The 220,364-nt window shown below is 41.1% G+C and overlaps 3 protein-coding genes across 10 annotated transcripts; 1 reads left to right on the top strand and 2 right to left on the bottom strand.

Annotated features, from left to right (window-relative positions):
- Positions 1 to 276: 276 nt before the first annotated feature.
- On the bottom strand, positions 277 to 148,493 carry EPS8L2 (EPS8 signaling adaptor L2). The gene is made up of 21 exons (XM_089520898.1): positions 148,226 to 148,493; positions 92,621 to 92,684; positions 89,299 to 89,354; positions 52,320 to 52,384; positions 45,762 to 45,923; positions 44,381 to 44,530; positions 40,260 to 40,339; positions 36,651 to 36,796; positions 29,886 to 29,965; positions 29,012 to 29,138; positions 27,283 to 27,371; positions 22,384 to 22,458; positions 21,443 to 21,591; positions 18,956 to 19,082; positions 17,118 to 17,230; positions 12,639 to 12,750; positions 11,196 to 11,312; positions 8,945 to 9,074; positions 6,452 to 6,635; positions 5,426 to 5,558; positions 277 to 3,795 (listed from the first exon to the last, which is right to left on the bottom strand). The coding sequence occupies exons 2-21, from the start codon at positions 92,662 to 92,664 to the stop codon at positions 3,724 to 3,726; spliced, it is 2,211 nt and encodes a 736-aa protein (XP_089377024.1). The 5' UTR covers positions 92,665 to 92,684; positions 148,226 to 148,493; the 3' UTR covers positions 277 to 3,723.
- An 8,024-nt stretch (positions 148,494 to 156,517) lies between these two features.
- On the bottom strand, positions 156,518 to 172,615 carry TMEM80 (transmembrane protein 80). 7 transcript variants are annotated; one of them, XM_089520889.1, is made up of 7 exons: positions 172,361 to 172,404; positions 166,952 to 166,968; positions 166,637 to 166,831; positions 162,729 to 162,829; positions 159,430 to 159,453; positions 159,225 to 159,317; positions 156,518 to 156,957 (listed from the first exon to the last, which is right to left on the bottom strand). In XM_089520889.1, exons 4-7 carry the CDS (start codon positions 162,778 to 162,780, stop codon positions 156,752 to 156,754), a joined length of 375 nt encoding a protein of 124 aa, XP_089377015.1. In that variant the 5' UTR covers positions 162,781 to 162,829; positions 166,637 to 166,831; positions 166,952 to 166,968; positions 172,361 to 172,404; the 3' UTR covers positions 156,518 to 156,751. The 7 variants fall into 7 exon arrangements, with proteins under 7 accessions (XP_089377015.1, XP_089377009.1, XP_089377011.1 ...); XM_089520883.1 differs by having other exon boundaries at positions 166,720 to 166,831; XM_089520885.1 differs by lacking the exon at positions 172,361 to 172,404 and adding an exon at positions 167,730 to 168,237 and having other exon boundaries at positions 166,720 to 166,831.
- A 160-nt stretch (positions 172,616 to 172,775) lies between these two features.
- On the top strand, positions 172,776 to 213,884 carry DEAF1 (DEAF1 transcription factor). Of its 2 annotated transcripts, XM_089520881.1 has the most exons (13): positions 172,776 to 173,199; positions 178,611 to 178,708; positions 179,927 to 180,056; positions 184,503 to 184,649; positions 185,869 to 186,008; positions 187,252 to 187,317; positions 189,002 to 189,128; positions 190,464 to 190,592; positions 192,527 to 192,655; positions 198,144 to 198,394; positions 208,265 to 208,327; positions 211,834 to 211,923; positions 212,678 to 213,884. In XM_089520881.1, exons 1-13 carry the CDS (start codon positions 172,887 to 172,889, stop codon positions 212,780 to 212,782), a joined length of 1,788 nt encoding a protein of 595 aa, XP_089377007.1. In that variant the 5' UTR covers positions 172,776 to 172,886; the 3' UTR covers positions 212,783 to 213,884. The 2 variants fall into 2 exon arrangements, with proteins under 2 accessions (XP_089377007.1, XP_089377008.1); XM_089520882.1 differs by lacking the exon at positions 178,611 to 178,708 and having other exon boundaries at positions 173,122 to 173,199.
- Positions 213,885 to 220,364: the final 6,480 nt, after the last annotated feature.

The following is a 220,364-nucleotide window of genomic DNA, read 5'->3' as shown; positions in this document are numbered from 1 at the left end:
CCTGCTACCAGTAGTAAGAATACAGCAGTTCTGATGCTGGTTGCAGCCAGTTTTCCTTTTGGGGAGATATAGGAGAGAAAAGTATTTTAAAAAACACAATCAATGGTCAAAGGGAAGAAAAATGCTGGGGCCCTTCCAATCTGGGCCAACCAGGCATCAATAGAGACAGTTCCCCCTTCACGGTGTCTCACTCACTCCCCCACAGGACTGCTCTCTGAATGTGTCCGATGTGTTATCTTTAACTAGAATGCCCACTAGCATTAACATGAACACACATTGAAAGATAAGGACAGAGCCATTTATTCAGTTGTTACATTTGCTTCTCACTCTTTGCCCAAGCAGCTCAATGGTGTGCATTATTGTTCCACTTTGTCTTACTTCTATTATTGCCACCACTCCACATACCAGTTTGTTTGCTTTGTTTGCTCTGTAAATCGGATCTATAGTTAAACAAAATAAATGCATATTCTGCCGACTCTATACTTGCCAGCTTCATATATAATATATATGTTCTACTAGCTCTGATTTTTAACATGTGATTAAGTTACATCTGCACAGCTACCTTTAAAATATAATATAGACTATAAACATAAATTTCATATTATAGCTTCATTTTTTTTGTTTCTGTGATGAACATTGTCTAAATAATTATATACAGAAAATCTAAAACCACTGTGGCTAATGTACAAATATTAATAGCAGATGGGGAAACATTCGGCAGCCATGTGTGTATTTCATAAAGGCTTGGTCTTGAAAAATTCTCTAGGCACGCAGAGAAACAGTTTCTTTGGGACTCTTTATATCATGCATAATGTGTCCATTACAGGTTTTTGTAGGATTATAGCTTACATTTATATTCTCAGACTAGAAAATATTACCTAGCAGCCAATTTTGTTCATACAGGTATGTCAGATTTTCATTTCCAGATGTGCTAGAACATTAAAGCTAAAGTGTACTTTTATTCACTAATATTCACCAATGTGGATATTGTTATAGAATGTTGTTCCAAGCCAAATGCATATTTTACAACACATGGCTAAATGAATTTGACAGAGGCAGACTGGTAGAAAGTGATATAACCTGCACAGAGCAAAAACAAAGCATGTGAGCACTCCTAAAGGAAACAACTAGTTGTATAAAAGGTAGGATGTAGAGTGATCCTTACGTCTTAGCATGATGGGCTGATTGATAACTCTACTACTTAACAAACCCAAGTATTCAAATAACACAAAGATTATTTTTAATGATGAGCTGCCTTGCTACAATATTCTGGATTCTTAGCATATATGGTGGATACTATATGCATATTCTCATTTTACTTTTGCATGCTATGACTGCAAACTTATTTTATTTAATAAAAGCGTCAGCTCAGTATAGTATTTTTTGGACCCAAACTGAATTGTCTCAGTGGCCATATAGGGCAAAATCTTTTTATTAGCACATCTTGTAGGATTCTCTTTCTTCCCACTTCCCATCCATAGCCTCCCAGGGCACCAGCAAACTGGCTCTAGAAGGTTTTTCTCTAACCTCCAGCTACTTCTGGGGGCATAGAGGGGCTACTGTGAAAATGGGGTATTGGACCTTTCCAGTTCTGCTGGGAAAATGCCATTCTGTGACTGAAGGTCCACTGTTGGACCCCACTTTAACATGTACCCTTGGATTAAGCATATTACCTTCAATTGAATGTACTTAGGGTGGTGAATGCACTTCTACTGAGGATTAAATCTTATTTTCTGATTCATTTGTGATTAGTTGGGCAGCACTGTGGTTCACAAATCAAGGATGAATGCCAAGGCAAACACAGCTAATCTGGGCCAATCCCCTGTGATTAAAAGGCAAATGAAGCAAAACAAACAAATCAAAGTGCTCAGCAATCAGGAAATTTGAAGATGTTTGCTCTTCATTTGAGCCCCACCTTTCCCTTAAAGAAATTAGCAGTTTTAAAATATATTATGAAGAGATGGAGGGAGGAAGATGTTGTTCTAACATTTGCATGTTGTTATTAGATGTTACAGTACATTTACAAGTAGCAAAAGGTAGGTCCTTTCATTATAAAGTCTGCCTGCATAGTAATCAGTAAAAGTGAGGGAAGCCTAAAACATTAATGCCTGAATCCCATTGGGAATCTCAAGTAGACCCCATTAATCAATAAGATTTACAAAAAACAACGGATACAAAAAAACTGATTCAATGGGTCTGTCTAGCTGCGACTATTAGTAGATGTTGATCTTAAGGCTACAATCCTTGGAGCAAACCCTACAGAATTAAATGGGATTTACATTGGAGTAGATGTGTTCAGGAGGGCACTATTAAACTCTCTGAAAAAAAAAAGGTATGTGTTTCTTATAAGGCTGATAAGAATTCCAAGTGCCTCACCAAACTACAAATCCCAGGATCTCACAGAATGGAACCATGATGGGTGAAGTGGTATAATACTGCAATAACTGTATTGCAGTTGCACTGTATTGCAGATCCACTGTAATAAATTCTACACTGCACAATTGTTGCAGTATTCTGCCACTGTAACCTGGGTTTGGTAGTTTAGTGAGGCATTAGGAATTCCCGCCAAACTACAAATTCCAGTATTCAGTAGGATGGAAGCATGATATTTGAGGTGACATCAAATCTTTATTCATGCTGTTAAGTAATATGCTTGTATCGATTGACGGGTCTACTAAAATGTCACCCCCATTTTCTTGTTTCTTTTTACATGTTAGTTTAAAATGGAACTACCTAAATTAGCTACTTGAAATGCCACAGATGCTACAGAGTCAAAATAGGGTTGTGTACACTGTGATTGTGTAGGAACAATTGAGAACATTCAGGATTGGTAGAAATATGATGGCAGATGTTGTGAGGTTGTGGATGTGATGGGGAATTCTTGGACAGAATCTTTATGAAGGACATTCTGAATATACTTGAGTGTGGAATGTAGTGCTATCACATTCAGCTCATCATGCTATCACTTTCTGTGGGGAATGGCCCTTGAATGAACCCTGGACATGTTTGGTACATGTCCATTTGATGGCATCTGAAAGCAGTAAAGCACAAAAGTTGGAAACAAAAACGTTGAGGTGTTGGCTGAGTAGTTTCTGGGAAAACATCCAAAGTAAACTTAAATCATTTGCGTGTCAGTTGATCATCACCTTGTCATATGTTTGTTGGGTTTTTATGTGTCAGAACAGTGGCCCCAGAAGATCCTCCCACTCCCTTATGTTGGGCTACTCCTGTTATATAGAAAGGTTCCGCAGACAACATGGGACTATGCCATCTTCCAAATACATTCGCATAGAAGTATTTCCAGGAAGTTTCTAAGACACTTTCTGATGGCAGCAATCTACTGCATAGATTTTTGTGAGGCCATTTTTGCTTCAGCCTTTGCCTAGAACATGAATGCTTGTCTTCCTTGTGCAGTGAATTTCACACACATAACATTTATCTATAAAATACAGAGATATAAAAATAATACTTCATGCAACACTAAACCTCTCTCCCAATGCAATATGTCCTATGACATTTGTGAGGGAACCACAGCCTACCCTTGATCAACAGCGTGGAAGGAACAGTCAGTCTGGATGGCCATTTACATTGCTTAGCTGCTGATCCCAGCAGTCTTTTTTCATTTTAACAGGGCATTTTATTTTACTTTTGCTCTCTTTCCCTTTTTTTCCCTGCAAGTAAGTGTATGAGATTAAGAGTTGGGGGAAATAAACCAGGTAGAATTTAAATTGCAGAATCAATCCTCTCTTGGCGTCGCTTCATGATTTCTTGAAGTTCTGACTCCCCTCTGCTTTTCTGGAATAAAAGCAAAAAAGATGAAGAATGGTGAACTTTGTAATGAAATGGCTCCCTTCTCAATATAATTTTCAAGACATCTTTCAGGATATTGTCTTAAACTGAAAGGTACAATGCACAACATGAGAACATGCCATCTTTTCTATGCATCTTTCACTCACTTTCACTATATTTGCTAACTTACAAGCTACATCTTATATTTATCAATCCATTCCTCAATCCATAACCCATTCACCAGTTGTTACTCCCCCCCCCCAACTATAAGAAAGTTATGTGAGCTTCTGTCAGAAAATGCATGATCATTTCAGAACATACATGATCATTTCAATATCTTTTGTAAAGGTAGTCCTGTTTCATAAGAAAATATTTAATAGCAGATCTGTGCTACCTACACTGATCTCCTTGCCAAATGGAAACCATTCTGTTTCTCCATAGACAAAGCTGCATTTTATCATCCTAGCACTTAATTTATATTCAGAATAAAGCATATGGAAAGGTAGATTCAACTTGGAGGAAGGAGGCATGAAAACTGAATGAAGGAACAACAATATCCTTATAGTGACCTCTTGTCCTGAGGATAGGTTATGCATCTGGAAAACAAATGCTGTGGTAACCAATTTCTTTTAGAGTCATCCACAGTTTTCCATGATCTACACAATCAAAGGCTTTGCTATAATGATCCACCTATATTTGAACAACAGCTGGTTAACAGTGTGCTTAACATAGGTGGTATGAAGCAATATATAAATGAAGCTGCTATTGCTATTGCTATTGTACTTGCTTCATTCCTTATTTTGTTCCATAAAATGCTCTTATTAGCTTGTTAATCTAGGCTCCTCTTCCCAGAGCTTCATATTCCTCAGCAAGTCTCCCCCCCCAGACACACATCTTCATTCTTCAGTATAAAATATAACTGTGAGAAATGATAGCTCTAGTCTTTATTTATTTTTAGTATTTTGTCAGACTGAAAACCAAAGCTTATGGTGTATCGCCTGATCTTTGCCACAGTACCAGAAATATTTTTAAAGCATGCTGAAGGTGTGTCGACATTGTTCTGTGCTAATGTTCTTGTACTACCCAAGATTTAAAATGATGCCACACAGTTGCACTGTAATAGTATTTTGTCCTTGGGCACATTGGCCACCAGCAGTGAAGGTATTCAAACTCTTGTTGTTGTTTTTCATCCATTCAAAATCCAGAAGAAGTTTTTGCCATTCTTAACTGGCATCCTGTTGATTTGTCCCATCTAAGTAGACCCATTCAATCAATTATTGAAGGATGAATCAACATATAAATAAATTTGGTTGTTTCAATGACTTGATTCTAGTTAGGTCTAACATTAATATTTAGGCAGCACACTGATCTTAATTATTAATAGCCTTCCATCATTCTGTTAAATTCTTGCAGCAAGTTATTATGGTTAAGTTAAATTAAAATAAGCCTTCTAAAGTCTGTGCTATCAAAATTCCTAAATATTTATTTAGGATCTCCCTTCAGGGAATATAGCAGATGTTACACTTTGACTACTCATGTTAAATTTTAGATGGAGTTTTCATATGTCTGCCAGGTCTTAGACACTTCAAACTCTTGTTATCCTAAAAACACATCTGGTAACAAATGAAGTTCTTACCTCTAAGAGAGACTTCTGAACTGTTATTTTACTATACACTCTGGCACCCTCTTCACCACATACTTTTTTCAGTTCTTCTTTGTTTAGAGAAAAAAGCTGTGCCCCTGTCAGTATACCAAGATGATCCACAGTCCTAGGAAAAGATTAGGCAAGAAGCAATAGTTAACTTCTTATCATATTTGGGAGCAAGGAAAGAAAGATAGGGAGTGAGGGGACCCCAAACATCTTGCTCTATCAAAGGACAATAATTGCTGAATAATTATGGTAGGAGTGCATCTCTGAGGCTTTCAAGATTTCATTACCTACTTGACTGAGAAGGCCTCCTATGGCCAAAACACACTGCAGAAATAATCCAGTTTGACTACCATTGCTCAGTGCTGGGAACTGTAGTTTGTGGTGGCACCAGAGCTCTCTGACACAGAAGGCTAAATGTCACACAAAACTGCAGTTCCCAGAATTCCCTAACATTAAGCCAGGGCAGTTAAAGAGGTTTCAAACTGGATTATTTCTGCAGTGTGTTTTGGCCCTTAGATAACTTTCCAGTACTTTCTGGGGGAGGTAAAGAATTTAGGGAAATGACTGGCTCCATCTCTATCTTAGAACATATGATGAAGAACTTGGAAAATTTACTTTTGGAATACCCAGAATCCCCAATGGGATTTGAAAGTTGTGGTTCAAAATGTGACGTCTGAGCTCTGACATGATAATACATTCATTCAGAAGATCCCCCAGAGTGTTTAGTTGTCTGTGCTCCTGCTTATGTGGGTGATTTAATTTGTGGTATAATGAAACAATCAACAAATTAGCATGCATACACACACACACGCACGCATATATAATATTTCTTAAGATTTACACTTAGTACTTCCACTAACATCCCAAAGCTTTGTCTGGTCAAATGGCCTATTTGTTAAGAAAAAAAAAAAAACCCTTTCCCTTTGCTATCCCAAGTGGCTACCTGTCCTAAGGACATCCATGAAGAAAGAGAATGGTAGGAAGAGTAGAAAGTGATTCACAGCAACTTACCCTTTGCTGAAAGAATTTGCTTCCAGCCAAGCTTTGACTTCCTGTGCATTAGACTCAAAAGTCATGGGCACATGAACATGCTGAGCCTTCTCAACTTTAAAATTTCTTTGAGGGGCCTGGACTTTGATATTGGAGATCTTTTTCAGCAGTTCGTCATTGACTTCATCCATGTGATGTATCATTTCTAAAAACAGAATGCAGACATTCAGGGGTAGGGTGGGATATTAAGGCTCCCAATTACAGAAAATGATAGGTTCCTGGGCTTGCTTCAATATATGGAGGTTTATGACAATTTGGTAATGTGTAGACATTTTTTTAAAATTTATTTAATTATTGGATAAAGAGATGTTTAATGACTAAATGAAGACTTAATCACTTGAAATACTCATTATCCCTTTATTATAATAAATAGAAAAGGGTCAAAATTGCTTTAAAAATTAGGGTATTCTTACTGCCCACTTCATTTCCTCCTCCTCACTTAATAATAAGGGCTGGCATCCTGTATGGCAATTACAAAAGCATAACCTGGAGATATGCACTTGTGACTATTACATATTCATAGTCCCCAAGCAGCCCCTAGTTTAAGGGGTCAACTGCATGGTTGATCGTATAAGTCCCCCAGTCTGTACTTACTGGTCAGTTGCCACTGTGAGTGGTGGGAGTCTGTTCCTCTGTTGCTCGGAAAGGGGCTCTTATGAGCAATCTCAGTGCAAAGAGGGATTGTGACAGGGATCCCGACTCTTGCAATGAGCATTGCTTAGGGGAGAGGGTAGAAATCACAGCCAGATGCTTCCTGAGTGACAGGGGGACAGACCCTCACCAATCACAATAAGTGCTGCCCAGTAAGGAGGGACTGCAACAGTCAAGCCAGAATTCACTGTATAGCACTATAACTATAGTTCTTATGCATAAGTAAACACCATACAGGATTCTGGCCAATAATATTAACACTAATACTTATTTCTTACTCGCCTCTTCCTATGAATCAAGGTGAGGAACAACAACAAATTAAAAACACAACACAGTTAAAAGAAGATATAAAACCAACACACATTAAAAGCAGACATTAAAATACATAATTTAAAATCATCTGGATAGGCCTGCCAGAAGACACTGGTCTTTAATGCCGTTTCAAATTTATCTTAAAATTGATTGAAACCTTAGAATGTAATCCTATGTACACTTCACTGGGAGTAAGCCTCAGTGAAATTACTGGGGCCTATACCTATGGGTAGACAAAGATACGACTGTGCTGTACTTTAACAGAGTGATTAAAATGTGGAGTTTTCCAAAGCCCAAATGGGGAAAAAATTGAGTATTCAAACCAGATAAGTGACTTTTTTACTTTGAAAGGGAGAAAGAAAAGATCATCTGCTTCTCTGGTTTCTTTGCTCTTAGCCAGTATTACAGCCACAAGGTTCTGAGTTTGATCTCAGGGGTCTGGGGTTGACGTAGCCTTGCATCCTTCCATAGGTAAGTAAAATGAGTACCCAGCTTGTTTGGGGCAATTATCTTGCATGTTGCAAACCGCTTAGAGACTATTAGTTCAGTATGAAGTGGTATAGTAAATGCTACTGCTATTGCTACAAATCACCCTCGAGTTGTCTATATTTTTTGAAAATGCATGTTTGCATGGGTGCATTCACATACTGAATGTAATGGAGAGAAATGTTGCTCCTAGGAAAGCAGAAGAACAGCATAGGAAAAGGACGTGGTATTCCTCTTTTCACTTCTTGGCTCCAAATGTATTCTTGAGGAAGCTCTTTCTTGTGTATCCATTCTCAAATTTTATCGCTAGGGACACCTTGGCTGTTGGTGGAGGTGACTCTGCCTGATTCTCAGACAGCTGCAGATTGTTCAGATGCTCAGATAAGGTTGTACCACAACTGGTCCTGCCTGTCAGGCAGCACCCATCGAAGGAGGGGGAAAGGACTATTCCCTACTGTGCTCCCCCTGGGACCTTCAGAGGGCAAACACTGAAAGAGCTACATTGCTACCATCACCAGCAGCATGGCAGGGTGGGCAAAGTGCAACCCTCCAGATGCTGTAGGACTGCAACTCCCATCTCCTGCCTAGCATAGCCAACAATGAGGAATGCTAAGATTTGCAGTCCAACATTATTTGGAGGGCTGGATCATGCCCACACCCAATTTAAAGACTAAAGAGTAGATGATTATCATGATTTTTATAACTAACAAGTAAGATATGTTCCCTTTTGATAATCAGGAAAAGAACAAGTTTCCACTTACAGAATTAACATTTGAAATTGTCCTTTCTAGACATGTGACACCATACAAAAACAAAACAAAAAACAAAACAAATATCTGTTTGTTGGGACCAAAGTATAACATTTGACAACTAAAGTAGCCCATTGGCTGAAAGAGCAGTTTAAAAAAAACAGTATATGGGAGGGGGTGATGCTGTGACTAATATGAAGTTATACCAGAAAATATCAAACAGTGCAGGCAGGTCAAAGCATATTTTTGTACTCACGTTCTTTGGCATCAGAAGAATTACGAGCAAGCATTTCACTTCCCCATTTATCCCCAGCATAGCTGGCAGGTAACTTATGTGAGGGGCTGGAAGGTCCTGTTCTCCTTGGACTCAAGTCTCCTCTGTATTTCTGCAAAATGAGGCAGGGGGACTTTTAAGTACTGTTTTGTCAGGAGAAAACCAGGTAAGTACCATCTTCCAGTCATCAGTGCTGTGATGAGAAGGATCTAGAGCTAAATTATCACAACTCTGCCAACAATTTTTTGTACATTATATGATAATAATAATAATAATAATAATTTGTTTTATTTATATACCGCTATTCCAAAGATCATAGCGGTGAACAGCAAGTAAGCTAATTAGCAAGTAATGATGTCTCTATTTCTCTCCCACCCACCCTTTCCTTGCAGTAATCCCTAGGTTTCTGTAGGCAGGGAAAGGAGGATTTAATCTCTCCATCCCTGTACACTGAGATGTGGGGTGGAGGAAATTTATATGTATGGGAAGGGGGAGAACAGTGTGTGTGTGTGTTTGTGTGTGTGTATGCATGTATATTTGTCTGTATGTAGCTGTTCACATGTGCACATACACAAGCGAAGCTGTCAGACAGCTAGACAAGGATCAGGGTTCAAAAACTCACTCAGCCATGAACCACACTGTGTAACTTTAAGCCAGCCGCTGTTTCTCAGTCTAGCCTACTTCACAAGCCTGCTAGAAGAATCAAAGAGAGATGACCATGTGTACTATACTGATCTCCATATAACATTCTACTTATTTATTGACTTATTACATTATTACTTTATTTATTTAGCCCTGGTGGTGCAGTGGTTAAATGCCTGTACTGCAGCCACTCACTCAAAACCATAAGGTTGCGAGTTCAATACTGTACCAGCAAAAGGGCTCAAGCTTGACTCAGGCTTGCATACTTCTGAGGTTGCTAAAATGAGTACCCAGATTGTTGGGGGCGATTAGCTTACAGTTGTAAACCGCTTAGACACTGTTAGTTCAGTATGAAGCGGTATATAAATGAAGCTGTTTTTATTTATTACTTATTTTACTCCTTATAACACTTTTTATTTGTTATTTGATTTAAATCCTAACTTTCTCCCAGATATGGAACCAATATGATTATAAAAACACTGTTGTCTATTATCGTAGTACAGCGCGCCCGCACCATACGCGGGTGCGCCATACGCGGCCTTGAGCATACGCGCCTTGAGCATATGTTTCCAATGGGGCTCGAGCATAGGCAGAATTCGCCTTACGCGGAGAGATCCGGAACGGATTCCCCGCGTAAGGCGAGGACAGACTGTAGACTGGTTGCATTAAAAATTGTGGAAGTTTTGCTACACTGAAGCACTGGATTGCACTCTAGTGTAACCAGCTGCACAGTGAATGATACTGTCATGCATTGTCTCACTGCAGAACATTTGCCCCCTCACTCCATCCACACAGGTGAGGCTGGCCCACCTGCAAGTCAGCAAACTTCCACTATTAACACAGGGCTTGCCCAGTCCTGAATACAATACCACTATTGCACAATAAGTGCAAACACTTATGTAACAGCATTTATGCCAGCATAAAGCCACAATGCTTATAAGTTAAAATTTGAAAACACAATTGAATTTTAGAAGTTTCAAAAGCATATCAGTTAAAATGACAACAGTTTTGAAGAGCACCATCCACCCATGAAAAGCCTTGTCCTTGGGAGTCAGTCAATTTCCCAAATACACTTAAACACAAAGGTTTTTGCCTGTCAGCAGAAAAATGGGGAGCAGGCCAGCCTAGCCTTCCTTGGAAAGGATCTCCATAGCACAGAGAAACAGAGTAAGCACATGTGCATTTGTGTATTCACATTGATTTCCTCACATGTTGACAATTAAGAAGGATTTGTAGACAGTATACTTGGGGCCCAAAAAGACAGGCCAAAATAAAGCTGCTTCGAATCACTCTGGAGGTATGCTGTTTAAATGCTGCATGCGTCCTAAGAGGCCGTAAGCTGCACCAAAACCACACTCCAGTCCTAAGGACTAGAGCACAGCTTTGGTGCAGCTCTGGCCTCTTAAGATGTGTGTGTCCTTTAAAACAGCATACCTCCAAAGTGATTCGAAGCAGCTTTATTTTGGCCTGTCTGCTCAGGCCCTTGGTTACTTTAAGGGGAGCACCTCTGTACAAATCATCTATGAGACTTGGTGCTGATGTGAAGAACTCCTTAAAGTCAACTCACAGTTGATTGATCACTAATCCTGACCTGTTCAATTAAGCTATAATCCTCCAGCTTCACAAGATCCAAGATGTTATATGGGACATAACCAGCCTGGCCACTTCGATTTCGCAGCTTCCACCACTGTTTATTATCTTCCAACACCTGAGAACATAAAAAAATTAATCACTAAGAAAAATTGATTCTTAATAAATCTGAATTTTCGGGGGTGGGTCTCTTTGTAATGAAATAAGAACAGCCTTGACAAGGTTTCCAGCTGTCTTGTACACAGCCCTTCCTGTTCCTAAACACTGTGAACATTCTTTTCTCCCATAATATTTGGCTACATCAGCTCACAGGAAGGTTTTGGTAATGAGTAACAAGAGCTGCTTGACAGAACCATACAAGCAGTGTCTACAATGCTGCATAGTGCTGTAACAGGAATACTAAACACACGCTCCACATTCTGGTAGTCCAGGAGAATGAGAATTTTTGTACAAAGTAGGGGCGTGGAACCTCAGGTCTTGGGGCTAAATCAACCCTTCAGGAGGTGTCAGGCTGGCCCTCTAGAGTTTCCCAGAGGGCCATGTCCTCATAGCCCCTTTCCCATTATACCCTCCTTAGGTGGGCTCCCAGTTTTTAATGGTACTTTCCACATTCCAAAAGAAAAAAAAATCTTCTAGTAAGGTATAGGCCTCCTCCAGATGGCCCAAATGTGTCAGAATGAAGCTTTTGGTATTTGTTAAAGTATTTCTCTCAAATTTTCTTTTTAAATACACAAATTACATTTCTCTTTTCTTGGACAACTTTCTGGAAATTACTGAAACTGATTGCAACATTTTATTCCCATCCATGACTGGGTTTCTTTTTATTTCTGAGAAATGTTGAAACAATATGTTCCATTCTCTCATATTCCTTTCTAGATTTTAAAAATGTTACAGAGCAATAGTGTGTCCATGAAAGAGCATTTTTGCATTACAATGCTTAAAAAAACCATGAAGATCAGAGGAGAAAATTTTCCCATCATACCATAGCACCAGCTCGGCAAACTGTGGCTCAATTTTTTTAAAAGAAAAGAATAGAAAAAATCCTTGAAAGAGTCCTAGTTGATTCAGGAAATCATTACAAACCAACCACAGAGAATGGAACCAATGGATGCAGAGAAGACAGCAACCGAAAAAATCCAGCAAAACCTGTATCACAAGAATTCATGCTTTTAAAGACCGATCTGATAGAGCCTCTAGTTAACTGGCAGAATTCTCAGATGATAATGATATGCGCAGTTCACCCAATTGCCTCTCTTCACCATTGGAATGAAAATATCTGATTTGAGCCCCTATGTCTGGAGGAATTTCTCAACCTCAGTGTAGCACCACTGTCATGGAGGGCAGAGGGATGAGTGTATAGCAAAGGTGATTAAACCTCTCCTTTTCCATAATGATTATTTGTGAGGCTACCCTGGAAGGAGCCTTCTTGGCTTTATTATTTTACCTCCAGAATTTCATCCTTCAGCACAGAAAGTTCAGTGGCATTTCGAGCCGTGAAATCATATTGAATTTTGGCATATCTCTTTGATGGAGCCATACCCTGTGCCTCCAAATTCCTGAAAGAAACACATGAAGGGATTAGACCTAACCTCTTCTGCCTACCAAAAAAGGAACAGTCTAATCTACAAGAGCATCTCTAAATCACATGCATTTTCTAGTTATGTTCAGTGTAAATATAAATTTAAAGTGTTCCCAACAATGCAAAGCATTGTTAAAAAACCACTTCTTTGCAGTCATAACCAAACTATAATAAAAAACAAAAGGAATTTCAGTTTCTTTTTATTATTAAGATGTATGTAATCTTCCTCAGAGGATTACAGGGGCTGCATGTTAATCATGTATATAGGTGCTTGTGCCTTCAAGTTGCCTGTTGACCTGTAACCCCATGAATTTTATAGGGTTTTCTTGGGCAAGGAATAGTCAAAGATGATTTTGCCAGTTTCTTTCTCTGAAACAGAACCTACAGCATCTGGTATTTTTTGATGGTTTCCTACCCAACTACTAAACAGGGCTGGCCTTGCTTAGCTTCCAAGATCAGAAAGGATCTGGTGCCTTAGTATATGTGAGTACTAAAATGCATGTTTTCCCCTGCAAGGTGGAGAAGCATTATTTAGCTCAGTATTTTCTGTACTGACCTCTTTTTACGTATGTTACAGATCAGTGATACCTAAATTCATAATATTGGGAGTGGAAATAGCATGTCAGGGATTTTTAAACAAAGAATGAAAAAAGTTTACAGGGAGTCAGATATCTAGTGTGACCTGGCTGTTTCTCTGCTGTCCTACTATTATGGAGTGATACCTTTGGAAATCTCTAATTTATTGGGTCATCATATGTCAAAGCCCACTCAATGCAGATAACAATATCAAACTGTTCTTCCCACACTTTTCCTGACACATAATTTAATATAGCTTCCAAAGTCATTAACTTATCCTTTGATGGAGTTCCTATAATAAAGCCTATTACCTTTCTTTCTCCCCAGCTGGTCTTTGGTCCCACCCTGTCTCCTGCACTTAAGGGGTTTACAGTATGCATACAAGTATTGGTTACACTCTCAGGTAGTATATTTCAATTAAAGTTCCTTTGAGGTCAGCTGTCTCAATCCAGGAATGGGAATGCACTGAAGGAGGTTACCACATAAACAGTAGATGTACACAACTGCATCACAAAGTTCATCCAAAGTCACATTGAAGAATCTCAATGAGGATGTACATAACCTTTCCTAGTCTATCACTTAATGTAGGGGATGAGGCACTGTGGTGGGTGTATGAGCTAATTGTTTTCCACTAAAGACCACAATGTTCTGTGTTACTGTTGGTAACTGCTGTCAAGTTGACTTCGATTTATGTTGATCCCATGAATGAGAGACCTCCAAATCACCCTATCAGCAACAGCCCTGCTCAGTTCTTACATTCATGGGGCCATGATTTCCATGTCTATCCATCTGGAATGTGGTTTACCTCTTTTCCTACTGCCTTCTACCTTACCAAGCATCATTATCTTTTCTAGCGAGTCATATTTTCTCATGGTGTGTCCAAAGTACAACAGTCTCAGTTTACTCATCTGGCTTCTAGGATGAGTTCAGGCTTGATTTGTTCAAGGACCTATTTATTTGTCTTTTTGGCTGTCCCTGGTATTTTTAGAATTCCAGCACCACATTTCAAACGAGTTTCTTTTCTTTCTATCAGCTTTCTTCACTGTCCAGCTTCCACAACACACACACAAATGGGAAATGTGATGGCATGGACAACCCTAACTTTAGTATTGAAAGTATTTAGTATTCAATATCTTTATACTTCAAGATATTGGGCCCGAACAGACATGCCAAAATAAAGCTGCTTCAGGTCACTTTGGATGTATGCTGTTTAAATGCTGCATGCGTCCTAAGAGGCCAGAAGCTGCATCAAAGCCACACTCCAGTCCTAAGCACTGGAGCTCAGCGTTGGCGCAGCTTCTGGCCTCCTAAGATGTGTGTGTCATTTAAACAGCATACCTCCAAAGTGGCCTGAAACAGATTTACTTTGGCCTGTCTGTTCGGGCGCATTGTCCAGTTTCTTCCAAGTCCTAGTCTTCTACTGACTTCTTGATTGTAGTCTCCATTCTGATTAATAACTGACAAGATTTGGAAAATCTTTCACTATTTCAATGTCTTCATCGTCTACTTTAAACTCATGTACATCATTATTGGTCATTCTTTTTCCCCCTCCTTAACATTCAGCTGCCTGCCTTTCCACTTTCTTCTTTGACTTTCTTCAGTAATCATTAGAAGTCTTTAATGTATTCTGCTAGTAGTATTGTGTCATCTGCATATCTTAAATTGCTGATGTTCCTTCATCCAATTTTCAATTCGCCTTGCCAATTGGAAACTATTTTATTTCTCTGTAGTCTGTCCTAACAGTAGCCTCTTGTTCTGAGTACAGGTTACATATCAGAACAATCAAATATTGGGCCCAAACAGACAGGCCAAAATAAAGCTGCTTTGGATCACTTTGGTGGTATGCTGTTTAAATGATGCATGCGTCCTAAGAGGTTGGAAGCTGTGCCAAAGCCACACTCCAGTCCTAAGGACTGGAGCGTTGCTTTGGCACAGCTTCTGGCATCTTAAGATGCATGTATCATTACCTCCAAGGTGACCCAAAGCAGCTTGGCCCTTAGTCACATATCCACTTCTTTAAGAGCAATCCATAGGTTTTGCTATAATCTATAAAACATAGGCTGATTTTCATTCCAAATTCTTTGATGTGCTGCATTATTCAATATATGCTTGCAATATGTTCCCTGATGGCTTTTCCTTACCTGAACCCAGGTTAGACATCTGGCATTACTTGTTTCATTTATGGCAATACATTCATAAAATTCTCTTCTAAATCTTTGACAGATGGGTCATTGACAATAACATCTATGCAGTACATGTTAATGTCTGACCTAGTCAAGAGAAGTCATCTCATGTAATGCATTCATTCTTGCTCTTTGAAACCATGTATTGTGTTTTCAGTCATTAAAACCTCACAAAACCTCACTGTTTGCTAAAAGATGGTGTAGTGGTTTGAGTGCTGGACTATGACTCTGGAAACCAGGATTTGAATCACTGCTCATGGATATTCCCACTCAAGTGAGCCATAGAAACACACTTGGTGACCTTGGGCAGGAAGTCACACTCTCTCAGCCTCAGAGGAAGACAATGGCAAACCCCTTCCAAACAAATCTTGCCAAGAAAACCCCATAATAGCTTCACCTTATCATTGTCATATGCTAGAAACATTTGAAGACACACAGTAACAACAAGTTTTATGGACTTGGATTTGGAATTAAGATGTAAAGGAGCTCTAATAAACCAGACAGGAAGGGAGGAGGTAATCTTTTCCAGCATTTGTTCTGAAAAACAAGACTAAGAACCAGCAGGAGAAGGTGAGCTATGTTTAAATTGTTTGAAACATGCCAATAACAGAATGAGTCACTGGAAAGAACATATGAGGCCTGGAGAAGGGAAATATTGAGGAGAATTTCCATCTTCTACTGTTCCACAGACAGACTCGTAATATATTTTATAGCAGCACTGGGGAATCTATAGGCCTCCTGTTCATGTTGGACTCTTCTTCATCATCCTTTTTCTTGGGCCCAACAGCCTGCAGAAGATTGAGTCTAGGTCTGAGGGAGCCCTGGGCAGGGTGCCCTCTGTAGCTCCCTTGCTTGGCTCTCCTCCAGACTGTCTTCCCTATGCTCATCCTCATCCCTAAGAGATCATGGATATGGGTGGAAGGGGAAATGCAGGAAAATGCTACTCTGGGGTCTAATGTAGTACATCTGCCTTCTGCCTTCTTTTTGCCATCTTTCCAGTCACTCTATTGAGGAAGCAGAAAGAATCATGGATGGACCATTAGGGGTTCCATGATACTACAGCAAGCAGTGCTTCTCTTTTGTGGCCAGATGCTGGTCACTGATGCTTCCTTGCTGCCTCTGCCCACCCCTAGAAAAGAGCAGGTGCTGGCTTCCCAAAGCCATCAAGTGTGCTATTCTGTGCTGGGAATGAGAGTAGAAATGGCAGTGGCCAAAAATACAGGGGAAGGACTGCCCACTGTGCCATTCTGAGCATTGACACCAGCCCAGAGTTGTGTATATTGAAACACCTCTCTTCAGTTACTGGCCTAACCTGCCACCACCATCATCTTTCTCTTTAATCTGTGTGCACTCCAGTGTACTTGTCAAGAGCAGTGCCTAGTGGCAGTGAGGAGGAAGATGATGGCTGTACCAGGGTCTTACCCATTGCTTGCATACAATTCCAGGCATTTTTTAAAAAAAAGTTTTTGTTTTCAACTTTGTCTCCTGGCCATAGGCCTGTAGACCTTGACATTTGCCTGTCCATGGCAGACTGTGATGCTGGCTTTTAAATGCTGACCATTCAGTTCATTGCAGTAGAAATTACCTGTTTACATGCTGGGAAACATGCTGAGTAAAGGCATCCACAGCTTGCATTTGATCAGATGTCTGGAGAGGTTTTAGGCTACGACTGGAATACCCATTAGGTGACGAGGACAGCTTCAAAGATAAAACAGAAGAAAAGCATTGTTTCAGGGGGGATTCAGTATGTAGAAGCTATACCTAAGTATCATTCAAAATCATGGATATGAACTGTGGAAAAAAAACCTATGCCTCTTTCTTGAAGAAATGTGCTAGACTAGAACAAAGGAGCATTTCTTTCTGAAGAAAGCAAGCGGCTGAGCCTCACAGCAGAAACAAGGTAATGTTCGCCTAAAAACTTAACAGGCAGTGCTCACTTGGGTTTCTGAATCAGGGCCAATCAGATCAAAGGGGAGGGAGGGACTGGCAGTGGAGAATAATGGTCACAAGTGGAGTAAAAGGCCTGGCAGTCAAGGTAGCATGAAGACCAATTGGTGTTTCAATTCTGGTACAAACAACTGAGTCAAGAGTTGGGCTTTTAAATGCTGTGCAATTCAGATGTCAAAATTTGTATATAGCATTTAATACATTTTAATATTTTAATGTATAAAGTTTTTAACATTTTAAGTTGTTCCTTTCTTTTATACTTTATAATTCTTTTGAATTGTTTTTAATTTGTACTGTTTTAAATTGGTTGGGAGGTGCCTTGAGTCCCTATCAAAAAAAGTGAAATATGAATAAGTAATAAATAAATAAATACGCATGAAAACCAATTCATGTGTACTGTTCCACCTACTAATTTCTCATTATTGTGTTCTGACTCTTTCCAGCAACCTATGCAATTCTGAACATCAAAAAACAGTGTTTTGCTTTTCAGATGAATCATACAGTTTTTGAAGTAACGTCAGGTGCTATTTCTTTGAAGCAGATGAACACACAAACTTCAGGTTTTTAAAGCAGCACTGATTTATACCACCTGACATCAAGTCCAAGGGTATGTCCATCAAGTCCAGTCGTGTCTATTGTGACTGGAGTTGGTGCTTCATAGCCTTCAGAGCTTGGTAAATTCAGTGTTAGTATTTTATTGTTGTATTGATGGTAAATTGTACTGTCTTTTAAGGTTGTAATCCCGCCTCGGTCCGTGGGAGAGGTGGGAGGTATAAATAAACTATATTATTATTATTATTATTATTATTATTATTATTATCTCACTGTAGTGGATTGGGTTTTTCACCACTGCACATAGTACATGTACACTATGAGGTGATTGCAGTGATGCATGTGGTGGAGCAGAAATATCCAGATTGCAGTGAGTTACTCTTAATGATAGCTCTCATTATGTTTTGATCAACCATTCATCTGAAAGGCAGTAGTAGGAATACCAACACAAATGGGACCTATTCTAGGAAGTGATTATCCTTTCTTGGTGATAAATTTATTTACGTTTGTTTCAGGAGCTGGAAGCCTCAGTGGATTTGTGATCCATTTTTGCCCTCCCCTAGACCTTGGTGAACTACATCTGCCCATTTCTTTTTAGAACTAGAGGTCAAGAGCACTCCTTGAAAAAAAACCCAGACTATTTCAGGTCTGTGAAATGAAGGTGAATAAACAGCCTTTAAATACCCAATTTTGTTCCCCAGAGGACCCTAGGAGTGGGGAAGATTGCCCATTTTATGTCCGCTTTTCTCCTAGAATGAGAGTATTGGGGAGACAAAGGGTGTGAATGGGAGGCCCTGGCAGGCTGCATGCAGCTGGCAGGTCATACTTTCCACAACCATACTACTTGGATGTTTGCAGAGTACTTGGTTCACAATCTCTATAACTTTAAAGGAAAACAGGGAGAGGGTTAAGATGGAAACTCACCTCTTCCTGCAGATGGCCAATATCTATTTCCCAAGGGGCTGCACGGAAGATTTCCAGAGGCGGCTCCCAACCATTACGGAATTTTGGAATATAGCTTGGGATGTTGGCATCTCTTGGCCACTCAGCCCTTTGGATGCAAAAGATAAAGCTATTTTGTATGCATCGAAGATTATAAAGCATATTTTTTCTAGTATATTCTCTATAGTTGCCATTTTGATAGTTCAGCACAATAAAGGTAGCATTCTGTACTTACAAATCACAATTCACTAGCATAAATTACACTAAATGTGCCAAACAACTACTGAGCAGCAGCAATAGTAGAGGAATGGCATTTGTGGAGGATCTCCCAGAGTCAACAGCAGTGGTACCATAACTAACATTTGTTAGTACTGTGCAGAAGGAGGCATGGTAAACACATTTTGAATGTCTTTTACCATGAAAGCTCAAGGATGATACAATCCAAAATGAAACAAGAGATAGCGCCAGATGAGACTCCCAGGTAGGAAGGCACTCAACAAACAATTAGGGAAGAAGAGAGGACAACTACAAGTAATGCTGTGTTTCTCATGCCACAACTGGACTCAAGCCAAATTATTTAGAGGTGAAAGGAAATTCCAAAGTTGCACAACTCATATTATAGGAATATGGAATGCATGAAGCATGAATCAGGGAAAGCTAGACATAGTAAAAAAAGAAAAAGAAATAGAATGTATAAAAATTGTAATACTTGGATTGAGCATGGTACAGTGGAGAGTAGTGGGAAATTTGGAGTCAGAGCATTACACAGTGTTTTACTCAGGAAATGAAAATTTAAGAAGAAATGGGGTGGTATTACTAGTGAGGAGAGCTGTAGCAAAAGAGTCAAAGGACACAATGCAAAGTCTGGCCAAATCATATCCATAAGACCTTTGGGGAACCCCATCTATATAACCATAATCCAAATGTATGCTTCCAACTACAGAGGCAGAAGATGAAGAAATTTAAAGATTCTATGCTGGAGTCGAGAAACTGATCATACACATGAAAAGAACTTCTTTGTTAATCATAGGTAATTGGAATGCAAAAGTAGGAAACAGAGGGAGTGACTGAATTTTGTGAGGCCAACAGTTTATTCATTGAAAACACATTCTTCAGTCTATTCAAGAAGTGTCTGTATAAACGGATATCACCTGATGGCCAATATAGAAATCAAATACTCTACATAATTAGAAGCAGAAGATGGAGAAGCTCCATTAGCTCTGCAAAAACAAGACCAGGAGCAGATTATGGCACAGATCACGAATTAAAGCTAAATAAGAATACTAAACCAACCACTGTGCCAAAAACATTCCTGTAGATTTTAGTGATAATGTAAAAAAAAAAAAAAAAAGATTTGCACGATTAAGCCTAATAGGCCAGGAACCAGAAGAATTCTCCACTGAAGCCACAGACATTGTCAGGGAGGAATTAAAAAAACATTATATGCATCCAAAAAGAAAGAGACGCCTCAATGGATGACAGTTGAAACCCTGTAAGAACCCTGAATACAAATGTTCAGTAACTTGTGTGCAGGGACAAAGAAAATAATTATAATAATCAAAGCAGAGAAATACAAGTTGACAACACAAAAAGAAGAACAAGAAACCTCTTCCACAAGATCTGAGAAATCCAAGGGAATGCTCAAATCAAAAGTGGGTTTGCCTTAGGGTCACTATAAGTTGGAAACAACTTGAAGGCACACAACAAACGTAGGTTAACTGACTTATGCCAGGCAGGCCCATATAGTACAAGATTTTGGGACCTCAAATAAAGGACATCCTTTATAAAAAGGAACACCTGGCAATCCTAGTATGAAACAAAATTACCTCAAATGTAATACAAATACTGTGGGAGTTCATCTGTTGAAGAGCATGGCTGGTGCCTCCTCTTTCTCCTCTCCAGCCCCCACTGAGATGAATTCCTGATCTTGCCTTGGCCAGCAGTCATTGCTAGAGTCACCTGGGTTTTGGGGTTCCCATAAAGTTTGTGACACTGCAAGGACCTAGAGATCTCACAAGAGGCTCTCTTCTGAACCTTATGTGATCTGCTTTCAGAAAAATGCCATGGCATTTTAGGCGAACACTACAAATTGAAATGTTCTGCTCCATTTTCTAAACAAACTGGACACATTTATTGCCATATATGATGGGAGGCTTTCTCAGTGGATGCCTCTAGACTTTAGAACTCTTTTTCATGTTTCCTTCCATCAGCTGTCAAAGACTTGGCCTTTCAGAATTGGTGGCTTTTAACAAAACGTCTGTAAGTACTATATTGTTTTTAAATTGTATAAATTGTAAAAAGATATTTGAGAGTATGTTTTCATACAATTAACAGATTGATGATGATAATGATGATGATGATGATGATAGTAATACCAACACAAACACCAACAACAATAATAGAGGCCTTCACTCTATCCATTTCAGAATTCTTTTCTGGTTTGTTTTCTGATTCTGCCTTCAATCTTACCTTGACCTTGTCCATGCCTCCCCTAAGGACTCCCACAGGGTCATCTCCTTTGGGGTTAGGTGTCCTTTCAGGAAATCTGTGGTATCTTTAGAAAGAAGTGGGCTGACAACAGACCTTGCAAGTTCAGGACCTCCACAGCTATTAATAATCTGGATTAACACAGGAGCAATCACATAAAGGTACTTTCAAAATATATTTCAAGGTATTTGGCAGAAAACTATTGTCCAGTTATCTGTATAAAGTAACATGGTGCCCGCATTCACAAAGAACAACAAGCTCCAATTAGGCAGGACATTCCTCTAGAACTAATCAAAGGACAACTGAACAAACTGAATTTTTTTTTTAAAAAAAGATATGCATAAATACACATTTATATTTTAGCATAAGGTTTTTGTTGTTGTTGTTGTATGCCTTCAAGTCATTTCCGACTTATGGCACCACTAAGGCTAACCCTTCACAGGTTTTTCTTGGCAAGATTTGTCCAGACAGTGTTTGCCTTTGCCTTCCTCTGAAGTTGAGAGAGTGTGATTTACCAAGGACACCCAGTGGCTTTTCATGACTGAATGGAAATTGGACCTCTGGTCTTCTGGAGTGCTAGTCCCACACTCAAACCACTATACTATACTGGCCCTATGAAAGAGTTAATGCTAAAATATAAATCAGTATTTTGGTAGAATCCCTATTTTCCTTTTTTCCCCTGCTACAAAAAACTAACATGGCTATTTCTTTGAAAACAGATGTACGTATGTTATACATATTTAAAACATGTCTCTGAATATTTAAAGTAAGTTTAAACATTTGTTGATTTATAAGAGATTTATAAATGGAACCTGAATATAAATGGTATCCATAATCAAGAGATCTGAATCTATATGTTTGTTGATGATTATGGCTCAAGTATACAAGGGAGAATACAGAGATCTTAATTAAGAAAACTGTACCAATTCCAGTGGTCCAAACAGGAAATGCACTAATTCTGAAGCACTTGGATTCTGGATATGTTTTCGCAGTTTTGCCTGAAAATTAAAATGAAATCAAATTTTAATCTAAATCAGAGATAACCCTATTTTCTTAGTATGTAAAGAGATCTTGTAGCACCTTTGAGACTAACTGAAAGAAAGAAGTTGGCAGCATGAGTTTTCATAGACTTCAGTTTACTTCCTCAGATGCATTTAATGGAGTGGAAACCAGGAACAGACATATATATATATATGCCATTGGTATGTGAGGATGTCAATTCAAATTCAAAATCCTTTGTGTGTGGAAATGAAATAGCAAGTCCAGTTTTAACAATGGTTGTTAGTGAACAAAGACATTCAGAACTGGCCAATGTGTATGGAAATGAAGAGGCAAGACGAGTTTGGCTTTAGAAACTAGCCAGTAGGTGGGGAGAATAACTAATGGCACATATATGTCTGCCCCTGATTTCCACTCCACTAAATGCATCTGACAAAGTAGATTGAAGTTTATGAAAGCTCATGCTGCCAATTTCTTTCTTACAGTTAGTCTCAAAGGTGCTACAAGATCTCTTGACATACTCTTCTACAGACTAACACGGCTATATCTTTGAATCCTATTTTCTTAAATTGTCATAATCAGAACTGATTTCCCCCCCTCAAACTTGAAAAAGGTCAACAAAAATATCAGTGGCACATTAGGCTGACATAGATATCCAATTAGGTTATGGACTTCTAACAGTGTAGACACCATGTTGACTGTTTTATTTTTATTTTTTTACATTGATTATGAATTGTACAGTGTTTTATTGCTCTTTGTATCACATTCTGAGGTCTTTTGATATGGGGGAAGAGATAAAAATATTTTAACAAATTAACAAAAACAAAAAAAACCTCGGCCCTTTATGGAGAAATTATATAGCTGTGCCCTATAAAACTAAAGACCATTTATTAAGGTTACTTGGCATTGTTTTCAAACCACTACATTTAATGTGTGGAAACTGTCTTGGCCACAAACATCTGGACTCCACAACAGCTATTAGCTTAGCCCTTATCTGTTTGTTCATTCAATTTACATACCTATGGTTTATAATCACTAAAATCTCAAAAGTAAATATAATAACAATAGAAAAACAAATTCTGGGGTAGCCCTGCTGGTCATATAGCAAAATAAAACAAAATTCAAATTCCACAAAAGAGTGATACCTTTACTGGCCAATCAAAATGCACAAAACACATCATTCAAGCTTTCAAAGCTCCACTGACTTCTTCATCAGGTAAAAGATGTTAAAAATATCATACAGGAGGAAAAAAAGTGACAGTGTCTACATTTTGTAACAGATATTGTCTCTGTTGCAGTTCAGTTGGTTTGGAGGGATGTCAATGCAGGCAGACACTACTCCCCTCTTATGCCATTTGGAGACCAAGTTTAAATTTTGGGGTTAGTTTGATTTATCAGAAAAACAAGGAAGTCAATGAAACAAGCAACGGTTAAATGCTGAAATACTAAGATGGTAGAAATGCAGCATAAAGCTGATAATAAAAATAGCAAATTAAAAAGTAAACGCCTGCCAAATGTGGAAATGAACATGAAGAGGCAACTATGAAGAAGTTTCTGACAGTTCCTGGTCATACTAATCTGGGCAACAGCATGCAGAGAACAGCTGCATAGGATGACTTTAACAACCAGCTAGGAATAATTGGGAGAAGTTATTCCTCTCTTTAAAAAAAATTAAATAAAGGATTGACCTATCCACAGCTATAACCCATGGTCATTAATTAACAGACTCCAAACTCCAGGGATATGTAGTCTGGTGAGCTAGTTAGAATGTTCTGCTGCAGTCTAGGGGAGGACCTTAGAGCTCTTTAGTTTAGAATTCTAAGTACAGTGGATCCTTGGTATCCATTGGGTTTTGTTTCTAGGAGTCCCTGTGGATAACAAAATTCATGGATACTGAGGTCCCATTGAACACAATGGTGTAGTAAAATGGTGTCCTTTATAAAAATGGCAAAATGCAGTTTTGCTTTTTAGAATTTATACATTTTAAAAAACATTTTCAAACTTTGGATGCTTTAATCTGTGGATAAAAAAGTCTGTAAATATGGGGGGCTGCCTCTACTTTGCCAAACAACTAATTCCAGGACATCTCCCAATTTTAGCTAAATTTTTATGGAAAGTTGTCTTTCAGGATCCCTAAATATACCTTTTAGCTGTAATTTTCTGGGCCTTATCTGGGTTATTGTCTATTTATTGTTGTTTTGGTGTACTGTTTGTTGTCATGTTTTGTTTTAGAACGTATTAATAAATTTTAATTAAAAAACCCCAACTAATTCCAGGAGTCCACAGAATGACATCATAACCATTGAAATCGTATTGAATGGTTACAACTGGGTAGTGCAGACACTCCCTATATGAGTAATCCCAGCAAATGCCCAGTTTATATGTTTCAGCATATTTGAACACATGAAATGAGACATTGAAATCTAAAGTATTTTGATGGCATTTACATAACAATCACCACCACCACAAAGGAGCCGGGATTGGAACAATTACATTTTTTTACTAGAACTCCCACATCCGCGGCAGCCCACCCCCAAATATGCCCTGTGGCCATGCTGAGTATGGGGGTCTGGGAGCTGTAGTTCTCAAATAATTTTCTGAAGCTCTGCAAAAGAGAAAGTCTCCCTAAATGGAGAGATACTGAATCTAAGGAACCCAAATGGAAAGGAAACTATGGAACATTAGTAATTTTAAAATGGTGTTGAGAAGAAAAGCACAGCTCATTGCATCAAATGGCTTCCAATCTAAATATTCATTTGGATTCCAAGTCTGATTTGTACAGAGCTTGCTTTATGTGTGAAATGGCATTTGTCTTAATGTAATGACAACCACTGCAGCCCACTGGTACTTCCAAAGCCGTGGTTGTTTGTATTTAGAAATGGCTGTACTGCAAAGGAAGAACAATGGGAGGGATTTACAAGGAAGTCAAATGTACTGCGTTAGCAGCTGACACCCGTGGAGATGAATATGCCTCCTATTTAGATTGCTTAGCATTTGTTGTAGTGGCAAACAAAACATCTCTTTGTCAAAATGGAAATGGTGACAGCTCAGTGAAGGACTGGATTCTGCCTAGCTTCCCCATGCTAGTTAACTATTTCTCCTATAAGTGACATGGTGGCACAATTGAGGCCCTGCCGGCTGCTACAGTATGAACAGGAGTCAGGTAATTTACTGATCCCGGCTCTGACTCTATGTCCCTTTCTGGGGCCTGAAACACCACCGAATCGGAAATACCAAATGTTACTTAGAACACACTAACCAACACTGGCAAACAGCTTGCTCTGAACAAGTAAGCAATGTGTGCATTCACAATTTTATCCTCTCCTACAGTGCAATACTGTATTTGCAGCTGGCAATAGCACTACCTACAGTCCACATGCTTAGAGTTGCATAGCCTTTAGCTAAATATTACACATTATAATGTTGATTGATTAACTGAGTAAGATGGGCAGGAATGTGAATGGGGTTTATTTAGGAGGAAAAGCCATGCTCCTTTCTCCATTCCTTCTTTTCTGTTTCTTGGCCACCATTGTGCACACCACCATAGAATCTTTTGGAAAAGCTAATTCAGTTTTTCCTTTTATGTCATTTTGATTTTTTAAGAAACTATTCATCTATCAAAGAAGATTAAAATATACATGTTACAACAGTGGCAGTAAGGAGCTTCCCAGAGGAACAACAGAAGTATGTTGAGAATGTATCAACAACAACTCACACATGTTTCTTTGAATAATTTTAAGAAAGACTGAGAATTGTTTATCATATACAGTACTTGCAGTCTCATTGGGGATATGAATCAGCTTTGGGTTTTGTAAAATAAACAGATTTTTTAATGTTGTAGACACATAAATATAGTTATATATATAAGGAAGTATAGTAATAGTGATATATCCATCAGTTGTGTGTGTGTGTGCGCGCGTGCGTGTGGGAAGTCAGTAGAGTATGTTTGTTTTTGTTTAGTCATTTAGTTAAATTTGTTTCATTATTGTTCTTTGTTTATACTTGTTTCAGATATATGTATAAAATTTGTTTGTAGTTTTATTTAGATTTAATAAAAATGATTTTTTTAAAAAAATAACTGTTTTGTTGTTTCCTTTTTCTTGATTCTGAGGGCCCTTTCACAATACATTCAGCCCTCCATATCCACTGATTTTTTATCCACAGATTCAACTAGCTATGGCTTGAGAAATATTTCAAAAATATATACATTCCAAAAAGTAAACCATGATTTTGTCGTTTTACATAAGGGACACCATTTTAATATGCCAGTGAATATAATGGGACAAGCATCTACGAGGGGTCCTGGAACCAAACCTCAGCAGATACCAAGGGCCCAATCTATACAATTAGAGCACTTTTTATTACCTCCTTTTAATTACCATCATTGCATCATATTGAATCCTGGGATTTGTAGTCTGGTAAGGCACTAGAGTTCTCTGGCAGAGAATTCTAAGTACCCATATTTAAACTGCAAATCCCATGCCCCATAGGCTGGAACCACAACAGTTAAAATACAAGCAAAGTGCTATAAGTGTAGTATCACAGGGCCCCAGGATATAGAATGGTCTTTGAATGTCATAGGACTAAATAATATGCTTCCTGGCATGGGTTTTGGGGGTTGGAGTGGGATTGCAGTAGGGGGGTAAGATTTCCCCCTTTCAATTCTATATACAGAAGCAAGTCCATTAGTAGGAGGAGCCTGCAAATCCTAGTCAGATTACAGTACTTAATTAGTACTATAGAATGGTGGCATGTAACATAGAAGTATACCATTGTCTGTTTAGTTAAGGTAAATGAAAATTACACAACACATTGTTTCTTACCAATAGATTTAGTGCCAGCTTGGTTTTCTGGAAGCAGTCAATGAACTCTGCTTCATTTGGGGGTTTTGCTCTTAAAGTTAGAACTCCCTCTTCAAATAATAATAAAGAAAAAACAGAGAGAAAGAAATGATTAAAAAAACAATTGTTTTCTTGAGGAAACACTTTAAAAAAAGGAACACACGTTTTATGAAAGGTAGTAAAAGCAGCTAAAATAAGAGTTTCTTGCATTCTGCAATCAATAACAAAATTGAACTGTTTTATTGTGTGTGTGTCTGAGGAATGCTTTACATTGGGAATGTTCTTTATTCTTAGAACCTTGTTCCTCAGATACCAATACTGGAGGTCAGAACCTACAGACTTTTTCCTAAGATTGTTGATATTTCACTATAGAAAACCCTACCATTCCAGGCCATTCTTCTGATGACCTCTATAGGGGCCCTGAGATGGTCCTTGTTTCATTCTCTGGAGTTTATCACACGGGAGAAATTTCTCTTAATTTTGAATGAAAAGAAAGTGGGGCCAGAACGCATTCACATGAATTCGCTAGTTCAGCAAATTTACGTGAATTCAAATTGCATTCAAACTGACTTCTATAGCTTGCCATTATCCGAAACTGTGTGTGGTTGTCTATCAAGCAATAATGTGAAACCCCATGATTGCGTTCAGACTGACTTCCCATTGCTCAAAATTGTGTGTGGTAGTCTATCACGCAATAACATTAAATCTCATTAATGCGTTTGATTGCCACTGGATTATACTTCCAATTTCCCTTGTCTGATAAACTCCATAAAACACAGGAAACAGTGTTCCCAAAACCTGGAAGAAAGCTGAGAGGGAGCAGATATTGCATTTCTGTCTTAGGACCACTTCACACTGCAGAATATTCCTTCATGGTGTAATGGTTTGAACATTGGACTATGACTCTGGAGACCAGGGTTCAAATCCCAGCTCAACCACATAAACCCACTGGGTGACCTTGGGCAAATCTCACACTCTTGACCTGAGAGGATGGCAATGGCAAACCTCCTCTGAAGAAATTTGCCAAGAAAAAACCATGACAGGGTTGCCCTAAGTCTGAAACTACTTGAAGGAACACTAAAACAAACAACAATATTCCACTTTAACTGCCATGTCCATGTCTTATGGAATTCTGGGATTTGAAGTTTAGGGAAATCTCAGGATTCAATAGAATGTGAAAGCTGGTGTGGTGTAGTGGTTTTGAGTGTTGAGTGTTGTTTCAGTGTTGGATGTTGAGAATGGAGAGGTTGTGATTTGCTTAGGGCCACTCAGTGGGTTTCCATGGTACAATGGGGACTTGAATCCTGGTCTCCTGGAGTCCTAGCCCAACACTCAAACCAATACAACATGCTGGTTCCTCATTATAACAATATGCATATGAATAGAGAATTGCTTTGATTTCCCTTCTCCTTCAATTGAACTGAGATTAACATTTCAAGATCTCGTGTGGATTAAAAATGGGGAGAGGAGGAACTAGCTTTGGTGGCCAAATTCTGGCCTACTGGTTGTCAAAAGGTCGTCACTCTTTTATCTTCTTCAAGGTTTCCACAATTAGAAGAGACTTAAGATTCTGTTGACCGATTTTCAACATGACCAAAGGGTAGAATGCCACCCGCACTTTCAAGAGAGTAAACCCCACTGGCTCAGATGTGAGTTCCTTTTAACAAACATACAGATTCTCACTCAAAGCCAGGGGTCCAATTCTTTCTACCTGCTGGCCCTTTCTTCTTGTTCTTCTTTCCTTTCTTCCTTTGGTTCAGCTGTTTGAATGCCTCTGCTGCTTTCTGAAGCTTGGCAACAAACACCTCAATATCATCTAGGGTGCAATTCAGAGTTTGCTGCAAAGAGAGAAATAGAGAAAATGAATACACAGATAATGGAAGTCATGAAAGTCAATCTCAAAGTACACCCTGTTCTTCCTTATCAAGGACTAAATTAGGCATGATGTTAGTTGTGTTTATTGTGGATAAAAAGAGCCATGCTGGATGAGATTAATGACCTATTTAGTCCAGCATTTTGTTTATACAGTGTCCAACCAATTGCCTATGGGAAGCCCACCAGCAGGGGATGAGTGCAGCAAAAAACCCCTTTTCACATGCCTCAGGGACTGGTGCATAGAAGCACTGCTGTTCTTGTTGCTATGCGTCTCCAAGTCAACTCTGATTTGTAGCAACCCTTTCTTGGGATTCCTTAGCCAGAGATGTGTACTTTGGAATTTGTTGTATTTTGTCTCTAATCATGGAATTGATGTATAGCCTGCTGTATAGCATACAATTAAGAACTGTTGATGGCCTTAAACACATTAGGGTATCCAATCCCTTTTTAAAGCCATCCAGGTTGGCAGTCTATATCCTGCGAAAATAAATTCCACAGTTCAACTATGTGCTGTGTGCTCAGGGGAGCAATACTCTGTCCCCTAGAAAAGGTGTCTGGTCCCATTTATCTGCTATACTGAAAGCATGATATGAGAAATGGTTATTGAAACTAAACTTCCCTGAAAGGCAATTTTCTCACTGTCATGATGTCACACACACACACACACACACACACACACACACACATATATGTTGGCTATTATCACTAACCGTTTCCTTCTCGATCTTCTGTGCAAAAAGCGCACGGGACTCTTCCTGATCCTGAGAGCTGGAGCTTCGTCGATCATATTCTGTCAAATGTACAAAATCAGCTTATTAACTGTCAGTGACAAAGCATGCATAGATTCAAAATATTTCCTTTTTAAAAAACCATTATTAAGTCTGACAAATTTGATACAGATATTAATATGTTTGTGTTTATGACAGTTTGTAGAGGAAGCCAAGGGAAGAACTTTAGAAATAATATTGCTAAGTAAAAATCTCAGAGGAATGAGGCATCACGTGCCAGTAAAACAAACTCTGTCAATGTATTCTGTTGTCTTGGGTGAAATAGAGAAACCACACACAAAGGCAACTCACCTAGTGTGATTTAGTAGTGCTCCATCTATTCTAAAGCAAAACTCAGCCAGAGTGTCAGGGTCAAAAGGTGCGGATGGTATTTTATCTGCTGCAGCTAAATTCAATCCAGAATCAAGCTCGAAAAAGTCCACCCTACATGCTCCTAGATGCTCTTCAATGTGTTGACTTACAAAATGGAGCAGAAGCTTAACTATGCTCCACATTCAAAGCATTAAGGATTAGCTGAGGAAGAAATCCTCTCTACTTACATTGAAAGGGCTTTGAGTCAATATGCAAAACTTCACAGGCTGCCCCATGGTCACAAGTATGGAGAGGTACAGCAGGGCCAATATAAAGAGCAGGTGGCATGAGCCACATGGGGGTGTAAGTAATTGTGTTGCCCATACCTCTGTGGCTAAGAGTTGCCATCTTTAAAACAATTTCAATGGTTCTTGTGACTCAAGCAGCAGCCCATCATGCAAAAATTAAGAAAGTAAAGCTTAACAACAGAGAGAGGGGAAGGTGCTCTCTTTCATAATGTAAAATTGTAAGACTTTTATACCACTTTAACTCTGTTGGCTACATCCTAAAGAATCCTGGGCTCTGTAGTTTGTCAAGACACTAGAGCGCTCTGGCCAATAATCCTACATAATCCAAAAATTACAAATCCCAGGTTTCCATAAGAGGGAGCCATAGTAATTAAAGCAGTATCAAAGTGCTAAAGTGTGTGGTGTGAATGTGTGTGTACAATTAAGAGAGTGAGTGTAACCTGCTAAACTGTTGCATGTCAGGTTGCTGTTATGGTGAAGGGGTGCACAGGAAGAGAGACAGTAAAGCAACACCTTGACACTTCTCTTTATGGCTCCAACAAAGTTCCATTGACTTTCAATCACAAACCAACAGGCCAAGAATAGTTAAAGGCATCTGGTTATTCACACAACTCTTCACTCAGATCCTTCTAGCAAGTTTTAAGGATGTAATGACAAAATAGTTTTTTTGTGGGTTTTTCGGGCTATGTTCTAGACGAGTTTCTTCCTGACGTTTCAACAGCATCTGTGGCTGGCATCTTCAGAGAATGCTTGCCTGGAAAGGACTTGGGTATATATATTGTGTGACCGGGAAGGGCAGGAGTGATTTGCATGTGTCTTGTTCTGTTGCTGATGGCAGGCCTCAGGGTGGGAGGGTCTGCAAAGGAGGATTAGTGTCTGCTGGATTAGTGCTCATTGTCTGCTGGGAAACCCCTGATCCTGGGAGATTTCTCATTTGCATTTGTTGAGTCTTCATCTTGTTATTTTTCAGGACTAGTAGCCAAACCTTGTTTACTTTAAGGGTTTCCTCTTTCCTGTTGAAATTGTCCAGGTGTTTGTGGATTTCAATGGCTTCTCTGTGCATCCTGACATGGTAGCGGTTGGCATGGTCCACATTTTCAGTGTTTTCAAACAGTATTTTATGCCCAAGATGGTTTGTAACATGTTCTGCTCCTGCTGATTTTTCTGGCCTGCCATTAGCAACAGAACAATACACATGCAAATCACTCCTGCCTTCCCAGGTTCACACTGTGTGTGTGTGTGTGTGTGTGTGTATACACATACACCCAACTCCTTTCCAGGCAAGCATTCTCTGAAGATGCCAGCCACAGATGCTGGTGAAACGTCAGGAATAAACTCTTCTAGAACATGACCACATAGCCTGAAAAACCCACAAAAAACTATGGATGCCAGGCATGAAAGCCTAATGACAAAATGATCACAATGATAAGGAATGGGCAGGGTTAACTGATTGAGGGACAAAAATAAATACAAAACTGCCTAATGGCCGCAGGCAGGTTGGATTTTTGCATGACTGCTGCCTCTTACAGGCTTATACAGAACTTAAAAAGAAGCCTGTAGGAACTTGTACAATCCTTTTCACAACTCCTGCCCCCCCTTTTTTTCCAGAGTATAAGGTGAAACAAGCAAAACTTCTGATTTGGCGACACTTACTGTTTATTTGTTATTACTGTTGTTGTTTTAAGCATGTTTTAAATTGTAAATAGTTTAATTGTATTTTAAGGGGGGTGGGCTTGGAGGTTATGTTATGGAATGTATATTTTAATGTTGTAAGCTGCCCTAGCTGCATTGCGCAGATATTATCACTATCATTACTATTATTCCTTATATAATAACGACACAGAAGTACAGGAAACCTGCAAAAATGCAAGAGAGAGATAAATGAATGCAGTGACAGGCCTGCATTTCATTGCAAGCAGTGCTTTTGGGTTAAATTTAGTCTTTGCAGTAACAAGTTCCAGAAAGAAACTTTTGAACTGTTTTCCATGAGAAGAAACATAATGCAGACAGTAGAAAGGATGGCCAGTGAACCACAAAGCCTGCTTATTATACTTCATGGTGTATACTAGCTTGCATGTTATCAGATGGCCCAAAACTGACCTTAGCGTCACATTTAACAAACATTTCATTTTCACTAAGGAATTTATTCATTCCTATCATCAGCCACCCTCACACTCCTATGCGAGAGAAGCCTTCTGCATAAGCCTATATAAAATAGTAGTGCCACAGAAACCCTTTACTTATGCCTGCAATGTTTATGCCTGAAGCCACAGCAATATGCTACCTGCTTGGTCACCTGCCAGAGAAATGTGTTGTCATTTTAATAGGCTCACATCTGCAAAAATTGACTTTTCTATGACTGCTCCCTTGTGGAATTCCCTTTCTAAGGGGAGCCCTCTGGCTTTCCCCTTGTCACAGAATGTAAAAGCACTTTTATTCCAGTGTGCTTGTAGACACTGCAGGTGTTACAAGAAAATGACTTTAAAAGCTGTGCTCCTTTTATTCGTTGACCTTAAACCTATGTTTTCAATGTTTTCAACTTTATATACAGTTTAACATATATTTGTATCTACACCTGTTTTTAATTATAATTCTATTCATCTTGAATTTGGGAAAAAATTGGGATATAAATAAAGTGATTAATGGAAAGAGAGAAGAGGGAGCATGAAGCAGCTTCTCTTGTTGGATCTAGCGTATCGTCTATTATTCCCTATTTTATTTATTTATAGTTTGGAACATTATTTCTCCACACCAGAAGAAAGGCAGGAGTATATCTTGGCTGTTGTGCCTTTTGTTTGTCTACCCACACACAGTTTTTAAAAAAATACTTCCAGTGTTACTAGTCTAATAAAGTGGGCTGGAATCTGTAAAAAATGTATGTATGCCCCACCCTACATCACAAGATCTGAGGTCAGTGTATAAGTAAAATGTATTTATGTAGATTAAACAATTTAAAGCAATAAAATAATTTTAAAAAAATTAAAAGCACATTAATCAATTTAGCAAGTTTAAAAACAGGTTTAAAAGGTCAAAACAGTTAAAAACATGTACACAGACATTTTGGAATGAATCATTTAGACCCCAAACGCTTTAATGAACTGCCATGTTTTTGTTGTTGTTAACTGCCCTCAAGTTGTCCTTGACTCATGGTGATCCTGCGGATGAGGCATCCCCAAGTCTCCCTGTCCTCAACTGCTCTGCTCAGTTCCTGCAGTTTCAGGCCTGTGGCCTTCCTTATTGAATCTAACCATCTAGTATGTGGTCTTCCTCTCTTTCTACTGGCCTCTACCTTTCCCAGCATCATTGTCTTTTCTGATGATTCATGCCTTCTCATGATGTGGCCAAAGTACGAAAGCCTCAGTTTAGTCATCTTGGCTTTCAGGGAGAGTTCAGGCTTAATCCATTGTAGAACCCATTTATTTGTCTTCTTGGCTAGCCACAGTATCCTCAGCACTCTTTTCCAACACCATGTCTCAAATTAGTTGATTTTCTTCCTATCAGCTTTCTTCACTGTCCAGCTCTCAGATCCATACATGGTGATGGGGAATATGATGGTTTGGACAATCCTCACTTTAGTGTTCAGAGTTATAACTTTACTCATTAGGATCTTGTCCAGTTCTCTTATAGCTACCCTTCCCAATGCTAGTCTTTTTCTAATTTCTTGACTGTAGTCTCTGCTCTGGTCGTTACTTCATCCAAGGTATGGGAACTCTTGGACTGTTTCAATTTTCTTATTATCTAGGATGAATTCTTGACACCAAAATGAAGTGTTGGTGTCAAAGCAGTCTTCAAGGGGAGGGCATCTTAAAAATGGACACTAGATCAGAGAAGACTCTCTCCCATGTTTTCCCACAATGTGTTCCTCTACATTGTCAGGAGAGAGAGGGTCCCTCCAGCAGACTTGAAACCTAAGGCAGGCATATACAGTGAAAGGGTCCTTACTTAAATATCAAGGTACCAAGCAATTTAGGGCTTTAAATGCTATCACCAGCAGTTTGAATTCATATTGGAATCATATCGGCAGCCAGTGCAATTCCTTTAAGGCTAGTGTTACATAATGTCTAATTTCACACAGTGTCTGAACTGTTTCTGAATTATTTTGGTCCTCTCAAAGTGGGAGTGGAGAGGACTATGAATAATCCTTTATAAATATCACGTGGGTGTTCTCCTTCCTCCCCAAATCATCATGATGTCCAAGCTGTACAATGCCTTACTACCTTGATACAGTATAACCTTTTTTATTTAGAATAAAAATGTTTTTTCATCCATCTTACTTCTAAATGATTATTTTTCAATTATTCTTGAAGCTAGGGGTGGTAAGTGGGGAATTAAACTTCAGTCTTCTTGCAAGGGGTGGGAGTGCAAAAATAATTCCTGCTTTGGGACAGGAAATATATATATATCTTCTTTTCTCTGTCTCACTTCTGAATGGTCATCACAGCACAATCAAACAGACATCTACTCAGGAAACAGGATCTACTGACATCAATGAAACTTACTCCCTCCTGTTTTCAGAGGGTATCCCATCTGGCTCTTCCTCACGCTGGAAAGAAAATCTATAGAAAAGACCTCACCCTTGAGAAAAAGAAACTAAAATGGTGGGAGAGTAACTAGAAAATGTGGCTGGCAGTGTGGCTGGAGAATAAGAGGGGTCAGGACTTTGCTAATGAAAGAGAAGGTTACAAGATGGCACCCCTCTGGCCCATGACTACAGCTGAATAAATCTAAATCGCTGTTTTTATCTCATAAATGAAAAGGTGCTAGAGACCATGGTAATGTGATGCTTTGACTGCAGTTAGCATATCACGTTGAAAAATCAGGGTAGTTTATTTTACAAAAGGCACTACCAAGGTCTGTGATAGGGATTCAGTGAGCTATCACACTCTGTGGGCCCCTACCTCATCAGTTATATGGATGGACCAATCTCTCAGTTTCAGTTTTTAAAACAATGCATCTCAAGATATTGAATGTGGGGGACTGGCATTTCCCCCCCAATGTGCCATGGGGTGGTTTCCATATTTACATCCATTGGCTACATTTGATTCTTTCTTTCCTGGAAACTTGCCAGAGTCTGGGAGCTGCTGGCATATGGACTGCCACTGGTCCATGGACCACCACTTTGAATTGCACTGTTCTAAAACTGTCCAAAAAATATTCAAGCACAGATTTATTCCATTCCAATTACATACCATGGCAAATTGTTTTTGAATGTCAGCATATTTTTAATTTATCCCCCTATGGATGCACATTCTTCCACAGGTTTGTATGTGTTACACCAGTAATGGTGAACCTTTTAGGGGCTGAGTGCCCAAACTAAAAGTCCTTCTGGGCCCGGTGTTACCCAGCGCTAGGGTCAGGACTTCAGGGGGTGGGACTTCTTCCCCCTGTCCTCCTAGGCCTCTAGCTGCATCTCTGGAAACAGCTGAAGGTCCAGGACAGCTGAAGGTCTTTTCCCCTACCCTCTGTGTGCCACAACAAATGGCTCCACATGCCATCTCTGGCATGTGTGCCATAGGTTTGCCACCATGGTGTTATACCCTGAAATACCCACTTTCCAAGCATTTTTCCCACCTCTCTCCCTTTGTGAGGCAGCTAAAAAGACCCCACTTCTCCTATTGCATGCCTTTCTCAATACTATTTTCATAATGTAAACACTTTTGCACATTTTTCAACAGGAAATATACACCACAAAATTCAGATAAGGAAAAAAGGATGAATTAAATCAGTTCATATTAAAACAGAAACCAAATGAATTCTCCCCAACCTGAATCTAGCACAAGGACAACCTTTAGGGATTATTCAAATATTAAAAGACTTGAATCCCTTTTGGGGTTTAAGGGTTCTTGGCTTTAATTGCTTGATTGGATTGTTTTCTTGGGATTTTTAAGACACCTAAGTTAATTAAAATGAATGGGACACTGATTTTTTCCAATGCTGTAGACATCTTTGTGCTATACTGGGGAACAGTCCTCCTTTCATGTCAGGACAATGCAAAGCTCCCATGGATTCCTGGGTGGATCATACAATCTTATGCAGGTGTGTGCATTAGTCATTAGCCTAAACTGTAATCAGTGACCGTCTTCTATACCTGGCTCATTATGTTGTGAAGGAGGAGCCACCCGATTCAAGCTGTTCTTTGGGGAACTTCTCGTTTCATACTGGAAAGGGATAGGAGCTGGCCCTTGAGGTGGTGGGAGGATGGACTGTCTCTGCTTTATCTTCTCTTGGTTTACCCTGCAGAGGAAGCAGCAGTAAATTAATTTTTTTAAAAATTATGAGATTCTACTGACTCAGGTCCAAAATACACTGCAGAAATAATTCAGTTTGAGGCTGCTTTAACTGCCATGGCTCAGTGCTAGGGAACCCTGGGAACTGTAGTTTATTGTGGCAACAGAGCTCTCTGACAGAGAAGGCTAAATGTCCCACAAAACTACAGATTCCAGAATCCCCTAGCATTGAGTCAGAACAGTTAAAGTGGTGTGAAACTGGATTATCTCTGCAGTCTCAATTAACAGAATTAGATCAAATAACTCTAATGTTATTTTTCTTTTTATTTGATTTAATGTTTCCTGAAAAAGGATGACAAATGCCAAACCGTAGCACAAAATGCTGACCCAAAATGATATCACATGACAAGGTTTTTAATCATACACAAAGTTAATGGGTAGTTGAAAGGTGCAGATGCTTAAATTTATATAAATTATGCAAAACAAGCAAAGATATGTCCAGTTGCAGTCAATGGGTTTATGACTGGTATATTTTAGATCAAGAATATACTTTGCCTCTGCTAATGATGAAGCAGCCAGGGATGGGAATACAGTATAGAAAAATGCCCACAATCTCATTCACAGGCTGATGGAAATCTTATTCTGATACTCCTGTTGTTTCTAGAGTTTCACTGAGTATTGTCTACATACTTTCAAGACTTCGTCTCTTTCTGTGTAGTCACTGATTATGTTTTCAGTGCTTAACTGCTAGCATAGGACGGATAAGTACTGGCCACAATATGATTTTTATACACGACTTACAAACCTGAGTGGTAAGAAGTTCCAGGTAGAACACTCTTATGTTAAGTTTCCTTTGGATGATAGGATATTGAAAGCTTATCCAGTTTCTTGGTAACTTTTATGTTATTTACAAGCAGAGCCTAAGTAGAAGCAAATGCATCTCAAGGCCATTTTTACCTGCACCTCTACTGTCCTCTCAGCCAGACATCTTTTCTTAGTCAATCCAGCTTCAAAAAAAATTCAGCTTGCTGCATCTCTCATCTATTTGCCTTTTCCCCTCTATTGCATGGGTTATATTACTTTTATTTTTTATTCCTAATAGGCTGTTGTTGTTGTTGTCATTTACCATCAACCTGGCTTCAACTTATGGTGAACTTATAAATCAGAGGCCTCTAACATATCTTGTTATCAGCAACCCTGCTATTAAGCTCAGTTTCCTGTCTTCCTTTCTAGAATGAGTCCACCTGTTGTGCTCTTCTTAACTTCAAATTTACTGAGCATTATCAACTTTTCCAATGAGTCATGTCGTTTCACAATATGTTAAAGCATGACAGCTTGCAAGAAGCCCTGTTATTGGCTTCTAGTGAGAATTCAGGCCTGATCTGTCCTCCAATCCATTTATTTGTCCTTTGGTAGCCCATTATACTTGCAGAACTCTCCTCCATCACGCTCTAGTCTCACTTTTCAAATGAGTTTATCTTCTCCCTGTCAGCTGTCTTTACTGTCCACATTTTATATGCATATAAAGAAATGTGTAATACACGGATGATCTTAACACTGGTATGCAGTGATATAACTTTACACTTGATATTGTGTTAATAGGTGTGTGTATGTGTGTGATGTGCCTTCATGTTGCCTGTTGACTTACGGTGACCTCATGAATTTCATAGTGTTTTTTTAGGCAAGGAATACTGGTGATTTTATCAATTCTTTCCTCTGCCTACAGCACCCGGTATTCGTTGGAAGTCTCCCATCAATTAATACTAGGTGCTGTAGGCTATATTTAAGAGAAAGGAATTGGCAAACCCACCACTGAGTATTCCTTGCCTAAGAAAACCTTATGAAATTTTTGGAAATAGGTACGTACTTCACTCAAAAAAACAGGCTGACTTTTATCCTAATCTGTTAACATAATTTACAGCAGAATCTTTCCCATCCCTCCTACTTCATGCAGCTACCTAAACCCCTGAACAGTTTCTCCTGAAGGTCAGGAGGCCCTCTTGAATAATGTGTGGAGGTGGCTGCCAGGAGGAGGATGTTTCTTTTCCTGAACATCTGTATGCTAATGCCTTGAGAACCATGTTTGATTTGGAACAATTCACCCTCCCCCATCAGCTGCCCGCCATACCTTATCCCACCCCACATTGTTGAGCAGATCCTCCTAACCACTAGGAAAGGCTGTCATGTAGCATTTGGATGAAGAGAGGACAATAGGAATCAGAAAGTTTACTTCTTCAAACTTTCATAGATTGACTTCTCTTAGGATCCAAGCCAGATAGATTTCCAGCTATTTGAAAAGCCATCTCCTGAACACTATCTCCATTTCATGAAACAAAAGCAGACTCCTTGGATCATTAATCCACTGAAAATTAAAATGGTGGACCAGCGTACCATACAAAACAAGTCTTCATACTTGTGTAGTGGCATCGGTTGCCATCCATGTGGAAGGAGAATCTTAGTGGCAAGAGTGGTTGTGCACAGCTTGGAAAGCTTTTAAAAGTAATTTGTTCTCATTACTCATTATAGTTTTTGAAATATGCATACAGTGATCTGTTTATTACATTTCTATTGCTTTCCATTACTTTTTTACAGGAATGTTTAGAATTATAGAGAATGGTATATAATTAGACACATTCCTGTTTTAAAAATGCCTCAAAAACGTCTTTAAAAAGTGACTTTTGAAAGTAATTGGAAACCATTACACTAATAAAGTAATTTTTTGTTGATGCTTATTGCTTTACTTTTGAAATGTGACTTTCTCTTCCTTCCCTATCGAAAAAGCAACAGGTATAGGAAACTTGTAACTTGTTACTTTGAAGCCCTGTGAATACCAAGTTACCCCAAAGGTGTGGTAGTGCTGGTGTGAGGATTCATCATGGTATCTGTGCTGTCTACATGATCTCCCTGTTTGAACACTGCCTGAGTAAAGTGAGACACAACTATACCATAACCTCAACTGAGTTACTAAGACTGGACAAGTGAAATTCCCTATAAAGTTCATTCATTAAAGTTCTAGCAATTCCTATTTCCTGACAGCAAGTGGACCTTCAATGACATCAGACAACTGGCTCCAATACATGATAGGGCTGTACAAGAGCTCCTGCTAATATCCCTCATAATGTTTTCTCTGTTTTTGGGACCCCTCAGGATGACTCATGCCCCTCAGATTAGAGTATATGAAGGATAATCCTTGTGACAAAGAGCAGTTTTTGCAGCCACAGGAAATTCACACCACACACACCTCGTTTTGCTACCCTCATTCAAATTGTTCCAGATTGCACGAGTTTGTGCACAATTTTGCTTGCCATTAATTCTAACAAATACAGCTGTAAAATACTCATCTAAACCTTCAATAAAGTACAAATGGATCAGAAAATTAAAGTCTGTGTGGTGAACAAGCCTAGAAGACTTCGATACCGCGTTGCAATGGCCAGTGTCTCTTCCCTGCCTGTCTCCAGCACTCTACTTACTTGAGCGTCTGTGGTCGTATCTTCTTCCCAAATTTATGGTCAGCAAGTGCGCTTTCTATGTCCTCGTGAACCATCTCTGCCTATACAAAACAACAAAATCAGGGAGGTCTGAGAAATGGAAATGACAGATGGCAGAAAAGAAACAAATGTAAAGAAACAAATGATCATTCTGTTTTACAAATACAAGCTGCATTAAAACAAGGTTTCGCTAGACAACACATGCCTTCTTTTCAACTTTTAAATAATTTAGTTTAAAGAGCAGGCATACCAGCACAGTGTGTCAAGGAATTCTTTTTTTATTGTTTTGCATTCTTCTGATGAGTACTGAAAGCATTTGAATTTCATTGAGCGCTCCTTCAGGTTTAGAAGCTGAGGTTTCTTTTAGTCTCATCTAAAGAGAAGCTGTGAAGCTTTAGTTTTTTAGAGTTTATGCAATAAATACACAGCGAGTGAAGTTCTGAAATTAGTTCACATTTTTGATAAAGTGGAGCTTGACCTGGAGCAGATCTGCCTCAGGAGGGCACTGATTAGCCAACATTTGCAACATTTGCATAATTCCCTCTTCCCTTCTCCACAACCTAGAGGCAAGTTTGCAATATTATTTTAAGGTCATTATTGCCCCTATTAGTCTTGCAAGCTGAGGGAAACACTCACACACACACATTGTAAGTGTTGCTTTAAATAAAAAACACTACATAGACACCCCAGCTAACTCATGAGAGAAATAACAATACAAACACTTGGACAAGTACAGTAACACCCAAATCAACAAAATATTGATACATTTATTGGTCCAACCAAAAGGCACAAAATACATTATGCAAGCTTTCTAAGCTCCACTGGCTTCTTCACCAGGCAAAGGTAATAAAAATCATACAGAGGGGAAAAATTAAGTTAGTTACATGCCTGCATTTTATCAAGAAGTTGTTGGTATTCTGAGTTGAGATGGTGTAGAGGGATATCTATGCAACAGGGCCCTCCTCTTTCTGGCCATGTGGCACTGGGAACAAAGCATTCCAAAGTCAAGGCGATAAAATTTAAATTCCATTAGCAATACAAAATGGTACTTCTCCTGAGATCCAAGACGTCTCCATCTCTTGTGAGGTTACAACCCCCTTTGTTATGCAGAGAACACTGACTCTGGAGTTTATCACATGGGAGGAATTTCTCTTAATTTCGAATGAAAAGAAAGTGGGGCCAGAACGCATTCACGTGAATTCTCTAGTTCAGCGAATTTACGTGAATTCGAATTGCATTCAAAATGACTTCCTATTGCCCGAAAATAGCTTGCCATTGCCCGAAATTGCGTGTGGTAGTCTATCACATAATAACGTGAAACCCCATGATTGCATTCAGACTGACTTCCTATTGCCCAAAATTGCATGTGATAGTCTATCACGCAATAATGTTAAACCCCATGATTGCGTTCAGATTGCCATTGGATTATACTTCCTATTGCCCTTGTTTGATAAACTTCTCTCTCAAGAGAAGCCTTCTTGCTTTTGCATTAGGAAAGTTTTAGAGGCTGATTTGGTAAAACATGCCAAATATAGACCCAGTTTAAACAATTGCCTGGTGAATTCTTCCAGAACATGGCCACATAGAGTGGAAAACCCATAGAAAACTAAGCCAGTGGAACTTCGAAAGATTGCATCATGTATTTTGTGCATTTTGGTTGAACGATAAAGGTATCACTGTTTTATGGATTTTGGATGTTATTGTACTTAACTGTATGGCCAACATGGATACCCCTGAATATGTTTCCTGGATGTGAAGATGCCACATTTTAGCCACAACAAGTGAATCCTAAAGAAGGAGCCAATGGACTGGGAATTTACTATCTGAGATTTCCACCTCTACCAAAGGTAAAACTTTTTAAAATTAGCCACATGGCCAGAAAGAAGAGGAGCCTGCCTGTACAGATATCCCTCCACACCATTTTATCTCAGAACACCACTACCAACATTTTGACAAAATGCCGGTCTGTTATTAACGTCATCTTTTTAAAAAAACAACAACCCTATATTATTTTTAATACCTTTGCCTGATGAAGAAGACAGTGGAGCTTCAAAAACTTGCATAATATATTTTGAGCATTTTGGTTGTTCCGATAAAAGTATCACTGTTTTGTAGGTTTTGATTGTTATTGTACTTTGCCATATGGCCAACACAGCCACCCCTGAATATGTTACTTGGACCAATGTTCATCCTCATGCTATTTATGGTCATTATGCTAGTTCAGGTGCCAAATATGAGCTGGGCTAATGTTCATAGCTGAAGAATTTGCTGTGAGTGTTTTTTAATGTAATTTTAGTTTTCTTCACATAATCTACCAAAGAGTACTAGTCCAATAAAGGTCATGACTTGATCTGACCCTGTCTTCATCATCATCTATTTCTAATCCTAAAAGGAAATTAACAGACGCAGAGGGTAGGACACTGAAGTGTTGGCCAAAGAAGCAGGGGAATGAATGCATCCTTCAGGGAGAGGGTTCCAAACAAGACAGTATCCTCAAAAACATGACTCATGAGACAAACATCTGTGCTGCTTATAGAATTTGCAATTGAATATGGATGAGCAAAAGAGATGTGGAGAATTATGTGTGATGTAGAGAAAGTGGACAGGGAGAAGGTTTTCCCCCCTCATTTCTCATACCTCATAATACTAGAACTGGTTGTTATTGTTAATCACCCCCAGGTCAGTCCTGACTCATGGCAAATCTGTGAACGAGACACCTCCAAGACTCCTTATACTAAACCACTCTGCTCAGGTCTTGTGGACTCAGTGCAGTGTCCTCCTTGATCGTGTCTATCCATATAGTATGCAGTCTACCTCTCTCACAATTGCCCTCTACCTTGCCAAGCATCACCATCTTTTCTAGTGAGTCATACCTTAATAACAACTTTGCCTTTGGGTAAATTACTCCAGCAGTAATGTGAAAATATTCCCCCACCCTGTACGTTGAAAATACTGAAACTATAACTATACTGGAAATAATATTATATGAATATAGAGTAAGGAATTCACACCTTTGTGAAATGGCGAGCCACAAATTCAAACGTGCATTGTATGATGACCTATCAATTTATTATCATATTAAATTTTGACCTTTGATTTCTGGCAGTTATCAGTCTTGGGAATTTTTATTTCATGTTTGTATATTTTATAACAGCTATTGGAGAAATAGATACCTATATTTACTTACAACATCACCATTAAATGTAGGATTTGTTGAGGTTTTTATATTATTTACAGAATTATTCACAGGTTCATGTGAAAGTTAAAGACAAAAAAAAAAAAAGAAAGTTGCATGAGGTGTTCTTCAGCTAAAGATTAATTGGGTTTCCTTACAAAGCTTCTGACCAAGTAGCATGACCTGCATTGTGCAGCAGTGGACAACATTAGCAGAACAAATAAATCCCCAGGAGACCTTGGAGGGCTGCACCCTTCACTATACTCCCTCCTATTAAAAAAAAATCATATTTTTTGCCCTCAAATGCCCTGTAGAGATTGGTTAAAAGGTATTTGGGGCCTTTAAAAAAGTAAATGTTGCATTGTTTTACCCAGTACAGGTCCAAGGGGCCTCTTAATGTGGTGGGAATGCTCCACAATCCTTAGCGGTCATGTGGAGTAATTTTGGAGCAAACGTTTGTTTTTCTAAAATTGGGGGGGGGGGGGAATCTGAGGGCCCCAAAAATCTGAGGGCCCAAAAAACAGTTCTGGGTGCCAAATGTGGCCCTTGGGCAACACCTTGCCCACTCTTGCACTTGTAGGTCATGAGCCACAGGGTGAGAAACCCCACTGTCATGATATGCACAAAAACCCTACAAAAGCTTGCTGGACCATTTCTAGAGCAACCCATGGCTGCCCTTGTAAGTTCTCAACAAGCAGGAGGGACCTCCATATTAGTTAGAACTCCACTGACAAAAGAGTGTTTCCCCTCTTAGTGCTGACAGTACTGTACTGCAGATTTGTGCAGCAAAGTCTTTACTGTATTTGCATGTTTACATTCCATAGAGTAACGTTTTCAACATCCAGACCCAAGTTGCTGAGGACTTGGCTTTCAAGTCACTGTTTGTCTCCCTGCACCCTCCAGTGAGGCTTAGATTATCTTTGTTTACCTCCACCTCATCGCAGTTGAAGAAGTGAATGTCAGGTTTGTGCTGCTCTGAGTCCTGACACACCAGCAGAAGTATGGATGAGTATCGCATCTGATTCAGCACAGTTTGGCAGTGCTGGACTGTTGGCAGAAGGAAGTCTTCTAGCTCTTCCTGAAAGGCAATACAAAAGAGAGTCTGGCAACAACATATAAAAACTATTTTAGTTGGCAATCAACATTTGCTCATTGTAATGACTATTTTGGGAAGCTGACAATGAATACAATGCCATCTGATTCCCTCAAATTATTTTAAATCCATTAGTAGCAGCTATGCTCTTATGCGGTAGATGGACAAAATGACTGCAGGCACAAATCAGCCTTTTGGATACCTCTTAGAAAACAATAGAGGAAAGAGGAGGCAAAAATTTCCCAAGGAGACCTACAAAACTCCCATACTACCTCCTCTGTAATCACATATAATTTAGTCCATGTAAATATCCTTGAAGAAGCCTGTTGCTGTTATTCAGCTGAGTGGGAAACAGTGCACAGTAAATTCTATAAAGATGTACATCACTTCTGCATCTGCAAAACAGCTAAATAGCTTGTCTAAACGAGTAATACATTCTATTGGAACCTTCTCCAATCTGGTAATCTCCAGATGTGTTGGATTACCACCCCCCCCAATCCAACAAATCTGGAGGGCACCAGATGGAAAGGAAGCTGTTCTGTTATGATGGCAGTCTGAAACATGGTGTTTACCCCAGAAAAAAGATCCTCCATATACATATTTGGCCAGGAGATGGTGATGTGATTTATTCATCCAGACCAAATCCTTCCATACCACCTCATACCCCTGACTCCTGTTCCCTTAATTTGTTTCATCTTTAGCTTGCTTTATCATAGGTTCAGTGTTTTATTCTTAGTTCTACTACAGAACTACCGTATGTGAGTTCTTGTTTGAAAAACAATTTTAACAACCCACCACTTCTGTTGAACATTATAAAAGTCCTTCCAACCAAATATTTCCCAGTGCCATTCCAAATGTAGTCTATACTTTTTAATACCACTCTAATGCGAATAACCTGGCACAAAGTGCTTTTGTGGAGCAGAATGTATTTCCAGTAACAGCTAATTCATCTGGTGGCTTGATTAGATCAGTCCTACGCAGGGACAGAAACAACACAGGCAATGAACATGTTCCACACGTACACATGGTGAAATCAATCTATTTTTCTTCTTTTGTTATGTTTCATTAATTTGGTCCAGCATAATACCCTTGAAGAAGCCTATTGCTATTATTCAGCTGAATGGGAAAACATGTGCGGTGAATTCCTTAAATGTTTACAGGCATTAAATATGATACTTCTTCTATCTCCATCTGAAGAAGATGTTTTCCTGCTCACCTGAGTTTCGCAGTCCAGTAGTCGAACAGATTTGTCATTAACCTGCAATAACATCTCTTGTGCCCAGATCTTCTCTTTGGAGTTAAGCTGTTTGAGCTTCCTGATGGCATCATCCACTGTTACAATGGCTTCACTCTTATCCATGATGAAGGTGGCTAAATGCTGGGAGGGGGGAAATTTACAGGGAGGGGGAAAATGTGTCATATTTATTAAAGCTGGAGAGGCTACAAGCATGTTGTAAGTGGCTGATGGATTCCCATGTTGGAGAGGCAGTGAATCTGCTCTGAGTGTTAATGTAAACTTTAAGGTTGTTACCCAAAGTGCAGAATCTGTTCTGGGGATAGGTTCAGCACCTTCAATAGCTCCTTTGTTCTTCAACCTAAATCCTAGAGCAGATTCCTCATTGCACTTTAATCAGAATCACCAGGCGAAGGAAGAGGAGGTATGTACACCAGTCCATAGAAGAAAGGGAGGCTATAAATGTAACTAATAAAAAGCCAGTTGAATTCTATGTAAAATGCAGCTTGTCGGTTTTATTCAGGGATCACATGTTCATACAGTCATCATGTTGGTGTCAAACTGACATGTGAAAAACAGCTGACATGTGGAAAACAGCAGAATCAACAAAGGTTACTCCATCTACACCATCACATAGTTCAAGGATAAGAAACTTCTTTTAATTCTTGGGCCAAATAACATTTTCAGAGATGTTCTTGGGGAACTGCATTCTGGTGGTGGGCAGAATGGTTGGAACAAAAAAGGGTGGGAACAAAATTGACAGCATCTTTTACCTTAACACTTTTGCTGCCAGTTACTGAATGTGGCAAAAGATTTCAACCTCTCTGAATGGGTGGAAGGGAGTTAAACAATGAGGTTATCACAAAATGATGGCATCATCATAGGAAAGAGAGGAGGTGGCCTTCTGAGGAACCCCAGGGAACCAGAGGACAATTCTATGAGTACTGGCTTCAGCTCCAAGGCCTAGGGGTCCTCACCTCTAATGTAGTGGTCAGTCACCTTCAATTCTATCATGCTGTTATAGACACACTGTTTAGGTAATGCCTTAAACAGCTCAGGTCCAGGTTATTTGGAAGATAATATTCTTGTATAAGAGGTTGCTTATGTTTTGAAATATTCTGGGGAGGCTTTCCTCTCTGTTCCACTCACCCCATAGGTACATCTGGCGAGAACATAAGAGAGGGCCTTCTCAGTGGCTACTCCCAGACTCTGGGACTCCCTTCTAGGAGAGGTTAGACTGACCCAGTGCTTGCTATCCTTTCATAGGCAGGTAAATAACTTTTTGTTTCAGCAGGCCTTTAGTGACCAATTGCTCAACAAGAAAAGCACCCTTCAGAATGAGCGGTACTGCATATTGGTTGTTTTCTTTATAATGGGCTTATTCCTAACTGCTTTTAATTCTATTGTCAGTTTAATTATACTTTGAATTTTTGTATGATATGATTTAAAAAGTTGTATCTGTATCTCTTTTTAACCTTTGTAAGCTGCTTTGAGCCTTGGACTGGAAAAAAAGGCAGGATATAAATAAATGTAATAATAATGTTTCCTATAAGACTGAACTCTTATGGCTTTTATTTTGCTTGTTTGCTTATTCATCAATTTGAATACTTAACAGTATAAGCAGCCAGTAATTTCATATTCTATTACACAGAAACAGAACTGAGCCTCCAGTGAAGTAATACTAACCAGTAAACTCAGCACTAGCCCCAGGCTCTCAGTCCTGGCTCCCTAATCTCTCTTATACATATGGTATATTGGCCAACATTGACACCCACTTAAAACATTCTTAGGATTTAAGGAAACCCATATTATGGGATATACTTAGTTCTATCTTTCCACACTTCATTGTTGTGTGCTTGTCTTGAGATCAGAACTAGGAATGTAGCATTCGACAGGGAGCAGAAAACTAGTCAGGCATGACTATACTTGCAGTAATTCTCAGCTTAGTTCTAAACCTGTTGCCCTGGTTAAGAAAACACCCAGCAGTTATACCATGACATGAAAACTAGACCTCAATGTTTGCATGAATGGGCTATTTTTGTCTGACTTATAGTAATAACATATAACACTCTAAACAAGCAACACCGCAATGCTGGGCATTGAAAGGAGACACCCGTTAAAGGCATATTTTTCCTGATCTTTCTATTTTAGTCACTGCTGCCATGCAAAGCAGTTCTTTTGACCCTCAATAAAAATCACATAATGTTTTCCCTTGTAGTTTTTACCAGCCAGCAGAGGGAAGTGTCACCAAGTACAGAAGATTACCAATTCATCTTTCTCCTATTATAATACTCAGTCATGCCATGATGTTTGTTGTAAAGGCAGAGTACAGTCTCCTAGATTTAGAGTGCTCCCTTTGGGCCATTCTTTTCCAGGAATGCAATTCTGCACTTCCTCATCCTTCTATTTGAGAAAAGAAAGTCCTTACTGTCAACCCTACATTATATTTGGCTCACCTAGTCACCAAGTATAATAAGTTCTCCATACCCACATATGCCATATAACTACATAAATCCAAAAGGAGAAGGTAAGCATTTTCCACCTGATAATGTGATTTACATTTCCAGTTAAAATGCTGGACTGTGACTTGGGAGATCAAGATTCACTAAGCCACAAAACTAACTGGGTGCACTTGGGTCAATCACTCTTTTTCTTGGGAGCAGAGGGGGGAAGCACCATATATATATTGCTTTGAGCTCACTTGGAGGAAAGGCAGAATAAAAATGTAACCTAATAATGATACTAATAACTGTTGGTGTTCAGTTCATTGTGAAGGCAGTCAAGCAAACCACAGAGTGAATAGTACAGAAGTTTTAAAAAGAGTAACAATTTTTTTTTAAAAATTACAACTTTGCCTTCACATAAAGATATAAAATGAATGAGGACTAATAACTCAACAATTATTGGCATATTGCTGTCTGTGCCTAATATATATGAGTGATCCCCTCATGAAACTAGGTGCTGCCAGTCTGACAGAGATCACATTTGCTTTGACCAAAGTTCAAGGTGAAAGATCAGCTCATAGCTAAGCAACTGTAATTAATAGAGTTTGAAATGCTTTCTGATTGCTGGAGGGAGCAAAGTCCAGTAGAAGGAACATCAATCATTGCACTGCAGTTTTGCAGAGTATTTGTCCAGTATATCATTACAAAAAACAGAGGAGGCAAGTTTCAACCTTCCTGGAAATTGTGTTACCTGCCATCTCAAATCACAACTGTGGGGACAAAAGATTATTCCTTTGATTTAGGCAGCAGAACATCTAAGTATGAAACCCTCAGAAGAGGAGTGCTCACATACACAGAATGAACATCTCATTAGATGGGAACATAACCTAAAGACATCTGAGTCCATCTATATTGGAAGCTAAACTAAGGGCCCGAACAGACACACCAAAATAAAGCTGCTTCAGGTGATTTTGGAGGTATGCTGTTTAAATGCTGTATGCATTCTAAGAGGCCGGAAGCGTGTGTCATTTAAACAGCATACCTCCAAAGTGACCTGAATCAGCTTTAATTTGGCATGTCTGTTCAGGCCCTGTCCTCTAGGCTATATTTCAGAGGAGAAAATTGACAAAACCATCTCTGAGTATTTCTTGCCTAAGAAAACCTATGAAATTCGTGGGGTTACCGTAAGTCAACAGGCAACTGGAAGGCACATACGCACACACACACCAACATAACTGCTAGACCTGCTCCTTAATGTTGACCAATTCCAGGGCCTGGACACTCTTCTCCAGATCTCAGGGTGAGTGAGAAGAAACTCAGGGCAAGAGCACTGTCTTGAAAAATGAGTGTGCATCTGTGTGTATTCCTGATATGCTAGATTGTATTTTTAAAAATCTGAACGGCATCCTCTGTGCAGCTGTGGATGATAATCAAGGTATCATACCTAATGGCATCAACCAGGAGCTGTCCCTTATAACATCATCCTTGTTTGGTCATGAGAATCCTCTTCCTCTATTATCATAAGACCCTGAAAAGTCAGGGCCTGGGCTAGTTCTGACCTGAGACAACCCAACTGTTCCTTAAAATAGTCTACATGAAAGACACTTCAGCCTCCAGACCTAATTCAGTCTATGATAAGTCCCAGTATGGCCCAGAAAAGGCTTGGGTAATGTTCATCCCTCCAAAAATCCCATTTTGGGATTTGCTGTTCCAATCACCTTCCTAATCAGGACCAAAGCAGAGGGGATTATCCCATTTTTATCTCTGATCAGAGATCAGAAATAACAAAGATGTGTTTCACTTGCTCCTGTTCTCCTTCAATGGGGGAATATATGTGGGTTACAAGCTCCCAAAACACAGATACCAGGCACAGGAGTGTTTATGCGTCTGATGTTTGGCATTCAATGCCTGCTTTGCCTACCCTACACTCTTCCTTACCATGGGAATATGGGGCAAACCTCCTAAACATTGGCAGCAGGAACACAGAGGGTGTTTAGGCATGTATGCCACTTGAGTCCACCCTACGTTTCCTGCACATGATGGCAAGGAGGGAGCAAAAGTCAAACTGCAGTGTGATCAGGAATTGTAGTCACACCTGTGATGTCAGGTAAATGGCCCTGCCCCCAAGAACCTCTGAGCTGTGCAGAAACGGAAGAATGGGGAAATGGCTTGGGAGTGAAAACCAGTTCCCTTCTCTTGGTCCATAAGGTCATTAACGTCCAGGATGATCAATTTAAAACTCAAGTGGAAAGTTCTGGTGGGACTAAGGGCCAGTTTTCCTTGCCATGGGGATCCCCTGGGAGCTACACTGATTGCCAAAATAAATAAATAAATAAATGCTGAAATAGGAACATAAAATGAAAAGTGGCCAGATATCCACTTCTCATTTTGTGTTTCTTTATGTCAAAAAATACAGGGGACCTAAAACCTATTTTAAGAAGAAAAATTGCACTTTTGAAGGCTTCCAGGATAGGCAATTCACACACACACGCGCGTGCACACACACACACTTGCATGTGTTGGGTGAGAAATAGGACAGCCCATTTGGAGAACTGGGCTGAAAAGACAACCTTGGGGGCTATCTGTAGCCCCAGGACCACCCTTTGCCCATCTCTGATTTAAAAGTGGTTAAGGAAAGCTTGATGTGACATTAAATGAACCTTTGCACCTAACATGTCAATTTTAAAGAAATGCAAATAGTATGATATAGGCAGGTAGGGACAATAATTAACCCAAATTGACTTATTCGCTAGCCTCACCCCCAGCACATAACAGCTTAAGAGGGATTGTCCTCGAGAAATTATCACAGGAATAGCTCTATTTCTTCACCTTGACAACTTTGATCAATAATGATCAACTGAGACAGCTGAAGCCATCTGTACTTGAAAAAAATACTGGTACATTCAATGCACTTGATATTTAATATCAAAAGCTGCCTGGGGTGGTGCGAAGATGTCACACACGCGCCATGCTGTTTGGACGTGGTGCGCACATGATATCATCAACACATACCATGTATAGACTGTGCCACATAAAGATGGTGTCGTCCATACGTATTAGGGTTACAGAGCATACAGTTGCCGCATGCTCTGCAACACTCATTTTGGCACCAACACGGCGCTTTCGGCCCGTGTGTACTGGGCCTAAGATCCATTAACTGCAGCCCAGTGAAAAATGCACTAAACTACAGAATTCTTAGCCCAGAAGTCAGAAATGGTGTTCAACAGTACTCATAATGCTTTCGGTGTCATACCAAATTCTACTCATGGGCTGAGATCCTGCATCAAACACATAATCATGATGTTGTAGCTGCACTGGGGGTGCACCTACACTGTAGAAATAATGTAGTTTTGGCATCACTTTAACTGCCATGGTTCCATCCTGCAGAATCCTGGGATTTGCTGTTTTGGGAAGTACCAGCACTCTTTGGCAGAGAAGGATAAAGATAAAGTAAAAAACTACAGATCCCAGGATTCCATAGGATGGAACTGCATCACTTAAAATGATGTGAAAGTGATGGCATTATTTCTACAGTGTAGATGCACCCTGTACTTTCTTATCTGACTCCTAAACCCCACTTCAAAAGCCAGTCAGCCACCTGGAGTGACAGAAGTCTATGCTTCTGCCAAGCAAAATGCAGCAGGACTATCCCCCTTCCACCAGTGAGTGATGTTATGGTAAAGAGTTGTGACAGGTCCTGCAGGGCTCCTTGCTGTGTTGCTTGCTGGCAGGAGGGGGCTGTTTACATTGTTCTGCATCACTCTGCTCACCTTTCTGGTTGGCTGACTGGCTTTTAAGATGGGTTTTAGGGTCATTTGTGGTCCTGGCAATCTCTACAAGAGCACTGGAAATGGGAAACCAAAGGATATTGTTCTGAACATGTGAGTGAAGAAGAAAGAAGGGCAAAAATAAAAAATCACTACCAGCCTTCAATATCACCAGCATATTAGGGTGATAAGGTGCTGACAATGCTGGGTCATATGGTTATAAAGAAGCCATCCGAAGGAGCAATGTTCAGATATAAATTGTGTAACAGCAACAGCATTTCTAATTGATGCAATTTTATGGCTCATTAATGTGAATTTTCCCAACTCACTTGTACATGATACTGTGATGTCTCGTGCATAATGACGTTCGAGTTGGAGTACTTCTTTCTTTGCTCTGTGAAAAAAATTAAAATATGGTAACACAATTTAGCTTTTAAGGCAATCCATTGATAAATTAATACTAGTGTCAAGTTAATACTAGACATTATTTTGGCAAAGTGTGATCCCAATCCCAGTCAGTGAGAGGCCTCAACTCACTCAGAGATAAAACATTCCACCATTTGCATTTTCTCGTTTAAAGGATTTGAAGAAGCCTTCCTCAAGCTGGTGCCATGGTGGCTAGGTGCAGTAAGAGTTGTAGTCCAACATATACTGAGGGAACTGGGATGCAGAAAACTAACAATAGGTCTGGAAGATTTTGGAAAGCCATTACCCATAACAGAAATCAAGATGCAACTAAACAGATCCATGAGGCTGTTCTGTACATTCATGGTACCTGAGACCATTGTTAGAAGTGAAAAGTCATGGATCAAGTAACTGGTGGCAGAGTGCAATGAGAAGACAGATTGTCCCTGAGGTTCCCTTTCCCTTTTCAGAGATCTACATATGCAGGCCTTTCCTTTCCTTCCTGCTCACTGAAGTCACTTTCTCCTTCTTCAAGGAAGCTAGCTGTTTCTCCTCATCTAGGGGAAATAGGCAGACATTTAGTGTGCCATCCCTGAATAATGACGTCTTATGCTAATTCCAAGCATAAGAGTCCATTTTAGGGCATTCTGTAACTAAGGTCTGAAACACACTGCAGAAATAATCCAGTTTGAGACCACTTTAACTATTCTGGCTCAGTGCTCAGGGATCCTGGGAACTGTAGCTCAGAGATCAGAGCTCTCTCACAGTAGAGAAGGCTAAATATCTCACAAAACTACAGTCCCCAGAATTTTCTAGCATAGAGCCAGGACAATTAAAGCAGACTCAACCTGGATTATTTCTGCAGCGTGTTTTGGGTCTATGTATAGATCAACACTTTTGTTTAATTCCATTCTTATCTCTGACAAGATTTCCTGAGATAATAAACATAAATTTTATTTTTACTTTACAGTCAGCCCTCCTTATCCACAGATTTTTTTATCCACAGATTCAAGCATCCATGGTTTGAAAATATTTTTAAAAAGTATAAATTGCAGATAGCAAACCTTGATTTTTCCATTTTATATAAGAGACACTATTTTGCTATTCCATTATATTTAATGGGACTTGAACATCCACAGATTTTGTTATCCACGGGGGATCCTGGAACCAAACCCCAGCAGATAACAATGGCCCACTATACTAGGGCATATATTGCTTGCATTAATCAAATATGACTTGCAATGCATTCTTATCATCATCATTTTATCAGACTACAGTTCCCAGGATCCCTGAGCACTGAGCCATGATTTTTGGGCCTGTAAATAAGCTGACTTCTACCAGAGTCACTGATTTCCCTTCTCACTGTTTTTTTTAAAAATTATTATTACATGCTGAGTTTCTCTTATCCAGAATTCTGAAATTCGAAATATTTCAAAATCCAGAATTGTCCACATGGATGGCTGAGATAGTGGTGCCTATGGTTCAGTGTTCACAAACTTTGCTTCATGAACAAAATTATTAAAATATAGTGTATAAAACTACCTTCAGGCTAAGTGTATAATGACACATAAATGAATTTTATGTTAAGATTTGTGTACCATCTCCAATATAGCTCATTATATATATGTAAATATTCCAAAATCCCGCCCCCCAAAAAAATCCAGTCTCCAAAACACTTCTGGTCCCAATTATTTCAGATAAGGGAGACTCAACCTATATATCAAGCACAGTAGTGCTGGCAAATGAGAAAAGGTAAATAATAGCAGACATAATCCCATCTGAACAATAGGCAAAACACAGTGTTTCTTAACTCTCGTTGTTCAGATAGACCACTGCTTTCTCTCCTTCTCCAAACTGCATTACAAGAGACAACTCAGTAGAAATTATCTGTGTGCCACTGAGCATCCTCTTTGTCAGGAGAACAGGGGCACAAGAAACCATAGAGTCTAACTGCAAAATTTGCTTGTTTATAGATCATACCACAGGCTTCTATCTCCCTAGTTTTCTAAGACTAAGAATTATTCCCAGAAAACTAGGATAGCATGCCCTACAACCATTTATTTTTATCCATAGCTAGATATGGTAAACTTACACACGTGGATGTAGGTAGATGCTACCAATAATTTTTGTGAGCTAATAGTATTTGTGGACTTGCTAGGCAGCTGGAATAATAGTAAAACAAAGAAAAAAATAAATATGTACATTAGGAAATAAACCTTACTGTCTTCAATTTTTCAGTGTAAAAAAAAAAGGATAGTTGTATCACATTGTAAACACACACAACACAAATTTATTTGTCCCAAATCAAAGTTACAAAGCATGATGAACAAGTCTGAATGACAATTAAAACATCTAGCTAAAAGTTAAAATGATTTGCGCACAACTCTTTAGTGTGTTGCTTCAGTCCTACTGACATGAGCAGGAGTGTTATTTGTATTATGACAAACAGGATGGTCCAGGGACTGAAAAAATATGGAATTAGGACAACAGAAGTGGAGAATGGACCATCAAGAAGAATGCTTTTGCTCAGCAGTTTCTATTGGGAAGAAATCCTGAATGAGGAAGGCTTTGGTAGAAGAGCTAGTCTGTTTCACAGATTAGCTGAACCGGACTGACTGGATTTAGCCAGTTTGATCTCAATAAAACAACACTTGATGATGCTTTTCAGAAACAAATTGCAGAACTGGTAGTTATGTGGGACTTTAATTATCTTGATATCTGCTATGAGATTCTGCTAAGTATAGGCTCTCCAACAAATTCCTGAAATGCCTTGCAGATAATTTCCTTTTTCAAAAGGTAGAGGAAAGAACAAGGGGGATCAGCAATTCTGGGACTTTATCACACAGGGAAAATCGGGGGTTTAGTCATGTCATTGTGGTGCAGATTTTCACACAATGTCGCGATTAGAGAGGACTTATCCCGGGAAGAACCAGGAATGCTCCTGCAAAAAATCATTCACTGGGAAATCCTGTGAATAATTTGTTCCTGGAGCATTTCTGGTTCTTCCTGGGATAAGTTCTCTCTAAGCACGATGTGTGTGAAAATCTTTGCTGCAATCATGCAACTGTCCCCAGAAAATGCCTGTTCAAACCACTGATTTTCCCCATGTGATAAAGTCCCTGGACTTGACTGTAACCAACAGGGAAGAGCTGCTCACTGGAATCAAAGCAGTTGGCACTGCAGGGGGAAGTGCCCATGTACTACTAAAATTTGTGACTGGGCTACAAAGAAGCGTACAGTCAAACAAGAACCTTGGATTTCGCAAAGCTGATTTTCTTAAACTCGGGGAAATACTGCTTAGAATCCCATAGAGATGCTAAAGGAAAAAGACACCCAGCACGTGTGGGATTTCATGAAGAAGGAACTGCTAAAAGCACATTCACAAATAATTCCATGGGAGAAGAAAAATGGGAAATATCTGAAAAAGACAATGTGGGTGCACATTAAAGTTGAGGAGAGGAGAAAGTAAACACACACACACACACACACACACACATACACACAGAATGGAAGGAAAGACAAATCACCAAGGAAGAATATACAGTAGATGTGTAGACCAAATGTGAAGGAATAGTGTAAGGAAAGCTAAAGCTCAAATGAGCTGAGATTGACTAGGTGTTAGAATCCTGTAGTATTCTACCAGATGTATTCTACTGTGGATGCTGGGGGGATGGGTTGCGCTTCGCATAGCTTGTAGAGATGGTGATATGGAGTACTAGGCTGGACCAGGCATGAGTTATCTAGTGTCCTTGAGAGGCTGGCCTGCAGAGACTTGGAATGCAGTTTCGTTTCTCAGGGGATAGGGATGGAGGATGGGAACTAGTGCTGGGAAGGAGGGGTCCTGTTGCACGGGCTTTTGCTAGGGGTGGAGTGCTTTGGATTCGGGGGGGAACTTATGCATTGCTTTGGCTGGGAGGGGTCAGTCTCAGCTTAGAAGCTGAGTGATGCAACATCGCTGATTTTGGAGCCTTCAATAAAGTTCAGTTGTTTCAATAAACAAGCTGACTGATTGATTGTCCAGGATTCTGGTCCGCACTCTGACACTAGGCAAGCAGGAAGTAAACAAGAAGGTTTTTTTTTTTCCCAAATATGACTGAAGGAAGAGAATAACCAAAGGAATGGTGAGACCACTGGCTAACTGATCACAACAAAAAGGCTGAACTACGCAAAACCTATTTTGATTCAGTGTTTCTTCCAAAAGGGGAGTGTGTGCTTCCATGCAGTAGCAGAGACCTTGGCAAAGAATCCAGTTTGTAAATCAAGATTGATATAGAGTTAGTCAGGAATCACCTAGCTAAATTAAATGAATTCAAATCTGCATGTCTGGATAAACTGCACCCCAGAGTACTGAAAAAACTTGCTGACATACTTGCAGAACAACTTGCCATCATTCTTGAGAAATCTTGGAGAACAGGTGAGATGCCAGAGGACTGGAGATGAGCAAACATTGTCCCTCTCTTTAAAAAAAAAAAAAAAGCAAAAGCAAAAAAGAAGATCCAGAAAACTACAGGCCGGTCAGCCTGAAATCAATAGCAGAATTTTTTTTTACAACAGATTACATGAGACTCCATCTGAAAGTACTGTATCTTGATGACAATCCAGTGATCAGTAGGAGCCAGCACGAGTCTGTCAAAATCAAATCCTGCCAAAGTAATTTTATATCTTTTTTAAAATCATACTATTAGTTTAGAGGATGGTGGGAATGCTGTAGGTGTTATTTACCTGCATTTGAGCAAAGCATTTGATAAGGTTCTCCATAACATTCTGATTAGCAAACAAAATATTTTGAGGGACCTTATGAAATGCTTTGCTGAAATCCAAATTAAATATGTAATATATGGAAACACCAAGAAATGGATTCACAGTTGGTTGGAAAACAATGCTCAAAGAGTTGTCTTCAATGATTGTGCTTCAAATTTGAAGGTGGAGTGCCTCAGGGCCATTACTCTTCAACATTTTTATCAGTAATTTAGATGATGGAGTGAAGGGAATACTTATCAAATTTGGAAATGATAACAAAACTGGGGGGGGGAGGTGGAGGAGGCTATGGAGTTGAGACTGCCATGGTCGCCTTAGTCAATGATCTCCGTCTGGGCATGGACAGGGGAAGCATGTCCCTGTTAGTGCTTTTGGACATCTCAGTGGCTTTCGATACCATCGACCATGGTATCCTTCTGGAACGCCTGAGGGAGTTGGGTATCGGGGGCACTGCGCTCCAGTGGTTCTGTTCCTACCTCTTGAGTAGATTCCAGATGGTGCAGCTGGGGGACACCACTTACATCTGGTGTCCCTCAAGGAGCTATTTTGTCCCCCATGCTATTTAACATTTACATGAAACCGCTGGGTGAGATCATCCGGAGACATGGGGCGCGGTGTTATCAATATGCCGATGACACCCAGATATGTTTCGCTGTGTCTCCGACTGATGCAGTGACTAGGAATGGCATCTCTCCTCTAAATGCCTGCTTGGAGTCGGTAATGGGCTGGATGAGGGAAAACAAACTCAGTCTGAATCCAGAGAAAACGGAAGTACTAGTGATAGGCTCCCCGGGCCCGGGTAGTGAAGTTTTTCCACCTGTCCTAAATGGGGTCACGCTCCCCCTGAAGGACTCTATTTGCAGCTTGGGGGTGCTTCTGGACTCGTCGCTCCAATTGACATCTCAAATGGATGCGACGGTCAGAGGCGCCTGTTATCAGCTTTGGCTGATACGCCAGCTGTGACCCTATCTGGGCTGGGGGGACCTTGAAACTGTGGTACATGCTCTGGTAACCTCTTGGTTGGATTTCTGTAATGCGCTCTACATGGGGCAACCCTTGTACCAAAGCTTCAATTAGTGCAGAATATGGCTGCGAGATTGGTCGCTGGTTGTTCCATGGCTGACCACATAACACCCATTTTACAAGATCTCCATTGGTTGCCTATTTGCTTCCGGGCGCAATACAAGGTGTTGGTAATTACCTATAAAGCCCTAAATGGCTTGGGCCCAGGTTACTTGGAGGACCGCCTCTCCCCATATAATCCGCCCCGCACACTCAGGTCAGCCGGGAAGAATCTGTTGAGGGTTCCGACTGCGAAATGTGCGTCGACCTCGCAAAGGGCCTTTTCTATTTCGGCCCCCAAAATTTGGAATACCCTTCCTGATGAGCTCCACTCCATCACCTCCCTGGATCTCTTTAAAAAGAAACTTAAGACCTTTTTCTTCCATCAAGCTTTTCCCCATGTGCTTTGATATCATGTGATTTCCCCCCTATATGTATTTTGCATCATGGATCATCAGCTCAGCTGGCTTTGATTTGGGTTAATAGTTTTTAAATTGTATTTGTAATTTTTTATACAGTTTTATCATTATGTATGCATTGTGATTTTGTTTTGTATTGTTGTATTCTTCTGTTTTGTGCACCACTTTGATCAATGTGGAAAAGCAGTATAGAAATAATTTTTTATTATTATTATTATTATTATTATTATTATTATTAATACATTGGAAGATAGGAACAGAATTAAAAAGGACCTTGTTAAACTAGAAAATTGGGCAGAATTTAATAAAATGAAATTTAGTCAAGACAAATACACACTTCTACATTTATGTCACAAAAACCAAATGCATAGGAATACGATGCGGGATACATGGCTCAGTAGTACTACATTTAAAAAGGACATTGGGATTATTGTTGATCATTTTGCATAGGATAATCACTGTTTATACCCTTGATTTCCCCCGTGTGATAAGGCCCTATGAAGCTAAATGAATAAATATTTAAAATATTAAACTAAAAAGTATCTAAAAATAATCAAAATACAATGGAAGGTAGAAATAACCATGCTTTGATGCAGAGAAGCATTGTCACCTTTAAAGGGAAATTCTGTGAATCCTTGCCATTACTTTACAAGGACTGTATTTCTAGTAGCATTCACATCCCTTGGATAAATGGGAATTAAATCCTGTGAATGTCCTGCAAGAGCAGGATTGTTTTCAGACATGTTGGGCTACTTTGGGATTAACCCGACAATAACCCATGCAAAAAGCGGCGCTATTTCGCGGCTTTTTGCATGGGTTAATGTTGGGTTAATCCCAAAGTCACCCAACGTCATCTGAAAACAATCCCGCTCTTGCGGGATATTCAAAGATTTAAACCCTGTTTATGTACGAGATTTGGGCGCTTCCATCCTGTGTGTTAAACTCAATGGTACAGGGGGAAAAAAACCCATAACACTACAATGCTATACATGTAAAGAAGTAAGCTACACTGCATTCAAAAGGACTTATGTCAATGTAAATAAATATAGGATTGCAGCCTAAAAATAAATTCCTAGGGTCTTTCCTTCCATTGAGTAACTTTAAAAAAATGCTGGACATTTCAATAGTCACTTAAGGGGATGTTATCAATCACTCCTCATAGCCTCTTGAAATGCTGACTGTTGTTTTCTGCTATAGCTGTAGACTACATTTATTTCTATGTCTTCTTTACTTCATTTGTGTACAACTTATGTGATTTGCTTCTGGAGAGTTAATGTCAGTTAAAAGCAACTTGAGAGTCAAGCAACAAGACTTGATAAAACTAGCAGGATCAAGGGGTTATATAGAGTACTCACACTATATTGTGAGAACTCACACATAACCTGGAAAAGGCCTGAAGTAGCAAAGCCTGTATTGCTAGTAGGTTATACCATAACCACAATAGCAGTCCTACACATAAATACTCAGAATTCAGTATAGCTCTCTCCCAGACAAGTAGTTGTGGTATTACTACTTTTTCTCTTTAATTTTTTAAATTATAACTAAAGCACTTTTATACTGTTTTTCAAGTAGATCAAAGCAGTTCCTGTCAAATGTTTAAAAAACTGTACCTTTGAATGAGAAAAAAACCCCACTACTACAGCTTTAAAATAGTATCAGAAAATTAATTTCTCAACTGCTTGCAAACTAAGCAGGGGATTAAAATTTGCTGAGTACAGTGTTAACCAGCAGCCAAATAAGTATGGCCTTTAGCACACATTTAGGGATCTAACTTGAATGAGGACAAATACGTGCCCTGGTTGCCTTAGCTTATAGTTGTAGTAACTTTAATTATGGGTCAGTGAACATGATGGAGTTAGATGTGGAGGGAGACTGTGGTATTTTAACAAATCCTTAAAAAGAAGGAGAAAAAAACAACACACCAAGTTGGAAAGCATTCATTTCACTGGCAGAAAGCTCTGGTCTTGGCCTTAAGCCTCATCAGATATATAATGTCAGGTATCTGCCAATTTTATCTCAAGGAATTTAATTTTTAGAATGTATTCATAAGAAGATTTGATCTTGATACTGGAATGCTATAAAAATAGAAAAGAAGTACAATACAGAGTGCTACAAAAACAGCCTAAGTAAGATATGTCCATGGATCATAAACTGTGCAGATGAACACCGGTTAATGGAGGTCTTGCAGCTCATCTATAGGAAACATGCCATGCACATAGAAGGTCCCAGGTTCTCCAGCTGGGAGGAGGGAAAAATCTTGCCTGACACCTTGAAGAAATGCTTCTAGAAGGATACTCATAGTCTCACAATAAAGCTACTCCCTAGCCTCCTATGATTTTTGCTAAACAAATAGTTTAATCTTGCTACCACAGATGCAAGTGTCACTGAGAAGGGTTGGACTTACAGTACTCCCATGTAAGCACACATATAGTGAGAACCAGTGTGGTGTAGTGGTGTGAGCACTGGACTATGACTCTGGAGACCAGGTTCGAACGCCTGCTGGTCCATGCAAAGGCAAACTCCCTCTGAACAAATCTTACCAAGAAAACCCCACAATAGGTTCACCTGAGGGTCAGAGATGATCTGAAGATACATAACAACAGCAACATGTATACTACTAAACCAGACATCATTTATTTATAGCTAGAGTTTATATTTCTTAAAAAGAAAAAACACAAAAAAATTCCAGGAAGCACATTTATTTATATATTTATTTATAGCCTACCTTTTCTCTCAGGATGGGACCTAAGGTGGCTCACATCAAGTTAAAAACTAAGTGTACTAAAACCTATTTTATACATAAGTTAAATAAACAGTCCCATTAAAAGAAAACTAAATTGTAACAACAAAATCACATTAAAACATAGTGAAAAGATTAAAAACATAATATATCCTGCTAAAGAGATCCTTCTGCCACAATCACTTAAATGTCAAAGGCCTGCCTAAATAAAAGGCCATTGCCTGGTGGCAAAAAGAAAGCAGAGAAGGAAAGTCCACAATTTGGGAGCAGACACTGGGATGTATCTGTGATAGTGGCAGGACCAAGGGAAAGATTTTCTGGCCTGAAGATCTTAAAAGCTGGTCAAACAAGGATCATTGATGGATATATGGTATTTTAGATAGCCTGGACGCAAGCTGCAAAGCTCTGTACATTTGCTACCTGTGTGTGTGTGTGAGAGAGAGGCAAAGAGAGAGAATGAGAGAGATGCTGTCATCACACCAAAATCCTTGCATAGAGGAAGAAATAGTCCACTTCCTAAAAGAACTAGCCCCAAAGCAACACGCTTTCTACCTGCTTGTGTTGCATCACATGAGTGAAACCTGAAGAACCTTTGAGATCTGGAGCGAACTTACTGAAGCAAGTAATAAGGGACAAGGGCTACTTCTCACCTCCCAGTGAACACTTCACTTCACCCGTGAGAATACAAACATTCCTTCTCTAACCTCTCAGCCCTTGTCCCAGTCCTAGATAGAAACCTTGTAATAGTTGTAAAAGCTAATACTTGTGAAAGGGAATTCAGAACTTTGCATCCAAGGAAAGTTATCCCTGGGACCACAATCCTGTCTTTCCTCATTACAAAACAATGCAACATAATTTCATTTGTGTTGTGTTCTATTTGCATATTAAAATCTTAGGACAGCCAAGTCACAAAATCATTTTAAGCACATATCAGTAAATTGATGTTGGGGAGGGAAGGGTATTCCTGCCCATTTATTGCCTGTTAAGATGGATGCCTATTTGCATAGTGCAATAACTTCACTGTGTTTCCTCCAAGCAGTGTTTCTGTTGTAGAGGCAATCCATTTTTCAAGCAGTCAATATGCTGTATCTCATACCTAGGGAAACACACTATTATTTGTCTTGGACAGAATATTCCTTTGTATTGCAACTGTTGCTATTGAGATTGTGCTCATGCAAATATGGAATTATTTCTTGGATATGATTTCTAACTAGGATAAGGGACATATTGTGTAACTTAAGGTCCAAGACACACTGCAGAAATAATCCAATTTGAGACCGCTTTAACTGTTGTGGCTCAGTGCTAGGGAATCTTGGGAACTACAATTTATGGTGGCACCAGAGAAGGCTAAATGTCTCACAAAACTACAGTTCCCAGAATTGCCTAGCATTGAGCCAGAGCAGTTAAAGTGGTCTCAAACTGGTTTATTTCTGCAGTGTGTTTTGGACCTAAGACATTTAAAGTGTATTTAAATTTATTGCCCAATGGTGACAAAGATTTAAACAAAGGCTGGATATGTGCAATATATGGTGCTGCTTTGGTTTGCTTCTGATATCAAGCAACAGTTATAGTCTTAGCAATACAATGAAAGACAATAGTTTGCTATGATCTGACTACTGTCCTTGACTACTCAGGGAACCAAACATCAGCCACTTTTAAGTCATAAGACTATTTCATGTTGGTGCAAACACAATAACCCCTTTACAAATGTGTCCTATTATTAGAAATATTGTTGCAGACTGTCACTTATTTATTTAGCTGCATTGCCTCTCAGCCTACTAAGATCCCTGAGGCAAGGCACAATGAATATTAAAACAGATTAAAAACATCTCTTAAATTAATTTAAGAGCACAGACCATTAAAACAGCCAGAGCAGCCACCTCAGTGCTAAAGACCAAAGGCCAGACAAAACAACACAATCTTTTTTGCCTACCATAAACTCAGATGATATGGAGCCAGGTTGTATTCTGAGAGGAACTCTTTTGTTTGTTAGCTACATTTCTGTAAATCAATTCCGCCCAAGTGGGAACCAGGCGGAATTGAATCAGATTCGCCATGCTTCTCACTGGCAGTGGCTTTCCTGGCCATACCGCCATGCTCCGCCCTCAGTCCTCCATTCTCCCGGCCTGCCTCTTTCCTTCCGCCCCAGCCTCTCCCCCACCCCCAGTATGGCCAGGAAGGATGAAGGAAGACATGGCGGGGAAGCCACAGCTGTTGCTTCCTGCACCGATTCTTGAAACTGGTGCAAACATAGTGGGAACCACACTGTTTGCTGAACCAAATTCAGGAATCGGTGCAGGAAGCGAATCAAGAGGTAAGTGGGAACAAGGCCTTGGAAGCATGTAACAAAGGATGTAAAAGAGGAAGTAAAAGAAAATGATGCTAAAGAGCTTTAAAAATTTTGATAGACATAACTGTTTGTGCTCACCCTAAAGGATGGATGGATGAGATAGTAGAGGGGGTTGATGCTTCTTTTAGGTGCTCCAAGAAGAGATTAAGCTCTCACCTTTCATCAGGGCATGGTTCCTTTTTTTGGTAACAGCTGAAGAATAGTACTTACTGGTACCTTGACCGGTGGATAAGTGGACCCAGGTTTTTTGAGTCCATTTTTTGACTAAAATTTCTAGACTTATACATGAGTATATACAGTAACTCTCTTTCACTACTGGTAATTGTGGACTTCAATAAAGTTAATTTCAGTAAGTTTAGGGAAATACTGGGCGAGATCCCATTGTTAAAAATGTTAAAAGGGAATGGAGTTCATGGTGCATGGAGTTGCCTAAAGGTGAGCTATTGAAAACACAGGTACAAATGTACAAACAATGAGGAAGAGAAGTGGAATTTGCCTAAAGATGTACAAGAATGGATGTACATTTTGTGCAGTGGATGTACAAAAATGAGATGAGATTTAATAGAGACATGTGTAAGAAATGAAAGAAAAGGGGACATTACCAAAGAGAAATACAAATTAATAGCTAATATTTGTGAAGGGAAAGACAGAAACCCTAAAGCTCAGAATGAACTCAGGCTCACAACAAGGATTCCTTTCCACTCCGACCCACAGTGAGTGCTATTGGATCTGTACGTATGACTTGGCCATGTTTCTGGCCACACAATTACAAACTCATATAGGGCAAACCCTCCACTACATCAAAGGCTCAGCTCACTTCATAGAAAAAATCAGCAACCTTGAACTCAAACCTGGAGACATACTAATCAGCTTTGATGTGATCTCCTTGTTCACCAAAGTCCCCATAATGGACACCACTGCACTGATCTGACAAATTTTTCCGGAAGACATCACAGCCTTTTCAAAAATTGCCTCACCATCAGCTACTTGCAGTGGGACAATGGATTCTACGAGCAGAAAGAAGAGGTAGCCATGGGAAGCCCTCTGAGCCCTGTTTGATAGCAAACATTTACTTAGAACACTTTGAAAAGCAAGTCCTGGAAACAGCACCAAAAAAGCCCACAACATGGTTCCGATATGTAGATGACACTTTCACCAACTGGAGCCATGGTGTTACCCATGCTGCTCCATATAAATTTTGGTATAAATGATAGCCCTTAATGACCCCTAGATGAACTCTAGTAGCCTGTCCTCCATTGCCAGCAAGGCATGAGGACATGTACACACACCCCTGAGGGGCACCCACATCATCATATCTAGGGAGTCGCATAAGAGGATTATCATAGGACCAGGAAGAGCAAATATTTGCTTTGCCTGAGGCTCTTGCCCCCTCCCAGGGTCTGTTGTCCGAGCAGCTTAAGACCACTAAGACAATCAGACAGGGACATCCAGGTGAAAAGAAAGTAATTAAACACCTTTGTTCTCACCATCAAGCACCTTTGCCAGAAGCAAGATTTTGCCTATAAATATCATCAGATTTGCCTGTTCACTGGGCCAGTCTGGATTTCAGGGGGAAGCTCTGTCCCCTTGAACCCTGTCCTGGCTCCTGACTCCTGGCCAGTCATTCCATGGCTGAGCCTCATGCCATCCTCATCATATTCCATTTGGATTCCTGGAGGGAGTATACATTCTGGTACGTATCACCCCAGTGATGCCTAAAATCCTATTCCATGCTAACTCCTGCTTTTCCTGAGCCTTGAATGCATGTGTGTGTGTATGCGCAGCGAATGTGTTTCCCCTATTTCAATAAATTAAACATCTAGTTATTAAAGTCTGTCTCAGCTCTATTTATTGGAATCCCCTGGTCTACTCCGTATACACAACGGGAGACGATTCTGCAAGGGCTGTCGTAGCAGGCCCTCCTCTTGCAATATTTGAGCTAATAACAATAATAATAAAATTCCCCTAAACGGACCCTTGGCTACAACGGAGAAGAAGATCTGACTGCATTTTTGAACCATCTGAACAACATCTATCCAAACATCTGATTCATTATGGAGAAAGAAAAAGAAGGAACATTGCTATTCTCAGATGTCCTGGTCATCCACAAACTGAACCAATGATTGGGCCACACAGCATACATAAACCTACACACATGGATAGATACCTACACAACAACTTCAACCATCATCCAGGACTGAAAAGAAGCAGGATAAAACACTGGTAGACTGGGCAAAAAGGATCTGTGAATCCCATTTCCTGGAAGATGAATTGAAGCACCTAGACCGGGCTCTACAGGCGAATGGTTACTCCAGTTCAGAGATCAGAAGGACTGTGAGGCCCTGAAAAAACCATAGGAGTGAAGACAAACAACCACCGAAAGGGAAGGTATTTATACCATATATACCATACATCAAAGGAGTTACAGACAGTGGCGTCACTGGGGGAGTGCGGGTCACACCAGGTGACGCCCCAGAAGAGGAGGTGACACCCAGTCGCCCCCCTGCCAAGTCTCCTTGGGCCTTGGAGCCATGCGGGTGCTGCTCTGGGCCCCGGGAGGGTCTCTGGGCCTTGGGGAGTGTTTGCAGCCTTGGAAGGCAGCTGGTAGCCATTTCTACTGCCCATGCAGGCTCTTTCCTGGCTTGTGCGGCACTTTCCATACCTGCATGGTGCTTTCCCCGGCCCACATGTCTGTTTTTCTCCGCCCCAGAAGTCAAACTGGAAGACCCACCCTCAGTAGTCCTGCCCCCCACCCTGGGTGAGACCTTCTGCAGGATCCCCACTGGTCACAGTCAGAATAGGGAAAGTGGTGAGGACCTCTCCCTCTGCCAAAAATGCCCAACCATCTGAATCATGCAAAGCAGATGGATGGACACGTGCAATAAGTTCTGAGCAATTCCTTACATACTTCAGCAAAAACTGTGAAGCCTTTTTCTGCAGAGTTTAAAGAGTTTTTCACAAAAACCTTGCAAAAAGACCAAACTCCTGTGAATTCTGTGTGGCTAGATCACATTCTATTAGACTGAAATGAGGAATATTTTAATCATTTAGACAAGCTCTCAGATTAGGATTGTTTTCAACCCTGCCCATGTGCTGTGAAAAAAGTCAAGCTCCATGAGTTCCCGAAAAGGCTTTCCTCAGGAAAGTAGTAGCCAGCATGCAGTCTTGAGTTATATATTTCAGTAAGACAGTTGGCCCTCAATATCCATGGATTTCTCATCAACGGATTCAAGAACCCATGGCTTAAAATATTTTTAAAAATATATAAATTCCAAAAATCAAACCTTGATTTTGCTATTTTATAAAAGAGACACTGTTTTCTTAGATCACTGTATATAATGGGACTTGAGCATCCATGGATTTTGGTATCCATAGGAAAACCTGGAACTAAACCCTGGTGGATACCAAGGGCCCCCTGTAAATACCAACAACGGGCTGCCACATTCCCCTTTGGGGCAGCAAAAACTAATCAACAAGGTAAAGCTTTCCCACCATGGATCTCTTTGCCTCACAAAGCCATGTTGAAATTCTGCCTACCAAAACCTGTTCAGAGTTAAAGTAAATCCACCTGAAAAAGCATACCAACTGGATTTAGATTTGATATTACAATTTTTACTAAATTTTTGACTGTAAAATTTTGTAATTTGAATTGCAGCTGAAAATATAGTATAAAATTGCTGTATGAATACATCAGTAATTTCTTTGCTATTTTGATTTTGACAAGCCCTGAGTATGATTTGACATGGAAGTGAATCTTACACCAAATATAGGCCTGGTTCAGACCGCTTTTCGTGCTGGATTGGGGCCAGGGAAACCTCACCGGAAGCCCTGCGTCCCCAATCCAGTGTTTTTCCAGGCCACAGAGAAGCGGCAAAATGCCTGGAAAAATGGTGCCCTTTGGCTTGGAAAAGGGGTGCCCTTGTGCCTTAGGCGCCAATGGCACCCTGGCGCTAAAGAGGAGATAGGGGCGGCTGCTGTGGCCCCTTTTTCCTCTGCATCGTTGACATGGCTGTTTGGTTGCCACACCAACGATGCGGGGGCCCAAAAGGAGCTGTTTTGGAGCTCCTTTCTGCGCCTCCACCAGGGTGTCATAAGTGGCCTGGGGCAATGTGGACACTTCATGCGTGCTCCATGCTGTTTGGATGCAGTGTGTGTGTGACATCATCATTATGCGCCCCATGTGGATGGCACTGCCTAACGATGCTGCCCCCCCACACGTACTAGGGTTAGGGAGCGTGCAGTTGGTGCGCGCTCCCTAACCCTAGTATCGGCAAGAGCACACCACTTTATGGTGGTGTGTACCAGCCCATAGTTCCAAGTTATATACTAAATTGCATCAATTAGACTGACAAATACTGACTTAAATACAGTCAAATGTTACCAGTATCACACATTTTGAAAATATATGGTAAATTTTAAGAGAACACAAATGACATACACAGCAACAAAGTTCAGAGCAAGTAATTGGAGGAAGATTTTGGGAACAGAATGCTAAACCAGCTTGTTGCAGCAGAGAAACTTTTGTTCTTATTCAACATGGTTCTTTTGACATTCTGAATCATCTCTCATGTCATCTGCTATGTATAGTGGTTATCCCATTTGTGTTCCAGTGGCAAAATATCACTTATGTTGCATTGTATATATTTTATTTGTTTGTTTGTTTATTTATTTATTTATTTATTTATTGTATTTATACCCTGCTCTTCAGAAATGCTATCAGAGTGACTTACAAATTGGTATAATTTGGTCCCTGATTTTTTTTTTTCACCATCAGGATTTCCCAAAGTAGGAAAAAATGCAATTTATGAAATGATTCTTAGAATATTTCTTATACACTTTTAAATCAGCCCAGATATCTCTGCCTAGTGGTGCCATTGTTAAGAACTTACACACGGCAATAAACCATCACAGTAGGATTTGGCTTAAAAGGAGCTGACAAGGCTGGAATACCATGCCCTATTGCAGAGAGGTTTGGCTTGGACTTGGTTTATGACTGCTCTGAGTATAACACACTGCTTTATTGACAGTGGGCTGACAGGCTTTAGGAGGAGTCGCACGGCTAAATTCCTTTCCGCTGTGCTTAATATTTACCTCTGGATCAGTGCAGAGTGCTTGCATTCCTATGTTTATTAGCTGAAGATATAAAACAAGCAAAGAGGGCAAACCTCAATACGGCCAGCATTTCCTGCTTCTCGTGCAGTCTCCACAAAGTGAAAAGCTGTGAGCAATGCCAACACCCAAGGTATGCAAGAGTAACAACATTTGTATAGGGATTGTATTGTGATTTCAAACATACAGAGTGCTTCACATACATTACCTATTATGTTATTTTTATTTTTTTAAGGATCTCTGAATCACCTCCCAGCCCACAAGGGCTCCCAAAACAATGAACAAATAAAAGCCAATTAAAATAATACAAAATAAAAACATTTTAAAAACATTGATATACTCTTTAAAAATTCCAAAAAACAGACTGACAACAATCCTAGAATGCAGTTTTAAAACAGTTAGAACAGCAGTTTCAAACACTGAATGCCATGTGGAACAGCATTGTTTTGGCCACCACTGGAAGCTTAAAAAAGATGGAGCTAGCCTAACTTTCTTGGATAGAGACTTTCACAGTCAAGGCTTTGCTACAGAGAAAACCCTATTATGTATTCCTACCAACCTAACTTTTTGGAGTGTTGGGAAATACAATAGGGCCTCCTCTGAAGATCTCACATTTCTGGCAGGTTCCGGTGAAGGTAGTCATTTGAATATCCTGGTGTGAAGTCATTTAGGGCTTTGTAGGTCAACACCAGCACCTTGAATTAAGTCCAGAATGAAACTGGAAGCCAGTGCAGTTCTTACAAAGGCTGATGTTATATGGTCTCTAAAAGGCACACCTGTTTGGCTGTTGCATTTTGCACTAGCTGTAGCTTCTAAACACTTTTTAAGGGCCACCTCATATAGAATGCATTACAGTAGTCTAATTGGGAGATTACTAAAGCATGAACCATTGTAGCCAGATCTGTCTTCCTCAAGAAAGGGCACAGTTGGCATGCCAGCCAAAGCTGGGCAAAAAAAGTTCCCGGCCACCACAGTAAGCTGGCTTTTCAGGAGCAGCACTGGGTCCAAGAGCACTCCCAAGCTATGAACCTAATCTTGTGAGGGGATAGCAACCCCATCTAGAACAGGCTGTGGTCCTAGTCCCAGGTTGATTTTCCTACTAACCAGCAGGACTTCTATCTTGTCTGGTTTAAGCCTCAGTCTATTCACCTGCATACGGTCCTTTACAGACAATGATTCAGTACTAACACACACAGCCTCCCTAGCAAAGGAGAGATAGAGCTGGGGATCATCAGCATATTGATGACACCAACCCCAAAGTTCCGAATGACCTCTCCCAGCATCTTCATGCACTGTTGTTGTTGTTAGTTGCCCTTGAGTCGACCTCGACTCACGGCGACCCTGTAAATGAGACATCTCCAAGGATCCCTGTCCCCCACTTCCTTGCCCAGGTCCTGCAACCTCTTACCCATAATCCCCCTGACTGAGTCTATCCATTTGTCTGTGGTCTTCCTCTCTTTCTTCTACCCTCTACCTTTCCTAGCATTATTATTTTTTCTAGTGATCCATGCCTTCTTATTATGTGGCCAAAGTATGATAGTCTCAACTTAATCATCTCTGCATAGGGGACAGTATTGACCCCTGTGGAACAGGCTAATGGCCAAAGGGCTGAACAGTCCCACGGCACCACCTTCTGAGAATATTTAGCCAAGAAAAGAAGAACCACTGGAGGGCAATACCCCCAAGTCCCATGTCAGTCAAATGGTCCAGAAGGATGCCATGGTTGAGGGTATCAAATGCTGCTGAAAGATCCAGGAAGACTAACAAGGACATACTCTCTTTGACCAACTCCCTGTATATATCATCGACCAAGGCTACTTGCAGTCCCTACCACTTTCCTATAAGTTAAGTTGGCATTATTATCTCTATATTGCAAGGGATGAGGCTGAAAAAGAACTAAAGGCACTTAATAAAATTGTGTCAGAAGTGTGACTGAACATCCTGGTTTGTAGCTATGTCTCAGCTTTGCAGTCATGTCAAATCTGGTTATTTTCCTAGATGATGCTATGAGGACATTTTGCTTTTCATGCATATATAATTAAGTATAAAACTATAGTGCAGTGCAGAGCTTGGGAAATACATCTTTTTGGACTATAATTTTAAGAATCCCCCAGCTAGCATGGTCCCTGGCTAGGGGATTTCTGGGAGCTGTACTCCCAAAATAGTAATATTTCCAAGTTATTTCATACTTACAACTTGTTTCTGACTGGTGAAACCATCCCAGTGACTTGGAGAAGCAGTATGGGATGCTGCTGCTGCTGCTGCTAAACAGGCATGGCCCTCATCACCACAGAAAGCAGAGAAATATTGCTCAAAGTTATTGCCTGACCCAAAACATGAGGAAGAAGAAGTGGCATGGCAATAATGTGATATGGGTGGGTCTCTAGGATAAACTCCATCTTCAAGGCCTTTCAAAGACATCTGAACCAAGTAGCTTTGGCAACAAACTTTTACAATTACAGCAGAATGGAGTTGCCAAGAACAGAATGTTGTGGTAGTTTTGTTGGTACATGACATACCGTGTACTCTTAATACCTACGTTTATGTTTAGTACCAAAGTGTTAGTGATGCTGAACTCCAGCTTCTTCTGCTAAGCAAGTGTAAAAGCAATAACTTTTGCAAAAGTACCACTATTGATGGTAATAACTCTGGTGTTAAATGCTACAGAGAACACTGTTAATGAGTATGAGATGATGCGATAGTGAAAAACTCTAGTGTATAACAATAAAGGTCAGAGATGGGAAGAGTAGAGAAATGTAGTCTGTTTCACTTCTTTCCTGATCTCTCCCTTTGATTTATAACCCACTTTTCTCCAAGAACTGGAGGTAAAAACAGGTACAAATATGTATCCCTGAAAGTGTTGAGACCAAGAGGATGGTGTCCCCGATTGATCACAAAGCACTAGGCAAACTTGTATGGAAGAAACCAGACATTCAGACAGCCTGGATGCATTATACAGAGCTTTATAGGTCACAACCACCACTTTGAATTGTGCCCAGAAACAGATTGGTAGCCAACAAAGCTAGAGTGGAACCATGGAATCAATGGGAATTTAGTAAGTCAACATCTATGTAAGTTTGATTGTTTCAATGGTTCTACTCTACTAATAATGGGGTTTAGATTAAAGGAGTCATATATTCCCAGTAACTATCCCTACAGTAGAAGCTGTATCATTCTGGAATCTGGAGCAACAGAAGTTTCCAAACACTCTTTGAAGGCAATCCCATCTAAAACACACTAAGGTAATCCAAACAAGGTGTAACTCAAGTATACCTCATCACAGCCAGATGAGACAACTCCAGGAACAAGTGCAGCTGGCACAGTGGCCTTAACTGTGTCAACACATTCCTGGCCACCAAGAGAATTCAAATTCAGGGCTGAGTCCAGAAGAACACCCAAACTGTTTACACATGGCTTTACGGTGAGTGTAACTCTATCCCACACAAGTTCACTCTGGATTCCCAGACCTCGTTGATCTGATCAGGAACATGTCTGTCTTGTCTGGATTGAGCTTCAATTTATTCATCCTCATCTATTCTGCTTACCATTTATTCATCCTTGATCTATTCCAGTAAGCATAGGCACTACTAGCATCAAGACTAAAGCAGTTTCTTTGGATTTATATGGATGGGAAAGAGAGATTACGGTATCATCAGCATATGGATAGCACCAAATCTCAAAATGCTAGACAATGTTTCCCAGCAGTTTCATATAAATGTTAAATACCACAGAGGACAAAACAGAGACCGGAGGATTCTCACAGTCCATGGGTTACAGTGTCAGGAAAGGCATCTCCCATCATCGCCTTCTGAAGTTACTACTCCAAGAAGAATGGGAGTCACTGCAAAACCATGACTCCAAGACCCATCCCTTGTCCTAGCAAGTCTAAACCCACTAAGGCATGATCTGTCCATGACCAAACTATAGAGAATTCCTCTACACACTGAGATCATACACCCTCTCATCCAACACTCAAACCTGGTTCCAGAATGTGAACTGCACTATCAGTGGAGCCAGAGACCGTTTAAGATAGACTTGTGATTGTCATTGTGACAATGAAATCCTGAGTCACTACTGACAGGACAGTCTCTGTATCAGTGCTGAAGTCTCCCACTACCACAAGCTGAGGGAACTTCAACACCACTGCCAAGACCAACTCAGTCAGCTTCGGGCAAGAGACTATTAAGCAGTTAGGTAGACAGTACATTAGAAGAATCCCTATTATATCCTCAGCACCAGCTTTCAAATGTACACAGTCAACTGTGGCAGAATATGGGACAGGGCACATGGTGGGGGGGATGGAAGGATGATAAATCACTGCAATTCCATCTCCCCATCTCCAGGTCTCCCTGCTGTTGCACAGAGAACCCAGGCAGGCAGAACTGAAAGAGACTAGATTCCAAACCTCCCAATTTCATTCAGCCAGGTCCTGGTTGTGTAGGCTTGGACATTGCCCCCATCCATGATCAGGACCAAGGTGTACTCATCCAAGATAGAATCAAAGTAAACCAGAATGAGAACAATCTGAAAAAAGTGCTGTCTTTCCAAAATTTTCCTGCCCTTGGCCACTTGCTGACCTATAACAGAGATGTGGTCCGGCCTTCTCTGCTCTGTGGTAATGAGAGGACAAAATAATTTTTATGCATTAAGATAAACACTATGGTGTTTGTATGCATTTTTAACAGTACAGTAGAGTCTTGATTATCCGACATAAACGGGACCGGCTTGTAGTCGGATAACCGAATATGTCGGATAATCCAGACCTACCTCTCCCCTCCCCTTCTCCCCGCAGGTGCTGGTGCTGGAGCAGGCACTGTGCGGGGAAAAGGGAAGAGGGCGGGGCTCCCTCCTTTCCCTTCTCCCTGCGAGTGCCAGCACTGGTGCAGGCACCCGTGGAGAGAAGGGGAAGGGGCTGGGCCTCCTCCTCCCCCTTCTCTCCCTTCCTTCCCGCGGGTGCAGGCACCCACGGGGAGGAAGGGACGGGTAGGGGCCGCCTCCTCCTCCTCCCTTCCTTCCCGCGGGTGCAGCCACCCACGGGGAGGAAGGGACGGGTGGGGGCCACCTCCTCCTCTTCTCCCCGGGGCTGCCAGGCAACTGCGGGGAGAAGGGGACGGGACTGCAAGCCCCAGTGGGCCTCGCGGCCGGAGGTCCCTCCCCTTTCCCCTCGGCGGCCTCCCTAATTGGTTGGGAGGGTGGGAAGGGGTGGGACTTCTGGCCACAAAGCCCCCTGGGGCTTGTAGACAGCCCAAAGTCCCACGCCTTCCCAGCCTCTCAACCAATCAGGGAGGCCGCCGAGGGGAAAGGGGCGGGACTTCCGGCCGCAAGGGGAGGCGAACCGAGGGACTTTTGTCCCCAATCCGATGTCCCATGCTTCTTCTCACGCAGAAGCAAGGGACGTCGGATAATCCGGAGTGTCGGTTAACCGAAGGTCGGTTAACTGAGACTCTGCTGTATATGTCTAGTATATGTGAAATAGAATCTGGGGTTCTGATTTCTCCTTTTCACTAAAATGGGATGGGAGGAATTGAAACACTATGTAAGTTTACTCTTGAGAAGAAAGCAGGGAAAAAAGCAGGAAATAATTTGACACTGTACAGTGGGGGAAGGAGTTTGAAAGGAGAAACTGAAATGGCAGTGGCTAAGATGCTGGAGCAAACAATGAAGTTATTCAAGGCCACAGAGGGGGAATCTGGAATTAATGTGCCCAAGGCATTCCAGTGGCACCCTTCCATTAACCTAGATCTACTTTATACCAACAACTTTCTCAGGGAGATTGTAAGAATAAGCACACCCATGAAAGGAAGGATAACAGAGACTCTTGCAGCACCTTAAATTCTAGTACATTTATGATGTCACAGATTTTAGTGGACTGGAGGCCCCTTCATTCACTTCCCTCCCATGACTAATAGCATCAGGTAGGAGAGCCAGCAGGGAAGTCAGGTTCAGAGGCAAGCAAGGAAAACTCCCTCTGAACAAATCTTGTCAAGCAAACCCCATGATAGGGATGCTGTATGTCAGAGATGACTTGAAGGCATATAACAACAACTAAAACAGGAGGAGAGGCATTATTATGGAGAACGTAACACAAAAAGAAAGGGCCAGTCCTCCCCCCCCCCATGATCAATCTCCCTCCCCACAGCTGGAGTTTTTAAAGGATAAACTACCAAATTATGCATTTAACCACATGTCTCATTTGGCACTGAAAAGCTCTACTTCAGCAATGCTACAACACTCACAGGAAAACGAGTACTTCTGAATATACCCAATCTCTTCTCTCTGAACAATTGCTTCTTGTTTCTGAAGCAATCTATCTCTTTCTGTGCTTATCAACACAGATAATCTTTGGCATCTAGTTTGTGGCCACATGGGTTGACATTTCGCAGTTGTCCAACTGTGCATTGCACTTAGTGGTTGATTAACATTCCTAGCAGCCAGGAGTAATGTTAATACATAAACCTTTTCTGCCAGCATGTATGATGCTTTTGTTTGAAGCCTGGGCAGCCCTGATCCAGGCTATGCTTCCTCAGAAGTAAATCCCACTGGCAGTGATCCTGTTGACTGGCATAAGTGTCCCAATGTAGGTGCAGAACAAGAAGATAGGATGGCCACAATCACAGAAGCAATGGTACAGGAAAATGAACTGTTCTGAGAGTCTAAAGCTATATGGGACCTGTAAGGACAGCTTTTTTTAAATGATGGATATGCCTTTCTCTTCTGTCCCCATGAGACCACTGTTTGCTATTCCAAAAAGAGTCCTATCCTGGCATAATTCTGGGAACTATATCAGTGTGAGCCACCCAGAGGATTCCAAACACTTTCTGCAGTGGGAATTCATTCCAAGTAAAGGTGCTTGGAACTGCAGTTTTCTGCTGCAGTTCTAAACATATTTATCTGGAAATAAGCTCCACAATAAATAAATAAATAAATAAATAAATAAATAAAGCCAGGGTTCAGGCTGAATTCCTAAGTACAGCTTAGTATAGTATGCTTCATTTCTGCTGCAGCATGTAGATCTAGGCTGTATTGCTAAATTTGTGTAGTCTGCTGCATTGCCAATTTCCGGGGAATTCCCTAGAATCCAGGAAATTTAATTAATTTCTTTCCGAGGATTTTGACTGAATATTCCAGTAAATATTGGGGAATTCCAGGCATTTTGGATTTTGTTAAAACATTCTGGAGAATATTTTCAAGGCTTGTTGATAACACTGGTGGTCTGGGTGTCAGGAGGATGTAGCTGTAGGTATGGGAATGGGCAAAGTATAGCTATGTGGTGGTGGAGCAAAATGAAGGCACTGACCCCACAGTGAGAATTCTGGCCCCACAACTGAATTTTTTCTTGAGCCCTTACATTTCTGACATTGCAGAGAGTGAGACACTGAAAATCATTTGTACCTAGAACTCTTCTATTTGCTGCATTACCTTCCTTTGATCACTTGTCCTCCCCCCCCCCCTCTGTTTTTGGATGCATAAACTGCATTTCTAATTAATTGCTCAACTGACATTTTAAATTCTTGCAATGCTAGAAATTTGAAGATTCAAGGAAAATTTCAGTGGGGAGGCAAATTTCTTATGGGGGCAGCAACACTGTCATTTTGCTATCCCCGTAGCTTCACTCCTGCTTCTGCCTGAAGACTGGTCTGAATCAATCATTTCCTGTCTGCCACCTACTAAATGTGTTGGATTATAACTCCTATTGTGACAAGCATAGTATGTGCTGACTGCAGGTGATAGGTATTATAGCCCAGCACAACTTTAAGGTTCCCAGGTCAAAGAAGACTGCTCTACTGACAGTCTTTTTTCTTATTTAATAATGCATATGAGGTTGTGACAGAAGGTGTGAAGCACCTAGAAAGCATCCTTTCTGATGCTGAGCAGACATGTGGAAATGGCTGTGTCCCTTATGCAGGCCTACAGGGTTTTGTTACAGTACTAAAACCTTTCTTGAATTACATACAGTTTCTTATGTCAAATGATCTTGCTGTGCAGGTAGTAGGCAGATACTCCTCAACTAAATCTGATTTGTCTAGTCTTGCTAAAGTATTTGAACACTTACAGAAGCTGGATGACCCCTTGCAGTGGATACTTTCAGCTGTGAGCAAAGTGACCACATTCAGCAACTCATCCCAGTCCTTTGTGCATCATCTTTAATAAGCCACAAAGAAAAACAAAACAAAACAAAACAATGGCTGCTAAGGAAAAGCTACATTTTCTTGATATTATAGAGGGGACCATGGGATGATTTGCCATTTATGTCTGAACCAGATGTTGGGAAAGATCCCATTTTGGACTGTAGCATCCAGAATCCTCCAGCCAATGGTGAATTTTGGTTGTTACAATCCGAAAAGGTAACATTTCCAAGGTCTGGTTTGAAATGTCATTTGAATGGACAGACATAAAAATCTTTAAACAACCTAATGAAGTAGTAAAAAAATGTTTAGACAAGTTATGAAATAGCAGAAAAACAGAAAAGATGTAAAGTTAATAGGGCAAGGCAATGAGAAAATGTGGTTTGTAAATGTGTTCCTAGTTTCTATTGTAAATCTCTCTATAGCGTCCACAGGCTTCCAATACTCTGTCTTATCTGTGCCTTGGCATGGAGTGTAACCCACGGCATCAGAAATGTGCTGCACTAAAGGACAAATTAAACAATATTTTAGCACTTTTTCACACAGATGCTCCCCAGGTGGTGAACGGTATGTATAATTTTCCTTACCTACATATTTTGCATTTAGCATGCTTTATTGTGTGGCTGATCAGTGGGAGGAAAACTTAGTTTGCAAGTCTAATTGCTGAAGCATGTATTTCTGAAGAAATCCCATTGTGGGAGGGAAAATTAATTAATCATGGGGAATATACATTCCTGTTAATGCCTAATTTGACACTGAGTTAGAGGTATACATACAGTATTTTGGCACGAGAGATTGCCAAAGAGAAATTAAACAGAAATCTAATAAAGTAATTGTCACTGCCAGCAATTTCTGCATTTAAATACCCTCTAAATTCACTGTATATAATATCCTTCCCCATGTGTTCTATAAACACACACACCTTCTGAATAGTACTTAATATACCTGACATACTTGGTTATAGTCCACAAATGCTCAAGCTCTAATACATGTGTTAATATTTAAGGTACCATGGGACACTTTTTTACCCATGTCCTTTGCTCATCCTTCTTTTCATATTCATGCCTGATTTTTTAAAAAAAAGAATATGCACACTTTGAGAACCAATATCCATCTTATTTGGGGGAAACTGCTACAACTGTAATAGAATGGGTGGTTTATAAAACAAACAAACAGAGATCCATGGAGTTGGGCCTTTGTTTCCCAGGTAAATGTTTTCAGAGAGTGTAAACCGTACAGTAGTATTCTATTAAGCCTTGCAGATTTTACCATTGGTGGTTTGCATGGTGCAACTCGTAAAATGACAGAAAAGGCAGCCTAATAAGCCTGTCGTATAAACCACTAATTATTTTTAAGTACTTCCTCCCCAGACATTCTCTTGCACTTGCCAAGAATATAATGGATTTCCCTCCAATGTCCTTTCATTTTGCTTCAGAACAGAAGCCAGTAAGCAGAGAAGCAGCTTTATTTATTCATGGTCCACATTAACATTTATTCAGCTGGCAGCTGTGCACTGCATGAGACAGTAACCTGATAGCCACCTGCAGGACCTGTAAGCTAAGGGATCTTTCAGCAAGTGCAGTTGGCAAGTCTTCTAGAATATGGGGCTTAGCACATGAGATGCCTGATGTTTGAGCTGCCAGAGGCAATGAGCAGTCAGTACCCGAATGACCCCAAGGGGAGGGAGAACTTTTGTGGCAGGCAAAGGGCAACTCATTCATTCATGGAAGTAGGATGAAGGGTCATTCATTAGATCGTGTTACTACTATGGGAGCAGAAAATGAAGAGGGTTTGTCAATTATAATCTTTCCTCATTCGCCAGTGCTACAACAGTCCCAGCCCCTGTATACAATCAACAGCAATACAAGTACTTTAGAGTGTTCAACACACTTCAGCTAACCTTTTAGAGCAATCCTATAAGGTTTTCTCCACCCCATAGTACATAAGACTACACTGACACTCAGAGATGTAGTTACAGGGCGGCAAAAGAAGAGCATTCTCCCCCATGTTAGGGTTGCTAATTTGGATACGAGACAGTGCCCTGCAACTTTAATTCTGCATAGATCATGGAAGAGTATGAGCTCTCATAAAGCCCTGTCAAACTGGGCCAAACTACATGTCCTTCCTTATCTTCCAAATACCAGCTTTTAGTAGCAGCCATCCCATCCCAATAAAGCTATTACCTTGTCTGTCCAGTGACAAGAACAAACCTGGGCACTCTGCCCTCTGTCCCTATCAAGAGGATGACAAGGGGATGAGAGTTGGGAGGTTCAGCTTGATGGAGCTTTACAGTATCTCCTCCTCCTGCTCCTTGATATCCATAGGGACCCCATCTCATATCCACCCCAACAACTTTACCCCAAATGAAGACTTCTGACCCCCTCCCAATGAAATTTTCCATCAGTTTCTAAATTTCTAGCATTGTAAAGAGTGAGACACTGAAAAAATGTTCACATCTACAACTCCTATATTTGTTGTATTTGCAATCTCAAGTCCCATTAAATGCAATGGTACAGTACAATGGTGTCCCTTACATAAAATTGCAAAACAAAACAAAAAAAAGTTTGTTTTGAGGAATGTATATATTTTTAAAATATTTTCAAGCCGCAGATAGTTGAATCTATGGATAAAGAATTTGGAGATATCGAAGGCCAACTGTATTTCTAAATGCTCAACTGAACTTTTAAGTTACTGCAGTGTTAGAAATTTGGGAACCTAGAAGGAAATTTTCATTGGGGGGCAGAATTCTTAATTAGGAAATTTATTGCACAGGCCCCTGAAACGGGACTTGTGCTTTACAAAAGGGGCCGGGATGGGGCTGGAACAAGTGGGGGACACATTTTACCGCACACAGGAAGTCCCCATTCTGTTCCGTTCCCTTCCATTCCTTCCCCCATCCATCCTACAGGAGGTGATTTTTGAGAACTGTTCAGCAACCGTTCTCAAATATTGCCTCCTGTGGGACAGATGGGGAAGGGAAGGGAACGGAACAGGGACTTTTGTGTGCAGTAAAATGCGTCCCCCACTCATTCTGCACTCGTTCCCGGCCCCTTTCGTTCCATCCCCAATCCGTCGCAGTGCGATAAACTCTAATGTGTCAGTGTCCTCATTTTGCCTCCCCCCTACACACCTACATGGTCAATAAACAGGCCTTCTACTAACACCATATTATTGTGAGCTCATGGCAGAAGTGAGATTTGAACTCGCAACTGGGACTCAGAAATATCTGCCAATCTACTGCAAACATTTGAGTCAGACCTCACCTATGCAGCTCCAAACAACTGTGTGAGGCAGATTGCAACCTATTAATGCATCAAGAAAAAAAGATAATCAACAGAGAGGAAAATAAACAGTTACTAGTTTATGTCGGGTTTACTCTATGTGTCCTTTTTTGTTGTTCATTTAGTACTTTATTATCAGCCCCCTTATTTTCACAGTAACTCAGACAATTCACTTTGCAGTGCTTTTAGCCTCATGATTAACAAGGTAGCGAAGTAAAATGTCAAAAGCTAAAGGTAAAGGTTTCCTTTTTGACATGGTTATCTAGTCGAATCTGACTGTAGGGGGTGGTGCTCATCTTTACTAAACTGAGGGAACCAGCGTGTCAAAAACTGTGTGTCCAGCTGTGGACATGTGACCACCGTGAGTAAACACCGAGGTGCATGGAATGCTATTACTATCCAACCAAAGTGGCACCTATTTATCTACTTGCACTTTCACATGCTTTCACACTGCCTAGTTGGCAGAAGCTGGGACTAGTGACAGGCGCTCACTCTATCCCATGGTACTTGGGTCTCGAACTGCCCATCTGCCAACTCTGAAATCATCAGTCGGTCTCGTAACCACTAAGCCACAATGTCCCTAAGTGAAATGCAAGCACTCCCACTTTGCTTGCAAGAACAAAGATTTGCATCTCTAATCAGTTCTGTCTCAGTTTCTGTCTAATCTTTAAAATTGAAGTGAAATGTAAGCACTCCCATTTTAAAGATGATGAGACAGAAACTGAGCCATCACTGCCTAGGGATGCAAATCTTTGCTTGTTTTGTTTTTGCAAGTAAGAATGAATAATTTCACTGGGCCCAGGAAAGAATTTTCTTCCTACTGAATGAGACTGAGAATTTCTGCAAGTTTTGGATGCTTTTTTTGGTCTTTCATTACTTCTTTGGGAAAAAAACTGTTTGGCAAAAAACTACAAAAACACTTGGGACATTTCCACCAAAAAGCCAAAATGTTTCTGCACAATACACTGTTTTCTGTACAAAATACTAGTTGTTTTGCATAACATGCTGGTTGTTTCTGTGTATGCAAATTTTTCTCACAAAGGCCACAGAATATGAAAGAATGCACTGTAGTGATTGTTTTCTCATTGGGGTGTCTCAGTGTGTGAAGACATGTTTTCTTGCCTAGAATCATGGAATCATAGAAATGAAAGAGCCCACTTGGGCCATTCAATCCAACTCCCTGCCAGGCAGGAACACACAATGAAAGCACCCCTGACAGATGGCCATCCAGCCTCTGATTAAAAACAGCTAAAGAAGGAGACTCCACCACTCTCTGAGGGAGTGTGTTCCACTGTCCAACAGCTCTTACCATCAGGAAGTTCTTGCTGATATTTAGATGGATTCTCTTTTCCTGGAGTTTCAGTCCACTGCTTCATGTCCTAGTCTCTGGAGCAGCAGAAAACAAATTTGCTCCAACCTTAATATGTCATCTCTTCAAATATTTAAACATGACACTTTAACCTTTTTTTCTCCAGGCTAAACATACCCGGCTCCCTAAGCTGCTCATCATAGGGCATGGTTTCCACACCTTTTACCAATTTGGTCACCATCCTCTGGACATGCTCCACCTTGTTCACATCCTTCTTGAACTGTGGTGCTCAGAACTAGTCACAATATGCCAGGTGAGGTCTGACCAAAGGAGAATAAAATCCCTCAGTCTAGATACTATACTCCTATTGATGCAGCCTGGAACTGCATTGGCTTTTTTAGCTGCTGCATCACACTGCTGACTCATGTTCAGCCTGTGGTCCACTAAGACTCCTAGATCCCTTTTGCATGTACTACCATCAAGACAGGTGTCACCCATCATATATCTGTGCATTTCATTTTTACTGCCTAAGTATGGTACCTTACATTTCTCTCTGTTGAGATTCATTTTGTAAGTTTTGGCCCAGCTTTCTAATCTATTAAGGTCATTTTGAATTCTAATCCTGTTCTCTTGGGTATTAGTAACCCCTCCTAATTTAGTGCCATCTGCACATTTGATAAGCATGCCCTTTATTCCATCATCCAAGTTACTGATAAATATGTTGCATAGTACTGGGTCCAGGATAGAACCTTTTGGCACCCGCTAGTCACTTCTCTCCAGAATGAAGAGGAGCCATTGCTAAGCACTCTTTGGGTTTGTTTGGTCAATCAATTACAAATCCACCTAACAGTCACATTGTCTAGTCCACAATTTACTGGCTTTTTTGCAAGGAAATCATGGGGGGCCTTGTCAGAGGCCTTACTGAAATCAAGGTATGCTACAGCCACAGCATCCCCTTCATCTACCAAGCTTGTGACTCAATCAAAAAAAGGGATAAGAGTAGCCTGGCATGACTTGTTTCTGAGAAACCCTTACTGAATCATGGCATTCCTTTCTAAGTGCTTATGGATTGTCTGTTTAATGATCTGCTCTACAATCTTTCTTGGTACTGATGTCAGGCTGACTGGGAGATAATTATCTGACTCCTCTTTTTTCCTCTTTTTTGAAAATGGGAACAATATTTGCCCTCCTCCAGTCTGTTGGGACCTCTCCTGTTTTCCAAGAATTCTCAAAGATTGACGGTGCCTCTGAGATTACTTCTGCCAGTTCTTTTAATACCATTAGATGTAGTTCACCTGGCCCTGGAGACTGGAATAGCCAGGTATTCGTGTACTACCTCTTTACCTATTCTGTGCAGCATTTCCCCTCCTGCACCATATGCTCCATTTTCCCCAGGTTGAGCACTGTTCTCTTTTTCAGAGACGACCGAGACAAAGAAGGTGTTGAGTAGGATAAGGAAAAATGTTTAGTATTCTTTAGCTATCTAGGACTTCTTAGCAAGTCTACAGCCTTCTGCTGCCCTTCATAAGGAGCCATGCAAGTGTGGGTTTCTGATAAGCAAGAGATTAGGACCTAGAATAGGGGCCACCTTCAGATACAGAAACTAGGGTAAACAGCCCCCTTTTCTGTGGCACTCTGGAGCAAAGAGCATCACCCCCCCCCCCCCATTTCTCTGCAGCCAAGAATTCATGATGCCATTAGGCATACTCTCTACTAAAATCTTTCTACTAAAACCGCTTCTTTATTACTGATTCTAAAGCAAAAAGTTTCACCTACTTATTCAAAAGTTATTTTAATATTTCAGACTGGTATTTTAACACATGAAGCCAGTGTGGCGCAGTGGTCTGAGCATTGAACTACAACTCCAAAGACCAGGGTTTGAATACTGGCTCAACCAAGTCACAATCGCTCAGCCTCAAAAAAACTTCTTAGGGTCACCATAACTTGAAAACAACTTGAGGGTGCACAACAACAACAATTTTAACACGTATATGATCAAAACCTCAGGTCATTTGAGTATTTCATCTCTCTCATGGTGCATCATGGTATTATGTTGCCCATGGTACCATGCCCATGGCAACACAGAAATTACTAGTTAATTGAGAAATAGTCAACATGGAAATTTTCAATATACATTTTAAAATGTTCAACATGCAGCTCTGGAGAAATATCTGACATCCTTCCAAGGCATGTTAGCAATGGGAACTTCTGTATTGCTTGGCAATTTACAGGCTAACACATGTACTAGCATTCCTAGAATTTGTTTGTTTACATTAACTACCTTCCAGTCCAGAAAACATGCTACACAAGACGTTTTGTATCCCTACAGAATGCTTGGCATGAATACCATTTGGTCCTAGCAAGGCTACTGCTTACTTCTATCACTGTGCTATTTTTATATAACTTGCTTAACAATATTGGGATTTATTTACCTACAAGAATAGTTTTGTTATTGTTTTACAGTAGCTTATTTTTCAGTAAAGAAAATCTAACAATTATCTTCTCTATAATGACCTTGTATTTCCTGACTCAGATTCCTTAAAACTCTTACCGGTAGTTCTGTACTATTACTCCCAGATCCCTAATATATCTTATTATATTATTTTCATTTCAGTTTTGCTAAGCTGCATTTCTTTCCATATTTATTTGCTTTAATACACAACTATGGGCCAGAGTGACATAGTGCTCTGATAGGACTTTATCACATGGGAAAAATCAGGGGTTTAAAGAGTCATTATCCCAGGAAAGCCGCACGATCGTGGTGAAGATTTTCACATGTCATCATGATTAACGAAGACTTATCCCATGAATAACTAGGGAACAACCTGCAACAAATTATTCACGGGGAAATCCCTTGTTATTCTTGGGATAAGTCCTCTTTAATCGCAATGTGTGTGAAAATCCTCATGTGATCGTGCGACTTTCCCAGGATAATGACTCTTTAAACCTTAGATTCCACTCAATTTTCCTCATGTAATAAACTCCATAGTTAGATTACAGCTGGAGTTCAGGGTTTGATTCCCTGCTCAGCCATGGAAATTCACTGGGAGACCTTGGATGAGTCACATACTCTCAGCCCCAGAAAACCCAGTGTTAGGGTCACCTTAGGGTTGCCATAAGTAGGAAAGGAGTTCAAGGCACACAACAACAACAAAAACAACTGAACCCATAAATTTAGGGGTGAGAAGAAGGTTGATGAACATTTTCTGATAGATCTCTAAATGATTGGCAATAGATCTGCAGAGATTTCTGAGTCCCAGACTGCATCCACATTGCAGAAATAATCCAGTTTGACACAGCTTTAACTGCCATGGCTCGATGCTATGGAATTCTGGGAATTGTACTTTTTGTAGCACCAGAGCTCTTTGACAGAGAGAAGGCTGAATGTCTCACAAAACTATAGTTCCTAAAACTCAATACCCTTGAGCCATGGCAGCTAAAGTGGTGTCAAACTGGATTATTTCTGCAGTGTGGATGGACCACCAGTTGCTTAACAAGAGCAATAACAAAGTAACTCAACTCTTACCCTAAATCATACTATTGTAATGAAGAAAGTTGGGGTAACTAGCAGTGGACTTTTATATAAAAACAATGAGCTCCATTAAATTCTGGGACTCAAAACAAATTCTTGGATTCAGAATTCTTTTATTCTCTGAGTATGTCTTGTTCGCATAGCTCCAGTAGGCTGATCTGAGGCACTTATAAAACCGAACTACCATAAATACTTGAAGTCTGCCCACTGTCCTCTTGTAATATACTGTATACTGGAAAGGTAGTAAATTTGCTGAGTGGGAATTCTCCTCCAGACTGATTCAGCAACTTTATACACCTATTTTCCCCCTTTAAAAGCATTTCTCCCTTTAAAAGCATTTCTCTACACAATTATTACCTGTATTACATCTATTTTAATGCCAAGCTTTCATTATCAAAGTGAGATAACCAAGAACAAGATAACAAAGAGAAGAAAGCTGGAGGAAGACCTGAGGCTGTCACTCAGAGTTGCTAATCTATATGCATATAGAAGCTGTTATCTTCTTAAATAATCTTTTAAAATGGGACTGCAAAAATTTCTCTTCTTTGGGGAAGGGAATATCTCCATACTAGAAACTACTTGAGCTAGCTGACTAGGAACTGTGGGGGGAAAGGAGAAATATGATAAAAATTACCTGGATTATATGTATCACCATTATTATTAGTTACTGTTGCTGTGTGCCTTCAAGTCATTTCTGACTTACAGTGACCATAGACAACCCTATCATGGGCTTTTCTTGGCAAGATTTATTCAGAGGGGGTTTGCCTTTGCTTTACTCTGATAAGACTGAGAGAGTATGACTTGCCAAATGTCAACCAGGCAAAGGTTTCCATGGCTGAATGGGGATTCAGACCCTGGCCTCCCTGAGTACTATAGTCTGACATTCAAACCACTACACCATGCTGGCTTTCATTGCTAGTCTAACCAATACCAAAAGACCAATGCAATCAGCAATACTCCCTGTATTTATTTTCTATATGAGACTCTTGATACTGAATTACCAATTACCAATTTGTACCAAGGTACAAGACTCCTACCAATGTAGAGACTAGTAATCTGTGTACAATATACACATGTGAATGTTACAGGCAAAAAGTTCTACCTGTGTACAGATCAACAATCTGTGCTGAGACATGCACCAATTGTACTTGTGTTGTGTATTTAAAATCTGTACTGTTCTTAATTCAGGGCTTGCCTGATTACCCAGGGACAGATAGCAAAAATTGGAGCCACAACAACATGGCAAAACAGCACCAGTATGACTCCCCAGCACAAGTCTGACTGTCCAGGTTCAGCAAAAAAGGTAGGTAGGTAAAGCAGCAGAGGTAAAGAATGGTGAAAAGCAGGCAATTTTGCTCTGGCCTCCAGGATGTGCTCTTAGTGCAAGAACATAGAATCTTGTGGGGGAAAGAGAGGGAAAGGTTTCTGCATGGCCAGCAAAGCCACTAACTTATAAAGGCCAGCAAAGCCAACCACTGGAGAGAGTTTCAATCATGGCCAAAGTCTGGGAAAATTAGTGTTTTAGACCAGAATTCCCGGAATCCTTAGCTAGCAGGGGAGTTGTAGTGAAAAATGCTTTAGCCTATGCTCTGGTGAAGACAGTGACAATCAGAAATGGTATCCCAGAAAAAGCTTGATGATCCAACTGTGTCACCAGGCCTAGGTCAATGAAGATGAGGATTGGACTCTGTGGCGGGTTACAGACCACCCGTTTGGAGCAGTCTGCACCCACCCCTTTCCCTGGTGTATCAGGGCCTCAGTGGTTAGACCGGCAGCCGCTGAGGCCCTGATCCGTCGCTTTCCGGGCTGCGGGGAAGTGGCAAAAGGCCGCTTCCCCGCAGCCTGGAAAGGGGTGTCCTTGGGGCTTCAAGCCCCAAGGACACCCCGCGGCAGCAGGGAGGAGGAGAAAGGGGCCGCTTGGCCCCTTTCTCCTTTGCGCCGCTGGGCGCAGCTGTGTGAAGGCTGCGCCCAGTGGTGCAAACCAGGAAGGAGCTCCAAAATGGAGCTCCTTCCTGCTCCGCGCTAAGGGCGCACTAAGTGCCCTGGCGCGGAGCAACAACATCACGTCCGCGCCGCCCCGTATAGAGGCGGTGCGGTCATGACGTCGTCATGGCGGTGGCCGGGTGGAACGCGCACTAGGGTTAGGGGGGGGTGCGGAAGCACCGGCCCTTCCTAACCCTAGTACGCGCTCTGCGCGTACTATATGGCCCGTCTATAACGGGCCAATATGTTTTTTCTGCCATACCTCCTTGTATCCAGAATACAACCACTAGCATTATTCTTTTACACAGTTAAAAGGATGCCAACTTTTTACTTAATAACCTGGCAAATTGTGGCTCATAAAAGAACATAATCTATTAAACTGCTGATAAATGAAAACATTTCAGTCTTAAAATGGCCAAAGCTAATATGCAATAGCAAAGCTAGTATAGAATGCATTAGGAAAATTGAAATTTTGAACATCCCAGAATGGGTGTTCAATATGCTGGTAATACTTATGGAAAACAAAGGTTTGTTTTTACTACTGTTGAGAAAGATGTACAGGAAAAAGTGATTGCACTTTTTTGCCTCATTGCAAATCAACAAATGTCACAGAATCCATCAGGTGAGGAAAATTAAAAGGATCAATATACTCAGAGTTCTTGAGATATAAAAACTGTAAAGCAGTTTGCAAAAAACTGTAAGGCAGGATTTCCAGTCAGTCCTGATTTGCTAGGTACAAGTTGCATTTGGGTACATGAAGAATATTTATTTATGGTTACCTCTTCCCATTTGTGTTAGGTGCTAAAGAAACCAGAAATTGTTTGTTCAGCATGTCACCTGAATCTGGAATGCTGGCTTGTTACTTTCTTTACATACCAAAATCACAAACTCTCGTTGATTTGTTTGGCATGTTTGAGAACAACAAGCCAGGATCCTAGATTCACAACTTATGCTAGTAAGAGAAACTATGTAAAAGCCAACTAATTGCATGTACAAGCATACAGCTCATTCCTGGTAAGCCAGGATTTGTCATTAACCTAGCTTATTGCTCAAAACAAATGGGGCAACTTTGACATCTGTTTTTTCCTCACAGGCACAGTTCTTTACATTATGTCAGTATAATTTCCTGAATTCCAAGAGTACATTGTTGGATATTCATGCCACTACAATCAGAGGAGGACAGGAAAAGAAGAGAATTTCGTTGGATTCAATAATCTTGATAACAATAGCCTTTTTACTCCACATTCATTGTGAGAAGAAACCCATCTCATCTTCAGAATTCACTCATTTGCAAGTCTTAGAAGGTAATTCAGAGAAATAAAATATGGACAAAACAAGAGTAGACCCATGGAATCATGGGATTCCTGGTAAGTCCATTGATTCAATGGGTCTATTCTACCTATGAAGAACAACTGGATTTAGACCAGCGTGTTCATTTTGAAGTGTGAATGGCTAAAATGCAAACAACTGAAAAATGTAAATAACTGCAAACATTCAGAATAATAATGTTAAAATTGCCCCTGCGCTGGAATTTACATGCAAAATCCCCCTATACCATCTCATAAGTGAATAGGAAATAAATAAAGAAAAAGAAATATGGGATAGGGACCATTGACATTGAAATATAATGAAATTTGGCCCGGTACACACCGCCAGGAAGCAGTGTCCTGACGGCGATAGTAGGGCTTGGGAGCATGCACCAACCACATGCTCCCAAGCTCTATGATGTGCGGGTGGTGCCATTATTGAGCGGCACCATCCACATGGGGTGGGGGGGATAGATGACGTGTGAGGTCTGAGTGCCCACACATCTTTTAGAGGAAGTGGTGTCATAGGGATGCATTGCAACCCTTATGACGCTGCAAAAAAGAAGCCCTCTAGTATGGATGCTCCGGCAACGCTGCGCAGCAAAGGAGGGTGGCGTTTCAATGGCAGTGTGTACCAGGCCTGAGACTGAGAGATCTTCATACTCCTAGAACAGGAGAACTCAGAATCCTGCTACATACACGCAAGCCAGATCACATGGCCCTTTCTGTGTTGCCTGAAATACATGAAGTACAAAGAGAAGCTCTCTTCACACTGGAATTTGTAAACCACATCTAGCAGCGAGCAACAACTTCCTTTGGTACACCAGCAAACAGCGACATTTCATCATCTATTTTTCCTTTAAAAATGGATCCAACATTCTATACTTTGCAAAATGTTATTAAGCTGATTTGAGCATGGGAACTTACCATATAAATCTTTTGCACTCATTTTGGCAGCTCCATCTGCTTTGCCCATGCTGCCACTGCAAAGGAAGAAAAGCAATGGTGATGAAATAGAAAGGGTTTTTCTTAACCACATTCGCTATATATTTCAACCATGACAGCAACTTAAGAGTGTCCATGTGTCCATTCACACTATATAATTATAACAGTGTATGACACTTTAACTGCCATGGCAATGTCCTATGGAATCCTGGGATTTACAGTTTAGGCAATGTATTTAGAATTCTCAACCAGAGAGCTCTAGTGCCTCAACAAACTAATATGTTGTCATAGCAGTTAAAGTGGAGGACAGTGCTATAACTAGGCTGTGCAAAAGGGACAGTGGGACCTTTCACACTACCTGGTTATAACACAATGGTTCCACTTTTATTGGCACAACTACATTCTGTGGAATCCTGGGGTTTGTAGTTTGGCCAGGCACTAGAGCTGTCTGGCTGAGAAGTCTAAATGTCCCTCGATAAACTGCAAACTCCCATCATTCCATAGGGTTCAGCCACTGCAATAAATCATAGCACTATGAAGCTGCTTGCACACTGCAGAAATAAAGCAGTTTGACAGCACTTTAAATTCCATTCCTCAAGGTTATTCTAGTTTGGTGGGGCACCACAGTTCTCTGACAGGTAAGACTAAATATCTCACAACACTACAAATCCCAGAATTTCATAGTGTTGAATCATGGCAGTTAAAGTGGTGTCAAACTACTTTATTTCTGCAGTGTGGCAGTAGCCTTATCTGTAGTGTGAAATTATTATTATTATTATTATTATTATTATTATTATTATTATTAACCTTTATTTATAAAGCGCTGTAAATTTACACAGCGCTGTACATACAATCTTTTTAATTGGACGGTTCCCTGCCCTCAGGCTTACAATCTAGAAAGACACGACACAAAGGGAGTGGTGGTGGGGAAGGGGCATCTCTAGTAGGATAATACATATAAAATACATAGCAATACAGGAAATGATTCAATAAAACAGGCAAGAAAAGAACATCAACTAGCAAGTGACAATTATGCAATGCCTGGGAATGCTGCCCTGAACAGAATGGTCTTCAACTCCGTTTTGAAGCTGGTTAAAGAAGTGATGGCTCTTGTTCGCAGGGGAAGAAGGTTCCAGGAGTGAGGGGCAGCGAGTGAAAAGGGGCGAATCCGGGATGGGGCAGAGGAAATCCTGGGCTGGGACAGCAGGCCTTGACTACCAGAACGGAGGGCCCTAGTGGGAAGGTGAGGAGAAATAAGGTCTGATAAGTATGGAGGGGCCAACCCATGGAGGGCTTTAAACGTCGACAGGAGTTTGTACTGAATGCAGAAAGGGAGGGGGAGCCAGTGAAGGGATGCCAACACAGGAGAGATATGGTCAGAGCGGTGGGTGGAAGTGATAATGCGTGCAGCTGAATGCTGGACAGAAATTAAAGGACGGAGGTGAGAAAGAGGAAGCCCAGCCAGGAGGACGTTACAGTAATCAAGTCGTGAGATCACTAGGGCATGGACCAGGATCTTGCAGTAGAGGCGGAGAGATAAGGTCGGATTTTAGCGATATTGTACAAAAAGAATCGACAAGCCTTGGCTGTGGTCTGGATCTGAGGGATACACGACAGAGAAGAGTCAAAGATAAAACCAAGACTGCGGGCTTGCTGGACTGGTTGAATAGAAATGTTGTCCACAGAGACAGAAAAGGAGTGTTGAAGGGTGGACTTAGGAGGAAAGACAAGAAGCTCCGTCTTGGACATGTTGAGCTTCAAACGCCGATGGCGCATCCACTGTGAGACAGCTGTAAGGCAAGACGAGACTTGCTGTTCAAGCCTTGGAGAAAGGTCAGGGGCGGAAAGATACAACTGGGTGTCATCGGCATACAGATGGTAGGAAAAACCAAAAGAGCTGATGAGTTTACCTAAGGACAGTGTGTCGAGAGAAAACAGAAGGGGACCCAGAACAGAGCCCTGGGGAACTCCAACAGATAAGGGAACAGGAGAAGAAGTCTGACCCCCTGCAACTACTGCAAAAGATCGGCCAGACAAGTAAGATCTAAACCAGTCGAGAACAGAGTCTGAGAACCCAAGGTCAGAGAGTATGTCAATTAGGAGACAGTGATCAACGGTGTCAAAGGCTGCAGACAAATCGAGAAGGATGAGAACAGAGTAAAGGCCATTAGCCCTGGACAATGTTTGGATACAATTCTGTCTATCTTGTTTATACCATAAAATCAAGAACAGACCCTGTTTATGTTTCCTCCTGTCCCCAGCTGTGAAATTCAAATAAGTAAATCATAAGATTTTTGCTCTTTGTGGCAGAGAAGCAAATGGTGCCTTTGCACCCAACCAAGTCAAGATGAATAATAGCCATTCTTGTTATTTTGATCTACAAACCCTATAAACCCTGATCACAAAAAACCATCTATCATAATTTTTAACTATGTCCAAAGATTTATGTCTCCTTTAAGGATGATGATTTATTTTTTATGATGTAACAGCTACACCAGTAGTTTTAAAGTCAGAATTAACTCATAAGGACCATATGGACATCTTACGCTGTTTGTCTCCTATTAAGATTCCATTGTTATCTAGCTATTCTGGAGCTAATATCACAGGAGCATTAAAGGGAAAATATTTCTTCAGAAGTTGACCTGTGTGATATTTAAGTCTGAACTTCAATACAGTTTATGGGACATCTTCCACCCAAATGGAGGCAAACAAGATAACTTAGGAGCTTATCATACAGAGGAAAATTAAAAGTTTAAATGGGGTTTATCCCGTAAAAATCATGCAATTACTATTCGTCGCAATTAAGATTTTCACACATAGTGATCATTATCCTGGAAATAATCAGGGAATAACCAGGCACTAAACAGCAATAAATCATTCATGGGATTTTCCTGTGAATGATTTGTTGCTGTTTATTGCCTGGTTATTCCTGGGTTAATGGTGCTTTAATTGCTTTTGATTGAGACGTCATGTGAAAAACTTTATCGCAATTGTGCAATTTTCACAGGATATTCCCAGGATAATGGTACTTTATTCATGATGGCCTGTGAAAATCTTAATTGCGAATGCATGATTTTCACGGGATAAACCCTGTTTACACTTTCAATTGTCCCCGTGTGATAAACTTAGGAAGTGCAGAGCAGACTGTCCAGTAGTACCTATAAAACTTTCCTAGTAACACATCAGTGCTGCCTGCTTGCCCCCCACAGTAGTGTTGCCTAATGGTAGGCTACAGTTCCTTCTCTTCTATTGCTTTCTCTTGCACTAAATGTTTGTTTATTTGTTTAACATTTAAGCATCTTACTCTGCAGAACCAGGATGGCTGCCTGTAGATCCTTTACGGCTCATCCTGTTTTCAAGACATTCACCTGCAAGAGAAGAGAAACAGACACTTATTAGCCAAGAATAAAAAAAAACACTTTAGTCTGATTCACTTATTTGCTTACCACTTCATCTTCAGAGTCCATCAAAAAGATAACCCCTGCAGTGGACGACTTATATGACCTAGTTAGTGGCTACAACTGACCCTGCACAGACATCCTTGCTCAGCTGGCAGGTGGCAAAGCAACATCAGAATATAGTCAAGATGGCAAAAACAATTGATGATGAAGAATATACAAGATAGAAGAGGATGCAGCAGTTTGCTTTTATGTGAGCCTACTGTGTAGGGCAAGATTCCACCTCATCCTCCTCTCTTTCTCCTCCCTGCTGAGTTAATGGAGTTCAAACCACTCTTACACTTTGAACTCAGTTTGCAGTAATTGAAGTAAGCTGGGAAGAATGAGGGAAGTGGGAGGAGGAAGAAGAAACACTTTAAATCAGCTGGAAAAGTGGGATAATAGAAGAATAATCAGGAGTGTCTCTGCCAAACTGGGACAATTGGAAGGTATCCATATAGAGGGCCACACTCTGCGCCCCCGCGCCCACCCCCATCACAGATGTATCTGTGGGATATAATAATATATACCTATGGCATGTGTTTTTTAAAACTACAGACAGATGTTTTCTGAACATGTTGTGGTAACACTGTTAAAGAATCAGAAACAAAGGGGTATATAAAAGAAAGAATAATGTAATAGCATTATTTTAAGCCCAGATCTGAAAGTGTTCCAATCCATGGGCAGGTTCAGATATTTCAACTTTTGAGGACAATATTCCCATAATCATAACTTGACAGAATGAGGACAGCATAGTTTGGCACACCCCAAATTGTTAATGTAAATATTACACTGATATAAACTGTAGAACAATGTATGCACATTTGCTTTGGCTCTGCAGCTTATAGTGCAAATTTGATGCAGGTTGCCCTCAGGGTAAACAACTTTGGTCACACTGGAAGCCAAGATTTCAAAGGCACTCTGTCTGCTACTACAGTGTCCACAATCAATTATGCATGTGAATGACAGCATATGGGCACACATCTCCTTCCTCTCCCTAGGTCAGCTATCTCAGTTGTTTTTTCCAGAAGAGCTACACAACTTGCTGAGAACTCAAATGCATGCCATTTTTCTGCAATCATTTTGCAAATTGTATTTATAAAATTCAGTGGTGTACTTGAAGAGGAGGAAAGGGAGGGTCCCACTAAAACTGACTGGAGTACTTGAATAAACAGAAGGGAGCCTTGCGGTGCTAAAATCAGAAAGTAATATTTTTAAGTTTACATTTGAGGCATTTTAAATTTTTAATCAATTTTTACAACTTAGAATTTTAGCTCTATCAGAAAAAAGGCATTTAATAAAGCAACAACATATGAATAAACAGCAACAAATTTGCCTAAAGAAAATGCTTTTATGATCTGAGCTGACTCCAGAGAAGCAAAACACCAGTGGGCCTGGAGACAGGACAATTGTTCTTTTGAGGTGATTTGTAGCTTCACCCAAAGACAGGCATATTGTTGCCCTGGGTTCTGCCACTCACACCTGCTCATACATTATCTTAAAATAGTGCTTCAAAAATCTGCAGAACCAGTTTGATCAGATGGGAAAGTGATACAGAAGGGGGGGGGGATGAATGTATATATGATGATGAAATGAATCCACCCACCCTCAGACCTCTCCCGAGGAGAAAAGGAGGGACACCTTGTTCCTTCTATAATTAATGGTACAACTAAAGATGATCAGCTACTTGTACCTGTGAGACAACACCACATTATTTTTAGATACTGGTTAATACATTCATATTTGAGGAAACTGACCCTCCCCAAAAAGGGAAACAAGTTACTATGATTATTATTTTGTTGTTAAAGAATGCTAAAAAAACAACCACAATATTTTAAAGCCAAAAATTATTTTTTAAGAAAGATGTTAGATCCTTTCTAAAGATAAATCAGATTACAAAACAAAGCAACAGCACACATAGATTACACAAAGTAACATATACTAGCATGACCGCCATTCTTCTTTAGTTGTGAAATGTTTATCCCATCACATAGTTAGCAGAACTCTCAGAGCACCCATCTATTTAAAAAATAAACAAACCAACAAGAAACACTGCTGTTACTATCTCTATTAAAGAACAGATTTAGTCACTACTGTCCCTTTAGGGATTTTTTAAAAGCATAGTATCTTAAATTTAAAGTATCGTAACACAGAGGACACTGAAACAGAGCATGTGTATATTCAAGAACCTAAAATAATTTTTCGTTTTTTATCCAAGATTATTTGTCCATGACTACTTCAATAGTGTCTTGCAGTTACTAGATTTGGGGATGGGGGACAAATAAAGGCCCTGTTCAATGAAATTTCTCTTCAGTCCCCAAATTTCTAGCATTACAGCCACTTAAAAGTTCACTTGAGCACTAGAAACAGAGTTTATGTATCCAAAGAAAAGGGGCAGGCCAAGTACCCAACGGAATGAAAACTGAGCAAACAGAAAAGCTTTAGGTGTAGATAATTTTCAGTAGCTCACTCTAGGGACCAAAGGAAAAAGCATTGTGTGAGAATGTCCTCACTCCCCCCCCCCCCCCCAGTTGTTGCATCCATGCCAGTGTCTTCTTACTATCTCAAGCCAACATTCATTATGAGTTTCCCCACATCTTTTATTGGATGTTATTTACACCTATATTTTCCTGCTTTCTTCCAAAAATATCTTATAGAGCAATGCTACTATCCCATCAAATCATATATCTACTGTAAAGGAAAAGAAAGCGATTCCCTGTCACATCTTATTTTCTTCACTCTACCACCCTTTAAAAAAATTAAATGCTTTTTTTACAGTGTAAAGCAATGTACAATATCCTTGACTGTACATCATTAATGAAAATTCAAAATATCTGAATAATAAAAATAGAAACACCAACAAGACAGGACAGTAGCCAGATCATCTTATAGCAAAGGGCGTTATAGTACAGGGGTGGAACTCTAAAATGATATTAAATGGCCAAATCCTGTATTAATCCTCCTGTGTTTGAAATTATGCCCAGAGGCTGGGATCCTTCTGTAGCCCTTTGCTAGCATAACATCAGTCCTCTAAGCAAGCAGTACCACTTTTTTTACATTTGTACAAGGAGGAGGTATTGGAAGGAGAAGGGTGTCCACTTCATGCTATCTGTTTCCCAAATACCTGGCTTCTGGAAGAGGGGCACAGAGCCAGGCCAATATGGGAGGACTGGATTGGATAATTGCATATAACCCATGGCAAAACTGACTGTCCAAGCTACCCTTCACATATTGCCTTGAGTCTGTAGGCCTGCCCCTTCCCCCTGCCAAGTCAGCATTCAGGAAGAAAGTGGCAGTACCTACCCCAGCAGAGTGTCATAGTGAGAAGGAGAGGTGGAGATGCTCCAGCTGTTGATATCTAAAATGCTCGGCGATCAAACAGCATCTGCAGGAGGTTGCCAGACCATAAATAGCCTGGCACCTCCTTCAGGAAGTTGTGGCTGGCAACCGACCTTCTGGTAGAAGCAATATTTGTGCCTCCTATTCCTGTTTGTACTGCCTGGTAGCCTTAGACCTTGCTCTGTTTATTGACTACGCTCTTGGATCTCCCTTTGGACTGTTGTCTGGATTTACTGTTGGACTGTGTGTGACTTGGACTGAATGCTTTGGTGCTTCAGCTTCCTTGCAGGTAAGCCACATTTCTCCCTGTCTTTCTCTTGGGCTACATATCTTCCTATACTTCCTTTCTGAGGGTCTGGTCTTGTGCTGAGACCAAACCAGGACACTTTTTCCTCTTTCTTCCATCTCCCACCTTCTGTTGCTGCTGTTGCTCCTGCCACCATCAGCATCATTAAGTCACCAGTGGACCAATAGGATTCTGGCAAAAAGCTGGAAAATATGTTTAGGTCCATCTGGCCACTACAGACAGTATCTTTTCTGGTGGACAATATAGGTGGCCCTATCTCTCTGGAACTTTCTTCTGAACCAAGTGTGTATGGCCCCCTCTTTGTTAGTTTTTAAACAGGCATTAAAAACATTCTTGTTCAATATGTATTTTACTGAAAGTGTTGAGCTAGGCTTTCATACCACTGATGCTTTCAGTTGTGTAATTAGATCATTTTGTAAAAGTTATGTGTAATGTTTTAGTTTTTTAAAATAAGCTGCCTCCGAAAGATTTTGCCCTGAAAAGCAGCATATGATGGTCAAATCATATGTGAGGCTCTGTGCTCCAGCAGGCTTGCAAATGAAGCCTATGCTTACATTGGAATGACAATCACAAAGCAAAAAGTAATTTGCAATATGCAAAGTAAGGAAAGTTAATGCTAGGATAAACAGACTTCTTTTACTTCATAAGAGAAAATCCACCTAATGAGATGCTAATTGTATTGCTTCATTTGTCCTGAAAACAACAACAGCACACTGCTTCTGTTACCCAAATTATCAAAACATATGACACACAGACAGGTTGGGAGGGGAGATGGTTAATTTAGATGCAAAACATCCCCTTTTTTTTCTCTCTGTTTGGGTGTGTCTGCAAATACAAGATTCAGTCTATATTGGGCTCCTATGTAAAACTCATTCATATAAAACAACAATTAGCTTAAGTGGATCAAAACAGTTTCCAATATTGGCTGCATTATGAAGAGCCAGCATTGCGTTATCTTTGCTTTCATTTCACCATTGCCACTCTCCTGGTACATCATCTTATCTGCCTTGCCAGTCTGAGCTTCTCACATTTCAGGAAGGAAGATGCTCCAAAACAACTGAACATCCAAATACCATCACTAAGAGGACAAGGTAAATTAGTTATTTCTCTGTCACCATTATTATCTCCCTCTCTTCCCCTCCCTCAATAGCATTTTTCCTCACTTGTTTCTAGATTACAATATGAAATTCATCTAATTCTCACATGAATCCTGACAACTGTCAGAATAAGTTGGAAAAGGGGACATTCAGGAAGCAATATGTATTATAAATATGACCAGTTTACTCACCATAAGTTCCTTGGACTCAAGACCCCTCTGTATTAAAAGTTCTCCAAAACTATGTGTGAAACCATCATTGATGGCAATCTCATGCCTGCATACTCTGTGAATGTAGGACTGAATGTTACATATGGGAAATTAAAGTCTTATGTGGATAATCTGAGATAACAGGTCATACAGGTCAGTAGTGAAAAAATATGGAGGGTTATCAAATAATTAAAGTAATCTTAAATTGATGCACTTTACAAGACAGTGTTCAGTTCAGTCTCCATGCAAGTTAAAGCAAAGAGCAGTTGTGAAGCAAAACAGCTGACTTTCCTTTTTATACAACATGCACGTGGTTTGTAGCAGGAACTGTCTCAGGAGAGGCATCCCTATCTGTGTGCAGGAAAAGGCATGGCATCCCTCATAAAATCATGGCTGCTGTTAACAGTTTTTTCTCCTAAGTAATCATATTCAAAATTAATTTATAAAGAATACCTGCCTGATACAGTTCAGGCATCATTTTTAGTCATCCAACTAAAAAAACTCTAAATAATTTGATAAATCTATTAGAATTGCAGCTATAATGTAAAAAAAAAATCTTATGGGTTTAGCTATAAATCTGGAATCAAGTTTATAATCCACAAGGCAGGGCAGGATTGGGAAGGACAGGTAACTGAGAGGAAGACAAAGGCTCCCTCTTGTTCAGCTAAAGAAAGAAATGTGGCAGCACTTTTAAGACTAACTGGTTTTTTTTCTATGTGTTTTCACGGATTTAAACCTACTTCTTTGGATACATTATAGATTGATATTAGGCTTCAGGTATAAAGTATATTTATACAGTTGTGGGAGTGGGGTAGAATGCAACAGGATCAAGAAAGATGCAAATCATGACCCTTGTCCTAAATTTTAAAAGGGATGCCTAAGGCAATACAGGTCTTTTAGACCTATACTGTGGTCATTTAGTGTTGATGTGTGAAAGCAATACCTGCACAGCTCTGGCAACTGCACGCCATGACCCCGATCTCTCCTTTCCACAGCACAAAAAAGGAGCCTTTTTGCACCCTGGAAAGGGAGCCATAGCCACTGGCATGTAGTTTTTCCACGCTCCTTTGGCACTATATCATGTAGAGGCAGTGCCAGAGGAGCACCGTGATGCCATGCACTGTGTGGAGCGGCATGCGGCATCACACCGGCCTGGGGGCAGAGTTGGGGTGTGTGTTATGTGGACACCATGCCCCGACTCTGCCCCCAATTCATCTTTAATGGCTGGTCTGCACAGCCCCTGAGTTTCCCTGAGTTCAAAACTCTCTCTGAGAAGATTTCTTTAGTTATATGTGAAGGATTCTATATTAATATATGTCTTTGTTCATACCTCTGTTTTGTTGTTGTGATAACTGCCCTCGAGTAGATCTTGACTCATGGCGACTCTGTGGATGAGACATCTCCAAGACTCCCTGTCCCCCACTGCACTGCTTAGGCCCTGTAAATTCATATCTGTGACCTCCTTAATAGAGTCCATCCATCTAGCATGCAGCCCTCCTCTCTTTCTTCTTCCCTCCACCTTTCCTAGCATTATTATTTCTTTGAATGAGTCATGCCTTCTCATGATGTGTTCAAAGTATGACAGCCTAGTTTTGTCATCTTGGCTTCCAGGAGGTTTCTAGCGTGATCCACTCTAGGACCCATTTGTTTGTCTTTTTGGCTGTCCGCAGAAAGCTCAGCACTCTTCTCCAGGACCACATCCCAAATACATTTATTTTCTTCCTATCTTCTTTAACTGTCTCACATCCATACATGGTAATAGAAAATACAATGGCTTGTATGATTGTAATGTTTGTGCTCAGTTGTATATCTTTGCATTGTAGGATCACCTGCCAAAACCACGTATTGTTCTTGTACATTTTCCACTTTTTTCAATACCTTTTCATAAAACTCTTGTTTTTCATTTGGGGCATGGACAGGTTGCTTACCTGTAACAGTATTTCTTCGAGTGGTCATCTGCGAATACATACAAATGGGTTGTACTGCGCCTGCGCAGTGCCTTCAGAAACTTCTAGAATCACTGGGCAAAGTACTCTTTGCAACATATAGAAACTTTTTGGCGGTAGCTCCGCCCATCCCTTATAAAGCCCCTGGTTTCCCGCTCTTTCCCCAGTTCCGCAATTTTTCCGCCGTGTAGGCGACAAGGAGTGAGCCAATTTAAAGCAGGACACCAAGGGGAGGATGGGCGGGATTTGTATGTATTCGCAGATGACCACTCGAAGAAATACTGTTACAGGTAAGCAACCTGTCCTTCTTCTTCGTGGTCTCTGCGAATCATACAAATGGGTTGAGACTAGCAAGCTAAGGTTAATGGCGGAGGGAGTGTCCTGACACCATAATTAACCAACAAATGTTTATTTGCACAATAAACCAGAATTGAAAAACACTGTCTCAAAGAGCCGTTGTTGTACCCCGAGTCAAGTGTGTAAACAAAAAACCCCCACCCCTAAGGGAAGAAGGGTTATCAGATAGCTTAATATGCTTAAAGGAGACCAGAATCAGTGCAAACCAGACACCAGGATAGCCCTGCCAAAAGCTGCATCCCTCTTGGCCCTGGTGTCCAACCTGTAATGTTTGATAAATGTCAGGGGCTGTGACCACACTGCAGCTTTACAGATGTCATCTAAAGAAATCCCTGACAAGAAGGCAGAGGATGAGGCTACCGCCCTTGTGGTGTGGGAGCGAACCCCAGCCGGCAACGGCTTCCCCAAGAGTTCATATGATAAATAGATGGTGCTTGACACCCACTTGGAGAGTCTCTGAGCCGACACCGGCAACCCCTTTTTCGGTCCCGAGTAGCACTGGAACAGTCTCTCGGAACGGCTAGAGTCTCTAGTTCTGTCTAGATAGAAAGCCAGTGCCCTTCGGACGTCTAGGGTGTGAAGGGCCCTTTCGGCATCCATGGTCGGGTTCGGGGCCAAAGTAGGAAGCACAATGTCCTGACACATGTGGAACAGGGACACAACCTTGGGTAGGAACGTAATGTCCGTCCTAAGGACTACCTTATCCAAATGAAACCTGAGGAATGGCTGGTCCCGTCTCAGTGCACAAAGTTCTCCAGCCCGACGAGCGGAGGTAATCGCCACTAAAAAAACAGTCTTCCAGGTCAGGAGCCTAATGTCCGTTGTGGCCATGGGCTCAAAGGGCCTGGACTGCAAGGCCCCCAACACCCCCTCTAGACTCCAAGCTGGGGGTGGTAAGGACACCTGAGGGTTTAAATTATTATACCCCTTAAGAAATCCCTTAATCAGAGGATCTTTGAAAAACGAAGGCTTACCCTGAAACTGGAAGAAAGAACAAATGGCCGACAGGTAGCACTTAATCGAAGTAAGGCAGAGGCCCGAGTCGACCAGGGACATTAAAAAGTCCAACACCACTGGCGTCGAGACCTGAGCAGGAGAAAGGTGTCTGTCCGCCAGAAACTTAAGAAATTTGGTCCACTTTTGGGAATAAGATTTACGGGTAGCCGGCTTCTGGGCAGCTAGGATGACTCTGCGCACCGGGTCTGGTAAGCGTGCTAGGGATGGATCCTCCATGCTACCAGGGGAAGGGTGTCGATGTCGGGATGGTGGATGCGACCTCCCTGAACTGTGAGAAGATCCAGCCTGCGTTCGAGACGGAGAAAAGTGTCCCGGGAAAGATGAAGGAGACTCGGGAACCAAGGCTGTCCTGGCCACCACGGAGTGATTAGAATGGCGTTGGCAGCCTCCGATGTCATCTTGGATACTGTCCTGGTGATCAAAGGGAACGGGGGGAAGGCGTACAGCAGCACCCCCGACCAGTCGAATCCGAACGCATCCCCGAGGGAATCCTCGTCTCGCGTCCGGGAGCAGAACTGGGGACAATGTGTGTTGTGGACAGTCGCGAACAGGTCTATCTGAGGGGTTCCCCATCGATGGAAGAGGTCCTTCACAGTGTCTGGGTGAAGCCTCCACTCGTGGCATGACGATGGGGACCTGCTGAGAAGGTCCGCAAGGTCGTTTTGTGTCCCTGGCAAGTGAACCGTTTGAAGCAGGATGCCTCGGGCGATGCACCACTCCCACACTCGGAGCGTGATGTCGAGGAGGGTGCGTGATCTGGTGCCTCCCTGTTTGTTCAGGTAGTACATCACCGTGGTGTTGTCCGTCCGGAGCTGTACGACCTTGTGGGAGAGGGAGGATTCGAACGCCTTTAAGGCCTTTTCCACTGCTATCAGTTCCAGGGCATTGATATGCAGGTCCTTTTCGTCGAGAGACCAACGGCCCTTCGCCCAGAGATCTAGAGCATGGGCTCCCCATCCGTCTTCTGACGCGTCTGTGGTTAGCGTTATCTCCGGCTGGGGCTGTGAGAACGGCATGCCTGCGCAAGCGTTCCGGGAGTCGAGCCACCAATGGAGAGAACGGGCGACTGGTCTTGGGATGGTGAGGCAACGCGATGGCAAGTCGGTCTCTGGGTCGAAGACTGACAGGAACCAAAACTGGAGGATTCGGGATCGAAGCCTTGCCCACGGTGTGACGAAGGTTGTCGAGGCCATGTGTCCGAGGGCCACCTGGACGTCTCTGGCGATGACTTGTCTCCGGTCCGTGCACCTCCGGACGGCCACGCGAAGCGCGGCAGACCGGTCGAGGGGTAGGAAGGCCATGCAATTGTTGGAGTCTAGGATGGATCCGATGAATCTTATTTGCTTGGTGGGAAGCAGCTGTGACTTTTCGGGATTGACCACCAGTCCTAAATCGTTTAGAAGAGCTAGGGTTTCCGAGGTGTGTTGACGGAGCTCCTGGCTTGAAGGGGCCACTATCAACCAGTCGTCTAGGTATGGGAAGATCCTGATGCCTCGGCGATGAAGGTGGGACACCACCGGTGCCATGCACTTTGTGAATACCCGAGGAGCCGTGGCAAGGCCGAAGGGCAGAACGTTGTACTTGTAGATGTCCGTCCCGACGGCAAAGGCTAGGAACCGGCGGTAGCTCTCCCGGATGCTGACATGGAAGTAGGCGTCCTTCAAGTCGATGGTCGCAAACCACAGGCCCTGGTGCAACAAAGGTAAGATAGAGGCAAGGGTTACCATCCGGAACCGGTGATAGGAAAGGTAAGCATTCAGGGCCCTCAAGTCCAAAATGGGTCTAATGCCCCCATCAGCCTTAGGGACCGTAAAATAACGGGAGAAGAAACATCTAGGGACGTCGACGGCATCGACGGGCGAGATGGCGCCCTTGGACAGCAAAGTGCGTACTTCGTCGAGAAGGGTGTCTGGGGGGGGGGGGGGTGGACAGGAAAGCTCCAGTTGGAGGGAGCTCTTTGAATTCAAGGGCATATCCCCTACAGACGATGGTGAGGGCCCAAGAATCGGTAGAGATGGAGGCCCAGATGTTGGAGAAGGGCCTCAGTCTGTCCAAAAAACAGAGGGGAGAGGAGACGACGGAGTACGCGGCACCGCTTCAGGTCCTCTTTTTATTCTGGTCGGGATCCTGCCTCCGGTAATTTTTCTTATACTTGGGAGCGGAACGGCGACCGGAAGAGGAGGAGGACTGCGAGGGGTACCTCTGCCTGGGCTGATCCTGGCGCTGGTAGGGGCGATCCTGTTGGTAGGATCTCTGGCCTTGCCCGTACCATGGGCGGACGCCGGTGAAACGCTTACGGAAAGCCTGAGGAGAGGAAGACATACCGTGCTTCTTCGCGGCAGTCCGCATGCGGTATTTGAAATTGAGTTTTTCATCCGTCTCCCGGTGGAAGAGGCCGTCTTCATCGAATGGCATGTCTTCAATGGTGGTACAGGCATTTTGATTGAGGTATGAAGATCTCAGCCAAGCATGTCTGCGCAAGGCAATTGCCGCGGCCATGGACCTCGCCGAGCAATCAGTGGAGTGCCTGGCTGACGTTATCAACCAACTCCCAATGGAGTGGGCCTCATCCCGAACCTCGGAAAGAGTGGCCTGGGACTCATCGGGAAGGTCGGGGATAAGCGGAGAGATCTTCTCCATCAGCCACTGGATATAAGCCCCCATGCAGGCGTTATAATTGGCCACTCTGATCCCCAGGGCTGAAGAGAAGTAGGCCTTCTTGGCCAATGCGTCCACCTTTTTGGCCTCCTTGTCCCCTGGCATCACGGACGATTTTGGGGTCGATGTCCGCTGGGCGCCCTCGACGATAGCCGAATTTTGCCTCGGGTGTCCAAAGAGCCATGAGGGAGTGGAAGGAGCAATCCTGTACAGGGACTCTATTCTGCGGTTGCTGGAAGCCGTCGCAGCGGGGGCCTCCCATGAGCGTCTCGCCAGCTTTTCCAGCGATGGTAGCAATTGCAGGTGGAGTGGGCAACTTCCCGTGGATCCTCCTCTCGATGGGGTCAGAGGCCTCGTCTTCCACCTGGGAGGTTTGGATGTCAAGTGCGTTCGACATCTTGATAACGTGTTCCGCAAAGGTGCGGACATCGTCAGTGGGCGACACGGCACCAGGCTGGGCAAACTCTTGAATGGAAGGCTGGTAGTCTTCGGCATCCGAGGCGCCGGAGTCACTCTGGGGACGGTATCGGGTGTGGGAGGGAGCCTCCTCATCGGGGTCTAGGTCCACTACTTGAAGGTCTGGGGCCGCGCCTGTCCGACGGGAAGAAACTGAGACGTCACGAGTCGGCTTAGGGATTGGCTCCGGCCTGGACTTTCGAGATGGAGACCCAAGGCGGGATGCAACGGATTTCCGTGGGACAGCCATGTAGTAGGTGTCCGTCTCGCTATCATAGAGGTAGTCAGGTCTTTTCAGCTCTCTTGGAGGGGAAGGAGAGGCGGCCCGGTGGACCATGGCGGTATGGACAACCGATCTGGGCATCGGGGTGACCGAGCGATGGCTATGTGTCGAGCTCGCTGGAGAGGCCGGTTCCGAGATGACGTCAATGGTGTCATCCGGCATGTGGCGAAAACTAGGTAGAGCACGACCCACCGAGGGAGAGCTTCGATGGCGGTCAGGACGAATAGAGGGAGCCTCCGAAGTCTTGGAGCTCCCAACCCTGGAGGCCTTGTCCACAGAGCGAGATTCCCGGGGTGTGCGTTCGGAGGCCGGCCGGTCCCGAGAAGTCTCCTTGCGCCGGGAACCATCAGAGTCCCGCTTGTCAGAACGGTGACGTTTGGCCAAAGGGTGCTGGCCTCCCAAAGGCGACGTATGTGCTCTCTTAGAGGCCGCGGGCGATGCGGTAGCCGAAGCCGGAGTCGTCACCTTGGTGGTCGAAGACCTCGGAGCCAAGTCTGCTGAAGCTGAAGGCTTCGGGACCGAAGGTGTGGAACCCGAGCCCTTAGTTGAGCTCGCTGAGGTCGAGGCCTTCGGGGCCGAGGATCTCGAGGCAGACCCCTTCTGGGCGCTCGAGTCCTTGTCAGAAGCGCGGCTCTCCTTAGAGCTCTTCGGGCACTTATTTTTCTTGGACGGCCGGGGAACGTCCACCGAAGGGGTGCCGGCGTCCGGTCCCTCGCGGGGAGCCACCTCAGAGAGAGTTGGAGGATCGGCCATGAGTTGGGTCGGGGCCTCGGGAAGAGCAGGCAAAGGCGCCGACCCAGCGGAGGAGGGGGGCCCCAGAGAAGACATGGCACCCGCGGCGAAGACCTTGGAATAGATGGCCGCCTTTAGTCTGGTCTCTCGATTTTTTCTCGCTTGGGGAGTGAGGGATTTACACAAGGCGCAGGATGATGGGATGTGCGCCTCTCCCAAGCAAAGAAGACAAGCCGAGTGAGGGTCCTGGCCGGGGATTTTACCTCCGCAAACGGTGCACTTTTTGAAAGGCACCGAGGGCATGATCCGCTTACGGTTCGTGGTCAACAAGCCGAGGTCAATAACGAGAGTCAGTCCGGAGAAGAACACAGTCGAGGGTCAAGCAAAGAGTGGTCAAAAAACGGTCCGTGGTCAAGTTACCAGTGATTCCGATGACAATAAGAAGAGCGAAGTTTCCAAAGGCAGCGAACGCGGCGGAAAAAAGGAACTGGGGAAAGAGCGGGAAACCAGGGGCTTTATAAGGGATGGGCGGAGCTACCGCCAAAAAGTTTCTATATGTTGCAAAGAGTACTTTGCCCAGTGATTCTAGAAGTTTCCGAAGGCACTGCGCAGGCGCAGTACAACCCATTTGTATGATTCGCAGAGACCACGAAGAAGAAATACATTTACCAATACATATTTGCCCTTGCCTAATTCCCCCTGTATTATATCTTCCATCATCATCATCATCATCATCATCATCATCATCTCTTAATACTTTATTTATTACAAAATTACATTTTTTGCCATTATTATTGCCACTCCCTTTGATTTAGAACTTCCAAATGCTTTTTCATAATTCCTTGCCCAAATCAATTTTAATTCATTTGTCCCTCCTTCTGTTGATGGGTCTCTTGTAAAAAAAAATAATATCTGCTGCATCCTTCTTTAGTAATGCTTCAATCCTTCTTCGTTTAACCACTGAACCAAGACCTTTGGTCTTTAAAGTTGACATTTTCAGTTTACCTAACATAATACAATTTACTTCTATTTCTAATGACTCCAATTAGTGCAGCCCATACCCATACCCTTTCCCTTATTCCCCCCCTTTCTCTCCCCCCCTCCCCATGTCCCATTTACCTCCCCACTTCTTCTTGCTCTCCCTATTCCTAATCTTCTTCTGATTTCCTGGGTGCAATCCCCGTTCTTATCAATGTTTGATCCCAGGTATGAGAACTTTTTTTTACTATTTCTATTTCTTCATTATCTAGGTTTCTATTTCTTCATTGTCTAGGATGAATTTGTGTAGATTCTCCAATATATTAGCAGAGGGGTTTCTTGGTATACGTTTTTACTATATCTATTTCTTCATTGTCTAGGTTGAATTTGTGTAGATTCTCTGTGGTCACTATTTTTGTTTTCTGTATGTTCAATAGTAGTCCTGCTTTTGCACTTTCTTTCTCGATTCTCCTTAGTCTGTGGAGGTTTTCTGCTAGTATTATGGTGTCATCTGCATATCTTAGATTGTTGCTATTCCTTCCTCCTATTTTCATTCTTTCAATCATTCATTCACTTATTGCCCCTCACTCCTGGAACCTTCTTCCCCTGCAAGCAAGAACCATCACTTCTTTAACCAGCTTCAAAAAGGAGTTGAAGCTGTTCAGAGAAGCGTTCCCAGGCATTGCATAATTGTCACTTGCTATCTGATGTTCTTTGTTGCCTGTTTTATTGAATCATTTCCTGTATTGCTATGTATTTTATATGTATTATCTTACTAGAGAGGCAGGCTAGCTCCAACAGGCCTCCTTGGAAGAAGATTAACCATCCATTAAGAAGCCAAGCCCTCCCCTCCAGTCCATCTGCCTTGGTCCAAGCCTCAGAGGTAGAGAAGAACTGCTGGCCCTCATCCCCTTCCCCGCCATCACTCCCTTCTCCTTTTGTATCATGTCTTTTTAGATTGTAAGCCTGAGGGCAGGGAACCGTCCAATTAAAAAGATTGTATGTACAGCACTGTGTAAATTTACAGCACTTTATAAATAAAAGTTAATAATAATAATAATAATAATAATAATGATTGGAATTTGTTAACATAATTCATTCCATATGTTTTTCTTTCTAGTCTTCCTTTGTAATTTCCTTGTTGAGGGACTGCAGCCTGTAAATCACTTACTGTATATCTAGGAAGGCTGAAATGTTCTGCAACTGGTTTTGGGGTACTGCCATTTCTAATGTCAGATTTGTGTCCATTAATCCTCTTGTACAGAAGCTGTCCTGTTTGGACAACACAGAGTGTAGAAGGACAATCCTGCAACAAGATGGCATATATCACATTGGAGCAAGAGCAAGCAAATGTACCTTTGATGTTATGAGTGATATTATTGGCCTCTGTAATACTGTTCCCAGAGTAGAAGTGAGAACAAAGTTGATATCTGGGTTTGTGGCAGGAGTTTGTCCTTGAATTATTATCCACGTTACACATCCTGATGTGAGTAGTTTAAGATTTGGAGGCTGTCTGTAAGCCAATAAGGGCCTGCCTCATAGAATTTGTAAAAGGGCTGTGTTATTCTCCAGAATTGGTTATAGCTTGTTTATTATGCATTTGAGTTGTCTCATTTCCCTAGGTGGGTATAGTAGTTTGAAAAATGCCTTTTGTAAACCCAAGACCTCTGAATCTGTCTTGTGGGTCTGAGCAGATACAGTTGTATAGACGGCCTTGGTTGTAAACAATACATTTGGTAGTGTGTTGTGGATGGAAACTGAAGGCATGTAAGTATGTGTAGTGTTAGATAAATGCACTGCCCTCAGATTCAAAATCAGTTCAGTTCCATGGGATGGCACAAATGGGAATGTTGTTTCTGTGGTTCCTTCTATGAGGAGAAAGTTCCAGTAGCAATGTTACAGGGAACGCCTTGGCTCTACTGTAGCTTTCCTATATGCTTGATGGCTTGATGCTTCTGATAAGGATGTAAGAATTTGAAAAGCTTAAGTAAATAAAAGCTGCCACTGGACACTTTAGCCATGAACAGTCACATGAAGCTGCCTTTTAAACTCCACAGGACAACAAAGCTGCCTCTGTTTGGCTTGTGAGGCCCCAACATTTTCCAAGGTAAGTTTAGCACTGGAGGGAAAAAGGCTCTTTCAGGATTATTGGATTGCACCTCAGAAAATCAAACAGACCATGCTTTCCAAAACAAACTTTTCCGGTTTTTTTTTAAAGATTTTCACAGAACTCTCTCAGCCCACAACCTCTCTCTCTTCAGGATTGAAGCTGGCTCCTGCATATTGTTACATGCACCTGGAAGCCATTCACCAGGGGGAGGACACAATTTATTTATTTATTTATTGAATTTATAGCCCACCTTTCTCCAAAAATGGGATTCAAGACTTGTTCAGGGTGCTTAATGATTGGTGTAATTTCACAGCTTGACTGTTGGGATGGCTCAAGACATTTTATGGCCAAAGGCAAAAGACAAGATGGCACCCCACTCTACTACATTTACAGAAGCTGTTCAGGCTGACAATTGAAAAAGATTTCAATAGTGCAATGAGACAGCATCATTCTGCACACTGCGGGCTGCAGACAAGCGTAGGATGTGTAGGATAGGCCATGTGGCACACATATCTCTGTTTTCCAACAGAGAGAAATGACAGGAAGTGAAAGGAATAGCTGGGAGCCTGCCATTGCTGCCGCCCCAGCATGTACCCCCTCATGTGGATGCCTCATTCTACCAAATGGTGGGGCTGGCCCTGTTTGAGGCAGAACTGCCTGTGAAGAATTCCCTTTTATGTGCCCCAGACCTGCAACCTGTACATAGAAGAAGGCTTTCTCAGCTGCAGCATCTCAGTTTCTGGAATGTCTCCTCAGAGGCCAACTGGCCTCATTTCATTGCCAAGTTAAAATTTAGCATATTTACCCAAATGTTTTGGATCAGAGCTTGATTTTCAATCCTCTATGGGTCATATTTTGATTGTGTTCAGCGATTTTCTAACTTCAGTATCTGTACAGCGTGCCCTTCCTATCTGCAGGAGTTTGGTTCCAAGGCAACCCGCAAATGAGGAGAAATAGAAAAAAAAAAAAAAAAGAACAAGCATGATCAAGCACTATTTTAGTCAATGGGTGGTGATATGTGCACAGCCACATTGGAGTGGCCATGTACACCCGCCACCATTAGCAGTAATGGGGTGGGTGATCCGCAAATACTCCTGCCTGTAAATGGCTAGCCTGCTGATATGGTGGGCCATTGTAATTTGTTTGATTTAGGCAAACCTTCCACTAATGTCAATGGCAATTATTACATATATACAGTGGGCCCTCCACACTCACTAGGGTTAGGAATGCAGGACTCCTGCGAAAGTGAGAAAGCTGCAAATAAAAAAATACTATGTTTTTACCTGAAAGAACACCTATCTAGGAATTTCTAGGTCTTCCACTGCAACTTTATGGTCAACATCCACTGGAGATCAACCACAGAATCACACTGGAGGACCTACAAATGCCTAGAGAAGTGTTTTCCTTATGAACCTCTAGGCCCTCCATCACAACTCTGTGGTCAACTTCTAGTAGAGACATGATGGAGGACCTAGAGATTTCTAGAGAGAATATATTAATCAAATCCACAGATAATCACATCTGCAAAAGTGAAAGCTGCAAATGTGGAGGGCTGATTGCAGTTGCATTAGCCATACATGTGGTAATAATTGTACATCACCTCGAGATTCTCAGGCATAGAGCAAGGTACAAACAACTGAATAAATAAAAATAAAGCCATAGGTTTGGTACCATCATGTGCAGTGTGGCACTCAGGAAGCACCAAACATCCACCTGCTGAAAACTGTCCCCTTTAATAGATCTTATTAAGCCCTGAAGAAACACCCAATTTCAACCATCTGTTTAAAAAGGGGGTGGTCGTTATCATTCAAAGGCAGGCAGCAGCATTTTGGGAACCAGACCAACAAATAGCAACTTGGATATGATACAAGGAAAGAGGGTGGAACTTGATACAAACTTGAAACCACCACCACTGCCACACCTTGTTCTTGAACATAAATTTTTCACATTGCAGACATTCAGCAGAAGACAAATATGAAGCTAAAAATAAGCCAAATAAGTTAAGAGACACCAGATATTGGCAGGCAACGCCCTTGATTTTAACTAAAAATGAATGTGCAGGACAGAATATGACAGGTGCTCTTAGAGAAAGGCTTAGGAAAGGTAGAGGCATAGTATTAGTATCCAATATGAACACAAAGAGATGGTAAACAATGCTGGAGCCCTGGTGGCGCAGTGGTTAAATGCCTGTACTGCAGCCATTCACTCGAAACCACAAGGTTGCGAGTTCAAGACCAGCAAAAGGGCCCAAGCTTGACTCAGGCTTGCATCCTTTCGAGGTCGCTAAAATGAGTACCCAGATTGTTGGGGGCAAATTAGCTTACTTGCTAATTAGCTTACTTGCTGTTCACCGCTATGATCTTTGGAATAGCGGTATATAAATAAAACAAATTATTATTAATTATTATTTCAAATTAAATGTGCTTTCAAGATTCCATGCTGCTATCTATGAATGTTCTCTCCGCAGTCAGTTCCAGGCAGTTACACTGAGAGACAAAGCTAAAAAATGTATCCTAATTATACTTGTGTTGAATTATACTTGCATGGAATACTTGTGTGGACATGATAAGACAGAGACTCAGAACTTGTGGATTTGCAGCAGGAATTTCTCAAGCTATAATACCCACTGAAGGAGGTGAAAAACAATACAAAACTGGCACCCAAGAACAACCTAATACAAGTCAGACCAAAAACAGAAAATGACCTGACATGGCCAATTCACACCTACAGCCCCAGGTGAGACCATTTAATACAGGGATAAGACCCGGACACAAACCCGATGCTAACTCCATCACCCCATCTACTCTGGCAGCAACATTATAGGTACTAATAACATCACTCACAACATCAGAGGTATATTTACTTCATCTTCCAATGTGACATATGCCATTGTATGTTAGCAATGCCCTTCTACACTCTATGTTAGACAAGAAGTTCAATTTCTACATGAGAAGATCAACGGACACAAATCAACATTTGAAATGGCAATACCCAAAATACATTGTCGATAATTTCAACTCTCCTGGACATATAATATGGGACTTACAAGTTACAGTTCTGAAACAGAAAAAAATTCAAAGTAAGATTGGAAAGAGGAAAAAATGACTTGAGATATATTTACAAATTTCAATCCATTAGCAGAGAGGTTTCTTGGTATACCACATATATTAATACATGAGTCCTCATAATTCCTCATACCTGTATAACAAAAAGAATCTCATCAGGGAAAAGGAGATTGGTTTTATGTAAGAAAATCTATTGCCTTCACACATCAATACTAACAGGTTACTTTAAAGACTACCACTAGCTACTTGAAAGGCCTATATATCACATACAACCCTTGAAGACTTATGGCCAGGATCATAATTTGCATATTTCTTTATCTATTTAATTCTATCTCACTTTTAAAAATGTAATTGTGATTAAACATCTGCATCTAGTCTTAATGTTGTCAGATTCTTCCCATTTTCTTTTCATGCTGTGACAGACTAACAGGGCTATATCTTTAAAAAGTGTTTTTATTATGTGAAGACTAAATTTGTGTTTAAATTTGCTTTATATGACAATACTAAAAACTTTTCTAGTATGAAGTTTTTTTAAAAAAACAAAACATTTGCTATTTAGTCATTTTTCATGTTGTCCTAGTTTTGAATTTGATAGAAAAGGTAAATGAATTTGGAAGGGTGGGGACTCATTTCTTATCCATTTACCCAATGGAATGACTAAGGTTAGAAAGTAACAGAGATGGAGGCAGAGAGTCAGAGGCAGGCAGGGTGGAGGAAACAAAAAACTTTGTCTATACATACAACAAAGCCAGTTGTCTTCTTTTCACATACTACTGGCAATACCGGCTGAGTAGCCCTTATCCAAAATTCTGAATTCTGATATCCTTCAAAACCCCTAAGTGTCCACATGGGTGGCTGAAATAGTAACCTTTGCTTTCTAATGGTTCAGTGTACATAAACTTTGTTTCATTCACAAAATTATTAAATATATTGTGCTTAAAGTTCAGGCTATGTTTATAAGGCTATATATATAAGGTCAATATGTGTATAAAGTGAATATGAAACATAAATGAATTTCATGTTTCATGTTGAGTCCCATCTCCAAGATATTATATATATGCAAATATTCCAGAATCTGAAAAAATCCAAAACACTTTTGGTCCCAAGCATTTCAGATAAGGGAGACCCAACCTGTATTTGTGTATCCATCACAGAATCATAGAATCATAAAGCTGGAAGAAATCACTATCCATCTATGCCATAGATTCTATGGTGTCCAATTTTCTCCATCTTCTTTCTCTGTTTTCCATCAACTTGCTCTTCTGTGTATTGTAGTGCCTGCTCTTCTCCAAGGACATCACTATGGATTCTTCCTTCATTGTTTCTTTGGGCATCTCTCTTTCTTTCCTCCATTCTTCCTCCCATTTTCCTCACTCATCCATCTAAACAACATCTATCAATTTTCTCTTTTTCTCTCTCCTCTCAACCTCTCATTGTCTTTACAATCACTTCCTTTACATGCACTACTGCTCAGGACTGATAAGAGAATGACATAAAACTTAGAAGATCCGGGGGGGGGGGGGGGGGATACCTGTGAAAATGCTGTGCACTTAACAAGAATGTGCTATATTATTTATCTGTCATTTTCTTTCTTTCAGTCTTGCTTTTACCTGCTTCTAATTCTATTTTCAATTTAAATTATTTTGAGTGTTTTTATGGTATGAATGTTAAAGATGTACCTCTTTTAACCATTGTAAGACATTATGGACTGGGGAAAAGGCAGGATGTAAACAACAACAACAAGAACAATGATAACAACAACTGCTACTACTTTGAAAGAAACTAGAAAACACTTCCTGTTTTACAAATAAATAAAATCTCCCCCCCCCCCCTTGCATTATTTCTGAAAAGTAACTTTCACTGTCCATAGGACAAGACTCTCCCTCTTTCCTGAGTTAACTGAGGGTAAACTACTTTTGCACTTTGAACTCAGTTAGCAGCAACTCAGGCCGGTTACAAACCGGCAGTTGGGACGTCCTCTGGACGTCCCATTTTAAAAAAGGGGCGTCTCTTATAGACGCCCCTGAGTCTAGTACGGACTGTGTCCGTACAAGATGGCGGCGCCCCTTCCACATGGGCGCCGCCATCTTTGCGTATCGGACGCTGAGCGTCCATACGCGTCGCGCCGCTTGTGACGTAGCGAGCGCGCCCCTGGCGCCTCGCTACGTCGCAAACGCGACGAAAAAAGAAGCTCCATTTTGGAGCTTCTTTTTCGGTCCGCGCGGGAGTCGGGCCGTGTGAAGGCTCCGGCTCCCCCGCGGACCAACTGGCGGCGGCGGCAGAGCGCCGCAAAGCGGCGGTCTGTACCCCGCCTAAAGCAAGCTGAGGATGAAGGCAGAGAGAGAGAGAGAGAAACTACAGTTGGCCTCTCATATTTTCTGGTCTCCCTCTCACGGATTTGAATTAATATGTTCTCTCAAGGAATCACCAGATCCTCCAGCTCAGGGACGTAGCCAGGATTTTAGGAAGGGGGGGGGGTCCAGACTAAGTGCCACCATTATATTGGGGCTTGGGTGCGGCGGCGCAATAGCACGCACCATTCATTTTTCTAACGGAAAGGGGGGGGTCTGGACTCCAAGAACCCGCCCCCCCCTTGGCTAGGTCCCTGTCCAGCTTCCTCTGCAGGAAGCTGACCATAGAGTCCAACTGGAGGGTCTAGAGCTTCATAGAGTCGTGCTGTCTTAGGTTAAGACAATAGGATTCACACTTTTATATTTGTGGGTTTTCTACCTTTGCACGATGTGCGTGCATGTGAGCCCCTAATTTGTGGGTGCCCACTGTAGGCATTTTTAAAGCAGCTGAAAAATCAGGACAACAAAGGTTTGTTCTAGACCAGTGATGGTGGACTTTTAGAGACTGAGTGCCCAAATTCAAAGGTGCTACCTGGTGTCGGGGGCAGGACTTCCCCAGAGACAGCTGAAGGCCCAGGAGGGCAGGGGGAAGAGGAGGAATAGGCGCACATCTGTTCCTACTGTTCCCCCACCATTCTGTCTCTCCGTGTGCCCTCAGAAATGACATTGCATGCCAGAGAGGGCAAGCGTGCCATAGGTTCGCCACCATGGTTCTAGGCTATCTCACTGAGATAGGTACTGTTGGAGGGTGTGGATTACAATTCATTGCATCTCATGATGCAGCCACTAGTCCATGAAACCATTCACCACAACAACTGCAATATTCTCTAAGAAAGGAGAAACCATTTTTTATTTCCATAGTACATGAGGTTTTTAAAGTTAGTCTTGCTTTAATACCACATTAAATTGGTGAAAAGGTACAGAGCAAATTTAAATGCACCATGCTTGCAGATCCTGCGGCCTGCTGTTTTGCCAAGAGTGCAGTACTACAGGGCTCTTTTGCTAATTAGTTTGGCTCAGAGATTTGTCCTTGTTCTCATATATATATCAAAAGTCCCAAAGTCTTTCATGGTTTACTTTGGGGAAAACCCTGTGGCTAAGCAGAACCTTAAAATACAAAGAGTCTTTGGATCTGATATCTCTGGTACCAGGATTGGTTGTAAAAACATTCTTGCTAATATATGCTGCATTTTCTTTTTAAATGAACAGAGAGAAACCGAGTGGGTGTCTCCTTGCTATAAAGGGGAACTTAGCCTACTCAGATGTAAATCTTATTGCTGACCTGGAGCTTATTCCAAGATAAGTGAATATAAGACTGCAGTGAAGGAGTTGTAATGGCACAACTCAGATTTCACAGCCTTCCTAGACCCCTCACCATTTTCAGTGTTGTGTAACTAATTCATATTTATGTGTAATGTTATGTGTAACTAATTCATATTTCTTTATATTTGCTATTCCTGGCAGATTCAAAGACAACAGGAATTTGCAAGGCTAAAGTACTATCTTCCCACTTTTCTCAGGATCTCTTCTGAAGAGGGTCTCTAAAGCAGGCTGCTTGTTGCCAATGTCTGCTCATAACTGACAGAGTTGACTGGAAAGGTGCCAGTTTTTTATATTACACAGTTATACAGTTATAGCACTATGATTTCACTTTAACTGCCATGGCAACATCCTGTAGAATCCTGGGATTTGGAGTTTAGCAAGGGGCATTTAGAATACTCAGCCAAAAGGCTCCTCTGGTGCTTCACCAAACTTACAAACCCCAGGATTTCACAGGATGCAAGTGGAATCATAGTGCTGTAATTGTGTATTGTGAAAGGGCCCTTTGTCATCCCTCATAATACCAGTATTATCAGAAAAGGGATCAGGAGGCAAAAGATTTGGGTAATCCCTTTCAAATTAGCAATCCTCTAGACCTATCAGCTGTTGCTCTAAACGTATCCCACCTGGTGACTACACGGAGGGTGACTGGGTTGAACTTCACTTCTTGGGGTGTTCTGCTGGAGGAAGGTGGGAGATAATGCTATGGCTTATTCTTCCCACGACAAAGACTGCCCTGAGTGGGTTGGGGGCACTCCAAAAAATGGGGGGAAGTGGTATGAGGGGATGCAAGAGGAAGGGTGAATTGGTGAAATCACTTCTCTGTTGGGCTCCATTCATTCTTCTAGCAAAGAAGCTCTGTTGGATCACTGTTCCTTCTATGAAGGGCAGGTTTAGACACATTCCATCATGTTTCATTAACTAACAATGGCTATATGTTTTTAAAATGCTCCCATTACCAACAATACTATTAGCCAGCCAGATTTCCAGGCAGAAAAAAACAATAAGAGCAGCAGGTTATTGCTTGTTTAGAAATCCTGGCTCTGCAAGGCAGAAGTGGCATTTCTATTGATGTTTTTTAGAAGCCTGGCCAGACCATCTCACGTGAGAGCTTGCAGCAGTTCTTTAGAATTAAAAGCCTCTGTAGAAATGCCACATTAGGATGGTGTGTGTGACATGAGTCACTTAGGCTGTCTTTGGGGGGAAACACTCCATGTTCTTCAGCCTGCCTGGAAATTATCCAGTAACACTTTGGCAGTGGAATCATGTTTTCCTGAACAACACAAGGAATCTTAGAAAGCTATGAACATGCTGGCTATTTGTAGAAGAAACAGAGGGGATGAAGAGGCACAAACATGCCTGCAATTGATCAGAGAGATTAATGTCCTGTGATCATCTGCTCACAGCTATAACCAAATGACAGCGATTTAATATCATCTTTAAAATGGTAATACAGACACATGCACACATACACTCAACCCTCCACATTTGCAGGGGTTGGGGTGCAAGACCCCCATGAATGTGGAAAAACCATGGATAACTCCCCCAATGAAAGCCACTTAAAGGGAGGGGACAGAGGAAGATGACCAGGTGCACACACTCCTCTCCCTCCCCCCTGCTCTCTAGTTCCTTTAACTGGCTCCCCATCCCTTTCCCAGGCAGATGGGTGCCTGAGGAAGGCAGCGGTCCAACCACGAAAGGGGTTGGATTGGCACATGCACCCTTCTTGGCTTCTCCCTCTTGGGCTTTTTCCCAAGAGGAAAAGCCTGGGAGGGGAGAGGAGGAGTGCATGCGCACCTAGCCTTGACCTCATGAATAATCAAAACCATAAGTGTCAAAGCTGCGAATGAGGAGGGTCGAGTGTATACACAAAAGTAAAGTAAAATGAACAAAAGCACAAATACTGTAGAGTAATACTGTAAGAGATGCACTGCCCAGTCCCAGAGGTACCATGGATTGAAGGCAGATTGAAAAGAGCAATGATGGTGCACAGACACACAGGGAGCAGGGGGAGGGGGAGGCACCAAACAGCATCCATTCGGTCACAAGCAAGCCTCCATAGTCAGTGTAGCACCTTTCCCGTCTCTCAATTTACTTTGCAAGCAGCATGCATGCAAACAGTCCAAGCAGTCCAAAGTGAATATCCATAGTAAGAATAACTGATGACATTCTGCTGTTTCCATGCTTCCAAATTAATTGAGGGAGTGGTATGCACTTTCCGTAAGCAAGCCTTGTGACCATATGCACCCAAGCAAGCCTCATAGGCAGGAAGAACTGACAAAAAAGTGAATCCCTTGTTTAATTCATGGAATGTATCTGTTATATGCAAGCACTGAAAGAGCAAGTAGTCAGAAAGCAAGTACTGTAGTCAAAAGGAAAAAAGAGATAGGAATGTGGTGAAAAGTGTAGCCAAACATTTCAATGGCACTGCACATCTCAAGTTAAAGCTACAAGTCACCAGCAGTCCAAGACCAGTAGCTTATACAGATACAGACTGGGCTACAGGTACTTACAGATCATAATACTGGTAGGTACCTGTTTCCCTAAAGAGGTGGAACATTTAGCAGGACAATCAAGAAACAAGTCACAGCAGGAACATCATCTACTAAAGCAGAATATGTGTCGGCCACCCAAGTATGCAAGGAACTTATGTTATTGTCAGACGCTGAAGAAACTGGAAATAACTGAACCAAAGCACCATAGAAAACCTGGGAAACAACCAAAGCTGCATAAAACTCTGGAAGGACTCCTTCATTCACAGAACACATTGACGTGAAATACCACCTGCTAAGCTAAGGGATAATACAGGAAAAAGAGATTGTTGTGATAAAATATTGTCAATCAAGAGTTGTAACTGCAGACTTTCCAGAGGCTTCTTCCAGGACCTGTGAAAGAAGATGAATCTTGTGGACTTGAAACAAGCATTGTTGAGAAGGGGTATTGGAAGCAAAGGGCATCAACTTGTATAAAGTGATCAGAGGATAGCAGATAGGTAGTCCTCTCTGTATTTTCATTTATCAATTTACATATCACTACACTTAGGCTTTTTGCTGCCTTCCTACATTTTGAAGTCACAAAATGTAGTTCAAAAAAACATTTTTGTTGTTGTTGCCTACATAGATGATAAATCCTGTGTGATAATACAGTGCGCCCGTGTCATACGTGGGTGCGTTATACACGGCTTTCAGCTTACGCTTAAGCTGTGCAGCAGTGCAATGAATGCTGCATGTGCCCGTGGTACACACACGCCCCTGTGCCACCTTGCCCAAAACCCATTATATTCAATGTGGCTTGAGCATACACGTTTTTTACCTTATGTGGGAGGGTCCGGAATGGATCCCCCGTGTAAGGAAAGGGTCCACTGTATTACAGAACTGAAACCTGCAGTTATCATGCAAATCATAACAAAGAAACTATCTTAAAAAGGAGAAAGTGACTTCAAAAGGTAAGATAAAAAATGAGGTGATGTGAACATTATACTGTCTAATATTTCACAGATAAAAAGTGTGATACATGTGGCTAAGCAAAATCAAGATGGCAAAAGTTACTAACTAAGAATAGCATGCAAGCTAAGAGAAGCTGCAGAAGTTTGCTTTTGCCTGAGTCTACTGACCAGGGCAAGATTATGCCCCCTCCTCTCCCTGCTGCTGACTTGAGTGCAAACTACTTTTGCACTCCGAATTCCCGACATTACTATACGTGGCTGTTATACAGTCGGCCCTCCTTATACACAAATTTTTATACACGGATTCAAGCATCCACAGTTTGAAAATGTTAAAAAAAAAGTATAAATTTCAAATATCAAACCTCGATTTTTCATTTTTTATAAGGGACACCATTTTGCTATGCCATTATATTTAATGGGACTTGAGCATCCAAGGATTTTGTTATCCACGGGCGATCTTGGAACCAAACTCCAGCAAATAACAAGGGTCCTCTGTACTGCAATTACACCAGGAAAGAAGCAGCATTGGCCATACTCATCACACAACAATGCCTCTAATCCATAACATTGCTGTCCCCAACCCATCCCTTTTCATTGACAGGTTTCACCTAGCAAGCATGCAAGTCCCCAGGTGTAAAACATCACTCCTGGAACAGTTGCGCAATTGCCAATCACATGGTGTCAATATCCCCTCCTCCTCCATCCCCTTCACTATTCTGGGTAACTGTTACTACCTTTAATCCCCACACCCCCCATATTTTTGCTTTTGTTTTTTTATTTCACTCACAGTAGCAGAGCTTTGGAATTGTATGAAAAAAGTGAGGATTAAAAAAACAATCTAAAAAGCATGCAGGGTAGGGCATTTGACAGGTACATGAGATTAAGGGAGAGTTCAGGAAGAGACCACGACAGGGGCAACATCCTTGGTGGTGGGAATGAAAGGAGGTGTGATGATGGCTGCCTTCAGAATGGTATGTTCCCAGTTTATTTTAGTAGCTTGTGTAGAAGAGCCCTGAATCTGAAGCATCTGGAGTAAGCTGAGGATAAAGAAGGAAAGTGGAAGGTAGGGAGAGAAACTGGGGCATTTTAAAAGTAGCTGAAAAATGGGATGACAGCGGAGGGTTAATTGAGACTGTCCCTGCCAAATGGGGATAGTTGGAGGGTAAGGCACAGTGTGAGAGCCAGTTACCTTATGTAGTGGTTTGAGCATTGGACTGTGACACTAGAGACCAGCTTGACCATGTAAACCACTGGGTGACTTTGGCCAAGTCACACCCTCTCAGCCTCAGATGATGGCCTTGGCAAACCCTCTCTAAAGAAACTTGCCAAGAAAACCCCATGATAGGTTCACATTAGGGTCAGCATAAGTCAGAAATGATGTGAAAGCACACAACAACAACAATGAACATCAAGAAGCAAGTCTCACAAATGAATATTCATAATTAGCACATTATACACATTCCATGTTGTTATTTCAAAGTTACATACCGTTTGACTACACCTCTTCTACTCGTATCTGCTGGGGCCCCAATACAAGTCCTACATGAGTCTGGAAGCTATTTGGTTTTGAAATATTCATATTAAGAAAGGAACTACACACAGAGAGCTCACAAACCAGGCATCATGCAAAACACAGAAAAAACTAAAGTGTGACACTCCCACTAATAAGTGTGTATGAAAGAGAAGTGAAAGGTTCTCTGTGGATGCTGAGAGATGTGAACATGTAAACAAAGGTAACAAGCAAAGAGAGGCTTGATGTGGACCCTGTGAAAGTGAAAAAGGCAATGAAATTAAACTGAGCAGTTAAAAGAGAACATTCCTCTTCTCATGCCCATCATTTGGGATGTCTCATTAGTAATTCAACGAATGTGCAGAGCGCTGACACAACCAAATTCCTGAATTTCTAATGCAAATCAGGCAATATGAATGTCTCCTAGCTGCCTGTGATATTTAATATGCAATACCTCAGTGATCACACAGCCTCATTGTACAGTAGTGTTGACACTCTCCAGTTATTTTTTTTAAGAGAGAAAATATGACGGCTCAACTGAATACAAGATAGGTAAGTGTAGTCTTTTCAGCAATAGCAAATCTACCATCTTAATCATCACTGTTGTATGCCTTCAATTCATTTCTGACTTACAGTGACCCTAACCTATTAGAGGTTTTCTTGGAATGATTTGCTCATAGTGGTTTTGCCTTTGCCTTCATCTGAGGCTGAGAGACTGTGACCTGCTCATGGTCACTCTGTGTGTTTCCATGGCAGAGTGGGGGTTCGAAGCCTGGTTTTCCAGTGTCATAGTCCAATACTCAAGCCACTATGCCATGCTGGTTCTCAATTCTTGTATTATTAGCCCCTTCAAAATTAACAATAGGTGGTGTGATACTTGGAAACAATTGTAGAATCATAGAGTTGGAGAGGGACCACAGGGGCTATCCAGTCCAACCGCAGTCTGCTATGCAGGAATACACAATCAAAGTACCCCACAGCAGGCAGATGGCCATGCAGCCTCTGTTTAAAAACCATCCAAAGAAGGACACTCCACTACTCTCTGAGGGAATGTTTTCCACTGTCCAATGGCTCTTACTATCAGGAAGTTCTTCCTAATGTTTAGGTAGAATCACTTTTCTGTAGCTTGAATCCATTGTTCCGGGTCCTATTCTCTAGAGCAACAGAAAACAAGCTTGTCCCATCCTCAACATGACATTTCTTCAAATACTTAAACAGGGCTATCATATCACCTCTTAACCATCTCTTCTTCAGGCTAAATATACCTAGCCCCCTAAGTTGTTCCTCATAGGGCATGGTTTCCAGACGTTTCACCATTTTGGTCACCCTTCTCTGGACATGCTCCAGCTTCTTAACATCCTTTTTGAATTGTGGTGCCCAGAACCTTACACAGAATTCCAGGTGAGGCCTGAGCACTGATGAATAGAGTGGTACTATTTTCCCCCCTCTTAATCTATTCTAGATTAATAGATTAATAGATTAATAGATTAATCTATTCTAGAACTTCAATTGATGCAAAAAAAATAGTTAACAAAGCATTGGGCTCTTGTATCCCTTGGGGTTTGGTTCCAGGACCTTCCATGGATACTAAAATCTCATTGAATATAATGGCATAGCAAAATGGTACCCCTTATATAAAATGACAAAATGAAGGTTTGCTTTTTGGAATTTATATTTTTTCAAATATTTTCAAGCCATGGATGGTGTAATACATTAATTTAAAAAAATCTGTGGATTTGGAGGGCTGAGTGCATATTACAAACCATGGTTAAACAGTTTAATATACATTTAAAATATAATCACTGATAACAGTTTTAAAAGATAATATATAGCACATCACACTACAGTTATGTAATTCACTACACTACTGTTACATAAACTGGAAAGCTGGGCCAAAGCTAACAAAATGATATTCAACACAGAAAAATATAAGGTATTGCACTTAGGGTGGAAAAATGAAATGCATAGATATAGGATGGGGGACACCTGGCTTATGGAGACTACATGTGAAAGGGATCTAGGAGTCCAAGTAGATCACAAATTGAACATGAGTCAAAAGAGTCAATCAGTTACTAGGGATCTGGAGAGCTGTTGCACTTGTGTCCTTGTTTTGAACATCTCATGGGTATCTGGTTGACCACTGTAGGAACAGAATGCTGTACCTGAAAGGCTTTTCATATTATCCAACATGGTTTCTTGTATATTCTTATGATATGTCAAAGCAAATTATGACAGTGAAAACTAGAAAGAAAGGACTCTACAAAGAGGAGGGGAGGAGATGCAGTGGAGGTTATGTGTAAGTCTGCATGTTGTCCTCATTCTGAAGAAATTCTGATTGAGCATAGGGACCTAAGGTTTCTAGGAAATTCCCAACAGTTCAGGCAATACTCTGACATCTGGGAAAGGTAACCTGACAGGCTCAGTGGAGTAAGGCACAGTAGAAAAGCAAGATCTTGTTAGGTGCAGCCAATCCCTCCTAAGGATGGCCAAAGCTGAACAGTAGATCTGTTCCATACCCAAGGGTTCTGGATGCATTGTATGGCTAGAGCAAAAGCTCAGAAATAGTTGCTATCCCAGCAAGGAGCTTCCACCAGCTGAAGGCTCAAGCAGGCCTTAGATTCCTCAAACGTTTTTATTCCCCACTGATTACTAACTGCAGCCCTTAAAGGGCCCATGCTCTTTTACACTGCTTCAAATTTCCTAATGAAGGTGGAAGGAAAACCCTCATTCATAGCTCCAAGGAACACATGAGGGGCTATTGATAGGTCCTTGGAAAATGGAGAAACTGATATTCCATCTATTCAGTTTCCTGTGGAGTGATAATGCCTCTTGGAGCCTGGAGTTATGATTGCAAGGTGTTCCTAATTCTCCAAACCATGGACAAGCTGAAATACAGTGTAAGAAAGAAAACCTTGTTTGTGATACCTACACACTTATAACAGATGGCAGATGACAGGAAGAGAAGTGGCAAGATCAGCCCACACCTCCCTTTGTCATTCCTTTATACAAACAAAGAAATACATCATCATACATAAATTTAGCAATTTAATTATGGGGAGGATGCCTATTCTCATTATTTCTCTAGTTCTGCATTTTTGACTCTTGCTCACATCCTGTCTTCACATACACATATATGTCTGTTTGGGTACTGGCTAACAGTTCATAACATTTTTCTGAAGATGCCAACCACAGATGCAAGCAAAATGTCAGGAATAAAATTCTTCTAGAACATAGCCACATAGCCCAAAAAAAACCACCAAAAAATTCATATTGAGTTGCAACTTCACACTCAGACACACAGACACAATGTCAGAAGGGGATGCCACTTCTGCAAAACAAACAGACATTGCTTGGCTAGATTGTCAGAAGAGCCAGTGCACATTACATAGATGTAGAAGACATAGATATTTTGCACCAAGCACCATTGAAATCCTCCCAAGAGCATTAATAGAGCAGACAGCCCAAGACTAAAGCCTTGTGACAAAGATGAAATAACTGTAGGAAGTGTTTTATGGTAGACTGGCAGAGACTGATAAAAACATCCCAGACAAGCTCACAGTGGGTTTTCCCCAACTTAGTACCCATCTGATGTGTTGGCACTTTGAAGACAACTCCCATCATCCTAGTAAGCACAGTGCTGATTGGGAGTTGTAGTCCAATATACCTGAGAACTCTGGGGTTGGATATTTGGACCCTGTTGGGTTACCAGAACAAGTAATAATATTTTACATTCATTTCTGGAACCAATAATTCCCCCCCCCCCCCAAGACTATGACTTTAGTAAGGTTCACAAGAAGGGCCCAAGCCTCAATCTGCTCCATAAGATAAATTGTTTGGCGTTCGTGTGAAGTTGTTTGATCTCAATCCACACTCACCTTACTCCATGTATCAAGGAAATCAGTGACTTAAGGGCATTCATTCTCCCCCTGGGCTGCAGGTGGTGGGAAATGATTGGTGGAATAACACTGCTGTAGCAGGATACCCCACTCCACCATAGTGCCTTGAATATGAGAACTATTAATGAAACAAGTACTATTCACAATGCAGGGGACCAAAACCTTTGGTGCCACATAGCAAAGGAGATGGTATTACAGTCACACCTTTCACATAACACCAGGTTATGAGTCATGACTGGCTCTGCTGTGTTCCCTAAAAAAGCCTCCATTTCTTTCCTGAGCATGAGGAAACTCAAATGTCTGCAGTTTTAAACAAACAGTCTTCAGGCTTTTATCCTTCATCGGTCCCTGGAAAAACAGGGCCTTACACACAACATGAGACCAAAAGCCTTCTGATGACTGTTGGATGTTCATGAAAAAAAAGATGCTTCTGTTTCTTTAGAAACAGTAACACTGACTGTTGATTTCAATTGCAGCTGTTGACTTCAGTGTTTTCATTAAAAATCATAATAATATTCCATATTCCACTTTAGTCAACCAAAAACAGTACTTAATAGCAAGGATCAAGCAGAAACACTTAGATAGGATATATGTGTAATACAGTACATGACAGCAGCATTAGCACAACACAAGCACATTTTCTTGCCTACATGTAGTTCCAAGTAATTCACTTTCATTTAGCCTGTATTTCTCTGAACCCTAAGAAAGAGCCAACGTTGTTGCAAGACATTTTGACTGCCTGGAGCAAAGGACAAGATTGCCTGCCCTTGCCCTACTCCATGTACAGAATTTGATGGGATTGGTAGCTGCATCTTATCCTCAGGGTAGCTTAAGAAGCTGCAGGTAAACGCTGTGCAGTGCCCACAATCCTGTCCTCCGAGAAAGAAGAATGGCTGGGGGCTCAAGAGGAACAGCAGGGAGGGGACACATAAGGTGATCTGCCTTCTATTCTCTAATGATAGGGATGGCTCTGCAGTGAGACAGCCTGAAAACTTTTACTCTGTTTCAAGTTGTCTTTTTACTCAACCCCTTTCTGTGATACACAAGAGGTTTTTCCCCCTTTAGAAATTCCCATTCTCAGCCCCAGATCAATGCAAACAAAGCTCAATTTTCCAAATGCTAAATGAAGACCTTTGTATCTACTGGGACTTCGTTCCAAGACCCCCACAGATACCAAAATCCATGGATGTTCAAGTCTCATTATATACAATGGCATAGTAAAATGGTGTCCCTTGTATGAAATAACAAAATCATGGTTTGCTTTTTTGGGGGGGGGGAATTGGGGGGCGGGGGAAATTGGGGGGCAGGGCAGAGGAATATTTTCAAGCCATGGTTGGTAGAATCTGTGGATACTGAATCTCTGGCTATAGAAAGCCTACTATATTTACATTCTACTAGCAGGTAGAATTTAGGCCTCATTCCCACTGGGCACAAAAAGTGACATATATTGTTGTGATTCTGGCTAAAAAATTTTTTCTGAGTCCTAATCGAATTTGGTCCTTCATTCCCATTAGGAAAGGGTGCAAAATGACTCGATTTATTTTGACCCATGTTTTCGTTCCCATTGGATTTTTCCCCACTGTATTTTAAAGCTGAATAATTTGCTCCACGTTTCCATTGCCCTTCTGGAACCTCTTTTTTTTAAGCAGCTGTCAATCAAGCACTTAGGCGATTAGATGTCACAGTGACGTCAGTTGTTTCAATGCATTTTGGCGCAGGCTATTGCAGGGGGATGTAATGTGTTTACCGCGTTTGGAGGTCAATGTAGCAATTTGCTATGTTTGGACACCCAACAGAGTGCCTAGGCAATCGAAAGCTTAATTTTTTTAAAAAATAAATTTGTCTACATACGCGATCGCCTTACCCTGCTTCCCACTCCACCGGGGGAAAGGCTATGTGAATGGGGGGAAATGGCGCCGGTAATGCAGGAAAGTGAACAAAGTGGGCAACACCCCCAGGCCAGCCCCTTGAGTACTGCTCCTCCCATCCCCAAGTTCCCGAATCAGACACCCTTGTCGTTCCCATTCATTTGTCCTGGATCGGACTCGGGAGGTGCAGGAAAAACCTCTGAAAAAGTACTGTCAAATTAACCCGGGTTCGAGCCCCCCTGATTCGGGTTTTTCCTGAAAAAAATCGATTACATGGGGATCAGATCCAAATTTCAATGGGAACGAAATCAGCGCAATGAGGATCGAATGCGCGCTCAAATGGGAACGATGACCCCATAATCTGAGTCTTGATCCGCTTTATAAGCCAGTGGGAATGGGGCCTTAGATACCAACACTCACTTTTGACTTTTCATACATAAGCTGCCTCCTGCATAGACTGTCAGGAGGACTTATGAGACAGAAGGTGAAAATGGTTTATCCAAACTGGCACAGTACTTGGCCAATAAATGTTTGCAGGATATACATTATTCATGGGATGTTCAAATGGGATCATGGTGATTCCAAGCTATTTTGTGCTTATAAATGTGCTTGTTTTTACAAATCGTGTCATCTTATTTTTCATTTTTTAAGGTTGTGTTTCACATTATTACTAACATCTTTCAGCTCACAGTTAAAATGCTAGCTTAAAAATGTGGCTCATTTTTTAAAAATGACCTGGTTCCTTTGGGACAACAGACAACTGACATCAGACTAAAGTAAATTTAGGTCCAAAACACACTACAGGAATAATCCAGTTTGAGACCACTTTAACTGCCCTGGGTCAAAGCTAGGGAATTCTGGGAACTGTACTTTTGTGAGACATCAAGCCTTCTCTGTCAGAGAGCTCTAGTACCACAATAAACTACAATTCTCAGGATTCCCTAGCACTGAGACAGGGCAGTTAAAGAGGTCTCAAACTGGATTATTTTTGCAGTGTGTTTTGGGCCTTAGACTGAAGAAAGGCCTTTTGAAAGGAAGAGCTTTTGGGCTGATATCCTCTTGCAGTTGTATTATTTAATTCCTACAGATATTATTTCCTACAGAACTCTATACTGCTTTCAGATTTTTTAAAAAATGTACAAACATATTCCCATTCATTGTTACAGCACAGATGTCAGTTGTGCATACGGCACTTTTTAGATACAAACCCTACCAGCTGATTTTGCTTTGCCAGAAGGCTGTGTCTTCTCCCTTTGTGCATGTAACCTGGGGAAAAGGGATGTCAGAGAAGCACACAATGCTTGTCAAAAAAGCAAAGAAGGATGATGACAGACATTCTCAGCTAGTCACAGACCAAGACCCAGGAACTCATGCTAAAGAAGGGTGAAGTCTGGGAAGCAAACCTTTTTACAAGAGACATGTGGTCAGGCTTGAATAACCCACCCTGGGCAGCCACAAAAGCTTTTAATCATGACAAAAAAATGTTCAGAAGGGTGTAGTTGTATAGCTAGTTTGACCTCCCTTCCTTACATCCCCACCCACAACATTTGGTGGGACTGCATGGCTCACTGAAAGGAGAAAAATGGGTTGGTGTGTGAATTTCCTGCCTTTCAAACCAAAGTGAAAGAGATAGAAAGAGCCTGAGCAGCTATGGAATTATGTGATCCTGCACCTATGTAAATATAGATCAATAACTCTGCAAAGGATCCTACAATTTTCATTCTGATATGGTTTGTATGTTGGATTACAACTCTAGAGATCAGGGTTTGATTCCCAGTGCAGCCATGAAACCTACTGGGCAAGTCACATATTTGCAGCTTCAAGGCAAGGTCATGGCAAGCCTCCTCTGAACAAATCTTGCCAAGAAAACCACATGACAGACTTCCCTTAGGGTTACCATAAGTCAGAAACAACTTGGAGGCACACAGCAGCAACAACAGAATAAAACACACATTCATGGAGCAAACACTATGATCTATGCCACATTACTGATTTTTCAAAGTTAGTATTACTCTACATTTCAAACAACAAAATGTTATGGATCTTTAACCTCTGCATACTAAGAAATGGATTTTAAAAGGCCAAAAAAGAATACAGTGATCGTACTGAAGTATTTTATATACTGTCTGCTTGAGATTTGACAGTCACAAAGTGAGATTGATAAATATAAAGTATCTTTCACTTTTCTTTTAACTAAGCCAAGTTTTCTCTAGTTGCTAATAAGTATACAATAGATCTTTATTCAAGCCACTTAACTTTTTTTCACAAAGACAATAACAAAAGGCATTCATTTCCTGCTCAGAATGTTTGTGCATTAGCCTTCAAGTCACCTGTCAACTTATGGAAATCTCTTGAATTTCACATTTTATACTGATACCAATTCCAGATGAGACTTCTGTTACATCATTCTCTTAATTTTATAATGAATTTTGCAGTCTCATTGACTGATGTTCTCAGAACTTTAATTTTTTCATGCTTTTTCCACTTTCCCCTTATATATAAAACTCAATAAGAATTAAAAGACAGAATGGATACACAGTGCTCACCATCTTGAAAGGCTGTTTCCTCCATCTCAGGAATCTGTGGCACTCCAGATGCCGATGAATTACCACTCCCAGCATGCTTCACCATTGGCTAGGCTAGGTCCATTGGAAATTGAAATACCAATACATCTGAGAGGCCACAAGTTAGCCATCCTTGAGCCAGACTTGTGTACATGAATGCTCATACACACACAGCAGTCATTTTGTGGCCTCCACAGCCCCTGGACGTAACTCCTGGACCAGTTTTTCTTCCTGCTCCTTGATGTCTCCAGGAGCAGCCGGCTGAGCCTATAGCAGGGCACAAGGCCCACCATCCCTCTCAACACCCCCCTTCCCCATGGAAGTTCAACTACTTTTGCTTTGGTTTTTTGTCCTCTTGCTTGAGTAAAGGTTTTCAGAACTATTTTATAAATATTAATTGGCTTGGCTCTTAAGTGTCCATTCCACAAATGGAAAAGCTCCTTCTCTGGATCATCAACCTCACATTGTTCCAGAAGGAGCATACTTTCAAGAGATACAAGAGACACAAATGTATTCTAGGTCTAATACATTTCAGAAGAAAAAAAATCTTCCTCAAGTGCGTGTTTGTGTCCCTCTGGAGCTACAGTTCTAATTATTCCTCACCAGTGACTATGTTGGATACAGTATATCACCCTCCGGAAGGCCACATGCCTTTGACGCCTGCCAGAATGACTCCCATACATTTATTCCAGCCACAGTCGATTATATATCTCACTTTGTCAAGAGAATATTTGCACTCTGTTTGTGTGCAGGGCAGGATTCAGCAGTGCTTGCCCCTATTAATATCCTTGAATATAGTCATCATACCTTTCATTGCATGCAAGATGGGAATCAGTCTTAACAGTTCTCTGAAATCTGCTCATATAACCATCAATAGATATCAACATATTTTCTCAAAGCAGAAAATTGTTGTGTTCATGCCACACGCACCCTCAGCTCCTCTGAATTCCCAGATAATAAGCAATATAAGGAGTCTTTGTTTGGTTGTAACTCTGGTGTTTCTTAGGAGCCACTCATCCCACCCTATGGTTAAGGGAAGCTTTTAGGGCACCACCTAGGCATCACTGCTTAAGCATTGCTGCAACACACTACTATTCATAGCACTCTTACTGGAAGCCACAGCTGTGCTAACAAATTGTTTCCTTTCAAACACAACTGAACACAAAGCATCACATGGGAAATTTGGATGGAAGGGAGTGTTGTTCCCTCACCCACAGAATGCACTGAGTCAGCTGAGCTCACAAATCACACCCTGGTCATCATCATTGTCATGGTACATGTAGGTTAAGCTGGTGGAACCACAAATCCAGTGCTCAGATTCTTACTGGTCAGAAAATATTCTCTGGCCAACCACAACTGCTCACTATGTTTCTTGTGATCTAGCTGCAGTGTTTCTCTACAAACTTTACAGATCATTGAGACTGGCATAAAAGGCTGGGGATTTTGCCTGCATTCTTTGCGTGCCACTCTGCAGAGCTACCTAAAAATATTAATTAAATTACTGAATGACGTGAGAACTCTAAGTAATGGTTCCTGCAAGGTAGTCCCTGCCTCCAATCTTACTATTGTACTTTGTGAGGAAACTATACAGTAATTCCTTATTCTCACTCACTTTGCTCTGTAGGGGAACAAGAATCTAGACTCTTCAAGAGCGCATCCTGGAAGGCTTTTTCCTGCAATATTCATCATAATTAAAGAATAACTTAACCACTGCATATTTTATGTAATGCCTTGACAAACTTTTCTTTGATCTGATTAATATCCCCACCTGCTCCTTGTACTAGCAGCAATTGCAATAGTTTTTTCTGGGGCTTGGTGACCTTGAGCAGAGCTTAGAAATGTTACTTTATGGGGCATAACTTCCAGAATCCTCTTCCCGGAGTCATCTATCCAGTAAGATTAGCCATGGCTAATGCCTCCAATCTCTGATGTTGTCATCAGAATGTCTGATAGGTAACATTGCCTATCTGAAAATATCCATTGTATTTGGGGCAAGTACACTATAGTGGTTTCATGCAGATGGCAACATATTATGGTGGATCAGGCCCTTATAGAACAATCCTGAGCATACTGATTCAGAGATATGTTATAAGGAGTCCATCAGGTTAATCTTTCAGGTGAGTACATATAGGATTTGCAAGTTTAGGAGATCTCATGGCTTTTCAAGAATCTACTTCTGGCCTAATCATACTTGAGCTGCACATTTTGCTCTTAAAGACAGAACTAGTGATGAAAGAATATTCAAAATTATTCATAAAATGGTTCATAAACACATTTTTCGAGTGTTAGAAAACCCTGACAGCAAAACCTGTCAATGCCCTAATAATGTTGTTTTTCCACTATTGATTCATGTATGATAAGTTCCTCCTGCTGCAGTCTTGATATGCAGGCAATCATATGGTGCTAACAAGAGTCTTAACAATGATTATGCTCCTCTCCTCCTTGCTATTCCCAAGCAAGCTGTTTTTCTTTTCTTTTTTCCAACTTTTATTTTCTTTGTTTTACTTAATCAATTGTGCTGACTGTGCAACTGAAAAAAAGAACAGACCAAAAGGCATGCTGAGAATGGTATAGGGGAGGAAAGTAGGGTTAGGAGGCTGATGTGCAAAAGACAGAAGAGCCCAGGACTATAGCAGCACTGTGGCACTTTTGAAGAGCTGTGCAAAACTGTCTGTCACAAACCAGTATATTTCCATTTCCTACACCAGTGTGATTGTATCATCTTAGCAGCCTGATGTGACAAAGTCATTAGTGGAGAATTACATCCCTAGACAAAACTAGCTCTAGTTGAAATGAGCTTTTCTTACGGGTTTGTTTTGTATTACATACACTGCCTTTATAGAAACTGAAACAAATAAATAAGCTATTTATGCAGGTTGCTGCCATCGCTTTTACACAGCTGTCTCTATGTTTTGTTAATGTCAACATATCTAAATGTGTGAAAATTATCTGTTCTTTCTCAGGTGGAAAACCCTATCCCAGAAATATTTAAATTAATAAAAATCCATCTTTCATCTCAAAGATATAGATAGTAGATAGCAGAAATTGCTTCTCCCACGTAAAAAGTAAGGAGCCCTGATGGCACAGTGGTCAAATGCCAGTACTACAGCCACTCACTCACAAACCACAAGGTTGTGAGTTCAATACTAGCCAGGAGCTCAGGGTCGACTCAGCCTTGCATCCTTCCAAGGTCACTAAAATGAGTACCCAGCTTGTTGGGGGCAATTAGCTTATAGTTGTAAACCGCTTAGAGACTGCTTAGTGCAGTATGAAGCAGTATATAAATGAAGCTGCTATTGCTATTGCCATTTTCCTTGACCTTCAGTAGATGAGGAAAAGTGAATTGCAATTAAGCAAGCAGATGTAGTGAGACTTCTCTCCCCATACCCCACCAACTGCTGTTGTTTGCTTTCAAGTCATTTCTGATTTAAGGTAACCCTAAAGTGGAGGGGGGGGGGGGAGAGAAAGAGATACCAGGCTTTATTGGCATAATTTGTTCAGAGGAAGATTGGCCTTGCTTTCCTCTGAGGATGAGAATGTGACTTGCCCAAGATCACCCAACAGCTGAGTAGGGATTCAGACCCTGGTCTCCCCATGTCTGACTGTAACACTCAAACCACTACACCATGCTGGCTATCTCTGTGATTTATAGGGATCAATGGAACTACACTTGTCCCTCCATATTGGCTAGGGTTAGGAGCACAAGACCCCCGTGAATATGGAAAAACTGCAAATAACCAAAACACCATGTTTTTACCTGAGAGGACACCTCTCTAGGAATTTCTAGGTCATTCAGTGCAACTCTGTGGTCAATGTCCAACATACACTGACCATAGAACGGCACTAGAGTAGCTACAAATGCTAGTATAGTATTCTCTCTAGGAATCTCTAGGTCTTTCAGTGCATCTTTTAGTTAAATTTGACCATTTGCACTGCACTGGAGGACTTAGATATTCCTAGAGAGAGCATATTAATCAAATCCGTCAATAATCAAATCCGCAAATATCAAAGCTGCAAATATGGAGGGATAACTGTATTTTATTGCTAGGGGAACGAAATATTTTACCAGCCCAGGAGAGATAATGGGAGTACAAGGCCTGTCAGGTGGTCCTCTAGCACTTCATCATTTCCCATCCTCTCTCTTTCTGCTGCCTGAAGTATGGCCTTAACTCTGTCCAGTGGTAGGGTTGGCCTTGTTAAGCTTATCCACATTTTTTCTGGGAAAGTAACTCAGGTTTAACCTGTCAGTTAGGATTTAGGCTGAATTCCCGCTGTGAGAATGTTCCATTTAACTTAGTTGCATTTACTTTTAAGCAGACTATAAGTACAGAATTGCTTTGCTAAAGCACTGGTCACTCTAGACTGCACCAATCTTCCGAGATTCTTAAAAATGGTGTTCAAGACATATTGGTGAGATGTGTGCATGAAATTATAATGCCAGGTTGTACAGTCCATTTATAAAACTTATGTGAATGAAACTAAACATATGACTGTAGCAATAAATTGTTATAATTATTGCAAAGGGGAAGGACATTTTGCTAAGTAGAAATGATACAAATCATTTCATATAGAAAAGTATAGTCCAAGTTCCATAGTTAGTCATTTCACACACAGCAATATGTCAAATATCCAATGAACTGCAGAACCTGTTCTGTGCTTTAGCTGTACTAAAGAGGGCTTTAGATGTATTTTCAAACACTAATTCCATTTATGCTTCATAAGCTCCTTTGAAACTCCATTTCTGGATACTTTCAAAACCAAATTGTGAAAAAAAAACAGGTAGTGATCCAGTGATAAAAGCAAATAAAAGTCTTCAGTGGTCATGTTCGAAGCTGTGGACATGCTTCAGTCTCCTGGTCATGGCACATAACATCAATTGAGATTCTTAGTTCAGTTTAAGAATGCTTCACCTCTAAGTTCTAGAGAAGGAGCTTATGGCCCTCTGGATGTTGGTGGACCCCAATTATTTGCAATTCCATCAATAAAAGTTCATGGTGAGGGATTCTGGGGATTAGAGTGCAACATCTGGAGAAATAAATGAACTCCATGTCTGAATTAAGCCAACACAAATGTTGTCTGGAAGAGAGTTTTAATAGCGCCCCCCGCCCATTCTGCCTATTCTTTTTAGATGTAGCTGCTATGGGCCCACATCTTTATCGAGTGGCACCTCAAATTATCCAAAGTAGTGATTCAGGAGCTGTTGGATTTATTATTTTGTAGATAGCCAAGTCCAGCTTCTGTGCAACCTCCTAGTTTGATAAGACTAGTATTTTGAGAAATAAAGACAGAAACTAAGGTTTATAATTCCATGTCTGTGCTACTCCAAACAACATAGTTCTGGATTGGGAGATGTCTGGTCCTCCAGACTATAATTTCCATCAGCCCGTCACCATTGTTTATGGATTGTGGCATTATAGTTCAATAACCTCGAGGGCTATGTCTTCCCCCATTCAATATAACCAGAAAATAGTTTAAAAGATTTAATGCCAAGTTTTACACACTCACAAACTATAAAAGGCAGAACCTGCTCCAACTTTATCTGCCTTCTCCAGTAAAAAAAATATTCTTTGAATGTGTTTGGGGTAACATGTTAATCAGTTCTCTTGCCTTATATATCCCAGAATTACATGGGATGCCCCAGACTTCTCACTAGTTGCATCTAACTGATTCCTGTTCCAAGCATCCTTTGAGGCTGCTAGGACCAAAGAAGAATAGCCACAACTATGCTGTTCTCTTAAACTGTTTAAAACAATGACAGGATGGGTGGAGGGAGAAATGCAAAATGTGAAGCGGGTATAAAAAAAACACACAAGCCTCACGAAAGCTGTGATTTTGTATGAGTGCTTGGAAAAGTTACTTTCTAAACTTATAAAATCTGCAGCTGGCATTAGGTAATTCTGGCAGCTATCACTCAAAAAAGAAACTTTTCCAAACTCTGGAAGTAATGGTGACATGATGGTAACAAAGAGGCAGAACTACAATTAAAATATCACAGGCAAAAAAGTTTAATAGGAGGAGGATTACAGGGATGAAAAAATGGTAGTTTCTCCATTTAATCTCAAAGTATACGATTCAGTTTGATAAATGTAGTGTCTTGGTGTATCCAAACCTTCCATTTTCGGATCTTATCAGTAGTGATGTAGTAATGTTAACATACAGGAGCTCATAATGACAGCTCCTATAGCCATCCTTTGATCCAAGAGGATATACTGAAAAAGCTTAAATACTGAACTGAGCTGTGGCTGGAAAAATCTGGGACTCATTCACACCACACAATTATAGTGATATCACTACACTTTAACAGCCACAAAATCCAGGGACTGGTAGTCTGTTGATGCACTGGGCTACTCTGAGGGAGAATTCTAAATACACCTCCCTAAATTACAAATCCTTGGATTCCATTGGATGGAACCGTGGCAGCTGAAGTGGAATAATAGTCCTATAGTTCTGGAGTGTAAATGGCCCCAGGGCTCAGCTATGACACTGATATTCATATTGATATTCATTGGGCAACTATGGGCAAGTCACTACCTGAGTGTAACCTACCACTCAGAGGGTTATTAGAAGGCTAAAGCAAACTAGCTCACACCCTTTTTGTCTATCCTGAGGTAAGTGGAGGATGGGTAGGATACAAACTTGAGAAACCTTGTTTGTATTTTTTGTCATTTTTTATTTTTACTTATGGAGACCCTAAGGTGAACCTATCATAGAGTTTTCTTGTCAAGTTTCTTCAGATGGGGTTTGCGTTTGTCGTTGCCGTGCTCTGAGGCTGAGAGGGACTTGCCCAAGGTCAACCAGTGGATTTTTATGCTCGAGTGGCGATTCAAACCCTGATCTGTAGAGTTGTAGTCCAATGCTCAAACCACTACACCATGAGAAACATTACACCTCACAAATTGCACTGTGTCTGCCATTTCATAAGCTGGTGACTCTCACTCTAACAAATGTTCAGTGTAAAGTATAGGTACATTTCTTGTATTTAAAACAATTCAGGAAACATTCCTGTCAGTCAAATTGTTATTTTTTAATTCTGGCAAAACCCATGTCTTTGCCAACCCCATCCCCCAGAAAGATCCTTGAATTACGTTCTCTCCAGATCAGGAGTGTATCCATGGCCCAGTACAAACGGGCCTGAAAGGGCAGGCTGGGGCCGCCTTTCATTGCTGTGCAGCAGCAGCGCAGCAACTAAATTGCACAGCACTGCTGCACAGCAAAAAAAGGAGCACTAAAAAGTGGCTCCTTTTTGCACTGCTGCAAGCAGCCTGCGGTGGTGCAAACACATCGTTGCTGCACTGCTCCATTTGGACGCAGCACAGCAGCAACATCTTCGCTATGCACAGTGTCTATACATGCATAGGGTTGCACGTGTTTGGGTGCTCTGCCCCGAGGCAACCCTAGCATGTGACGAAGGCGTCATTCAGGGCCCGTTTGTACCAGGCCTATGCTAGATATAAATAGTCAGATACCACTTTAAATGTCATGCTTCCTGAACTACCATGCTAGAGAATTCTAAATATTTCACCAAACTACAGCTCGCAAGATTGTGCAGGACAGGGCCATGACTGTGAAAATGGAATTGAACTGCTATAATGGTCTTGTGTAGATTCCCTCACATCATTCCTCTTCTACTCCACCACTGCTCACTATGGTCCTACAAGTTGGGAGAATATTTTTTTCTCATTGTGGACTGAAACAGTGCTTCAAAATAAATTTATGATTATTCCATGATAATTATACATGATAATTATACACATACATTTTAATAAACCTTGCAAGAGATAAATACAAAAGGAAGGAAACATATGATGATGATGATGAGTGACTTATTTGAGGAAGATTATCCTGAGTGAATAATGAAGACAAGTCTAAACCAACAAATAAAGAGAGATTGTGAAGGTTAATAAAACAAGAATGGCTGTCTCTGTTCTCAAGTAAACTAACAAAGACCAAAAAACTGAAGAGAGGAAACAGAACCTTACAATCAAATGTCCAGGTATGCAGAGAGAATGACATATAGTGACCCTGTTGTTTTTGCCAGGAGGTGGCCTCAGAGGAATTTTAGTGAGAGTAGTTTAATTATAACAAGGACCAGCAAATATATGTTACTGTGGTGATTTAAGACACATGAAACAAGCATGAGAGATCCCTCCCAATTACAAAAGTTCTGTGTAGGAGCTACTACTGACAGCTGAAACTGATCTGCCAGTCAAAACTTGGCAAGAGCCTCTTTAAAACCTGTGAGGTTTGTCAGTACAGTATACATGTTATAATTTCATTAGCAAGGAAATTACTTCATTAAGTGCCTTGCCACTGTATGTCTAAAAGCTTAACCAGTACAATGTTGTTATTATTACTGTGCCTTCAAGTCATCTCTGACTTATGGCGACCCCAAATTGGCAGAATTTGTTTAGAGGGAGTTTGCCCTTGCCCAAGGCTGAGAGAGTATGACTTGCCAAAGATCCACAGTGGGTTTCTATGGACACGTGGTGATTTGAACCATGGTCTCCCAGTATCCTATTCAGACCACAGCACCACACTAGCTCTCCAGTCAAGTGCCACAGCCCAATAAAGAACAATGGCTGCTAAAGTCAAGACCCTGTGTCCCCCCAGATGTTGCTGAACTTGAGTCTCATCAGTCCTAATCAGTCTGGTCAAAGGTGAAGACAGTACTTCATCCATGGCTGGAGAGCTGAGGAATTATTATTATTATTAGTATTAGTATTAGTATTAGTATTATTAACCTTTATTTAGAAAGTGTTGTAAATGTACACAGTGCTGTACATACAATATTTTTAATTAGACAGTTCCCTGCCCTCAGGCTTACAATCTAAAAAGACACGACACAAAAGGAGAAGGGAGTGGTGGCAGGGAAGGGGATCAGGTCCAGCAGTTCTTCTCTGTCTCTGAGGCCTGGACCAAGGGAGATGGACTGGAGGAAGGGCTTGGCTTCTTAATGGATGGTTAATCTTCTACCAGGGAGGCCTGTTGGAGCTAGCCTGCCACTCTAATAGAATATAAAATACATAGCAATACAGGAAATGGTTCAATAAAACAGGCAACAAAAGAACATCAAATAGCAAGTGACAATAATGCCTGGGAACGCTTCTCTGAACAGGATGGTCTTCAACTCCGTTTTGAAGCTGGTTAAAGAAGTGATGGCTCTTGCTCGCGGGGAAAGAAGGTTCCAGGAGTGAAGGGCAGCGAGTGAAAAGGGGCGAATCCGAGATGGGGCAGAGGAAACCCTGGGCTGGGACAGCAGACCTTGACTACCAGAACGGAGGGCCCTGGTGGGAAGGTGTGGAGAAAGAAGGTCTGATAAGTAAGGAGGGGCCAACCCATGGAGGTCTTTAAACGTCGACAGCAGGAGCTTATACTGAATGTTGAAAGGGAGGGGGAGCCAGTGAAGGGATGCCAACACAGGAGAGATGTGGTCAGAGTGGTGGGCGGAAGTGATAATGCGTGCAGCTGAATGCTGGACAGAAATTAAAGGACGGAGGTGAGAAAGCGGAAGCCCAGCCAGGAGGATGTTACAGAAATCAAGTCGTGATACCACTAGGGCATGGGCCAGGATTTTGGCAGTAGAGGTGGAAAGATATGGTTGGATTTTGGCAATATTGTACAAAAAGAATCTACAAGCCTTGGCTGTGGTCTGGATCTGAGGGATACACAACAGAGAAGAATCAAAGATAAAACCAAGACTGCGGGCTTGCTGGACTGGTTGAATAGAAATGTTGTCCACAGAGACAGAAAAGGAGTGTTGAAGGGTGGGCTTAGGAGGAAAGACAAGAAGCTCCGTCTTGGACATGATGAGCTTCAAACGCCGATGGCGCATCCACTGCAAGACAGCTGTGAGACAAGACGAATTTCTCATCAGCTGATCAAAAATGTGAAAACACAGAACCAGGTGCTGTTGTGAGACATACAAATGGAAATGAAGTGTGGAGTTAATGCAAGCATCAAGAACAGTGATCCCTCAGATGTTGCTGAACTGCAGGTTTCCACAGCCCTGGTCAGCATAGCCTAAGGTGAGGATCACTGGTAGTTGCAATCCAATAACGTCTTAACATACCGTGTTAACTCCAACACATAACTTAATAAAAACATGACAGTTTCAAGTAATTTAGCCAGCTAGATGGTTAGAGAAATCTCCACCCTGGTAGTCCAGGATCAGAATCATGTAGCCCTCTAGATGTTGCTGAAATCCAACTCCAGCATGCCTCTTTGATTAGAACTGTTGGGACTTGCAGTTTATCAACATTTGAAAGCAGTGCATTTCCTACTGTCGTGGTAGGCCCCCAGGAAAGGTTTAGATAAGGGTACTGATACTGGTAACCTGTTATAAGGCAAGGGCTTGGTTTTATTTTTCCATAGACTTTTTCCAGATTATATGATCTGTGAGATTAATTAATATGTTCAGTCTTTAAAGATCTAACAAAAAAGGCACTACATGAAATATGTTCATTCCCATAGTGGAAGAATATTGACTATCATCACAATCCTGAATCTGCAAATTACTAATACAAGTCCTACATTCACAAGACCACTTTATCCACTCGCTATGCATTTCCTTTACAAAAATTTTTTTAGGGGCTGAGGGAGTATTCAAAGCATAGAATTACAGAGTTGGAAGAGACCGCAAGGGCCATCCAATCCAATCTCCTGCCATGCAGGAATTCACAATCAAAGCATTCCTGACAGATGGCCATCCAGCCTCTGTTTAAAGACTTTTAAGGAGGGAGACACATGATGATCAGATGAGGCTGCAGTCCTATGTACTTGAATAGGATGGACCATAAGGACCTATTAGTATGATTGTAAAGGCCTCACACACATATAAATACACATTAGTAAGGATAACTACCTATATGTGTATAGGTGCATGGCTTAAATTTTTACATATTTAAAACAGCTAGTGGGTAGGAGAATAAAATAATAGTTATATGGATTTTTATGCTTATTATTTAGAAGTACTTTCGAAGCAATATAGAAAGCGGATAACAGACAGGATGGGAAAACACTTTTGGGCAGTCTCCAGCTTAGAGGACCCTCCAAAAATACTATATTAAAATGCTCACAAATCACCGTTTTAATTTTTCTAAAATACTTTATATAGAGTGTAAAACAGTTTACACTTCAACAAAACAGTAAACTACAATAATGTAATAAAAACACAGGGCAGGGCAGGGCAGGGCAAACAGCAGAAAGCAACAGACAAGAATCTGAACAATAAGCAGATAAAAACACAGAACTATTATAAGATCATGCAAAGATAACAGAACTGTCCTACACATGTATTCAGAGGTAAGTCCCATTGAGTTAGTGGGGTTAACTTCCATCAAAGTAGAAACTTACATTAAGGAACTTCTGCCTCAATGTAACCCACAGAACAACTTCAAAAATAATGTTTCCTTTTAGCTATATATAATTGTATACTTTTCATGAGTTAAACTTAAACATTGTTTCTTTTGTTTCCTCAGCTACAGAATTTTGGTATCTACCTTCCTTTTGCATAAAGGTTAGTGAGAAGAACCTAAGTTTAAACTGCCAAACCAAAGAAACAGTAGACAAGAATTACTTTTGCACTATAGCTGATTTATACCTACAAAAGTGGCCAAACAAGATATACTTTTTTTCTAAAGTATTGTCCAGATAAAAGTGGAAGATAATAGTAACTTTCAGCCAAAGTGAGCATAAATCATAACCAAACATCTCTTAAAGTATCTTTCATTTATTTCTGCTGCAATACCAATCCACTCTCAACACAAAAGTAGATTGTAGGCAACCAGCTTTTCCTGTTCCCTTAACTGATCAATCTACAAGCTGCATTTCAAGTGCCAAAAAGTTCAAGAATCTTCTATGCTGGGTATGATTCTTTAAACCCAGCCTATGTATCAAGAATGCTACTGCCACGATATCAGACATACCTTGTTCTTCATCATCTTTTCAAACCCCACTCATTTCTTTCTCCAGCTTGCAAATAATTTAGGTGACCATGAAAATTAGTTCAGCCAACAGCAATGCCCAGGGCTAGGTTGTGGAATCTGTGGCCCTCCAAATGTGCCTTAGTTCAAATTCTCATCAGTTCCAGGCAGCTTGACTCATGTAATGCTGATGGGAACTGTAGTTTGTCAACATCTGGATGGCTGAAAGTTTCCCTTGAGCTAGCTCAGCGATTCCCAAACTTTGCTCCTCCAGATGTTTTGGACCTCAGTTCCCAGAAGCCCCAGCCTCCTATGCCAATAGTCAGGAATTCTGGGAGCTGAAGTCCAAGACACCTGAAGGACTGAAGTTTGGGAATCACTGAGCTGCTAGCTTAACCTGTAGGCTTCCAGGTATTGTTTGATGGTAGCTTTTTGCCTTACCTTTGGCTGCGCTGCTCAGGGCTGAAGCAAGCTGCAGGTCAACAACATCTGGGAGACAAGAAGTTGCCCAATTGACTACAAAAAGAAATTTCTACCGATGCTGCATCTTCTGACTTTGGCTCCCTGTTGCATGATCACTCTTAGGTTTGGGCAGGAATAGTTTCTAGTGGCTTATGTTCAGAGCTGTCATTCTCTACCTTGAGCCTGACTAATTTAGCCAGTGTTCTCCAGAAGAAGAACAGCTGGACACACTGGAAGAATTGCACATGTCCCAGCTTGCACAAATTAAGATCACTGTTAATCACAGCTCCTGCTGTCATTCAAGAAATTAATAAAGCCTATTTGTTGTTTGCTGTGGGAGTAGCCTTCCTCCCAGCCTTCAAGGATAATAACTTTTGGATGAAGTCTGACATCCTTCCACATATTAAGCAAAACTGCAAGCCTAATTATAACATTGCAAGCACTGTCAAAAGCCTCAGAGCTTTGCCACAAAATTGGCTTATTGTTTATGTATATGTGCAAATATTCTGGGGTACAAACACAGCAGCAGGTATTACTGTCTCTCAGCCATGCTTTCCAACCACAAATGTAAACGGTGTACACCAAGAAAGAGGGAGAGGTTGAGTGACTAACTGTGTGGCAATGAATTCATCACTGCAATATCACTTTCATTTTTGATTAATGGAATACTCTTCACCGTCTTCCAAGTGCAACAGTTCTCTAATTTACCAATGACTTGCCTGAAAACTGTCAGCCTCAGAAAACCCCAAAGGGTGCTTCTAGATGAGGCTTTTAAGGTTCAATTACCACACCTTGTTCGTGCAATTTTTTAGCTGTCCCACAAAAGGTCATCATCCAGTTTGATCAGCCTGTGTTTCCCATCTCTTTTCCTTCTCAAAGGAATCAATCATAGAAATAATAGAGCAGGAGCATAATCCCTTTGCAGGCATGGGAAGAAAGGCAGAATAGGTGGAGTTGTGCCTGGGGAAGCGGATGACATGGAGATGGAGAGTTTTCTCCCTTCTCTACTTGCTGGACATTTACTGTTTCAGAACCAACTTAACAAGCAGTGGGTTGTGCAACAGACCATTTCTGACATTATCTGATAAGATTTTTTGTGATGAAATTGCCTACATCAGAGATTGGGCATTGTTCAGTGAAACTGGTTGACATATTTATTTAGAAATTAGCTTAGTTTTTGCTGCAATCACTATTTCTTAAAGCAATTAATTACGCAGAAAGAGAGAAAAAGAGAGAGAGAGAGAGAGAGAGAGAGAGAGAGAAATGTCTGCACTATTTCTGTTTCAAAAACTGTCAAACATACACTGTGGTCCTAACACGGCACTGGGAAGACCTGACTTTACAATGTGAGATGTCTATATCAGTCACCAAGGGATGTGGAAAGAGAGAGATCAGTTCTACTTTCCTAATTTTATTTCGTGCAGAAATCCTTGGGAGGGCACTATCACTCTTCATTTTGCAGAGAAAGTACTGGGGTTAAGAAGGCATGATTCCATCTAGTAAGGATTTGTATACAAGCTGAATCTAGCACTTTGTCCAATACAGCAGTCTGGCTTTCATCACTTCATGGTCATGCTTCGATTTATTAAAAGGCCCCACACCCTGATTTGGCAACTGGTACACATTATCAGGGCACAGTGGCACCATTCTTAATATTGGTATCAAACTGAAGATTGGATAACGAAAAATTGCTCTAAAACTCAAAGGAATGTAAATCTAACAACACTACCATAAATCTAATGGAAAGCTGTGAAGGGGAGGGCAAAGTGTGGGCTGAGCATCACAACTAGCCAGATGGCCATGTATGAGATTGTCCATTTCCATGTTCCCATATAACTAACTTGTAAATCACATATTTGTTATCATCTTCAAAAGTGGCAAGAAGGCCTGCAAAATCTGGTGGAAATGGATGGTGAGATGGCCATCTTTCTTCACTTTGAGATCCCCATTATGTCACTGCAGTGACACAAACAACTGTCTCTTGGGAGCTCTTATTTATTTATTTATTGGATTTATAGCCTATCTTTTGAGTCAGTTATTTACACAGTGTTTTATTCCGGAAATGAATACAGTCAAAGAATATGCAGATTGAGTATCCCTTATCCAAAATGCTTGGGACTAGAAGTGTTGGGGATTTTGGATATATTTCTGGGATGTTTGAATACTTGTATTTTCATATACATACATAATGAGATATCTTTAAGACGTGACCCAAGTGTAAACCCAAAATTCATTTACTGTATATACTCATGTATGTCTAGAAATCTTAGTCAAAAATTGACCTCCAAAACCTAAGTTGGGTCAATGTAAATACTATACTTTAACTTTTTTAAAAAAAGGAACCATCCCCTGGTGAAAGGCAAGAGTGCAATTTCTTCTAGAAGCACTGACCTCCCTCTATGCTCTCTTCCATCCAAGCCTTTAGTGTGAGCCGAAACAGTTATGCCTGCCATAATTTTGTAGGTTCTTTGGAATTGTTTTCCTTTGCTTCATCCTTTAGATCCTTTGTTGCATGTCTCTAAGTTTTACCCTTGACTTATCCAAGGGCCATATCAAAATCCACATTTTTGCCCTCAAAAGTTGCCCTCAACTTATACATGAGGTCAACTTATAGTTGAGTATATATGGTATGTTTCATACATAACTTATTTTACACTTACCCTGAAGGTAATTTTATACAATATTTTAAATAATTTTGTGCAGGGAACAAATATTGTATACACTGAACCATGAGAAAGCAAAGGTGTCACTATTTCAGATACCCATGAAAAAAGTTTTGTTTTGGGGGAGTATTTCATATTTCGGAATTCTGGATAAGGAAAACTCAACCTGTAATGGAAAATCTGATATAACCTTGGCTGCTACTGGTCCAGTATTGGTGGATACTTTTCGATTTGTGCAGCCTGAGGATGGGGACAGGATCCTTGGAGTGGTGAGAGCCACCCCATGTGTACTAGATCCTTGCCCCACCTGGCTAATTAAACAGTCCAGAGGAGGGCTGGCTGAATGGACAAGGGAAGTAATTTATGCCTCTTTACAACAGCTGAAGGAGGTGGTGGGACATCTATTATTTATTTATGTATTTATTTCTCAAGGCTCGAAGCATGGTACAACATGATAAAATACAAAACATAATTTTTAAATTAAAAAAATTAAAAAGGAAAAGAAAACACATAAAAGCAACAGTTAAAATACTATACTAATTGGCCCAGTACAGATGGGGCTTGTGGCCCGTCTTGATGATGTGCTAGGGTTGCCTCGGGGCATCTCTTACAGATGCCCCGCAACCCTAGCATGTCTTCGGTATGTCAAAATGGTGGTGCCTTGTACAGATGGGTGCCACCATTTTGACATGATGGATGCCTAGCGTCCGCATGTCACGGTGCCCTAATGACATCGCAAGTGCACCATTGGCGCACTGTGGCATCATTATGGCACCGCAAAAAGGACCCCTTTCATGGGTTGTTTTTGCTCCTCCGTGGTTTGTCTGCTGCAGCTTCCTCATGGAGCAAACCAAGGCGTCAGCAGACCACCCTTTCGGGCCTATAAAACTAATAAAATTCACTCATATGAGTACATTTTTTAAAAATATATACCAATGAAAGTTGTGATTTAAAACTGACTGGGTAGGCCTGCTGGAAGAGATGTGTCTTTAGAGCTGTTTTAAAAGCAGTCAGCATTTTCAGCTGTTGTATTTCCTCTGGCAGGTCATTCCACAGTCTGGGGCCAGCAGACGAAAAGGTCCTCTGGGAAACCATTGCCAGTATAGTCCAAACATTTCCCAGGGGACCTAAGTGTACAGAGTGAATTGTACAGGAGAAGGTGATCCTGAATGTATGTAACCTGAACCCAAACTATGTAAGGCTTTAAAAGTAATAACCAACACTTTGTACTTTGCCTAGAAACTAATTGGCAGCCAGTGGAGTGATTTTAAGATTGGTGTATTATGATCCCTCCTAGATGTACCTGTAATCAAACTAGCTGCTATATTCTGAACCAGTTGGAATTTCCAGACTTGGTACAAAGGTACAATAGCCCAATGTATAGCACAACCTTGAGGTTACCGGCACGTGCATTACCATTTTTAGGTCCTCCAATTCTAGGAAGGGGCACAGGCTTATAGTCGAATACTTAAGTTAGGATTGTCTATGTCATTTTATTTCCCATTTCTATGTATGGCTGTTAAAGCTGGACAGCAAAGAAAGCTGATAGGAAGAAAATCAACTCATTTGAAATGTGATGCCGGAGAAATGTTCTATGGATAGCATGGACAAATAAAAGGATCCTAGAGCAAATCAAGCCTGAACTCACCCTAGAAGCGAAGATGACAAAGCTGAGCCTGTTGTAAATTGGCCATATCATGAGAAGACCTGATTCACTAGAAAAGACAGTGTTTAGTAAAGTAGAAAACAGTAGGAAAAGAGGAAGACCGCATTCCAGATGGATAGACTCAATTAAAAAAGCCACGGCCCTGAGTCTGCAAGACCTGACCAGTGCTGTTTTTGAGAGCGTTGGAGGTCTCTCATTCAAGGGGTCAACTTGACAGCAATTGCCAACAAATCCTGCCTTTTTCTGAGATGGGATCCAAGGCAACTGTTTTATTCCACTTTGAGGATTTTTGAGGCTAGGCACTGTCTTCTGCTTCAACTGTGCTAACTGTAATGGGTTGTGAGTTGCTTACCTAGCTCAACCTGTGTTGTTCTGTCTTCCAAATATGAACAGAACAGTATAGGAAGAAACAATGGGGAAGCATAACTAGGGACTATAGATATCCCTGACATTCTCTGCTTCCTTATCATAACAATGTCAATAGATTCCAGCCTCTTCTTTCATAATAGCTCTCTTTAACCTAAAAAAAGACTACTCAACTGGGACTTTTAAACTGGACCATCTTTTCCTCTAGATAATCACAGAACTAGATCATAATAATAAAAAAGAATCTCATTTCTCAAAATATTCAGAACATATTGGCACATTAGAAGTTTCTATAAGCCGTTTCATCTGGTTGTATGTTGACATTAAGCTACAGGGTCGCCACGGCATGTGGAAAATTCAGGCATCCAGGATATTTAGAAAGTTCAGATGAGAAGGTTTAAGAGGTAGCTGTGATTTTGAATTCACAGATCCACATTATACAGTCCATCCTTGGCATACGTACCCTCTCCGTACGTGGATTTCAACTTATGCAGATGATGAGAGGCGAGGGACAAAATGGGAGTGTGTTGCCATTCAATTAAATGGGACTCCAGCATACATGAAATTTGCCTTACACGGGTGTGTGTTATTATTATCATTATTATAGTTTATTTTTATAGCGCTGTAAATGTGCGTGTCCAGAATGGATCCCCCGCGTATGGCAAGGGAGGACTGTACTATCGGATCAATTTTTGCAAAAGTGTGTTGTCTGGCTTTTTTGAAAGAAACAATTTTGCTATGAGGAAGAACTCCTTACGACCTCTCTACTTTTGTAAATGAACACAAAATCTGCAAATATCTGTAATTTAGTGTCAGCATGGATGTCAGGACTGATATCAAGGGCCATGTATTGTCCTGAGTGTCCTGAGACTGGATGATGGCAAAAGCAGAGGGCAAATAGGCTTGGCATTACCACCTGGACTGGGCCAGGTATGCCGGAGCTGTCAGAGTTTACGTTGCCAACTACAGCATCTTTCCTATTTAAACCAACCAACCAACCAACCAACCAAATGAGACTGTACTTGGGAGGCGGCCAGATGGGCATAATGTATATGCTGTATTTGCTATGTTTACCCAAATACATTATCCTTCCAAACATTGTGCTTCCTCCAAAATAAAGGTGTTGGGAAGAAAAAAATAACCATTTTACCTCTCGTGTCATGAGACTGTCACCATTTGAATCAGTGTAAAATATAACCTGCACATGCTCAAAAGTGTGTGTGTGTGTGTGTGTGTGTGTGTGCTTTTTCCCTTCTTCTTTTCCAGTACTGGTGAACTGTCTTGTTTTCTGTTCTAACATGTCAAAAACATAAATGCAGTTGTAAAGCATGGAACAGAGAGTGGGGGTGGAGAAATATTAATTGTATGCTTCCTAACTGAAGTAATGGACATGCTTTGCTTTTGTGCTCAGTTATTGTTAGTATTAAATGAACTACAGGATTTTTGAGTGTTCATTTCAGAGATGTTGATGCTTATCTAAACACAGCAAATGTTTTACAATTGTTTGCTCTTCAATAAAGTTTAAATTTAAACACATTTTAAACCCTGAAGTAATATACAGGGCTGCATTCCCTAGAAAAGTGGTTAACATAGGCTTGTTACAGACTGCCAAAATAAAGCTGCTTCGGGTCTCTTTGGAGGTATGCTATTTAAATGATGCATGCATCCTAAGAATCTGGAAGCTGCACCAAAGCTGCACTCCAGTGCTTAGGAATGGAGTGTGGCTTTGGCACGACCTCCGGACTCTTAGGACCCATGCATCATTTAAATAGCATACCTCCAAAGAGACCCGAAGCAGCTTTATTTTGGCAGTCTGTAACAGGCCAAAGTCTCTGTGATTATCACCCAGGGTGTAAAATTATCTAGCTGCACTAGATAAAATTATCTAAGGTAATTTATGAATAGTGTCCCCATGAATAAATTGTGACCTCCACACAATATATATGAGCAGTGACTGTGAAGGGCAAAGGCCATGATTTACATAAGTGTGTGATTCACAGATGATACTGTGTGCCTGCATTTTGTACTTGGGAACAAATTCTAGAGTATAAAATGTAAAATAAAACATGCCCCACAGTGGAACCAGTGAGAAAAGAATGCTCCGGTCTCTGTCTTTACACTTCCAGGCAGTTCTTTAGCATGGAAGAACAGTCCTCCTGTTCAGCAATACCGTACATCAAATTATGCTAACTGAAGGCAAGGACCAGTTATATCCAATTGTTCCATTTGTCTGATAATGCATTCATTAGTTCCTAAGGTTTAATATCAGGCAACTTTTCTCTCACAAAACTCACATCTTTCAAAATAATTATTTTTAATTAGCATCATTTTCTATTAGCTAACATGCATCTGTCCATACACAGAGCACTGCCACACTGTTACATTTACATTTCAGAACACGATTTCACTAAATTAAAAAGAAAAACAAAAGTTCCCCCATGTCTACTGAAAGTTGAGGGTCATTTCACAATGCTGGTAGGAACATCTGTATCAGTGCTTGCTTGCTTTCTCTCTGTCTCTCTCACACACAAACTCACATACCCTTCTATCTCTTTTGGATCCAACATAATTGCAGACAAACCGAGCCGTCTTTTTAAAAAGCCAAGCTATTCCAACTCACTTATATAACTCACTGGTCAAGAAGGCATTTTCTGGGGCCTACTGGATCTTTAGTTTTGGGGCAGGGAAGTGTTGCGCCACAGAAATAACGCTGAGAAAATCTTGCCCTTTCCCCCTGTTTTCTATATTTATCTTCTTCCAGGGCTGTGGCTTCAATCTGCACTCCCTTTTCCAGATACACACACACTTCCTCAACTATGCAAAATATTATTGTGCAGCTTTATGTCAAACTGGTGGCGGGGTTGTTAAACACAGAAGACAACTCACCTTTTGCTCAGAAGAGTCAGCTGGAATCTCCCAGTTTCCTGGGTTTCTGAAGTTTCTTTCCACTCGAGGTGTCCTCCTCTTAGTCCAGCTTTTCTGCCATTCTCAGCTCCTCCCAAGCTTCCTCCTCTGCTCTATTTAGCAAAGGTAGAATGATGATCACTAGCCTCCTCCTCAGAGAGTTATAAGGCTGGAGAGAAAATCACACTCTCAGCTCTGGCTGTCTCCTGCTTCTTGCTCTCTGTCCTCTTTGATTCCCTTGCTCAGACTTTCTCTGAGAGCAGGTGGAAGGGCTTTCTTAGCTCAGGGAGAGGAGGAGGCAGAGGTGGAGCTGAAGCTAATGCAACAGGTTACTGTATAACCAGAAACCTAGGCGTCTGCAAGCCTGGAGCTTGCCTTAGAGCCTGGTATCTCTGCTGACACCTGGTGCAACACTGTAAAACCAGAACAAGCCACTGCCTGTGGAGGCTACAGAATGGGATTTATTTTTGTTTTGCTTCCTCGCTGAGAATTTTTGGATATTGAAGCCAGGAGACGGAGGAGCCTTGGCTTGAGTTTTGTTGTATTTTGTTTCCCCGCTCACAGTGCAGGGAGGGGAAATGACCAACCTAGCTTCTCTTAGCAGGGAAACAAGTCAACATTTGTCAAGCAGAAGCCACCCCTTAGAGAGCTGGCGGCTGACTTGTGAGCTCTCTCTGTCTGGTGCAGTGTTGATCCTGCCAGAATAAGCTGTGCCCACCCTGTCTTGGCATCGTAATGGTGGAAAGTTTGCTCCAGGTTTGTGGGATGTGACTAAAGGCATCTTTCAAACAAGAAGTACAGAGAACTAGATTCAGACTACCCAAATTCAGGAAGATGATCAAAACTTCGGTTTTTGCTCCACCACTGATTCAGTTGGTAACCAAACATATCACATAGCTGAGTTATCTTACTTTTGATCAATAGCTTGGAGATAATAGGTTTTCTGTGCCTTTGGAGGGGAAAAGGAAGCCAGACTGAGAAATAAAAAAGGGAAGTGCTTAAACAAGTGTGGTTATATTCCTTAGTATGGAATAGGTGGCAATGTTTCCTGTGACTTCAGTGGGCTTTGGCTTGGCTTGGGCCCAGAGTATGAGGCAATCTGTTCACAAATAGAAAATTACAGCCCAATCCTATGGATATTTATCCAAAAGCAAGTCCAGCTAAGTGCAATGGAACTTTCTTCTGTGTAAACCTCTGTAAGATTGTAGTATTAGCACTTTGCTTCTAAAGTATTTGCCTGCAGAATCCAACAACATAAAAGCAACGTTCACAAAGTTGATGTCTCAGAAAAACATGACTTTGTCCATAGCCTGCAGAACACAAATGCCAATCTTACACTCAAACTATTGGCCCATGGAGGTGAATATTTCTGACTTACGGCAACTGTTCAAAGTAGGGTGTAAGGTCTCCTCCACAGCCTCAAATCTATTTGTAGAGATGTCTTGGATGGAACCTGAGAGCCCACATATCCAAAGCATCTAGTCTGCCACTGGGCTATGGGCTCTGCCATGTGATGGTAAGGAGCAGTTGAAAATTACCTTAAAGCAGGGGTTGGCAACTACAAACAAGACAGGGGCCATTTCTCCATCTTGTGTCTGCCCAGCAAGCTGTAGCAAGCACATTTCAATGTGCCCAAAATGGCATGATGTCACTTCTGGCCATGATTTTGGCGGATTTTTTTTTACTACTCCCCTTTTTTGTCTGTTTTGAGGACGTTTGGAGGGCTGAGGGCTAGGAAGCAAATTTTTTGTTCAATTTGAGGAGATTTGGGGTGGTTTGGGGCAAAAAAAAAAATCATCCCCAAATTATGCCCCTCCAGTTGAATTTTTTTGGGGATCTGTTGGGTTTGATGGGCTTCTAGGGGTCCCACAGGCCAAAGGGGGTGTGAAGGGGTATCAAGGGCCACATACAGCACACAAGCTGTACTTTCCCACCTCTGCCTTAAAGGTTGTCTTAACAACTGTATGTGTCTTTCTTCCTGTACTTCCTGTAAATTAGTGTTGAAGTAGTCAAAGGATGAAGATCCACTGGTAGATCACTCTGTGTTTTAGAGTAATTCACCAAGTATTTCTAACTCCCAAAGTGTTTTACATCAAAATTATCCTGCCCTACTAGAAATTTTACCTTTAAAAGAAGAAAATGGTAGGAGGAATAATCAGGTTTGACCTTTTGTGTGGAAGGTTAGTACACTCCTTTTGGTTCAGGTATTGAAGAGCAACAACCCATTAGATTCCTGGCCTCAAGGGTCCTTTACTTCCACATATGTGTCCTTTGTGTGAGTGGCTCTGCTTAGTAGATCAGGGCAAGTGAGTGTCTAGTTAAAAACAAAACAGAAACACAAAGCTGCAACACAAACACTCCTGAATTAATACTATTTGTTCAATTCTCACACTTAATATAAACAACTGACCTGATTTGAGGAGAAAAACAGAGAACGTATCAAGTAAACTGTTCTGCAAAAAGTAACCATTGGCTCCTTTTGAGGGGCAGTAATATTCTGATGCACAATAGAAGGGCATGCCTCAGTGATATGGCTTTTACATGACCAACAGTATGCATGAATGGAGTCAGGAGGGTACAGGCGAAATGAGGCAAATGTTTAAAAGGGATGGAAGAAATCAAATGTTGGGCCTCGTTTTGTTTGGGGCTAAGGATTATAGGCTAAGGCCCAAATTTAATTGTAAAGGCAGATTTTCAGTAGGCATCTGAAGGTGGGGACCAACACCACAGAGGGCATTGAGGGATAAGAGACAGCAACAAACAATATGTGGGACAGATCCTAGCAAGTGGAATCCAGGTCATAGGCAGGATATGAGAAGAGAGAGCAAAGATGGATATGCAAAATATAATAAACTCCATTACTGAATGTGCATTAGCCCTGTTCTTGTTGCTTTATGCTCTCCCATTCCCTCAGGCACATAAAAACAAACAAGACCAGCATGTTTTCAAAAGGATGCTTTGCCTTTGGCAAAGTTGTTTTGTGTGCAATTTCTGACTTAAGGTGACCCTAAGGTGAACATGTCACAGGGTTTTTATGGCAAGATTTGGTCAGAGGGGTTTGCTTTTGTCTTCCTTTGAGGCTGAAAAATTGTCACCCAGTGAGCTTCCATGACTGAGCAGGGATTCAAACCCAGGTATTCAGGGTCATAGTCCTGTGTTCAAACCATTACATCTCAAATACTCTCACCTCAGCAAAATATATTTCCTTAATGCAATTAATCTGGACTTTCTGATAGCAAGCTGCATGGTGAGAGACCATTCCTGTAACAACTTCTTCCGTGTGATAAATTATCTGAATGCTTCTGAATGCTGGTGAAATGATGTCTTACTGTAAGTCTGCATCAGGTTAAGAGTTTCACACTAAATTGTATTCACAAATATATATTTGGGACAGAAGGCCTGGGAAGGCATTTGGAATAGTAGTTTCAGGGATTGTAAGAGGCCAAGTTTGCACTTTGTTAAAGAAAAGTTAGAGAAAAGAAAGAAACCAGAAATGTATAAGATTAATACAGTAACCTAAACATTATTAGGGTTTGGAAGAAGGATGTGCCTGAAACGTATCTGAAATTAGTCATTAACAATTTTTAAAAGCTTGTTTCAAAATGGCCACCTTCACAACATTCTTTGATGTAATACTGAATTATTAGGATTTGGCAATTTTCAGGGAATAGTCAGTTTTACCATTCCCATGATTTCCCAAACTCTAACATTCCAGCCACGCACAGAATTACATTAAACTAACTAACACAGTGTGATGAGAGATGTAGTCATTACAAAGGACACATAGTGTTCCAGTGCAGGTGTGGATTTACAAAGAATTGGCTGACAGGCCTTACGTAATATTTACATAGAAAAATCTGCAAGCACCAGAAGGCTGATGGTAAATGGTTTCAGAACACACATTTGCCAAGATTATAGATAAATCTGTCTTGGGAAGGTAGATCTAGTTTAGCCATTATTATTTTAATCAGAAGCAGCAATCCTTTCTGAGAATATCCAGAAAAGCAAATTTTTTTTTTTGCAGTCTGATACTTTCAACAGTGTGAAATATTGTGTGTGTATTTATCTTTCTTAAGACTGTCTAATATAATTTTATTGAGAATATAAAATAAAATATAAACACATCTAGGTTATCAGACAATGATTTAACATTAAGAGCTAGTGTCACCAACATAATCCATATAGGCGTACAGGTATTAAAACTTTTGAAAAATAACATTACAGGAAGAACTCAGGGAAAAACATAATCCATTATGCATTTGTACCATCTTAAAAGGTACCCAAGCTTCCTACAACAGTTTAAATTATATGGAAAATCTGAATTCTGCATCAGCTGGTTGTTGTCATTGTGGACCTTCAAGTAGTTTCCGACTTATGGGGATCTTTGGTAAGAGTTGTTGAGAGGAGGTTTGCCATTGCCTTCCTTTGAAGCTGAGAAATGGTGACTTGCCTAAGACCATCCAGTGGGTTGCATGGCTGAGCAGTAAATATAACTCTTTTAGCTAGAGCTGTTGTCCAACACTGAAACCACTACACCCTTTTTCATAATTACTTGGATACCACCAAGGTAAATTGTAGATAGACTGAAACCAGAAAAGGAAATATGTATTAACCTAGTACGCTATAACTTTGCAGGACTTGCATACCATGCTAGTGCTGAACATAACTAATTTGCAACATTATAGTTATTAATTTTAAGCAGAAACTTTGAAAGAAATACAAACAAGTACAATTTGTCAGATGCAGAATATTTGTTTACTGGCGATACAGATTTCTTCACACATAAACCATTTGTTACCAAAAGGTGTAATACAAACAGGTCTTAATCTATGTCAGGGTTGCATTCCTGGACTTGTGATATAAATTGACACTGATGTAAATGGGCAGGGGCCAGTTCCATAGGGAATCAATGAGACTGGGAGACACTTGCCAAATTTGTAAAGCACTGTAGCCACAAATTTAGCAGTTTTACTAACTGCCCCTCCTCCGCCCAATTTTAGACTGGAATTCTTTTCTCTCACTCTTTACTCACTCAACTAAAATCAGTCAGCTTTTTTATATCAAAACTCCAACTCACCTCACCCCTTTCACTCTCTTTCTTCATTTAACTGCACAGGTGCACTGGGAAAGTTATGCACTGTGGGTAACTTTTGTTTTTCTTTCTTTCTAATATTATAAATTTGATATGTTGTCAACGGGGGTCAGAGTCAGCATGGTGTAGTGGTCTAATCACTGGACTTTGATTCTGGAGACCATGACCATGGGCCATGAAAATCCACCAGGTGACGTTGGGCAATGGTTTCCTGGCACACTACGAACATTATAATGCTAGCTAACCCTCCAGCCTCATGGTGGCTCTTTTGGCTAGCTCACATTTTCTTTTTGGTTCCCACACTACATCCCAATACTCATTCATACGATTATCTATTCATCTTGACTTTAGGCAATACAGTATGCTTCCTCCAGTCTTGTCCTCCAACGACCATAGTTAAAACTCGACTTGTCACCCCATCTCTACACCCACAAAGTTTTGCATTTCAATGGTCATTCTTACACACAGACTGTTTATATAGGTCTGTGCCTGGACTTTCCGCTGTGTCCCATGCATCTGAGAAAGCAGACTCAAGTTTACAAAAGCTCATGCTAGCAAATTCTCTTTTTCAATTAGTCTCAAAGGTGCTACAAAATCCCTTTGGATACTTGGGCAAGTCACACGCCATCACCTCAGAGGGAGGCAAAGGCAAATCCACTCTGAGCAAATCTTGCCAAGAAAACTCCATGATAAGTTCCCCTTACGGGTTCCATAAATCAGAAACAACTTGAAGGCACACAATGACAAAAAAACGGGGATAATGTCAATGAAGACTCATGTATATTGAAACAAACTGTGAAATAAACCAGTAGTACTCAAACTTTTTACCCTTGGGAACCCCCTTTACATCTACATGTGGATATCGTGCCCCCCAGCAAATAAAAATATTTATTTAATGTGCATATTTTTATTCACACATTCACATACATTCATATTTTAACATTTTAATAGAAATAACATCATTCAAATTACTGTATATACCCAACTATAAGTTGACTTCATGTATAAGTTGAGGGCAGCTTTTGGAGCCAAAATTATGGATTTTGCCATTACCTGTGGATAGAGAGAGGGGAAAACTTGGATGCTCCTTCAGTGTGTGTATGTGGCAAGAGGGACTCTCACTGAGACTTTTTGCTGCAGTGTGCAGCTTTCGTTTTAGCCTTTGCACAGGCAGGAGTGGGACTCTTAAACAGCAATATCAATCAATCACCTTTGGCTTAAAAGAGAAAGAAACTGCATGGGGAAATCTGAAAGAGCAGCTATCACATTATCATAGTGACCCATAAATAAGTCGATGTGGGATTTTGGGGTCAATTTTTGGGCATAAACTTTTAGACTTATAGCTGAGTATATGCAGAAGAGTTTTATTTAAGTAAAGTTAAAATTTAACTCAACACATGTATACATTTTACACATAAAAAGGTTTAGGAAAAGGAGGAGGGATCATGGCCCCAAAGTCTTGTGCCTTCCTGCGGGTCCCCCCTACAGTCTGAGGACCACTGAAGTAAACCAACTCCTCTTTTTAAGGAAAGGAGTTATATAAAGGTGAAGAAGGCTACAGTTGATGAACGGTTTACAGTAAATGCATGCACTCATAACAGATACCTATGTCTCATTTCAGTGTGGGAAACTCCAGATGTTTGATTCTACAATTCCTCTTCATTCTATCAGCATGGCAAATACTAATGAACTCTTGGAGTTGTAATCCCAAAACATCTGGAAGGCCAGATGTTCAGATAGGGTTTGACTATGGTAATGATGCCTATGGAAGACAGTAATTGTGTGTGACATATTTATTATCTTTTTTCCAAATAAAGACTTCATAATCCCCACGCACAACTTGTTAACAAGAAATGAATGCAGAATCCTCCCTTAAGTAAATCAAAACATTTATAATTTTTTGCATTATGGACAAGAAGAAAATTGCTGAATAATTCTTAAAGAATGCAAAGCTTTATTTGGATTTCGTTTCCTTTTATTTTTGTTCAGCCTGCAAGCAAAGAAACAGTTTGGAACAATGTAGCCCTATCTTTGGAAACTATCTCAGTGTGCTAAATCCCAGGCGATGAATCTGATTTCCACTATCAGGCTTTTTAATCAAGTTGATGGCAATCTCCCCAAGTTACATGCAGAACAATGGCTTTTTTACTTGAAATGTAAACACCACCCAACTCATGATCTCAGCTTTTAAAAATATGTATTCACTTCATTTCTAATTTAGTTTTCATTAAAACTTGTTCCTCCTGTTCCAGAAGGGATGGGCCTTTTAATTATATGCACCATGAGCCTAGCATATTGAGCAATTATTGTTTGTAACTTCACCATGACAATTCATGCTCATACTCACAAAAACCCTCATATGCATCATCAAATACCTTCAATGCCACAAATCAGTTCAAATAAGTTATTTAAAACAGGGATGGATGACAATGACAATGGCCTTCCAGATGTTTAGGGTTAGGGTTTGTAAGCAATTATTTGCACAAAGCACAGTTCATCTGCATATATGTAACAAGAAACGGTTGCTTGCTACAAAGGAGAGAGGGAACTGGAATATATGAGAGATGGAACATAGAGATAAATACAAGGCTCATTTCTGCAATGTTTGTCTGAGCCAAACTTTTGATACTATTGAGTGAAGTATCATTGAAATCAAAATTGTTGGTAAAATCCACTGGTTTAACTAGGTCTGATAGTATTTACAGTTAAAAAACCAGTTTCTAAGCAATTTGAAAACAAGATTAGATAGTAAATATACAGTACATACATTTGTTGAGTCATGAATGCATGACTCTTCCAATGTAAGCCTAATGGAATGTATAATCACTTCAAATAGATGCAAAAATGTATGATCCTGGCCTTACTTGAAATTTATTCTTAGGGATGAGCCACACTGTACTGATGCTCTGTCACATGCAGGCCAGTGAGCACATTTGCCTTCTCTCTGAGAACCACCCAGTAACACCTATAATATTAAAAGGGAAGATCACTCCCTATAAAAATGTAGTGATCAAACACTGAGGAACATGGGCAATCACAGAACCCTGATATGTTTTTAACTGCAAGTCTGTGTGCATTTGTCTCATCACTTCTTTCCCTGATACATAAAGGTTCTCTACAAGGTCATGTTCTGGACAAGCAAACAAACTTGGTTAACACAAAAAATGTGGATCAGCCTCAAGTTGAGTATAAACATTTAATCCTAAATTGCAATGCATTCATCCCTCATGAAATAAAATGTTAAAACTTAATGACTGTACAAAACCTACTACACATGACTTCATGAATATTTACATATGTTTACAAGGACATCCTATTAAATATGTGTGTTGCTTCTTTTTGAATATATCTATACACACACACACACAAATACATATATACATATGAGACAAATGTGCCACAGGCAGCAACATGATTTAGCTGACAAATGCAGCAATGGCTATGACTTGGAGAATTCCTTCTAGTCCATATGCAACAAGAAGCACAACATTAATAATGGCATCTGCTCTTAGGACATAGGTTTGCCACACTAGAAAGTAGACAGACAGAATTACACAGATAGCAGTGATCACAAGGCTGAATCCAAGGGGAGCCTCGTCTTCTGTCAGATTCCCTTTAGTACCTGGTGGGGGAAAAAAGATGACATGAGCACAACTGTTGACAGCTGTGAATATAACAGCGTACAAGAATACAAATTCAAAATGGAGCCATAATTTAGGTTTGTATTGAGGGAATAGCTGAAGAGCAACTTACTTGCGCTGTAAAAAAATTAAATGAGCTAGTTTAATAGTTTTAAAACTTTCCAGGGCAGAAAATGCTTGGTTATATCTAGAGATTTTATTCCACTGGTAAAAGTAATCTGGAATAGCAGCTAGCAGTGATAGCAGCTTCATTTATAGGGCGCTTCACACCACACTAAGCAGTCTCTAAGTAGTTTACAACTGTAAGCTGATTACCACCAACAAGCTGGGTACTCATTTTAGTGACCTCAGAAGGATGCTAGGCTGAGCCGACGCTGAGTCCCTGGCTGAGATTGAACTCACAACCTTGCGGTTTGTAAGTCAGTGGCTGCAGTAATGGCATTTAACCACTGCACCACCAGGGCTCCTTAGATTGTTCTGCTTAGAACAATTCTGCTGCCAGGAAGAGTGGGGAGCCCCATTCCTCTCCCTGTAGCTTCCAGTACAACCATCCTCACAGTCCCAGAGTGTTCCACAACCCTCTGGAACAAACAGGGAAAGGGAACCATAAAGTACTACACTGGGAAATTAGTGATTATCACCTTTGGCTCCACTGAGTCAAAAGGATCTAATTGACAGAACAAATATTTCCATCTCCCAGAGGTTTTTACTGTATCCAATCCACTGTTTATTAAAGAGCTACAAGCACTTCCATATAATCAGATAGACTAAAACAATGTACCAGGATCATTCTAACTCCCAAGACTCCACATATTTCAGCTTTTATATTAAATCTGCAGAGCCATCCTTATGGAGCATCTGGATGCAGCTCAAATTTATCTTGACTCCTTTTATTTTGTACAAAGTCACAATACAATGGCTCTTACGTATATTACAGTACTATTTTCAGTTTCTACCTAAATCATCTAAAGAATTTAAAAGCAACCAGACACATAGCCATTGTGATGGAATATCCTACAAGTGACAACTCAAATTGTTAGTGATGGAAACCACAAGCCATTCTTTGTCCTTCCAACAGTTCTAATTACCAGAACATCTGATAGAAAGCTTTCTCCCCTAGCTGGAGTCAGGATGGAAAAGAAGGAGTAGCTAACTGCTTATAGTCCATCTCACTGTCCTGCAGTGTTACACACCCAAAGGCCAGAAAAAAAGTGTGGAGGTTTATATTGGTCTTTTGTAATTCAACCAATTGTAAACTTTAAACATGTCCCTTAAATAGCAATAAATAAATAAATAAAAAACAATAGAACAAATATCTGAAAGTACAGTCTGCAATACTGCAGAACACACTTCTGGTGTAAGCATACCTATAGTAGGCAGCTACATGACTACTTGTAATGTGTAGGAAGTATTGTTAACCATTTGTATACTACTCATTGTAAGGATGGAGAGCATGGAAGCTATCTCTGGCAATGAATGTGCATGATATAATGGAAACACAGTCATTGATGCAATTCCTTCTTGCAATGCTTTTATGGTGTCTCAGCCAAATAAAGAGGCCGTGGTACAGTTGAAAAACTGTTCCCCTCTTTTTCATGGCGTCTGTTCCTTCCCATGCCACCACATATCCAGAAAGCACAATGATATACAAATTTTATGTTTTATGGGGCAATATAATCTTTTAGACTATCTTGCACACATTTGAAGAGTAAGTCCCACTAGTCTCAACAGAACTTACTTCTGAATAAATATACATCAGACAAGGCTTTCTGTCTACCAGTTAAAATACTTTTAAACTAGCACCCAGAGTAAAAATCTCATTTGCACTTTTGCCCATATAGTTAATTAGGTCTGGTACAGACTGGTGCTTTGCGCTGGCCTGGGACTGAAATTAGGGCTCGGTAGGGCGGAGCGTTCGCATGCTCTCGAACCCTACCGGGTGCTGCGAGCACCATCTTGGCATGCCAACGTTTACACAGGGTGCACCATGATTATGTGGCTCCTTTTTTGAGTAGATTGTTGCTGCATCATGTGGTTGCTGTGGCAATGATCCAGGGGAGAAAGGGGCGGCCTCTGACCTTCACTTTCTCCCAATCTGTAGATAACTTAAAGTTTCACATTAAATGTGTTTCAATGTCTCGTAACGTAATCAACTAGTTCTCTTGAATCAGTGTATTTTGACACATATCTCAATCAAGAAATCAATAATTAATCATGTTTTTACTGTGAGCAATGCTGCTGAACTTACCAAAATACAGCCGGATTGCTTCTAGAATTGCCATAATAAGCAGCAATATGAGATCAAGAGTCAAAAAATTATCTGGGTAAGCGAAAACTTGACCTGCCAATGAGTAAAGAATGCATGAAGAAAAAAAGATGAATTACATTAGATTCTCATTTTTCCAAAAAAAAAAAAAAAAAAAGCTTTTAGCGATACATTTGAAATAACTTACTTTTATAAATGATCATCAGCAAGGCTGCAAAGAAATAAAATATATAATACATTCCATTTAAATAAAGAAGAATCTGTAGTGGAACAGATGACAGCTGGTAGTTTCTGTCAAGGAAACTGGTTACTAAACAGTTATTTTACTTCATGTTATACTAATGTTAGACCAGAGCATAAATAATACTGGCATTTTATAACACTGTCCATTAACATTTATTATGTTTTTCTATTTAGCCTACTGAAAGCTTGTGTTACAGACTGAAGCTAAAGAAGCATCTCACAGCTTCCAGACTTGATAACTGGCCTGAAGCTGTATAAATTATACAGACCTATGCAATGAGCTGTCAATGTATTGTCATTAAAACTTGAGAATATACAGACTGATAATAAATGCTGGTCTCCATTAGGATACCAAAGTGAGGTATGTAGCAACCAACTACAATGGGCTTTCAGCATAAATCTCCATTAAAGTATGCATTTGGTACTTCTCAGCCAGCCAGGGCTCCCAAGTCAATGCACATCAGACAAAAAATATTGTATAGAAACAGATTTCAATCTTTTAAAAAGCCAACATTGTTTAAGAACAGATTAAAACTATCCTCTAAACAAAACCTAAACCAATCTAGTTAGGTACTTGTCAAACTAGTCACTCATGCTGCGGGACTTCCACTGAGGAGCCCTAATTCCAGACAGGGTCATGTGGCAGAGGTTGTCTTTCAGATATTCTGACAGCTGTTTAGGGGTTTGTAGATCAAAAAGGCTGCCCTGAATTGGGCTCAGAACAAAATGGAAAATCAGTGCCATTGATACAAGACTGGTAGTATCTAAAGTGCACGCCAGAGCAAGGTCTGGCTGCCACATTTTGCACTAGTTGTAGTTTTTCAGCAGCTGTAGCTTTATCAAGGACAAGCCCTTTTTAGTAGTCTAATTAGGAGGCAATAAAGGCATCAACCACTATGGCCAAATCTGCCTGGATGGGGGGAGCTGGCTGTACAGATGAAACTGGGCAAAGGTAGCCTGTATTAAGGGAGCAGTACTAGGCCCGTGTACATCCCAAGACTGAAAATCTTGTTTTTCAGAGGAAGTGCAATGCCATTCAGAAGAAGTCCTAATCTCAATCCTAGCCTGGCTTTCCAACTGACCAACATAATTTCTCTTACATCTGGGCTTTGCCTCAAATAATTCATTCACATCCAATCCTCCACTGCACCAACAAAATCCAGAATTTCCACTATCTCCTTGGCATCACTTGATGAACAGAAAGAGCAGGGTATTACCAGTATAGTGGTTAGATCCACAGCAGCTTCATATAGATGTTAAAAGGGACAATAACTTGTGGAACCTCATGTGTTAATGGTCCTGAGACCAAACAACAATCCCCAGAAACACTTTCTGGGAACATTCAGTCAAATAGTACCAGAAGCACTGTGAAAGTATGTCCTTCAATTCCATATTAGCCATATGGCCCCAAAAGATACTATGAAGCCCAGTAGATCCAAAGGGGGCACATTCAACACTCCCCTGTCCATTTCCTGGGATAAGTCATCCACCAGTCTGTTTCTGTCCCAAAACCAGGCCTGAACCCAAACTGAATGGATCCAAGTAATCAGTTTAATCCAAGAAAGCCTGAAGTTGTGTTATCTCCACTTGCTCTAGTCTAAGTCAATACTTTAAAAGGGAAGATCAGAAACTGGTTGATATGGGAGGAGGATTTAGTTTAGATTTCTTCAGCAGAGACCTGTAATAGATTCTCCTTATTGTTGTTGTTTGTAAAGAAATACCAGCCCCCCTTGGAGTGTTTTACAGTCAATTCCTGGATCCTTGGGGTACTTTCCAATTCTATGATTCTGTGATTCTAAGTGCTTTATTGCCCTGAACTCCTCAGAGAAACACGGAGCCTGTAGTTCTCTAAGAATGTTTAGGAATGATTGTATCAACTGCTCATTCTACCAATAAACTTGCATGTCAACGCGTCACTACCTCTAGAATTTAGGAAATATCTTAAGAGCACTCAGAAATCCTTCTGGATCTTGGTCTCTGAAGGCAGACAATTTAGTAGCTCCCCATCACTGCAAAGATCAGAAGTCCCAGAAAAACTAAATCTATTAGGTAGTGGTCTGTACACAATAAAGGGATTCTTTCAACCTCACCTAGCCGCAACTCTCCATCATTCTGACCAGGTAACAGATCAATACTATGTTCGGTCAAACATGGAGTGCAAGGTATTAGTTGAGACATGCCTGTTATTGTAATGGAAGCATGAAGTATTGATCTAGTCCTGATGAGGATCTGAGCATGAATGTGAAAATTCACCTGTAAAATTTGTGTGTGGGAAACTCACATCACTGTCAATATTACCTCTACCAGCTCTGACACTTGGGCAACAGGGTGAGCAGGAGACCAAAAGAATCTCAGTCATGTCTCTTGGCCCTATCACCATACATACATACCCAAACCTTGGAGATTGCCAGATAAAATACCTGAACAAAATGAGCTGACAACAGATCACACCAGCTCTGCACTTGACCACCAGATTGTACCTGCTGCAGAATCTGGAAACCTGATGAACACACCTTCATCATCCCAGTCTTTGCTCACTCAGATTTCAGTGACGCAGATTTGGTCAGCTTGTTTACCCATGATCCAATCTTGGATTAAATAGCTCATACCATTCACTGACCTGGCATTAAGCAGCAGCATGTTCTAATCTGATGGGATTCCACTAGAACAACCAGGAATCTGTTGGTTGGATGGTAAATCAGAAGGAGGAAAAGCTACAATATGTCCCCCACCTCACACTGTTTTTCTCTAGTGCTCTGTTCTATCTCTGTTACCATACCTCTCAGTCTATTATGGCTGATGTAATACGATCCCTTCTTCTTCCCATCTAAACACGTATTTAGTCTAACCAGACACACCAAAGTCAAATTAAAAGAGTGCTCCCAATTTACTTAGCTAGCCACAGCTACTTTCATTAAATGCTACCCAATAAGTGCAAATAGAACAAAGAGGAATGAACCAAGGCTGTCTCATTCAACCAATGTCACCAGTTCCCTTCTGTTATTTAGGTAGCAGCTTGCTGGATAGAGCACCGTATCCAGCTGCTGACCTTCTGTGGTGGCCTTAGGTAAGAGGGTTCCACCATGTTTTCCCTCTGCTGTCAATTGTAACTGAGACCGGTCAGCAAAATAGGTTTCTGTTTTGACCTAACTTACAGCCCACAGCTAACAACCACAGGGCAAGGGGCAAGGACTCTTTGGCTCATGCCCTTTCGCTTATATTATTCTATTACAGTTACATTACCTGCATGGAGTTGGGAAAGGTGACTTAGCAGAGTGCATTCCCAATTAAGCATTCTCCCCTCCAGCACTGGACAATCTTGGTGATTACCTTCAGCACAGAATCTGAGAATGAGGACATTTGGTTTATAGTAGATCAGCTAGTCTAGCCATCATACCAGCACAGTTGTTCCACAGTTGAACTGCAAAATAACTCTAAACATAAGATTCCTTAAATATCATTATTTTATCCAAAGACATGATCTTATTTGTGCATTTTAAAAACTTTCCCTGCTCTGCTTCATGACAACCTTTCATTTGTTCAGCCTGGAGAAGAGGTTACGAGGTGGTATGATAGCCCTGTTTAAATATTTGAAGGGATGTCATATTGAGGAGGGAGCTAGCTTGTTTTCTGCTGCTCCAGAGAACAGGACCCGGAACAATGGATGCAAGCTACAGGAAAAGAGATTCCACCTCAACATTAGGAGGAACTTCATGTCAGTAAGGGATGTTCAACCGTGGAACAAACTCCCTCGGAGTGTAGTGGAATCTCCCTCCTTGGAAGTCTTTAAACAGAGGCTGGATGGCCATCTGTCAGGGATGCTTTGATTTGGATTTCCTGCATGGCAGGGGGTTGGACTGGATGGCCCTTGCGGTCTCTTCCAACTCTATTAATCTATGATTCTATGAAGACATCAAAGATGGAACCTGAGTTGCTGTACACAAGGCATATGCTCTGATACAGAAGACACACTGAATCACACCACTGCTCCACCTAGTTTTCCCTCGTTGTTTTTGTGTCTTCAAGTCGTTTTTATCTCATGACAACCCTAAGGTGAACCTATCATTGGGTTTTCTTTGATAGTTTCTTCAGAGGGGGGTTGCCATTGCCATCCTCTGAGGCTGAGAGAGTGTGACTTCTCAAAGTCATCCAGTGGGTTTAAACAGCCAAGCTGGGATTTGAACCCTGGTCTCCAGAGTCATAATCCAAAACTAAAATCACTATAAACTAAATCAGACTATGGGCTGATCACCCACCCACAAATTATAGCCAGACTTAACAGCAAGAAATTATTCTGACTACTGAGCAAAAACACAGTCAAAGTTCCTCTGAACAAATGCAGAATGTCTTCCCTTTTCATCTAGCAAATAGCATTCCCCCCCTCCACATAATTAAAGTGAGATGAGTAACATATGTGGTATTTCCCTCCACAAACCTGCATTCTCTGCAGGTTTCTTTCTGAAAATAAAATAGTGGCCCCATTTCTCTATAAAGTTCTGCCACAGAAACTAGGAGATAATGGCCCGGACGCCCCTAACCCTAGTACGGACTGAGTCCGTACAAAATGGCAGCGCCCCTTCCACATGGGGGCTGCCATGACGTCACGACCGCGTCGCCTCTATACGGGGCGGCGCAGACATGACGTCGTCACTCTGTGCCAGGGCGCTTAGTGCGCCCTTTCCACGGAGCAAGAAGGAGCTCCGTTTCAGAACTCCTTCCTGGTTTGCGTCACTGGGCGCAGCCTTTAGAGCTGCCCCTTCCTCCTCCTCCCCGCCACTGCTTGAAGCCCCAAGGACACCCCTTTCCAGGCTGCGGGGAAGCGGCCTTTTGCCGCTTCCCCGCAGCCTGGAAAGCGGTGGATCGGGGCCTCGGAGGCTGCCGGTCTGGCAGCTGAGGTCCCGATACACCGGGGAAAGCAGCGCCTACTGGCCGCCTCAAAGGGGCGGTCTGTAACGCGCCAATGTTTCCCTCACTCCCAAAGAAATCCACTCCAGATTTCCCCCCTTCCCTGAAGCAGCTCCCCTTTACATCTGTCTTTTGGTTTCTTAATCAGCACATGTAATTGGTTCAAAACATGAATTATCTTTTTTTATGGACATTATCTGATGGGGGAAATCGGGGAAGAAAAAAGTATACTTCTGGAATAATAGTGCAATTGTGATGAATATTTTCAGTAGACATCACGCTTATCCAGGACTTATCCTGGGAAGAATGAAGAATGCTCCAGCAACAAGCCATTTCCAGAACTTCCTGTGAATTGTTTGTTGCTGGAGCATTCCTAGATCTTTATGGGAAAAGTCCTGGATATGTGCGATGTGTCCCAAAATCTTCAGCATGATCACGCGACTTTGTCAGGAGTATGCCTTTTATTCCTGCCTTTTTTCCCAGTTCTGAAAATATCCTATGTTGTCGAAAGCAGGACAGAGAGAGACAAGCTACAAGTGTGTCTAAAGAATGGTGATAGGATGCAGAGGTGGATACTCAGAGGAAAGAAAGCAGACAATGTTAGCCAAGCTATTTACAACTTTTTTTCTTATGACAAACAGTACACTTTTGTTGTTTCAACAGTTTTAATACTATAATTCTCTTTTAGTAGTACACATTTCTATGCTAAATTATACACAAAATGAATCTTGTGTTACAAATAAAATAGTATTTTAAAATAAGTTTTCTTTTATTAACTTCTATGTGTACAGAAATATATGTGTACCATTACATTACACTTTGTCTACCATTACATTACTCTTGTCTTCTGCTATTTTTATATTCCACTTGACACAAAAGCTGACTGTCCTATCAAAAAAACCTTATTACGTATGTGCATCTTAATAACAATTTATTTGACCTTCCATGAGTTTGGACCTATTTCCCTACTTTTCAGAAAGTACAACCCTGGGATAAAATCAGGTTCTTGCTCCTGTTCCTTCAGGTCTTTCCCCATCCCCTTGAAAGGCCATCTACCACCAACAGTCTTTGGTAAGCTTCTTGATGAGTTTTTAGTTTTAATGTTTATTATTATTCAAAAGTTGTTTAGTTTTAATATTATTTATTATTTTATTGGTGTGTTTTAATGTTACATGTAAGCTGCCTTATAGCTGAAAGACCAGATATAAATCATTATAACTAGTATATGTGTGTATGTGCTTTCAAATCACCTGTCAACTTATGGTGACCCCATGAATTTCAGGGTTGTTTTTTTTATAAGGAATATTCAGTAGTTTTGCCAGTTCCCTCCTCTGAAATACAGCCTACAGCACCTAGTCTTCTTTAGCAGTCTAATACCAACCAAAGCTGACCCTGCTTAGCTTCCAAGATGGGATCTGGTGCCATTTAGGCCACTCTTTGAGAAGAATATCTGATATGCACAAACAATTCACACAGAATCATTCAGCCTAGAAAGGAGTCTTCTTAATTAGAGTAATACTTTTAAAGCTGAAGATTGCTTGTTTTGCACATTTGTGACTATCCCTTGTAATATTTTTATTGATAAAGAGCAGACACCAGTATTGCTGGAGACTTGAACTGCTGTCTTCAATACTTGCAAACACCCAGACATGAATATAAAGCCAAAATTTTCTTGGCAGATATGCAGCCAAAGGAACTATGCCAATTTAAGTCAGTAGAATATTTTATAGGTTAATATCCTCTCTCATGAAGTAATCAATGCATACATGTTATTTCGGGGATGGGAATTGAGTGGCATTTCAGTTGTTAATAGTGAGGAATGCTGGGAACTGCTGTTCAACAACAGCTGGAAATTCCCAGCCCTTTATTATTTAAAGGATAATGCTTCTCCATATGTTTTCAGGTATAAGTGCTTTGTTGGATTTACTGACATGAAGCTGGGTTGTCTGCATATTTACCTTCTTCAGACTGAAGTAATGAGAAATGAAAGCAAAGAACTGTTATAGGAGAATTATTTGGGACTCTGGAATGCTTTGTAGGGAACTTCTTGCAGGTTGCATCATTCATGTCTCATGGCTGTAATGTTTATATAATTTATGAGGCCAGTCTGCTCCATTTTTTTTTAGTTTTGCAGCTAGATATCAGTCATGTACTGTACTAGCCAAAATAATCTGTTTCTGCATATTTCCACTAAAAAAATCACTAAAAATTGAGAAGCTGAAACTATTATTTAAGCCATTTCCCACTTTTCTGCCGTCAGAGACCAATCTCCTCACTTGTTTGCTTTGGAACTCCTGTGCACTGCAGGGGGTTATGTTCTGGGATATACCTGACAGTCCACAGTCCAGTCATGCACAGTTCACATGAACAGCATCCATATCCTCAAGAACAGCCAATATTGCCTTGTTGCACACCGAAGAAGATCTCAACAAGTAGCTATGCTGTTGTCAGTAAAGGTTATACACCATCTTCTCAATGAAAAAATGTAACACATTTCCTAAGAATTGTGAGGTTTCCACAAACTTTACTATTTGATTGTGTGATTGAAAAAGAAAGGATACAACAGATGACGTTCTTCCTGTATATAAAACAAAAAAATATCAAAAATTATACTTTTAAGTCAAAATGTAAAGAATGGCAGAATATTAGAGTAGAAATAGCTTTCTTCCCTTTCTTTTTAGGAAGGTGGTATTTCCTTGGAGGAATCAATTTAAGCTGCCACAAATTGCAAACCTGAACATACACTGCCCTCTCCAATGCTGAGAAACAATTCTGAGAGATCTATTTCATACTAACCCCTCCCACCATATTCACTATAAGGATAATGGTATGAATTAGAAACCACTTACTGTAAGTAATCAGATTGTGCTCCAGCAATTCATGGAGAATTGCCAAAAACACTAATAGCTACACAGAATGATAAAAATTTTAAAGCAACAAAAAATTGGAACTAAGCAAGAAAACAAGAATTCAGTAGCAATAATTAAGCATACTCATCATTTTAAGTACCTATAGTTCTTTTCAAAGGTAATACAACTACACAGTATAGTTCTTTGTCTCCCTCTAGTGAATAAATCCCAATAAAGTTTCCAAGATTGCTAATTATTTCAGAACAAATCAGAACAAATGATCTTGACATAAAACAGTTTTAAATGTAGTCCCTGTCTACTGAAAACAATTAATAGCAGGCCGACATGACTGTATGATGGAATTGCAGTATGCTTATACATTTAGTATTCATTAAACATAGGTAAGGATACCTTTTGCAGCTGAGACTCAGCATAGCTGAATCCTATACAACAAAACAGCCCTGCTAGATTAGATCAAGATTCCATGTACCTCAACATCCAACTGCATGATTTTGCGTATTTTCAGTTATTTCTCTGTACACTGTGCATGTTATTTAATATATTTCAATAATGCTGCCCTATGGTAAGATGAAAATATTGAGAGCTATTATTAGTAGATTACCAATAGGAATAGCTATGTGTAATTATAACCATGCCATTGTATTTAATGGGACTTGAGCACCCACAGATTTTGGTATCCATGGGGTCCTAGCAGCAGATACCAAGGGCCCACTGTATAGCAAAGTTGCCAGATAAACAATGCAATCCTATTGGAAAGTAAGTCTTACTGAGTTCAGTGCTGCTTACCTATAACTAGATATAGGACTACAGGTGTTTTTTAATGGGACAGAGATCACCCATGCTGATCCCAGTCTTTCTAGAGCTTGGGACCATATCTAGGCAACAATCCTGGACTTGTTTGGTCATCCTGATGGCTTTGAAGTGATGCAACTAAAGAAAGGCCATAATTACTGGAAACTATTTGTTTAGCAAAAGCTTCCATATACTTCACTGCTTATAGACTTTTGCTGAAAGACTTTTATACTAAACAAACTTGTTTATTATTTGAAAAGATAGAAGCCTAAGTACAGACAGTACCATTACCAAGTACCGAACAGATATTCACTACAAACCAAAACAACAAAACAGGACAGGCCTCTTGTGTCTTTAACAGTTGTGTAGAAAGAAAATTTCAGTAACTGTAGGTTACAAAACAAACTGCACCCATTCTGTCTTTGTGTTCAGTCTGACTCTCCTATGTACAGCTTTATTTTTAACTTTATGTTGTAACTTTCACACTACACATTTGTAAAATTATTTGAACACTTTAACAGCCATGGTTACATCCTATGAAATCCTGGGGTTTGTAGTTTGGATAGAAGTACTGGAAGAACTGATTGAGTATTCTAAAGACTCCACCCTAAACTATAAATCCCAGGTGTGAAGTCGAAGGCGTTCATGGCCGGCATCCATAGTTTTTTGTGGGTTTCTCAGGCTATGTGGCCATGTTCTAGAAGATTTTCTTCCTGACATTTCGCCAGCATCTGTGGCTGGCATCCCAGGATTTCACAGGATGCTGCCATGTCAGTTAAAAGTGTTATCATAGCACTGTAACTGTGTAGTGTGAAAGGCCCCTATTTGTCTAGGTTGGATGACCTGCAATGTGTTTGGGGGGCTTTCATGATAGAATGAATGTTTTTATAGCTACAAAAATCTCTCCTTTACATACAAAACTATGATTGGGAATAAGACTAGGCTAGAAAACAGCTCTCCATTCTGACAATTTCCCATGCCATGGCAGTGGGAGCGGCAGGATACACAGAAATAGGAGTCAAATGGGCCTTAATCTGTCTAGAGACATAAAGCCATAACCATGCTAATTTGTATCAGTTTACAAAGGGAGCTTGTTGCATGTTTAAGACTACAGTAACATCCCAAATCCACAAAACAGTGATGACTTTATTTGACCAATGAAAATGCACAAAATACACGAAGCAAGCTTTTGAAGCTCCAGTTGCTTCTTCATCAGGCAAAGGTGTTTGAATCATACCTTTTTGTACTTCTAATGGAATTCCAATTTTATTTCCTGGACTTTTGAATGCTTTGTCTTCCAGTACCAAATACTCAGAAAGAGGGGCCTGCCTGCATAGACATTCTTCCAAAGAACAACACACCAACAAACATTGCCATTTTATATTTTTTGTCTCCTGTATGATTTTTTAGAACACATTTGCCTGATGAAGAAGCTACTGGAGCTTCAAAAGCTTGCATCGTGTATTTTGTGCATTTTGATTGGCTGCATAAAGTATCAGTTTTGTGGATTTTGGATGTTCTTGTAGTTTGCTATATGGCTAACAAGACTACCCTGAATATGTTTTGTCTGAGACTAAGAGGTAAATCAGGACTAAGCCAGCAGTGGCTGGAGGCCACTCCATCCACGATCGTGCTGGGACCATGGTGATTACACAGCCCACTTGCAAAGCAGGCTGCCACTGTGGTCCCAAGCTGGCTGTTGCCAGGAGCCGGATTTAATCAGCAACTTTTTGCAGTGACTTCTGGCTGCTTTGGGGGCAGGCGTCATGTAAATGCTATGCCCCCAAAGTGGCTGGAAGCTGGTCCTTTTGGCTCCTGCATTTCAGGCCTCAGTGACAGAAATATGTTTATAGCCTGAACTTTTGTATAAATGAAGCATCTCCAAGACTCTCGATCTTCAACTACCCTTAGGTGACTTCTTTGATTGAGTCTATCCATCTCATGTGTGGTCTTCCTCTCTTCCTACTGCTTTTTATCTTTCTAAACAACATCCTATTTTCTAATGAATCATGTCTTCTCATTATGTGCCCCAAATAAGACAGCTTAATTTATTCATCCTTACTTCTAGGGAGAGTTCAGCTGATTTATTCCAGGACCTATTTGTTTGTCTTTTGGGCCAACCACAGTATTTGCAGAACATTTCTCCAGCACATCTCAAAAGAGTTGATTTTCTTCCTATCAGCCATCTTCACCATCCAGCTTTCAAACCCATATAGAGACTCATAATGTTAATAACAAATGGGCCTTACTATAAGAGGTTGCAAAAGTTAACATTTTGGAGTGCAACTCTAAATCGCTTGGCCTTCATGGCTACTGGGAGATATAGTTTAAAACAATCTCCCCCCCAAGCTCAGGTTATTATTGCCATAACTTATGAAGTGCCTAAAATGTCCATTAGTGTTGCAGTGCTACCACTGTCCCTTTCCTTTATTTCACTGCAGTTGTCAAAGAGGGATTTAATTAAAATACTTGGAACAATTGTTAAGGAAGGTCAAAGGCAGGCTTAAAGCTGAACAGAAAGAAACAAAAATGACCATGGAGGATTTACATAAATTCAACCTAGATAACAAGGAACTGAAATACAGTCAACCCTCCAGATATGTGGCTTTCACCTTTGCAGATTGGATGATTCAGATTTGATTAATATGTTCTCTCTAGGAATCTGTAGGTCCTCCAGCATGACTCTATGGTCAGCATACAGCAGAAGTCATGCTGGAGGTTCCTAAAACACACTTCTCTAGGCATCTGTAGGTCTTCCAGTGCAATTCTATGGTGCAATTTCCAGCAGATGTTGATCACAGATTTGCGCTGGAAGACCTAGGGATTGCTAGAGACGTGTTCTCTCAGGTTAAAAAACCAGTCTTTTGTTATCTGCAGTTTTTCCACTTTCACTGGGGTCCTGGGCCCCTAACCCCAGCAATGTGGAGGGCACACTGTAGTTAAAGATCTTCCATATCTTGGATGAAATTAATCAGAATGGAGACTGCACTCAAGAGATCAGAAGAAGGGGAAGGGCAGCTATGAAAGAACTGGGTCCTAAAGTGCAGATATACCTCTGAATGTTAAAGTAAGGCTAGTCCAAGCTACAGTATTACTTCCCTATTACCATGTATGGATGTGAGAGCTGGACAGTTAAGAAAGTGGATAGGAAGAAAATCCATTCATTTGAGATGTGGTGCTGGAGAAGGAGAGTGCTGAGGGTACTATGGACAGCCAAGAAGACAAACAAATGGGCCCTAGAGCAGATCAAGCCAGAAGTCTCCCTGGAGGCCAGAATGACAAAACTGAGGCTGCTCTACTTTGGACACAGCATGAGACATTGAGAAGAAATAATGCTAGGAATGGTGGAGGGAAGCAGAAAGAGAGGAAGGCTGCATGGAAGATGGATGGACTCTATTAAAGAAATCACGAGAATGAGTTTGCAGGAGCTGAGCAGAGCAGTGGAGGATGGGGTCTTGGGTCTCTTATCTAGGCTGCGTCAAGGGAACCAATAGTCCCACTCTAGTCTGCTCTGCTCAGGCCCCGCCTGGAATATTGTGTCCAGTTCTGGGCACCACAATCAATCTAAGAAGGATGTGGAGAAACTGGACCATGTCCAAAGGAGGGTGATTAAAATGGCGAAGGGTCTGGAGACCATGCCCTATGAGGAAAGACTCAGGGAGCTGGGGATGTTTAGCCTGGAGAAGAGAAGGTTAAGAGGTGATATGATAGCCCTGTTTAAATATTTGAAAGGAAGTCATATTGAGGAGGGAGCAAGCTTGTTTTCTGCTGCTCCAGAGAACAGGACCTGGAACAATGGATGCAAGCTACAGGAAAAGAGATTCCACCTCAACATTAGGAGGAATTTCCTGAGAGTAAGGGCTTTTCGACAGTGGAACAGACTCCTTCCTCAGAGTGTAGTGGAATCTCTCTCCTTGGAGGTCTTTAAGCAGAGGCTGGATGGCCATCTGTGGCAGGGGATGCTTTGACTGAGAGTTCCTGCATGGCAGAATGGGGCTGGGCTGATGGCCCCTGGGGCTCTTCCCTCCCTCTGGCTCTGCGCTCTACAAGGCGCCATGGGCCGAGGGGGAGGCGAAGGCAGTGCACAGCCACCAAGCGGACAGCCGGGGTCCTGGGATGCCTGGCCCACAGAGTCCTCCGTGGGTCGGGGACACGCGACTCGAGGCCAGTCAGCCACAAAGTAAGGCCGGGCTCCATTTTGTTGAGCCGTTGCCATGGTGACCTGCTGCCTCCCCAGCGGAGGCCAAGTGTGCGAAGAGGGACACCGCCATCCTTCCCTGGCGTCAGACAGAGCTCCCGAAAGCTCACCTCGCTTGGCGGCCGCCATTTTAGGCTCCGACCTCAAGCCCCGCCCCCGCCTGTTTCAACCATTCTCCCGACAACCCTCGCGCAGCCGCACTGGGGGTCCCTCGGCAGTTTATTGTCCGTTGGTGTTCGCGCGGGAGCACGCGACCCCCTTCGGAACCGCTCGGGTGGCCTCGGCCTGCTCCGGAGCGAGAGAGGCGGGAATTCGAAGAACCCCGCTCGGCCCCTCCATTCGGACATAGCCGGAAGCACTCGGGCTTCTTCGGCAATCGCCGTCGAGGCCCGAAGTCGCAAGGAAGGCTCGGCCTGTTCGGGCACCTTCGTGAGCTTTCGGCCCAACGGGCGGTTGAGCGGAAGAGATCGGAAGTGCTCGGGATTACTCGGGTGAGGCCGAAACGGGGCTCGGACAACATCGGAAGAGGCTTAGGATAACGGGGGGGGGGTATTCAGGGAACTCGGGCGAAATCGGAAAAGCTCGGCTAGCCTCAAGGACTTCCATTTGCCCCCCAGCCCTCCGAGGCCCCTTTGGATGGAGGACTCGGACTCGGCCAAGCAACTGGGGTTGGCTGAGGCGGCGGCGGTGGCTGCAGCGGCGGCGGTGGCTGCGGCCGCGGCTGTCGCAGCCTCGGCCGCAGAAACCCCAGAGCGACAGCAGCAGTCGCCTCCGTCGCCTCCGCAGCCCCAAGGAGAGGCGTCCGGCTCGGAGGCGGAGCCCCCAGAGGAAGAAGAGGAGGAGGAGGAGGAGGTGACGGCCGTGGCCGTCATGGAGGCGGACGCAGAACACATCCAGATGGGAGCCGAGTCCCTGCCCAGCGAGGACACGGCAGCTGCAGCTTTCGCAGGTGAGCGCATCCCGCGCATGCGCACAAGTACCAACACAGGCAGCCGACCGACCCCTGAGCGGCGCTTTGACGCGGGAGGCGTTGTCGTCCTCCCACGTGACCAAGAGCTCAGCCTCGCGCGCGCGCGCGCACGGGAACGTCACGCGCCGCGCTTCCCTGCCCCTGACAGGACGCTATATATCATAGAGTACAGTATATATTGCATATACATTGTACAATATTAATTAGGATGTTATTGTCTAGTATGTAATATATATGTGTGTGTGTGTGTACGTGAACATATATAATTATATACAGTACTATACAATAACATTCTATACATACATATATAAAACATATATTTTACTTTATTTTATCTTATTTTATACTGGTCAATGACTGAAAAAAGGATGATAATGATGACTTGCTTTTACTATATAACACACACACACACACACATATATATATATATAGAGAGAGAGAGAGTATATATATTACACACATACACATATATACATTATACAATATAGTGTTAATATTAGGATGTTGTGTAGTATAAAACATATGTATATGCATTTATATATATTATATACTTTACAATAATACTACATACATCTCTCTGGCTTTCCTTCACGAACGAAGATTCAGGAACGACTCATCCCGCGCTTTGTACAAGTGCGTTGGTGACTAAAAAGGCCAATTTGGGATAAGCAGGTCCGGTTGCAGAAAGCACAGCAGAAAGTCTCCTTGGGTGATGTTTCCAGGTTGCGGTTCTTTCTGCGTTGTCGTTTCTCTTCGAGGATCGTTCGGCATGAGCTTTCGAAGGAGGCTGCAGCGTCATGGATAGTGCATACATACATACATATATATATATATATATTATACAGTATAATGTTAATATTAATTAGGATGTTATTGTATAGTATAAAACATCATATATGTGTATGTATATATATATATATATTATACTACTGTATACAATAACACTATACACATATGTGTGTGTATATATATTATACAAAATAGTGTTAATTAGGATGTTATTGTATAGTATATAACTTATATATATTATATACTATACAATTATATTCTATGCATACATATAATATATAAGTATATATTATAGTATAGTATATATTGCATATAATATATATATATATATGTACATTATATAATAGTGTTAATTTTAATTAGGACGTTTTAGTGTATATAACATTCTACGATACATATTAATGTTATATAATGTATAATATGAGTAATATCTAAAATTAGTAACAGTGTTTGTTGTGGTGTGCCTTCAATTCATTTCATTATTATTATTATTTCAGTTCATTATGGCAACACTATCATGGGGTTTTCCTGGCAAATTTCTTCAGAGGGGCTTTGTCATTGCCATCCTCTGAGGCTGAGAGAGTGGGACTTGTCCAAGGTCACCCAGTGGGTTTCATGGCCGAACTGGGATTCAAACCCTCATCTCCAGAGTTGCAGTCCAGCCCTCAAACTGCTGTGCCACACTGTCTCAGAGTTCTATAATGTAAATATTTTATTATATAATGTTATCAAATATTAATTTGAGGGGTATAACCTTATTAAGAGAAATAGGCCAAACAGGAAAGGAGGAGGAATAGCACTATATGTCAGAGATATTTACACCAGTGAAGAGATCCAGGACATCAATCCTGGAAGCCAGGTGGAGAGCATCTGGATAAGAATCAAAGGGGAGGGAAACAACAAGGGTGTTACGGTGGGAGTCTACTACAGACCCCCAAGTCAGACTGAGGAATTGGATGATATCTTTCTAGAACAGATGACCACACAGTCAGAAAAGAGAGATGTAGTAGTGATGGGCGACTTCAACTATCCTGATATTTGCTGGAAGTCAAACTCAGCAAAATCCTCAAGGTCTAGCAAATTCCTCACTTGCCTGGAAGACAATTTCATGGTCCAAAAGGTGGAAGAGGCAACAAGGGGGTCAGCTATTTTAGATCTGATCCTAATCAACAAGGATGACTTGGTTAATGGGGTGCAAGTGGTGGGATCATTAGGTGGAAGTGACCATGTTCTCCTGGAGTTTGTAATACAGTGGAAAGGAGAAGCCAGGCATAGTCAGACACGCATCCTAGACTTTAGGAGAGCGAATTTCAGTAAACTTAGAGAAGTATTGAGGGCGATTCCATGGTCAGAAATACTAAAAGATAAAGGAGTTCAGGACGGATGGGACTTTCTCAAAAGGGAGATACTGAAGGCACAATTTCAAACAGTTCCAGTGAGAAAGAAAAACGGGAGGTGTCTCAAGAAACCAGGATGGATGACTAAGGAACTTTCAACTGAGCTGAGTTTGAAACGGAACATGTATAAGAAATGGAAAAAGGGGGAAATCACAAAAAAGGAATTCAAAGAAATAGCAGGCATGTGTAGGGGTAAAGTCAGAAAAGCTAAAGCGCAGAATGAACTCAGGCTTGCTAGAGAGGTTAAGAACAATAAAAAGGGCTTTTTTGGATATGTCCGCAGCAAAAGGAAGAAGAAGGAAACGGTAGGGTCACTGCGTGGAGAAGATGGCAAAATGCTAACAGGAGATAGAGAAAAGGCAGAATTACTCAACACCTTCTTTGCCTCAGTCTTCTCAGAAAAGGCAAAGGGTGCTCAACCTGAGGATAATGGAGCAGAGGACAGAATAGGGGAATTTCAGCACAGAATAAGTAAAGAGATAGTAGAGGAACACCTTGTTAATCTAAATGAATTTAAGTCTCCAGGACCAGATGAACTCCATCCAAGGATATTAAAAGAACTGGCAAAAGTAATATCGGAGCCATTGGCAATCATATTTGAAAACTCCTGGAGAACAGGAGAGATCCCAGCAGACTGGAAGAGGGCAAACGTTGTCCCCATCTTCAAAAAGGGGAAAAAAGAGGATCCCAACAATTATCGCCCAGTTAGTCTGACATCAGTTCTAGGAAAGATTCTGGAGCAGATCATTAAACAGAGAGTCTGTGAACATCTAGAAGGCAATGCCATAATCACAAAAAGTCAACATGGGTTTCAGAGAAACAAGTCATGCCAGACAAATCTAATCTCTTTCTTTGACAAAATTACCAGCTTGGTAGATGAAGGGAATGCTGTGGATATAGTATATCTTGATTTCAGTAAGGCCTTTGACAAGGTTTCCCAGGACATTCTTGCAAACAAGCTTGTAAAATGTGGGCTAGACAAAGGAACTGTTAAATGGATCTGTAATTGGTTGACCGGCCGAACCCAAAGGGTGCTCAACAATGGCTCCTTTTCATCCTGGAGAGAAGTGACCAGTGGGGTCCCACAGGGCTCTGTCCTGGGCCCAGTGCTATTCAACATCTTTATCAATGACCTGGATGACAGAATTGGGAGCACACTTATCAAATTTGCAGATGACACCAAATTAGGGGGAATAGCTAATACCCCAGAGGACAGGATCAAGATTCAAAATGACCTGAATAGACTAGAAAGCTGGGCCAAAGCTAACAAAATGAAATTCAACACAGAGAAATGTAAGGTATTGCACTTAGGGCGGAAAAATAAAATGCACAGATATAGGATGGGTGACACCTGGCTGAATGAAACTACGTGTGAAAGGGATCTAGGAGTCCAAGTAGACCACAAGTTGAACATGAGTCAACAGTGTGATGCGGCAGCTAAAAAGGCCAATGCTATTTTAGGCTGCATCAATAGAAGTATAGTGTCTAGATCAAGAGAAGTAATAGTGCCACTGTATTCTGCTTTGGTCAGGCCCCACCTAGAATATTGTGTTCAGTTCTGGGCGCCACAATTCAAAAAGGACATTGAGAAACTGGAGCGTGTCCAAAGGAGGGCGACAAAAATGGTGAAGGGTCTGGAGACCATGCCCTATGAGGAACGACTTAGGGAGCTGGGGATGTTTAGCCTGGAGAAAAGAAGGTTAAGAGGTGATATGATAGCCCTGTTTAAATATTTGAAAGGATGTCATATTGAGGAGGGAGCAAGCTTGTTTTCTGCTGCTCCAGAGAACAGGACCCGGAACAATGGATGCAAGCTACAGGAAAAGAGATTCCACCTGAACATTAGGAGGAACTTCCTGACAGTAAGGGCTGTTCGACAATGGAATGCACTCCCTCGGAGGGTGATAGAGTCTCCTTCCTTGGAGGTCTTTAAACAGAGGCTGGATGGCCATCTGTCAGGGATGCTTTGATTTGGATTTCCTGCATGGCAGGGGGTTGGACTGGATGGCCCTAGTGGTCTCTTCCAACTCTATGATTCTATGATTCTATGATTCTAATTAATATAATATTAATTATATAATATTAATGGTGTGTCACTTCCCCTCAGCCAGGGTGACTAGATGTCCTAACCTCAAAGGAGGACAAGGCACAGCAAAATGTAGGACATGAGCATATAAAAGCTCTGAACACTTGTATAAATGTAAACCCTTGCTTCCTAGTCATGCTCAAAATGGAGGACAATTTGAAATTACTCCTGGACAGAAGGCTGAAATGTACGACGTCCTGGAAAAGGAGGATGTCTGGTCACCCTGCCTCCATCATTGTTGTGATAGGGGAAGCTGCCCCTGTTGAATTCTTGACCACCAGTCAGCTGAAAAAAGGAGATGTGACCAATACTGTATTATTTTGGGCTTGTCTATTTGCCCTTCTAGTATGACATATTGCAAAGGATGAGGGCTAGTTTGAAACACATATAAAATATCCAAGCACAGCATGGGTGAGAATCATGAGGACTTCCAGGTGTTGACTGCAACTCCCTCGAGTCCTAGCCAGCTTAGCCAATGGTGAAGGATGCTAGGAATTGCAGTCCAGCAACATCTAGAGCCAGATGGTTCTCACCACTGAAGCAGCTGAAATGTATGCATGCATACTCAGTAATACTCCATGGTAAGTGTATTAGGACTGCAAGCTAAATAATGTGCACTAGACAAATTAGTTTCTTGGATTTAAACGGCAGAAATGTAAAGTTCTACACTGATATTACGAAGTGACAGTTTCTTGTTCTCTTGCTGGAAGCATCTTACCATCTTATGAATAATGAGTGAGAATCCTGGTGATTTATCAGCGATTAAATGCATTTATACACCTAGTGTCTATATAAATAAATTATTTCTGTGTATTTAAATTTACACCTTCAGAAAAAAAAAGATGGGAACCCTGTGACCTTCCAGGTGTTGGGCCGTAATTACTGTATTTCTTGTCATTGTCTATTTTGGTTACAGTTGCTTGGAGTTACAATCCAAGAACATCTGGAGATCCACATGATTCCCATTCCAGCTTGAGATGGCACCCTTCCGAATTTGTTTCAGTGATAACAGAATCAAACAGAACAGATACGTAGTTGCATACTTTAATGCTTGGGTTTTATGAAATCCATGTGATGATAGTGCAGAAAATTAAATTTATTTTGGTCATCTTTTACAGAAGTGACCACAGTAACTGTAGCCAACGTGGGGGCTTCTGCAGACAACGTATTTACTACATCAGTGGCAAATGCAGCATCTATCTCCGGGCATGTGCTGGTAAGATTAGAGTTAGTTTACACCTCCAATATGACAAGCAGCATCTAGTCTATAGGAGAATGTTACCTGTAACAGTCCCATTGGTCCATTTGCACGGATGTACCTTTGCCAGAGCTTGGATAAGTTACATTTTTGGACTACAGCCATGCTGACTGGGAGATTCTAAGACTTCTTGGCCCCATACAGACAGGCCAAAATAAAGCTGCTTCAGGTCCCTTTGGAGGTATGCTGTTTAAGTGATGCATGCACTTTAAGAGACCAGAAGCCACGCCAAAGCCACGCTCCTGTCCTAAGGACTGGAGTGTGGCTTTGGCGTGGCTTCTGGACTCTTAGGACACATGCATCATTTAAACAGCATACTTCCAAAATGACCTGAAGCAGCTTTATTTTGGCCTGTCTATATGGGCCCATTGCCCAAAAAGTTAAGTTTTCCAAGCCCTGGTTTTAGTTGCATTTTATTCAGAAGTAATAGGTTTGTTTCTTTTGTATTATTTAATGAGCAATCTCACATGTTATGTGGAGGTAAACCCACCTTTGCAAACAGATTTAATTTCAGCTGGGAGCTACAGCTAGTCACCTGTTAATGTGTGTAAAATAGCCTTAACTGCTTTCTACAATATATAGTGAATTTTTCCTTATGTTGTTAGCTCTATGGTTCTGGTACCACTGGCTTCTTGGTGATCCTCTTTGTTGCATTTAGGCATTGGCGTCAAAAATGTTGACATAGAACATTGTAATGCATAGCTGATATCCAAATTGTAAAATCCAGGGACCCATTTCACATACTTTGTAAAACACCATGTACATATCGGTAGAATTCAAAGATATAGCCATGTTAGTCTGTAGAATAGCACCTTTGAGACTAACTGAAAGAAAGAAATTGGCAGCATGACCTTTCCTAAACTTCAGTCTACTTTCTCAGAAATGCATCTGAGAAAGTAGGTTGAAATCTACGAAAGCTCATGCTGCCAATTTTTTTCTTTCAGTTAGTCTCAAAGATGCTACAAAATCTCACCATAGCGCTAGAAAAAAGCATAATAATAAAAATAAGTAGGACATTTTCTCCCTCCCTACATTATAGTTTTATTTACATGTTGGCCCCAGTTCACTTTATTGGCACAGCAGAACATGATGATTTTTGACTCTGCAGTGTAAAGGAGGAAGGGAGGATTACTCCTCTTCCTCTTAAGAAATGTAACTCTTTGTTTTCTCCTGCAGTCTGGAAGAACGGCTCTTCAGATTGGGGACAGCTTGAATGCTGAGAAAGCCACTCTGATTGTTGTTCACACAGATGGCAGCATTGTAGAAACTGCAGGACTAAAGGGACCGTCTGCACCTCTTACCCCAGGTATGAAGGCAGCCTTGCAGGACTTCTTAAAATCTTACTCCTGTTGTTTCATTTTCACATAACAATGGAATTGTTACTTATTTATTTTATTTATATCCTACTTTTCTCTCAAATGTGATTCAGTGTGGACTAGAGTATGAATTAAAACAGAACACTAAAACAATATGAAATACAGAAGTTTTAAAAACATTACATATACCTTCAATTAAAACACTATTTTAAAATGTTAAAATAGAAAACATTTAACTTCAGCCAAGGCTGAAGGCTTATTTAAACAAAATTTTCTTTGCCTGCCACCAAAAAGACAACAAAGAGGGGACAAATTGAACTTCCCTTGGTAGGGACTTCCAAGGCCTAGGAGCAGTTACTGACAAGGTTCTATCCCACTTCCTCACCAGGTGAACCTGGGAGAGTTGTGGGAATGGAGAGAAAGCCCTCCCCTAAAGATCATAAAATTTGGGCAAACGCATATGGGGAGATAATGGGCTTCTTGGTAGTGTGACCCTTTATAGATCAAAACAAGCACTTTGAATTGTGCCCAGACATGTATCATCAGTAGCCACTGAGATTATTTCAGCAAATGAGTTATATGCTCCATATAACCAGTCCCAGTTCACAGTATAGCGGCAGCATTTTAAACCTGCTAAAGTTTCTGAACAGTTTCCAAAGGCAGCTGCATACAGAGTGCATTACAGTAATCCATCAGATATTTATTACCTTAGCCAGGTCTTGCTTCTCAGGAAATTACTGTAGCACAGCTGGTGCACTAGTTTTAACTATGCAAACACACTCCTGTCCACTTCCAAAATCTGGGCATCCATGTTTGAAAATGAATGAAACAGTACACCCAAGCTACAAACCTAAAATTTCAGGGGGGGTGTCCAGCACAGGCTGAATCCCTGTTTCATTATTAGCTTTCTTTCAGACAAGGAACACCTCTGGATTAAGCTTCACTTTGTTTGCCCTCATCCAATCTATTACTGTCAACAGCACTGAGACAACTTCCTTGGAGTTAGAGGGAAAGGAGAGATAGAGTTGAGTGCCATCTACATACTGGTGACATTGAAACCCAAATATCTGGACAGCCTCTCTCAGTGGTTTCATGTATATGTTAAACAGTATGGGGAGGGCGGGGAGACAGAGCCCTGAGGGACGCCATAGCATTGTTACTTTCTTACATTTTGTTAGTGTAATTTCTAACTACCCTCTTTTATCCCTCAAATGATATAGCAACGCAGAAAAAGTACTTGGTTAGTTTGAGTTAGTTTAGGTGACAAAACTTTGGCCTGAAACAGATGGGCCAAAAGGAGCAGCTTCTGGCTGATTTGGGGATGTGGCATGCAGATGATGAATGCCCCTGGGGCGGCTGGAAGCCACCAACAAAGGGAGTGCAGAAAAATTGCCCCTTGCCAGTGGTCCACTTTCAGATCAGGCCATGCGGTCCCCAATGTCCCTGGCTGATTGTGGGCGGAGGCCACATCTTCATGCCCATCTGCTTCACCCCGAGTTCTTAAACTAAGGGGCCATTCAGACTACCTTTTATCCCAGATCAGAACCCGGATTAACCATGGAAAGTTCATATTTTCCCCGAATCTCCCACAAGCGAATCTGAGGCTTGCACTCCCATTGAGGGACAAATGCCCCTTAGTGCAGGTCATTTGGAAACAGAGTAAAAGCTGTATCTTTTTTTTAAAAACGGGTCTGGCGAATATGAACTTGTCCCCGATCATGATTGGGTCAAGTTCAGGGGAGGGATTTAGGTCAGAGGGAGGGCAGAGGGTGGATCATGCCTCCCCTTCATCGGGGTGACGGAAGAGGAGGAGGAGGATGAAGCTGGGGGAAAGAAGAGAGCCATGGAGGGCAGCATTGGGTGATGGAGGAGGAGGAGGAGAAGGAAGGAGCCGAAGGATGGGTGCCAAAGGGGTGACGGATGGAGCCGGGGGTACCAAGGGCAGAATCAGGGTAACGGGGGAGCAGGAGGTGGAGGAGGAAGGAGCTGGAGAAAGGGTCAATTCAGGTAGGTCAGAGGGAGGGCAGGGAACGGAGCAAGCCTCCGCTCTTGCAGGCGGCTTTCTCTCCCTTTTTAGTTTTTTTTGACAGACTATGCGCATGCTTTTTGCTACAGATAGATACATATATAGATAGAATGTGTGTCTGCTTGTGCTACTTTCCCTTTCATTTCCTTGCTCCCAGCACAGCACTTTGCAGGAGGCTTTTTTTCTAAATTATTTTTTATTTGCGAATGCTATAATACGAATGTTACAAATGTTTCTCTTTCAATTTGGCAAATTGATACAGAATGCTTTTGCTACATATGTGTATTCTGGGGTGGCAATCTGAGGGAAAGCAAAGGATGCAGAGATGGCGTTTGGGGTGAGGAATTAATTATTATTATTAACATTATTATTATTGTATATGTATGAGGCATTCTGGGGTGGCAGAGAGGGAGGATGCAGAAATGGCATTAGATTGCATTTTGGGATTGAAAAGTGGAGGCAGGGGAAGATCCATAATTTGTAGTGACCCAAATACACACAACACACACACACACACCTGGAGGTTTTTAAATTTGACAAAATATGTGCACACTCCCACCTTATTTTTTTTTTAAAAAAAAGGAGGGGGAAAGCACACATCCAATTGCCCAATGGCTGTAGGAAACGTCTCCCTGATGAAAACAAAACTGAATTTGATTGACAGCAAAGGCGCCTTCATTTTAAACTGGTACCTGCAAATGTGAACTCTCTGGAAGAGCTGCAAGGGCATTCAGGGTTTAATTACCCTGATTGAGGTAAATTTTTAGTGGGCGCTTGCTTCTGGAGAGATTCGGGGGGGGGGGGGGACCCGATTCTGCCCAGTTCCATCCAGCTCAAATAGGTGAGTCTGAATGGCGCCTGAGAGATGGCAAATAAAATCAAGAGGGAAAGCAAGGTAAAATTAGTAATCAATAAAGTAAAAACTTTATGAGGACAATAAAATATTATTTTAAAAAACGAGCTTTCAAGTCTTTCAGAACTCTTTCATGTTTGGCAGTGCCCAGCCTGATGAAGGGTGCTGAAGAACTCATCCGTTTAGCATTTTAAATGATACTTTAGTGGTCTAATAGAGGTATTGTAGCTTCTATAAAATAAAGATGGTAAAATTATATTGTATTTTAGAGAAATTAGCATATTGCATTGCATCCATTTGGACATATTTCAGGTGGACTGGGATCTGAAATGGTTCAGCCTTCCAGATATTGCTGAACTGCAGCTCTCAGCAGCGCCAATGGTGAGGAATGCTGAGAGTTTCAATAATACCTGGCTGGCCACAGAATTCTCATCCCTGCGGTAGAATGATTGAAGTCAATAGGATTTTGCCCCATTAATTTGGGTGGGTCTGCTCTAAATATGACCAAGTCTGAATCCAGACCAGTATTGATATAAATGTGTATCAGTAGATTCTTTCTGGTGTTTTGCAAATGAAATCCTGCTTCCCCAGCAACAGTCCCACTTCCTGTCTGCCCTCTTTAGCTGCTCCAGGGTGGTCTCCATGCTTCTGGAGCAGATTTATAGGGCATAGAAGAGTCTGCAGGTAGGAGAGAAAACTGTTTCACCACTTATGTCATTTTCTTTTTGGATGGAGACCGCCAGTGAACAATTGTGCTTTTCAATATTATGAATTTTACAGATATTTATGCATAAAAATGTACCCACATATGGAGGGTACTTGCTTGGTAAGTTTGTCTTGTCATATGTGTAGTTCACTAGTATTCTTGGCCTGTTATATTGTCATCTCATGATTTTCCACATGGTGGCGCAGTAGCTTTATGAACATCGTTTTTCTGTGTCTTGCCTTTGTTAAACAAATAAATAATTTCCATTCACTCTTATTAGGTAACACAGTGTTATTAAACCATTAACACAGGACTAGTTTAGATATCAACACAAGCAATGCAATTGCAAATTTTGCACAGGCAAATGACTGAAATGTAGAAATCTTGTGCAAGAACTATCTCATTTCACTGTTCCCTATGCTAGTGTCGATGGCTTGTGGGAACAGGGTGATTTGGAAAGGAATGACATCCTGAATCCTTCACATATGTTTTTTGTGTTTCAAATGTGATTATAATTTATTGTTATTCTGTGCCTTTGAATTGTTTCCTACTTTTAGCGACCTAAGGGGAATCTGTCATGGGGTTTTCTTGGCACATTTTGCTCAGAGGGGGTTTGCTTTTGCCTTCCTCTGAGGCTAAGAGTGTGTGATTTCCCCAAAGTCACCCAATGAGTTTCCATGGTTGAGCAAGGATTTGAACCCTGGTCTGTAGAATTGTGGTCCAATGCTTTTGTTTAATGAACTAGATGTCACTTTGAAAACCCCTGACATGTCTTTCTGCAGGAAAAGTGGAAATTGGACCTGAGTGCAACTGTGTGATGTCTTTCCCCCCCCCCCCCCATTAATCTGCAGGACCCCAGTCCCCTGCTTCTTCTTTAACATCTGGGCAAGAAAAAGGTGGAACAAAATATAACTGGGACCCGTCAGTGTATGACAATGAATTGCCTGTGCGGTGCCGAAATATCAGCGGGATCCTGTACAAAAACAGACTTGGCTCAGGTGCAGAGTCTCCTCCTCTTCTTTTGGTCTGTGTGGGGGGTTAGTAATCTGCTTTCAGGCTTTCAGAAGAAACAGCGAGCTATGTTTTCCCTATTTATATGGCTGTGACTGTGACAGGTCAGAATATGTAGAACTTGGAAAATGTAGTTTTGATAGTTGTAGTCCAAAAATGACTTTCCCAAGCTCTCAGAGAAGTAGCTGTTTTAGTCTCTTGCAGCATAACAAAGAGGAAGGAATGGGGAGGGAAAAAAAGGAAATGTGGCAGGACCTTTAAGACTGACTGGTGTTTATGTTAGCATGAGCTTTCATTAATATAAACCCACTTATTCAGATACAATAGCAACTGTTTACCACTCAGTACTGCATCCAAAGAAGTGGGTTTATATCCACAAAAGTTCATGCAGAAATGAAAACCAGTTCGTCTTAAAGATGCTGCCATATTTAGTCTTAAAGATGCTGTCATATTTCCTTCCCCCCCTCCCCCTTCCTTCCATATTTTCCAAGTTCTGAGAGTATGTCTGCCGTAGAACCTGTGCTCACCCAGTCCCAGTTTTGTGGCAGATAATGTACTGGTGTGGGGTTATGGCATATGGACGATGCATGCCCCGACACTGCCCTGCCCTGTTGGCCACATGTGGGGAAGCTTTTTTAGAAGCTGCAACAGTGGCAGAAAGGGCAGCCTTTTTCTGGCTCAAAAAGGAACGGCATTTTGCTGCTTCTTTTTGGGCCAGAAAAGTGCCGGATCAGGGCCACAGTGTGTGGTTGCTGCAGCCCGGATCCAGCAGTCAAGGGGGTGGCGTGAAGCCGCCCCTTTAGCACCATTTGTTTCAGCCCTAAGTTTGTTATTTCAAGGTCAATGTTTGTCAACCAGTGACAAACCCGTACTAGTTAGATGGAAATGCCCTTTAGTTTCAGGTGAAGAACATTGGTTAGATGTTTTAAACTACAGCTCTCTGAATTCCTTATCACTAGCTACTTTTGGTAGAGATGTTGAGAGCTGAAGTTCCAAACATTTGGAATGTTAAAGATTCATTGCCCCTTCTCTAGGCCAATCTTCCCCGATCTGTGTTGCTCCCCGTGTTTTCAACTGCTGCTTCTGCCGTTCATGACCATTGGCCATGCAGAGTTGGGCTAATGGAAATTGTCCAAAACTTGTGAAGAGGCCCAAGATGGGAAAGTTTCCATTGGTTGCTAATCTCTTGGTTTTACTCTGTCCAAGGCGGTCGAGGACGGTGTATTAAACAAGGAGACAACTGGTATAGCCCCACTGAGTTTGAAGCCATGGCCGGAAGAGCCAGCAGCAAGGACTGGAAGCGAAGCATCCGCTATGCTGGGAGGCCAATACAGTGCCTTATTCATGTAGGACATGTTTTTTTTCCCTTCCTCTATGCAGATTGGATTTTATCGTTGGTGGTGCAGAGGAATAACATAATGGAAAACCTTTCTAAGCTCAGAGTTTTAATGGCTTGATTTTATGCATGTTTGTTCAGTATTACTCTTGGGCAAGTGTGCATGGAATGACAGCATTAGAGAGAACATGAAATAGTACAATGACAAATGTTAATGTTCAGGAAAGAAGGGAACTCCAGGCAGGGGTGCTCAGTAGGTCACTCCCCAAGGGGTGGGGAGAAATTTACAGCTATTTCATTTAGAAACAACCAGCTCCATAGCTGACCTAGAAAAATGGACAGGGGAAACAAAGAAAATGCTGTTAACCAGCTCACACCATCCTACTTCTGTATTTGCTTTTAATAAAGTAAAATGCCCTTAGGTTTCTAGAGTGAAAAACACTCCTTTTTTTTAACATTCTGTAACATTTTGTAATATTTCGTTACTTTATGTAACCATTAGTTTTACAGTGTCTCTGCTTGTTTCTGCTTGAGGTCTACAAGGAGCAAACACGGTTAAATCAGTAGCTGATATTTTTGCCACCTGATTCTGTCTGTCTTCCACCAAGGAGTTCAGGGCAGTTAAAACAACCCTGTGAAGTAGATCAGGCTAAGTTAGAGTGATTGTTCTGAGGTTATCCAGTGAGATTCATTGCTCAACAGATATTTGAAATACAACCACCCCTTCCTGTGTAATTAAGTAAGAGAGTTGAACATTGAAAAACAAGAGAATATTCTTACTATGTCTCCAGCATTAGGAGCTGCTGTTCTACAAGCCTCCAGTGAGGGTGCAAGCTCTTTGCTGCTCTGGTTCAGGCCAGCTTTCTTCCCCTTGAACTGGCATTGCAAATTCTAAGCCTGATCCCATGTTCTGTATAGTAGAACATAGAATGTGAATGTGTTGTTGTTGTTGTTGTTGTTGTTGTGTACCTTCAAGTAATTTCTGGTGACCATAAGGTGAACCTATCATGGGGTTTTCTTGGCAAGATTTGTTCAGAGGAGGTTTTCCATTGCCTTCCCCTGGGGATGAGAGCATGTGACTTCCCAAGGTGACCAAGTCGGTTTCATGGTCAAGCAGGGAATCAAATCCTGGTCTCTAGAGTTGCAGTCCAACACTCAAACCACTACACCATGCTGGCTTGTAGAATGTATATCTTGGCATATTTGGGAGTAGAATTTCCCCACCAATGCTCTTCCTTTCTCCCCCAATTCAGGACGGGATATTAAATCCTCATGCTGCCTCATGCACCTGTGCTGCTTGTTGTGATGACATGAGTCTGGTGAGTGTGCATGAGTCTACTGATCTGAACTTCCATACGTTGAAGATGTGAGCGTTTCCGGAAAAGAAGAATAAGGCAGGCTGGAGAATGCTGTAATTACTAGAGGAATGAAACTAGGCAGGGAAGAGAATCATATGACCACTGATGGTTGACACTCAAAAGACTTTTATGGTTGTTACAGCTGAGGTATTGGGTGGGAGAAGCACTCAGAATATTAAAGAGTGAAGTAATTTATATTTTGATATATTAATTCATTTATTAAAATATTTATGTCCCACCTGCAGGACAGGGAGCAAGGGACCATGTTCTAATTAATTTTATTATGTTTCCTTAAGGTCAGTAGAAATGAGATAAGGAGACTCTCTAAAGGAGTTTTGCCATAGAGGTTGGGGGCAGTAACAGAAAAAAATCCTCTGTGCTCTGAGTATTGTGCAGCTAAACACACTAATAATTGTAAGCAACTCTCCTCATCAAGGGCTGTCCAGAAGGGAAGACTATGTCACCCTTGGACAATTCTTCCAAATTCATTAGATTTAGATTTCTTTAGATTTAACATTTTTAAAAGTTGTGATTCCTTTAAAAATACAAGGACATTAATCTTTGGATTATTTATGGCAGTTCATTATGCATGAAACAGAATATCAGAATTACCTTTTTATAAAAAAAATGCAGTCATACTATGAATGAATGAATGAAATATTTATTTATATCCCACCTCTTCCGTTTTGGGGATCGAAGCGGGTAACAACATTATATAGTACATAAAAATCAAACATTAAAACCCACAAAAACCCTGTCTAACCCTCCCACCCAAATTTAAAATTACATAGTAGGACACAGTTAAAATATATAACAACACATCACAATTATTGCACTAAATGGCGATACAGTTGCCCCTCTGTTTGTGCAGACTTCGGATCTGTGATCCTCACTTACTCACGAGGAGCAAATGGAGAGGGTTAAAATGGGGCGTGCATCTGAGGCACGTGCCCATAGCTGCTCATGGGCATACGCCCCCATTCAAGCCTATGGGGCTTGAATATCTGTGAGTTTCCGTTTTCTCAGGGGTGGTGGTCCAGAATGGATCCCCCATGAAAATGGAGGGCTGAACCACAATAGCAGTACTTTATGAGGTGTCCTGTATGAGTCAGAAGTAACAATGCACACTGTCATTCAATAGCAATATAAATTTCCCACTCAGAAATTAAACTGTATATTAAATATTTGGAACTGAGGAAATGTTGCATCTGAAAACATGTCTGGCAACCCAGGCTACTTTGTTTAATATCAGTGTGGTGGACTAAAGATTGGTGTAACTAGATATGGTAAAGTGTTCTCTTTGGTTTTGTGAAAGGCTGGTATTAAGATAAAAGTACAGAATAAGAATTTGATTGTGGCAGTTTGGTGAAACAATTGATTAGGTTAAAGAAATCCTAGCAGTTGACTAACTCATGTCAGCTTTATAAGAAATTAATTTTATGCAAAATCCAATAGCATCCAAAGAATGATACCTTTATTGGGACAACATATGGTCCAACACAACTATAAGGCCAACAAAGCTACCTATAGATAATTTCATGCCAATTAGGGTAGACAAATATTCTTCAGGTCCAAAGTGAGTCATTTAGAAACAGTCATAGCAATAGTAAAGAAACTCCAACAGTGGTTGTTTTCTGTATCTCAGAGTGGGCCTGTAAGACTGTTTGTTCCCTATAAAAGAAGGAAGAAAGAAAATGAATTGCCTACAACTCCAGTGAAGAAGGATTCCCCCAAGAACATTACTCTGCTTCCGGGAACTGCTGCTACTACATGTAGGTCATTCTTAGAAGAAATAGTTTTGTCTAATTAATCACAATACTAATTTAATTTTTTCCCCTTTATATGTTTGACATGGCCCCATCCACATTAATTTTAACTGAAGAAGTCCCCTCGTGGCCTCCTGGGACTTTGTGAGGCAATTTCAGGAGAGTACAGTCTGCCCTCTCCATATGTGAGGGATCCGTCCCAGACACCCCCCACCCCCCGCATATGGGGAAAAGAGCGTATGCTCAAGCCCCATAAAAATAATGGGGCATGCGTGCATGGTGCATGGCATGGGTACGCGCCCTATTACTTCTGCCAGGGCTTCCGCATAAGAATGAAGCCGTGGAAGGCAAGCCTGCCTATGGGGAGGACTGATTGTATTGGTGCTTTCCAAAACTCCCCCCCCCCCGCCAAATGACAAATATATACTGTACTTCCATTTTTGAAAAAAAAAAAAGAGATCTTCCTCAGACTAAATCAAATCACATGGGGTGGAGAGAGAGTCAAAATCTTGACAAAATTACCTCCAATGGCATGTAGAAGAGGAGACCTTTCTTAGTAATTTTTTTAAATGGGGAGCATGGCAGTAGTCCCTACTCTAACCTCAATATTGAAGGAATATTATGCATTTTGTTTCTATAAAAAACTTTACATTCTTCAGAAAGTAACCGAATTGAATTTTCCTTATTGGGGTAATAAATGCTTTTTCTTCACCTACTAGCAGATGGTTTTATTTGAGGAACATATATTGCTGGAAGTCTAAACTTGTGTATTTAGTTTTTGTGCTTCCTTTGTTCCTTCATTTTGTGAGCCAAAGGTGAAGTGTTACCAACTACCATGACCATATTTCTGATAGACTAGTTCTTCCAGATAGTTCTGTGTAGCTTGTCTTCTTTGTAATGTTGATGATATTAAAAAAATAAAATGGGAGTGACGTATTTTCTTTTATTGGAATCTCGTATTTTAAAATTGTTTTATTCATGTTTTGTTTCTTCTTCTTGTTGTTGTTATTAAAATATATAACATAGAAAACATTTTTAAAGCTCACCAATAAAAGATTAAATAATATTATAGTATAATAGGGAAACATTTGTCTTTGTTTCCGGGCTATGTGGCCTCATTCTGGAAGAATTCTGGGCCACATAGCCTGGAAAACCCAAAGAAAACTATGGATGCCAGCTCTGAAAGCCTTCTACTTCACATTTGTCTTTGTGTTTGTTAAAGTTTGCCAAGAGTTACTTAAACAGATTATGCAAGCTGGGGAAAAAATAGGTTTCTGGTTGATATGATGGCTGTTAACATTCTACTTGATTCTGAAAACATATCTACCATTTCTTTTTTAGTCACTGTTAGTCCTTCAGGACAGATCACTACCTCTGGCACTCTGACCTTTGATCGTACATCAACTGTGGAGGCCACAGCTATTATATCAGAAAGTCCGTCCCAGGCTGATGTTTTTACTGGTACAACTGGTGAGTGAAATAAACCATGTGCATGTGTATACATGTAGGTATATGAAACAGATATAGTTGCAACAGATTTCTGGTGCTAAAAATTCAGGATGAGTAATTCAGGGTTTAAGGAGGAGCATAGAAAGACAGCAGCTAAGTTGACTAAAGCACAATCCCACAGATGTCTATTCAGAGGTAAATCTTAATGGGCCAAGTAGGATTTACTAATTAAGTATGTGTGTATAGGACTGAGGCCTAATGCAAGGGTCATTAAAAAAAACCTTTGGACCCAATTCACACTGGACTTTTCTACTGGATGCAGGCAATCCTGACCTGTCCTTAGCTACATTCCTGCCTGTCATTGCAAGGAAGTGTGAACTCTGTGGGCCCTGGTGGCGCAGTGGTTAAATGCCTGTACTGCAGCCATTCACTCGAAACCACAAGGTTGCGAGTTCAAGACCAGCAAAAGGGCCCAAGCTTGACTCAGGCTTGCATCCTTCCGAGGTCGCTAAAATGAGTACCCAGATTGTTGGGGGCAAATTAGCTTACTTGCTAATTTATAAGTGGTTACAAAATGTAGAATTAAAAATTAGGGAGTATTTGAGATTACATTTCCTCACTGCAGATTCTATAAGGGAAAGTATTATCTAAAATGTGGTTAGCTTCTCTAATCTGTAAAATCACATCTTGCAGCCACTTAGGAGATTTTAAAAGATATTTTTAGAACAACTGAACACCATACGGAGTAAAATTCTTTACTGTACATAGGAGTTTGAAATCCTTAATAAATGGTACAAAAGTAGTAGTACTTGTTATTTAGAAAGAAAATAACACTCTCATGCTATAATTATTGATGGTATCCAGTAGTGGCTATCCACAACAAGTAGTGTGTTCTGTACAGAGCAGACAGCAGAGACTCTTCCTTCCACCTAGCGCACCCACATGTATTCGTGCCTACTCCAGAGAAGCATTTTAGGCTTCAACTTTTTATGGAATAATGACATTTTATCACTGAAAATATCTCTAGTATTCTGATTTTGAGGTTGTCAGCATTTGGAATTCCAGTTTTAGTATTCTGCTGAGGCTGAAATTTTATTCAGGTTGAAATAATAGATGCTGGAGATCTTACCTACTTTGCCGGAGAAATAGCATCATTTATTGTCAGTTGATTACTTTTAAGAGAGACTGTGGGGGATACAGATGGGGTAAAGGAGCGCCGAGATGCCACTCCTTTCTGCCACACATGAAGGCTGCAACAACCAAACGGCGTGGTCTCTGGGAGCCCTAAAAAGAATCCACTCCTGGTGGGTTTTTCTTAGAGTGTGCGCTGGGTGTCATTGGCACCCTCATGAGCAATGATGACATCTGTGGGGTGCTGCGTGTACGTCATCATGGTGGTCCCCGTGTAGATGAGGGCGAGCCATTATGGTGCAGTAGGGTTTGGCAGTGTATAGACACTCTGCTTTCCTGAGCCCTAAAATCAGCCCCAGGCCGGCACTTTGCACCTGTCTGTATTGGGCCTGTGTTTACAGGTCATGTTAAATCAGAATTGTTGACAAATCAGAGTTATAAATCAAGAAAAAAATCTGGATTAATCTGGACACATACATCCACAAAGAGAAAGCTATGGATTCTAATTTAAGTGGAGTATCTGGCAGGGAAGTGCAGCTGTTGCTTGACTAAAGAATGGTAAATTCCTTCTGTCTGGGATGGTCATTCTCTTCCACCAAGGACATGGCTTCAGGAAGAATGCACATGGAGCAGTAAGGGAGGAAGGGGATGACTGCCTAGCCAGCCATCTCATCTGAATCACCTCTTGGGATCAGTGAGGCTGTCACAGCCAGATCATCCTCATAGCTTTCTTTAAAATTAAAACAACAACAACACTTGTAATATTACCTGTTGGATGTTCACCAGATGATGGGACCATAAATTTGGTGCGTGTTTTTTAACAGTACAAGATGCAAATGTTCAGCAACCTTGCAGGGTCAGTCATCCAGAGCCTCACTATCCAAGTTACCAGGACAACTGCCAGATCTCAACATTCCCAGAGGCAGCATTGCCAACTTCTCATCGCAAAATTGGTAAGATTCATCCTCATTTGAAAATAAGCCCCAAACATCTCTGCTTCTTTATTTGTTTATTGGATTTATGCTCCACTTTTCTCCCAGAGAAGGGCACTCAAGTCAACAGTGGCAAAAAACCAAAGAGACTAAATACAATTAAGACATAAAACAGATTAAAAACACATTTAAAAATACAAGAAAGTGCACCAGGCAAGAAAGACCAGCCTCTGAGGGTAGGGGGCCCTCCACTTTCTTCTGTAAGTCACTGATGCATGGAGGAAAAATGCTATGTTTGTTTTATTTTTTTTGCATAAACATTGCAGATAATTAAACTTAAGGGAGATGCAGTTTGCTCTTGTTAAGTTTTGTTTGTCTTTTAAATATCATGTTCCTTTTTAAAAGTACCAATGTGACCTTTGAAGTGTGTGTGGTGGTGGTTACTGGCTAATCTACCAAAATGGGAGGAGTGGTATGGGAGATTGGGGAAAAGGGGGTGTAATTAAAATAAAGTCTTGCTCCATCATTGCATAGTAGAACATATGCCAGAGTCTCTGTTCTGCATGTTCTGGAAGATTGGGGGTCTGAAGACTGGAAGCATTATGACTATTACTAGCAAAGTAGTAGGTAAGAACACCCTTTAACTAGGATGGGAGAACTGGCTTATTTGGTCTGTCTTGGGATTGTAATGAAATCCACCAGTTTCTGAAATGCATTGAGATTGTTTTAGTGGATATGATTCTATGATGGAAACCTGGTGATTACTTACACTCCATCTTGTCATTCTAGTTCCAGTCTGGCTCCATGATTTGCCAGTGAGCTACAGATTTTGAGACAGCCAAAATATGTACTAAATGCTTGCTCTGAGTTTGAGCATGATGCCATAGAGCCCATTTGTGGGCAGCAGGGATGGTATTAAAAGGATGGTACATTTTTACCGATACCATTGCATCAGTAGCATCCATTGAGTTTCCAAGAGGAAACATAAATCTGCAGTTTTCACTAATGCTGATTTAACTTGAGAATTAGTGTCACATGGTGTGGGCGGGGCTTGTGCACCTTCGACATCTTGGACCCACGTGGCCTCTCAACTCCAAATGTGGGTTACAGACCTGCAGACAGGTGGCTTGGATGCTCTCAAACTTTACTGAACTTCTCAAACTTAACAAAATAACACCCAAACCCAGAACATAAACACAGTCTCAAATAACTTTCTGTTTCTTCATGGTGACTCTTCTCCCAGCTCTGCTCTTGGCCCAAAGCACTTTTCCAACACATCCAGCTCTGACTTGTCTCGTTCCGCATTCTCTGGGGCCTGTTCCCAAAGTTCTCCCTTCGGGTCCCACCACTCCCCTTCCAGAGTTCCTCCTTCCTTTTTTCTCCACTCCCCTTCCTGGGGATATCTAAAGTTCCCCTCTTCTTTAGGGTTCTTTAACTTTACCTCCACGTGTGCGCCACCCCCCCAGCAGCCTGTGCCTTCCTTGGAGAGTCACAGGACGCCCTTCTCTCCGGGGGCTTCTCGTTACTTTCACTAGCCCTGCTCCGACCGCCTCTCCGTGTCCCATTCTTCCGCATCTTCCCCTCCACCCTGTGCTCACCTCTCTCTTACTTTTTATACCTCATCCCAAAGGTCTTGCCTTCTCTACTTCCTCTTCCCCTGGTTCCTCCTTTCCCTCTGATTGTATCTCTACCCGACGAACCCTCCCCTCCCTTCCCCTCCCTCACTACACATGGACACCACAATTAATGGCAGATCCAGCAATACATCCAGGATTTTTTTGGGTTTTTTTGTGAGACACAAGAAGTTCTGCCTGTGGCAATTTTTTTTTTAAAAAAATGTTCTTTCATGCATGCATACAATGCACACTAGCATGCTATATCACACCTGTATATTTCCCTTGTGAGTGTACTCACATGCTTTATGCTTATAGCCATGTTCCATAAAATGTAGAAGCTTCATAGAGACACTGGAAATCTTCAGAAACAGAATTTTGACCACACTCACGTAGAGGCATGATGAATTCTGGCTTTCCCCAAGCAATATCAAATACTCCCAATGAAACATTATTCAGAGCTAGAGTTTGTATAAAACTTCTGCAAAGTAAGTGCTCTACCCCTCAGCTATAGCCTCTTTCCCAATGTCACCTATCATTTGAGGCTGGTGCTCTGTGACAGAGCAGTACAGTCACAAGCAGAAGCCTAGTCCTCATTTGAGTAATTGAAGAAATAGATGGTGTGGTTTCCCATCAACTTCATTGAATCCTTAAGAGTCCTGGAATCTTGCTGTGTATGATCAGGACCATTGCTCCAGGAAAAGCTGGAACAGCTAATCATTCTTTAGTCACTACAATCAAAATAGTTTTCTGGGTTTCAATTCTCTCTGAGGTCACTGTTCTCGGCTATGCACAGTACTTCCTCCCCAACCATCAGCATGCACATATTCCTTTGTATCTGTATATTAATGGTTGAGAAGCCAGTGTGGTATGGTTGTTTGGGCATTAGACTACTGTTCTGAAGACAGGTTTCAAGTACCCACTCAGCCCTGGAAACCCACTGGGTGACCGTGGGCAAGCAACACTCTCTCAGCCTCAGAGGAAGGCAAAGGCAAAACCAACTCTTAATAAATCTTGCCAGGAAAGCCCCATGATAAGTTTGCCTTAGGGTCGCCATGAGTCAAAAATGACTTGAAGGCATATAACAACAATATACTTTTAATTGACACTTGAGTTTTTTGTGGGTTTTTCGGACTATGCGGCCATGTTCTAGCAGAGTTTCTTCCTAAGGAAGAAACTCTGCTAGAACATGGCTACATAGCCCGAAAAACCCACAAAAAACACATGAGTAATGTTTGCAAGAGTGAAAATCAGGGAAAGCTCCTGTATCTACAAGGGTTGTATAAAACTGGAAATTTCAGCAAGTGTTTCTTGTTATCTGGTTGTGTGACAAGTAGTAAAAGGAAGAAACTCTGCTAGAACATGGCCACATAGCCCGAAAAACCCACAAAAAACTATGGATGCCAGCCATGAAAGCCTTCGACTGATACATGAGTATTTCATGAGTTTGATGAAGTGGACTGTAGTCCCTGAAAGCTAACAGCACAATATATATCTGTTACTCACTTAAATTACACATGATTCTTTGTCATATTTGCCAAAGCAAACTAACATGTTTACCAGTCTAAAACTAGATTAGATAGACTGTTCATTTTTACCAAAAAAACTCCAAATTCAGCATCTTCTAATACTTCCCTAAAAGGTTGGATACTCAAGAATCCAGTTCAAGAGATCATGGGCATTTTGATATCAAATCTAGTGGGAATGTTGAGCGTAATATTCAGATCCGTGTTTTTAGCATTTTAACATGGGATTTGTATGAACAAATGTCTATGCAGTTTGAATATTGCCCTATCAATTGCTGTGAGGTATACAGTGATAGGTGTGTGGTGCATGGAGTGATGTAATAGCCATTCTGTGGACTCTGAAGGTCAGGGGGTAAGGACGCTGGTGTCTCTCCAGGTGTTCTTGCACTACAGTTCCCATCAATGATGACCACTGGTCATGCTGATGGGAGTTTTAGTCGGACAGCTGGAGGGTTGCAGCTTCCTCATCCCTTGTGTAGATGAGGTGTCTTGTGCTCACTATGACCCATATGTTCTTTTTCTTCTTTTTCTGTCTTATAGAGAATCAGAAGCATGTGGTCATCCTTTGAGAACTGTTGAAAGTGCCAATCATGCCATGGTTATTCTCTTTAATACCAAAATACCACAATATTAGATATTTATATGACTTTGTCATGCGCATGTATAGATCTTATAAGATCCTTCCAGGCAATTTTTTCAGTCTGTCTTTTCTATTCATTTCTGAGTACATCATTGATAAAGCACTTGCTGTTTTACAGAGGCAAGAACAAATATTTTGTTTGTTAAAATGGCATTAGCTGGCCTTTACTACAGAAGAAGTAAAACAAACACTTGTGGAAAGATCAGGCTGTCAAATGTCAAGCTCCTCACAGTGTAGGAAAGCCAACTAGCTGAAAGCTTTTCTGCAAATACACTTTCTGAGGGCATTATTTCACTAATAAATATTAAATACTTATAACCTTATAGACACTGTTGGACAAACATTTGTTTTATTTGCTAACTTAATAAAAGCTTTTGCATTTAGATGTTCATAATCTCTTTCATATCCATATCATTGCAATTTTAAAACATATTGACAAGGTTACAAATCAAATATGCAGTAAACAATTGTGACATGGGCCTGTATTTAAAGATACGTTAGCATTTATAAATAAGGAAGGGAAGTAGAATTATGTTTGATATATAAAGCTATGTTGTCGATTAAGTGGGGCATAGGGGTCAAGACTTTGCAGAGCTTGGAATGTCGCTGTGCTGGATATGGAACTGTGGGAGCTGTAATCCAAAAGTAACTTCCCAAGCTCTGAAGTTGTAGGATTTTTGTGATTTTGAACAGTTCTGGATATTTTTGTCCTCAAGACTTTAGTGTGTAAGTCTAAATGCACTTAAAGTAGAGTAGCTTGTGAGTAAACATGCACAGGCTTGCATTGCTGGATTGAAATTTTGGGTAATAGCCTCTGGAAACCACTTTTTCAATGTTTGAAAACGTTCTTTTTTTTACTACATCTCCTAGAATTTCCTACCTAGTATGGCCCATTCCAAACTCTCTACAGCCCTTATCCCTAATCATGCTGGATGGGGGATTCAAGGTCCTGCTGGATGAGGTGGTCATACTTGTAGGGAGAGTCTGGCCACTCCTGCTGGCTGTGTGAGGATTCTGAGAATTGTAGTACAAAAATAATTTCCCAAGCTCTGTTCAGGCAGGGACGTGGAGTTCAGTCTGCTGAGCCCAGCCACAGTACAATTTTTTATGTTCTTTATGATAGATTAAACAGGGCTTGTTGTAGCCACTGTGAATGTAAGAGTAGTTGGTTTCCCTTTTGATATAAGTCTTGCATTTTGCAGAGGAAGGGCTTCAGCCCCCCATGCTGGATCAGCCATAGTGCTTTAAAAGGAGGAGAGGGCAGCAATGGGCAGCAGCTTTGCCACCTCCTCTTTCCTAAAATTAATTTGGCTTTTAACCCATTCCACTGCCAAAGCCTCTGAGCAGGTAACACAGATTAGCTTCCAAATGATGCCATTATAAAAGAATCCTGCTGTCCTTCCTGGCTACAGAATGATTTCCTGAAGAAAAGATCTTGCATAGCTGTTGATAAGACACACAGAGCTTGGTTATGTCTCTGGAAACAGTGGGTTCTAAAGCACATAAAGAACTATAACGTTTGTAAGGAACTCTCTTCTGAAATTGATCCTTTCTGATTTGCAAATGTACTGAAAGGTTTGTGATCTGTTTAGGCCAGCGTGTAAATTATTATTCTGCACCTCTGACTGGGTAAACTGGTGGACTGAAGTTATTGCTGCCTGTTAACTCAGACTAAAAATCTAAAACTCAGTCTGAAGTCTGTGGCTTTGTTTTGCTCTTTCAATGTTTAGTGTGGACTTCACTTCCTGCCTTGGCTGTGGCACCAGCTACCCCCACCAAGACAGTCTCCTCTTCAGTTGTCAGTGGACTTGAGGTGACAGAGCAGCGAAGCTGGCTTTACCTTGAAGAGACAGTCAATTCATTGCTCAACACAGCTCAGCAGTTGAAGACAATGATCGAACAAGCTAAGCAGGCCAGCTCCTCATACAGAGAAGCTGCAATCTCTCAAGCAAAAATTCAGGCTGATGTGGAGAGGAAAGAGGTAACTGTGCTTCAAGAAATGAAATGATTCTATCCCTAAATGTCAGAGAGGAGAACTAAGAAGCCACAGCTTCTTTTTCTTCATACGGTAATAGTAGAAAGTGGTCTACCATGAAGGCTTGTAATTTTAGGATGTATTCTTCAATCTGATGCAGAAAATATCCATATTTTGATGTTATAGAAAGCTGGTTTTTATTTATTTTTTTAAAAAACATGGTTTTGGGGTTTTTTTTATAGCAAAAATAAATCACAACATTTTTATATCGAGCAGTTGTGTACAGATCTTTGGGTACAAACTATGTACTTGAGTTCTTTTTCATCTTTGAATCTCAGGGGCTCTCTGTGGCCAGAATGAATTATGATAAGTATTTGTGCACAACTTTATGGCTCCAGCCTAGAATTTTTTTTAAAAGTACCGGTACTTTTTCTCAAGGATCTGGTGGCAGTGGACCCTGGACAGTAGCAGGGAGAGGAGGGAGAAGACAAAAAATTAAAAAAAAATATTAAAATGGCCAAGACAGTGTATAGGAAGTAGAAGCAAGAAGTGGATAAAAGCTGGCTTTTCCTGGCCACTGTGGCCAGTCTTTAAGGTGCTCCAGTGGCATGTGGTGTGTAAACACCGTGCTGCCACAGTCCCTGGAACCTGGCCCATGTGTGGGCGGCTGCCTGACTTGAAGCCAGGTTCCTGCCATCTTGGGAGTGGGGGTGTCGTCTGTATGCCATGCCCCCAAGATGCCTGGAAGCTGGCTTTTTATGCCAGTGTGTTTTGCACCTAAATCTGTTTTCTCTGCCTAATCCTAATCTTCATCCTGGCCCCAACATTCTAATCTTTTCTTTGTTATTTATTGGCTCTCATCCTGTGTTGCTGTCACAGATTTGTAACATAGAGTTACAGATCCATAACTGCTCTGTATTGAGGTATGCTACACATTCATGATCATGTCACTATTGCCACAATAATAAGTGCCGCCCCCCCCCCCACTTTGAACTCCAGGGACTTACCATGAGTGATAGAGGTGAGTGGGGCAGTTCAGGGTAATATGACCATCCCCACCACCATGTCCCTGAGCCAATGTAAGAGTTTTGAGATTCCCGGCACCTACTAAAAGAACCTGCCATTGCCATATATGTAACTGATGATGCAAAACATGTAGTAATAAATCTTAATCCCTTCCATTGTCTCTACACACACCGTTCACTTTGACCCTTCCTTCAAAACATATTACCATTGGCCCTCTATCCACAGATTTTTTTATTCACGGATTCCACGGATTGAAAATATTCAAAAATAATACAAATTCCCAAACGCAAATCATTTTGTTATTTTATATCAGGGATATCATTTCACTGTGCCATAAATTGTGGAAGAAAAGAGGAAATTTGAAGGGAAAAGTAAAAGGGATAAGAGGGGGGGGGGGACAATTCTCTGCAGAGGGAGGAGCAGAAAATAAGTTCTTCCCTTTAACACTAGTCTCTTCACAACTAGTACCATGTTCCATTTTGTTTTGCTTGTTTTATTTCCTTTCTTTTGAAGCTGCAATATAACAAAAGCCACAGAGCCAGTGAAAGGTAGTGGATAGAATGTCTCAGAGGATTGAGATCAGTGAGCCACCATAAAGTCTGCTTTATGTCCTTGAGTAAACAGACAAATGAATACTGCTCCCAGTCTTTTCCATTTGGGCTGATTACCATAACAGTATAGGGTACTGAATCAAAATGCAAGGTGTCATTTCTACTGGAGCAGAAATGTCTAGTAATTTGTGTTCTTTGCTTAAATGTCAACATATATCATCTACTGCTTCCACTAATAGGGTGTTAATCAGCTCTGCAGCTGAATTTGTTAACATAACTTATTCTTTGAGTGAGCCCAAAAGATCCAGTCCCATGTGTGACTGATCTGTGGCTTCCTATCACTGAGTAAAGTATCTCCAGGGTACTGCACAGTGGCCAAAAGGGGAAACCCCTCTGTAGTTGACTGAGTCTATCTATTGAATTTATCCCTCACTGGCATCCAGACTCCTCCCCACAACCCCTTGGGAAGCATTTTCTTTGTCTGTACATGAAATCAGTGCAGCATCTCTTCCTGCAGCTGCATAGGAGACCTGTATCCCAATAGAAAGTAATATGGTAGTACCATATATACTCATCTATGAGTAAAAAAAATTATGCCCAAAAATTGACCCCAAAATCTCAGGTTGATTTATTTATGGGTCAGTATGGTAATGTGATAGCAGCTTTTTCAGATTTCCCCATGTGGTGGGGAAAGCAGTTTCTTTCTCTCTTGAGCCAAACAGAAAGAGTCTTAGGTGAATGATTGCTGTTAAATAAATAAACAGAGTCCCTCTCCTACCTGTGCCACCACTGTCTGGGGAGTGAAGGCTGAAATGAAGGCTGAAATGCTGAAGCAAAAAGCCTCAGTTAGAATCGCTCTTGGTGTGTACACACACACACACACACACACACACTAAAGGAGCCTTCAAGTTTTACCCTTGTCTTATCCACTGGTCAAGGCAAAATCCATAATTTGCCCTCAACTTATACATGGGATTGACTTATAGGCGGGATACAAACCGCCGCTTTGCGGCGCTTCCCCGCCGGCGCCATTTGCTCCGCACGGGAGCTGCAGCAGCCAAACCGCGCGGCTCCCGCGCGGAGCAAAAAAGAAGCTCCATTTCGGAGCTTCTTCTTGCGGCACACTGATGACATCGCGAAGCGCTGCTGGCGCATTCGCGACATCATAGGCGCCGCGACACGTTTGGATGCTATGCGTCCAGTATGTAAAGATGGCGGCGCCCATGTGGAAGGGGCGCCACCATCTTGTACGTATTGTATACGTACTAGGGTTAGGGGGGTGCGGAAGCACCACCCCTTCCTAACCCTAGTATGTATACAATACGTACTATATGGCGGTGTGTATCCCGCCACAGTCGAGTATATACGGTATATCATACACATGTTGCATCCCATCTTTTACCTTAGTCCTAGGAAGGAGCACATCCTAGGACACCACACACCATTTAGGTTGTAAGTTGCCTTAAATCCCAGTTTTGGGGGAAAGGAAGAATTTAATGCAATCACATAGATTTATACAGCATTTTAAACCTTACTGTTCTCCAGATGCTCTTTCCTTGCATGTTAATAAATTACTCCATCACTCCATCCAGCAAGCCAAGAAGCAGGGGATTTACCAGGATAACTGTTCACTTGTGTGATAGTTAATCTTCACCAGTAGAGGCAGCAGAATCTGAACTGTGGTGACTTTTATTAGACCAGACCATGCGTAGAATATAGGGACACAAGAGCTGTTTCCTTCTGAGTCAGTCCAGTAGCTCATCAACCTAATATTCTCTGTACCAGAGATGGTGAGATGAATCCACTCAAGGTTTTCATTTGAACTTTTAACAAGGTATCCTAGTTGTTGAACTGGCAGCCTCTTGGATAGTGTCTTTAAAATTTGAGCTAAATATTAGAGTGGTATCGCTGCCCCACTGACAAGGGAGTTGCGAGCCACCACTGGTTGACACTGATTGGCAGCTGCTATCCATGATTTCAGAAAATCTTTCACAACTCACGATGCCTTGTATGCAAAGCATGTGCTCTGCCACTCTGATATGACTCCCTCTCTAGTTGATATAATTTCTGGCCCAAGCAAAAATTAAATCTGGGTTTTCTGGGTTGCCCATTAGATTTCAACCTAAGCAAGATATAGTAAACAGAGATAAGAATTATAGACCAGTTATGGAAGTGATAAATGGTTTTGGAACAGAGATTTTTAAAAAAATCTAATGGTGAGTTTGCAGGATGACTGAGAATTTGTTGGTCCAATACTTAATTCATTGATGGGAAGTGAAGTCAAACATTGGAAAACCTGCCTATATGTATTTACAGAGAGAAAATGATAACAGCTGAAGACCCAGAATTTACTAGTGATATATTCAAGATACTTCCATGGAAGAGAATTTGCTAATCTGGGCCAATGAGAGACTGATTTCAGTTGTTGCAATAACCAAAAACATCATTCATCTCTGCACCACAGACGTGTTTTCCCATACTGAGGCTTAGAGAGTTCATACTGCAAAATGCTCTTTTCTGTTTCATATTTGCTGGAACTCAAAGGAGAGATTTAATGAGGCAAATGAATTTACAAATCTGTCTCTTGAAAACTGGTGGAAACTAGTGGAACCTTTTAAGTGTTTGCCACAGAAGAGTTCCATTCAGAAAATAGTAGGCCCCTTGGTTTAGAAGCAATGTTTTCCTGTTAAGAAAGCAAAGGAATTAGGCAAACTCGGTGAAGCAAATACCTCAGGATGGACTGGATACTGTAGCCTGGATCTGAATGCTTCTTCTTATGAAGAAAAAAGAGTAAATATTCACAGGATATGCTCTTGCCTCCATTTTTTCCTCTGTGTATCCCTAAAATCTGCTCCTGAAGACTACTGATCCTTAGAAGTGGCATAGAGTGTGGTGTATGTGTGTGGAGGGATGACAGATGGAAGGGGAAACTGATAGAAATCTCTCTCTCTCTTATGTGGCGCAAGGGAGCAATTTAGGACCCAGTCCTCTGTGTTTAGTATATAATTGTCAAAGCCAGTAAATGAGAATTTGACAAACTTAGGTATTGGGAATGGTATGCAGACTGTTAAAGTCTTGGCTCTCCCATTAGTCACCTACAGAAAGCATTACAACTCCACAGGCTCCTTCTTGCTAGGTTATTTTCCTGCTTTAGCCTGAGGGTTTGATATATGAGCAGTTTGTAATTTCTGTCCAGGGTTTGTAACTTTAATAATACACAGCCGGGACCCTGTGTATATTACTTAGAATCTACAATATTATTTGAGATCCCTCCCCCCTTAGAGGAGAAACATATTTCTGGATCTTTAGATTTTAAATAATAATAAATAATAAAACTTATTTGTATCCCGCTTTTCTGTGATGAGACAATTAAAGCGTCTCACAACACATTAAAATCCACATTTACAACATTTTCTGGTAAACTGAGCACATTTTCTAAAGTGTCACATCTGGAATGTGTGGTGAAATATCCAGACACATATAACACTGCCCCATTGCTCCAGTTTTGGGTCACCTTCTGTTGTAGGGTGAGAAACTTTGCTTTCATCCCTCTAGTTCAGTGATGTCCAAATTCTTGTCCCTCCAGGTTTTGGACTTCAGTTCCCAGCGTCCCAGACTATTGGCCAAGGTGGCTGAGGCTTCTGGAAGCTGATGTCCAAAACACCTGGAGGTCCAGAGTTTAGACATCACTGCTCTAGTTCTACCTTAGAAGTAAAATAGGACAGCAGGTTTTGGTTTTCATGGCTTGGTGAAAGGAATTATGGGAGCAGTGGGAATGACAAACTGTTGTCCCTGCAGATCACTGGGGCTTACAGCTCGGTGAATGGTAAGGGATTGCAACAATTGTAATCAAACACATCTATTATTTATTAATTTATTGTTTAGTAACATATGTATTCCCTGCCCTATATGAGGAGATTTCAAAGCAGTTTATGCATAGCATTAAAACAGGTTAAACAGATTAAAAACAGCAAGTATAAATAAGCTAAAAACACACTAAACAGTATGAGTTAAAATAGAATTTAACACCTTTTAAAAACTATAAATAACGGGTTGAATTAATAAGGCCAAAGGCTTTGGTGAACAGTCAAGTTTATTCGGCACCTAAATGACATGAGTGTTGGGGCCAGTCAGGCCTCCAGGGGGAGGGCTTTCCATCGTTGTTGTACCAATGGCTGAGACAGCCCTCTTCTATGTCCCAACACAGTATATTGATCTTACTGGTGGAGCATGGAGGAGCTCCCTCCCACACCAGCAGATCTATATCCTTGGACAGGTTCATGTGGAGGGAGGAAATTCCTCAAACATTGAGGTCCCAACCTAAGCCATTTAGGACTTTAAATGTCATTGCAGTCACCTTGAATCCAGACCAGAAATGTGTTGGCAGCCAGTGCAGTTCTTGTAAGACTGGCATGATATGCTGTCCATGTGATACTTCAGTCAGCAGTTGAGCTGTTGCATTTTGTATTAGCTGCTGCTTCTAAGTCTTCTTCAAGGACAGCTCCATGTAAAGCACATAGCACTAGTCTAATTGGAGGTTACCAATGCATGCACTACTGTGGCTAGGTTATTGCTGTCCAGGAAAGGCTGTAAGTGTCATCCTAGTCAAAGCTGGTGCCAAGCATTCCAAGCCATGGAGCCCAGTTGGGCAGAGACGTACAGTACTTGTAGTTAATTCCTTTCCCCACCAATGATTATAACAGGGACAGCTTCATTCCTTTTCCAGTGTAACCATTAAATGTTCTCAGCTATTTTTATTGAATGGTGGATGAGGAAAACTGTATGGTTTGGGCTCTTCGGTAAGCTGTGCCTTGTGCTTTGTAGTGAGTGTTGAGACCATGACAAGGCAGATGAGAGTGTGTCTGTGCCACAGGCTAGCAGTGGTTAGACAAATTCAGATGTGTCTAAAAAAATTAAAAAGGAGTTACTATATTTATTTCTAACACAAGTGTGCAACTGTACATTGCCTGGGGCCCAATTGTCCACCCCAGGACCCTCCAGGGGATGGATGAGGTGCCAAAAATGCCAAAAGATCAAGACAACAACAAAAATGGAAATAGAGTTCTACTTCTGGTTTTGAAAACTGTATATGTATTTATTTATTTATTTACATTGAAAAGTACAGAGGTGCTACAGCCTCTTTAAATTGCTGCTCCTGCAAAGTTTCAGGAGATGCAAGTCATCTCAACTCCCCCTTTATCTAGAAAAAGGATGGTCTGGGAACTTTGAAGGGGTCAAAGGGCCACAAAACAGCCTTGAGTATGACATGAAGTCTCAGAGCTTCACCTTGCCCACCTCTGCTTCACGGAAATAAAAAACAGACGTTTTTGGCTTTCTTTTAAATTGCAGGTGTAACAGTAAGTCACTACATTCCCTATGTAAGAACTATTACGACAAGTAATTACTTTTTAAAAGGAATTCTCAGCTCTGATCCTTAATACACAGCCAACAAAAGGATTTTCAAGAATCTGTTATTCATTAGCTATTTTCAGGCTTTTCCAGTATACAAGTGCAGATACCCATTCTATTCAAAGCTGAAGTGGGTTGTGATGTTTGTGTGTTTCCCTTTAAAATGCTGACAAGATGGTAGGCTCAGTGGGAGGAGAGAGGCCCCCAGTTTTTTAAAAATTAAATTTTTAATTTTAATTATTTTTTTAAATAATAATAATTTTTATTCTTTTAACATTTTTTTTAAAACATCACATCTTACCAAATTTTCACTTTAACCACATGAAACTATGTACATATAAATACATTTAGGCTGTGTGTCTGATTGTTATTGTTTATGTCACAACTATTGCCATTACATTCAGTGATATATGGAAATTACGACTTATAAGTATCATCAGTACAAAAAAATGACTAAGCATTTTATATGATATAATATGATATGGTATGGTATGGGTGGAAGTCAATGAGGGAGTTGACATGAGTTATTTCACAGGGGGATGCTACCCTTATTGATGCCACTGCTACTGGGAAAATAGGCTTAATATCCTGAGGTCTAGATATCACTCTAATACATCTGAAGAAGTAGGTTTATATCTGTGAAAGCTCATGCTAAAATAAAACCAGTTAGTCTTAAAGGGGGTACTCATTCCTTCTTCCCTTCACTCCACTCCACTCCACTTCCCTTCCTCTCCCTTCAAACTTTTTATGCTGGAAGAGACTAACATGGCTATTTCTTTGAAAATTTTGGTGTAGAATTAGTCATCTTAAGAAGTGTCCTTAAAAAGTCTAAAAACAATATTTGAGCTTTACTGTGGGTAACATTAAATAAAAATATAGGTCGATAAAATGGCAACAGCAGTGGTTAAATGCCTGTACTGCAGCCATTCACTCAAAACCACAAGGTTGCGAGTTCAAGACCAGCAGAAGGGCCCAAGCTCGACTCAGGCTTGCATCCTTCCGAGGTCGCTAAAATGAGTACCCAGACTGTTGGGGGCAAATTAGCTTACTTGCTAATTAGCTTACTTGCTGTTCACCGCTATGATCTTTGGAATAGCGGTATATAAATAAAACAAATTATTATTATTATTATTATTATTATTATTATTAATTGTGACTTAAATATGTCACATGGAAGTGTGCAGCAAAAGAACACTGAGCACACGCTTCCTGGAACATGCTTCTCAGCAGATTCACTGAGATTTGGGTGGTAGTGGGAACATCAGTGGCAGCTGATGCTTGTCATTGGTCAGAAAGTGTGCGCCTCAGACAGGCATTCCAGACAGGTTAGTGCTGCTCTCTGTCCTAGGACCCTGACCATCCTGCTGTAAAAGCATGTCTGAATTTATTCTTCCAGACTAAGGAATTTCTGGATATATGATTTCCAAACATATTAAAGCTGTGAAAGAGAGAGAGAGTACTAGAGTAAAGGAGGGTTGAAGTGGGAGAGTGGAAATAACATGTAATACTTAGCTTTCTTCTTAGACTTTAATTTTCCTTAGTTTTAAGAAAAGTAAACAAATATTATGTAACTTATCCCTTAACAATAAATTAATACCATGGGTCGTAATAAATAAAATTATACTATTTGGTATAAGGCTTTTGCAAATGTAATTCTCAAATGGAGAGTACTTGAGGAGAAAGAAAGGATCTAGTTCAAAGTATGGGTCAAGGAATGAAGAGCAGGCCATTATGATGGGCACCTGAAGTACATTACCTCCCCATGTTCAAACCCAGTGAAATGCTTCTGTGGAGGCTTCTGATGTTGGGGGAGACAGCCCTTTTTCCTGATTATGAGGCCTTAAGATCCTTCTGTCATCTCTTCCCATCTAATCTATGGTTGTGAACAAATGTCAGACAAGGTCAGTTGAAGGGTTTGTGCCGTCTCAAGTTTGGTCCTAACTCCTTTCAACCAAGGCATCTCAGGTAGAGGGGCTGAAAGACCATAGAAGACTACTAGTTCTGTTTGTCAGTAATAAGCTAGGGAGTTATTTGTCTCACTCCCTACCAATACCTTGTATTACTCTAACAACTTCGGGTCAATAAATTTGAGGTAAGCAAAGGCAAGTAGAAAGCTAATATATGTATTATGGTCCTGAATCTCATGATTGCTACTTACTCATACTTCTTACTTTCTGCTATTTTTTAAAACTTTCTAGTGTAATTTAATTACTTTCTCATTCTTGATCATACTGAGTAAAAGAGCATATGGAGTGAAACAAGAATCTTGAAATTGTAATAAATATTTGTTCCCTTTGTCATTGTGTTCAAATTAAACACTAGTGCTTTTTTAGAAAAGTAGCAGCTCATTTAGATGTCCCTGAAACTACATTTGTGGGCATTGTCTGTCTGTCTGTTTGTCTCTCTCCCCTTTTCCTTCTCTCTCTTTCTCCTTGGTCCTAAGATGATTCAGACTATAGAATGTAGTTGCTATTTACATTTTTAAAAAATAACATGAGATCCTGTCCACAGATTTTTTGCATCATATGTGTACCTTCTGGTACACACATACATGCACACCACTGTTAATTCTCAAATTTATAGCAGCAGAATATCATATATGGTCCAGGCCTCAGAGGGAAAGAAGAACTGCTGGACCTGATCCCCTCCCCCCCTCACCATTCCCTTCTTCTTTTGTGTCGTGTCTTTTAGATTGTAAGCCTGAGGGCAGGGAACCGTCTATTATCCCTTTTGTTGTAAGCCGCCTGGATTCCTAGTGATTGGGGGGCATATAAATAAATCCTATTATTATTATTATTATTATTATTATTATTATTATTATATAACTTTTCTCCAAAAAGGATGAAATGTTCATGTACCTTAAGTTTCAATTATCTTTTGATTTTAACAGTATCAGAACCAGTTGTTTCAACAAACAGAAGATGTTGATGGAAAAACAGAAATCATCATTAAGGTAAGCAGAAGGATCAGGTCAGCATAAATATCAGCCAACTATTCTGCTGCTGTTCTCCTTACCTGTACTAAAATAATATCACTCTCATTTTGTTCAGTGAACTTCAAATGCTTTCAGGGTCAGTTAAAGTGTCTCATGGGTGTTCCTGTTTTGTCATTCACCTCTTTTTGGCCACCTTTAGGACATTTTCTTAATCAGGTTTTCATGATACTTTGTTGCCAAGGCCATTTGCATCATGACCATAGTCCAGTGAGTGTAGGCCAGGGAGCAACACTTCATGGTAGCATTGTAGCATTTGCTGAGTAATAAAAGTCTTGTTTTTCTAAACATGTGGAGGGAAGAATTGTGTATGCGTTCTATATATCTCTGGAGACAGAGGAAGAGAGAGAGTGCTTTCAGATGTTACTGTTTTGACTGCAGTTTCCCCAAGGCAACTTGTCCTGGGTTCTTGGGAGTTACAGTACTAAAATGTCTCCAAGCTCTGATGTGTATAGATAGACATACCTAGTGCTCAGCCTAGGTTCTTTAGTAGAGTAGTATATTCTCTTCTCATACTGAGTGCCATGTTTCTTTTCCTCTGTACACCTGTTGGGCACTGATGGTGGTATCTTAACGTGATGGAAGTTGTACAAACAGCACTTTTGATGCTCTGCTCAGAAAAGATCCTAGTTGGCTCATTCAGAGCTTTTGCATTTCCCACCTGGACTTGTTGATCTAAAATAGGCAAGAGATCAGGATGATCTGTGGCTTTGGACTAGAGCAACTAAGGCTCTCTCTCTCTCTCTGTCTGTCTGTCTGTCTGTCTGTGTTAAAACTCTTTTCCATGAACTATATATTTTTCCTTGAGTGGCCCAGAGGGTGTGGTTTGGATTGGGAAAATGCTATAGGCATGGGACAAGGATGTTTATTTATTTATTTATTTATTATTTTCTTTTTATCCCACCTTTCTCCCAAAGTGGGACCCAGGGTGGCTAACATACATAAAACACAACAATTAAAATTAATTCTCACCTCCTAGTGCTGTGACCATGAGCCTCATTGGGATGGAGGAGGGGGTACTGGCCACATCTGCCTTATAAAAAAATCAGCAGATCCAGTCACAGATCTCATCATGTCTAGTTTGGTCCTCAGTTTCACTAGTCCATGCCTTCCAGATGCCCTTACATGTGTACATCAAGCCTTCTGTGAGCTGTGGTGCCAGGTTGGTTGTCAATGGTTTGAGTACCAGAGCAGCCTGAGCAGTTGTTGCCTTAACACTGTTGCTCCACCAAACACTAAAAAAGGGAATGTAATTGTCTGACACTTGTTATATTTTGAAGTTAGCAGATAATTTACAAGGCAGAGGGTGCAAACAAATTAGGTGTTAATCAGAATGCAAATCAGTTGGGCCTGGAAGCAAGCAGGCACATCTGTACTAAATATGGTCTGTATACTAACGCTCTCACAGCATGACAATTTATTCATAACCAAGAATGCTTTCCTACACCAGCCTTATGCAACTGCACCAGGTTGCTAATCACACCTAGGTAATTGTATGAGCCACAAACAGACTGAATTGTGAAATACTCCTGTCGTTTATTTTTTATTTATTTGTTCAAGTTTGGAATGAGCCATCCGAACATAAAGCTTTTTTTATTTTAATGACACTTCTCTGTAATACCTTTTTTCTTGTTCTATTAAAAGTGTTGCCTCAGTCTAAAGAAAGCTTTTATTCATGGTAACAAAAAAGTGCAGTTAGGCTCAGCTAGAGAGGCAGGTTTTTAAAAATTCTAATGCTTTTCCATCTCTCTCTCCCACCTCCACTCCTCATTTCTTAGAAATAAGAAAACATGATCCCTCCTAGTGGCTGACAAAGGGTGGGTAGATGGCAGCTCTAATGGAGAGCCTTTAACTTCAGTTACACTTCACATATTCTTATTCTTGAAAGTCTTTTGTCTGTTTCATTGTTGTACATTGGGGAGGGTGTGTGTGTAGCCCTCCAGGTATAGTTGAACTGTACATTTGCCCTAGCCAGTATAACTAGTCGTGAGGGATGTTGGGAGTTGCAATCCAACAGTATCCGGAGAGCACACTTTGGAAAGATTTGTTTGTTTGGCTTACAACCCCATGGGTTCTCCAGGGCTTGGAGAGTCTGGGAATGGTAGTCCAAGAAGGAGGCATTTCCAAGTTCTGCCCATTTCTTATCTCAGACTGTTTGTTAATTTCACCGTGGGGAACGAGTGGTATACTTACTAATATCTATCACCATATTCATTTCACCTGAACCAAGCAGCAACCAAATTTAAAGGAATGGCTCAATTGAATTTCAGTTTCTACTATTAGCTATCTGGAATTAATTGGTCATCTCTGATGGGACAAAAGAACAATGCATTAAATAGTTGTTGACACAGAATCGTAGAGCTGGAAGACACCAAAAGGGCCATAATGAGAACTGAAAAATTATCAGCTGGGGTTTATCACTTGCCACTATTTTTTCTCTTCTGTGAGGATGACCAGGCTTTTAGGCTTTTCTTTGGCAATCACAGTTGGAAACATAAAGAAAGAAAACATTTTCTGAACTCTTAACATGTCCATATATGTTCTCCATATATCAGTTTCAGGCATTCTAAACATGTTGAATAAGAAAATAAACACCCGCACACACTGGGACAGGGCCTGTGGCCTAAGATGTTGCTATGTGCTTTCAGGTTGTTGTTGACTTATGGCAATCAACCCTAAGGCAAACTTATCGTGTTTTTTTTTTTTATCATGGGGTTTTCTTGGCAAGATTTGCTCATTGTGTTGCCTTCCAAGTCAGGATGCAAAAATCTGAAACCATCCAGGCTATTTGGCATGAGGGACCAAAAATCCATGGACACCTGATTTCCCCTGCCTGACAGTAAATATATAATAGCAATAAAATAAACAACTAACAGTTTGCTGTCCTTTTTGACACCTAATACCCGAGACTTAAGATGGATACCTTACTATGAGGGCTGATACTATAGTGGTATTTGGGACTTACTGCTGTATAAATATGAATGGAATTGTGCTGTTGGGATGTGCAGCATGCATTTAAACAGTGTTTAAGCAGTCTCTCTTTTTACGTTTTATGAAAATGTGATCTTGTTTTGAACCATGTATGTCTTCAGAGAAGTCTGAAAGGTTTTACTTTCAGAGTACAGAGAACAGTAAAGGACATGTCTATGTTGTTTCAGCAGCTACCAAGCTTCTCTTGTTTAAATCTCTTTAGTAACCTCAAGATTTTCTCAGCTATAAAGTCAACAGTACCCTCCCCATTTTTACTGCCATAACCTTGGATAGCTTTTTGTTCTTCAGGAAGACTGGAAGCAAGAATCCACTTTAATCCTTCAGAGCTCTCAGTGGTTTTATGGAAGAGCTGGGTTTTAAAAAAAAGAGTTCTGTACATAGATCTCGAGCAGTGGTGCATCATATCTCATTTTTTACAAGAGAGAATAATATTTTACTCCTCACTGATGTTTGCTTCTTTTTCTGCATTGTGACAGCAATCCTGTGTAAACTGTGGTCGAGAGGCAATGAATGAATGCACTGGCTGCCATAAAGTCAATTACTGCTCAACTTTTTGTCAACGGAAGGTAATAAATTCTTTATGCATCCCAGATACAGAAGTTCAGAGATAACTGGCATGGCACGAGAAATGAACACCCATGCCTGGGTTGCTGCTTTTGAGGAAGCAGCTGAAGCATGCTCCATAGATTCGTTCCTAACAGTGTCACCAAAAATACCCCCATAAGAATCTGCCTGGTTAACTTCTCCAGGTTCTCCTGGGGGAGAGGACTGCTGGGGAAAAGGCATTGGTGGGTAGTTACTTTTTTGGACTAAACCTCCCAGATGTCCTCAGCTAGCATAGCAATTGGCTGGGAGATACTGGGAACTGTAAGATCAGTCCTTTTCTGGATGACTTCCCTACTTTTAGTCTCCTGGTTTGTCTGATGCCAATTGAAACATTTGCCTTTTGACAGCAGGTAAAAACTATGTTATTTTCTCTGGTATCTTGAGGATTGAGACGCATTCCTTGAATTCAAAAGAATTAAAACGGAGTATTTTAGCCTGGTAATATTGTATTTTATTGTGGTTTTGAATTATTTTTGTGGTTTGAATTCTCGGCTGTGAACACTTTTTTCGGGGGGGGGGGGGGGCTGCGTTCCTGGTAGAGGCAGTCTATAATTGGGATTTATGTTCATTGTGATGTATGTATTGGGAGATTCAAAGCAGGATGTCAGACTATACTGTGGCATTTCCCAGTTCTTGTTTCTTTTTGACACAATTTTCTTTCATTCTGTGAAGACTTCCATTTCTCACCCTAGTCTTTCTGCCTCTAATTTTCAGGACTGGAAGGACCACCAACATATGTGTGGTCAGGCAGCCTCAGTTACTGTTCAGGAAGAAGAGGTTCATGTGACAGACACTGTGATAGAGAAAGTTGTTGTCTAAAAGGCCTGACCACTCATATTTACATGGATATTAGTCTATGGCAGTCTGGCAGGACCAGTAGTTGTGCTGTGAAGTCATATCAATTAAAAGCAACAACAGCGAACTTACCAAGAAGATAAAATTGTGATATTATTTGTATGTTGCTGGTCAACATAAGACTCTTACGTAATAACACAGAAATGGAAAGTGCATGGACATGAGACCATGATGGGACTCCACTTCTGTTAAGGGAACTCAGGAACCTATCTTTACAAGACTTTCTATGAGAAACCATGCAGAACCAATGGGTGGTTCAAATGGCTGTAACCAGTAGCAGTTATGGATGATTTTGACTCTTTGAAGTAAATTGTAAAATTTCTTTAAAATGAATAATGAGACCTGTGTTATTTTGAGGTTTCTCCAAACTGGTGTGAATAAGAATTGTGTCTGTTCATTCCCAGATTCATTCCCAGATTTTTGTCCTTTAAAAACAAAAACAAAATATGATATGGTAGAGCACAACCCTTCCTTGGGCTTTGCTGGCCTTTTATGCAAAGCCTGCCTAAGTTATACCTGGACTTTGATTCCATTATTGATTTTACTTTTTTGCTTAATTGTGACTTCCTCCTGCAGTACAAAGTGATCTAATATTTTGGAAATTGCAGGCCTGTATCATGCTGAGCAAAGTTCACTGCCATCATGATGCTTCTTGCAGCATTTACTCTGAGCACAAAAACAGATCCTAGAACAGTGGCTTCAAACTTGATGGTGCAGGATTAATGTTCCCAGAATCCTTCACCACTAGCTATGTTGGGCTAAAGCTTCTTGCAAATGAAATCCAACAACGGCTGGCAATCCAAGGTTGGGAATTAATGATCTGGAGAACTGAATACAAGTTGAGAATCACTTGACTTGGAACAAGAAGTGCCTTTGATTTCAGTTTTGTTTTTGTTTTTGTTTTTTTGTTTTTTTATTGTGGACTATTTGAATACACATGAGATATTTTATTTTATTTTTTATAGATGTCGTGGTGGTTGTGTTTATTTTTTAAATTTTTTTATAACTTTAATTGGTAAAAACACATATTTTTACATACAAACATATTCAGAAAAAAAGTTACTTCACATACATATCTAATAAAACATAACTTCCAAGTGTCTTAGTTATTGCTTATAAGTGTTTCATACGCTGACTTTGAGAATTTGCAAATCATCCCCATGCCCTACCTAATTACATTATTACATACATTATTTCCTTATAAACAATCCAATCTATAATGACTTTATAAATCACCATCAATAAACCTACCCTCAGGTCTCTATCGAAATTGTCCAGATTATTCCTTAATAATGTTAATAGTAGTAGTATTGTATAATCATACTCTGTAATTATTTCTTACCCCACTATTTCAAGTTATAACTATGTAGAATATTTAATATTTTTTTCTATTTTTTAAGTATAGTCTTGTCTTTAATTTTATCAATTAATTTTCCCCCTTATGGGGGAAATAATGAGATATTTTAGAGATGGGGCCCAAGTCTTACCATGAAATTAATTTATGTTTCATATACATCTTATACAAATAGTCTGAGGCTACTTTTATATGCAACATTTTACATATTTTTTTGCATGAAAGAAATTTGTGGACATTAAATCACCAGAAAGCAAGTGTCCCTATCTCAGGTATCCATGTGGACAATTTGGGATTTTGGAGTATTTCAAATTTTGGAATTCCAGATAAGCGATACTTAACCTGTATGTATTTAAAATTGTTCATTTCTCATATGACTCAAAGCAGGAGGATATACCAGAGCCAGTATGGTGTTAGGCTTGAATGTTGGGCTAGGACTCTGCTCAACCATATAAACCCACTAGGTGACCTTGGGCAAGTCACACTTTCTCAGCCTCAGGGTAATGCAATAGCAACCTCCTCTGCATAAATCAAGCTTTGACAATCCTAGGACAGGAGTCACTATAAGTCAGCCAACTTGAAGACAAATAAGAAGATGTAAATAATTTGTGTTCTCGCACATGCATAAAATGCACACATTCAGCTTCTCTTATTTTCTCTGGAGAAAATGCAGCATGATAAATATTTTATCCCCTTATCTATCTTTTGAGCAAGCAATGGGCTGAATAGATCTTCCTGAGAGAGTGACATTATTAGTGGCATTATCTTCGCTCAAAACCCAACAGGGCACCGGATTATAATGCTTTCTTCCTGTTTGGTCCCTTCTAGCACCTTTGCTTCCTGGCTTCTTATTGGTATTTTTGTTGCTGTTTGGTGGTGGTAAGGGAGGCAATATCAACAACAGTCAAGAAGAGACTGTGACTATCCCTATTCACTGGCAGAACTGGACCTAGATCATGTTGGATGCTCAAGTGCTGAATACTGTATGTTGTTCATAAAGTACTGAGGACAGTTTGGTGAGCTCAAGGTAAGTGGCACATTCAGAGTCTCAAGCTTTTGTTTCTAGTATTGTCACCTATTCGCTGAATAACTTGGAAAGGGCCTGCTGTGCAGAGAAGACAAAAATAAATTGTGTACAAGATCAGTGAGGCAGGGCTGTTCTTCCTTATAATAGTTATTTTAATAATTTCAAGCTTGGCTTCTCTTTTCATTTTCTAACTGACATGATAAAATACCTTCTCGCGTCTTCCTACCAGACCAACATAAGTCTTTAATCAAGTCAGTTAAATGCATACTTTATCTAGAGTTTACACCTCTGACTGCTGCCAAAAATAAGAGAGGTGGTGTAACTGTGTTCTTTCAGCATGGCACCTGAGGAGAGCGGTCTTGTATTCTAGCAACAAGATTAGCATGAAAATAGCACCTCCTGAGTGTTAAAATTACAGGATTAAAAATGAGCAGTGTTTTTGGGTGGGGGGATAATGGATGTGGGCATAGAAGTATAACAAAACATTGCTAATGTTAAGGAAAGAAGGTCCTTTTTTCACTACTGGCTATGCCCAGAGATTTAATTATTTACATTTGTATCCTACTTTCCTTTAGAAAATTGATTCATATACTTCAACTGATACTTTTTCAAATTTGGGGTGTGCTGATCTGTGCACAATTTAATAACATTGCAGAATCGCCCCCCTCCCCCGAGTGTGTGTGTGTGTGCGCGCACGCATGCACATGTGAATGAAAGGTAGATTGTCATGCTTTTGGTCAGATTAAATAGAAATGGAGTGTCTATGTGAGTGCCTGTTCCTGGTAATGCTGGCTAACTGTATTGCCACTTTTCAGTCCCTGCTGTGAAACATCTAAAGTGCAGTAATTAAACAGGTCACAGTAATGCTTTAAATAAAAGCCAAAAATACATTTTCTTTCACCCAGATAAAGGTTTGAACTGTAAAAAGACTGTATCTGCAGTTAATAACCCATTTACAAGTTAAGTGTGATAAACAACAAATATATTGTCTCCCCAGCAACACCACCAAATTTGTTGGAGAAGTAAGATTCTTCATCGCCATTTTGGACCATATTGGTGTTGCTGTAGTCACTCTGCTTTTTGCATCTTCCACCTCAGAGGCATGATGTGAGGCAGGGGCTTATTTCTGTGTAGGTGATGCCTTTCTAGAATAGTAAAAATACCCCATGGAGGGCACATACCTTTAAAGTAAATGAGTCTGTGTTTAACAATAGTTTTATTGTCACTATGCATTTTGTATGACTCACACTTTTGGGAGGGAATATGCCAATAATGTTATCTCAAAAGTCTGCCCTTCAGTGGGATCTTATTCAAGAATTGATCAAGTGATTTTGTCATCTGTTAATTAAAGCCTAATTATGTGTGGTAGAAAGACCCCAGCAGTGGATAGATATCACATAGACAGTGCATAGCATGTGTGAGAGAAAATGACAGGAACCAAGAAATTCCTCTTAATTGTATAATTTGGGTGTCCTTTATCAATCTGGTGTCCCCCCCCCTTTTTTTTTTAGGTTGATCTAAATCCCATCATCTCCAGGAAACACACCCAATATTTTCTAGGTTTGGTGGGAACAGTATTCTAACATATATGGAGGGCACTAGGCTGGGAAAAGTTAACCTAGGAATATTTCCAGGTCTCTACTACATTCATAAACCTACAGAGGTAAAGAGGCCCAAAACTGGACAAATGATAGCAAATGCTCCCCAGTGAATATTATAATTTTATAGCAGTCGTGGCTCTTCAGATGTTGGAATGTAACTCCCACGATCCCAGACCAGTAATTATGTTCACTAGGGCTGATAGGATTTTAGGCAAAAAATATTCTAGATATCTACAGGTGCCCGGTTCCAATGTAAGTATCAGGCTGAGACAAAAAATGCTCATTGTCCCTGCCCCCTTCCCATTCCTGCCCTCCTATAAGAAATCAGTCTGAGGAAGACACTTATCTGATGCCTAGCAAATTTTAGATCTAGTAAATTCAAACAAAAATTCACTAAACAATGGTACCTTTATTGGCCAACCGGAATGCACAATATACTTGTTGGAAGCATTTGAAGCTCCAGTGGCTTCTTCATCAGGCAAGATGCTACAAACCAAACAGGAGAAAAATTAGAGATGTTAGTCAGATGCCTGCAATCTGTTGTTACTGTCCTTACTTAAGAGAGTATGGGGAGGGCATCTTTTGCAGGCTGGCTTCTCCTCCTCCTGGCCATGTGGATTTGTAATTGGTTGACTGGCCGAACCCAAAGGGTGCTCAACAATGGCACCTTTTCATCCTGGAGAGAAGTAACCAGTGGTGTTCCACAGGGCTCTGTCCTGGGCCCAGTACTGTTCAACATCTTTATCAATGACTTGGAGGAAAAAATTGGGGAATACTTATCAAATTTGCAGATGACACCAAATTAGGAGGAATAGCTAATACTCCAGAGGACAGGATCAAAATTCAAAATGACCTGAATAGACTAGAAAGCTGGGCCACAGCTAACAGAATGAACTTTAACAGGGAGAAATGTAAGGTACTGCACTTAGGGCGGAAAAATAAAATGCACAGATATAGGATGGGAGACATCTGGCTTAAGGAGACAACATGTGAAAGGGATCTAGGAGTCCAAGTAGACCACAAGTTGAACATGAGTCAACAGTGCGATGCGGCAGCTAACAAGGCCAATGCGATTTTAGGCTGCATCAATACAAGTATAGTGTCTAGATCAAGGGAAGTAATAGTGCCACTATATTCTGCTCTGGTCAGGCCCCACCTGGAATATTGTGTCCAGTTCTGGGCGCCACAATTCAAAAAGGACATTGAGAAACTGGAGCGTGTCCAAAAGAGGGCGACTAAAATGGTAAAAGGTCTGGAAACCATGCCCTATGAGGAACGACTCAGGGAGCTGGGTATGTTTAGCCTGGAGAAAAGAAGGTTAAGAGGTGATATGATAGCCCTGTTTAAATATTTGAAGGGATGTCATATTGAGGAGGGAGCTAGCTTGTTTTCTGCTGCTCCAGAGACTAGGACCCGGAACAATGGATGCAAGCTGCAGGAAAAGAGATTCCACCTCAACATTAGGAGGAATTTCCTGACAGTAAGGGCTGTTTGACAGTGGAACACACTTCCTCGGAGTGTAGTGGAGTCTCCCTCCTTGGAGGTCTTCAAACGGAGGCTGGATGGCCATCTGTCGGGGATGCTTTGATCTGGATTTCCTGCATGGCAGGGGGTTGGACTGGATGGCCCTTGCGGTCTCTTCCAACTCTATGATTCTATGTGGGAGATTTTCAAAGTCCAGGAAATTTACAATCCATTTGCATCTCAATAAGGACTCCTTTCTTGCAATCCTACCTTTCTCCATTCCTGTCTAGGCCAGAGGCCTCTTTGTAGGCAGAGGACAATGGATTTTTCAAGAATGTTTTTGCATCGGGAATAATTTGGTAGGTGTAGAGGTAAAACATGCCAATCCAGTCCAAATTTAAGGAGAAAAAAGTTGTTTTACCTTGGTTGAAGGTCTAAGTCTGCTGGCTCTCTTTGGGGTTCCCCTATTGCAGCTACAATGTGGTATCTCACAATCCAGAAAACCTGCAGGGGTAGCTGTGTCAGCCATTTAGCAAATTCAAACAAAAATCCACCAAACAGTGATACCTTTATTAGCCAACCAAAATGCACAATATACTTGTTGCAGGCCTTTTAAGCTCCACTGGCTTCTTCAAAGCTACTCCAGCATCTGACTTCTAAAAATGGCAGCAGACGCAGCTTAGACTACCCTGGATGCATCTGGGACGGACCTAGGTGGTGATTCGGTGGTGATTTAGGTGTAATAGGAACTGGCTGCCTCCCAAACTAATACTGAATTTGGGAAAGGTAAGCCGCTCTTTTAACCCCAGGTGATAGGGTCTAAGGTCTAGCATCCACCATCATCAATAAATGGATTATGCAGAGTCCAGTCTTGATTGATCTATCCTGGCCATGTGCTCTTGAGCTTCTCCCATACTGAGACAGTTGCATTGCCTTACATGATCATGGATGTCTTCATAAAGTGGGCCCTTGGTATCTGCTGGGGTTTGGTTCCAGGACCCCCTGTGGATATCAAAATTAGTGGATACTCAAGTCCTATTAAATACAGTGGTTAGCGAAATGGTGAACCTTACATAAAATGGCCAAATCAAGTTTTGCTTTATTGGAATTTATATATGAGGGTAACTCAACAAGTACTTAGCCTCACCACCCAATGGTGCTGCTGTTACAAAAGAGTTTTACCATTGTGCAGTACATTCTTTCAGAAGCCTACTGTCAAAGTTTCAGTCAATTCCCTTCATTTGTTTTGTTTTGATAGCCTTTGGAAGCGAGCGTGTCGGTCGGTTTTAACAAAAATGGAAAAAGAGCAATATCGTTCGGTGATTCGATTCTTGTTTTTGGAAGGGAAAACGCGCAGCGAAATCAAAGAGCGCTTGGATGCTGTGTACGGTGACTCTTCTCCTTCGATGGTGACCATCAAGAATTGGTTCAATGAGTTTGTTCGTGGTCGCATGTCGGTTTTTGATGAGCCACGCCCAGGTGCCTCGAAAACGGCTACTATGGAGGAAAACGTAAAAAAAATTCACGATCTCGTGTTGGCAGACCACCGATTGAAGGTTCGCGAGATAGCTGAGATTGTAGGCATCGCAGAAGGAAGAGTGCATCATATTTTACACGAAGAACTGGGCATGAGAAAGCTGTCAGCACGATGGGTGCTGTTCCACCACGACAACACGCCGTCTCACACCTCCGCGGTCATGGCCAAATTGGTCGAATTGGGCTACGAATTGCTGTCCCATCCACCGTATTCCCCAGATTTGGCCCCCTGTGACTTCTTTTTGTTTCCAAACCTGAAAAAGTCACTTGCCGGGAATAGACTTGGGTCGAATGAGGAGGTCATCGCCGCCACAGAGGCCTATTTTGCAGACCTTGGGAAAAGGTATTTTTTGGACGGGTTGAAAAAGTTGGAGCATCGCTGGGCCAAGTGTATCGAGCTAAAAGGAGACTATGTTGAAAAATAAATCGCCACTTTTCCAAAATTTTTCTTTTTCTTTTGTAGGCTAAGTATTTATTGAATGACCCTCGTATTTATTGAATATTTTCAAGCTGTGGATTCTTGAATCTGTGGATAAAGAATCTGTATGTATGGAGGACCAACTG

The sequence above is a fragment of the Sceloporus occidentalis genome, unplaced genomic scaffold, assembly GCF_023333645.1.
Source record: "Sceloporus occidentalis isolate IW3139 unplaced genomic scaffold, rSceOcc1.0.p SCAF_4, whole genome shotgun sequence".
Classification (NCBI taxonomy): Eukaryota; Metazoa; Chordata; class Lepidosauria; order Squamata; family Phrynosomatidae; genus Sceloporus; species Sceloporus occidentalis.
The sequence above is the reverse complement of the archived record's forward strand: the minus strand, read 5'-3'. Positions and strand labels throughout refer to the sequence as shown.

Excerpts from the sequence above, each read along its gene's own strand:
- EPS8L2 (XM_089520898.1), bottom strand. The coding sequence starts at position 92,664 with ATGAGCCGTAAAGGATCTACAGGCAGCCATCCTGGTTCTGCAGA. Across the intron at positions 45,924-52,319 it reads CATCACAGTATCATGTACAA|CATTTAGCCACCTTCATCAT; the intron begins GTGAGTTGGGAA and ends CCCCCCTCCCAG. Across the intron at positions 29,139-29,885 it reads AGAAGATCGAGAAGGAAACG|CAAACTCTGAATTGCACCCT; the intron begins GTTAGTGATAAT and ends CTCTCTTTGCAG.
- TMEM80 (XM_089520883.1), bottom strand. The coding sequence starts at position 166,742 with ATGACTGGACTGTGGACTGTCAG. Across the intron at positions 162,830-166,719 it reads ACTGGACTGTGGACTGTCAG|ATTCTGTGCTGAAGGTAATC; the intron begins GTATATCCCAGA and ends CCTCATTCTCAG. Across the intron at positions 159,454-162,728 it reads CCTTTCCCAACTCCATGCAG|CCTTGCTGATGATCATTTAT; the intron begins GTAATGTAACTG and ends ATTTCTTTGCAG.
- DEAF1 (XM_089520881.1), top strand. The coding sequence starts at position 172,887 with ATGGAGGACTCGGACTCGGCCAAGCAACTGGGGTTGGCTGAGGCGGCG. Across the intron at positions 198,395-208,264 it reads CTGATGTGGAGAGGAAAGAG|TATCAGAACCAGTTGTTTCA; the intron begins GTAACTGTGCTT and ends TGATTTTAACAG. Across the intron at positions 208,328-211,833 it reads AAACAGAAATCATCATTAAG|CAATCCTGTGTAAACTGTGG; the intron begins GTAAGCAGAAGG and ends GCATTGTGACAG.